At 37.8% G+C, this 288,358-nt stretch overlaps 11 protein-coding genes, 5 long non-coding RNA genes and 1 other non-coding gene across 33 annotated transcripts in view; 14 read left to right on the top strand and 3 right to left on the bottom strand.

Annotated features, from left to right (window-relative positions):
* Positions 1 to 20,726, top strand: part of cacna1c (calcium channel, voltage-dependent, L type, alpha 1C subunit) — a 181,982-nt gene extending 161,256 nt beyond the window's left edge. For 6 of the 11 annotated variants that reach the window (XM_073867681.1, XM_073867673.1, XM_073867666.1 and 3 more), the window contains 17 exons: positions 1,710 to 1,847; positions 2,057 to 2,122; positions 2,225 to 2,316; positions 2,392 to 2,548; positions 2,723 to 2,850; positions 2,962 to 3,058; positions 3,272 to 3,374; positions 4,329 to 4,430; positions 4,523 to 4,650; positions 6,555 to 6,689; positions 8,429 to 8,769; positions 8,963 to 8,989; positions 9,695 to 9,811; positions 12,847 to 12,968; positions 13,375 to 13,472; positions 13,556 to 13,894; positions 14,007 to 20,726. In XM_073867681.1, coding sequence (XP_073723782.1) covers positions 1,710 to 1,847; positions 2,057 to 2,122; positions 2,225 to 2,316; positions 2,392 to 2,548; positions 2,723 to 2,850; positions 2,962 to 3,058; positions 3,272 to 3,374; positions 4,329 to 4,430; positions 4,523 to 4,650; positions 6,555 to 6,689; positions 8,429 to 8,769; positions 8,963 to 8,989; positions 9,695 to 9,811; positions 12,847 to 12,968; positions 13,375 to 13,472; positions 13,556 to 13,894; positions 14,007 to 14,357 — 2,541 coding nt within the window. In that variant the 3' untranslated portion in view covers positions 14,358 to 20,726. Of the gene's footprint in view, positions 1 to 1,709; positions 1,848 to 2,056; positions 2,123 to 2,224; positions 2,317 to 2,391; positions 2,549 to 2,722; positions 2,851 to 2,961; positions 3,059 to 3,271; positions 3,375 to 4,328; positions 4,431 to 4,522; positions 4,651 to 6,554; positions 6,696 to 8,428; positions 8,770 to 8,962; positions 8,990 to 9,694; positions 9,812 to 12,846; positions 12,969 to 13,374; positions 13,473 to 13,555; positions 13,895 to 14,006 lie in introns of all 11 variants that reach the window. The other 5 variants (XM_073867683.1, XM_073867656.1, XM_073867672.1 and 2 more) reach the window with 2 other exon arrangements.
* Positions 20,727 to 20,978: 252 nt separating this feature from the next.
* Positions 20,979 to 33,546, bottom strand: napepld (N-acyl phosphatidylethanolamine phospholipase D). Of its 4 annotated transcripts, none has more exons than XM_055189815.2 (5): positions 33,243 to 33,546; positions 30,744 to 31,038; positions 24,845 to 25,491; positions 24,626 to 24,740; positions 20,979 to 21,114 (listed from the first exon to the last, which is right to left on the bottom strand). In XM_055189815.2, exons 1-5 carry the CDS (start codon positions 33,365 to 33,367, stop codon positions 20,986 to 20,988), a joined length of 1,311 nt encoding a protein of 436 aa, XP_055045790.2. In that variant the 5' UTR covers positions 33,368 to 33,546; the 3' UTR covers positions 20,979 to 20,985. The 4 variants fall into 4 exon arrangements, with proteins under 4 accessions (XP_055045790.2, XP_055045793.2, XP_055045792.2 ...); XM_055189818.2 differs by having other exon boundaries at positions 30,744 to 31,048; positions 33,243 to 33,358; XM_055189817.2 differs by lacking the exon at positions 33,243 to 33,546 and adding an exon at positions 31,703 to 31,843.
* Positions 33,547 to 35,497: 1,951 nt separating this feature from the next.
* Positions 35,498 to 53,532, top strand: rassf8b (Ras association domain family member 8b). Of its 3 annotated transcripts, none has more exons than XM_073867636.1 (5): positions 35,498 to 35,782; positions 45,509 to 45,695; positions 46,499 to 47,403; positions 49,155 to 49,278; positions 51,680 to 53,532. In XM_073867636.1, exons 2-5 carry the CDS (start codon positions 45,584 to 45,586, stop codon positions 51,799 to 51,801), a joined length of 1,263 nt encoding a protein of 420 aa, XP_073723737.1. In that variant the 5' UTR covers positions 35,498 to 35,782; positions 45,509 to 45,583; the 3' UTR covers positions 51,802 to 53,532. The 3 variants fall into 3 exon arrangements, with proteins under 3 accessions (XP_073723737.1, XP_073723738.1, XP_073723741.1); XM_073867637.1 differs by lacking the exon at positions 35,498 to 35,782 and adding an exon at positions 37,772 to 38,023; XM_073867640.1 differs by lacking the exon at positions 35,498 to 35,782 and adding an exon at positions 38,047 to 38,066.
* A 5,518-nt stretch (positions 53,533 to 59,050) lies between these two features.
* ints13 (integrator complex subunit 13) lies at positions 59,051 to 70,830 on the bottom strand. The gene is made up of 17 exons (XM_055190133.2): positions 70,577 to 70,830; positions 69,832 to 70,066; positions 69,652 to 69,726; positions 69,349 to 69,551; positions 68,501 to 68,581; positions 67,920 to 68,010; positions 67,500 to 67,628; positions 65,732 to 65,816; positions 64,497 to 64,589; positions 64,331 to 64,420; positions 61,685 to 61,863; positions 61,315 to 61,479; positions 61,042 to 61,196; positions 60,044 to 60,274; positions 59,744 to 59,883; positions 59,446 to 59,581; positions 59,051 to 59,263 (listed from the first exon to the last, which is right to left on the bottom strand). The coding sequence occupies exons 2-17, from the start codon at positions 70,054 to 70,056 to the stop codon at positions 59,227 to 59,229; spliced, it is 2,115 nt and encodes a 704-aa protein (XP_055046108.1). The 5' UTR covers positions 70,057 to 70,066; positions 70,577 to 70,830; the 3' UTR covers positions 59,051 to 59,226.
* Positions 70,831 to 71,435: 605 nt separating this feature from the next.
* LOC141363919 (uncharacterized) lies at positions 71,436 to 73,643 on the top strand. The gene is made up of 3 exons (XR_012369578.1): positions 71,436 to 71,564; positions 72,224 to 72,293; positions 73,280 to 73,643. It is a non-coding gene; the product is annotated as an uncharacterized lncRNA (long non-coding RNA).
* A 122-nt stretch (positions 73,644 to 73,765) lies between these two features.
* Positions 73,766 to 80,326, top strand: LOC129432821 (sialic acid-binding Ig-like lectin 10). The gene is made up of 7 exons (XM_073869150.1): positions 73,766 to 74,117; positions 74,204 to 74,461; positions 76,073 to 76,330; positions 76,556 to 76,837; positions 76,967 to 77,051; positions 77,708 to 77,765; positions 77,889 to 80,326. Exons 1-7 carry the CDS (start codon positions 73,766 to 73,768, stop codon positions 78,186 to 78,188), a joined length of 1,593 nt encoding a protein of 530 aa, XP_073725251.1. The 3' UTR covers positions 78,189 to 80,326.
* A 14,284-nt stretch (positions 80,327 to 94,610) lies between these two features.
* On the top strand, positions 94,611 to 116,454 carry LOC129432820 (B-cell receptor CD22-like). Its single transcript, XM_073875861.1, has 8 exons — positions 94,611 to 94,745; positions 98,828 to 98,917; positions 99,132 to 99,485; positions 99,629 to 99,958; positions 110,094 to 110,360; positions 111,868 to 112,131; positions 113,889 to 114,155; positions 116,108 to 116,454. The coding sequence occupies exons 2-8, from the start codon at positions 98,872 to 98,874 to the stop codon at positions 116,452 to 116,454; spliced, it is 1,875 nt and encodes a 624-aa protein (XP_073731962.1). The 5' UTR covers positions 94,611 to 94,745; positions 98,828 to 98,871.
* Positions 116,455 to 121,915: 5,461 nt separating this feature from the next.
* On the top strand, positions 121,916 to 147,816 carry LOC129432819 (hemicentin-1). 2 transcript variants are annotated; one of them, XM_073867500.1, is made up of 16 exons: positions 121,916 to 122,166; positions 124,313 to 124,576; positions 126,424 to 126,690; positions 127,814 to 128,077; positions 129,117 to 129,380; positions 130,082 to 130,345; positions 132,276 to 132,539; positions 133,533 to 133,796; positions 136,451 to 136,717; positions 138,363 to 138,626; positions 138,816 to 139,082; positions 142,016 to 142,282; positions 142,767 to 143,057; positions 143,317 to 143,401; positions 143,549 to 143,621; positions 146,423 to 147,816. In XM_073867500.1, exons 1-16 carry the CDS (start codon positions 121,968 to 121,970, stop codon positions 146,423 to 146,425), a joined length of 3,567 nt encoding a protein of 1,188 aa, XP_073723601.1. In that variant the 5' UTR covers positions 121,916 to 121,967; the 3' UTR covers positions 146,426 to 147,816. The 2 variants fall into 2 exon arrangements, with proteins under 2 accessions (XP_073723601.1, XP_073723607.1); XM_073867506.1 differs by lacking the exons at positions 143,317 to 143,401; positions 143,549 to 143,621; positions 146,423 to 147,816 and having other exon boundaries at positions 142,016 to 142,280; positions 142,767 to 142,906.
* Positions 147,817 to 166,301: 18,485 nt separating this feature from the next.
* LOC141363924 (uncharacterized) lies at positions 166,302 to 166,918 on the top strand. Its single transcript, XR_012369590.1, has 3 exons — positions 166,302 to 166,403; positions 166,498 to 166,516; positions 166,592 to 166,918. It is a non-coding gene; the product is annotated as an uncharacterized lncRNA (long non-coding RNA).
* An 8,959-nt stretch (positions 166,919 to 175,877) lies between these two features.
* LOC141363918 (uncharacterized) lies at positions 175,878 to 183,523 on the top strand. Its single transcript, XR_012369576.1, has 4 exons — positions 175,878 to 176,154; positions 183,124 to 183,220; positions 183,318 to 183,336; positions 183,412 to 183,523. It is a non-coding gene; the product is annotated as an uncharacterized lncRNA (long non-coding RNA).
* Positions 178,707 to 180,055, bottom strand: LOC141361248 (uncharacterized). Its single transcript, XR_012367476.1, has 3 exons — positions 180,001 to 180,055; positions 179,871 to 179,931; positions 178,707 to 179,167 (listed from the first exon to the last, which is right to left on the bottom strand). It is a non-coding gene; the product is annotated as an uncharacterized lncRNA (long non-coding RNA).
* A 7,385-nt stretch (positions 183,524 to 190,908) lies between the features above and the next one.
* Positions 190,909 to 200,625, top strand: LOC141349204 (myelin-associated glycoprotein-like). Its single transcript, XM_073875484.1, has 6 exons — positions 190,909 to 191,013; positions 192,069 to 192,147; positions 192,659 to 193,021; positions 193,200 to 193,538; positions 200,108 to 200,401; positions 200,531 to 200,625. Exons 1-6 carry the CDS (start codon positions 190,909 to 190,911, stop codon positions 200,623 to 200,625), a joined length of 1,275 nt encoding a protein of 424 aa, XP_073731585.1.
* A 5,932-nt stretch (positions 200,626 to 206,557) lies between these two features.
* LOC129432104 (uncharacterized) lies at positions 206,558 to 208,788 on the top strand. Its single transcript, XR_012369540.1, has 3 exons — positions 206,558 to 206,651; positions 207,888 to 207,954; positions 208,110 to 208,788. It is a non-coding gene; the product is annotated as an uncharacterized protein (transcript).
* An 11,501-nt stretch (positions 208,789 to 220,289) lies between these two features.
* LOC129432103 (sialic acid-binding Ig-like lectin 5) lies at positions 220,290 to 283,217 on the top strand. The gene is made up of 7 exons (XM_073874982.1): positions 220,290 to 220,545; positions 220,748 to 221,086; positions 228,067 to 228,333; positions 228,430 to 228,720; positions 277,845 to 277,935; positions 282,214 to 282,280; positions 282,411 to 283,217. Exons 1-7 carry the CDS (start codon positions 220,290 to 220,292, stop codon positions 282,729 to 282,731), a joined length of 1,632 nt encoding a protein of 543 aa, XP_073731083.1. The 3' UTR covers positions 282,732 to 283,217.
* Positions 230,348 to 232,210, top strand: LOC141363923 (uncharacterized). Its single transcript, XR_012369588.1, has 3 exons — positions 230,348 to 230,438; positions 231,689 to 231,755; positions 231,911 to 232,210. It is a non-coding gene; the product is annotated as an uncharacterized lncRNA (long non-coding RNA).
* Positions 241,787 to 246,019, top strand: LOC129432817 (sialic acid-binding Ig-like lectin 14). The gene is made up of 8 exons (XM_073870077.1): positions 241,787 to 241,796; positions 241,999 to 242,361; positions 242,555 to 242,893; positions 242,966 to 243,223; positions 243,337 to 243,627; positions 244,149 to 244,239; positions 245,057 to 245,123; positions 245,270 to 246,019. The coding sequence occupies exons 1-8, from the start codon at positions 241,787 to 241,789 to the stop codon at positions 245,675 to 245,677; spliced, it is 1,827 nt and encodes a 608-aa protein (XP_073726178.1). The 3' UTR covers positions 245,678 to 246,019.
* LOC129432816 (sialic acid-binding Ig-like lectin 12) lies at positions 262,278 to 266,934 on the top strand. The gene is made up of 6 exons (XM_073870072.1): positions 262,278 to 262,538; positions 262,700 to 262,778; positions 263,216 to 263,578; positions 263,766 to 264,104; positions 266,266 to 266,532; positions 266,627 to 266,934. The coding sequence occupies exons 2-6, from the start codon at positions 262,742 to 262,744 to the stop codon at positions 266,932 to 266,934; spliced, it is 1,314 nt and encodes a 437-aa protein (XP_073726173.1). The 5' UTR covers positions 262,278 to 262,538; positions 262,700 to 262,741.
* Positions 283,218 to 288,358: the final 5,141 nt, after the last annotated feature.

Below are 288,358 nucleotides of genomic sequence, written 5' to 3'. Positions count from 1 at the left end.
TACACACACACATGTAAAAATGGTTTCTTAAGTACATACATTCATGTGTTTGTTTATTTATATATACAAAATAATTACACACAGTGTACACGCATATATTATGCAAAAACAAACTTTTATTTTGTATGCGAAAATGTATACATTAATTTACAAATTTTGAATTCTGACTTTTATCAATGTTTCTATTTGCATCTTTAGTGACTTTTCAAATGTTTACTATGTTTTGTCAAAATAAATTGTTTTTTTTTACAGGTTCTTAGAGGGTTTTGCAGCAAAAGACAGTCAAATTTGTAAAATACCAATGAAATTACTAAAGTGACATTAACTCTTTCCCTGCCATTGACGAGATATCTTGTCATTTAAGAGAAACATTTGCATGAAAAAAACGTGTTACTGATGACTTTTTATGGTTATCTGTAATACAGCGATTCCCTAATTTATAAAGAAAACTGAAGCAAAAAATTATTTATAAATTTAATTAAAAAAATTTAAAAAAATATGTTTGAAGAAAATACCCATATTTAAGAGTTTATAAACAGAGAAAAAATGTAAATAGGTTTTCTCCCGTTTAGTTTGTTTGTTTATTGTTTGTTTGAAAGCAGAGGGTCTGTTTTTATATTTTATACATATGTAAGATTATATATTTTTAGAAGAAAATTTTACTGGAAGGGTTTTTTTTTGGGAAACTTTTGTGAAGATCACAAAAAAAACAGGCAACATTTCAAAAGAAAAAAGGGCTGGCCGGGAATTAGTTAATTTTGTGAAAACAAGACATTTTAAATACTAAGTAATAACCTTTTCATTGCAATTAAACTGAAATGAACCTAAACATAAGAGCCTGATAAAAAAATGCTCATTTACAAGACGCACTTAAGAGGGTTTTACATATGAACTCTTCATATATATCTTCTAAAAGTATTTTTTTATGTTAAGGAATTTTGTTGCAAATACAGTATATGCCTCCAAAACTTTACACTGTAAAAAAATCCTTGTTGCACTGAAAATTTAACTTTAAACAACTTAATAAGTAATTTCAACTTTTTTGACTAGTGATAAGTTGGTACAAATTATAAAAATAAAGTTGAATTTGCTTAAATTATTACAATTTTTTATAATTTATAGCAACTTATAATTAGTCAAAAAAGTTGAAATTACTTATTATTTCAAGTTAAACTTAAGTGCAACAAGGAATTTTCACAGTGCATGGACTCTTAAAACTCTGATTTCATGGGGTCTTTAATATAAATATATGTACACCAGGGTAAAATGCAACATTTAGGAAAATTTAAGTCAAGTGTGTGAGATGGTGTGTCTGTAGTTTGGTTTCTCATCAATGTAACTTAACATGTAGAGAAACTAAACTACAGTCATATATAACATTATGCTTCCATGATAAGTTTACAATAGGATATGAATTAATTTGATATATTATTAGCTGGATAGATTAAGCAGTGTTTTGTTTTGTGTTGTGGTGGCAGTGGACATCTAGAAACGCTTTGCATTCATTTGAAGTACTGTCATGTATTCATAAAGCCACCAGACATCTGTCTCTGTAGTTTGTTATTGGTGGAAGTGTTCACTGTAATTTGCTTTTATAGACATACTAACTTTAATGTGTGTGCGTCAGTTTGAATTGTTCAGGGTGCATGGGTTGTGTATGTTTGTGTGACTTTCCACGAACATGAATATATGTGTGTCTGCTAAAAAAGGGCCTTCAAAACACAGAAGATAATGCCAGGATCTCAATCACATTCTTTCGGCTGTTCCGCGTGATGAGGTTGGTGAAGCTTCTTTCCCGGGGAGAAGGCATTCGGACGCTGCTCTGGACCTTCATTAAATCCTTTCAGGTAAGAGAACGATGTTAGTTGTCTCTTTTTATCTGTTTGGGTGACCCAAAATTTGCTTTCAAAAATTGTCAAAAAATGGTCCGTAGCTACCCAAAGTACACATTTGCACCTAAACAGTTCATATTAGTACCTCAAATTGGTATCTGTACCTAAATGATACAAATAAAGTATCTTTTATTAATTTCCATATCCTTTCACTTCCTTCACAGGCTCTTCCCTATGTTGCTTTGCTTATCGTAATGCTGTTCTTCATCTACGCCGTCATTGGGATGCAGGTGGGATCTCTATCCAGATCGTTCAACCTGTTCTGTATCTTCTGTACTTGTCCAGTGTTGTATTGAATGATGCATGATGGGTAACGTGTCCTGACTCAACAGATGTTTGGTAAAATCGGCCTGAGGGACAACAGCCAGATCAACCGAAACAACAACTTTCAGACGTTTCCTCAGGCTGTTTTGCTGCTCTTCAGGTCAGTTTTGCCCTTCACATTTCTATCTTTTACTCTCCGTCTCTTTCTTACTATATTGAATGTTTGTGTTTTTAGGTGTGCTACAGGGGAGGCATGGCAGGAAATCATGCTGGCCTGTTCTCCAAACCGTCCGTGTGAGACGGGGTCAGAGGTCGGCCATACAAGCGAAGCCTGCGGGAGCCACTTTGCCATCATCTACTTTGTTAGTTTTTACATGCTTTGCGCCTTTCTGGTGAGTGAACCCTTCTAGTAAACAACTGTTTATAACAGCTGTGAAATTTTAAAGCGTGTCCCCGGCAGCATCTGTTGTACCCTCCGAACAATGTTTACAGAAATCCAAGCAACAGCGAACGCGATTTACGGGTTTCCTAGCATGAAATGATACCGATTTTGTTCTCTCCCACAGATCATTAACCTGTTTGTGGCTGTCATCATGGACAACTTTGACTATTTAACACGTGATTGGTCGATACTGGGGCCGCATCACCTGGATGAGTTTAAGAGGATATGGGCAGAATACGACCCTGAAGCCAAGTCAGTCACTTAATGTTTTGCGTTCAATCACACTTCCTCTCTGTTGCTCCTAGATCATTTTTTTTGTGTGTGTAAGGTTAAGATCTGAGATATATTATGATGTGGTTTTAGGGGTCGGATTAAACATCTGGATGTGGTGACGTTACTGCGCAGGATTCAGCCTCCCCTTGGTTTTGGAAAACTTTGTCCGCACAGAGTGGCATGCAAGGTACACACCTGCACACAATACCTAACTACCTAAATGAGCACTAGTACTGACATTATAACATTTAAAGCAAAATACAATTATTTTAACTGAACCCCAACATAAACCTTGCCTCATTTTTTTAAAAGATTAAATATGTTTATTTTTAGTAAACACACTTACACATTCTTCACTCATTTTGTGACATTTTCTGACTTTATTTATTTATGTGTATAGCGGCTTGTGTCCATGAACATGCCTCTCAATAGTGATGGAACGGTGATGTTCAACGCAACCCTTTTTGCTCTAGTGCGGACGGCCCTGCGCATCAAAACCGAAGGTGTGGAAATAATGCATCATGTATAATCTTCCTATATAAATCAGGGTTCCCACGAATCCTTGAAAGTTTGTGAATCTGGGGAAAAAATTCAAGGCCCTGGAAAGTTTTTGAAAATGTACATGCATAGATACAGGTCATTGAAAGTGCTTAAAGGGATACTTCACCGATTTAGCACTCAGCTCTGTATCCGCAGAAACCCGGCAGCACCACTGAATGACCATGCCTCCCTCCATCACCTCCCCCCGAGAGGAGAGACATCCGCACCCCGGCTCCGCAAAAAAGTCCTCCGACGATGCAAAAATCGTCATATTACATCATCGGAGGACTTCCCCGCAGAACCAAAATGCAGACACCTCCCCTCCCAGGGGGAAACGAGGGAGGGAAACATGGTCATTCAGTAATACTGCCGGGTTTCTACAGATACAAAGCTGAATCCTAAATCGGTGAAGTATCCCTTTAAATCTATGTTATGCAAGAAGTTTTATGGAAAAAAGTTTCTGAACTGTTAGCTTTAAATGCATAGTTGTGTTTGACACATGAAAACGTCTCAGGTTACGTATGTAACTGTTGTTTCCTGAGAAGGGAACGAGACGCTGCGTCTCCCTTGCCATACTTCCTGCGTCCCTGTAACGGCGTCTTTGGCAATATTTCAGATAGCGATATACTTCCTGACTCTCGCGTCACCCTGTCTTTGTCGTTAAGCCTCACCATTGGTTGAATTTGATATACACATTGAGACGCACTTACCCCTGGAGGCGTCCCCAAAGTGTCACTGCAGTGACGCTGCGCAAATTCCCTCGAAATTCCCCAGCTTGTTCGTGGATTAACCAGTTCTCAACATAAATATAGCCATAGATGCTAAGAATAAATAAACAAATAAACAATACAGACATTAACCCCTATATGATTTCATTACTTTAATACTGCAAAACAGTCACTGTGTATGTGCCATAGGTAATCTGGAGCAAGCAAATGAGGAGCTCAGGGCGATCGTGAAGAAGATCTGGAAGAGGACGAGCATGAAGCTGCTGGATCAAGTCGTTCCCCCTGCTGGAGGTGTGTGGCGCATGTGAACCTACAGTACACAGCTATTTGTGTCATGCTTTGGCTCGGTTTTCTTGATTACGTTTGTTGCTTTTGCTCTACAGATGATGAAGTCACAGTTGGGAAGTTCTATGCCACATTCCTGATTCAGGAATACTTCAGGAAATTTAAGAAACGAAAGGAACAGGGCCTGGTGTCCAAGATTCCCCCAAAGACCGCTCTTTCTTTGCAGGTGTGTTCAAAGTACACTTTTACTTTCTGGGAAATAACAGGACATATCAGCACGGTATCTATGGAGGACGAAAAGTGACTTAAGTGTAAATTAGTAAATAAATAATAAAAAAATACATACAAACGTTCAGTGACAAAAACGGTTTGGCAAGATGAGAAATTCAAAATCTTTTTAAAAAATTTGTTTTAAAAGCATGAATCAAACGGCAAAAAAAGACTTTCTTACTTAGTATTTTTGCCTTGTTTTCAGTAGAAATATCTAAAAATTCTTAAATTAAGATGCTTTTTCTAGCATCTTCTATCAAAATAAGTCTGTTGTAGACAAAAACATACAATTTAAGCGAATTTGTGCTTAAAACAAGCAAAAAATATCTGCCAATGGGGTGAGAAAAAAAAACTTGAAATAAGATTTATTTTATCTTAAACACTTAATTCAAACACAATTTTCTCACCCCATTGGCAGATTGTTTTGATATATTTTTTGTCTAAAAACTAGACTTGTTTTCTTGGGGCATTTTGCTCATCAAGAGGATACATCTTGATTTAAGAATTTTTGGATATTTCTACTGAAAACAAGACAAAAATAAGAAAGTAAATTAGTAAGAAAGTAGTTTTTTGCAGTGCAGGTTTATTTCAATGCACATAGTGTATTTATGTTGATTTTATGCAATAAAAAATTACATCTGCACAATTTTTATGAAAGTAAAGACTGAATGGACCTAAAAATGTCAAATGGTGTAAACGCCAATTGTACCAAAAAATGAGAAATATTAACTATTTTATCAGTCTTGATGGCATGTAAGCGTAATCATAAAAAACAACAAAAAAAACACACATTTTAAAATATCATACTAAAATACATTTTATTAGTTATTACTAAATATAAATTTTAATGTGTTTTGTAATATTTGTCCTGACATATGTTATAAACAGCTCTGTTTTCTAAATAATCTTTGACAAATTATGTAAAAATGTATGTAAAAAAATCATATTACACTAAACTAGATGATTATATTTTATTCCACATTTTTATGAATAGACGGTTTCATCGGACGCACGTGATACACGTCTGGATCCGAACTTTACTTCCGGTGTCGTTTTTTTGATGGTCTGACTAGTTGCTAAACTGATCTCTTAAACAAATGCCTTGTCGAAAATAACAAATGTTTTGGTTTCCTAGGTAATCTATGTGTTATTTTTTTGCTTGTTATATAAATAAACTACGTTTAACGAACTTTGTTGTTATTTATTCTTAGCGGAGTTTACCGGAAGTTCATGCGGACCGCGACAGCCGCTTGTTTATGTTGTTACTGATGAAACGGTCTATACAATTATATTTTCATTTAAAAAAATACTAGTTACACCAATTGACACAGACCGGTTATACCACATTGACATTTTTGCAATTATCCCCCAAATATTCTTTTAAATGAAATAAAACCAAAAATTTTAGACTTCAAAAAAGAAAAATGTATGCGATTAATCTGCAAATTTATTTTGAAATTTTAACCCTTTTACATTTAATTGAACCATAGGGTCACAAAATAATAAACGTCACGTCATTGACCCATAAATAAATATATTAAGTGTAAATAAATAAATAAATACATATATAAATAAATGTAGAAATACAGAAAAGCGTCTGCCAAATGCATAAATGTTAACTTTATAAACCATAATTCTTATAGCACCTTATAGAATTGATCAGTCTTGCTAAAGTTTCGTCATTGCTAAATGATAATATTTTTGCATATCTTCATGTCAATCCCTGTATATTATGTTTATATACTGTAACCTGTTAGCCAGTTTCTTGTGTGTTAAAATTTTTTCTGTGAAGAATCTTAGCGACACTTTCAGAAAATTGAATTTTATGTGTGTGTGTGTGTGTGTGTGTGTTGTGACCAGGCTGGCCTGCGTACACTACATGACATGGGTCCTGAGATCAGGCGAGCGATATCGGGTGACCTGACGACGGAGGAGGAACTGGAGAGAGCGATGAAAGAAACCGTGTGTGCTGCGTCCGAGGATGATATCTTCAGGGTAAAGGTCTGATATTGCCTCTTATCTCCTTTCCTCCACTCTGCTCACGCCATCGCTTCTGCCCACCTGCATGGATCAGACCTGCAGAGCATAGTCATCTACGGCGCATCACCCTTCTCCAAGGACGAAGGGTTGCTGAAGCGAACCGCTTGATTAGATTCATGTCTCTTTTCATTTGGTATTAGGAGACGTATCATAATATTCATGCTGTTCATTTTAAGTAGGTTCTTTTTTGGTTTGATTTTCAAATTTTACAGGCTTATCACCTAAAGATTTCATCAAGAAATCACTAGTGACACGCGCTTTGCCATCATTGTAGTGCAGTAAGACTTTTCTACATGATTTTTAGGTTAACGTAACCAAGGATGATAAATCGTTCAGTTTTTTTCAGTCATCAGTGATGTTGAGAGACATTTGGAGTCAAGAACATTACTGCTGTCTGAATATGAGTGCAGAGTGAACTGAAGGAGTAAAGCGGTTTGTGCTGTCTATGTGGTTGGCTTAATTTACACCTGGTATGTCTAATGTTTATGCCATCATGTGACGATGGATGCACATTGTATTCCTTTGAATGAAATTAATCAGGGATGCATGGCACATCGGATAGCACTAAAGATGCAATGTAACTTTAAGGAGGATCTCCTGACAGTAATGCAATGGTGTATAAAGACTTTACATAATGAACTGTATTGTTTGTATTACTTCAGAATGAGCCGTTTTTACCTACATACACCGTGGGTCCTTTTAGATGGAAGTCGCTGTCATGTTTCTACAGTAGCCCTAAACGGACAAACTGCTATACAGAGCGCGTTTTATCCCTACGTTGTCTCAGACGACGACATGTTTGTCCTGTAGCAGCTACCGTAGCTTCTCATTTCATTTTAAAATTAACATTTTTTTTTTTTTGGAATCCATTCAGCCGATCTCCGGGTCCGGCGCCAGCACCCCCAGCACAGCTCAGCACAATCCATTGAATCTGATTAGACCACCAGCATCGCGCCAAAAAACAACCAAAGTTTCGACACTTTTCGCACCCAAAACTTGACTCCTCTATAGTTACACCGTGCACCAAGACCGACGGAAAACCAAGAGATGTGATTTTGCTATTGAAAGTAACCAAGGGGACTATTTTCGGACACTGCATAATATCACTACGCCTGCTGTAGCCATGTTACAGCAGCAAAGTCCTTGATTATTACGCCAGAATCAGAGTATATTTCATTTAAATTTTCAGTCTGTCTTAGTACACAATGTAACTACAGAAGAGTCAAGTTTTAAGTAGGAAAAATATCAAAACTCTTTGGTTATTTTTTAAAGTGATGCTAATGGTCTAATCAGATTCAATGGATTGTGCTAAGCTATGCTAAAAGTGGTAGCGCCACACCCAGAGATCAGCTGAATGAATTTCAAAAAGGTAGGAATCAAATGTTTAACTCTAGGGGAGCTGAAAAATGAGCATATTTTCAAAAAAAGTGGAGTGTCCCTTTAAGGTTGGCTGCAATTCTCAATCTCACCACTAGATGCTGCTAAAAACTCATACTGTACCTTTAAATCAATGGAGGTTGCCAAGTTGCTTTACATTTTCGGTTTCTAGTAGATGTTCCTACTCCTTACATTTCAGTAACAATTCACCTTTTTGAGATGCATTTTCATACCAGGTGTAATTTGGAGCTGTAAGCGTAACTGCTTTTATGCACTATTGAGTATTTGCTGATTGTCATGTTGATCTGTCTTTGCAGCGATCTGGTGGCCTTTTTGGTAACCACGTCAACTACTACAACCAAAGTGACGGCCATGCATCCTTCCCACAATCCTTCACGACGCAGCGACCACTGCACATCAGCAAGTCCGGGAGTCCTGGCGAACCTGAATCCCCATCACATCAGAAGCTCATGGACTCGACGTTCACTCCAAGCAGTTACTCTTCCTCAGGATCCAACGCAAACATAAACAACGCAAACAACACGGGCATCGGACACCGGTACCCCAAACCTACCGTGAGTACGGTGGATGGACAGACGGGGCCTCCCCTTACCACCGTCCCACTGCCACGGCCCACATGGTGCTTTCCCAACAAAAGGTATGCTGTCTACCGATGAATGTGACATTTTTGTTGTTTGGAGTCAAGTATGTGATTTAAACGCCAATTTCGCTATAAAATCAACACATACTCTGGTATGGTGTGGTTCTGCTCCACGTTAGCCGTTAATTTTCAGATTTGTCAAAATCTGATTGTCATCTGTCTCCCCCTCTGATTATTTCATGTGGACCAGGACCTGTTTCTATGACACATTTATGCGGTACGTTCCTCTCCCCCAATCAGAAAGATAGAGAGAGAGAGACCTCATCACTATGGAGTGCTGTTGTATGCTTACTCCATATTAGGGTGGATCTAAAGTTCATGTCGTACACACAAAATTCTCGGGGCAGAGAGAATTACCCTCCATGCTACGCTTGAAAAAATGTGTGTCGAGAGATCCACTTTCGCAAATAGCGTCAGCTGCAAACGGCTTCCCTGATGTATGAGCATGTGCAAGCTTAGCATAACATCAATACTAACCTTAACTTTGCTTTGACGGTCATCCCGCTGGTCATTTCCAAGCTGTACAGGAGGGGCTTTTCATTCAGACCCCCCCCCCAAAATAACACCCATGACATGTTTTTGTGCTGATGTATGCAGCGCAATCCTAAAATTCGTTCCTAACAATTCCTGCTAGTCTTTATGAAGTGCCCCTTCTATTTATCAAAGTCAGTTTCATAATGCGTCCAGAATAATTTCAGTGTTTCTGCAATGTGACACAATCTGCTAAAACAGCCAATTAGAGACAGCAAGGCTGTGGCTGTACGATTGATTGTGTACACATTAAAACAGCTTTATGAGAATGCTTCAGGAGAAAATAACAGCTGTTTCTTGTATGTTTAGGTGATATTTACTTGCTTTACTGAAGCCTTTGATGATAAAGAAGCACAAGGAGCTTATAGTTCATCTGTGTGTTTGTGTGTAGCTCTGATTCCAGTGACAGTCGCCTCCCCATAATACGGCGGGAAGAAGAGTCTACCGACGAGACGTACGACGAAACGTTTCTAGATGAGAGAGATCAGACCATGCTCTCAATGGACATGTAATACTTTTTGTAATTTTCAGTTTTACACATCATCTAAAACTGAATAAATACGATTTCCATTTATGTATAGTTTGTTAGGATAGGACAATATTTGGCCAAGATACAACTATTTGAAAATCTAGAATCTGAGGATGCAATAAATCAATACATTGAGAGCAGTCCTTAGCACTGAATCCAATTACAAAATAAATGTTTTGATATATTTATGGTAGGAAATTTATAAAATATCTTTATGGAACATGATCTTTACTTAATATCCTACTGATTTTTTGCATACAAATAATTTTGAAATCAATAATTTTGACCCATACAATGTATTTTCGGCTACTGCTACAAATATACCTGTGCTACTTATGACTGGTTTGCTGGTCCAAAATTAAAGGCAGGGTAGGCAGGAATTATCTAAAAAACTATTTTACAAATTTGTTTAAACTGTGTTTATATACAAATACATAATTAAAATGTAAGTACTCTGAAAAAGAGAGTATAAAACTCGAGTGTCTGTAGACCTTTCACGACTGTTTTAAACAGTTAATAATTTCCATTCGGGACGAAACAAACGATTAGCTTGCGCGAATATCACTCTCTCTCGCGACCATGGCACCACCCCTGTTGCTATGGGATCTGCCCACACATGCGGACACCCGATTGATTTGAACGTGGACGAGGCACTCTAGGAAGAGCAAAAGTATGGCAGAGAAAGTGCATTCAGAAGTCACAGTACCTGCATATCCAGTCAGCGAAGGCAAACATGGCAAAAAAATAAATAAACGGAAGAAATCAAACGAAAGTAAATATCGCGTGGCTTTTCCTCGAGTCGACGATGCGGAAGCGGTATTGTCTCCGCCGTGTAGTCCTCATCAGAGTCAACAATGCTTTCATCATGGAAACTCTTCCATGCAAAACACTGGCTTAATAGTAAGTACTAATAGCCATCCTGTTTGTTTATATTCATAGTGATAAAGTTAGGTGTATTATTAAATGTGATTCTGACATGATGTTACTACATGCACCGCGCTCCTTCCTCTCCGCTCGTCTCAAATAAATGATGGTTCTCCCAGCAGAGCCGGCGTCGCGCGTTAATGTGTTTTGGGGGCGTGGCTTTAGAAGAACCCCAGAAGCGAGGGGGTGGAGTGAATGGAAAAATGAGCTTAAAACAGTTTAAAACAGTGGTGAGACGTCTACAGACACTCGATTTTTATACTCTCTTTTTCAGAGTACTTACATGAAAAAAAGTTTTTTTTAGATCATTTCTGCCTATCCTGCCTTTAAGGGGTGTTTTAGGCACTGAAATCTTAGGAGCTGTTTTAAAACACAACCTTGTGGTAGTTTAGCTTTTAGAAAAAACACCAGAAAAGGCAATAATGTAAAACACCAGTGTTCATTAAATAGTTATATTTATCAATAAAACTACAATCTAAAGAATGCTATGTTTTTTTTTTTGACGAACCCAGCTATTGGGTTAAAGGAAAACACCACCATTTTTTAACATTTTACTATGTTTTTACCTCAACTTAGACAAATTAATACATACCTATCTTTTTTCAATGCGTGCACTTAATTTTTGTACAGCGGGTTGGGAATGTTGTAGTATTTAGCCTAGCCCCATTCATTCCTTAGGATCCAAACAGGGATGAATTTAGAAGCCACCAAACACTTTCATGTTTTTTCCTATTCAAAGACTGTTACATGAGTAGCTACACGAGCAAGTATGGTGGGACAAAAAAAGTGGGGACTTTTTTAAGCGGATAAAAAATGAGAACTATATTGTATGGCGGAAGAGCACTTAGTTTGCAGCACTTGACTTCGGGTGCAGTAATATTGATGGACAATTGAGCAAAAGGGGGAGTAGTCAGGAGCAGAAGCGTCATGCCAATTCAAACTGAGGGGGCACTTGCCCCCTCGGTTTTTTTAAAAAGCCAAATGGATTTTGCATGCAACCTCAAAATCAAAGAAGCGTCTATTAATCTGTTACTTGTCTTTTAATGTGTTTAATATGCAAAATATTATCAATTCTGTGCTGCATCCTTGTCACTTTTCAGAGATTTTTGCCATTTTGGTAGTGTTTTGATCGTGTTACTATACTTTATTCTGGCGGCAGGTGCTGCAGACGTCATCAGCGTCTGAACGCGCTTACGAGCTCTTTGCTGTTGCTGAGTGATGATGTTACTGCGCGCAGAGGTTGAAGTGCCGCAAACTAAGTGCATTTCCGCCATACAATATAGTTCTCATTTTTACCCAGTCAAAAAATTGGCACGCTTTATTCTGTGCCACCATACTTACCCGTGCAACCACTCACGCAAGAGTCTCCAAATAGGGAAAACATGGAAGTGCTTGGTGGCTTCCAAACTAACTCCTGCCTGGATCCCTAGGAATGAACGGGGCCAGGCCAAACGCCAACACATTCACGACACGCTGCACAAAGACCAAGTGTACACATTCATTTATCTAAGTTGAGGCAAGAACACAGTAAAATATTGAAAAACGGGGGTGCTTTCCTCTAAATTAATCCAGAAAATGTTTATACTGTATTTGACCCAACAATAGGTTAATACTACGCAACATTTTTTGTTAAAACCCAGCATTTTTTAAGCTTAATCATAATACAAAAGCCAAGTAAAAAAAATCATATTCCAAACTGTAAGATGTTTAAAGGGATAGTTCACCTAAAAATGAAAATTCTGTCATCATTTACTCACTCTCATGTTGTCACAAACCTGTATAAATTTCTTTGTTCTGATGAACACGAAGGAAGATATTCTGAGGATTTTTCAAAATATCTTTAGTTGTGTTCAGTAGATCAAGGTTTGGAATTAATTAAGGGTGAGTGAATGATGTGATTCTCAATGATGATGATTCTCATTGATGTGAATGATGTGTGTGTTTGGTCAGAGATGTATGTCGGCTATTGTATTTTACAATGGCTTCAAACTTCCTTTCCTGATTCAAACTTTAGTCTTTGAATTGTGCAATTTGTTTAAGTTTCTTTAAAATAAGCTGAAATGTGAATATCTGTGCATGTGGTTGGGCAGGATGGAGTTTCAGGATGAAGAGAGCAAACAGTTATCTCCCATGGTGGAGGGGGATGTTGGGGAGGAGAGGAGGCCGTGGCAGTCTCCACGGCGACGGGCCTTTCTCTGCCCCACTGCACTAGGTAAAGACCTGAAATCATTCAGTATGCTGAAAACATCATTACAACAAGCAGACGACTCCAGGGTGGATCCGCGCCAGAGCTGCCGACTTCGGCCCAGATCTGGTGCAGATCCGTTGTCTGGGAATCCAGTGTTTTCCTTCAATAACGATGAATCTACATTGTAATGGCTAAACAAAACGAGTAAAAACACAGTATGACCAGTAGTCTGAATCAGTCAAAAAGTCTCTTGGTGTTATTGAATCAACATCTGACTTAGTCATTAAGTTCCCATGTAATTATAGTTCTTTAATAGGAAACAATAAGATTTAATTCCTCCCCTGCTGCAAAAACCTCTTGTGGAAATACTCAACAAATAATTCATTTTTGTAACTGCAAATGAATCAAATACACACATATATATACACAGGTCGACGGTCTTCCTTTCACCTGGAGTGTCTGAGAAAGCATAACAGACCTGACGTTTCTCAGAAGACTGCACTACCACTGCACCTTGTGCATCATCAGGTAAGCTCACACACACTGACGTTCTTCTACTGAGGTTTGTCTCATCTCTTTCACTCAAAATATCTACTTGCTCATATTCAAAGGCTTTGGCCGTGGCAGGGTTGAGTCCCTTGCTGAGACGAAGTCATTCCCCGACTTTGTTCGCACGTCTGTGTTCCACGCCCCCCGCGAGTCCGAGCGGCCGCGGTGGAGGAGGGCCGTGCTACCAGCCTGTCCCGTCTCTCCGGTTGGAGGGCAGCGGATCCTACGAAAAACTCAACAGCAGCATGCCGTCTGTGAACTGCAGCTCGTGGTACAGCGACAGTAACGGCAACCACAGCAGGAGCAGGACGCAGCGACCCGTGTCCCTCACGGTTCCTCCGGTCACGCGTAGAGACTCCTTATCCCTGGCACACGGGAGCGCCGGCAGCCTCGTGGAGGCGGTAAGGAACGTTGTCTTGGGGATACCTACTGTATGGGGAAGTTCAGCTAAGTGACAAAGTGGGAGGAGCTTTAGGTCTGGACTAATGATCTTTTGTTTCTTTCCCTATTCAGGTGTTGATATCTGAAGGCTTGGGTCGCTATGCACAGGATCCATCCTTTATCCAGGTAGCGAAGCAGGAACTAGCGGATGCCTGCGACATGACCATGGAGGAGATGGAGAACGCAGCCGATAACATTCTCAACGCAAACGCTCCACCGAACGCCAACGGAAACCTGCTACCGTTCATTCAGTGCAGAGACGCTGGTACACAGGAGTCTCGTTGCGGCCACGCGCTGGGGCTCTCTTCGGCCGCGGGGTCAGACGAGCTTCTCGGGGAGGAGTTAGACCTCGCCGAGGGGGCGGGGCAACGGAACAGTGCCCTGATGGAGGACGAGGACATGGAGTGCGTGACGAGTTTGTAGGGGCAACATCAGCACGGAGGACTTCCTGCGTCTTAGCCCAACTCTCGCCGAGGACACTGCCGTCCTGCAGTCTGACCGTTTGTTGCGTGTACCTACCGTAGGGGTATCAGGCCATTCTGCTTAGCCGAGACTGAGTTGGTTTTTAGTTCGTCCGTGTGTTTGCGAGAGCACGAGCGAAAGTAGGCGCGTGTACATGTTTGTGTGTGTGTTTCTAAAGTGCCTCACAGTTCTCACAACCTTGATTGCAGTAAGAAGGATTTGACAAGATGCGCTGTTAACCACTGAACGGGATACGTCTGTCGGCGGGAGCCTGGGGGACTAAGTAGGACCGTGCCAGGCCTGTAGGAATCCACGGCCATCACCTCCTCCGGTCCGGATGTACGGTGCTGGATCCTGTGGGAATTTGCCGTCCAGGAGCGGTCCCAAGTTCGAGGGTTGCTCAGAAAGACTTAATCGGACAAACTGGAGTGGCGAAGCCCAATATAGCAGCTGTCTCACTTTTCACGGGGCTGTCCATCATCCATTCATCAGGAGAAGAGTCATCTGCAACCACCCTTGACCTTTTACAGGGTTTTTATTTAAGTTGCTGCTTTTCAATTTGATTTCTACCCATAATCAGTGGAAGACTGAATGAAACTCCCTGAATTTCTCTCGTTTGTGTACCGTTACGGCTTTCAGGTAGCTGCCAGCTGTGAAAGGTACAGGTCATTGCATCAGTGGCCTTTGACTTCCCAATCTGCTTTATTATTCTGCAGTTTTTACTTTCCTTTTTTTCCAGTATATGGTGTTCGTAACGTTTATCTTGGATTGCACACAGGTGGATGCTGTTTTCTTTTCTAAATTATTATTATTATTATTACTATTATTATTATTTCTATGGAAAGCGTTTAAGATGTTTATGCCAGATGCAGTGTTGTGACTCCAATGCCTCTTACAGACAAAAAGCTATTTATTTATTTATTCCTGTCCGAGGTGGAGCGTGTTTGGGGGGGACTGTTTCTCTCATATCGTTTATTGGTAGCTCACGAGCTGTAAATGAGCAGTAAAACTCACCTGGACGCAGGTAGCACTGATAGGTCACGCGGTTTCCTATGCTGCTGTTGGATCAGACGAAACTACTGACGTTTCTTCGCCGCTGATCTCCAGAAACAATCAGCCGACAGCAGAGGTCAGTAAAGGTGCACTTTGAGGAGAAGGAAGCATTCAGGGATGTCTGGGTAGCGCGTCATTAAAGAAAAACAACTCTTATGTAGTTCACACAGGGCTAAAACTCATCACGAAAGTTTCGACATCAGCAGTGTCATCGCCATTACACAACGATTATTTTTAACGTCATTATTAATTAATACTGTTGATAAGGATATTTTTTCTGCAGGGTTTAGCACTATATCCATGCAGTTACGCATACACACACACACATAAAGAATTACTTATTTATCTATTATGCAAATAATAAGGTGTTGAAGCATACGCTTGTTGTGTGGAATAAAACATCCTTTCATGAGAAATGACACATTGTATGAAGTGATGGCGACCTGACCAATCCGCTTCCAGGCTTCTTTCTGTTTTTGTGCCACACAATACACCACTATTATATAAATCTCTCTTTCCATATACGAATAGATAATGAACTATTTTTGTCTAGTGAGTTTTACCTGGCGTTTTATTCCAGGCCTTTTAAAATTTTCTTTCACCGGTCATATGCTTTTGGTTGTGAGCGAAGTTCCTTACGGGAAGTCTCGATGCAATGCTCGTGAAAACTATTTGGGAAAAATGTAGCCACCTGCCCTTTCCACCACCACCACCACCACGCTCCCATATCTCCCACATCGTGAGGCTGCCCCAGGCATATTTTTTCGAGGCCTTGGTTGTGTATGTGCGAGTGTCCGTGTTTAGTATATTTGCAGGACAGTGTTAGTGTTCGTGTTTAGTATATATGCAGTATGAGTGCGCGTGTGCATGCGTATGTGCTTGCATACCACAAGATATGCAAAAACAATGCAATAACTTTGACTGTACAACAGTTTCATTCAGCTGTACAAAAATCTAAGAGAGAATTTATTCACTGTTGTGTATTTCGTTACAGAACTTTAAATTTAAACCTGTCATACTTGAAATAGGGTGCATTTGAGTATTGAGTATTTTCAAATAAAATATCGTGCGGGTCGGTTTGGTTTGATGTTTTTCTTCTGTTGATTATCTGTGCATGAGGATTATTTTGGTGTGCTGAGCTTTCGATTAACCTTTCGTTTGAAACATTGAGGAAGCGCGAACACGGTGTAAATAATACAGACCGAGGAGAAGAAACGTCTTGGCGCGGAAGTGATTTTGCATATCTTGTGCTCATCCAGCTGAAAGGTGCATGATACGCAAGAGCGGCTCTCTTTCTTTCACTCTTTTCCCTTTATACCTTTTCATTCGTTCACTGTTCGTCTCTTTTCTTATGCAGACATCACAGTGAAGTAAAATCCTATTATGGTGTCCCCACGTACAGTAGGTTGGTCAATCACATTCATTCCCACTTAAGTCACATAGACAATCTGCATTTGGGGTTGAGATTTAACTGATCACAGATCAGAGGTTTGAAGCTAAGCTTGTTTGAATGCATTTGCATGGAGTCTGAAGAATGGACATAGCAGTATACAGACTCTCCCTTCATTAGCCAATGATTGTATATTTTTTTATAGACTATAGAAAAGACGTGAAAAAAACTGCTGAATGTCAGGGTGGCTACACACAACAGTGTTGGAGAATGTATGTAGTGACTTATACGTATAGATAGAAATTACAAATATATGATAGAAGAGAAATATAGAGTAAATCATTCGTATTCACCGCGGTAGCTCTTTTGAGACGGCAGGATTGTTGGGCGCTTATTGAGGGATGAGTGCAATGAGATTTCGATTCAGAGGGCTTGATTTTATTACGCATTAGGTTCCCTCCGAGCACCCACTTGTACAAAATCAGCCCTTTGTGTTGAATGAAACGCGCGTCGGCGGATGAACGATCTTTTATGAAACAGAGCGCTGTGTTGCGCTCAGGCCTGGTACCAAATATTTGACTCGCTGAATATTTTATTAAGTTTCTCAGTGGTGTTTTTTCGCCCAAATCATTTAAATGTAGCTTTCCTCTCTCAGAGAATCAGAAGTTATTTTATATATTTTAATATAGGAGATATATTTATGAAATGTTGATCTTTCGCACTTGTGAAGGGTACGGCCAAAATTGGCGAAAGGTATTTCGGTTTGGTTGTGAGGTGCATTTATCTGTAGCAGTTACATACTTAACTTTCCCTAAAAACGCTTAGTTGTAAAAATAGATTCGTGTACATGGACTGGTTTGAAGATTGAAGCATTTTGGCAATGCAAAGCCCCCCAAAACCCTTCTTTGGAAACACATTTGTTGAATTTTTTTTGTCTTTAGAGTGATTGTTTTGTTTTACCTGATTGAACCCAGTAATGAAGGAACAGACAGCAGACGACTTTGGGCCGGATCCATACCGGAAGTCAGCGGATACGTTGCAGATCTGGCCCAGTGTGCCATTTAGGCCTTGTCCACACGGACGCGGGTATTTTTATAACTGTGACTTTTTTTACGCTGTCGGCCGTTCGTCCACGTGGAAACGCAGTATGACGTCACTGAAACCGAACATTTTTGAAAATTAGTATTTTAAGAAATGCCGGTTGCGGTGTTGTCGTGTAGACAGTAAAACCGGGGTTTTTGCCTTGCGACGTCACTTTTGTTAGGCTTCTGATTGGCCAAGGTGGCTTTATGATTTGAGTTATACCACCGCCTGCTGGTGTGGCATGCTCTTGACAGCGAGTGATCACGTGTTTTTGCGTGTTCATGTAGGCGGAGATTTCTTTTAAATCGAGCACGTGTGGAGGGTATTTTTTTAAACCGCAGGAGGAAAAACTCCAGTTATAAAATACCCGTGTCCGTGTGAACTAGGCCTTATGCTGCGTTTACACCAGCCGCGGTTGAGGCATCAAGCGTGAGTGATTTCAATGTTAAGTCAGAGGCGTTTGGCGCGGCAGACGCAATTCCGCCTCATTCGCGCGTCTAGTTCACGCGAATGGTGCGAATTAAGTGTCTGGCGCGCTATGCGCAAATTGTGCTTTTTCTGCATTTTGCGTTTGACACGAATTTGCGGCTGACGCCCAAGTTGAAAAATGTGAACTTTGGCGGATTTTCGCGCTGCGTTAACCAATCAGGACCATGCTTGCTGCTGTGGCGGCAGCCCCGCCCAGAGTCACTCGTTCAACATGAATGAACGCTTGATATTGTCCGTAAGCAGTCACCCGGAGCTATATGACATACGTTCTTATTTCTATAGAGACAGGAATAAAAGGGACCTCACTTGGAAGAGTGTCAGTGAGGACATTGGGCAACCTGGTAAATTGTAAAACACATTTCACTTTTGAGTCACGTGACGTTTATCGACTCGCACCGTTTATTTTCCCCCTAGTAAGGTGACTAAATACAAACCGGTAACTCTCTCGATAAATGCACAATGAACATCAGCCATCTTGCAAACAGACAACCGCATAGCACTTGCCCCTCCCACAAGAAGCGGATTTTGCCTGTGACGCGCGTCAAATGCTTGCTTTTTCCGCGCGTGTACTTCGCTCTAGACGCGCGAATGCATTCAAACTGTTCAAGCGGCAAACTAGACGCGATTTTAACGCCTGAAACGCGGTTGGTGTAAACGCAGCATTAGATGAAAGAAATCTTTATTGAAGTATCCGGTTAGACGGTTTCGATTTGTGGGTTCATGTAAGACTGAAGGTGCGTGCTGACCTTTGACCCGGAGAAAGCTTAGACAGGTGCAACGTTCGCCCTCTGGTTAAACCTTTGTGTAGCACGTATCTCCGATATTCTCCTTTATATGACTGTTAATTTGATATTATAATAAGTTAATGTAGTGCGTAAATGAGTTTTAATGCTAAAACTAAAAGCTAAGGTGGTGATGCAATAATCACGATTTGCACATTTAAACCACGTTTAGTTCCATACATCGTACACATAATCCGAGTAAAGGATGAATTTATGCATAGATTTTAGTTGTGTGTAAATATTAATTTCGCCCTAAGCTCAAAACGTCAATCTTGCCATAGTTTCAGCATTTCAGCAGGTGGGACTAGAGGAGAAATTAATGCAGGCCTTTTTATGCAGTAGGAGCGGTATTATTGGTATTGGAGCCCTAAATAATGGGTGAATCGCAGCCAATTGAATGCTGAGGTATTAATATACGCTAAAGAGCCAATCAAGAGTGGCGTTTCCCTGCCTCCAGTTCCACCCAGCGAATGTAGCACTAGAGAGAGAGAGAGAGACAAAAAATGGGCCGAACGATAAAGATTTTAATGAGGAGCTCAAAAAGTAAAGGAGTACTTATTGCACAAATTTTCATGTATGAGTGAATATAGTTTTAACTTAGTCTTCATCACATCATGCTTTCTATCTGCAGAGAAAGAGGTAATATCCGGTTGAGCACATGAAGCTCCAGGCTTGATTTTTTGGGATCTAGCTGGTTTCTCTAATAAGTGGCAGGACTGAGGGATTTTATTTCCTGATAGCACCACGATGAGCTGGCTTATCTGCAGACCCAGCCTGTAATTCTGTGTCTAGACGAGATGTTTTATGGAAGCTGTAATTGCATTACATTATTTTCATGCGTGCGGGGTGTTGAATCAGTTCACAAATGGAGAAATCTTGCCTCGGTTGCTTTGTTTTGATGAGCACACAAGCAACTTTTGTTTCGGTTGGCGGTGCGGATGGGAATTGTAGTCTTGAGCCAAATGAAAATGTTTAGTCGATGTCGTGCTTTTGGTAGAATCTGAAGGCATCAGCGCTGATCATTCAGGTCTCTCATTGAAAACACAGAGGTCGTTCGCATTTCGGAGATTTTATTCAACTTTAGACCCCGGGTGTTTTTTTGAAACCTCTGTGAGACGTCTGCATGGTCTGTCATTTCCTCCTCTACTTTTGCTGAAACTCTTTTGTTTCATTTCATTGTTCTTTCATTTGTTCATTTAGATTTGAAAAAGATTACGCTACATAAATCTAAAGATTCAATCACTTTTTCTACTCCTGTTTTCCAAAAAAGTGAAACGAAAAACCAACCAAAAAATTGGATTTGTAAATAAGTGATTGTACAGTTTGTATCTGTATCTGTCAGTCTGTCTTTGGTGACAGAGTGTGTCTTGCTTAACGCACGCTACCAGTAAATAAAAACTAAAAAATATCTTTAGATTGTATGGTTCTTGACAGGAAGTTTTAAATTAATCTCTGCTGTATATTCCTGTAATATTGCATTTTTATCTGAGGAATGATGTTATTAAACTATTGCAAATAAAGTGAATTTCCTAAGGTTTAGTGCTCCGTTTTATTGACGCTGTGGAAACATCTGCAAAGGTAAGTTTCCATCAGAAAACGAGGATCAATTTAGTAGTGGTATATTTTTTATTAGAGCCAGACCATAATATACACCCAAGTATAAATCTAATCATTTTCTAATCATACATTCACATTATATTCCATCCACAGTCCAGCTGCTGGACCATCTACGATCACAAAAGTAATGTCCTGATAGGTGATTTTTGTGTCTGTATATTGCCTTGATTTGTTTCTAGCTGGAAGTCTCTGTGTCCTGGTTGATCATGCGTGACTCTCCGTGATGAAGCGTGAAGAACAGATCTGGATTCAGTTCATGATTCACCATAGCTTCATGCAAACGGCTGCGAGGTTCAAGATAATACTAAAGGGAAGTGAATAAACAATAAAAGCAGTTAATAACACTATGTAACAGTGTCCACTGGATGGCAGTAAACAAGGGCTAGAAACATGTTGACAGTCATGCATTTTGATGGTAGCAGAAACAAAAACTGCTTTAAATTATAGGAACTATTTAGGGAAGCACCGATAAGGAAATTTTGGCAGATACCGATAACTCTTTATATTTGGGGGCCGATAACCAATATATAGGCCGATAAATATTCATATTAATTTCACAATGAAAACTCCCAGACCGCGGACATCTTGTCTTTGCGCTAGACTAGCATACTCTTCTTCAGCCTGCAACATGTGTCATCTTCGTGCTATGTCACAGAAAGCACCAATCAAAACTTCACATGGCCAGCAATGAGCAAGTGAAGTGGTTCAACAAACCAAAATAATCCATCATTTATCGGCTTTCATTTATCGGCCTAATTTTGCTATCAGTCCGATAAAAATAAGCAGTTATCGGCCGATAACGATATGTCGGCCGATATATCGTGCATCCCTAATTTAAATGATGACCGTTTGTCTTTATAGCAGTTAAACATTTGATTTTTACAGTTTTGGAATCGATTCAGTCGATTTGGCATAGCTTAGCATAATTCATTGAATCTGATTAGACCATTAGCATTGTGCTAAAAAATAACCAAAGAGTTTCGATATTTTTCCTATTTAAAACTTGACTCTTCTGTAGTTACATCGTGTACTAAGGCCGACGGAAAATTAAAAGTTGCGATTTTCTAGGCAGATAGGAACTATACTCTCAAAAATAATGGAGTAGCCTAATGGGGACAGCCTTAAATTCAATGTAGAGATATGCATTATAGTCCTAACACGCATTTAAAGTGTTATTAAAAAATGTAACTGTGTTTTTTAGCAGGTAGATCTTGTCTGCTTTATCATTTTAAAAGTAGATCACCACACAAAAAAGTCTGGACACCCCTGTGCTACACCAACATAGACTTGACAAAATTGACATATATCTGTGGTAATGCTTTCTTGTTTTTTTCACCTGAACACATGTAGGAACTTATGCTTGACTACTTTTATTTCAAGGAACTTTTATCCTTGAAGCACCTGCCTTCTTCTGAAATACATGTTTTTCTCAGGTTGGTGGTGGTACTGTAGCTGGGTCAGTGGCAACAAGTGGTTTGGTAAGATGAGAAATTCAAAAATCTTTTTAAAAACCTTGTTTAAAAGCACACATCAGGTTTATTTCAATGCACATAGTGTATTTATGTTAATTTTATGCAATAAAAAATTACATTTGCACCATTTTTATGAAAGTTGGACTGAATGGACCTGAAAATGTCAAATGGTGTAACCTCCAATTGCGCAAAAGAATGAGAAATATTAAATATTTTATCCACCTTGATGGCATGTAAGCGTAATCATAAAAAAATCATTTTAAAATATAATTTTATTCGTTATTTCTAAATGTAAATTTTAATGCGTTTTTGTAATATTTGTCCTGACATATGCTGAAAACAGGGCCCTCATTTATAAAGCGTGCGTACACACAGATTTCATCGTAAAGTGTGCGTACGCAAAAATCACGGCAAAGTCCATATTTATAAAAAACGTCTTTGACGTGGAAAAGTGCTTACGTCAGGGTCTGAGCAGACGTACGCACTTTTGCTTATCTGATTGCTGCATTTTTAAAAAAAATATAAGCCATTCTTGCTGCTTATAAAGAATTTAAACACTGACAAGCACTCTTTTTTATATCTATGACATTAATTAGGCGTTGTTTAAAGGCAGAGATCTGAAACTGCTCAACTGCGCAAGTTCAAGGTCATTTGTAATTTATAGATTTCACATCTGAAAGAAAGGGGTAGGCGTGTTTTCTGTGCGTACGTTCATTTTATGAATCACACCTACACATTGTTGATAAATGATCGTAAGATCAAATGTAGGATGGTTTCTATGCAGCATTTTATAAATGAGGCCCCAGCTCTGTTTTCTAAATAATCTTTGACAAATTATGTAAAATTGTATGTAAAAAATCTAGTGCTGGGCAAAGATTAATCGCGATTAATCGCATACAAAATAAAAGTGATTTTCTGCATAATATATGTGCGTGTACTGTGTCTAATTATTGTGTATATTTAACCACACACACATTCATATATTCATTTCAGAATTGTTTTACTTATATATCATTTTTTAAAATTTATTTTTAATATAAAATATATAAAAATATGAATAAATATATATAAACATTTAAATGGTTCTTAAATACATACATGAATGTGTGTGTGTGTGTATTTATATATACATAATAATTACACAGAGCACACACTCATATATTATGCCAAAAAACACTTACATTTTGTATGCGATCAATCGCGATTAATCCTTGCCCAGCACTATCAAAATCATATTACACTTAACTAGATAATTATATTTTATTCCACTTTTTTTTATATTTTCATTTAAAAAAATACTAGTTACACCAATTGACACACACCGGTTACACCACATTGACATTTCTGCAATTATCCCCCAGATATTCTTTCAAAATGAAATTAAACCAGAAATTTTAGACTTGGTCCTCAAAAAAGAGAATGTATAAAAATAATCTGCAAATGTATTTTGAAATTTTAACCGTTAATTTAACCATACAGACACAAAATAATTAACGTCACGTCATTGACCCCGCTATATCTAAAACAGGGGTGGGCATCCCTGGTCCTGGAGGGCCACTGTCCTGCAAAGTTTAGCTCCAACCCTAATCAAACACACCTTAAAAATCGAATAAAAGGCTGCAGGATTATAACTTGGAAATGGCATATAGGTGTATTTGGTTAAACTTTGCCGGACAGTGACCCTCCAGGACCAGGAATGCCTACCCCGATCTAAAGTATGGCTGTGTAATACTGAAGAAAAATGCACCTGCAAAATGCATAAAAATGTAAATAAATTATTTAAAATTAAAAACATTATCTAAATAACTACTTACTAAAAAATAAATTAATTTATTTCTTTACTCTGCATTGCATGTGACCATTACACACTACAATGTATCAGAAAATTAAAATAATAAAAAATGAACGGAGATGATGTGCCAATAAAAGAAAATGACCAGACAAAGGTCCAATAACAGGTAATAACAAAAACTATGTAAAATACTACTATGAAATTGATGAAAAATAAATGGTTAATCAGGCAAATGTGCTATTTATATTTACTAGGTCAAGGGGGTTCGGCTGACAATAAAGTTTGAAAATCCCTGCGATAATTCCTAAATAATTCTATATGCAATATTTATTAATACAATAATGTGTTCAGCTAAATACTTCTTCATATCACATACTCCCACAGAGAGTTATGTAGGCAGGGCAGTAAAGCCTGATGCAATACAACAACAAAGCCTGGACTCCCCGAACAACAATTACACAGTATGAGACAACTAGCTAGCTCAAAACCATTCAGACTGAGAGAATGAAATCATGCTTGTGTTTGTGTGGAAAAGGCAGACAAGCTCATACCTCATAAGCTAAAGCAAAAGTCCCCCAGTGAATGGCCAATGAGTTTCTCGCCTTAATGTCGATATGGATCTTAACAGCCTCTTCTGGGTCCACATGCTGAGATTTCATGATCCCTCTAAAGAAGTTCAATCATTATAAATACACTAGAAAAACAACCACACTTGTTCTTTCATGCCATGCCAGTCACAGCATTTGCTAAATGAGTAAACGTAAATGTACCTGGGCAGGTATGCTCCTATCGGGATGGCAGCCAGGTCAAACGGTCCAAAATGTTTCCCTATCTCCTGAAATGAGGAGCAGTACCCTGTATCTCCAGCAAAGAAGAAACGATTACGAGGTCCCACGACAGTCCAGCTTCCCCACAATGCTTTGTTGTCATCCAAAGCTGAGCGTTTGCACCAGTGCTGCGCAGGTGTGCAAAAAACCCTAACATCATCATGACCGGGAATCCGCTCGCCCGCCCACCAGTCCAGCTCGATGACGTTCTCACAGCCTGCTTTCTGCATCCATTCAGCCAACCCGAGCGGGACGAACCAGCGCAGCTCAGAACCAAATCGAGCATTGAGCGCTGCCACCGAATCTGCGTCGAGGTGATCGTAGTGCGAGTGGCTGATCACGACGGCATCTAGTCGAGGAAGCTGTTGTACAGTGCAGGGTGGGCCACGGTAACGCTTCGGGCCCATGAATGGCATTGGAGAGGCTCTCTGGCTGAACATGGGATCGGTCAAAAGCACCAGTCCGTCCATCTCCACCAGTACAGTGGCATGACCCAGCCATGTCACTCGCATAGACGAGCTCGCCGGCATGCACTGATCCGGGTGCTGGACAAAATATGGCTCATGGACAGGTAGTTCACTGTCCAGTTCCTGAGGACAGACAAACGTGATAAAGCATGAGGCAAAATACATACTAATAGGTACCTGTCCTTCATGTAATTGACCCATATACAGTTGTGTTTAATAAAAAAAGCACTGCAACATTAGTAACCTCATAAACCACTGTTATAAGTAATATTTCTGCATTGGAAATGATTTACTTATAAATGTAGTAGTGTAATAAAAAAATAAAAGACCCATTGGTAATGATGATATCCACACTACTTGTTTTGAGTTATTACTCAATAATAAAAAGTGAAGTGAAACCTTAAAAACGTTCAACAGCTTACTTTTCATTTTCTTTGTTCCCTTCAAAAGAACAAGACATACTTGTAAATTTTGCAATATATGCAAAATAATGCTTTCATTTGAAATTAAATGTGTAATGTTTCCAATACATTTGAAATAAGGAAATAAAATATTTTTATAACATTTCTGCACTTTTATTAGTACACTGTCTGTCACTTTATGTGACTCGCATACAGGGCTCCAGACTAACTTTTTTCACTAGGAGCACAGTGGCCCCCAACTGAACATTTTAGGGGCGCAAGCAGAAAATTTAGGGGCACACACTGTAAATCAACATGCTAACCAAATATTCACATTTCTACAAATTTCCACTGTATTACTAAAAAATACTTTAATGATAGATTAAGAAAGTAGTGTGCTGTTTCAAATTCAGTGTCAAATCACAAAAAAAAGTGGTCAAATGTACTGGTTGCACATGTACGACTGGATGTAAAATTCAGTGGCACACTCTCAAATTTTGTTGGCAAAATGAACTGTTTTCATGCTATTTTGCAAAATAAACCTTTTCCAAATTGCCTGAAAAACCACCTCGTGCGAGCGTGAAAACCTTAAAGGAATAGTCTACTCATTTTCAATATCAAACTATGTTATCACCCCAACCAAGAAGAGTTGACACATCCCTCCATCATCTGTGCGCGCGCACGCAAGCGCCGGAGCGCGCCGCGACGCTTCGATAGCATTTAGCTTAGCCCCATTCATTCAATGGTACCATTTAGAGATAAAGTTAGAAGTGACCAAACACATCAATGTTTTTCCTATTTAAGACGAGCAGTTACACGAGCAAGTTTGGTGGTACAAAATAAAACGTAGCGCTTTTCTAAGCGGATTTAAAAGAGGAACTATATTTTATGGTGTAATAGCACTTTTGGGAGTACTTCGACTCATAATGGAAGAGGGAGAGTGTTACTGTGCCGAGTCCAAGTACTCCCAAAAGTGCTATTACGCCATAAAATATAGTTCCTCTTTTAAATCCGCTTAGAAAAGCGCTACGTTTTATTTTGTACCACCAAACTTGCTCGTATAACTACTCGTCTTAAATAGGAAAACCGTTGATGTGTTTGGTCACTTCTAACTTTATCTCTGATTGGTAGCATTGAATGAATGGGGCTAAGCTAAATGCTATCGAAGCGTCGCAGCGCGCTCCAGCGCTTACGTGCACGCATACAGATGATAGAGGGATGTATCAACAATTCTTAGTTAAGGTAATAACATATTTTAATATTGAAAATGAGTAGACTATTCCTTTAACCTTACCAATATATGGGAGTTTTAGCGAAATTGCCGTGTTTCCATTATAGACTGTAAAAAAAAGATGGACGTAGTGTCCGTGACATCACCCATAGGTTTCTGAAGATCGTTTTTGAAGCTTAATGTAGGCGGTGCCTGCCGTCGCCATATTGGCCGCGCGTCACCTCGCATCACTTGCGGATATCCGAAAATGGGTGAAGCTGAGGTGACTGGTTGCTAAAACCATGCACGCGTAGCTCGATTCTAGTTACAGCAGTGGCAGTTCAACGTCACTCAAGTGGCCACGCCCTTAATTATAATTTTAAGGCTTAATATCATTTAAACGGATGAGTTACAAAAAAATTAACCTCCCTCACAGTTGTCATGAAGGGCAAAATTAGCTTTATAGACCAAAAGCAATTTTTGTACCAGGCTGTAAACATATTTTCTACCGTAAAGTTGGGCATTTTAACATGGTGGTCTATGGGAATTGGAGCGAGCCTCTAGTGGCCAGTCGATGAATTGCAGTTTAAATCACTTCCGTATTGGCTTCATCATAAAGATCAGAAGGTTGCTCCTCGGTTTCCACTGGCCGTATTTTTAATTTGCAATTTAAAGGGTAATGGAAACGCAGCTATTGGCTCTATTCAAAGGAAACAAACTAAACGAAAAATGCATTTCATTTGATTTAACTCAATTAAATGTTTATGCAAATTTGGATAAATTAATAAATGTAAACACACTGCAAAGCATGAAATAAAACCTTAAACCTTAAAATCTTAATGAAGCCAGACACCCAAGTGTATTAAACCAACAACAACTAAATAGACTTCGGATCCTGTCTTAATAAATTTACAGCTTGCTTAACTGCTTGTTTGGACTGCTTTCTGAAAAAAATCACTTTTACAAACAGCATAACAATTTCTTATTTTCTGCACCATTGCTAGTCTGGTTTCTTGCCACATAGTTAAATAAAGCCAGGACTATGCCTGAATTATTTTAGGAAATTTAAGTCGTTTTTTTTTTTACAAACATACCTTTCTTTTAAGTTTATAATTTGTTATACCAGAAAACCTGTAAAGCACAAAATCATTAGGGGGAGTAAATATTTGATCGAAGAAACTGAATAACTCTTTAATTTACTGCCAAAGACCTGCAAGATGACCTGATGAAGGGAGGAATAAACAACACTTTAATGCAGGGTGTAAGAAAAACACTTGGCAAGCAACCAGCAAGCAAAAACCAAGAGAGTGAAATGACCGCTAACTATAGACCCAATATAGTCCAGCTATGAGTAACCCACTTCTACCCTAAATAACCTTGACCTTAACCTTAAATAAAGATGCCGTTTTTGCCAAAATAACTTGGAGATGTACTATATTCCATTATGTTAGCAAAGTCAACAGTTGTTCAAGTTGTTTGCTTTCATTTCTTTTAAATGTTATAAGCGTACAGTCTATTTTTGGACTATGGTTAGATTAGTTTCACTGACACTCCAAATTTTGCTTGCTGGGAAAGCCTTCATATTGGGACATCTTGCCAAAGGCCATTCTTGGCCAAGAAGAACATAAAGGTTGAACTTTAGACTTGAACATGCTAAAATCCAGATAATTTAATCACCACCATGTCATTCAAAATGTTGATGTCTTTCTTTGTTCAGTCGAGAAGAAATTGTGTTTTTGAAAGGGATCATTGCAGTATTTTTCTCATTTTAATGGACCCCAACACTTAACAATTTTAATGCAGTTCAGTTTCAACGCAGCTTCAAAGGACTCTAAACGATCCCAAACATTCATTAGGGTCTTATATAGCCAAACAATTGTCATTTTTGGCAAGAAAAATAAAAAATATGCACTATTAAACCACAACTTTTCTTCTTCCTCCAGCTGTGTGACGAGTCAGCGCAACTTCACGTAATTGCGTAATGACGTGGAAAGGTCACGCGTTACATGAAACGCACATTTGCGGACCATTTTAAACAATAAACTGACACGAAGACATTAATTAGTATCATTCCACATAACACAACGTTGAAACAGTCCTCTTTCTCCACACTTGTAAACACTGGGGCGTAGTTTCATTTTTCTGCCAAAAATGACAATCGTTTCGCTAGATAAGACACCCTGATGCCTCATTTGAGATTGTTTAGAGTCCTTTGAAACTGCAATTTTAAACTGCATTAAAACTGTTAAAGGAATAATCTACTCATTTTCAATATTAAAATATGTTATTACCTTAACTAAGAATTGTTGATACATCCCTCTATCATCTGTGTGTGTGCACGTAAGCGCTGGAGCGCGCTGCGACGCTTCGATAGCATTTAGCTTAGCCCCATTCATTCAATGGTACCATTTAGAGATAAAGTTAGAAGTGACCAAACACATCAACGTTTTTCCTATTTAAGACGAGTAGTTATACGAGCAAGTTTGGTGGTACAAAATAAAACGTAGCGCTTTTCTAAGCGGATTTAAAAGAGGAACTATATTTTATGGCGTAATAGCACTTTTGGGAGTACATCGACTCGGCGCAGTAACACCCTCCCTCTCCCATTATGAGAGTGAGAAGGGGAGCAGACTTTTCAGGCGAGTCAAAGTACTCCCAAAAGTGATATTACGCCATAAAATATAGTTCCTCTTTTAAATTTTATTTTATTTTAAAACTTTATCTCTAAATGGTAGCATTGAATGAATGGGGCTAAGCTAAATGCTATCGAAGCGTCGCAGCGCGCTCCAGCGCTTACGTGCACGCACACAGATGATAGAGGGATGTATCAACAATTCTTAGTTAAGGTAATAACATATTTTAATATTGAAAATGAGTAGACTATTCCTTTAAGTATTGGGGTCCATTAAAGTCCATTAAAATGAGAAAAATCCTGGAATGTTGTCCTTAAAAAACATAATTTCTTCTCGACTGAACAAAGAAAGACATCAACATTTTGGATGACATTGTGGTGAGTAAATTATCTGGATTTTCTTATTAAGAAAACTGACTAATTCTTTAAAGAATGTTTTATGAAGAAATTTGACCAAACTGGAACTATTTAAACCCATAGATCAGCCTAATGCTTATGAGCAGAAAATCATGCTCAAATATGGAGGTGGTATACTCTTGTTATGGGCGTGCTTTGCTGTTGAATGAAGAGGAAATTTTGACTGTATGGCTGTGGTTGATCAAATGTGCACCATGTGTACCTTTGCAGAAGTGGACTTGTAGCCTAGTCTGATTAAATGCTATTTTGGGACTGGGAAGAAAGTTAAAAGGTTTTCATAGTACAATGAACTCTTTCATCACAAGACATTACAGCGAAACCTACAAAAGGTTACATTTGTCCTTTTGAAATGACACTATACTGCCATCTTAAGAATGCAATTTAGTGTGCACTAGACTTACTATGTTTTTAGAAATAAAAATGAACCACAAACTAAGCATTTAAGTAAGGGAAGGGTCTTTAATTTATTAGTATTACAACACGGGTATATCAAGTCTTTCAAAGAAAGTCAAAGAAAGAGAAAAATGTAATGATCTAAGCTACTGAGTGACAAATATCTTGTAAAAAAGAGAAGTGTTTACTGTAAAACCATTGTTTATTGATAGATGGAGATCATTTCCTCACTGTTTCAAACTTAGTGTGCTCACTTCAAAGTGCAAAACCACTGCAATCCTGTCTAATCCCTTCTAATCGAAACACCAGAATATGTGTTTACCTCTTTGGCACTGGGAACATTACTGTTATTCTTCTCCATGAGGAAGAGGCGACAGATGGTGCCGTAGGATGGAAACTGCCATGTTTTCCAAGGATTCACAAAGCGCCCACGGGAATCTTGTTGGGAACACGTAACATCTCCCACTTGTCTGTAATCCAGTGAATCATTTATCTGATTGTAGCAGCTCTTTTCGGGCTCAGGTGATGTAGTTTGACCTCCATCCAGCTCGTTCTCCTCACAGATTAAAGGTCCCTCTGCCATGGGCTTCCTGTCTGCAGCTGAACTGCATAAACACCTGTTAAAAACTAGGAACAGTAAAACAATGCACAGGCTGGAAATGATGCAGAGCCACAGATCTAGCATCAGCAAAATTATTACAAAAGATTAGGGATGAACCAATAGGATTGCATAACGTAAAAACTCATCTATATGCATAAGCATTGACAAAAACGTTAGTAAGTTAAGTTATCTCTCATATGCATAGGTGTGGCAACTTAAGAGTTTTGTGACATTTCAACACTTCTACATACTTCCTTGCGTTCTACTATCTTTTAACGTTTATATAGGGTAACATTCACGACCCATAATACAAAATAAAACATGCCGCATTATAACTATGTATTTACAAGCATATATTTGAAAAGTGACGCGATTTATACAGCTACATTCCGTTTAAACCAGAGTGGTCTGTTATTTTGTTATAAAACATTGTACTAACTTTACAGGAAACATAAAATATTACGACATACACGACAAACCTACATTTACAGGAAGCAGCCTATTAACAGACAACAATCCATACAGCACGTGAAGTACTTCACAAAATATTAGAAAACACAAACGCAGCGTTATTATTAGAGCGCGCTGACATTTGCGCGCGTGTTGTTATTTACTCGCGCTGACATTTGTGTTGTCATAAAGATAAATAAGTCTTGTTTTCAAACAGCGCAGATACATACCGATGCCTTATTCTTGCGAACACACCGTTTGGTTGTGTTGGTGCTGGAGCGCGCCTGTGATGTGATGTGATGTAAAGACAACAGTGCACGAGCTAATGAGCCAGCCTATGTTCTCGGCCTTTTTCTGCCCTCTCGTGGTGAAATGGTGTCATTGCACCATGCAAACCATCAGGTAAAGAATTTTTTACAGAGATTTAACAGCAGTGTAAAAAAATTATGTATTACTGTATTTTGCCCTAAAATGTTCGTGCTAATTTTGATATTTTAAGGAAAATAAAATAAAATAAAATAACCATATTATTATTGTTAGAAACTTGACTGCAATTAAAATATTGTTACTGCTTTTGCAATAATCATTTGATGTATATAAAACTTTTTTTTACCATTCAGGGCGTCATGTTATGAATTATGGACTTCTTTATTTGCACCTTGTATTGCATTTGCATTGAGCTGGTCTCTGCTTCTAAAAATCATTACTGTATAAACTCAAATATTTGTATTGCTATTTGCACTTTGGTTAGATACTAACTGCATTTCATCGGCTCTGTACTTGCCTCTGGACTCACAATCAAGTTAAATCTAATCTTTTCATTGTGGTTTATGTGCGACATACGATCATAATTGTTTGGGATTAATGAAGTGAATTTTTTCTTTGTCACTAAAGGAAAACATTGGAATATTTACTATCTTACTAACATTTATTATTATTCACTCTCTTACAATATGTTGGCAAGATGAACTGTATGGAAATTTTTTTTTGTTGAAATCTAGTAGGCTACTGTTTTAATAAAGTGTGTATGCTTTAGTATTGGAATCGACTGTACTATATTGCTTTGTGCAGAGGAACCATATTGAATACCGCATTTGTATTGCATATTGGGTTAATAAAATTTCTAAGTGTACACTCCAATGTAAATTGTACCTAGATTAAATTATTTGTTGGGTATACACTGCCATCTTGTGGTAGAATATTGTAACTGCACTTACTTATCCGACATTCAAACTGCACTGCAAACTTAAAGGGCAGTTTAATAAATGGGCTGAATGGCTGATAGTTTATTCTTACATGCAAAATTGTAAATTATCGTACAGGTGGCGCATGGTAAATCAAAAAGCCAAACCATGGACAGCATTTAAATCTATGATCGTTTGCACTAAAGTGAAAACACAATTTTCTTTCTACTTTAATTCACACGATTAAAAATATTTCCAGGTTAAAGTAATTTAAAATAGCAGGTATAAAATAACTGCAAATAGTTACTTGCTGCTAGATTGACACATCACTTGTTTTCATCTATGTCCCTTCTTGCGGATGACAGTGATCACGTGACGGTGATTTGCAAAGTAAACAGTGCGTTTGGGAACACTCATACAGTTGATTTAAAACAACAAAGCCGCGACATAGACAAATTTTATACTGTTGAAAGGACTCTGCAAACAGAAGTATGGCATGTGTATTACTTTGAAAACGCGTGAAAAGTATTACACGCTCTGTGTGTGTGTGCGCGCTGTTAGTCAAATGCGTTTGCATGCGCGTCACCTTTTCTTGTGTGTCCCTCTGCTGGTCACCAGTAAGATGCAGATACAACTCTGCGAAATGTGCGAATGTCTGGAAACTGTACGTACAGCTGCTTTTGTCCAGAGAGCATACCGCAGTGTGAGCATTGTCTCCTACTCGTGTTAAAAAAAATCTGTCAAGAAGCTCTTCCGCATAACTTAAACACGTGGTTTCTAAAACTGACGTGCACTCAAATTCATTATATAGTGCAGCTTTAAATTTAAACTCGCTTAATTCAAAGATACAAACACACTGAATAGTACATTAATCGTGTGTTTAAATCCTGAATCATTCACAATCTTCTATGCAATAATCGTTCTAGTCGGTATTACACTGCCCTCTTGTGGTCAAATAGTGCAACTACGCATAACTTTATCAGTGTGCTAAGGTTATCAGTAATTACAGTTTTTCTCAGTCGCTTTGGTACATTTCAGATCAGAATTGAAATTCTCAAAACTACCTGTTTAATCTTCACATCACTGCACATCAAAAATGCAGTTTCTTATTTATTTGATGAAGTTGCAAATGCTTGGTACATCCATGCAAATGATTATGTAAAATGCTCTGGTTTTTCCTATATTCCTATATTTATATCAAATGTATTATACTGGTTCTCTGTTGAATAGTCTTACCCCCATAAACATTTAGGTATTAGTCCATAGCATAAGTCTTTACATGCAAGATGGTTGAACAAGTTGTCATTATGTGTCAAGCATATATCTATACATTTTCCATTAGTTTTTTTTTAATCTGTCCTGAATTGGTAAATTGCTCTCAGGTAAATCTTGACTTTCTCCAACAGACAAGAATGTCAAAACTGAGACGTAATTCCTACAGCACTGCATGTACAGTTTTCCCTAAGAATATTTTCCTATGTTCACATTTCTACTTTCTTTGTGATATGATGTAGTGCTGTTTTTTTCCTTTCTGTATGGCAATGCTCAATAAATTACAGTTCAGACAGTAAAAGTGTAAATGTGAATCTTGTTCAGTCTCTTGCAATCCAACTCCCACATACACTAAGGTCGGTGTAACCTACAATTTACAATAATGTTTTTGTCATCAAAACTTTAGCCATAGTTTACATCAGGACATCCCACCAGAGTAAACTGTTATCGACAACATGACTAAACAATTTGACTGTCTTATCCGTACATACAATGACACAAGGACGTGACTTTTTTGATAGCACTGACATGTTCATTAATACACAGATATTTACTTTGATAGATGAACTAAGGATTTTGATTTTGCCATTTGTATGAATTGCTTTGAGAAATGCACCAAAGCAACTGAGAAAAACTGTAATGCAGAATATCAAAAATACTTTTAAGTTTCTTAAAATTTAATATTTAAGCTAATACTTTTTAAACTAATCATTTACATTTAATAAATAATTCCAATCCTTTAAAAAAGCATTGTTCAACATTAATCACATCCCAACTCAAATCCAAAGCACACACACCTGTTACTAAAACAGCCTTTGTGCTTAGAGGGATTTCAGCTATAAGAAAATACATTCGGGGGAGTTTTAAAAAATGTCACCAAGCTTTTTAACCCCCGGAGGTAAACTACTTGAGTTGCATTTGCAGTCTAGGTAATATCTTCAGGCCATAAATATTTACTGGACCTCATTTCTGTGTTTTATGTTGTGTAATAACTGCAGAGAGCAATTGTACAAAAGGAGGAGCTCATGTCCTCAAGCAGGCCAGCAGGTCTCTATGAGAAACAGATGTATGATGTGTTATCCAACATAACTCTGAGTAATACATCCCAGATTTCTGGGTGGATGATCCCATCATAGGTTGGACAGATTTCAAATGCAACAGAGCAGATAAGCCCTCATCTAGGCAATTATTGCTAATCCACTGAATAACATTTCATCAGCAGTTTTGTTTATTGTTGACTTTGTGAAAACAATTTTCAAGAAAAGTTACAGTGCTGACAAGTTGAACATAGTTTATTCCAGTTTATTCAGTAATAGCCTAATAATTATTATTACAGCAATGGCATATGTTTAATTTAAATGCTAAAGTTATACAACATTAAAATCATGTTTATGTCGTAACGTAAATAGGCTATTTTGAAATTACAATCTATTGATGCATACATCAGGTTTTTATTGACTCACTGACGTCATTTAAAAAACTAAATATGTCATTGTAATAAAATGCAGGGAGTTAAACGAGCAGTAAATGGTGTTTGTGTCCAGTTGTTCAGTCATTGTGGGCTGTGCAGCTTTAAAGCGCTCGGTCCATGATGCCTTGCGGTGTCCCGGTCCCGTTCACCACTGTATTCACTCGAGTCAGATCCGCTGCTGATGTAACGGGTCAACTTCAACGCGTGCACCTCTCCTGACAAAACCGGACCTTATATAATCTCACCAAATAAGAGGAGTTTTAAGGAAAATCTGAGAGGATAAATAACAAATCATGAAGATAAATCTCGGGTTTGATCTGACGAAGTGAAGTAACGTTAGACCCGCCGGACTGAGGATTGCGAAGGACTGCAGACACACGCAGGTACGGAAATGATTTTAATATTGCGTACGTGTTTTACCCATCCATAAATCACGAACGTGAGGCGATGTGTGTATTAAATGTGTTTTCGTGGGGCACCTTTAAATAGTTGCGTACGGGACGCGATAGCGATGCGTTAAATCGACACACGCACGGCACGAGACAGCGTCCAGTCAATGTCAGGTTTTCGGCAGTACAGTTTTTCTCGTGTGTTTTAATGTGTGAAAATATCCGCTTGATGGTCAGTGTTTTTCATTAGATCAGCAGAAGGCCTGCAGCCCCTCCTAAACTTATAAACATTACAGCATTGCATTCAACAGACACTTGAGACTCTTTCAGACATCGCCAACGGTACAGTACCGATTAATAAGCCATAATAAAACGGTAATGTACACTGAAGTATTATATAATAATGATAGATGTATTATACATTTATGCATTTAGAGGGCGTTTAATCTGTATTTTTTATCAGTAGTTGTGTTCCTAGGATCGAACCCATGATCTTTGCGTGTATTGAGCTTTATTAATTGAGCTACATTGCTTAGTAAATCAGTGTAGGCTTTGTTATAGATCTGTGTAGCATTATATAATGTAATGTTGATTAATGTCTGAATATGTGAAGTTATGAAAGTTATGACGTTTCATTTCAAACTTTGACCACCCAGTTTAGACCCCAGTACCTTTAAAATTTTACATTTAAAGGCGTTAATCCACTATGGGGTGATTTCCCAGACAGGGATTATTTTAAACCAGGACTAGGTCTTAGTTTAATTATGAAACAGTCTATAACTAGTTTTAACAAACATGCCTTACTAAAACATTACTTTTGTCAATTTTCAGGCAAAACAAGGGCACTGATTTTTAAGATATGTCAGTACAAGTTGTTTTCATTTTGGACAGCTCTTACACTTATTTTAGTCTAGGACTAATCTAATCCCTGTCTGTGAAACCGCCCCCAAGTGTATGAAAACCATCATGTTGTAAAGATTATGATGAATTTCATGGCCACCATGTTGCTCGTTTTGTATTTAAACGTTCATAAGGGCATAAGTAAACATTTACCAGTCTGCAAAATAATAATACTGACTTGTTTCCAAGTATTTATAGTGAATATATTTCACAAAACATTTACATATTTAGTGGATGCCTTTATCCAAAGCGAACAAAAAAGGGAGAAAAACAGCAAAGCGAATAGAATACTATAAAAAGTATTGTTTAAATAGGACTTAAACGTGTTTAATGCTTAGAAGCAATTGTTGCTGATGACTTTTTGGCCTTTTACAAAAATATGCAGTAGGGGTCAAACTGTTCCCTTTTGGATTAAGGTTATGGGGTGTGTTTGTTGGGGCCTAATTTATGCTTTTTGCATCAAAACAATAGATTTACATTTTAAATTCATGTTTAGTCATTTAGCAGACTTTTTAATAGGGCTACAAGATATTTTGAAATGACTGAAATATCGCAAATGGTCATATTGCAATATGCATATCGCAGTAGTATGCAATAACTGAATGTCTTCCTAACAAAAGTTTTGGGTCGATGCCAACAGCAAAGAGACTGGCGAGACAGATTAAGCGATGCGTTGTTTTCCAAAAATGATTGTAAAACATGTATGTAGGTTTGATCAAATGGATATTCCAAACAGAAAGCATTATAGGATCACATATTGCACTATGTAACAACAAGTTATCGCATATTGAATTTTTCTTTAATATTGTTTCTTCAATAAAGCATCTATACAATCGAGAGAGCATTTAACATTTTGTCACAGAGCTAACAGAAAGTGCAGTTGAGTAGAAGATTTTTTTTAAATATATATTCAATTTAACATCTTTTCTCTTAGTTTTGGTAAAATTATGAAAGATTTACCCTCAAACTGTGTGTACACATTTGGACTCAGATTTGTCACAGAACCAGTTGCGTTTCCCTCATTCGCTTTAAACTGATTTAAACACACATCATTCACAGAACTGTTTAACTCCCGCCTAACAGAACTTAACATATGTCACACTCATATAACTGATTCATTGACAACTACATGTGCCCTACACATATCCCACTGCCTGACAGAACTGTTTACATATGCCCCACTCTCTCATTACACACAGTGTAGTCTTACATACACGATAGCAGCTGGCTCAACAAACGCTTACTAATCAGGTCGGCTGAGCGTGGAAAGATGTTCGGAGTCGGAGACAACAACACCAAGAGTGTGTTAAACACTTCAATTGCTGGACCAACCAGGTGAGAAAAGAGGAAAGATAAAGAGAGAAGAAAAGCAGTGAAGGTGAGAGTAGACAACAGTGATAGGGGGCATATAGGTGGTTTATAAGATGCATATGTGATATCATGAATTAATGCATGATTGCTCACTCTCAGAAAAAAAGGTACAAAAGCTGTCACAGGGGCATTACCCTTTCAGAAATATACACCTAAGTGCATATTAGCACCTCAAATGTACATATCTGTACCTAAATAGTACACTTTATGACCTTTTTAATACAATACAGGGAACTCATCTGATCATTGAAACAGCCATCATGTTCAAGGTCGTCCAAAAAGTATTGTTTATGTATGTGTTAGTTTATTAAATATTTGTTGTTACCAGATTTACCTCCAAATTAAGCACAGAAGGTCTGCATATTCTGTTTGGGCTTGGTTGGTGATTGGAGATAATGCAGGTCACAGAGCTGGTGACTGTAAAACGTATTATTAAATGTTTGTTTGTAATGGCTGGTTTTGTGCAGTGACCCGTCCAGAACTGGAAATATTACTTTCCAGATCCAGAACAGAATATGAATTTTGAAGTGTCCGACTCTCCGGACACTCTTAGGAACTTCAGATAATTAATAATGAAGTCCCTGTTTACATATTTGTCTGGTTTGTCGTACGAGCGTGCGTTTTAGGCAGGTCACAGACAGTTCACCTCCCTCTTTGGAATCCAAATGTTCAAACTCAAGGAAATTAAGGGATTTGTTTGCAGTGCAGGAGGAACACAGTGGCTTGGAAACCAATAAAATCACCTTTTGATCTCTGCTTAGTTCTTCCTATGGTCATTCATTATTTTGAAGTAGTGGTGCTTTCTTTCAAAGCAAGATTCAAAATTCGTATAGCTATTTTATTCAGGAAATAGGTATTAAAGTTTCACAGTAACCGAAGTTACAGTCAGATTTTGTAACTTTCTGAGGACGTGTGTGTTACTGCCAACCCAGGCTTACTCGTCATACGTACCTCTGTCTACATTTCAGCATAACCAAAAATACATTGCTTCAGGTACATATCGCTACATCTTTTGATAGAATGTCCACTAGATGAGTTTCATTTTTTCCGTTTTGACACTGGATTATAAAGTTAGGAACCAGACACATACACAAATTAAAACCGTCTCGTCTTTGTTAAAGCAACACATTGTAGTTTTCGACCTTAATATCATCATTTCAGTGGTAGAACAACCCTTAACTGGACAAATTCTATTGCGCTTTTCAACCACAGGGGGAGCCGTAAGCCAGTACAAGTACAAATCCCAAAGTAAACAATGACGCGAGTTATCGTCTACAGCGTAAATCTCTTTTCTTGGACTATAACAAACACACTGGGCCTGTTGATGTGGACAAGACCAACATTATCAAAATTCCTCCCGCTTCGGACTCACAGCTTGTAAGTTAACTCCTGTTAGCATTGCATTGTGAGCGAATCTTTCAAACATGGTAAAGAGCGTCATATTTCCATCTGACATCAAAGGTATTCAGGCATCCAATCACAACGTACAGATTAGCTGGCCAATCAGGGACAAAGAGCTTTTCAGATTGATGAGCTTTGTACAAAATCAGAGCGTTTGAAGAAGCAGGTATCTGAGCCTAAAAAAATGTACGGAAAATAATGTTTTTTTACCATAAACCACGCGAACACATTGCATTATATCAAATACACAAAATAAAGTTTTTTTTAGCAAAGGAAAAGGTGCACTTTAAGTAGATTTGTGCCATTTATTTATGGTCATATGTGTGCAAAAATGCGTCATGCCTAATCGACTTGCGCTTTCCTTGTGGTTAAATTTTAATAAGAATATTATACATCCGACTAAAACATACAGATGTATTTCAATCAGGGCAAGGTTCTTACCCAAACATGGGTGTCACACAAATGCTTACTGTCCAATAGCAAATGATATTGATCTCTTTTGCTTTCCCTTTGCAAAATGTTAATTTTGTTTAAATCCTAAGTAATTTTCGTACCTTTTCCATTTTGTTGTATGACACGGCTCGGCACCACGTGGCTCGGCTCGCGTTACTTTAGCTCGGTTTGTTTTTTCATTGCAGTTTAGTGCCATTACAGAGTGGGTTGGATAATAGACTTGTCGTTAAAGTTGCGCTGCCCTCACTGCCCTGACATCATCGTAAACACGATACAAACAAACACACAACATGAGAACAACAGAGCATACAGTATCGATTGAATGGTGTTATTGATTCTCGCCATTTGAAGTTTGGTAAATTGTGCAACAAAGCACAGACGAAGACATCACTTGGTTTGCTCGACGTCTCAGGAGGGTAAGCTAATGCATTTAGCAATGACGCTGGTAGTGACGATTCTCTCTAACCAATCATTGATCTGCAGTGTTTCATGTCACGTTTAACATCAGTACAGCTCGCTTGAAACATCAACCTGTACGTACTGTACACAGTGAACCCTCCCCAAAAGTGAACTGTACATAGCCGTATTATCCCATGGAAAAGCGCCATTAAAGGCACTGAACTCCGACTAAAGGTTTCTCATCCTCACACAGAGGCTGTACTGATAAACAACTTTCCTGTAAATGGTTTCAATTCAGGGTCAGTTTGTGAAGCTCAGCAGGGTTTTCCCGTACAGACTCATCTCAGCTGTGAACCCCTGACAGGACAAATCATACAGTGGGACAAAAGTTGAAATAAAGAGATTGTTCCTTAATTGCTGGTGTTTGTTGGTTCCCAGGCCGGTCACAGCCGGCAGTGGGAGAGATTCACAAAGCTGCCATACCATCACCATGGGGATGGATTGTTTGTGTCCAGTCATGCTGGGATGACTGTAGGGGTGGGAGTCTCTCCTGAAAACTATTGTGTTTGTCTGGACCCTTGTTCGTGCAGCCCCCCTACAACAGCTGACACTAGGGTCTTGAGGAGGTACTGAAGTGCTTCAGATAAAAACAACCAGACTTAAGCTCAAAGTATAGTTCAGTTTTTATGCATACGCGAAGGCCAGCGTACAGTGCGTGTGACGCAAATTTCATCATCAAAATTGTATTTTTGATTTTTCATAATAGAATTTTATAAATGTGCGTACTTTGTACAAGTAGGTTACTTAGTGAAGTATGAAGCCCAGGAGATGCATTGCATTTTGTCGCAAAACACATGCGTTGAACGTCTTTGTACGCGTACGAGTCAAATAGTCTATGCTTTGCAAGGCTGTGCGTTTGACCATGCGCATACGTTCGGGTACCCGTAAAAAATATCTGGGCTTAAGGGTACATTTACACGACAACTGTGTACTTAAAACTATTAAGTTTTTTCTTTGTTACACATGTTTAACAACATTGTTAAAACGATCCTCCGTTTACACAGATCCGCGAAAATGACTAAAACTATGTATTAAGCATGCCAAGTAGTTGCCAATGTCAAGTAATATCTGAACGCGTAATATGTGTGCACATGATGTCACGATTTTCACAAATCTATGTCAAAACTTTTCCGTTTATAGTTAAAACCAGTGTCATGTAAACAACCTCTAAAATATTGATTTTATATGAATTTATAGTACGGTATTTAAAGTGCATATTTTGACTATTTTGGTATTTAAACACATTTTTGTTCTGGGTGTTTACAGTAAAATATAGCAAACTGTCACATTCATACCCCGGCCGCCTTACAAAAAATTCTGAATGAACGTGTAAAAGTTAGATCAACAAAACTAAAGTGGCTCAAATCAGATGAGAAAAAGTCTTATATGTGTTTTGCATGCAGGAGGATCTGAGCTTTGCCAGATACAAGTGAAAAAATATCTGAACACACTGATATTATGGATGATCTGGAATTTGTTGTATTATTTTATAAACTTTTTCGACTGTTACATTCAGCAGCCTTAAGAGATCTGACAGAACATGAGAGAGCGCTACGACATACTGGGACAGTTACACTAACAAGGCTAATGTGGGATCCAACCATACAGTACAGTGTAAAATTAAGTGTTGGCACCTTCCTGATTTTTTCATGTTTTTGCATGTTTGTCACACTTAAATATTTCAGATCATGGAACAAATTTAAATCTTAATCAAAAAATAATACAAATAAACACAACATGCGGTTTTAAATGAAGTTTTTTTTTATGAATGGAAAACGAAATCCAAAACTACTGTGTGAAAAAGTCCTTGCCCCCTAAACCTAATAAATGGTTGGGCCACCATTAGCAGCAACAACGGCAATCAAGCGTTTGCGATAACATGCAATGACTCTTTTACAGCACTGTGAAGGAATTTTGGTCCACGCATCTTCTCAGAATTGTTGTAATTCGGCCACATTCGAGCATGAACCACTTTTTTAATAGGATTGAGGCCAGGACTTTGACTAGACCACTCTGAAGTCTTCATTTTGTTTATCTTCAGCCATTCAGCCAATTTTTAGAAATGGCTTCATAACCTTTTCCAGACTGATATCAATTACTTTCTTATTTGTTTCTGAATTTCTTTGGATCTCAACATGATGTGTAGCTTTTGAGGATCTTTTGGTCTACTTTACTTTTCAGGCAGGTCCTATTTAAGTGATTTCTTGATTGCGGACAGGTGTGGCAGTAATCAGGCCTGGGTGTGCCTAGAGAAATTGAACTCAGGTAGTTTGATGATTTGAAACATTAAAGTGTGACAAACATGCAAAAAAACTGTATGTACTGTACTGTACTGATCTATGTTTACAGACATCAGATATGCGAGTCGACTGGAATGTGAGTTTAGACGCGCTACGTCTCTTTTAGCAGCTGTCTCGGCTTTACCTTACAGTGACTGGCAGCCAAAGCCTTGAGTTTGTTAAATTTAGCCTCAGGTTGTGGAGCCGAAGCTTGTCTGGGACACATGCCTGTATCGTTCATGTAAATACGTTAGATACAGATTCTGCAGCTAACACATAATACGTTTTTTTGGTAGAGCGTGACCAAAACAATGTCGAAAATATATTCTACATTGCTTTAATAAGACTTCAAAGAGGTTTTTAGGCTTAATGTCTTAAGAATTGATTGTGTCATTTGCTATTTGTTGAGCTACATCTATTTTTTTTAACAATCCATGTATAAACATGGCACATTTTGGGGCTAAATTCATTTTTGTACTACTTATTGTTATTGTACAACTGTGTGCAATTTCGCTGAACTAGTGAAACAGGACTTTGCATTAACAAGCTCATGTGAGTTTTCTAAAGCACAAGCGAATAATTTTGTACCATCCCGGTGCGACGTCTTGACCCAGAGGAGGCTGCCTGCTTAAAAACAAATATCAAAACACAAACGAGGACAGATTCAATATAACAATGCAGATGTTAAAGCAAAACAAAATGACTTTGGTGCATGTCCACACATTTTTGTATTTGTGTCAAAGTGATGGTTCTTCAGATACGAGCACCGAAATCCAGCAAGGTTATCAGCATTGTGTAAGATGTCTTATCAGGGAAGAGCCAGCTGTAATGTGTGGTAACTTTTCAGCTGAAGAAAACAAAGACAAAGAGAGAAATTTTACTCTTCACAACACACACTGGAAGATGTATTACCTGTCAGGGTATACAGCTCGTCTCACTTATCCTTTATGAGCGAGTCTCATGGGAGTGGGCACCATCCATAGTGTCCTCACAGGCCTGTTTGAACCAGTTCTTCAGCTCGAGTGGTTCACGACTAAATAAATCACTTTCATCCCTCAGCACACAGCCACGAGAGAGAAGAAGCATCGGTGCAGACAAATGCTTAGTTTCCTTCTGACAAACTATATGCAGTAAACAAAACATTACATTTATATTGTAAAAGACACAGGATTTGTTTGAATGTATATTTGTGTTTTCTGTTTTTTAATAGATCCTACATTTAGGCATTTAGCAGGTGCTTTTATCCAGAGCGACTTATAAAAGAAAAAAAACTATAAAATGATTCGTCTTAGGGGAGAAATAGCATGAGATCCTCTAATTGTTCTGCAACTTGTTGCTTGGTTTAACTCGCAGATATTTAAAGGGATAGTTCTCCCAAAAAATGAAAATTCTGTCATCATTTACTCATTTTCATGTTGTTATAAACCTGTATACATTTTACACACAAAGGAAACAGATCAGAAGCCCCATTGACTTCTATAGTATTCTGTTTTCATACTATGGAAGTCAATGGAGCTTCTGATTAGTTTGGTTTCAAACATTCCTCAAAACATCTTCCTTTGTGTTCATCAGAACAAAGAAATGTATACAGGTTTGTAACAACATTTTCATTTTTCATTTTTGGGTGAACTATCCATTTAACTCTTTCCCCGCCATTGACGATATCTCGTCAATCAAGAGAAAACGATTCCCCGCCAATGACGAGTATTTTTTTCTGTCTTTCCGCAATACCGCTATTATCCACTAGGTGGTGCCCTTCCGCAACTTTTTAAAAACGGAAGTATTGCCCTACGGCAAGCTGCTACATGTCCGTGTCTGTTTTAAAGATCGCTCTGAATGGGATCTCTAGGAAAAGTCCGTCACAAAAATGGAATTATCTCTGCTTTTTGCTCAAAATGTGGTGTTTTTGCAGAAACCTACCCATATTCAAAAGCTGATTACAAAAGAACTACTGAAGGTAGAATGAAACATTTTTTTTTTGTTTGAAAGCAGAGGGTCTGTTCTTTCATTTGGTATATTGTATGTTTATATATTTGAAGAAGAACATTTTCTGGAAGGCATTAAACTTTTGTGAAAATCATGAAAAACGCTGGCGCTGGCTGGCAACTTTTTTTAAAAACGCTGGCGGTGAAAGAGTTAAAACTTTCAATAGGGTTAAATCTCTTGACTATTAGGCAGTCAGTAATTCACTAATATGGTGCTTTCAAATTTGAGAGTTTCATTGCCCGAGTGTGCAGAGGCTTGTGTCAGATTTAGGTGCAAAAGTTGTGACTGCCCTGCTGAAGGATCCGGCTGGGACCAGCGTGAGCTGGTAGCTGGTTTTGGGTGGCACTAGCTGGTTTACGCTGGTCATGCTGGTCTTCCAGCCTGATCAGCTAAGTTCAGCTAGACCAGCTTAAAAAGTGACCAAAACACAGCTAGACCAGCTTGCTACACTAGCAAAACCAGCTTCCTACACCAGCAAAACCAGCTAAAACCAAGCTGGGAGACCAGCTTAAACCAGCTCACCAGCTTGTGCTGTTCTTGGCTGGATTTTTTAGTGGGGTGGGGTGGTACCTTTTCGAAAGGAGCACACTTTTGTACCTAAAAGGTGCATATTGGTACCACAAAGGTACAAATCTGTACCTAAATAGGACATTTTTAAAAGGTACCCTCCCAGTGACAACTTTTGTACCTTTGTTTCTGAGAGTGCATGAACTAAAAGACACCATATCAAAAACACTCCAAAGCGCTTGTAATTTTATGCATGTCAGTGTTTGGGGCTAAGATTAAAGAGTGAGGAAGTGTGTTGGTGTGGTAAAGTTATTTCTTACGTAAGCGTAAAAGCACAAACAGATCTTTGGTCTGACTTATCCAGGCGATGATAAGAGCAGAATGCAGACGAGAGACCTCATAACGGGTGCCTGCAGAGGTGAAGAATGACATCACCCAGATGAGAGGCATGGAGCTGAAGGTATGGGTGGACGGAGTACAGCGCATCGTCTGCGGGGTCACAGAGGTCACCACATGTCAAGAGGTTGTGATCGCTTTGGCCCAAGCAATAGGTAAGACCCTAAATCTGCCAACCCTAAATGATGTCATAAAGATCAGACCCAGTAAAAAGTCTTTTAGGAATAAATAAATGTTTTTATTTTTTAACAACATACATGCACACAATGCAGTTTGATAGGTGAATAACTGATATCAGTATCATTTTGTAAAGGACTGCTTTATAATTGCGTTATATTGCTATTAGTTCTTGGTGACTCATTTCTTCTGTTTTTTTACACAATAATACTCAGTATGCTTGTTTCCTTGACAACAAGCACTCTTTGAGACCAGAGATCGGAGCAGTGAAATGCAGCATTGTCCCTTCAAGACTCGACACTCTGACCCATTCACCCGCTATACTGGAAAAAGGGACTTGTTGATGAAATTTTGGTATAAAACAGCCTCTGTGTGACTGAGGCGATATCAGATGCATTTCCCGTGAAACTTTAAACTTTGGCCCAGCATATTCATGGAGATTTTCTCCAACAATGTCTGCTTGTTTCTTGTTTGGCTCTACACATTTTGGTTGAAGGTGAAGCATTTCATTTATTCAACGTTCATCGAATCTAATCGAAAATTAATATGCAAAGACAACTACGTAATCCACGTGTAGGCCGATTCCTCCGAAAAGTAATGTTGTCAAAACATTACTCGGTTTACTTGAGCATCCCAACCAGTTTGGGATGGGAAACATTGTTTTTAGAAATCCATTCCAATGTTGCATAAATTGGGTGGAAGAACAAAGCACATACCCATGAATAAAATCACTATAATATCTGAAAAAAATTTCACTGTTATGTAAATTATTGTGTTGCAGGACGCACCGGTCGCTACACGCTGATAGAAAAATGGCGTGAGACAGAGAGGCATCTGGCGCCACATGAAAATCCCGTGGTGTCGCTTAATAAGTGGGGCCAGTATGCTAGTGATGTGCAGCTGGTGCTTCAGCGTACAGGCCCGTCTCTGAGCGAACGGCCCACCTCGGACACCTCCGCAAGGGCTCCTGAGCGCAGCCTGTACCGCCAGAGTCTCCCTCCCATGGCGAAACTCCGCCCTACGGCCAACGACCGATCCCTTAAGCGGCGTGAACCTAAACGCAAGTCGCTTACTTTCACCGGCGGTGCCAAGGGCCTGCGTGACATATTCGGAAAGAGTCGGGATGGCGATGCCAAGCAGCGAACAGCGACTGGAAACCGCAGCGGTACCCCGGCACCTACGCAGGAGCTCTCCCGCCTGGTGCAGCTGCAGAAAGACAAGCTGCACGTCCTAGAGCAGAAACTTCAGCGCTGCGAGACCGAGTTGCAGCAGCAGCTGACGGAGGAGGAAGAGGAGGAGCTGGTCCTACTGGAGCAACAGGTCTGCAGGAATGAAGCCGAGATGCAGGAGCAGGAATTCTGGGAGAATGAGCTGCAGATCGAGCAGGAGAACGAGAGGCAACTGCACGAGCAGCTGCAGGAACTGCGCAGCCGCGTGCAGGACTGCGAGGAGCAGCTGGGAGAATACCTGGCACGTATTCAGTGCATGGAGGCGGGGCTGGAAGCAGAGCGTCTGCAGCAAGAGCTGATGGAGACGCGGCTGGCGGATGAAATGGAGGTGCGATCGCGGCTCGAAAGCGTTCGTGCTGAGCTCGAGATGCAGATGCAGCAGGGTGCCAGGTTGGAGAACAGCTGCAGAGCTGTGGAGCTTTCGCTCGGGCAGTCAAACATTAGACTACAGGAGAGATGACCTGAATGGAGATGGCAATTTATAACACAGTTGGAAGCAACCAGAAATAAACAAGAAGCACAGAACGAATATGTTAAGTGCAGGGCTCTTGGATAAGAGGGTCTGCTAAATGCATGACCTTAAATGTTTATGTTTGCATAGCATAAAAATACACATACAAGATCAATGAATGTCTGGGCCATCAACGGCCCTAAAACTCATTCACACTGGCCCTGCGCCAAAAGGCCGTCCGTATTGTTAAGCCCTGCAATGCAGAAACAGGCTTTCCCTATAGTGTGATTTACGCAGTAATGCAGTATGAGCATGGCTTGGCTGAAACTGGAGTTGCTTTGTTTTGGACTCCATGGTCTTAATTTCCAACAACGCAACTAATCGGCTTAGCTGCATGTTAAGGAGCTGGTTGTTGGAGGAGGGTAGTAGTCACAGATGTTATGTTGAAGATTAGACTTTGCCGCAGCTTACAGATGAAGTGAAGGATTTGTTCGAGTTTACTTTGCAGTCACGGTAAACATTTACACGGCACGATTCCTACAAAAACTATCTGAGTCACCAATGAAGTACGTGCCTTTAGAAGAAATTGTGAAACACTGCCATGTATTTGAGGAGCTCAGATGCAAACCCCCTAAACGCCACCTTCAGCATAAATGAGATCATTATATTAATCGAATGCCCGTGGCAAGTATTATATGTTTATTAAATACTTCAGCTTCAAATCCACTTAATCCCAGCCTCAGGTCATTCAGAAATAGCTTTATTTGCAGAATTCATTAAGAGTTTGATAAAAATTATAATTTACAAGAAAACATGTCAGATGCACTTAGAGGGTTTTGCATCTGAGCTCTTCATTTGTTTTCATTACACTGCAAAAAATGACTTTCTTACTTAGTATTTTTGTCTTGTTTTCAGTAGAAAAATTCTTAAATCAAGATGTATCTTCTTGGTGAGCAAAATGAGAAAATAAGTCTAATTTTTAGACAAAAAATAAGCAATTTAAGTAAATTTGTACTTAAAACAAGCAAAAATAGGGTTAAAGGAATAGTCTACTCATTTTCAATATTAAAATATGTTATTACCTTAACTAAGAATTGTTGATACATCTCTCTATCATCTGTGCGCGTGCACGTAAGCGCTGGAGCGCGCTGCGACGCTTCGATAGCATTTAGCTTAGCCCCAATCATTCAATGGTACCAATTAGAGATAAAGTTAGAAGCGACCAAACACATCAACGCCTCTCCTATTCAAGACGAGTAGCCACACGAGCAAGTTTGGTGGTACAAAACAAAACGTAGCGCTTTTCTAAGCGGATTTAAAAGAGGAACTACATCCCACGGCGCAACAGCACCCCTAGGAGCACTTCGACTCGGCGCAGTAACACCCTCCCTCTCCCATTATGAGAGTGAGAAGGGGAGCGGACTTTTCAGGCTATGCTGCAGTATTTACCAAAGTTACGCTTCTAACCTGTAGGGGGAGCAAAGAGCAAAAACTCTTTAGTGTTGCTTTAAAGCACAAATTCGCTTAAATTTATATATTTGTCTGTAGGCCAGACTTATTTTCTTGGGTCATTTTGCTCATCCAGAAATAGCATCTTAATTTAAGAATTTTTAGATATTTTTTACTGAAAACAAGACAAAAATACTAAGTAAAAAAGTCATTTGCAGTGTAACTGTGACAATCTGGTAATGAACCTGTTATTTTTTAAGATTAGGATTGATTGCATTTGATTGACTGCTTTATTGATTTAGGAGAGAGAGCAGGAGCTGGAACAGTTAACCAAGGAGCTGAGACAGGTGAACCTTCAACAGTTTATCCAACAGACTGGCACCAAAGTAACAGTGCTGCCAGCAGACCCTGCTGAGGAAGAAACTAACACAGGTATACAGATACTTTGCCGTATTAACTATTTCCCCGCCATTGACGAGTTATCTCGTCAATAAAGAGAACACTTCCCTGCCAAAGACAAGGTTTTATGGCAGTCCATATTTCCTGTATTATGCAGTAGGTGGCACTCTTATCCACTTTATAAAACACCACAGTAGATATGAATTCAAAAGCAGTAAATACTTTTCATCTTCATTCTGAATATGATCTCTAAGTTTTTTTGCAAAAATGCAATTTTCCCAACTTTTTGTTCAAAATGTGGAATTTTTGAAGAAACCTACCCATATTTGAGAGGTGATACAAAGAGAACAAATGAAGATAGGATGAAAAAAGAGGGTCTGTTTTTTCATATTGTTTGTTTATATATTTAAAGAAGAACATTTCCTGGAAGGCATTCAACTTTTGTGAAAATTATAAAAAATGCTGGAAGGGAATTATAATTGAAGAGTTCAATGTTAAATCTGTGTCCTGAAGCAAAACCTTTTTTATAACACAAAGTTGAACTTGTATGTAAGTTTTATGCTTAAAGTGATACTTCACCCAAAAATGAAAATTCGGTCATCATACTCACCCTCATGTTGTTACAAACCTATATAAAATGATTTGTCCTGATGCAGAGATATGGAAGATATTTTGAGGAAACTTTGTAACCAAACCAATCAGAAGCCACATTGACGTCCAGAGTACACGGTAAAAAAGTAGCATTTTTGTCAAATCAACATATATTTTTATGTTACTTTAACTTATAAAAATAGGTTAAACAATTTCAACTTGTTTTGTTGTGTCAAGTTATGTCAAAATTTAAAATAGTAGATTGAATTGACCAAGTTGTTTTAACTTCATGCAGCATTTTTTAGGAAAAATACTATGAAAGTCAATGAGGCCTCTGATCCGTTACAATCATTCCTCAAAATACAGGGTTCTCATGGGTCCTTGAAATCCTTGAAAGTTTGTGAATCTGGGGAAAAAAATTCAAGGCACTTGGAAGTTTTTGAAAATATACATACATAGATACAGGTCATTAAAAGTGCTTGAATCTATTTTATGCAAGAAGTTTTCTGGAAAAAAAATCCATATTATTCCATGTGTAGTGTAGGATAATATCATAAAAATTCTAGCTTTTTAATCACACATGCTAAACTGTTCACTTTAAATGCTTATATCTTCTGTATGCCAATGTTGATTCATACCAAAAAGTTTTTTGCATAGTTGTGTTTAACACATGAAAAGGTCTCAGGTTACGTATGTAACTGTTGTTCCTTGAGAAAGGAAACAAAACGCTCCGTCTCCCTTGCCATACTTCCTGCGTCCCTGTAACGCCGTCTTTAGCAATATTTCAGATAGTGATATACTTCTGTCTCCCACGTCACCCTGTCTTTGTCGTTAAGCCTCACCATTGGTTGAATTTGATATACACATTCACACGCACTTACCCCTGGAGGCGTCCCCAAAGTGTCACCGCAGTGACGCAGCCCGAGTTCCCTTGAAAGGGAACTGTAACAATGTATCTTAAAAGGTAACACGATGTAACCTTGCTCTCACTTAAATTGTGTCCCCACCTTTAGTCCTTGAATTTGAGGGTATTGGACCTGGAAAGTCCTTGAATTTGAAGTTAACCAAGGTGTGGAAACCCTGAAAATATCTTTATTGTGTTCATCAGAACAAAGACATTTATATAGGTTTGTAACAAAGTGAGGGTGAGTAAATGATAAATTTTCATTTTTGGGTGAACTATCCCTTTAAGCACAAAACTTACATGCAAAGTTTGATTTCGTGTTATAAAAAAAGTGGTTTACAGCTGGTTTTGCTTCAGGACACAGATTTAACATTGAACAGTGACCCAGATTTATCGTACATGTTATTGAGCAAATGCTCTTGCAGCATATTATACATTTATCAGATACTTTTGCTTCAGATCTGCTAAATCCCGGCCTCAGGTCATTCAGAAATGCCGCTTTGTTGGCAGAATCTGTTAAAGGTTACATTGATTTTTACCAAAGTTCTTTAAGTACACATTATTCAGAAAGGACAGTGAAGGGTCACTGGAGACTTGTTTTTATTTTTGAATATACTGGGTTTTGCAGCAAAAAACGGTCAAATTTGTTAAATACAAATGAAATGCCTATAAAGTGACATTTATGTAAATAAGGTATTTATTTCAATTACTGACTATAAACCTTTTAATTTCCATTAAAGTGAAATTACTGAACCTAAACATGGCAGACGCACTTGGATAGTTTTGCAACTGAGCTTTTTATTTATTAAGCTATTGCCAGTTTTCCCATTGTACGTGATTGTTGTTATGATCAAAAGAGACCATAAACTTTTGCATCACAACCTACCAGTTGAGAACCACTGCATACAGTAAATATAAATATGTTGTTTCTCTGTCCAGAGAATGACACCCCGCCTGGATCTCTGAAGCGGCTTGGATCAGCCCGACAGCTTCCCGCTGACCTACGAGCTCTGAAGAGTCAACTAAACACAACCTTTAACCCGGAAGGAATCTACGTCTGATTTCCAACCGGGCTTTACCATTTTATCCAAATCCATTATGCTGTTTCTCTCATGTGACTTAGCGTCACTTCCAGACCATGAAGATTTCTTTCTGTGATCATATTTCCTGGAGGCAGAGGAAATCATTTCATTTTACAGAAATTATCAAAGTTTCCTTTTTCTTGATGGCTGGACGTTCAAATGATCCTACCCTATCAGGGCTTTTCAAACCCTAGACATCTCCGAATGAATGTACGCTAACTTGCATTGGACCCAAAGCTTTGGAAGGCCTCATACATTTCCTGAACATGGCACTTGCCAAACTCAAACAGATAAGAGACTAAACATGCTGCCTCAGCCTATACCCATCAACCTTCTGGTGCAGGTCAGAAAATACAGCATCATGATGTCATCATTTCACGAATGTTTATGAATCTCCAGGTAAACCTTACTCTCAATGCGATTATGCAAGTAGCAGAGAATATATAGGTAGCAAAAAGGAAGATTAATGATGGCGTTAATATTTTATGGCGCACAGTTGTGATGAATGCTTATAGAAAGGGTGGAGTTTCGCCTTAGTTTGCACTTTATTGGCCAAAACACCTGCTGTGGATTTTTACTGAAATCTAAAGAGCTGAAGAATCGTTTTCTGTGTTTGATCATAGTAATGAGATGAGGAGGTGCATGTGATATGCAAATAAAAAAAACACTGCGAGAGAGTAAGAGAGATGTTTTTGCATGAAAACAGCTTGTAGCAAGCAAATTTTCTTACATTCTGAAAATGTAGCAACTTTTTGCTGAAAAGCTTAATGTAAAAAGCATTCTTTAAAATTATGCAGGTACACAATGTAGTTACGCACACGTCTAATTACCAGTCTTTGTTTTGCTGGGGCTTTCTGAGAATCCTTTCTTGGCCAATAAATGCAAATTATTTCTGGTGCAGAATATTTACTTTTAGTTTTATATAGCTGATCTCTCTGAAATGTAATTTGTCTAGAGATGTCATTTTTTACTTACTAACAAAATCACTCACAGTTGTTATTGTTTCTTTGATAAAAGCTTAAGTTGTGTTTTAACCATATTTTATTTCTGATCAAACCAAAGTGTGGACAGCCATGAATTTCTGCATGAATGTTGAGTTTTGTAAGTGTGCGTGCAAAGGAAAGCAGCTCCAAAATGTTGATGATGTTATTTTTTTAATGCTTGACTGTAGTTGGAATTGCATCCCTTAAAGGGATACTTTACCCAAAAAGGAAAATCCTGTCTTCATTTACTCTCTCTCTCTCTCTCTCGTGTTATACACAAACTTGTATTTCTTAAACACAAAGGAAGATATTTTGAAACCAAACCAATCAGAGGCCCTACAGACTTCCCTATTATTTTTTCCTACTAAGGAAGTCAATACTCTAATCTATTTGGTTACAAAACATTCCTCAAAATATCTTCCTAATAAATAAATAAATAAATACAGGTTTATGTATAACACGAGCGTGAGTATGATGACAGAATTTTCATTTTTGGGTGAACTATCCCTTTAAAAACACACACACACACACACGAATGACTCCATTAGCTTTTACATTTACGGTGGACATAAGCCAGAAGCTCTTGAAGAAGTACTGGAAGTGAAGATTTGTGATTGTAGTTTCTGGATTTAGATTGATATTTTTGTAAACTTATTTTTTTAACATTACTTTTCAAAAGGCAGTATTATAAAGTGATTATTTAAAGAGACACTCCACTTTTTTGAAAGTGTGCAAGTTTTTCAGCTCCCTTAGAGTTGAATATTTGATTCTTGCAGTTTTGGAGTCCATTCGGCCGATCTCCGGGTCTGGCGCTAGCACTTTTGGCATGGCTTAGCACAATCCATTGAGTCTGATTAGATCATTAGCGTCACGCTAAAAAATAACCAGATATGGCTAGGAACTATACTTTCAAACTGGTGTAATAATGAAGGACTTTGCTGTCGTGGCATGGCTGCAGCGGGCGTGGTGATATTGTGCACTGCCCAAAAATAGTCCCTGCCATTGAAAGTAACCAAGGGGACCATTTTCGGGCAGTGCATAATGTCACTACGTTTGCTGCAGCCATGTTACATCAGCAAAGTCACTGATTATTACGCCAGTTTAGGAGTGGTTCCTAGCCATATCTGGTTATTTTTTAGCGTGATGCTAATGGTCTAATCAGATTCGGTGGATTGTGCTAAGCTATACTAAAAGTGCTAGTGCCGGACCCGGAGATCGGCTGAATGGATTCCAAAACGGTAAGAGTCAAATGTTTGGCTCTGGGGAGCTGGAAAATTGGCATATTTTTTTTTTAAAAAGTGAAGTTCCCCTTTAAAGTCAATTGGATTATTAATTTTACAATTCATATCAAATTATGAATTATTAAAGCTGCATTCTGTAACTTTTTCAGGTTCAAGTTTGAGCAAAAATCTTACCTCAATTTACTCCTGTCAGCTTATAATAACGATTTATAATTTGAGCCATCAGGTACGATTTCATGCGTAATATCAGTTTAAATAGATACTCAAGTTATTTTTGTTTTAAAATTACTCCACAACTTTCAATTTTTTGTTTTAAAAAAAGTTAAGGACTGCAGTTTTAAGTGTTATATCTCTTTCACAATTAGTGGAAAAACAAAAAGGATGTTGCTTTCATCAAATGTATTTATTTTTTCTTTTATTGAAGCAGTCGTGTTGATTTCACACAGAACTGGTGCTCACTCTGTTGTGATCTGCTAAAGAGCATCTGGCTGTTCTCGGTGGTATGACCATTTAAAACTCACACTGCGTCCGAAACCGCCTACTTCCATATAATATAGCAGGTGAAAAGCAGTAGGTGAGGCGAGTAGTACTTACAAATTACTATTATCCGAAAATCAGTGGACAAACTGTACCCGGATGATCTATACTATTTCCAGCAAGAGTTCGAAGTGTGCCTTCAATGGACACTTTACTATCCTGTGAGTCCCCGGGAGAGAAGTCACCAAACAAAGACGACGTAGAGGCGTCATCACAAATTCAAAAATGTCGGAAAGCGGTAACGCGACTATTGAAATATAACTACAATTTTTTTTCTCCTTGTGGTTAAATTGTAAGCATACAAGTTAACAGTTTACTTTTTTGTTATGACGACATGTCACATGACGCATCGACATGGCATGTGCGAATTTCGTTCACACCATAGATATGTATAATAAGGGCTAGATGTGTTACGGCGGAGTCTCTAACGTCATCACTTGGTGGCCATCTTACCATACGCATAACCGGCGCAACGTCATAGAATATCTCTGAACAGGTTCACGCCCACTTTTGGGGGAAAATGAACCGGACCTTCCGTTGACTTCCATTCGGAATAGCGGAGCGGGGCGGCGCTCGTACACAGCCGGCAGGCGTAAATAACTCGTGAAGTCACTCAGATTGGACATGTTGAGTAATTATCTGTCCACCCTGCCTGCCATAGAGCGCGAAAGATGCATTGACACATTTAATTTGGTCAATATTAATATTGACCAAATTAAGTGTGTTAATGTATCTTTTGCAGATAATTGCTCAACATGTTTGGTCTGAGTGATTTCATGGGTTGTTTGCTCCTGCCGGCTGTGTGGGAGCGTTGCTTTGTTCCGCTGTTTTGAATGGAGGTCTGTGGAGGGTCTGGTTTATTTTCCCCCAAAAGGGGCGGTGACGAAATTTACAGTCAAGTTCCCGGATGTGCTGGTGGTCCGTATAGGGAGTTCGCTCACTTGTAGCGTTGTGTTTTGGTGATGCATGTACTTTAAATGACCATAACTTGCTTAATTTTATATCGATTTTCAAATGGTTTTGTTTCTTACAAACGTTATTAACGTGGCTATAATTCTGGATGATTTAACATGTTTCATGAACATTTTTTTTTTTAGTACAAGTATGCAGTGTCATATGTACATCTTTGACGTTTATAACAAACCAAACCGTTTGATAATTAATGGAGAATGGAGCAAGTTATGGTCATTTAAAGGCGGAGTCCACGATGTTTGAAAAACGCTTTGGAAAAGACGACGGGCCGACTACCAAAACACACTTATAGCCAATCAAATCAAATCAAATGCCGGGTTGCGCATGTGTGGGGCGGGTCTATCAACAGAAGGTCCAGATTCTATTGGGGTAGGGGTGTGTTTGTTTAGGTGATTTCAAATATCAACATTGGCTTTCAAACATCATGGACTCCGCCTTTAAAAGTACATGCATCATTGGAGCACCATGCTATGAGTAAGCGAGCGCCCTGTGGTAAGATGGCCGCCAAAAGCGGATGTTCCATTCAATTGGCAAGCAGCGCGGGCGAGACATCTATTCTTTATTATACATATCTATGGTTCACACCACCCACATTCATACAACGAGTAGGCACGTCATCTAATTTAGTATATTTACTCTCACAGTATGCAGTTTCGGACGCAGGGTCAGTCATGTCTGTGTGAAGAGAGAAATGTTGAGAAGCATGCCTTACTAAAAAAGGAGTGTAAATACATAGCATATAACAACATATCAATTAGTAGTAAATAAGACTTTTTAACATTGTTGGAAAAAATTGCACAACTTTCTCTGTTTAAACAGCTAAAATGGACTAAACGTCTTTATTTCTGGTATTGTTAGGCTGCATGCATTGACGTCCTGTTTTGAGCTTGTGTGAGATGAAGGCCTGACGTTCAGTGTCTGGTGTTTTAAACCTAATGGACTATTAATGTGGACCGCCTAAATGCCAGTATAAATATCTGTAACAAGCTTAAGGTGCAGGACTCTTGGGTGTGTATTAGAAAATAACAGTGTGTGCTTAAATCGCCACACGTGTGACTAATATAACATTGGTATTTGGTTTGATAACTCTGGATCACAGGTTTTGACCTTTAATGCATACCAAAATCCCTTTGGGCAAAAGACTTTAGTCTATTTTTAAAGCATTATGTTTAATAAACTACTTCCTTTTAGTGTTAAATCCCTGGGATAAAAATATTGATATGATTTCTATGTTGACATGTTTATTAAAATATGCTTTTAATGGAAAAGGGGCAGTAACATTGTAAAATATGAAATAAATTTAGAATAGTGCATCACTGTTTACTTGGTCTTTTTCTGTGTGTTGTCACACTTGTTTGTTATGTATGTGTTGAAAAACTGAGCCTTTAATGCTGATTGGTTAGTAGTCGTTGCATGTTTATTATAGTGCAGTTATGACCTATTCAGCAAGCCGAAATTGTATCACTGTGCAGCATACCCATAGCTACACGTTTCCTTTACATGTCTTGGACCAATTAATTGTTTAGAAATTTATGCAAAAATCATTCGGAATCAGTTGCAAAAAGTGCCCACAAAGCCAGTCCTAAAAATATCACAACAATGCCAATCTCAGCTGCACATAGATTCCGACAACAAGCATTAGGAGATACATTAATATTCAATGCCTTCGACTCACCGGAATCATAAAACATCCTTAGTATTTGGCAACAGACCAGATGGCTTTGTATGGCTGAGCTGGAATGCATCTATACAGAATAGCTCCCTCGAAGATCAAGCATTTTATGTAAAGAATATGGTTGGAAATGTACCAAATTAATGATACTGCAATAATTGACAGGCACTCAACAAAGTGGTTCCTCAGTTAACTAAAAAAGTGGTACAGAAACATTGAAGAAATTAGCTGAGAATGCATTCTTGTCTTCTGAGAGGACATGAAAATTTCCACGCGCTATTCGCCTCAAACACGTCTTTTGTCCAAGTTGAAATGCGGATTCATCAATTTGCGCAAGTAGATTACATACAAAGTCAATGCAAAGACGATGCATTGGCAAATGACGCGAATTGGGCAGCACGAGGCGCTACTCACCTCAAAGGAGTCTTCGCGCGAGTTGAAAATATTCAACTCAAGCATAAAATTAGCATGAAACAAAGTTAAACACCACAAATAATCTAGAGCGAGAAACAGGAAGCTTATTCGCATTTGTTGTGTAAGCAGCATAATGGGGCATCTTCGCCAGAGTTAAAAATATTCAACTCAAACTGAAAATTCGCATGACATGAAGTTAAATCCCGCAAGTAATCTAGAGCGAGAAAAATGATGCTTTGCGTTTGTTGTGTACGCCGCATAATGGGGCATACACACCAAAGCAAATTCAATGATTTGCTCAAGTAGATTACATACAAAGTCAATGCAAAGACGCGAATAGACGAGAACTCGCACCGGGCGATGCGAATGACGCAAATTTGTGCGATTTGCCTGAATCGCCTCCAATGTGAAAATATTCAACTCAAGTGGAAAATTCAGGACATAAAGTTAAATCCCGCGAGTTATCTAGAGCGAGGAACGCAATGCTTCGCGTTTGGTGTGTACGGAGCATAATGGGGCATACACACCAAAGCAATTTCAATGATTTGCGCAAGTAGATTATGTATGACACAAATTGGGTGGCGCGCTTGTTGTGAAAATGCGCTTTTTGCCTGAATCGCCTCAAATGTGAAAATGTTCAACTCAAACTGAAAATTTGCATGACACAAAGTTAAATCCCACGAGTAATCTAGAGTGAGGAATGCGATGCTTTGCGTTTGTTGTGTACGCAGCATAATGGGGCACACACATCAAAGCAAATTCAATGATTTGTGCAAGTAGATTACATACAAAGTCAATGCAAAGACGCAAATAGACGACATCGCACGGAGTGATGCAAATAATGCGAACTGGGTGGCACGATTGTCACAAAATGTGCCATTTGCCTAAATTGTCTCAAACGTAAAAATATTCAACTCAAGTGGAAAATTCACGACACAAAGTTAAATCCCATGAGTACTCTAGAGCGGGGAACGTGTTGCGTCGTGTTTGTTGTGTATGCAGCATAATGGGGCATACACACCATAGCAAATTCCATGATTTGCACGAGTACAATATATACAAAATCAACACAAAGACGCGAATAGACGACAACTCACACTGACGTGAAAATGACGCGAAATTAGGTGCCGTGATTGTCGCGAAAACGTGCTATTTGTCTGAATCGCCTGAAACATGAAAATATTCAACTCAAGTGGAAAATTCACGACAATGTTAAATCCTGCGAGTAATCTAGAGCGGTGAACGTGATAAGAGGTTTAATTAATTAATGTATGTTTATGGATTTAAGCTGTGGTCTGTGGGTTGTGAGCAGATTTGTGTGTTCATTTATGTTTTATGAAGGTCATATTAATGCAAAGACAATAATGAACAAAAGGCAAAAGGAAACACAATTTACAGGCTTTTTTAATTCTATTTCACTCAAACGAAAGTATATAAAAGTATCTCCCTATAAAACATCACCTTGTCCTTAGCCTGGCACAAAGCCAGCATTCTTTTAATTATTTGATATCATGCCCAATGTCATCATCACGTCCTGTGAACCAATCGACAATGCCATCAGGTGAGAAGAGGCGCAATTCACACATTATCTAGTAGCCTTTCCATTCTCATGAACATCCATCCTGTGAGAAAACAAACACCAAATGACTAATTCAAACAGATAAATGGGATCACGGGGCATATGCACAAATACTGTGTATACCTTGTAATGCAACGTAAGTCGCTTTGGATAAAAGCGTCTGGCAAATGCATAAACATATAATATAAAAAATATATATGATTAAACAAATAATAGTCAACACACCCATTTTCTTCTTTAAGATGTTGATAAAGCTCTGCCTTGTTATTTACAGAATTCAGTCTGCCTGCAAACTCCTGATGCTTCCTGGAGTTGGCCTGTGTGATTCTATTGGTCCAAAGTGAGAGAAGAGAGACGGGACCTGAAAGAGAAGCGACCTTGGTTAACAGGACTTTACATCGTTTTCTTATTAAAAGGTGTGATTGTAAATGTGAAGCACAAATGCAAAAGCCACTAAATGTCGAAAGTGAGATATTTATATCAACCAAATGATGAAATAAAAAAATAAAACATGACTGTAAACCTTTGGATTTCTCAGGAGGCTGCTGCTCTTCTGTGGCTAAACGTGGTTTTTTGTTCAAGGGCTCGGGAGAGTCTGGCGAATCTTTGATGATTTCACATTCGGCCGGTTCATCCTTCTCACGCTCCATTACCCCTTTCAGCCTAGAGGAGAAAAAGCACATACATCAGAACCTTAGAGACAATCTGGGAGATGAATGAATCTAAAAGCAACCGCAGCTTGATTAATGTACTTGTAAAGTGCTTTTCGCAGTAACGCACTTCAGCCTCTGACATTTGAGATGTTTGCCAAAGGAAGTCTAACCTCTCGGACTCTGCGGTCCAGCTCTTTTCCTCCGAGTCCTTGCCATTCTTGTCGATTTTGTCCTCCTTGTCCTCTCTCTTCCTTCCCCTTTTCTTCCTCTCTTCCTCCTCTGGAGGTTTGCTCCGACAAGCACTGATGCAGTCCAAAACGCGCTGGTGCCGCTCACTGCTGCCCACGTGAGTCTTTACCAGCGTCTCCAGCTCGTTCCACATGATCCGATACTGCTCATCACTGCATGCATAAAAACGGACAAATCAATACAAGTTATGCATGTCTTTTCTAATATACATAATAACCTAGTAATGTACACCCTGCATGCTGTTTCAAACCGAATAAGTTGCAGAACTATCTAAGCCGCATTTACATTTTATGTTTAAGTGACACAGATCGGATATGACCCACGGACATATAAGCAGAAAATGCACATAGATTCTGATATTCAGGTGGAAATAAATCAGAAATATATGCATTAGTGTCCACAATGCATGCAAACACATCGGATATTCCCATGTCAAGACATGTCGTGCGTCATGAAAATGCGATGCTGGCACATGACGTCAACTCTGACGCCACACATCTTTAGCGCAATGGCTCCACTTAGTGGAGTAATGCTGAAGTTTTATGTCTTGTTACAGAAATAAAGCTTTATAATCTTTTGTAATAAATTTGTCTGTGTCCATTGCATATCGCAACGTTTTATTTCCTCTGTGGTTTAAGCTGTTTCGAGTCAGTATGACTACCTTGAATTGTTTTGGCAAGTGTTTAGCATAAATGCTGATATCGGATATGAGGCGCTTTTAAATAATGATGTAAACAGGTCATCAAAATTTAAAAAAAAAAATATAGACAACAAATCGGAATTGGACATCAAGATCTGCAGTGTAAATCCAGCCATGTATGCAAGGGATATGTATCTTTATTAGCTGCACATATAGGCAGTAACAAAGCCACAATACAGCATGACACATGCAGGTCACAACCTATGGTGATACTCTCACCGTTTGGGACCTTTTCCTCTAGAGCCCACCGTTGAGATCGGCAAAGGGTCACTCTTCCTCTCCATATCAACAAGATTATAGACAGTCTTCTGACAGGTCAGCACATCCTCATCTGTCAGAGTTTCCTTCACTATAAGGTTTGCTAAAGGCACAACCTGGAACACACATACATACATAAATATGTGATAAAAACACAAATGACCACTAATCAAATAACAAGCACGACACGGAAAAAGCAAAGACGATTTTACTGCAGAAAACTCAGTGTCTCACCGCCTGCATGTTAAAGATGGTGGTCTGGGAAATGATCATTGGCCAGTATCGTGTGTGTCGTTCTAACTGGGCTTTGGCTCCTTCGATTGGAGCTCTGCCTGCTGTATCTACAAGTGCATCTGGGAATGGAGTCAGGCGATTCTCACGCATAAATTCACCGAAATCCTGCAGACGGATATTAACAGGATTAACTGCAGATTTAGTCTGCGTCAAAACAGAGGAAATCCAGACAATGCTGCATTCACAATTACTGTTATTTCGAGGTCAGAACGTCTGGAAACGTATATCAGACGTGAGGATAATGCAGCCTAAAAGGTTAGTTAGTTTAAAGCTCAAAGGTGACGGGTCATGCAGTGCTGGTTGAGCTTACAGTGATGCGGTAGTCTGTCACTCGGCCCCCACAGCCTTCGCTGATGGAGGGTGGGTCCTCCAGCGTGGACCGTGTGCTGTTCAAAACATGCAAAAAGATTTCCCCTCCATGGCTGCTCAACATGTGACTGATGACCTTTGATCCTGACTTGCGAGGCTGCTCTAACAGCACTGAACGACCTGGGTGGACAAAGAAATAATAACACAGTATTAATAATCTTAATAATTCCAGATCACAGATTGTCTTTGTGTAACTGAAGCAAAAAAAAAAACCAGCTCCAATGAGAATATATAAAGAGTTTAGATGCAAAACCGTCCACAGGTTTCTGTTAAAGGACTAGTCCATTTTTTAGTAAAAAATAAAATCCAGATAATTTACTCACCACGTCATCCAAAATGTTGATGTCTTTCTTTGTTCAGTCGAGAAGAAATTGTGTTTTTTGAGGAAAACATTACAGTATTTTTCTTATTTTAATGGACTTTAATGGAGCCCAACACTTAACAGTTTTAATGCAGTTTAAAATTGCAGTTTCATAGGACTCTAAATGATCTCAAACGAGGCATAAGCGTCTTATCTAGCGAAATGATTGTCATTTTTGGCAAGAAAAAGAAAAAATATGCACCGGTCATGTGACGCACCAGCGCAACCTCACGCAATACGTCATCACTTCAAGAGGTCACGGATGACGTATGCGAAACTCCGCCCCAGTGTTTACAAGTGTGGTGAAAGAGGACCGTTTCTACATTGTTGTATGTCGAATGATGTTAATTGATGTCTTTGTGTCAGTTTATTGTTTAAAATGGTCCGCAAATGTGCGTTTCATATATGTAACACGTGACCTTTCCACGTCATTACGCAATTACATGAAGTTGTGCTGGCTCGTCACACAGCCGGAGGAAGACGAGAAGTTGTGGTTTAAAAGTGCATATTTTTTATTTTCCTCTCCAAAAATGACAATTGTTTCGCTAGATAAGACCCTTATGCCTCATTTGAGATTGTTTAGAGTCCTATGAAACTGCAATTTTAAACTGCATTAAAACTGTTAAGTGTTGGGCTCCATTAAAGTCCATTAAAATGAGAAAAATCCTGGAATCCCTCAAAAAACATAATTTCTTCTCAACTGAACAAAGAAATGTTTGGGTTGAGTAATTTCACATTAAGGGCAATGAAAAGGTTATTAGTCAGTCATTGAAATGCCTTATCTTCACAAATGTCACAAAATCGACTGTCTTTTGCTGCATAATGCTCCAAGTACATGCTAGCTTTAAACAAAAAAAAAAAACACTTCTTTGAAAAAGACATAGTAAACAGTTGCAAAGTCAAAAGGTAAAAAAGAAACTGAAAATGCACACTAGGGGGAGCTGTGATGTATGTGGCTGCCACATTCGAGATATATTCAAGTTCAAGCTCTCACAACAAGGGACAGAAGTTTGAATGTGATCCACTGTCGTTTCACATTCATCTTCCGTGCACTGTCAGGACTGAAAATTGAAGTGGCATTTAGCGAATAGCGGTATTAATGAATGGCCTCAGGCCGGGATTACGTGGATTTGAAGTGAAATAATTTGAGGAATATATATTATGTGCGGGAGCATTTGGTTAATATCAATATCTTTTTTTGACTAAGGTTGCATTTAGCGGCTTTTGCATCTGAGCTCCTCATATGAAGCGTGTCATATTCAACATGAAACAGAGCGAGCAACAAGTTTTATTTCTGTAATGTGATGCGATTTCTTCAGGGATCTGATTTCATTAAGAAATTGGTTAGATTTTATAAAGTACAAATTTTTCATTACCATCAATGATTATTTACTTTTTTCCCTGACAGAGTTTTTTTAAAAGTTGCAAGCAAGGTCAAGCATTTTTTATGACTTTCACAATAGTTTAATGCCTTCCAGAAAATTTTCCTTTTTTTTAATATATAAAGATACAATATATTAAATGAATGAACAGACCATCTGCTTTTAAACAAAAAAGTTTCATCATATCATGTGTTCTCATCACCTCTAAAATAGACAGTTTCATCGGACGCACGTGCGCTGACGTGATACACGTCTGGATCCAAACTTTACTTCCGGTTTTGTTTTTTTTAATGGTCTGACTAGTTGCTAAAACTGATCTCTTGAACAAATGCCTCGTCAAAAATAACAAATGTTTCGGTTTCCTAGGTAATCTATGTGTTGTTTCTTTGCCTGTCATATAAATAAACTACGTTTACAGAACTTTGTTGTTATTTATTCTTAGCGGAGTTTACCGGAAGTTACATGCGGACCAATACAGCCACTTGTTTATGTTTTTACTGCTGAAACCGTCTATATGTGTAGGTTTCTTCAAAAATACAAAATTTTGAGCAAAAAGCTGAGATAATTTAATTTTTGTAAAGGATTTATGTTAGATATCAGATTCCAAGCAATTATCAAAACATTAACAAGAATTTTAACTGTTTTTTTGGCTAAGTGGATGCTTTCGTGTTTTACAAGTTGGGTAAGGGCACCACCTGGTGGATAATAGGGGAAAAATGGATTGCCGTAAAAACTCGTCATTGGAAAGAAAGCGATTTCTCTTAATTGACGAGATCAATGGCGGGGTAAGAGTTAATATACAAAGTCACAAAATCATGTTTAAGTAAAAAGTTCAAACACACACCGTTTAACAGGAAGTTTGTAAGACAGGATGATGGCCGGCTGTTGACATCAACAGGAGAAATCCGATAGGCCCCTGTGCAGTAATGCAACTCTGCATATAGAAAATATAATCAGTCACATAACATTTCAGACTGAGGCCTACATTTTCCAGAATTTCAAGTACTTACCTACACTGTTGGTGCGTGGAGTGCACCACTTAAGTGTGACTGTTTCCTTTAGACCGCTGTCTCTGCTGGTGCTGCCAGCCATGTGCAAATCACCTAAAAAAAAACAGGAGACGACAAACATAGGTTATTCAATTACAAAGTTAGTATACACAAATATTAAAGCGGTGTCATTATTTGCCCTCATTTTGTTCAAACTCAAAGGACTATTTTCCTTTCGTGGAATGCAAAAGAAGTGAAGCAGAAAGTTGATACTGCCATTTTGCATACAGAGAAAGCAGACAGTGATCTCGGGTTGAAAAATGGCAAAAGCTGCCCAACCCATGCAACCTCATTTGCACTTCAGCATATTCAAACATTTCACAACCTGATTGGTCACGTGACATACAAGATTTGAGGGCTGTGACAAAGTGTTTCAGGGCTCCAGACTATTTTTTTCACTAGGAGCACAGTGGCCCCCAACTGAAAATTTTAGGGGCGCAACCAGAAAATTTAGGGGCACATACCGTAAATCAACATGCTAACCAAATATTCACATTTCTACTAAGTAATACACTGTAGTATTACTAATAAATACTTTGATGATAGATGCAGAAAGTACAATGTGCTGTTTTAAATTCAGTGTCACATCACAAAAAAAAGTCAAATTTACTGGTCGCACATGTGCGCATGGATGTAAAATTCAGTGGCACACTCTCAAATTTTGGTGGCAGTCTGGAGCCCTGTGTTTTAAGTATTGTACTGTGTTTTTAATTGTAATGTGTAGGACTTTTTGGGAGCATGACTGCTACTGGACACTAGATATGGGAACCAGCATTCTGATAAACTTCTTTTGAGTTTCACAGATAACCAAAAGTTATGTGAGGTTCATAACATATTAGCAAATAAATATGGGGCAGTTTCACAGACAGAGTTTAAATTAACCCAGGACTAGGCCTTAGTTATATTAGTGGTAGTTTTTACAAAAAAACCTTACAAAAACAATACTCGTGTGCATCTTGAGACAAAACATTGGCACTGATATATGTTAAGATTTGTCAATACAAGGTGGGTTTAAAATAAAGCAGCTCAAACATGCATTTTAGTCTGGGACTTGAATAAGCCTTGTCCGGGAAACTGCCCCTATATTTTTTAAGGGTGAACTATTCTTTTCACCCCAGTGACTTTAATCTCCATTGCATTAAGCAGTGAATGTAGGTTTAAAAAAATTGATCTTAAGATGGATCAATAACACTCACCACTCTTAAAAAATTCCATATGAGCATCCCGGTGGTGCAGTAGCTCAACGTCGTAATTTGCTGAAGTGTTAGCATGCTGCTCCTCCTTCTCATATATAGGAACAAACACACACAAACATCAGTTGGGTGTCTACACCACGACACACCACAATCTACTGCTGCTTTCATGTTTAAAGGGCACAGCTTACAACATAACTGTGCCCTCACGGGTCAAATTTTCACTTAGGCTTCTGAGTCTCCCAGCCGTGGAGATCAGAGGCTGTGAGCTACAAAATACACAACAGGAGATGGGAGAAGGATAAGGAGAACAAAGATGTTTCATCCCTGGGATCACCGTTATTGCCTCAAACACACCCTAATGCTACTACGCATTTCTGCAGGAACCTGCAACTTTAAAAGACACAAGCAACCAAAACAATAAAACACACTTCACATCTGACCACACCCAGCCAGGTTAAGAGACATTGTCCAGGGAGAGAAAAGAGAAAAATACTACAGCAAAAGACAGCCACCGGATAAGGAGGATTTTTGGGGCTGAAGGAGGTCTAGAGGGTCAACTGTCCATCCAGCTGGATACTAATCAAACTGATCTAGGTGCAGCATCAAACTCACTATTATTATTTTGTTAGGAAAACAAAATTCAATATTTTACGATGTATTTACCTCATCGAATTAATATTTTTTCAATGCGTGCACTTTTAATCTTTGTACAGCGCATCGTGAATGTGTAGCATTTAGCCTAGCCCCATGGCTCCAAACAGGGATGAATTTATAAGCCACCAAACACTGTTTAAAGACTGTTACATGAGTAGTTACACGAGTAAGTATAGTGGCACGAAATAAAACTTTTGTTTGGAGCCATACGAATGAATAGGGCTAGGCCAAATGCCAACACATTCACTACGCGCTGCACAAAGATCAAAAGTGCACGCATCGAAAAAAAGATTTATTAGTCTAAGTTGAGGTAAGAACATAGTAAAATATTGAAAAACGGTGGTGTTTTCCTTTGGAGTCAACATGAAATGTCATTTACAAATGACTGTACTACCCTAAAGTTTAACATTTTATTAAAAAGGCTAATATTTAATGGGATAAAGACCAAATCGGGACTTTTTATTATTGACTCGATTGTAACGGTCTTCTTCATTTAAAAAATTTATTTATTGTGGTTCTCTATTATCTCTAAACTTTAAATTGTTAGCATTAACCGGTATAAATTATTTCAAAAAGGCTGCATAGACTACAACAGTCACTTAAAACATTTTCGTGCCTTCGCCGCGTAGGTGATGTCAAAAGAAAAAACAAATAATTTCAAAGGCAAAACAAGTTAAACTATTTAAATAAAAAAAACAAATGCTTTTTTGAATAATGTACACATGCGAATCATGCAAAATTAGATTATGTATGTAAGAGAACCAAACAGGTCTGTTTTAATTTCATGTTGACTGTAAACATTATGTGCAAAAACACAGTTTTATCAAAAAATATATTTTTTATCTGATCAAAAGAAAGCTCTTTAAAGCTCCCACTGATGATCTGAGATTAGCAAGAGCTGGATGAGACGGGACAAGGTTTTGATCTGGAATAGTAATAGTAGCTCTGGTGAAGTACTGACCTGCTCACAGACATTTAATGTAGGCTAGCAAAACAAACAATAAACCATGAAAACAGCAGCTGTGTAAGAAACCGACATAGTGCAAACAAGTGATGAAGAGAGGCAGGAGGAGACAGAAAGGCAGACAGAAAACTGTCTGGCAACAAGTCTGACCTTCATGGGGATGTTTGTGATGGTGGTGGAGGCCAAATCAAAGTGCTGCTGAACCAGCACATTTAGTTTAGAAGCCAGATACCTTCCAGCGCGCACACTGTGAACTTCACTGCTCAATACTGATGATAGCTGCCAAATATACGAGAGAGAGAGAGAGACAGAGACTCAGTTCAGATCAATAGAGAATAAGACAAAATGGTTTTTATATTGCTTTCTGTATTGTCAGATGCAAAACAGATTGTCCTATAAATTCTAATAGGATGAACAAAGTTCATAGCTTGAGCAACAAAATATAATGGCCAAAATATGTAAAATGTTTAAACTCTACACATCAAGTAACTTACATTCATATATTTTCTGATAAATTACTCAATGAAGTGTTCTTTCGCACTTATGAAAAGAAAAGCATTCAAGTTTCACCTCTTTCTTTTGGCGGTCTGAGACCAGTGTGTCATCGCCCTGGGGGAAGACGTGGACCAGCACAAGCTCACACTGTTGAATAGGCATCAGTCTACAGAGATCATACATCAACCATTCATCAGTATGAGAAAACTGAAATAAGTGTGTGTTAAAGGTATAATTCACCTAAAAATGGGTTTTATCATCCTGATGTTGTTTTAAACCTTTTTTTGATAAACACAAAATAAGATATTTTGATAAATGATGGTAAGCACACAGCTGATTGTAACCATTGACTTTCATAGTAGGAAAAACGAATATAATGGAATTCATTGGGTACTTTTAACTGTGTGCTTTTTAACTGTGTGCATCATTTATCAAAATATATTTTTTATCATTTATCACAATACTTTCATAAAATTTGTTTTCCTACTATGGAAGTCAATGGTTACAATCAGCTGTGTGCTTATCATCATTTATCAAAATATCTTCTTTTGTGTTTATCAAAATATATTTAGAACAACATCAGGATGACAAAATGATTCTCATTTTTGGGTGAAGTAAGCATTCAATGTCATTAACTTTATCCACTATGAACAGACCGATCGGATCCTGCTGCCAGTTTGTTTTGCTCCTGAATGGTTTCCAACACACAGTCCTCCAGCATTCTGACATGAGTGTCACTTAAGGGGAACAGAAAAAGAGAATAAATAAATGGCAAAATACATAAGAATCGCTGCTGATGCTAATTTTAAATAAAGCATGTGACACAGAAGTACATTTTAAAGCAAATAAGTGAAGCTTTCACGTTTCTATAGCTGAAAATGTATGTACATACAGTACTGTGCAAAAGTCTTAGGTCACCTCCACCATACTTCTTGTTTTAGAAGTTTTAATGCCCATCCATATTTATTTTTCAATCTATTTTATTAAGATACAAACAGAAAATACAGGAAATATGTACAAAAAATAAAATTTTCAGGACTAAATGTCGTCTTTAGGCATCGTTGATGTTTAGTGTGACATCTCTTGGCACTAAACACATCTTGAGCGTTTTTGAGCAGAATTAAGTAAAAAGACTAATTTCTTTAAAATTAGGATTTAATTTTATTTAGGTTTAAGAGATCCTGCAGTTTCCTGATATTGCTTAACTGGAAGGGGAGTTTACCCTAAAAACTTGACACATCAGTATAATACTATATACACATTTCCTGTATTTATTCTATTAAAGAGTCTGAGAAACAATTATATATAATCACTATAACATTGCAAAAACAACAAATCTAATTCTGGCATGGTGGTGGCATAAGACTTTTGCACAGTACTGTATGTGTAACATTTTTTCTTCTATGTGTTTTTGCACCATTTTGTTTTGTATAATGGCCCATGATGAATACAGGACATTTCTACATTTTACTGAATTTGATGAATGTGGAAAAAAAATGCTCACCTTTTGGCATTAGTTAGGCATACAATGCGCCCCCTATTGGCCACTCTGTCCGCCACATCCATCAGAGAAGTTCGAGCCTCATGCTGATATTCTGTGATCTTACACAGCGATTCCACAGCTGCCACCAACCCATGCAGGACACTACAGCATTCAGGATCCTGACGAGGGTTTGGAGGCCCAACAGCTGCCAAAGCAGACATCAGCTACCAAAAAACACAGAAAAACGCAATGCTCAGATCACCCTGATACAAGCAAAGTGCTTGATATGGATGTGCAGACTGCAGAGTGATGGATCCGTTCTACCTCATGTGTGTTCTGGTTTTCCTGTTTCCAGGTGTTCAGGATGTGAACTTCAGAATCACTGACTATGTAGTTCACCTGTAAAGTTTGCAATACACAATTGTGAGGTGCACATAAAAACAGTGCAATAATGAGAGAATTTTAGTTTTTTAGCAAATTGAGCAACAGTTTCCAGACACTCACTAGTTTCTTGGTGGGGTAAACATCGAATAGTATCCGGCAGTACTCCATGGAGCACTCCACAGCACATGTCCAGAGGGACTTGGAGACGGGAGCCAAAGGAATTACACCCTGTGACCGGCTTTTGGTCAGCATATCACACTCGATCAGCTGCCGGCTGGACTCTGCCATGTATGGACAGTGATCCACCACAAAGGCTGTCTTGTGTGAAACTGAGAACATCCTCATCTTAAATGTCCTGCACCACAAGAGATGTAAAAAATTATATGAGTACTTTCATGGCACCCTCCTAGTTAGAGGTATCAAGATAGTTGACATGAATGTTTTGAGTTGTTCAGATGTCAAATAATAAGACATGCAGTATTACAATAAAACCATTTTAAACAACTGTGCACTAATTCTACTAACGTTATAATTCTATATAAATTTGATTTTAGAGCTAAACTGTTAAAATACCTAGGTAATTAATTAAGCCGACCTTGAAACAACATTTATATTAAACTATAAAACATAGGCATTAGTAACCTTGTGTTAAGTTTTTAAATATATGATGAAGCAGGTAAAAAATTAATACGAACATTTAACCAACGTAAACAAACACTAATTTAAACTTAAACATTGGTTTGCGAAAAAAAACATCAGAGAAAACGTAACATTCTATGTTTAGAAATTGTACAAAATTAAGACTAGAATCTATAAATGAATGAAAAGCTTTATATAATAAAGAATGTCGATGATATTTGATCACCTGGTTGTCACAGAAAAGCAGCTTTAGCATGCTAGCATCGCCTGCTAGTTTTCCATCGTTTGTTCGAACGTCGTAACAATTACTAACTTAGAAAAAACGTTTGTAATTCTGGTTAAAAATTACAGAAACATAAAGAATAACAAAAGGTTAAAATAAAACTAAAAAGTACAGACGCGCTACCCGGTCATACAGACACAACAAAGCAGGGGACGAAATACGCTGTTGGTCTGGTCCGTCAGTCAAAACCCGCCGTGTAAACTAATTAAAATACATGAAAAGTTCCTGGTGCAAAGTTAAATAATGGGTTGAATATAAATATAGGTTTATATGTTAATATACTAGTTACAATGTGCATGCTACTCATGTGCATGTGTTTCTTTTTAACCTTTGTAGCTGTGTAAAATATTTTTTACAGTTTATTCTTATACATTTTCTACGTAATGTGGTGTAAAAAGAAGCAATTAAATAAATTGTTTTTATTAATAATTAGTTAACTGTCAGATTTTTAAATGTTTAGGTTGTACCAAAGCAGAAAGCAGAACAGACAAGAAAAGTAGGTGTTATTGCTCACATCCTTCTTGTGTAATGTCCCTGTCTGACAGCATGTGCTAATTATGTATGTTCAGCTTTTTATCAATTATCAGCTGGAATTATTTGTACAGTATTTGTTCTAAGGAATAGAGGGCTATTTGACTTTAAACTTGCAACACAATTTACTGTCACAGAAAGACGGACAAAACAAATGTCATTTGCATTCAGATGTTGATTTTACACTAGATTTGAAAGTTATTTGCATAGATCCCTATGTTAATGGTCATTAATTGCGTCAGCCACTGCTGAGGAAAAAGAGGAAGATGTAATAACTGATGTATTGTGTCATTTTCTGCATACGTTTCAGTAATCGTTACACTGGAACACTGTTCACTCTTGACCAACAGAAGGTTCAGATGCTTCATATACAGAGGACTTCTATAGCTTTTAAAATATGGTAAGTTTATAATTATTTTTAGGTACTTTTAGAATCCACTTTTAAATGTTTTACATGCTGTATGTTTATTAATAAGAGATAAAACAGCTACTCTTAATAAATTTATAAATAATTCTTTAAGCAACAATTTATAAAAATAAGTTTAAAGCAAAAATTTAGTTTAGCAAGCAACAGTTTTGGCTTCATAAAGTCTTGTAAATCAATAACAGAAAAGAACAGTGCTAACTTTATATCTAGGACAAATTTCATTAAATAGCTAATTGTGTGGCCTTTTGTGTGAATACATTTGTGGTTTGTGTGTGGATACATAAAATTTTTATCACCATTTACTCACTACTGTGACCAAAATTATATTCTTGAAAAAATAATAATTGCAGAATAATAAACAGCCTCAGTCATTATTTGTATTTGTATTTATTCCGATCTCCATTAGCTGTGAAAGCACAGCTATTCTTCCTGGAGTCGATACTTCACTACAAAAACATTTACATGAATAATGTGACAAAATTCACTTTCATTGTACAAATAAAAAAGGTGCTTTTTGGTAAATCAAATAACTTTTAATGAACATAAAAGTGTAACACATCGATTATCAGTTAATTGTTACTGATCTCACTATACTTCAAATTTTATTAATGAATGTGTGTTCTCCACTTTAGGTTGGGCCATCTTTAAATAGCAAGATGGGTGTAGCTGAGACAATCATCTTTTTTGTCTTTATCTTACAAGGTTATATTTTCATCATACCATCATCACTGTGTGTTGTGAAGCATCAAAGTGTTTAGCATGTATTGAAAAAGTAGGCCTAAATCAATTTACTTATTTTATTATTTCGTTTTTGGAAAGTAATCTGAACAAATATAATTTTACAAAGAAATCTGTTACAATGTGATCATGAATGTTGCTTTAATCATGGTAATTTAATCGGAAATGCTAACGGTGTAATCAGCTCTTGCTTCTATTATGCATTGTTCAGTTATGAGTAACCTGCTAGCGCTCCTGAAAGTTGCTTTAACATTTACAAATCTTGATGGTTTTACCTGATTCAGTTTAATTCCTCCTCATGAAGTATTTAAGTATTTTTTACAACAGTGTTGGGGAAAGTTGCTTTTAAAAGTAATGAATTACAACATCAAGTTACTCTCCAAAAAAGTAACTAATTGCGTTACTTATTTACTTTCATGGAAAGTAATACTTGCGTTACTTTTAAGTCACTTTTTCGTTACTTTTTCCTGTGATGCTTGATCTCTTTCAGGCCTTGCTGGTGTTTTTATGACTGCAATTCAAAAATGGCATATTTCATCACAAAATGTCAAGCTCTGGCCTGCCATCTCCATTTCTGACTTAAACTGTTCCCGCTCAGGCTACGTTCAGTTTAATTCAGTACATTAAAAAAAATCTAATTAATTTAACTGAAAACTGAAAAAAAAAACTCAAATATGAATGTGTATGCGTTACTTTACTCATTACTTCAGAAAAGTAATTTTATTATGTTGCACGTTACTTGTAATGCGTTACCCTCAACACTGGTATACAAGTCATTTAATGTAAAGGTGACTTGTTTCAATCATGTGTAACCAGTGTCCATGACTGAATCATGCTAAGCAAAAGACTTAAAATTGCAGTTAGAAATATTTGTAAATATTAAAAATATGGCTACAGAAATGTATTTGTGCATTTTTTTGTGCTCCAGCTTACATGTTTGTATATTGCAGGTGTTTGGTGTCAAGTTTGGTCCATCAGTCTGTCAGAGAAGATTGAAGCTCTGAGTGGATCCTGTGTTACCATAAATTGTACATTCACTATTGTTAAGAAACATGACAAAGATCTCACTGACAGTGCTGTAGGAAAGTGGTATAAAGATGATACTTTAGTGTTTGACTCCAGAAAGCCCAGTCCCAATTTTAAAGGGAAAATAATTGGAAAATTAAAAAGCAAGGACTGTACCACCATCTTTTATGATGTTACTTCAAATCACAGAGGTACATTTTTCTTCAGGATTGATGATGGTGGACTAAGGTATACCTATAAACAAAAATCTGCTTTAATAGAAGTGATTGGTGAGTTACATATCAGAATATTTTTGTTAATAACAAATTGTAAACCTATTTTTGCATATTGGCAAACAATGCAGAATTCTTAGATGAAGAAATAAAAGCTAGGGTTAGCATGGGCTTTTTGTGACCTTCCCAAATACATCTATGTGCTTTTCAGACTCTCCCCCCAAACCCACAGTGCAGATGTTTAAAGAGCAGATGGAGGTTAAGGTTCAGGAGGAGGTGTTAGAGGGGAGCTCTATGTGTCTGCGCTGCTCTGCTAAGACTCTCTGCTCCTCTTCTCCACCAACTCTCACATGGAGCTCCACTGACAGACTCCACCTCAATGAAAACAGCAGACTACAGCTGGATCAACAGAAACAAACTGAGATCATCTCTGATCTGAACTTCACTGCTACTCACCTTCAACATGAAGTCACTTTCATCTGCACTATAACCTACAAGCTACAGCAGAGGAACACAACAGCACAGAACAACACCACATTACGTGTTCAGTGTAAGAATTAATCACTTTGGACTTGTTAATCATATCATTGTAAACTACAGTACATAATGATGCCCCGAATTTGTTTTTTCCCTCAGATGCTCCTAAAAACACATCAGTGTCTGTGTTTCCATCTAACTCTGTTCTGGAGGGCAGTTCAGTGACTTTGATCTGCAGGAGTGATGGAAATCCAGCAGTGTTCAACTACACCTGGTACAAAGAGAATGGAGGACAGCTGCAGACTGGATATAATCTCACCTTCAATGATACTGATCATACACACACAGGACGCTATTATTGTAAAGCCAAAAACCAACATGGCACCCAAAATACATCAATGTTTTTGGACGTTAAGTGTGAGTATTACCAGTCTACTTACAATAATTAGCACTTATTATAAATTAAACTTAATAATTAGCAGATGGAAGATTGATCTAAAATACAAAGACTATGATAATAAAACTTCTTATTGACTGGTTTAGCAAAGTGCCACTATTACTTTTGCACTGATGAAGAATTGGGAAACACATAATCTGCCCTATGATCTATGCGACTTCAATGTATTTGTGAAATATGTGTGTTGACAGTTCTAAGTAACCAGGCTTATAATGTTTACCCAGCAGATATAAAATGGGCAAAACATTGACATTTGATAAGTATTCAATAATTGTACAGTATTTTCAGATCAGGATATTATAGAAACTTGAAAAAGGTGTAACACCAAAGCAAGTTCCTAGCCACCCCCAAGCAGAGCCGGACAGTAACGGAGTACATTTACTTGAGTACAGTACTTAAGTACAATTTTGAGGGATCTGTACTTTACTCGAGTATTATTTTTGGGGAGTACTCATGACTTTACTCAAGTACATTTGAGAGGCAAATATTGTACTCTTTACTCCACTACATTTCTATCCACAACCGTGAGTACTCGTTACTTCTTATAAAAAAAAGAAAAAAAGAAAAATCTCAGAAACCCTCGAATTGTTGTTTCCCTTTTCTCAAACGTGATTGGATTGTGCAGGCGCCACTGATTGGGACAGCCTATCAGCTATCACCTTCAGCTTTCCGCCAAAGTCCCAATAGTCAGATTTAGATAAGAGAAGAAACCATGGACGAAACAAAGGATGAAGACACAGCAGACTATTTTAATTTTCTAAACAAGTTAATGATAGTTTTCGCTTTAAATGTTTGCTGTGTTTACCAAAACAGAGCTTCATCACCGCTTACAAAAGTTCTACCCCTTGAGAGCGGCGGGGGTCACTGGTGATCCCGGATTATTGTTGTTCAAAATTCATTACTCTTCAAAACATCACACTCTTACTTGGTCTGGACAAACTCAGCATCACAAGACAGGTTTAAGACTCCAGCTTCAACATTTTACCACTGTTTGTTATTAAACTGGTTTGCAGTGACATTAACGTTTCAGGTGAATTATTTTGCACTCTTGGCATAAATTAAGAAATTAGTTTTTTTTAATAGAAATCATTAAACATTTATTCTCGTCTTCTCCGGTTTATTTGTATTCAAATACATAAAATATACAGAATCCGCCAGGGCTATTAGTACATTGGTGCGCATATTTGAAGAAATAATGATTAATTATCACATGTTAGTAAAATATTTAGTCTTACAGAATAAGATTTCTATTTGTTTTCCACTGAATTATGCGATCTGAAGAGCTCAAAGAGCGAACGGAGTGAGATGTGTGTCTCCTCTTCCTGATTCGTGTCAAATTTGACCTCAAGACCCTAACAACCAGCCACAACACACCTATACCATATACAGTATCAAAATGCCCCAACACCACAACATCATTAAGACATGGTATAGACTCTTTTGACAATGAACAGTGTCTGAGGTTTCCACTTAGGGCTACCAAACTCTTCAAGTCATAGCACAAGAGAGAATGCAGTTAGTTTACTTCTTTATTTATTTTGTAAGATATTTTATCCTTTTATGTGTTTTAGATTCTCCTAAACACACATCATTGTCTGTGTTTCCATCTAACTCTGTACTGGAGGGCAATTCAGTGACTTTGATCTGCAGCAGTGATGGAAATCCAGCAGTGTTCAACTACACCTGGTACAGAGAGAATGGAGGACAGCTACAGACTGGATCTAATCTCACCTTCAATGTGACTGATCGTACACACACAGGACGTTACTACTGTCAAGCCAAAAACCAACATGGTACCCAAAACACATCAGTGTGGCTGGACATTCAGTGTGAGTGTTTAAGAGATATGTCACAAAAATAATTCACAATACAAAATCTAATGGCTTACTACATTGTCAAAATAGCAATATGTGTTGTGTTCTTACGGTTGCTAGTCAAGAAACTTGCTGCATTTATAAAGTTTGTGCCGCTTCGCAAATGGTTTTACAAAAACAATGTACACACCAAACAACACATTATTTAAAAGTTATTTTCTTCCTCTGTATCTCTTTTAGATGCTCCCCAAATCTCTGATTCTTTCAGCTGTACTCATGGGGATGTTAAAGTTTTTACATGTGAGGTTCACGGGAATCCCTCTCCTAAAGTGGAGTGGCATCTATCTGAACGTCCTGTCACTAAAAACACATCCATCCGTGAGGAGCGATTGAGCAGCACAGACTTGAGGAGCTTCATTTCTCTCCATCAGTCACTTACACACAAAGGCACTCTGCAGTGTGTCACCATCAACACTCACGGCAATGCCAGTATAAGGTTTCATCTCTTTCAAGATACCACATGTAAATCCCATGCCAATTTTTCATTTTTCCTTAGGCTACAGTTAATTATATTTGCATGATATCAGTATGGTTGCTTAATATATGGAATATATGCCTAACGCCTGTAGCTGTAACTTGTTTATTTAACAGGGTTTAATATTAACTCCTTGCTGGTTGGATTTGGTGTTGGGGCTTTAGTTATGGCGCTCTTATGCCTCACAATATGCATGTACAAGTAAGTATACAGTGTGATCAACACACATGTACAACACACATTATAGCACGATTGAGAAAAGATTTCTATAAGAGCAAATGAAGAGGACCGTGTGTGTCTGTTTTAGATATTTAGAAGATACCAGATTTAATTTGACAAGCTTTTAAAGTCTGCAATCAAAATACTTCTCAATAAATAGTTCAAATAGCTGTCGTTGGGGCAGTAACCTTTCAAAAAGTACACATTTGCATCTAAAGAGTTCATATTAGTACAGCAGAGCTATTGGTACCATACCTGTACCTTAAAGGGATAGTTTACCCAAAAATGAAAATTATGTCAGTCATAATTTTACTCATGTTGTTATACAAACCTGTATAGATTTCTTTGTTCTGATGAAAACAAAGGAAGATATTTTCAGGAATGTTGGTAAACAAATCGTGAGCCCCATTCCCTTCCATATTTTTTTCTGCCCCAGGGACAGCTTTTTTATAACAATGTATCAAAATATTTATCTTATATGATATCCATATTATTTTATAGCTGTATGCCAACAACTATATGATATGATGTATTTATAGTGTCCAGACAGAGCAACCACTGAGCAATGATATTTCACAATGAATTTTCAGATGTTTTGCAGATTGAGATTTAAGCTTATTTTTGGTGTATTATTTTAGTAGATGGATCTGCTGGACCGGACGAGAAGATACAACTGGACTCATTCTGGATGACAAGGTATATTGTATCAAATGCACACAGATACACACAAACAACAAACTACTCAAACTTTACTTCACAAACATCTACACTATATGAAGAAAATATAGATCCATATAACATTAACTACTTATCCATTAGGCTATTCAACAGGAGAATGATGAACCAGTTTATGCCAATAAAGTTATGCAGTCACCTGCTAGAGACACTACACTGGATTACCCAGAATCCCTCCATTATTCGACCATTATCTTCAAAAACAAAACAACAGCATCAGGGGAGAACAGGGGTGCCTCCTCACTTGTCACAGACTCTGCTGTGATAAAACATGGTGGTGTCCTGGGTGCAGATATCAAGCACGCTGAATCAAAGAACAGAAATAAATCAGCACCAAACATTGATGACCTCTATGCAAAAATACAACATCGCCACTATAGGTAGTATTAGACTACATGTATTAGTTCACTTAAATTTCTACAATACACAACATATTATAATGAACTATACAGTTTAAAAGGTGTCTAAATATGTTTCGTGTTTATAAAAGTATATCTATACTCATTTTCTTTTCATAAAACAGTATTCAACAGTGTATCTTTAAAACCTAAGAGGCTTATTTTGCTTTCACATATGTTTACATTTTCAATACATTTTATATATATGTAGTGTAATCACAGATAACTTTTTTGACATTTATTGTTTACATATTTTTTGTATATATTTTTATATTTACTGTACACATATTTAATCTTAAATGATATACTGGTACTGCGCAAAAGTTTTAGGCCACCATGCCAGAATTAGATGTGTTGTTTTTGCAATGTTATAGTGATCATATAAAATTGTTTCTCAGTCTCTTTAATAGAATACATCCAGAAGGAAATGTTTATATAGTGTTAAAAACTGTATTAAAATGTAAACTGATGTGTCAAGTCCCCTTCCACTTCAGCAATATCAAGAAACGGCAGGATCTCTTAAACCTAAATATGATTAAATCCTAATTTCTAATTTTATAAAAATTTGTCTTTTTACTTCATTCTGCTCAAAAACGCCCAAGATGTGTTAAGTGCCAAGAGAGATCACACTAAACAACGACAATGCCTAAAGAAGACATTCAGTCCTGAAAATTATTTTTTTAGTACATATTTCCTGTATTTTCTTTTGTTTGTATCTTAACAAAATAGATTGAAGAATACATTTTTTAACACTGAACAAAATATTAATAATTAGAACAAAATACAACCAACAGAAAATTTAGAACTGAATCAAAATAAAAAACTTAAAAACAACAGAAATAGGCTACTTCTGGATCCGTGTTGTTTACATCTTGCAAAATGGTCTATAATGTTTTGCAGTTTTTTTCCACATTTACACATTGGTCAAAATAATTCAAAATTAAAAGTGTAAAGCTTTCTTTTTAGCATCCCAATAATCTTCAAAGTTATCCATAATCTACATTATATTGTAATCAAAGCTTAGCTGAGACTAACAAAACATTTTCCACGATTATGCTGGTTAAGAGAAATATGCACACAAATTACCATAAAAGAAACTTGTTTCTGTTGTGTTGATCATATACAAATGATGAGGGTTTTAAATTTTGTGGCATTCTCTAGTTACATTGTCCTCAGAATCTGATGAATGTACTTCAATAACCACTCTTTAAGCATATTAAATATTTTCATAGTTAAATAAATATTACACAGGTGCATGTTTTGATGGCTATGTTTAGTATTGATCTCTGCTAGATTAGACAGGAGATAATACTGGATATTTATGAATTACAAAAACTAGAATAGTGTCATCCAGGCTTATCTTTATATTTTAAAATGCTTAATTATTGTAAGTTTAGAATTTCCACATTTTTTTTATTATTTTGATTGCTCTCTGTTTCTAAAAAAGGTTTAGTTGTGTGGCATGCAATTTCAATTTATGACTGGAAGTTTCTGTGGATACAGGTTTTTATGGACTGTCAGCATTCACATCAATGTATAATCCAAGTTGTATGGAAAGTGAATGATTTACCTAACATGGAAAAAACTTTTTGGAAAAACTAATGAACTGTCATGTGGTTAATAATTATACAAAAATTATTCTTATTTTTAGTTTTAAATTTATACATTGCAAATCACTGACCGATATATATACATACTGTATATATGTATCTATTTATGTATGTGTTTTTTTATTATAATATCTAATAATGACATTGGATCAACATGCAGCTGTGAAAAACACAGAAACATGTACAGGAAGAAACTCTTGATTAGATTTTAGTGTCCTCTTTTTGTTACTATTTAAATAAGGAAGTCTCTCTGCTTTCATTGTTGTCTTGCAAGTTTTTGTTGTTTGTTTGTTTTTATAAGTAAATTAAATAATAGTTTAGCTCTAGTTTCTGAGATCACATCAACTCCTAAAATTCAGTCTAAAAATTAAAAGCAGAGAGATTTTTTATGCCTGTTTTATGTGAAAGGCCTGTAAGTGTTTTTTACAAGCTTGTATTTGATAAAAAGAATTTAATATCAATTGATGCAAGTTTTTTTTGCATTATGGCTCATTTACATGACAATAAAATTTTGGGCCCTGAAAGCACAAACGTTGTAAGTGCAAGTATTTGAAAATGATACCACTGTAATCTTCATGTAAACTACCAAAATTTGAATGTGTCTGACAACTGCAATGTCTTGCTTACATGTCAATTCTGAATACTCATTTGTAAGGGTAACGTATAAGAGCATCAAATATTTCACATTGATTTAAATCTTTGACATGACCTTAGTCAATATTAAACATATTGATGTTATATTTTCACAAAATACTCTTTTTTAATATTTAGGATGATTTTAAGAATAACCAGCTGGGTTTTCACAGACTGGATCACTTTTTAGGCAAAACTAATTTAGCTGAGAGCAGCAGTGCGACGTTATGTTTATTTATTAAAAGTGAAATCATTGGAAACACCAGAGCTGGTGTTCAGTACAATGCACTTTTTAACCATCTTTTTTCTTTGGAAATCCTAGTGTGCATGTGTATGGAAATGTGCAATGCCTGGTAAATAGTTAAGCAAATAAGTGTCAGTGGATGGGTTATAGAGGCGATTATAAGTAGACATGTCTTGTGACAATGTATTCATCAATGTTGCATCCTGCTGATAAGAAATGACTAAACCTAATGTGTTGGCAGCTTGGATGTAATAAAAACTATTTCTTGACTAAAGAGGAAGTGTTTTGTTCTAAAGCATATGTTTTAACACATATGTCGAAAATACATTTGAAGGAAACTATAATTCCCTATTTCATGACCCATTTAAGGAAAGAAGACACAGCCACCCACACATATAGTGACAAACATGAACATACTCAATATTTCCTAATAATGTAATTTCAGTATCTGATCTATCTATTTATCTAGTGACAATACAGTTTTCCTCTTTTGTGTGTGCATGGGTTGTGAATACAGTATATGTTCCCCTTGTGTGTTATTGGCCAGGTCAGTTTGTTAACTTCTGTTTCAGGTGACCACATTTATAGGCAGATTGTAATTTGTAACTACATTTATTGCTTAATTGATTTGTAACTTAAAGATAAAACATAAAGCTTTTATATGCTAAGGCATGTGTCCTTTGTGTTTTGATTGCCTGGTCCATTATTACCACATACAGTATAACCAACTTTCAATACTGTGCTTAAAATAGAGAAGCAGCAGGACGTATAGTGCCCAATGTTGCGTCATAATTTTCAGACCATTAATAGATAATATGTCACTTTACAATAAGGTTCCAGTCATTAATGCTAATTTAGCGTTGTAAACTAATAATAAGCAATATATTTTGACAACATTTATAAATCCTTCTTAATATTAGTTAATACCAAAACAATTATTCATTGTTTGTTCAGTATGCATTAACTAATGTAATTTTTTTCTTTTAAAAAAGTATTGGTAAATCTGGCAATTAATATAACATATAAATGTGCCTATAAGTATTGTTCATTGTTAGTTCGTGTTAACTAATAGATGTATTGAATGGACATTATTGAACCCTAAAAATACTCTTCTTTTTTCAGTTTGAAATTCACATTTGTCATAACTAATGTATTTGGAGAGTAAATTGTATTGTAAATTTAGATGGCCTGTTTAAAAGATTTTATTTTTTAGGCCTCGATTTTGTCTGTGAACAAATTATATGTTCATGCTAATTTAGGAAGTATTAGACTAATGTTCCGAAAAGGGAAGTATGATGTCACAACCTATTGTGTGCTACTGATTATGTTCAAACAGCACAGTCTTAAATCATCAAGGTGATAAGGATATTCGGCACCTGGACTGTTCTCTGCTTTGATAAAGGTCTGATTAAAATCCAACGATTCCTGTTTGGTAATATCTTGCTATCATTACAATTAAAGTAGAACCACGTTATATATTTCTAAACTGAGTGTTGTTGTTTTATGAGTATACCAGCCAAAAATAAATATAAATAATTTTATCAGACTGTTTTTTTTTTTTAAAGGTCAGACATCATTTAGTGACAGTATGGAGTTCTGGGAAATGATTCTTCTAACTGCTCTGTTAAATGGTTTGTATATATCGATTCCGTTTTCTCAGTTAACCAAATCATTGCTTTATTTGACCAACGGTTGACTTCAGTATTATACAGTAGTGCTGTTACTAAGGGAGGGGCTAGTGCAAACATGAGTAGATGTGAAGTCCTAAAGGTGCAGCAGCAGCAAAAAACAGCATGTTTGATTCTAAGGGGGCGTGCACACCAAAGCTTTTAAACAAGGCTTCTGAAAACGGCAGGTGGACATAGACTGTCAGGACATAGACTTTTTCCAGTTGAGCACTTTGGTTGCTGTAATACTTGCTTTGTTTATCAGTCGTTTAACGATGGGCCGGTTGGTTGTTGTGATGTTTATCCTGCCCCTCCTCCACTGTGATTGTGAGAACTGACATTGACGAGCTGAGCTTTTCACCCAAAGTTAAATATATTTCACAACTTTCAACTTAATATGTACCTTTAGGGTACAAAAGTGTACTGTACTTTTTGAAATGGTCCCAGTCCAGTGACAACTTTGTACCTTCAGGTACCTTTTTCTGAGAGTGTAGGATAATGGTCTGGATCATCTTGTTTTAATCTAGTTTGGGTTAGGTTATAAGACCAATCTGACGATTAAATTGATAATTATAAATATTTTATTTAATATTTAATTTGTTGAACACATTACATTTTTTAAAGCTAGTCACTAAACCCTCCTAGGAAATTAATTAAATGCATTTACATATATTTATTTAGCATTAACAATGTATACTAACACATTTATATTACACATTTACTGTAACAATAGGGCACACAAGTTGGGGTAGTGTCCCTGACAGGGATAGTTAAACCAGGACTAGGCCTTCAATATAACTATTTTTAACAAACATGCCTTACTAAAACACTACCCAGTCTCACAAAGTTTTGTGATATAGTCACACAATTTTTTGATTCTTTTTTCGTGATATTATCACAAATTTCCACGTTTTTTCTTGATCGTATAACGAATTCCTGTTTTCGTGTGATTATCACGTATTGGTTACTCGACTGCTTTTTTATATTTTTAAACCATTGTTGCTTCGGTTTAGGGTTGGAACTGGTGCATTTTAAGATATGTTACATTTATTTTAGTCTATACTTGTCTAATCCCTGTCCGGGAAACTGCCCTGTTATGTTTAATTATTTTTATCCTTGATTAACAACATTGTAACAAGAAATGTATAAATATTCATACAACTAAACACACTGTGAATCCAACTAACAGCCCTTTATTATAGTCTACACATTTTTGGTAAATAACAATTTTTTCCGAATCAAAAACATGCTGATGGACATGATTACATTTTGTTGTGATTATACTGTTGAGAATAGTTGAGAAGCAGAGACTTAAATGTTTAAACTCCACAGCGACATCTTCAGGTCAAAAGTTGAAGTACAGATAATTTGCATTTCTTTCTTTCTTTCTTTCTTTCCACTTCACACCATTCCTGCACATATGGCTATTCATGGCAAGAACTGGTAAATCCTTACACACAAATTAATGGTATTAAACTGAAATTAGTTGATCCACACAAATTATTTCGTACATGGTTAGGGGAGGGCAATTTGGTATTTAATTTAACTAACTTGCATGTTTTTGGCCTGTGGGAGGAAACCGGAGAACCCGGAGTAAACCCAGCTGACACGGGAGAACACTTCATTCCTAATTTGCATTTCCAGAAGCAGGCCTGGATTGAGCATAGGGAGGACCAGGAGAGTTCCCCGTGGGCCAGTCTGTTTTTTTTGGCCATGAGGGCCGGTGTTGTCATGCCATCGGAATAAAGGTTGCTGTCCCTAGGCTGCAAGCCCTCACAGCAGCCTCACTCGTGTAATTTGTGGATGGGAGATTTAAATTTTTTAAATATTTTAAAAATATTTTTAAAATATTTAAATTGAGAGTGCCACTTGACATGGCCTCTAAAAGGAAAAGTCATAGATGTAACAATGAAGCGTCATTATTCATTGTCTATTACAAGAGTAACAAAAATCTATTTCATGCAAAAATCATTAGTTTATATAGAAAAAAGTAAGTTTCAGATGAATATGTTTGTTTGTTTGTTTGTTTTATTATTTTATAGCACACATAATAAAACAGAAGTTGCCCAAGGTGCTTCACAAACAGTAGGCTAAAACACTTTTTGCATTATTATTATATTAAGAAAATAATGTTTTCTCAAGTAAAACCAAATTTTCAAAGTCTATATATTTTATTATTATTTAATTATTTTAAGGGGGCATATCGTGAAAATCTGACTTTGTTAATGTTTAAGTGCTATTATTGGGTCCCCAGTGCTTCTATCAACCTAGAAAATGTTAAAGAGATCAACCCAGTAACTTAGTTTTGGTAAACCATTCTCTGCAAGCATGTGAAAAAATAGGTAATTGAAATTTGGCTCCCCTTGTGATGTCAGAAGGGGATAATACCGTCCCTTAATTTGCACTATCCAACCACGTCACTGCCATTTAGTGCATACGCACAACCGGCGCAACGTCATAGAATGTCTCTGAACAGGTTCACGCCCACTTTTGGGGGAAAACAGACTAGACCTTCCATTAACTTCCAGTAAAAATAGCGGAACAAAGCAACGTGCATACACAGCCGGCAGGCGTAAATAATTATGAAATCACTCAGATTAAACATGTTGAGTAATTATCTGTCCACCCTGCCTCCCATAGAGCGCAAAAGATACATTAACACCTTTAATTTGGTCAATATAAAAACATGTCCCTTTCATTCTCACAGCGTCAAATTTGTGTAACAACGCTCTCTATTGGCCAGAGGTGTCTTACCCGGACATTTACTCGTACCTCATTGAGTCAACAGGGAAGCAAGTGAATGATTTTACTTCGTATTTGAAAGTTACTTCGTATTTATATATTATGTCTTTATATTTAGAGTAATGAGTGCACTTTTCCGTCGAGTCATACAACTAACTGGCTTAGCGATATTTCCATCAATCACTAGATGGCGTTGTTACACAAATTTGAAGCTGTGAGAATGAAAGGGACATGTTTTTATATTGACCAAATTAAATGTGTTAATGTATTTTTCGCGCTCTGTGGCGGGCAGGGTGGACGGATGGTTGCTCAGCATGTTTGGTCTGAGTGATTTCGTGGGTTGTTTGCGCCTGCCGGCTGTGTGGACACGTTGCTTTGTTCCGCTGTTTTGAGTGGAGGTCAATGGAGGGTCTGGTTTTTAATCCCCCAAATAGGGGCGGTGACGAAATTTACAGTCAAGTTTCCGGATGTGCCGGTAGTCTGTATTGATCAACTCATTTGCATTTAAAAGGACACACCCAAAATGGCACAATTTTAACATGCTATAAAAAATTATCTGTGGAGTATTTTGAGCTAAAACTTCAAATATGTACTCTGGGGACACCAAAGATTTATTTGACATCTTTAAAAAGTCTTGTGAAATGTCCCTTTAAGAATTTTAGCAAGTTGCAAAAGTTACAAAGTCATACCTGGCAACTGACAAACAAAGTTGTGTAAGAAGCTCTGACAACAGATTCCTTCCATGATGGCAGTAATTTGCACACCAATTGGTGTGGGAAATTGTGACTGACAGTAGTTCCATGATTGCAGCAACACAGAATTGTGTGGAACGCTTTGGTTAAAGAGCACTTTCCAGTTCCTGAGTCTTTGCCAAGCTACCAGTTGAGACAAAGAGTCATAAAAATCTCAAATCAAGATCAGATTGTTCTGTGATTTAGATCTTCTCAGGAGAACAATTCTGAACCTGGAGAACGGACTATATTGCAGGCTTTAAGTTTACACATGTAATGCTAAATGCACATACAAACATGCCTTGTTTACAACTGGAGTATATTTTCTTGCTCTTTTTACTGTATGTCAAAATACTACACTATTATCTTACTTAAATATATTTAACATCATCAAATAACCAAATGTAATCTAATTGTATTCAAAAAGGACTTAGACCTTAGAGATTGGGTTACTGACTTCAAATTTTGCCATGTAGTTTAAAATCAGTAACTCAATTCAAATCCGAAGTAATCTACCCAGCTCTGTCACCTAACCACCTCAAAGCCTAACCCCATCCTTAAAATAACTACAGCATTGTGATTGTGCATGTTTTTTTTTCTGTTTACTTTTGTAGGTGTTTGGTGTAGAGATTTTAACATCAGTCTGCCGGAGAGGACTGACGCTGTGAGAGGATCATGTGTCATCATAAACTGCAAATTCGATATTAATAGCACATATGACAGATATCTCAATGACAGTGCATTAGGAGTGTGGTATAAAGATGGTCATCAACCAAATAATCTAGTGTTTAATTCCAGCAGCCCTATAAACACCTTTAAAGGAAACATAACTGGAAAATTAAAAAACAAAAACTGTACCACCATCTTTTATAACGTTAGTTTAAATCATAACGGTACATTTTTCTTCAAAATTGAAGGTGGATTGAAATGGACCTATACGGAAAAATCTGCTTTAATAGTTGTTAATGGTGAGTGACCCCATGTTGACTTTACTTTGTAGTCTTGGCCAACTTCCTGTTGTAGTCCTTTTTTGTAGTTCTTTCCCTGTCGTCCGCCCTAAATGTATTCAGATGTGTGTACCTTTCAGAATCTCCTCACAAACCCACATTGCAGATGTTTAAGGATCAGATGGAGGTTGATGTTCATGAGAAGGTGTTAGAGGGGAGCTCTATGTGTCTGCGCTGCTCTGCTAAGACTCTCTGCTCCTCTTCTCCACCAACTCTCACATGGAGCTCCACTGACAGACTCCACCTCAATGAGAACAGCAGACTACAGCTGGATCAACAGAATCAAACTGAGATCATCTCTGATCTGAACTTCACTGCTACTCACCTTTAACATGGAGTCACTTTCATCTGCACTATAACCTACCAGATACAGCAGAGGAACACAACAGCACAGAGCAACATCACATTACATGTTCAGTGTAAGAGCATCAGATTATCATGATTGATTGATTTTATGGACTTATATTTTCATTTTTCTTTCTGTCGTTTTCAGATGCCCCTAAAGTATATTTCTCATCAAGCTGTACCCATAGGGATGTAATAGAGTATTTGTGTAAGGCTCATGGAAATCCCTTTCCTAAAGTGAAGTGGTTTCTATCTGGACGTCCTGTCAGTAACTCTACAAACACATCCATCATTGAGGAGCAATTGAGCAGCACAGACTAGAGAGGCTCCATTAATCTTCATCAGGCACGTCCACACACAGACACTCTGCAGTGTGTCACCACCAACACCTATGGCACTGCCAGTCAACAAATTCAATTGGTTATCTTAGTCAAAGGTAAACATCAAATACATACAGTATACACATACATAAGTAGAGAAACTATAAGGTGTCTGGATCCACACACTGTCCTTTGTCACCAAACATATCAAGAACTCTACACTAGTAACCAACACTGACCAGGACAACATACAATAATCTCTTCTGTTTGTTATTGGCACGTTATCAAACGAATTAAAGAGATAATTGACCTAAATTCTTTCATTATTTGCTCAACCCCATGCTGTATGAGTTTCTTTATTCTGTTGAACCCTATAAGATATTTTGATAAATGATGGAAAGCAGCCAGTTGACGGACCCATTGACTTCCAAATTAGAAAAAACAAATGCTATGGAAGTCAATTAGTACTGTCAACTGTCATTTATCAATCTTGTTTTGTTTGTTCAACTAAACTCTTTTGCATTTCTTTATTAGAGATTTAAAACTATGCATTTGCTTAAAAAACCACTTAGTATGGCCACTTAGTATTAAAAAAAATCTTTACATAACATTCTACTAAATAGTGGTTCTCGACATAATTTTATTTTTAATTTATTGCTCAGCAGGTAACCACCCTTTCTCTTTCCTGCTTGGAGTTGCTGGTGGGGCTTCAGTGATGATGCTTTTATGGCTTATACTTCTCTGTGCAAGGTGCGTACACAACACAAATGACTTAACAATAGACACGCACAGGGGAGTGTTGTAATATATTTTGAGGCAAAGGCCTAAGTCCACATGGACACAGGTATTTTTATAACCAGAGTTTTCCTCCAAAAAATCCTGTCCACACATGCCCGGTTTAAAAGAAATCTCCGTCCTCATGAAAAAGCAAAAACACACAATCAAGTGCTTTCAAGAGCATGCCACTTCAGCAGGCGGCAATATTACCCAAATTATAAAGCTACCTTGGCCAATCAGAAGCCTAACAAAAGTGACGTTGCAATGAAAAAACCCCAGTGTTACTGTCTAAACGAAAACGTTGAAACCGGCGTTTCTTAAAATCCTCACCCTGGCAGTTTTTTTAAATGTTCGGTTTTAGTGCCCTGATACTGTGTTTTCATGTGGACGAATGGCCGAACCACATAAAAATAGTCACGGTTTTAAAGCAACACTAAAGAGTTTTTTTACCTTAAAGGACAAGTTCGGTATTTTACACTTAAAGCCCTATTTTCAGATTGTTTATGATGAAAAATTTCCAAAAAAGTTTGAGTCGTTCATCCACTCGAAACAGGGTGAACGGCACTTTCACATTCGCTTTGGAGCCCTCTATCGGCCAAAAACGCACTAAAGAAGTTTCCAACCATCAATCAAAAATTTGCTTTACGGCAGACCTACAATCCAATCAGAGTCAACTTTGCTGCAGTAGGCTAAATTTTTTTACCACAGTGGTAATGGACAATTCCGCTTCCAACCTGTAGGGGGAGCAAAGAGCAAGAACTCTTTAGTGTTGCTTTAAAAATACCCGTGTCCGTGTGGACTAGGCCAAAAGCGTGCCACAAATGTCCCAAAAACTGAAGCCAACAAAATTTTGATTGCCCCTAGTGGCTGGTTGCAGTATAGGTCATAAACTCCACCCTCTCCATGTAAACAAATTGGACCTGAGGCAAACATGGCAAACATGGAGATGAAATTCTTGTTATTTACTAGAGATTCTACTTAATAGTGAAAACAGATCTGTACCATGTAGCCAAATTATAAGATAAAGAGATCTAAAGCTGCGTACACACCCCTTAAGCGACTATCAATGGCAGAGTTACGAATCTCATTTATTCCAATGAAAGCTTGGCGACTTCTGCTGAGATGAGCAATAGTGACCGTTGGCAACAGAAGTGGGTGTGTCCAGAGATGCGACAAAGTTGAGAAACGTTTAACTTAAAGAGACACTCCACTTTTTTTGAAAATATATACCACTTTTAGCATAGCTTAGCATAATCCACTGAATCTGATTAGACCATTAGCATTGCGCAGGCACAACGATATTATGCAGCGCCTGAAAATAGTCCCCTTGCTGGTAACGTAGCAGGGGTCTATTTTTGGGCAGTGCGTAATATCATTGCGCCTCCTGCAGCCATGGTACGGCAGCAAAGTCCTTGATTATTACGCCAGAATGAGAGTATAGTTCCTTGCTATATCTGCCTAGAAAATCGCAACTTTTAATTTTCTGTCTGCCTTTCACGATGTAACTACAGAAGAGCCAAGTTTTAAATAGGAAAAATATCAAAACTCTTTGGTTATTTTTTTAAGCGCAATGCTAATGGTCTAATCAGATTCAATGGATTATGCTAAGTAGGGATGCTCCAATCGATCGGCCGATAATGCTTGCCATGTTTCTCAATGAATTACGGTGAAATGCCGCTACATCCAAAAGCCAGGGGGCGCTCTCGTGCAGAAACTCAAAATGCGCTGTAGACGAAGAACAATACACACGCAGCTGTGATGACACACAGCTCCATGAAATGCCTGAAGGATATATTTATATTGCTGTTCTTCAAACCTTTTCAGGTATTTTCATGATAATAAAGAATATGTTTAATAATTATGTTTGACGAGTGTTGCTTTTTCAAATGCATGTTATAAATGACTCAAACTAAGAGTGATTTTAGATCGATAAGGACTTACTGATCAAAAGCCATAGTACATGAAATAGCTGTAATAAGATCGGCTGTCCGATTCAGAATCGTGATCGGCCACGTATTATTAGTGGAGATCGGCATTGATCGGAGCATCCCTAATGCTAAGCTATGCTAAAATTGGTACAGCCTGACCCAGAAATCAGCTTCCAAAACGGTAAAAATGTAATGTTCAACTCAAGGGGAGCTGGAAAATGAGCATATTTCAAAAAAAGTGGAGTGTCCCTTTAATTTAAAATGATGCACGACTTTCGGGATCATCAGTCTCTCATCTGCAGTGGATGATTACGTGTTTGTTTATAACTGTTAATGGGACAGGCGGAATTAGGAACAGCCCTTAACGACTTTGGTGAAAAAGATGTCATCGACAAGGTATGCTAGCGGTGTGGACGTAGCTTAACTGATCCAGATCTGATATTTACTTTAATATTGCATAATCGCATCTGTCATGTTTTTTTCAGCAGAAAGAAGCACAGATCTTCGAAAACAAATCAAGAAGATACACTGAGTGGCAGGGTAAGTTCCAACAAAAACACACTATACTCTATTTACTTTATAAATTTTAAAGGAAACACTTATGCCAGACACGTCACAGTTTACCACTGACGCAGTTCTTGTGTTTCCATTAATCCACTCTTCAGGAGAATGAAGAAGAAACTGTTTATGTCAGTGAAGATATGCTGTCACCCTATGGGGCTACTATACCGAGTAACCGAGAATCCCTCCAGTATTCCTCCATTGACTTCACAAACAACGAAACAGAGTCAGGAGAGATCAGTGGCATCTCCTCGCTTACAACTGACTATGCTGTTGTCCGACATTATTCGGCACCGTGCTCTTCTGACCCTCAATCCAACAGCAACACCTCACCAGACGTGAAAAATCTTTGCATGCCAGAAAAGGAATCCCAGATCAGAGAACTTTCCACGCACACAGAAGACACGACATATGAAAATATCACCCATCCCAAATTTGCTCTTGGGGAACCACTGTCAGTCATGCATGGAGATGTCATCACAAAACAAGCTTTGTAAAAAAACAACAACCCCAAGTTACTCACATTGTCAAATACTGATCTTAATGCAAAAGTGAAACATTGCTGCCCAGACAGCTAGACCACTTCAATCTGCAATATGTGATCTTTAAATACAAATTTCTTGTTTGCATGTTCTCCCTGTGTCAGCATGGGTTTACTCTGGGTACTCAACTTTCCTCCCACAGGCCAAAAACATGCAAGTTAGGTGAATTGGAGATATCAAGTAGCCCCTCCTCAATCTGCGTATAGATTCATTTGTGTGGGTCAATTTGCATATGGATTAACTGGTTCTCGCCATGACTAAAGCTATAGAAGCTGAAATGGTGTGAAGAATAAATAAAGAAAGAAATACATTATTTTTTAAAGGTGCAATGTGTAATTTTTAGAAGGATTTCTGGACAGAAATGCAAAATAATATACAAAACTATATTATCAGGGGTGTATAAAGACCTTTTATAAGGAACCGTTATGTGTTTGTTACCTTAGAATAAGACGTTTTTACCTACATACACTGAGGGTCCCCTTACATGGAAGTCGACATTTTGTGCTTTCATGTTTCTACAGAAGCCCTAACGGACAAACTTTTTTTACTAAGTTGTTTCTGATGATTACATGTTTGTTCGGTGGTGCAACCGTAGCTTCTCTATGTTTTCCAAAAATCGAGAGGTGAGCATTAGACTGAGCCATTGGTTGCAATTCATAACCTCACCACTAGATGCCGCTAAAATTTACACACTGCACCTTTAAATATTTTACCATTTTCAAAATGTGTCATAATGATGATATATTATCATATCAAGTTAACTGAAATATAATTAGTTTTAGATAGATTATAAAGTTTTTCAAAAGCTAAATAATAATTAAAAAGCTTAGTATAACACAACGCAAGTCAGTAAATGAAGAAAAAGCAGTCAAGAAGAGCCCAGAATATGGGAACCCATTCAGTACTATTTAAAAATCATCCCACGGTAAGACCTGAGAAAGTTGGATTGAAAAAAATGTAAATTTACTTGCAAATTCTAGACAAAGGGTGACCACATTAGTGATGCAAAATAAAACTTATTTTGATTTGTTTTGGATTGTTTTAGTTACAACATAATTCCCATAGTAATGCTTGTGTTATAGTTTTAAAGGAATTAAAGAGTAATGTAGAAAAAAATAAAATGAGAATTATGTTTTGTACTATATGTTATTATAGACAATACAGAAAAGCTGTTAAAATTGTGTAATTTTTGCGGCATGTTTGTAAAGATTTCCCAAACACGCCTCCAACTGTCATAGACTGAACAAACAGATAGCCCGGCCCTAAACCCATGCCATTTTGTTAAGCTAATGATGTTATATCAGGCTGGAAAGGATGCTTAAACACACAGAGAAATGTTTTTATAGTAACAAGTCGCAGTGTTTGCATGGCCAAGAGGCAATGGTTTAGATTTTGTAAATACAGAAAGACAAAGTATAACGATCTTTATTCAGGGACATGATCTGAAGTGTTATTTGTGGACAGGAAGCTGATGAGAAATGATTGTGTAAATACAAGGGCCAATTTAATCTGCATCATTGCACGTCATCATTACATTTGCATAAAGACATTTGCGTTTACTATGCATTTAAGAGAACCATACCTTGACTACGTACTGAGATGGAATCACCTTGGTTCACTTAAAAAGTTCACATTTAAAGGGACAGTTAAAAAATAAAATAAAATGCAGTCATCTCACACGCATGCTGTTCGAATCATTTATGGCTTCATTTGTTATTCTAAGACACAATGGATCATTTAAAAAATGTTAAAGAGTCAATTAAAATTCCAAAAAGTGTTTTGAACAGGCATGTGCACAATTCAGAATTTCAGAATTGGCTTATATTCAATTCATGAATTGGAATTGGAATTGAATTGACTCCGCCTTACAGGAAGTTGAATTTGAATTGGAATGACAGGAAGTGGAATTTAATTCATGGCAATTCAAATAAATTCCACAGTCACACAGAAAGAATCTAACATACATTCAGTGTTAGGAAAGTTACTTTGGAAAATTGTTTGGCAACCATTCCAAATACTTGGTTAAAGTAAAGCATTCTGGGGAATGAAGTCATGATCCACAAAATTACAATTACAAAAAAATCTAACTTAATTATTTGTTATGTGACTAGAGTTTTTAACATTTATTGCTGGGGGAAAACATACCCTGTTAATGTAATCTGTACAAGTAGTTCAAACTATAGAATATGTAATGCAATCACATCTGAAACTTAATTTCTAACACTTCACTTACTGTATAATATGTATATGAATTTCTTTGAATTTCTATTGAATTGCAATTCTGCTTCCTTTAATTCAAATTCGAATTGTAATTCTAGATCCTGTTTTTGACATCAATTCAAATTAAATTCAAATTCAAGACTTGAATTGGATCTTAGGAGTCATTCTCAATTCAATTCTGAATTGTGCACAAGCCTGGTTTTGAAGGCATATGAACTGATTTGGTGAAAGCAAAAAAAATACAATGCATTTATTTTATAAAGCAGAACATCATTTAATAAATTATAAAATAAAAAAAAGTACTATATATTTACTATTTGTTACTTGTTTTCACCAAACCCATTCGCTTGAGAACACTTCAAAATACTGCATAAATCATATAATAATAATAAAAATGTGTGGAGCTTTGTGTTTCTGAAGCTTATATGCAGCGTTAATACATATGAATTTTTATGATATATATATATATATGGACAATATATATCAATTTTGGTTCCCAAAAAACAAGGACGTAAGGAGTATGAATGAAACAAAGATGAGAAAATTATTTGATTATGTTTTTATTTTGAGGTGAACCATTCCTTTAAGCACTGATGTTATATCTGTTTTATCCCGTATAACCAATTATTTACTATTGATTATGTCATTGATTATTTTAGCTTATATTTCTGGAACTATACTAATATATTTATTATACTGTATGACTCACACATCATCTTCATACACTGGTGTTATGGAGATTAAAACTCTTATTATAACTTTTCTTAATTATTCACAGATATTTTTTGTCATGAAAATAAGTTCTTAAGGTATAGTTTTGTTTAATTGTTTCATTATTTTGCATTGGGGCATAGTGTCTTTTAATAAAGCTTAACAGACATTAAGTGTACCCTACGTAAAGAAAATAAAGTAAAAAAAAAAATGGCCGGCTCTGGTTTAATTTGACTTTAAAATGTTTAAACAAATTTTGCATAACTTTCCTCTGACTGTGAACAGATTGTGTGGTCAACCTGATATAGGAAGTCCTGGAACTCCTTCAATACTGGAGTACATCCGAGGTCAGTTATTATAGTGTAAATTTGTACAGCACAGTTTTACTTAGTCTTAAAACATCAGCAGGTGCGTCAGTACAGAATCAACGGCATCCATGAATTTGTGAGATTTTTACAATCTGCTTTAAGGAAGGATACAGGTTACATCCTTTTTCTCGTTCCTGGTAAGATTTCTTCATTTTTTTCCAGATATTACTTTTAGTAAAGTGCTGTTTACTTTTAATTTTGTTGACCTGTTTGATGGTTACAGTGATGTCATGATCAATTATTTCATTTTAATACACTGGGTTTTAATACACTGCTGAGACAAAAACTTGAACATTTCATTGAACTGACCAACATCATTTGACAACAAATTCAGAAAGTCAGTCTACTCTGACTAACACTAATCCTAAAAACAATCCCCAGATAGAAAGCCACTATTAAAATGTTAGGTAAATGTTAACTATATTAACTTTACAAAGTGATTTGGACCCAACATCATTTTCGTACCCACAAATAATGTTTTATTAAAAATAAATGATAATGAATCAACATTACACTGTGATGTTGATCCAACATAAGATAATGTTGAAATAATGATTTCAACCTAAAACAATATAGTACAGAATGACCCTAAATCAGTGTAACAATGTGATGTTTGTACCCTCAGATAATGTTAAAAATGTACATTTTTCAACAAACATTAATAGTAATGTAACTGAATGAGACTCAATGTTTGGTAAAAACAGTGAAATTACAACCTTATATTAACACAATTAATGATCTAAAAATAAAGTTTCACAAAATGGACAAAAATACTGTACAACCTTTAAAAAAAGTTGTTAATGACTGCAAGTGATCCAAACGTTTGGAAAAAAATTCCCACAAATTCTCACTTAGATAGCCTCTTTACGTTCTCTAAAATCTGAATAACCAGAAGCAAGATAATTTAGTTGATTTAGTACATAAGGTCTGATAGGAATGTTTATATGTTAACCAATATGATTAAATTGCTCAACATAAATATAATGATATATTCATAAGCATAATTTAAGTGCAGTTAACTTCTGTTTATACCACGGGCCTGTGAAATACTTTATTCTGATTGGTTGAGAAATGTTCCCAGGTATGCATTATTTTTCGATAATTGCACACCTAACCTGTCAAATGTATTAAAGAGCACCATCAGATTCACAATGTTACATTTCTTTTGGTGTGTAAGTGTGCATAAGTAAATGTTAAGGATGCAAAAGGTACAAATCCCAAAGTAAACAATGACGTGAGTTATGATTTAACTTAAATATCTTTTCTTGGACTAACACACGAATTGTAGGCAACGGTTTACTTCCTCTGCCTGTTGACGTGGACACGACAGTCATTATCACAATTCGGCCTGCTTCTGACATAAAGCATATGTTTTCATATTAAAAGAATTTACTACTGACTGATCAAACCATAATGTAAGTGCGAGTTTTGAGCAATGCAGAGTAGAACTTCTTTGTCGTTTCTACGATCACAAATGCAGACATCGTTTTATGTGTTAGTATCCTTACCTTACCAATCTGTTACATCCTGTTCAAGCCATGCTGGCAAAGTTGATTGATCAGCTTGGTCGATATTAACTAGTTGTCAGTATTGGGGGAATCAGGGAAGCAGGGCATAGAGGAGCAACAATAATGTACAGTATACGGTATGTGGAAAATAATGTGATTTTTTTAAACCATAAACCACACAAACTCATTGTATTACACCAAGTATACACAAAAACTTTGTTATTAGCAAGCAATAGGTGCTCTTTAAATTGCTCAACATAAATATAATTATATTCATAATCATAATCTTTGCCCTTAGGGACCACAATGGAAAAAAGTCTTTGGGCTTTATTGTGTTATCCCTGACTATTTATGTATTTTAACGTATGACGTAAGTACTGTTTCATATTTTTATATTTAAGTGGTCAAATAAAATCAATCAATCAATCAATCAATCAATCATGCAATCAATCAATCAATCAATCAATCAATCAATCAATCAATCAATTATATTTTTAGTGCAATTAACTTCAATTTATTTATCTAAAATCTATTAATGTTTCAAAGTCTAGGAATGAGAACATATTGTAAACTATATCTTAGCCCAGTGGTTCTCAAACTGGGGGCCGGGGGGCCCAATTTTATGACATTTTATAAAATACATTAATTTATCATGGATTTTGTGTAATTAAATCTAAAAAAATAAGGTTACTTGCCAAGAGCACGGCTTTGTATGCTTTAATATGTTTTGTCTAATTAAAATGTTGATTCAAAGTTAGGTTAACCTTAATATACATTTTGATATTTATATTTATATTTATATTTATATTTATATTTATATTTATATTTATATTTATATTTATATTTATATTTATATTTATATTTATATAAAAAATCGGCACTTATTTTGGCATGACACGTGATGCACACAGGATCTCTCAATGCACAGAAGACATATTTTGAAATTACGAACCACACACATGACAAGCTACATATACGTGTTGTGACGAACTTCGCATTGAGCGCCCTCGAAAAAAGAAGTCACCAGCCGCCACTGATACCTAGATAAGTTGTTCCAGATAAGTTGTGCATCTCAGGTGGTTCAAGTCAAATTAGACTAATGGGAAATACATGTGTTGGACCAAAATGAGCATTTCCCTATTTCAACCATTGTGGGTGTTATTCAACCACTTTACCTGAACTGAAAATTAGACCCCTGAATTTAGGCCACAGTGTATATTGAATTTTTTTAAATTTTATTTATCTTGACTAGAGATGAGTTGTTATAACTGCAGGTGAGTTGTTATAACTTATAAAATTAAGTTGACTTTTCGCAACTATATTTTATAAGTTGTGACAACTCATCTCTGTTGAGTATTTTTTACAGTGTATCAGAAATGGGAACGGCCACTAGTTTCCACTAGAGATGCAGTATACAAACTATAAATCAGTGTTAGCCGCACTTTCATTACCCGTATGTCGGTTTTCCGCAAGGGACAACGGTAAAAAATTTGGAACAAAAATTGAGTAGTTACCGTCCAGAAGTGGCATGATCCTGCCGATCGTCGCATAACGTGACGGCATCACCTTCCGGGATTCCATTTCGTCTATATTCGACGCTGAGGGATTAGCATGAAAGCAACGGAGTTCCCATTTCGTCGATATAGTGACCCATAGGGGCACCCTTCGCGTCTTCATACTGACGCTGAAGGCATTTGAACATGCTTCAGATTTTGACGCCTTGGAGAGTGAGAATGGGTTGCATATTAGATCATCTTTTTCCATTGCTCCAGTGCCACAGTTTTTATTTTAGATGCCCTCCCTTAAGAAGCATTCTTGTTTATAAAACTAATACAATTTAATAATGTTAATAATGTTTTTAACTCAATTTCTGTCATTTCAACAATCTCCTTATTTGGGTACCCACTGAAAGATAATCGGGCTGTTTTTTTGGCCGATTTCCCCCCTTCCGACAATCCTAGCTATGTCCCGATTATCTTGATGGTTTTCAGATGATCTTATTAGATTTTCCCTTGGTGTGAGGTGTGTTAAGAGTGTCCGAACCTGATTGGAAGAACATCAGAGCTGCCACGATATATAAACAAGTTATAGACAAATGCGCCCACGCTCTTGAGATTATCACATGAAATAAAACAATTTCCAATCAGAAAGCAAGATGATGGAAGACGGAAGCAGTCATGGTGCAGCACAAAGTGAAGTTGATGTGGAAAGTGAAAATTGTGAGATTTCACAAAGTAAAATTTCTTCCTGCATATCGTCCGCCATGCTTATTTTGAAGTCTCACGAGATTTTGCGAGATTTCCTGTGTTCACAGTCGAGACTCTGGTTAAAAATCTGTTTGTGTGCTTTGACACATCATGGCACACCACACACTATAGGAGCAAAATGGTTAAATCTAGGATTTTTTATCCTCATGTTTGCGTTCTATCACATTTTGAAAATCTTATAAGATGTAAAAAATGCTGTATCCAGCATTAGTTATTTACTTGATGCATGTCAATAATTCTCTCATATGGAAACACAGTAACATCTCTTCGTGATTGTTTTGAACATGAGAAGCTAGACTGCATTAGTAAGCTAAACATATTAATCCCTGTACAATCATGGGTTCTTAACTATTTGCATATGTAAATACAGCCAAGCGAGTTGTTTTGACCAGGTAGTGTATATGGTTTCACAAAGTTCATTTAGTTATTTATGCATGTCTACAGGTGTGGTTTTCTTTCTAAAGAGCTGATCTTCTTTTATTGAAGAGATGGAGACGGCACAGAAAATCATTCCTTTCATTTTTTTGTTACAAGGTTTGTTCTTTTCTAATCGTATCAAAAACTTATTGTGTAATTCTGAAAACTAAATGTGGTACATGTATGTTTCGTCTGTATACACGAAGCTATATTTTGAAATGAATATCATTCACAATAAATCATATCAAAAGAATTGTTGTGTGTTTACATCAGTGGTTCTCAAACTGGGGGCCGGGGTTATTTTTTGCTTCTCATCATGTTTGTATTGTAGGTGCTTGGTGTGCAGATTTCAATATCAGTATGCCAGGACAAATTGACGCTTTGAGTGGATCCTGCTTTATCATAAACTGCAGATACGAAGTTCAGGACACATATAACAGTTATCTCGATTCCACTACATCGGGATTGTGGTATAAAACTTTGAATGGCGTGCAAACTACAGCATATTACTCCCTCTATCCAAATCAAAATCTTCAAGGGAATATAACTGGAATATTAATGAATAAAGACTGCACCACTATATTTTATAACGTTAACTCAACTTACAAAGGCACATATTTCTTCAGGGTTGACGGTAGACTGAAGTATACCTTTTCACAAAAAAATGCTGTAGTAAATGTGATGGGTAAGTAACTTTAAAGATAAAAATTAGAAATTGATTGTGTATAAAGAATGCAGATTGGTTAAATGGAGAAATAACATATTCATGTTTTCGAAAGTGAATAAAAAATTGATTTTACGTAAGAAATATATCTGTGTGCATTTTAGACTCCCCCTCCATACCCACAGTGCAGATGTTTCAGGATCAGATTGAGGTTCAGGAGGTGTTAGAGGGGAGCTCTATGTGTCTGCGCTGCTCTGCTGAGACTCTCTGCTCCTCTTCTCCACCAACTCTCACATGGAGCTCCACTGACAGACTCCACCTCAATGGGAGCAGCACACTACAGCTTGATCAGCAGAATCAAACTCAGATCACGTCTGACCTTAACTTCACTACAACGTACCTTCAACATGGAGTCACTTTCTTCTGCACTATAACCTACCAGCTACAGCAGAGAAACGCAACAGCACAGAGCAACATCACATTGCGTGTTCTGTGTAAGAGTAAATCACTTTGAACTTGATGATTTTATCATTGTAAACTACAGTACATAGTGATGCTCTGAATTTATTTTCCTTTCAGATGCTCCTAAAAACACATCAGTGTCTGTGTTTCCATCTATCTCTGTACTGGAGGGCAGTTCAGTGACTTTGATCTGCAGCAGTGATGGAAATCCAGCAGTGTTCAACTACACCTGGTACAGACAAAATGGAACACAGCTTCAATTGCTTCAGACTAGATATAATATCACATTCAATGTGACTGATCGTACACAGGCAGGACCCTACTACTGTCAAGCCCAAAACCTATATGGCACCCAAAACACATCAGTGCTGCTGGACATTCAGTGTAAGTTTTAAATGTAAAAATTTTGGGTTTTGTAGCACATTCATTATTTTATTTTGTATGTTGTTTTCTGGTCATATACATGTATATTAGGACTGTCAAAAGATGATATATATTTCCATACTGTCTGGACGTTTAGTTTATTAAATTGTTATAAGCAAGCATCTCGTGTGAGGGCAAAACACAGAGAGATCCCAGTGCAGATGAACAGAAATGTTTATTGAAATAATAATATGAAAAGAGTCAGTAGCACGTCTGGGCGCAAGGTCCACTCCGAGGCAGACGGCAAAAGGCGAGAGCACACACACTGGGCTTGAGAATAACCAAACACATTCGGGCTCCAGCCACACTTAAACGGACGGTGGGTGAGAGGAAGGAGGGCACACACCACAGCGAGGGAGATCCACAACTCGCCTGGGCACAACGCCACACTCGGCAGGTGAGAGAGGTGATCCTGAGGCGGGCAGAGAGAGAGAGAGAGCGTTAGTGCTGCTGAGTGCTGACGGGAGAAGCTGGACAGCTCCCGAGGCGAAGGATCGCCCTGCTGGACAGCGGCAAAGCCGCAGCGTGAATCCTCTGCTCGTAGATGGAGTAAAGCAGTCTTTAATGCGAAGAGAAAGAGCAGAGGACAGCGGAAGATCTCAGTGGCGGGAATCCAATTCTTCCGGGTAGCAGAGGGCACAGACAAAACGGGGAAAACCTTTAAACAGACTAGAATAATTGCTCGACAAGACAGGACAAGAATCTAGACGAGCTAGACACAGGCGACCACATACAAAGACGAATTTGCAACGAGACACAAAACACGCAGGGATTAAATACCAAACCGACTGGCCATCAAAATGAGCTACAGCTGTGAAATGACGCATGTGAAGGAAATCACACTGATGACACCCATGTGAGAGACGTGCATGTGTGAAGCTGTCAACACAAACACAGGGAAACAAAAGCACAGCAGCCAATAAAACCGAATTCATGACAGGACCCCCCCACAACTTCCAGCAGGCGGTCCATGGGAGGGCTCACCTCGTCGCCGACGGAAGTCCTCAATCATGTCACGATCCAAGATGTCCCGGGCCGGTACCCAACACCTCTCCTCCGGACCATAGCCCTCCCAATCCACTAAATACTGGAAACACCTGCCCCGACGACACACATCTAACAAGGACTTAACAGTAAAGATCGGGGAGCCGTCCAAAAGCTGCGGGGTGGGAGCAGAATTAACAGGGTTAAGAGGAGAAAAAACACAGGCTTCAGTTTAGACACATGAAAAACTGGGTGGACCCGACCGAGAGCAGGTGGCAATCTGAGCTTGACTGTCACAGGATTGATAACCTTAACAATGCTGTATGGCCCAAGGAAGCGAGGTGCCAGCTTACGAGAGGGCCCTCGGAGAGGCAGATCCTTGGAAGAAAGCCATACCTTCTGCCCACAGATAAAGCGGGGCGCGGGTCTACAGTGACGATCAGCCGCGGCCTTGGTTCGTCTGGAAGTTTTGAGTAAAGTACTTCTAGCCTTCCTCCAGGTGAATCTGCAACGTCGAATGAAGGAACCGACGGAACCGCTGCATCGGGTTCTTGAGCTGGGAAAAGAGGAGGCTGAAAACCCATGGAAGCCTCAAACGGGGACATGTTAAGGGACGATACAAGCTCGGCGGACATGCTGTGTGTGTTCCTGCATAGAGGGAGAAAAGATGAGAATATCATCTATGTACACAAAGACAAACTTGTTAATCATGTCTCTTAGCACATCCTTAACCAGAGTCTGGAAGACAGAGGGAGCATTTGTGAGCCCGAATGGGAGAACGCAATACTCAAAGTGTCCAATAGGGGTGTTAAATTCTGTCTTCCATTCATCGCTCTCTCTTATGCACAGCAAATGATAGGCATTGCGCAGATCTAATTTGGTGAAGAACCGCGCTCCCTGCAAAAGCTCAAAAGCAGAAGACATTAAAGGAAGAGGGTACCTATTCTTAACAGTAATGTCATTCAAGCCCCTATAATCAATATGGAGGGAGCCGTCCTTCTTTTTAACAAAGAAAAACCCCGCCCCTGCGGGAGCGGTGGAGGGACGGATGAGACCGGCACGTAGAGCATCATTAATGTAATGGTCCATGGCCTCTCTCTCAGGACCAGACAGAGAAAAAAGTCTACCTTTAGGGGGAGAAGTGCTTGGGAGGAGTTTGATAGAACAATCGTATAGCCGGTGGGGAGGAAGGGAGGTGGCCCGGGCTTTACTGAACACCTGACCGATGTCGGCACACTCCGCCGGGAGTCCGGTCAAATCAACCGCCGAAAACTGAGGAAGAGAAGAGACAGAACCCGAAACAGCAGAGCCAAGACAAGACACATGACAAGACTGAGACCAAGCTAAAATGATATTGTGTTGCCAATCAATGTGGGGATTGTGTTGTGCCAACCATGCATGCCCTAAAATGATGGGAGAGAGAGAGGCATGAAGGATGTACAACACAATCTCCTCATGATGATTGCCGGAAATAAAAAGACTTACAGGGGGAGTGGAGTTAGTGATCTGTGCCATCAACTGACCTCTGATGGACCAGACATCTAAAGGAACCTCAAGAGGAACTGCCGGAACACCACAAGCATGAGCCAGATCCTCACTTATAAAAATGCCCTCAGCGCCCGAGTCGAGAAGAACCGTGGTGCGATGTTTGAGGCCAGAGAAGGACAGAGTGACAGGGAGATGAGTCCGTCACCGAGCTTGTTCCCTGAGCGAGGCTGGCCAGATGAGCTGAAGTGGCATCCCCACGAATGGAGCAATCGAAGATTTTTACCATCTCCTCCCAGAACTCCTCAAAAGACTGGCAGCACGGATCCTGGGCGTCCCAAACAGCGGTGCCCCACTGGCGCGCTCTCCCCACCAGCAGAGTGATGACATAGGCGACTCGGGTGCGCTCAGTCGCGTAACGGCGAGGTTGGAGGGCAGATACCAGCGAGCCCTGGGACAGGAACGCCCGGCAGGAAGAAGGTTCGCCATCATAAGGTGGAGGGTTAGCAGTGTCGTGGAATTTTAGCCGCATCAAATAATACTCACTAAGAGTCAAAGTCAAGGATCACACAGACACACTGTCGACAGAATTTTCTTTGTCTGAATTTTATATATTCTGCAGAATAGGCTCTCACCCCCATGGTGCTAGAAGTTTAAAAACCTAAGAGCCCCGATTGCAAGGTTGAACACACATTTATAGTAAGATGCTGAAACATGTGTAGTCATCAGTTTCTACGTCATTTAGAAGATAAGCTTCAATTTGTCAGTGATTAAGAACATAAACAGTTAAACACAAATCTAGTGAAATCATAAAACGTATGTCTTGTTCTCAGTACATGATGTTTAAGTCCTTGGACATTGTACTTTGTTCAGAAGACAGAAAGAGCATAATTCTGTACGTTAGCAGAAAAACATGATCTCCATATGAATCACAATTTATGAGCTTATGATTGTAATTAAAAAATGAAAAATAGGATGAAAAATAAAACATAATTATATGAAAATAAAAGCATAATAAAAGTCCTCCACTACAGCAGCATGGGGCTCCGTGTCGGGGGGTGACGAATCCGATAGAGGCGAGAGGAGAGCTCGTTCATGCGAGCGGACAAATCATCCACCTCCTGGGCTGTTGTAGTGAGCTGCACAGTGTGTTGACCCAGCCAGACTCCCTGCTGGGCGAGTGCAGAACGAACAGAATCAGCATCTGCGGGATCCATGTGTGCAAGTTCGTTCTGTTAGGCAAAAAACACAGAGAGATCCCAGTGCAGATTAACAGAAATGTTTATTTAAATAATAATAAAAGAGAGTCAGTGGCAAGTCTGTGCGCAAGTGCCACTCCGAGGCAGACGGCAAAAGGAGGAGAGCACACACACTGGGCTTGAGAGATAACCAAACATGTCCGGGCTCCAGCCACACTTAAACGGACGGTGGGAGAGAGGAAGGAGAGCGCACGACACAGTGAGGGAGATCCACAACTCGCCTGGGCACAACGCCACACTCGGCAGGCGAGAGGAGTGATCCTGAGGCAGGCAGAGAGAGAGAGAGAGAGAGAGAGAGAGCGCGTTAGTGGTGCTGAGTGCTGACGGGAGAAGCTGGACAGCTCCCGAGGTGAAGGACCGCCCTGCTGGACAGCTGGACAGCCACAAGGGCACAGACAAAACAGGGAAAACCTTTAAGCAAACTAGAAATATTACTCGACAAGACATGACATGAATCTAGACGAGCTAGACATGGGCGAGCACATACAAAGACGAACTTGCAACGAGACACAAAACACGCAGGGATTAAATACCAACCGATTGACCATCAAAATGAGCTACAGCTCTGAAATGACGCACGTGAAGAAAATCACCCTGATGACACCCAAGTGAGAGACGCGCACGTGTGAAGCTGTCAACACAAAACACAAACACAGGGAAACAAAAGCACAGCTGTAACGTAGTGCCTCCTGTGTCCCTGTGTTCTGTTATTCTTGTGTTTTGTTATAGTTGTGTTTTGGTTTATGCTTTGTCTCTGTGTACCTGTGTTTAACCTGTGTTCATGTATACCCTTATTCCTAGTTGTATCTCCCTGTGTTAATTAGTGTCTCCGCCCCCTTGTTAGTAACCATGGATATTCATTGTGATCATGCTTTTCCCCTTGTGTGTTGTCTTGGTTACTGATTGTTTCTGCATTGTCATTGGTCTTAGTCATTCATATATACCCTGCTTGTTCATTCTGTGTTTGTGGATTGTTAAATGATGTCGCTTGTCCCTTGTGTTCCCTGGATTATGGTTTTTGTCATTTTTACACTTTCTTATTTATAATAAACTGCACTTGGATCCGTACCTTGCCTCAACTTGTCTCACCCGTGACAGAACAATCCACCATTAAGGATCCAGCAGCAATTCCTCGTTCCTGTGATTTCCCAAGTTCCCTGGTGTGTTCCCTGTGTCCCTATGCTCCGTCTCAGCAGTGTCCGAGTGCACGTTTCACCCCCCACCACGGAGGAAGAATGGTGGAATGCACTCGCCAACCTGACTTCCCTCCGGCAACAGGGGCAACCTGTTCGCTGTTTGGCGCAGACTTTCTGGTCACTTTCGCGTGGCCTGGACCTCAGTGACTCTGAACTGAAAAACTATTTTAATGAATGTCTCGATGAACCTGTGCCGCAGCAAGAGGTGGACGAGCTGCGTATACTGGATTTCTGGGGCTTCGTTGGTTACCTGCAGAACCGTAGCCGATGGAATTTGTGGGAGTTCCCCGCCGAAAGACCCGCGGAGACTGAAAAATCACTTGAGCCAGTCATCAGGAAGCCAGCGCATTGCTCACGTCATCGGCAACGGAGGAAGAGACCCAAGGCCGAGCAATCCGCTGTAAGCACGGACGCTGTTCTCTCGAGTTCTGTTTCCCCTGTGTCAGCGTCCGCGCACAAGATGGCCGCTACGTCATCCCACTCCATGCCTCAGTTCGCTACTGTTAATCCATCCCCAGTTTTCGAGTTTGCCACAACCATACCAGTTCCGATTCGTCAGAAAGCCACCATCATCACCGTTCCAGTAGTTAAAGGTGCCGTAGTAACACCCACACCCATTCTCAAAATGGCTCCCATACCCGAACAGACTCATAAAATGACTGCCACACCCACTCCTCTTCACCAAACTGATTTAACAAACTCTCCAGCACTGCCACGGTTTCAATGTTTAATCACCAGTCTGATGGACAAACCATTAGTATCTGTACGGGTGGCTGGGGTGCCCCGTCCTGTGGTTTCCAGCCCTGTGGTGTCTGAGGTTCCTTCAACTGAGTCGATTGAATCCACTGAGTCATCTGAGTCATCTGAATCCACTGAGTCATCTGAGTCCCTTGAATTTTCTGAGTCCCCTGTGCCCTCTGTGCCGAGTGAGTTCCCTGTGCCGAGTGAATCCTCTGAATCTCCCGAGTCCTCTGAGCCGAGTGAATCTCCCGAGTCCTCTGAGCCGAGTGAATCTCCCGAGTCCTCTGAGCCGAGTGAATCTCCCGAGTCCTCTGAGCCGAGTGAATCTCCCGAGTCCTCTGAGCCGAATGAATCTTCCGAGTCCCCCGATTCCCATGAATCTTCCGAGTCCCCCAACTCCCATGAATCTTCCGAATCCCCCGATTCCCATGAATCTTCCGAGTTCCCCGATTCCCATGAATCTTCCGAGTTCCCCGAGTCTTCTGATTCCCCTGAGCCGAGTGAGTCTTCTGTGTCTTCTAAGTCCCCTGATTCCCCTGAGTCTTCTGATTCCCCTGAGCCGAGTGAGTCTTCTGATTCCCCTGAGCCGAGTGAGTCTTCTGATTCCCCTGAGCCGAGTGAGTCTTCTGATTCCCCTGAGCCGAGTGAGTCTTCTGATTCCCCTGAGCCGAGTGAGTCTTCTGATTCCCCTGAGCCGAGTGAGTCATCTGTGCCGTTTGAGTCCCCTGCGCCTCATTGGTATGCTAGTGTGGTCACCCCGAAGCTCCAAAGACTTTCTATGGTCACCAAAACTATGGCCAGTTCTGAACTCACCGTCTGTACCAAGATGGCTGTCCCCAAGCTCCTGGCCCTCACTGTCTGGTCCATAATGACTGTAATTGTACTCACTGCCCCGTCTAACCAGGCCCAGAGGGCCTCTCTCTGTTCTCCTCTACCCAGGTTCCTGGTACCACCAGCACCACCCTGGTATCCAGTCCCTCTCTGGGCTCTGCCGGCTCCGCCCTGGGTTCCTGACCTGTCCAGGCTTCTTGCCCTGCCGGCTCCACCCTGGGTTCCTGCTCTGCCGGCTCCGCCTTGGGTTCCCGCTCTGCCGGCTCCGCCCTGGTTGCCAGTTCTGTCGGCTCCTCCCAGGTCCCAGTCTCCCCCTTTGGCTCCGCCTGCGGCTCCTCCTTGGTCCCGGTCTCCGCCTGCGGCTCCTCCTTGGTCCCTGTCTCCGCCTGCGGCTCCTCCTTGGTCCCTGTCTCCGCCTGCGACTCCGCCTTGGTCCCTGACTCCGCCTGCGACTCCGCCTTGGTCCCTGTCTCCGCCTGCGGCTCCGCCGTGGTCCCTGTTTCCGCCTGCGGCGCCGCCTTGGTCCCTGTTTCCGCCTGCGGCTCCGCCCTGGCCCTTAGACTTTCATGGGCTTGGCCCACCAACCCACCCCCCGGTCCACCGCCCTACCACCGCCCACCAGGACTTTTGTACTTGGGGGTTCTTGTTTCTGGTGGGCGTCTGGAAGCCGCCCTTTTGAGGGGGGGCTATGTAACGTAGTGCCTCCTGTGTCCCTGTGTTCTGTTATTCTTGTGTTTTGTTATAGTTGTGTTTTGGTTTATGCTTTGTCTCTGTGTACCTGTGTTTAACCTGTGTTCATGTATACCCTTGTTCCTAGTTGTATCTCCCAGTGTTAATTAGTGTCTCCGCCCCCTTGTTTGTTACCATGGATATTCATTGTGATCATGCTTCTCCCCTTGTGTGTTGTCTTGGTTACTGATTGTTTCTGCATTGTCATTGGTCTTAGTCATTCATATATACCCTGCTTGTTCATTCTGTGTTTGTGGATTGTTAAATGATGTTGCTCGTCCCTTGTGTTCCCTGGATTATGGTTTTTGTCATTTTTACACTTTCTTATTTATAATAAACTGCACTTGGATCCGTACCTTGCCTCAACTTGTCTCACCCGTGACAACAGCAGCCAATAAAACCGAATTCATGACACTCGGTGAATGAATAAATTAATGAATTTAAGAAAAATGTTATTTAGGTATATTTTTTATTTACATTTATAATATAAAATATATCAGAATATTTCTATAAATATACACGTAAATGTTTCTTAAATACAAACATTAATGTGTGTGTAAACATTAATTAAACATTAATGTGTGTGTAAACATTAATTAAACATTAATGTGTGTGTACATTATTGTGTGTGTATAAACAACCCAGCATTTTTTGGTGCAGTGTATACATTTTAAAAGGATCTTTTGACAGCAATAAAATATAATATAAATAACTATGTTTTTAGTGGTGTATAAAGACCTTATGTAATTAACTGTAAAAATGACCCAAATAATGGGTTGTTTTAACCCAACTGCTGGGTTATTGTTAATCACCTGACGTTGGGGTTAGAGTTTGTTTAGGTAAGGATGTCATTTTATGTAAATCTAACCCTAAACTGAAGCGACAATGGTAAGAAATTAGGACAAAAAAGTTGAGTAACCAATACACAACAGTGACACAAACAGAAAGCGTGACATGCTCACGCTCAAACGCGGCAAAGCGTGACATTTTCACGCTGGTCCATGCGTGAAATAGTCACGCAATTTCCTGATACTGGGTTGATATATAAGTGCACCCTGGATTTGGGAATCAGTTTCTTGACATAATATGTAACTGTCTCATTGGGTATAAAGACTTGTTCTTCCTAACTCAATCTTTATCTCTTTTTTGTTAGTTCCCCCTAAAAACACATCAATATCAGTGATGCCATCCAGCACTGTGTTAGAGGGCAATCCAGTGACTCTGAACTGCAGCAGTGAGGCAAATCCACCAAACAACTACACCTGGTACAGAGACATTGGAGGACGGCTTCAACTGATTCAGACTGGATTTAATCTCTTCTACAGCGCAATTAATCGCACACAGAGCGGACGGTACTACTGTGTAGCTCAAAACAAGTATGGACAACAAAACTCATCAGTTTTACTGGATATTCAGTGTGAGTATAAAGAAAGCACAGTACATATTAAACAACCCAGAAAAATGGCACAGCAGCATCCAAATATATTCCACTTATTGATTATTAAGTCTCTAGCTGTATTCTTTAAAGGTGCAGTGTATACATTTTAAAAGTATCTTTGACAGCAATAAAATATAATATAAATAACTATTTTCAGTGGTGTATAAAGACATTACATAATTAACTGTATTTTTTAAATAACCTTAGAATGAGCCGTTTTTGTCTACAAACACTGCAGGTCCCCATACATGTAAGCCGCCATTTTGCACCGCCATGTTTCTACAGTAGCCCTAAATGGACAAACTACTCTACAGAGCACATTTGTCACTACGTTGTCTCAGATGATGACATGTCTATCCTGTGATGGCTATCGTAGCTGCTCTATGTGCTTCAAAAGGGAGGGGTGCAGTTATCTCGTCAATTATGAGTTAATATTTAGCTGATAAATATGCCTTTCTGGACAAATTTCAAAGTGAAATCCACTTTTATCCACTAGATGGCGCCAAACTGAATTTATCAAAAACAGAAGTTAAAAAGATTTGATGATTTATTTTAACTGCCTTTATGTTTGATATTCATTCTGAGTCTAATCTCTAACATAAATTGCTTTACAAAAACGCAATTTTTTAACTTTTTGCTCAAAATGTTGTATTTTTGAAGATAAATATCCATATTTCAGAAGGTTAAATTAAGTGGAAAAAGTAAATATATAATGAAACGTTTTTCCCCATTTTGTTTGTTTGTTTGTTTGTCTATTGTTTGTTTGAAAGCAGAGGGTGTGTTCTTTCATTTGATATATTTGTATGTTTATATATTTATAGAAGATAATTTTTCCTGCAAGGAATTTTGTGAAACTTTTGTTAAAATCATAAAAATGCGGGTGGGCAACTTTTCTCAAAAAGGCTGGGGGTGAATGAGTTAATGTAATCTGACTATGTGAAGCAGACACGGCCAATGGTATAATATAGATGACAGTTTCATAAAGAAAACTGTAATTACAAAATCATTCACTTTGAACTTGATGATTTTATCATTGTAAACTACAGTACATAGTGATGCTCTGAATTTATTTTCCTTTCAGATGCTCCTAAAAACACATCAGTGTCTGTGTTTCCATCTAACTCTGTACTGGAGGGCAGTTCAGTGACTTTGATCTGCAGCAGTGATGGAAATCCAGCAGTGTCCAACTACACCTGGTACAGACAAAATGGAACACAGCTTCAATTGCTTCAGACTAGATATAATATCACATTCAATGTGACTGATCGTACACAGGCAGGACCCTACTACTGTCAAGCCCAAAACCTATATGGCACCCAAAACACATCAGTGCTGCTGGACATTCAGTGTAAGTTTTAAATGTAAAATTTTGGGGTTTTGTAGCACATTCATTATTTTATTTTGTATGTTGTTTTCTGGTCATATACATACATGTATATTAGGACTGTCAAAAGATGATATATATTTCCATACTGTCTGGACGTTTAGTTTATTAAATTGTTATAAGCAAGCATCTCGGTGAATGAATAAATGAATAATTTTAAGAAAAATTTTATTTAGGTATATTTACATTTATAATATAAAATATATCAGAATATTTATATAAATATACACGTAAATGTTTCTTAAATACAAACATTAATGTGTGTGTGTGTGTATATAGACTGTGATGGGGGGCCGGATCAGCTATATAACATAGAATTGTATGACCCAGACCAAAATGACCACCAGCAGGCCCCCACTGCCAGCTCTGTGACAGTTATCTGCACGTGCGTTGTCTGTCACTGCTTGATCACAAGCATGTCGGGTGACGAAAATTCGTCAAATGTAGTTAATTTTATAACTAAATATAATTTTTTAACTTAAAAAAATCAACAAAATACAAGATAAGAACATGTTTTTACTTTCCAAAAAACAATTACAAAAATAAAATTGCCTCATAGGGCCGGCTCAAGTAGTGGGGGGCAGAGGGGCCGGTCAAAGGGGGGTGGCGGGCCTGAGTCGGCCCGCGGGCCTTCGTTTAGTGACCCATGCTCTAAAAAATGCTGGGTTGTTTTTAACCCAGGGCTGGGTAACTATTGGACAGAACACATTGCTGGGTTAAAATGACCCAAATAATGGGTTGTTTTAACCCAACTGCTGGGTTATTGTTAATCAACCAGGTTGAAACATTATTTGGGTCATTATTTAAGGGAGTATGATTGCGCTGTGCTGTCAATCACTTTCTTTCTCTATTGCATCAGGCTCCGTCAGCCATCGTGGGTGAGGCCTGCAATGTGACACCACATTGCTGAGAAAATAAAAACAGCTTGATCTATGAGAATGTTGAAGTTATATGGGGATTTTAAGGGTACGCTTACATTATCCTAATTCCCCAAAGCCTGGTTCCTTTGACTAGTGTGATCACTCTGTACCGTGCCCGGTTTGGTTAATCTCTGGCTTGCATAGGTGGGCACTTGGGATCACGTGCAGTGCCATCGCAAATCATGTCAGAGCGTGGTTCAAAAGGAGAGACGTTAATTGTGCGACCACTCACCTTCACATACCTTCGTAAAAACCCTCTGATGCGCCCAGCAGTGTTATGTGAATGTCTAAGCTGCATGCGTGACAGAGGACTGTGTGTCCTTGCACACCAAACGACTAAAAAATACATAACATTACAGATCGGTCAAAGTACAGTGTGACTGTGTGCTTCTGGGGGAGTAGCGAGGGGGGACAATGGCGCTTGGGTTGGGTTAGGTATATATGAGTGCGCCCTGGATTTGGGAATCAGTTTCTTGACATAATATGTAACTGTCTCATTGGGTATAAAGACTTGTTCTTCCTAAATCAATCTTTATCTTTTTTTTTGTTAGTTTCCCCTAAAAACACATCAATATCAGTGATGCCATCCAGCACTGTGTTAGAGGGCTATCCAGTGACTCTGAACTGCAGCAGTGAGGCAAATCCACCAAACAACTACACCTGGTACAGAGACATTGGAGGACGGCTTCAACTGATTCAGACTGGATTGAATCTCTCCTACAGCGCAATTAATCGCACACAGAGCGGACGGTACTACTGTGTAGCTCAAAACAAGTATGGACAACAAAACTCATCAGTTTTACTGGATATTCAGTGTGAGTACAAAGAAAGCACAGTACATCTTATTAAACAACCCAGAAAAATGGCACAGAAGCATCCAAATATATTCCAATTATTGATTATTAAGTCTCTATTTTAAAAGGATGTTTTGACAGCAATAAAATATAATATAGATAACTATGTTTTTAGTGGTGTATAAAGACCTTATGTAATTACCTTAGAATGAGCCGTTTTTGTCTACAAACACAGCAGGTCGCCCTACATGTAAGCCGCCATTTTGCACCGCCATGTTTCTACAGTAGCCCTATATGGACAAACTGCTCTACAGAGCGCATTTGTCACTACGTTGTCTCAGATGATGACATGTCTATCCTGTGACGGCTATCGTAGCTGCTCTATGTGCTTCAAAAGGGAGGGGTGCAGTTCGCATCCTCACCACTAGATGCAGCTAAAATCTACACACTGCACCTTTAATGTAATCTGGCTATGTGAAGCAGATACGGCCAATGGTATAATACAGATGAGAGTTTCATAAAGAAAACTGTAATTACAAAATCATTTATTTGGCTATTCTTATATATTATAACCATGTTATACGTTGGCATCTTCAATGTTGTCAGTCACTCTGCCTACAACCTGCAAAAATGGACTCTTTGCATTTTATCAACCAGCTTCTTGCCGTATCATCAGGTTGCTTTTTAATAATTTAAGTTTAAGAATTCACGTCTATTCTATTATTCCAGGTCCTCCACTTCCAAAACATTTTTTAAACTGTCAGGAAATACTAAACATTTTCAATGCGATTAAGCTTATCATTGCAGCACTATAATCATATTAAAATGTGGCGTATTTTAATTGCAATACACGGCCATGTTAACACTTTAATCGCATCTATGAAGTGCGCATGTGTTTTTGTCACGCATCTTAAGCATTAATCTTCCGTCTCAAATGACTTGAATTTCACATGCGAATGAAGCGAGTAAACTCAAAGTTTCAAGCATTCAACTATGCGCGAATAGCGCGTTTTTGCAGCCTCTACCACCGCTGGTGTGAATGCACCATTACTGTGGGTTCACACCAGCTGCGTTTGAGGCATCAAATTTGCGTCTACCGCATCTAGTTTGCCGCTTGAACATTTTGAGTTTACTCGCTTCATTTGCGTGTAAAAAATTCTATGCAATACAAATTAATGGCAATTTGTACATTTTCACGAGGTGGTATTAGAGGTGACATTTTTGTACGATTTGTTGTCTACCTCTGACAGCATTGCAACGTTACAGCACACTCTAATGCTGCGTTCACACCAGCCGCGAATGAGGTGGAATCGCATGTACCTCCCCGCACTAAATGCCTCATTTGTGCCGCGAGACCTACAGACACGCGTCAACGCATCTTCACATTGACTTAACATTGAAATCACTCACGCTTGATGCCTCTACAGTGACTGGTGTGAACGCAATGTCACTTCTATTACCACCTCGTGAAAAACGTACAAATGGCCATTAAATTGTGTTGCATGTACTATATGTAACTGTTCAGTGGAAAATCCCGACCATATCAATCTCCTATTGTTGTTTATCAAATGTATTTTAGGTTCATGCTGCTTTGAAAACTAGCAATTTGTAGGCCAACCCTTACAACTAATTTTTACTGCTGGATGTCAACCTGTTATGAATCTCTGCTGTCGCTATACATAATGCTGATTTGTTTGGACATTAGTTTACTAACTGGCAGAGGGAAAATAAAGACAAGCTAGTCCTTCATAAATTAATCTTTACATTTTCCTTCTCAGACCCCCCTAACGGCACTTCAATATCAGTGTCCCCTTCCAGTACTATTTTAGAGGGCAATCCAGTAAGTATGAACTGCAGCAGTAATGGATATCCAGCAGTGGTCAACTACACCTGGTACAGAGCGAATGGAGGACAGCTTCAACTACTTCAGACTGGAAATAATCTCACCATCAACGTAACTACTGCTGCACAAAGAGGCTGGTACTACTGTGTGGCTCAAAACAAATATGGTCAACAAAATACATCGATTTTACTGGATGTTCTCTGTGAGTATAGCTCCACATTTTCTAATGCACATTCCCCACATGCCATGCAATGTTTTAATGCTGCACTCTCAGAAGAAATGGTACCAAAGTTGTAACAAAAGTAACAAAGGGTTCAATATGACGCCTGTTAATGCATTGCTAAAACTGCATTGGACTACATTACATCGCCGTTCCTAAATCTTAAAAAGCCTGTTATATGCCCTGATAAAGGAGCGTGCCGCGAGTGACAAGCAAACAGCCAATAACAAGTGTTGCTGTGGGGTTTGTTTGCGCCATCACCATGTAACAGGAAAATCACGAAAACATGTAACAATGGGTTGATAGGTGCACTGGAACAATCCTTCCTAAAATGCATTAAACTTTTGTTTACAAAGATGTGAAACTCACCGAGTGGTCAGGGGTGTTCACTGGTATGCTCACACAAAAATCGCTGCAAAAGATGCTTTCCAACAGGTGTTTTAGCATTCGTTGTTAACTTGTGGACCTATTTTTCCAAACGCCTCACACCCGTACATTCTTCCGCTGAGAGCTTGGTGGCGCTACTAATCTGCCATTGCCAATTGCAAGAATAGAAACAAAGTTCCCGGAGCGGAGTAATACCGTACCTCACAGCACATCTAATACAAGTCAATGGAGTTGGCAAAAACTACGATAAAACCTGTTGGAATGCGTATTTTGCAGCGATTTTTGTGTGAGCATACCAGTGAACACCCCTGACCACTCTGTGAGTTTCATGTCTTTGTAAACGAAAGTTTAATGCATTTTAGGAAGGGTTGTTCCAGTGCACCTATCAACCCGGGTGAAACACAAACACCCAAAAATTCTCGGGGGAGCCGCATATGTCGAAATTTCAGTCAAAACCGTTCTATTTCATCGCAAACAATCTGAAAACAGGACTTTAAGTGTAAAATACCAAACTTGTCCTTTAACGTAACAGCGAGAAGTGAAGCCACTGCAGAGTTCGAGCGGCCATCTTGGTATGCCCAAACAGCAGAGGGCGTCATTTACTTACACTGAAAATCTTTTTTTTGAGTTTACGGTTTACAGTTTACAACGTATCAGTAAAGAATAATTTTTAGGAATGTTATTTGCAATGTTTATGTTTTAATCGAGCAGGATAAGGGATTTGTAGAAAACATTAAGTGTGTCTGTTGCATTCTGTTGACACAGGTGTAAATAAAGTTTTATGACATTAAGTGCAGACACGGTCAGTGTTATTTGTAAAGAAGATTTTTTATTCTAAGGCTTTTTATTAGCATAGTGGCATCGAAATTGGGTTTTGTTATTATATTGTTATTATTATAGTGTTATTATATTATATTGCAAAACCAGCAAATGATTGCATGCACATGCAGTACTTAATGCATGATTATTTATTAAGATTTTAGAATGAGCAGGTTTGTGATTAATAATGCATATGCTGCGTTCTGTCTGCTGATCTGATACTGTAATGAAGATGAATTTATAGTAACTCACTGTTTAAAAAGTAAAATGTACAACTTTAAATAAATAATTGTGTACATGCTTAAGACGTTTGCGTTTTAATAATGTACAGAGAGACTTCAGATATAAAAACGCAGACTGGTAAAGTACAGTTTAATCAATAACAATCTGATAACGTCCTATTAATATAATGGAATGTTTGGGCATACCAATATGGTGGCGTGGTGGCTTCACAATTGTAACCTCATGAGCAATCCAGTAATTTATATAGATCAGTGGTTCAGATCGCTAGCGTCTTTTATTTAACAAAAGCAATTGTTTAATTAAAATGAAACAGAATATGAAAATGGCATCTACTCCAGTAAATGATTGGGGGAACACCCACCCACATTTTATTTACTTTTGACGCCCATGGTTTCTAGTAGTTACTGCTAACATAATATGTAACTCTCTAAGTGGGTATAAAGACTAGCTAGTTCTTCCTAAATCAATATTTTCTTTTTTGTTAGTTTCCCCTAAAAACACATCAATATCAGGGATTCCATCCAGCACTGTGTTAGAGGGCTATCCAGTGACTCTCAACTGCAGCAGTGAGGCAAATCCACCAAACAACTACACCTTGTACAGAGACATTGGAGGACGGCTTCAAATGATTCAGACTGGATATAATTTCTTCTACAACGTAACATATCGCGCACAGAGTGGACGGTACTACTGTGTAGCTCAAAACAAGTATGGACAACAAAACTCATCCGTTTTACTGGATATTCAGTGTGAGTACAAAGACAGCAAAGTACATCTTATTGAACAACCCAGAAAAATGTTTGACGATTTTAATCGCAATTCACAGTACTAACTGAAGTGCACATGCCTGTGACACGCACCTTACACATGAATTTGTAGTAAACTTGATATTAGAAAGTTTCCCTAAACTCTGTCAACATGACTGCAGTCTTCCTTTATCCAGAAACACTGGAGTCATATAAACATTTTACTGTGATTAAGTCCTTACTCTGATTATTGGAAAAATTACATTATTGGTGTAGATATAAATGTAGTCAATGTTAGCATCCGTTAATTTTAAGAGTAGGAAAAATTTAAGTAATTATTTTTGAGATATTTTCATTTTAAGTGTTCAAAATCTGTTTCAACCTCACATGTTGTGTCGTGGCAATCTACTAGTACAGAGATCCACCAAAAGAAAAATACATATTTTTTTTAATTTTGCTAATTATTTTGCCAATTCTGTGCATCCCTAATACAGTACATTGATGATATGTACAGTACTTTGAAATTATTCATGAGACTGCATGTCAAATGAGAAAATGTTTAGCATAGTTATTCATGACAGCATGTGAGGTGTTTATGGGTCGCAAGCTTTGGTATGGAAGAAATTTAATGACAAAAGTTTTTGAATTAAAATAGCCTGTTGAATGGTACTACCTGAAAAAAAAATGCATTGTATTAACCGTACTTGAATTTTAATGCATTGTATTTTTATGTTTTTGAATTAAAACAGCCTGTTGAATTGTACTACCCGAAAAAAAATGCATTGTATTAACCGTGCTTGAATTTTAATGCATTGTATTTTTAGGTTTTGAATTTTTAAGGGCTGAAATTCAACATGCAGGGTATATTTTCTGTATTAAAAATTCAATAGTCCACATTCACCTTTTAGATTTCACTTTAAAATACTCGGTCTGTTCAAAAATACAATGCAAAACATTCAGCAGGCAACCCTCAGTCCCTTCAAATTCAAGTCCAAAAATTCAAGTCCAAAAACCCAGTCGCACAGACCCCAACATCCAACATCCGGGAACTGCAGGAAAAGCAGTAGAGTACCGAGTATAATCTCATCTGCTGTTAATCGATCTGACCAGCAGGTGGTGCACGTGTTCGCCAAGAATTGGTACATGTAAGATGATTTATCCACTGCACCCAGTAGCGGAGTGGTCATCGGGAGAGTCGGGACATTTCCCGGTGGGCCGGTAGTGTTTTGATACATTGCAAGTTGTATAGCAACCCCGTCTGGCGGCCTGATGTGCGGCCGCTTCCTGCTGGTCATACTGTGCAGCCTCTTTGCTCAACACAGTAGGCTATATAATAGTGCTCAACCTGTTCGGCAGGTCTAACCATGTTTAGGATTTTTTTTAAATATAGGGGGATTATTGAACGGCCCCTCTTCAAATTGCATAGCCTGTCGGCCTTTGATGTGAAAAGCCACGTCGCCGAATGCCTGTTTATTTTAGTACGCGGTCGGATTGATCCATCAAGCGGAGACTATTTGATAGAAAGTGTGGATTAAGGATGTTTAAAATCTCTAGCCTGGTGGTCAGTACTTGAATGGATAAAATCAGCACATTTGCAAAGGTTCATCTCCATATGGCTATATATCATAAATACAATTTAGAAGGGTAACTTTGCAGTATCACATTTTATATTTCCTACTATTAGATTTAGATTTCCATATTAATAGACGAGAGTATTCAACTGAAATATATAAATATCCTCACAACATTATTATTTCTCAAAACTGACAAAAATTATTTTCAAATGAATCTGTATTCTAGGTGCACACATTATTCCGATATGATTTGAATATTAGACGAGATAATATAACGGCAATGAACGTCTCATATGTCATTAAATATCCACATATAAATTAACATTACAGCATAATGAAATTAATAAAAAGACAAGGAAGCAGGATTGGCATGTAAATTGTATTACTATTGCAATATTACTGAAATAATTTCTGAGGTAATGCGCCAAACACGTTAAAATAAATAAGCAATAACAGTGGAAAAAACATTATTATCTCTCAAAATTTTATATGACAAAAATTATATTTAAAGGAAATATTCTTACAGTTATTTAAAGATGCACAACTTATTCCATATTACTCCCGTTTATGAGCACATTCATCTCTGGTCTCGCTCTGTTATGTAATAGCTGATTGACAGGTGCGCAACTCCGTCTTTCAAACAGGTATCATTTTACTCATTTAGGAAAATTAGCCATGATTAAAATGATTTTATTAATATTATGAAAATGTTTTTTTTTTGTTGGGCAAATTTATTACGATTTGTATTACCCTAGTTTTACTACAAATAGGCTACGAGAGACATTTTTTTTTTACCACGGAGGGCCGGTGGTATACGAAATTTCCCGGTAGATTGTTGGTCCCACTATACGCCCCTGGATATAGCCTACCAGCTCTCTAACTCAGCACTATAAGTCACGCCATGTTTATTGCTACACTTTATACAATATAGTCTATTGCTTTTAGCAACAAATAGCCTATCATAACAACCTACAAGCCTACTGTGTAATTGAGACATTAATTTAAGAAATGCATTAAAAGCAGAAAGAATAGGCTGCGGAAATATAGTGGGTTCACTATAATCCAGACCACAGACGTTCTTGGTTTGCTTCTTATTTATTAAATCGAGGCAATTGTTTGATTAAACATTGATTAATATTAAGATACAATTTATACAAAACGAAATACACTTTAAAGAAAGTCTTTCTACAAAACAAACCTATGCAGGGCTCGCAAAATCACTACCCCGACGTCCCATGGCGAATTCCTGTCGGGCTACAAAAATGTATCTGCGCCCTGCCCGTCGTCGGGCGGAGGAAAAAATATTGTAATGGGTTTGCATTCTCTCAGATTTAGTTAGGTAATTATATTGTATGTAATTCGGTGTCATCTTGTTAGTTATTACTATGCCCACTAACAAGTGAAACTGTCAAGAAATGAAGTGAAAGCATAGTTAAACCCATTATTCCTTTCGTGTTCACGTCTGATATGCGCGTTCCTCGGCTCCGCTCTTCACGAGTAGGCTACCCGCTTGCTCTTATGGTCATCAAAAAGTGAATTAAATGTGTATTTATTTGTCATTTCGTTTAACCCGGGGTCAAACATTATTCTAGCAATTCCCCTTTTCTTTCTTTATTTAGTAAGTTAACTTAAATATGTGAGAACGAAAATATATTTTTAGTGATTTGCATGAAGAGAATATGATGTTAGAAGCTTCATTTTAACCATTTAGTAGCTTAATTTAACAGTTTTAATAGGCTATTTTAAAAAGTATTAGGTTTTCTGTGTTCATTTATATTTCTTGTCACTGTGTGCAGGTTCTTTTTTTGTAGGCTATATGACAGCCCAATATTTTTTTTACCAAAAAGGCTTAATTAATGTCATGTTGCATTACAATTTAAAGTATATCAATAATGACAAAAATGTGACGTGCAGTTCGGGTGTGTGTGTATGCTGTTTAAATTAGTGTTCTCACCAATACGCTTGTGATTCCTGAAGTTTTGACGAATTTTATAGACTTGTTATAGTTTCTTATTCAAAAGTGACACCCATAGATTCAGGCCCATCCGGACTTAATCCATATGTCACGTTCTGCCTCCGCCACTGAAAGGGTGACTTCAGATGATGAAATGTATGTAACCATTGATTTATTTTGGATGCTTTTAGTCATCAACAAAATTCTCACAGACACAGTTAAATTTGTGCTATGTTGTAGTTTGGACGTGTTTATTATTATTCTGTAATATGGAAAAATATAAATAATTAAAAAAAGTAGGGGTTGTCCTCGGTATTTGAAAAATCCTGGCTACGGCCTTGACTCTAATGACAGCAATGTGATCGCCGATGCGCTGATAGAGAGATAGAGAGAGAGAGACAAAGAAAAAGAGAGAGAGAGAGCGCGGCCCTGTATAGAAGTGGATTGATATGTTATTTGAAGTCGGCTCGTAACAAAACACCTGATTAAACTATAACGTAGCTATTATACACATTTTTTCAGGATGTTCTTGCGACCGGTGGCAACTTGTCCACGACCCGGTGGTTGGGGACCTCTGCTGTAGTGGACTCAGTTTGCAAAACCATTGCAAAAGCGTGTGCACTGTTTATTAATTGTTTATGAATTTGTGGATACGGATTGCAAATCTGAGAGCACTGATTGTTTACTTGTGCGTATGGTTTATTAATCCGCGCGCACGATTTGTAAATTGAACAGTTCAATCATCCGAGTATGGTTTATAAACTGAGGTGACGAATCACAACACCGTGTTCGTTTCTCGTAAGCATAAGAAGATGGTAGATTGCCACCAATAAAATTTACAATCAACTTAGCTTTTGAGAAACGAAGCCAATAGCAGGCAGAAAGGCCCTATTTAATTTATATGGCATTGAGTTTAGTATCCTGTCAATAACATAACCAAACAATACACTCTCTGTATGAGTGTATTACAGTTGTTTTACTAAAACTGAACATAAAAGCCAACATTCATCACTGCTGCAGTGGATAAATCATCTTACATGTACAAAGTCTTGGCGAACACGTGCACCACCTGCTGGTCAGATCGATTAACAGCAGATGAGATTATACTCGGTACTCTACTGCTTTTCCTGCGGTTCCCGGATGTTAAATGTTGAAATCTGTACGACTGAATTTTTGGACTTGAATTTTTGGACGTGAATTTAAATGGACTGAAAATTGCCTGCTGAATATTTTACATTGCATTTTTAAACAGACCGAATATTTTAAAGTGAAATCTAAAAGGTGAATGTGGACTATTGAATTTTTAATACAGAAAATATACACTGCATGTTGAATTTCAGCCCTTAAAAATTCAAAACCTAAAAATACAATGCATTAAAATTCAAGCACGGTTAATACAATGCATTTTTTTTCAGGTAGTACAATTCAACAGGCTGTTTTAATTCAAAAACATAAAAATACAATGCATTAAAATTCAAGTACAGTTAATACAATGCATTTTTTTCAGGTAGTACAATTCAACAGGCTATTTTAATTCAAAAACTTTTGTCATTAAATTTCTTCCATACTTTGGTCTCATAGTGTAAAATGTGTACTGAATGTGGCCTTGCTTTCAACACAAAGTTGTCAGGGGTAGGCAACAAATTGTACAAAAACGTACATGTGGTTGTACAAATTAATACCACTTCGTAAAATACGTAAAAATTGTCATGAGATTGTGTTGGACATACTATGGAACTGTTTAATGGAAAATACATGACACACGGCCATATCAATCTCAAATTGTTGTCTTTAAATGTATTTTTGGTTCAACCTGCTTTGAAAACTAGCAATTTTTAGGCCAACCCTTACAACTAATTTTTACTGCTGGATGTCAACCTGTTATGAATCTCTGCTGTCGCTACACATAATGCTGATTAGTTTACTGTTGACATACATGTAACTGGCAGAGGGAAAATAAAGACAAGTCCTTCATAAATTAATATTTTAATTTTCCTTCTCAGACCCCCCTAACGGCACTTCAATATCAGTGTCCCCTTCCAGTACAATTTTTGAGGGCAATCCAGTAAGTATGAACTGCAGCAGTAATGGATATCCAGCAGTGGTCAACTACACCTGGTACAGAGCGAATGGAGGACAGCTTCAACTTCTTCAGACTGGAAATAATCTCACCATCAACGTAACTACTGCTGCACAAAGAGGCCGGTACTACTGTGTGGCTCAAAACAAATATGGTCAACAAAATACATCGATTTTACTGGATGTTCTCTGTGAGTATAGCTCCACATTTTCTACTGCACATTCCCCACATGCCATGCAATGTTTTAATTCTGCACTCTCAGAAGAAATGGTACCAAAGTTGTAACAAAAGTTCTCACATTTGATAAACAAACAACAGATGACAGTGAGCCGAAAACCAGGCCTACTTATACTGCTGACAACATTTTCCGAACAACTTCAAACATTCATGCAAGAAAAGAATGACATTGACTGTCGACTTTTCAGTACCGATTAGCTTCTCAGATGTGATTGTAGCGTACAGGTGGTTAGTTAGAATAAATAAAATGCGCATACGCTGCTCTGTCAAAGGATGTCGGGAGTGGGCTATTGTCAGATCGCCTGCTCCCGTCCAAAGTACACCAGAGTTCAAATGAAGGCTGGGCGATAAATTGATATCAATATGTACGTCGATACACTTTTATCGATAACGATGGAAAAAAGCGTTTTAATGCATTGCTAAAACTGCATTGGACTACATTACATCGCCGCTCCTAAATCTTAAACAGCCTGTTATATGCCCTGATAAAGGAGCGTGCCGCGAGTGACAAGCAAACAGACAATAACAAGTGTTTGTTATTGTCAATAATAAAAGGAAATGTTAGCTTGCCAGTGTGGCAGTTCTTTGGTTTTTTTAATCTGACAAGCATCGGAACAATGTTGTGTGTAAGCTGTGCATACTTGTGGGCAGGGTATGCTTCTTTTCTGTGTCCGCGTCCTGCTCGCGCGCGTCAGCGCAGCTTTCAAAGTTTAGTCACTGCGGCTATGCGCGGATGGCAGTGTTCGACACATACGCAATACAAATGATTTCTTATTTAAATTATTACTCTACCAGGCCGTACTGATTTGCCGATATTTACAGTACATTATAAAAATGTAGATGAACAAACAACAAGAAACAAAGAACAGGAATCAAACATTATGGTGACGAAATTGCTGCAAAGAGAGAATTTAAACTTTTTTCTACATGTCATATTTTAAAAAAGCTTAATACAATGTATCAATAATTATCCTTATCGAATGATTAAACACGTTATATTGATGATAAACATTTTAGCCCTATCGCCCAGTCCCAGTTCAGATCACTGATCTATATAAATGACTGGATTGCACATTTAGCGCTTAACATAACAGCGAGAAGTGAAGCCACACTGCAGAGTTCGAGCGGCCATCTTGGTATGCCAAACCAGCAGAGGGCGTCATTTACTTACACTCAAAATCTTTTTTTTTACATTTACGGTTTACAGTAAAGAATAATTTTTAGGAATGTTATTTGCAATGTTTATGTTTTAATCGAGCAGGATAAGGGATTTATAGAAAACATTAAGTGTGTCTGTTGCATTCTGTTGACACAGGTGTAAATAAAGTTTTATGACATTAAGTGCAAACACGGTCAGTGTTATTTGTAAAGAAGATTTTTTATTCTAAGGCTTTTTATTAGCATAGTGGCATCGAAATTGGGTTTTGTTATTATATTGTTATTATTATAGTGTTATTATATTATTTTGCAAAACCAGCAAATGATTGCATGCACATGCAGTACTTAATGCATGATTATTTATTAAGATTTTAGAATAAGCACGTTTGTGATTAATAATGCATATGCTGCGTTCTGTCTGCTGATCTGATACTGTAATGAAGATGAATGTATAGTAACTTACTGTTTAAAAAGTAAAACGTACAACTTTAAATAAATAATTGTGTACATGCTTAAGACGTTTGCGTTGTAATAATGTACAGGGAGACTTCAGATATAAAAACGCAGACTGGTAAAGTACAGTTTTATCAATAACAATCTGATAACGTCCTATTAATATAATAAAATGTTTGGGCATACCAATATGGCGGCGTGGTGGCTTCACAATTGTAACCTCATGAGCAATCCAGTCATTTATATAGATCAGTGGTTCAGATCGCTAGCGTCTTTTATTCAATAAAAGCTCTTCTTTAATTAAAAGACAACAGAACATGAAAATGGCATCTACTCCATTAAATGATTGGGGGAGCACCCACCCACATTTTATTTGCTTTTGACGCCCATGGTTTCTAGTAGTTACTGCTAACATAATATGTAACTCTCTCAGTGGCTATAAAGACTAGCTAGTTCTTCCTAAATCAATCTTTATCTTTTTTTGTTAGTTTCCCCTAAAAACACATCAATATCAGGGATTCCATCCAGCACTGTGTTAGAGGGCAATCCAGTGACTCTGAACTGCAGCAGTGAGGCAAATCCACCAAACAACTACACCTTGTACAGAGACATTGGAGGACGGCTTCAACTGATTCAGACTGGATTTAATCTCTCCTACAGAGCAATTAATCGCACACAGAGCGGACGGTACTACTGTGTAGCTCAAAACAAGTATGGACAACAAAACTCATCAGTTTTACTGGATATTCAGTGTGAGTACAAAGAAAGCACAGTACATCTTATTGAACTTATTAAACAACCCAGAAAAATGGCACAGCAGCATCCAAATATATTGCAATTATTGATTATTAAGTCTCTATTTTAAAAGGATGTTTTGACAGCAATAAAATATAATATAGATAACTATGTTTTTAGTGGTGTATAAAGACCTTATGTAATTACCTTAGAATGAGCCGTTTTTATCTACAAACACAGCAGGTCGCCCTACATGTAAGCCGCCATTTTGCACCGCCATGTTTCTACAGTAGCCCTAAATGGACAAACTGCTCTACAGAGCACATTTGTCACTACGTTGTCTCAGATGATGACATGTCTATCCTGTGACGGCTATCGTAGCTGCTCTATGTGCTTCAAAAGGGAGGGGTGCAGTTCGCATCCTCACCACTAGATGCAGCTCAAATCTACACACTGCACCTTTAATGTAATCTGGCTATGTGAAGCAGACACGGCCAATGGCATAAAACAGATGAGAGTTTCATAAAGAAAACTGTAATTTCAAAATCATTTATTTGGCTATTCTTATATATTATAACCATGTTATACGTTGGCATATTCAATGTTGTCACTCTGCCTACAATCTGCAAAAATGGACTCTTTGCATTTTATCAACCAGCTTCTTGCCGAATCATCAGGTTGCTTTTTAATAATTTAAGTTTAAGAATTCACGTCTATTTTATTCTTCCAAGTCCTCCACTTCCAAAACATTTTTTAAACGGTCAGGAAATACTAAACATTTTCAATGCGATTAAGCTCATCATTGCAGCAACTATAATCATATTAAAATGTGGCGTATTTAAATTACAATACACGGCCATGTTAACACTTTAATCGCATCTATGAAGTGCACATGTGTTTTTGTCACGCATCTTATGCATGCATCTTACGTCTGGAATGACTAGAATTCCACATGCGAATGAAGCAAGTAAACTCAAAGTTTCAAGTATTCAACTATGCGCGAATAGTGCGTTTTTGCAGCCTCTACCACCGCTGGTGTGAATGCACCATCACTGTGGGCTCACACCAGGTGGGTTTAAGGCATCAAATTTTCGTCTACCGTGTCTAGTTTGCCGCTTGAACATTTTGAGTTTAATCGCTTCATTCGCGTGTGAAAATTCTATGCAATACAAATTAATGGCAATTTGTACGTTTTTCATGAGGTGGTATTAGAGGTGACATTTTTGTACGATTTGTTGTCTACCTCTGACAGCATTACAACGTACTTACAGTACACTCTAATGCTGCATTCACACCAGCCGCGAATAAGGCGGAATCCTATGTACAGCGCTGCGCTAAACACCTCATTCGCGCTGCGAGACCTCCAGACGCGCATCAACTGTCTTCACATTGACTTAACATTGAAATCACTTGCACTTGACGCCTCCACTGAGGCTGGTGTGAACGCGGCATTAGAGTGAACTGTTAGTACGTTGCGATGCTGTCAGAGGTAGACAACAAATCGTACAAAAATGTCACCTCTAATACCACCTCGTGAAAAACTTAAAAATGGCCATTAACTTGTGTTGCATATACTATATAACTGTTTAATGGAAAATACATGACACACGACCATATCAATCTCAAATTGTTGTCTTTAAATGTATTTTTGGTTCATGCTGCTTTGAAAACTGGCAATTTTTAGGCCAACCCTTACAACTAATTTTTACTGCTGGATGTCAACCTGTTATGAATCGCTGCTGTCGCTACACATAATGCTGATTTGTTTGGGCATTAGTTTACTGTTGACATACATGTAACTGAAAGAGGGAAAATAAAGACAAGCTAGTCCTTCATAAATTAATCTTTTAATTTTCCTTCTCAGACCCCCCTAATGGCACTTCAATATCAGTGTCCCCTTCCAGTACTATTTTAGAGGGCAATCCAGTGAGTATGAACTGCAGCAGTAATGGATATCCAGCAGTGGTCAACTACACCTGGTACAGAGCGAATGGAGGACAGCTTCAACTTCTTCAGACTGGAAATAATCTCACCATCAACGTAACTACTGCTGCACAAAGAGGCCGGTACTACTGTGTGGCTCAAAACAAATATGGACAACAAAATACATCGATTTTACTGGATGTTCTCTGTGAGTATAGCTCCACATTTTCTAATGCACATTCCCCACATGCCATGCAATGTTTTAATTCTGCACTCTCAGAAGAAATGGTACCAAAGTTGTAACAAAGGTTGTCACATTTGATAAACAAACAACAGATGACAGTGAGCCGAAAACCAGGCCTACTCATACTGCTGACAAAATTTTCCGAACTACTTCAAACATTCATGCAAGAAAAGAATGACATTGACTGTTGACTTTTCAGTACCGATTAACTTCTCAGATGTGATTGTAGCGTACAGGTGGTTAGTTAGAATAAATAAAATGCGCATACGCTGCTCTGTCAAAGGATGTCGGGAGTGGGCTATTGTCAGATCGCCTGCTCCAGTCCAAAGTACACCAGAGTTCAAATGAAGGCTGGGCGATAAATTGATATCAATATGTACGTCGATACACTTTTATCGATAACGATAGAAAAAACGTTTGATATGACGCCTGTTGCTAGAGACATTGCTAAAATTGCATTGGACTACATTACATCGCCGTTCCAAGATCTTAAACAACCTATTATATGTCCTGATGAAGGAGTGTGCCGCGAGTGACAAGCAAACAGCCAATAACAAGTGTTTGTTATTGTCAATAATAAAAGTAAATGTTAGCTCACCAGTGTGGCAGTTATTTGGTTTTTTGGGTCTGACCAGCATCGGAACAATGTTGTGTGTAAGCTGTGCATACTTGTGGGCGGGGTATGCCTTTTTTATCCGTGTCCACGTCCCGCTCGCGCGCGTCAGCGCAGCTTTCAAAGTTTAGTCACTGCGGCTATGCGTGGATGGCAGTGTTCGACACATACACAATACAAATGATTTCTTATTTAAATGATAACTCTATTAGGCCGTACTGATGTGCCGATATTTACAGTACATAAAAAAATTTAGATGAACAAACAACAAGAAACAAAGAACAGGAATCAAACATTATGGTGACGAAATTGCTGCAAAGAGAGAATTTATAGTTTTAATTTGCATTTATTATTATTGCACATTTTATTTGCTTTTGACGCCCATGGTTTCTTGTAGTTACTGCTAACATAATATGTAACTCTCTCAGTGGATATAATAGCTAGTTCTAAATCAATCTTTTTCTTTTTTGTTAGTTTCCCCTAAAAACACATCAATATCAGGGATTCCATCCAGCACTGTGTTAGAGGGCAATCCAGTGACTCTCAACTGCAGCAGTGAGGCAAATCCACCAAACAACTACACCTTGTACAGAGAAATTGGAGGACGGCTTCAACTGATTCAGATTAGATATAATTTCTCCTACAGCGTAACAAATCGCACACAGAGTGGACGGTACTACTGTGTAGCTCAAAACAAGTATGGACAACAAAACTCATCCGTTTTACTGGACATTCAGTGTGAGTACAAAGACAGCAAAGTACATCTTATTGAACATCCCAGAAAAATGTTTGACGATTTTAATCGCAATTCACAGTACTAACTGAAGTGCACATGCCTGACACGCACCTTACACATAAATTTGTAGTAAACTTGATATTAGAAAGTTTCCCTAAACTCAGTCTTCCTTTATCCAGAAACAGTGGAGTCATGTAAACATTTTACTGTGATTAAGTCCTTACTCTGATTATTGGAAAAATTACATTATTGGTGTATATATAAATGTAGTCAATGTTAGCATCCGTTAATTTTAAGAGTAGGAAAAATTTAAGTAATTATTTTTTAGATATTTTCATTTTAAGTGTTCAAAATCTGTTTCAACCTCACATGTTGTGTCGTGGCAATCTACTAGTACAGAGATCCACCAAAAGAAAAATACATAATTTTTTAAATTTTGCTAATTATTTTGCCAATTCTGTGCATCCCTAATACAGTACATTGATGATGTGTACAGTACTTTGAAATTATTTATGAGACTGCATGTCAAATGAGAAAATGTTTAGCATAGTTATTCATGACAGCATGTGAGGTGTTTATGGGTCGCAAGCTTTGGTCTCATAGTGTAAAATGTGTACTGAATGTGGCCTTGCTTTCAACACAAAGTTGTCAGGGGTAGACAACAAATTGTACAAAAACGTACACGTGGTTGTACAAATTAATACCACCTCGTAAAATACGTATAAATTGCCATGAGATTGTGTTGGATATACTATGTAACTGTTTAATGGAAAATACATGACACACGACCATATCAATCTCAAATTGTTGTCTTTAAATGTTTTTTTGGTTCATGCTGCTTTGAAAACTAGCAATTTGTAGGCCAACCCTTACAACTAATTTTTACTGCTGGATGTCAACCTGTTATGAATCTCTGCTGTCGCTACACATAATGCTGATTTGTTTGGGCATTAGTTTACTGTTGACATACATGTAACTGAAACAGGGAAAATAAAGACAAGCTAGTCCTTCATAAATTAATCTTTTAATTTTCCTTCTCAGACCCCCCAAATGGCACTTCAATATCAGTGTCCCCTTCCAGTACTATCTTAGAGGGCAATCCAGTAAGTATGAACTGCAGCAGTAATGGAAATCCAATGGTCAACTACACCTGGTACAGAGCGAATGGAGGACAGCTTCAACTTCTTCAGACTGGAAATAATCTCACCATCAACGTAACTACTGCTGCACAAAGAGGCCGGTACTACTGTGTGGCTCAAAACAAATATGGACAACAAAATACATCGATTTTACTGGATGTTCTCTGTGAGTATAGCTCCACATTTTCTAATGCACATTCCCCACATGCCATAGTGGCATCGAAATTGGGTTTTGTTATTATATTGTTATTATTAGTGTTATTATATTATATTGCAAAACCAGCAAATGATTGCATGCACATGCAGTACTTAATGCATGATTATTTATTAATGCATATGCTGCGTTCGGTCCTCTGATCTGATACTTTAATTAAGATGAATGTATAGTAACTCACTGTTTAAAAAGTAAAATGTACAACTTTAAATAAATAATTGTGTACATGCATAAGACTTTTGCGTTGTAATTATGTATAGAGAGACTTCAGATATAAAAACGGAGACTGGTAAAGTACAGATTTATCAATAAAATCTGATAATACGTCCTATTAATATAATAGAATGTTTGGGCATACCAATATGGCGGCGTGGTGGCTTCACAGCTGTGACGTCATGAGCAATCCAGTCATTTATATAGATCCGTGGTTCAGATCGCTAGCGTCTTTTATTCAATAAAAGCTCTTGTTTAATTAAAAGGCAACAGAATGAAAATGGCATCTACTCCATGGTTTGAGGGAGCACCCACCCACATTTTATTTGCTTTTGACGCCCATGGTTTCTTGTAGTTACTGCTAACATAATATGTAACTGTCTCAGTGGGTATAAAGACTAGCTAGTTCTTCCTAAATCAATCTTTTTCTTTTTTGTTAGTTTCCCCTAAAAACACATCAATATCAGCGATTCCATCCAGCACTGTGTTAGAGGGCAATCCAGTGACTCTGAACTGCAGCAGTGAGGCAAATCCACCGAACAACTACACCTTGTACAGAGACAATGGAGGACAGCTTCAACTGATTCAGATTGGATATAATTTCTCCTACAGCATAACATATCGTGCACAGAGTGGACGGTACTACTGTGTAGCTCAAAACAAGTATGGACAACAAAACTCATCAGTTTTACTGGATATTCAGTGTAAGTACAAACAGCCCAGTACATCTTATTGAACATCCCAGAAAAATTTTGACAATTGTAATCGCAGTTCACGGCAATATAAACATCTATACCCTACTGAAAAATCCAGCTAAAACCAGCACAAGCGGGTTTTAGCTGGTCTCCCAGCTTGGCTTTAGCTGGTATTGCTGGTCTAGCTGTGTTTTGGTCACTTTTTAAGTTGGTCTAGCTGGACTTAGATGTTCAGGCTGGAAGACCAGCTTTGCCTTGCTGGGAGTATCAGCTAAACCAGATACTGCCACCTTAACCAAGCAAAAAACAGCTTCCAGCTTATGCTGGTCCAAGCTAGATTTTTCAGTAGGGAAGGCATCTATACCATACTAACTGAAGTGCGCATGTGTCTGTGACATGCACCTTACATATGAATTTGTAGTAAACTTGACATTAGAAAGTTTCCCTGAACTCTGTCAACATGACTGCAGTCTTCCTTTATCCAGAAACAGTGCATGGAGTCATGTAAACATCTTACTGCGATTAAAGGGATAGTTCACCCAAAAATGAAAATAATTTAATTAATGACTCACCCTCATGTTGTTCCAAACTTGTAAGACCTCTGTTCATCTTCGGAACACAGTTTAAGATGTTTTATATTTAGTCAGAGAGCTTGTTGACCCTTCATTGAAAATCTATGTACGGTATACTGTCCATGTCCAGAAAGGTAATAAAAACATCATTAAAGTAGTCCATCTGACATCAGTGGGTCAATTAGAATGTGTTGAAGCATCGAAAATACAGTTTGGTCCAAAAATAACATAAATTACAACTTTATTCAGCATTGTCTTCTCTTCTGCGTCTGTTGTGAAGCGCATGTGCGAGACAAAAAGTCACGTGACTGCAGTAACGCGGATGACGTACAACGCGGCTGACATGTTATCTGGGGCGTCCCATCTGTTTTTTTTGTGTAGATTCGTTTACAATCTGAGGGAGACATATGCTGTAAGTTTGAAAAAAAACTTTGCAAACATGTCTGAGGATAACATGTCAGCTGCGTCACTGCAGTCACGTGACTTTAGTCTCGCGCATGCACTTCACAACAGACGCGGAAGATAAGACAATGCTGAATTAAGTCATAATTTATGCTATTTTTGGACCAAAATGTATTTTCGATGCTTCAACACATTTTAACTGACCCACTGATGTCACATGGACTACTTTGATGATGTTTTTATTCCCTTTCTGGACATGGACAGTAAAACGTACGTAGATTTTCAACGAAGGGTCAACAAGCTCTCAGACTAAATATAAAACACCTTAAACTGTGTTCCGAAGATGAATCTTATTTTTCATTTTCCAAATTATTTTGCCAACTTGGTGGATCCCTTATATAGTACATCCATGATGTGTTGGTGTCTCATAATTACTCATGAGACTGTGTGTCAGATGAGAAAATGCTTTGCATAGTTATTCATAACAGCATGTGAGGTGTTTCTGGGTCGCAAGCTTTGGTCCCATGGTGTAAAATGTGTACTGAATGTGGCCTTGCTTTCAACACAAAGTTGTCAGGGGTAGACAACAAATTGTACAAAAACGTACGTGTGGTTGTACGAATTAATACCACCTCGTAAAATACGTAAAAATTGCCAGATTGTGTTGGATTTACTTTTTAACTGTTTAATGGAAAACCCATGGCACCAAGTCCCGACCATATCAATCTCAAATTGTTGTCTTTAAATGTTTTTTTGGTTCATGCTGCTTTGAAAACTAACAATTTATAGGCCTCCCTTACAACTAATATTTTCTGCTGGATGTCAACCTGTTATGACTCTCTGCTGTCACTGCACTTGTAATGCTGATTTGTTTGGGCATTAGTTTACTGTTGACATACACTGGCAGAGGGAGAATAAAGACAAGCTAGTCCTTCATAAATCAATCTTTTATCTTTCTTTCTCAGACCCCCCTAACAGCACTTCAATATCAGTGACTCCATCCAGTACTGTGTTAGAGGGCAATCCAGTGACTCTGAACTGCAGCAGTAATGGAAATCCAGTGGTCAACTACACCTGGTACAGAGAGAATGGAGGACAGCTTCAACAACTTCAGACTGGAAATACTCTCACCATCAACGTAACTACTGCTGCACAAAGTGGCCAGTACTACTGTGTGGCTCAAAACAAATATGGACAGCAAAATTCATCAGTTTTACTGGATGTTCAGTGTGAGTATAGCTCCACATTTTCTAATGCACATTCCCCACATCCCACCAAGTACAATGTTTAAATCCTGCACTCTCAGAAAAAAGATACAAAAGTTGTCACTGGGACGGTACCTTTATAAAAGGTCCTAATATGCAGCCCTGTATCATGAAAGTATGTACCTATAGTCACGTAAATTTGTGAGTCTTTTGCGTGTCACTGTCACGTATTTGTTACTCAACTGTTTTGTATTTTTAAACCATTAAGGCTTCAGTTTAGGGTTAGATTTGGTGTTTGCGTTAGGAAGTCACTTTAAGAGTATTGATTTATAAATTTTTTATATTTTATTATTTTTAAACCATTGTCGCCTGGCATTAGGGTTAGAGTTGGGTTTGGGTAAGGATGTAATTTTATGTAAATCTAACACTAAACTGAAGCGACAATGGTAAGAAAATAGGACAAAACAGTGGAGTTACAAATATGTGACAGTCACATGTAAACAGAAATACGTGACATGTTCACTCAAAAAGGCGGAAAAACATGTCAGTGTGTCACGGAAAAGACTCACAAATTTACTTGACTATATGTACGTAATTTCGTGATGATGGGTTGTAATATACCATTTTGGTACAGATATGTATCTTTCAAGTAACAGTACTGTATGTACCTTGAATGTACCAATGTGTACCTTTGCAATACCAATATGCACCTTTCAGGTACAAAAGGACACCTGGACACCTGTTACAATCCAACTGAACTATCAATCCTTTAAAAAAATCAATTTAAAGTGTGTGGTAAAAAACAAACCATGTGTGTCGTATTAAAGTGGTGATGACATGAAAAATCAAAATTAAAACGCTTTTGACAGGGTCTTGCTATCATCCTGCAAGTTTCACATCTTAAAATGTCCTCCTTGTCTTAAATTTTTTTTTTAATCAAACCCTAGTGATTCATTCCTTACCAACAGATATTATGTATATAAATATATAATATAATTATTTTTTCTTGTTCATCAGTTCCACCTAAAACCACATCAATATTAGCGATTCCATCCAGCATCGTGATAGAGGGCAATCCAGTGACTTTGAACTGCAGCAGTGAGGCAAATCCAGCAAACAACTACACCTGGTACAGAGACAACGGAGGACAGCTGCAACTGATTCAGACTGGAAATAATCTCACCATCAGCGTAACTAATCCTGAACACAGAGGGTGGTACTACTGTGTAGCTCAAAACAAATATGGACAACAAAACTCATCAGTTTTACTGGATGTTTTGTGTAAGTATAAAGGCAGCTCTATACATAAATCCTATTGTACATCCGGGAGGAGTGTCCAAATACAGGCCACTTATTATTTTATTATTAAGTCTCAAACTGTATTCTTGAATATGTACTATAAAAAATGTGTTGTTCAACTTACAAAAGTAATTGATCATGCTGCCTTAAAGGCAGGTTGCATGATCTCTGAAAGCCAATGTTGACATTTGAAATCACCTAAACAAACACGCCCCTACCCCAAGAGAATCTGGACCTTTTTTATAGACCCGCCCCACACATACCAAACCCAGGCAACGATGTCGGTTAGTAGACACGCCCCTTACTGCTGATTGGCTACAAGTGTGTTTTGGTACTTGGCCCGACTCCCTATTCCCAAGTGTTGCACCCCGCCTTTAAAATTTTAAGTTAATTCAACTTAAACATATTAGATGACAACGTTTTTAAGTTAAACAATAATTTTAAGTTAAACTAACTTATTTTTTTTACTGTTTGGCTCTGTAAAGTACAGGGTCAACTACTTGCATGTTATCAATCAGGTTCTTATTGTATCATCCTAGGATGCTGATGTTCACACCTGTTTTAGGCTTTCATCAGCTGTTTTTCTCAACCTGATCTCACGAATTTTGTGCTCATTTTTCCGTGGCATTGTCACGGATCTCCGCATTTTTCCGTGGCCCTGCTACGGACTGTCTTTTTCCGTGGCATTCTCACAGATTGGTTACTCAACAGTTTTGTCCTATTTTCCTACCATTTTTGCTTCGGTTTAGGGTTAGATTTACATGAAATGACATCCCTACCCAAACCCAACTCTAACCCCAACGCCAGGCAACAATTTTTATTAAAGTTTAGAAAATATAAAAGAATAAATCAGAAAAAATAGTATAAACCAATATTTAAAGTGACATACTAACGCAAACACCAAATCTAACCCTAAACCGAAGCGAAAATGGTTTGAAAATAGGAAAAAGCAGTTGAGTAACCAATCCGTGAGAATGCCACGGAAAAAGACAGTCCGTAGCAGGGCCACGGAAAAATGCGAAGATCCGTGAGAATGCCACGGAAAAATGAGCACAAAATTCCGTGACTAGCCCACGGAACTTTGTGAGATCATGTTGGTTTTTCTACATTATTTCATCCATTAAAAAAATAATATTTATACCCCAGGCTGTTGAACCGTGGTATAAGTACTCTGCGTCACTTTGTGACGCATTGCCACCTTGGGTGTGCATTGTTTTCAAATAATTCAATGGCCCATCGTCAATTCTTACTTACATATAATATCTACAAACCATTTAAAGCCCCCCTAACCTAAAAAATTCACTTTTATATGTGTTTCTATCAGAAAATGAGTCTCCAGAGTCTTTCAGCAGTAACAACATAAGCAAGCGGCTTTCGTGGAACACACGTAATTCGGCGGAAACTCCGCTAAGAATAAATAACAACAAAGTCCTTTTGGAGTAGTTTATTTATACAACAAGCAAAATAAACAACACATAGATTACCTAGGAAACCAAAAATTTGTTATTTTCGATGAGGTATTTGTTCAAGAGTTCAATTTAGCAATTAGTCAGACCATTAAACGAACAGAAAGTGGAAGTAAAGTTCAGACCAGATGCATAATCGCATCACCGCAATTGCGTCTGATAAAACTGCCTATACAGATCCATCTATTCTTCTTTGTGTAATCTCCTTTAAACACAGACTGATCTCACGGAAAGTCGTGTTAAAGTCACGCAAAATTTGATTAATTTACTTGTGTCCATGGCACGAAATTCTGCTTTTTTAGTTCCTTGAGCACAAACGTCTTGTTTGTGTCACTCGCACAAATTTCTATACTGTAAATAATTTGATTTTATGTATTGTTTTCTTATATATTTTTTTCTATTTTCTTATCATTTTCGCTACTTTGCATACAGGGAGGGTAACAGAAGCTTTTTTTGCATTTAAAGAGACACACACAAAACAGCGCATTATTCATTGCTGCCCAAATGGCCATGTTCAACATCGTATAATAAAAGATCTGTGCGTGTTTTGAGATAAAACTTTACAGACACATTCTGGGGATACCAGAGACTATTTTAATATTGCTAAAACACCTAGGTTAGGGACCTTTTGAGCAACTTCATATAAAAAGTCAATTGACCCCAAACCTTGGACCGGTAATGTACACAGTAAAACGAGGTAAGCAATAATTGGCGATGGGCTACTGAATTATTTAAGAAATAATTGACAACAGGCCTGTTGAATTTTAAGAAAATTATGCCCACCCAAGGTGGTAATGCGGCACAACGCCACGTGTGTGCATTATTTTCAAATAACTCAAAGGACCGGAGTCATTATTTCGCTTATACCACGCTTACAGCAAACATTGCTCTGGTGCATTGACTTTTGACAAGTTAGGTGTGCGGTTTACAGAAAAATCAACACCCATGGAACATTTCTCAACCAATCAGAATAAAGCATTTAACAGCACACCCAAGGTGGTAATGTGGCAGATGTAAACCTATTATGATTCTCAGCTGTGGCTGCACATGGATTGCTGATTTGGAAATCAGTTTCTTATATAATAACTGTTGCAATAATATGTTACTGTCTCAGTGGGAATAAAGACTATACTTGTTCTTCCTAAATCAATCTTTATCTTTTATTATTAGTTTCCCCTGAAAACACATCAATATCGGCGATTCCATCCAGTATTGTGTTAGAGGGCAATCCAGTGACTCTAAACTGCAGCAGTGATGCAAATCCAGCACTGATAAACTACACCTGGTACAAAGAGAATGGAGGACATCTTCAACTGCTTCAGACTGAATACAATTTCACCATCAGCGTAACTAATCGCACACAGAGTGGGCAGTATTACTGTGTTGCTGAAAACACACAAGGACAACAAAATTCATCAATTTTACTGGATATTCAGTGTAAGTATAAAGGCAGCTCTATACATCCTATTGACCATTCCAGATAAATGGCACAGCAGGGTCCGAAAAAGGCCACTTATTGAAGGTCACATAACACACAGTGTTTCTGCTAATCTCATATTAGTCTTGAGTACCTATGGAGTAGTATTGCATCTTTCATATTTCCCAAGAGTCTTTAGTTCGATCATATTTACAAAAGACAGGTCAGCTCTACTGCTACTTTCCCGGGAAAACTTGAGGCATACAATGGGCGAAGCGAGTCATCAGCAAAACATTATCCCATTATCTTTGGACAACTTATGATTCCCTACATGTTTATGTTCATTATATGCATGCAACAAAACACACATTTGATGCAGTTTTACTTACCGCCTGCGACTCATGACCTGGTTGGGACCGTCCCATTTTAAACCAAATCCAGCTTTAAACAAACACACGCACGCATGACTCGGATAAACAAACTATAACCATTGTTTACATAATGCTGGGTTTTTTGGGAACCTTAACAAACTTACATTTCCCTCACAAACAACAACACACTTTTTGGTGACTTTGATTTCGTGTCAGCCCTTGGTTGGCGTGTGGGTGTGCTATTCCGGTTAAAGCGCCCATATATAGACTTCCGCTCTACTTCCTGCATTGAAATTGCTCGTAAAAGATTGTTACGTATGAATCTCTCATGTTTGAATAAACTTGGTGAATCTTATTAACTCTCAGTGTTAATAAGTCAGAATGCATGAAATAGCTTAAAGGAATAGTCTACTCATTTTCAATATTAAAATATGTTATTACCTTAACTAAGAATTGTTGATACATCCCTTTATCATCTGTGTGCGTGCATGTAAGCGCTGGAGTGCGCTGCGACGCTTCAATAGCATTTAGCTTAGCCCCATTCATTCAATGGTACCATTTAGAGATAAAGTTAGAAATTACCAAACACATCAACGTTTTTCCTATTTAAGACGAGTAGTTATACGAGCAAGTTTGGTGGAACAAAATAAAACGTAGCGCTTTTCTAAGCGGATTTAAAAAAGGAACTATATTTTATGGCGTAATAGCACTTTTTGAAGTACTTCGACTCGCCTGAAAAGTCCGCTCCCCTTCTCCCTCTCATAATGGGAGAGGGAGGGTGTTACTGCGCTGAGTCGAAGTACTCCCAAAAGTGCTATTACGCCATAAAATGTAGCTCCTTTTTTAAATCCGCTTAGAAAAGCGCTATGTTTTATTTTGTACCACCAAACTTGCTCGTATAACTACTCGTCTTAAATAGGAAAAACGTTGATGTGTTTGGTCACTTCTAACTTTATCTCTAAATGGTACCATTGAATGAATGGGGCTAAGCTACATGCTATCGAAGCGTCGCAGCGCGCTCCAGCGCTTACGTGCACACACACAGATGATAGAGGGATGTATCAACAATTCCTAGTTAAGGTAATAACATATTTAACAATGGTTAAATTTGGCTATTCTTAATAAAATATATTTATGTTATAACTATGCTATATGTTATAGTAAGTTAATAAAATAACTATGTTGTTTAATGAATCTATTCTGTGCTTTTATTGGCAGCTTTATCTACAGGTACATCATTCCAAGTCGTCCATTTCCAAAACGTATATTATAATATGTAAAATTTTCTTCTCAGATCCCCCTAGCAACACATCAATATTAGCGATTCCATCCAGCGCTGTGTTAGAGGGAAATCCAGTGACCCTGATTTGCAGCACTGATGCAAATCCACCACTGGTTAACTACACCTGGTATATAGATAATGGAGACCTGAATGTGCTGCAGACTGGATATATTCTCACCTACAATGTAACTAATGTTACACAAACTGACGAGTACTACTGTGTGGCCGAAAACATGTATGGCCAGGAAAATTCATCAGTTTTTCTGGATATTCAGTGTGAGTATAAATGCAGCTCTGTCTTTTTCTATTACATGTTAATAGAATTACATGTTCATTTTTAAAATGAACCGTCCTCTTTTTCTGATAGTGTATATATTAATTTATACTGTTGATACTATACCTGTTGGAGGGAGGAATTAAGACCAGGTATTTGTTTATAACTCATTTTTTATTCTTTCTTCTCAGACCCACCTAGAAACACATCAATATCAGTGACTCCATCCAGTACTGTTTTAGAGGGCAATCCAGTGACTCTGAACTGCAACACTAATGCAAATCCACAACTAGTTAACTACACCTGGTACAGAGACAATGGAGGGCAGCTTCAACTACTTCAGACTGGAAATAATATCACCATTACCATAACTAATCCTGCACACAGAGGGTGGTATTACTGTGTAGCGCAAAACATATATGGCCAACAAACCTCATCAGCTTTTCTGGATATTCTGTGTGAGTATAAAAGCAGCCCTTTCCTTCCCATTGCATGTTACCTTTATGGAACTGGCACATTATTATTTTTTTATTTTTTTATGCATGTCACAGGTCTTATTGTGCATCCATGCATATACAGTTGTAACATTTTTAATCAAAATGTCATAACTTGCTCTTCCTGCGATATGACTGACAACATTTTGTCACCAATATCTAAGAAATAAGACATTGAGATATCTTTGATAGGATGCTGAAAGTAGAGACCTGCACGGGACAGATTTTTCACCAGTGCAAAATAATATGAACATATGAAGAGTTTGGTTCCAAAACGCAATAAATCCATTTTGACAAATTTCGGTAAAAACGTGTTTTCTATACCAAGAAAGTGACAAGATGAAAACCACTATTTTCTGTTACAAACTTTCCCATAGCATCTTTAGGTTATAAAAACATAAAAAATTCAAATCCATAACTTGATTTTCAAAGATTTATTATAAAAACAAATTCTTTTTTCCACAAAATGCAATAAATGCATGACGTTTTTTTTCCAAAATGCTATAAATCTATTCAATCAATGTATAAATGTGCATTCATCTTTACCATGATATATTCATTTAGTTGAACAGTGATATACACTGATTAAAAAATGAACATTAATGGCATTAACCAAAACACTTACTTTGTCATATTAAGATCACTGTCATTGCAGCGGTTATACTTGACGCCGTTGCTTGGCATTTTTCACAGCGATCAGCTGTGGAGTGTTTTGGTCCTGCTCGATTTTCGTTGACTTTGAGTGAAGTGGTGTGAAGTTATTCGTGGGATCCCCTGGGATCAGTGTGTTGGCATGAGAAGCTTGATGCTGTCGGGAGATAAGCACCAGTCTCCCGAGTGCTTCGCGTAAATTATTAGATGTTGATGACAATCTTTCCCGTCACAGAAAACAACCACAGGTTTATTAACACCATTAAAGTATTATTTTGTTTTGTTTGTTGATCACGAAGTACAACGTAGATGAAGAAAACTAGGACTCCGTGTACTCAGCGCGTCGCCATGTTTGTTTACATTGCGTGAATGGTCCGCTTTAGATTCATGTAACTTATAGGGCAATATCAATATCCTGGAAAATGTTATATTTCCTTGATTTTACACAAAAAGTCCATAATCTATGACTGACATTTTTCTTCCATTGCAACCAAATTAACCCTACTTGGCAATGTGATGTCCTACAGCAGGGGTGCCCAATCCTGTTCTTAGAGATCGACTGTCTTAGACCGTTTCAGCAGTAACAACATAAACAAGCGGCTGTCGCAGTCCGCACGTAGCTTCCGGTAAACTTCGCTAAGAATAAATAACAACAAAGTTCTTTAAACGTAGTTTATTTATATAACAAGCAAAAAAACAACACATAGATTACCTAGGAAACCAAAACATTTGTTATTTTCGATAAGGCATTTCTTCAAGAGATCATTTTAGCAACTAGTCAGACTATTAAAAAAACGAAACCGGAAGTAAAGTTCAGATCCAGACGTGTATCACGTGCATCCGATGAAACCGTCTATAGAGTTTAGCTCCAGCCCTACTCAAACACACCTTATTCAACTAATAAAGGTCTTCATGGGTTCTGGCTAGAGGGGATACCGCTACACTAAATCTTTTGAGATGTTGGGTTAAGGGTAGGGCTGCACGGTTTGGGTAATTTTTCCCATTGTGATTATTGATGCTAATATTGCGATGTGCGGTTGCGATTATAATGAATGGTATCATGAGTCAACTTGATTGGTTTTAAGGAAAATCCACACACAGTTTAGTGATAATGCTAAAATGTGTATTTGTAAAACTAGAAATGTTTTCGAATTGCCATGTGATGTAGCAACTGCTCAGTGTCAGTAATCCTAAATCCAAAATACCGCCATACAACAGACATAGAGTTTTTTTTAGCTACCAGATCACTGTCAATCTCCTCTGCATCCATCTTCGCTCTGGTATTTCTGCGCTGCGCACACACAAGTGACGACGCATGCCACACACTTGCATGCCACACGTGCACTGCCTTTTTTGTTAGTTTTTCTTTCTTTTTTTAAACAGCAAGGAAAATCATTAAACTGTTATCAGAAAGTTTGTGTTAACAAGTCCACACATTTATTTATTTAATATAATTGCAACATTTTGCTGTCCTATAATCGCACAGGCTGACATCGCGATTGCGATTGCGATTGCGATGCGATTAATTGTGCAGCACTAGTTAAAGGTTACACTCTAAAAAATTTGGGGTTATTTTGAAACCGGGCATTGGGTCAAACAGGCAACCCAGCATTTTTTACAGTGTAAGTTTGGGGGTTGGATTAGAATGAAAACAGCGGTTCTGGCTAGATAGGATACAGCTACAGCCTAAAATGTTGGGTTTAGGGCTATGTTTGGGAGTAGGATTCAGAGAGCGCTCATTCGACAAGGTTTTACGAAAGTTTGGCTCTAGCTGTATCCCTTCTATCCACAACTGTCTTCAGGATTACTTAAAAAATACCAGAAAAGTGTTTCTGATGGAGGTACCAGCTAAACTCTGCATGACTATCCTACATTCAGAAACTATAAGTGAGGTTTCACGGACAGGGTTTATTCTTAACCCAGACTAAAATGTATGTTTGTGCTGCCTTAATTTAAAAGCATCTTATACTGACATATCTTAATATACAGTAATGTTTTTTCTAAGGTATGTTTGTAAAAACTACTTACATGTCCTGGTATAACTTTAGGATGAATCTAAACCCTGTCCAGGGGACTGCCCTATTATTAAGTTTTGCAGCTGTTATTATTAAAGTCTATGGTAAAACACAAACCATGTGTGTCATATTAAAACTGAAGCAGCATTTTGTAAATGCAATTTATTTTGTGTTTAATGCAGCTAATAACTCCCTAACAACAGATATAAAAATGCTTTGTTTTTTTATTAGTTTCCCCTAAAAACACATCAATATCAGCGATTCCATCCAGCATTGTGTTAGAGGCCAGTTCATTGTCTCTGATCTGCAGCGCTAATGCAAATCCAGCAGTGTTCAGCTACACCTGGTACAGAGACAATGGAGGACAGCTTCAACTGATTCAGACTGGAAATAATTTCACAATCAGCGTAACTAATCGCACACAAAGTGGACGCTACTACTGTCAAGCCCAAAACAAGTATGGACAACAAAGCTCATCAGTTTTACTGGATGTTCAGTGTGAGTATAACACAGCCCTCTACAATTCGAATACATTTCATGCTATAGGTGGCTAAAATGTCTTTAATCAGCCAATGGCCAAATTGTCAGACTTAACTTGCCTGTGAAAAGGATAGGTTTGGGCAATGGATAAGTTTAAATAAATACAGCGGGGAAATAAATATTTCACATGACACATCAGCATTTTTATCAGTAAGAGGATTTCTAAGTGGGATATTGACACAAAATTTTCACCAGATGTAGCTATCAAGCCAAATATTGAATTTATACAAAATCAGAACATTTAAGTATACAAGTTGAGTCATAATAAATAAAGTGAAATTACACAGGGAATAAGTATTGAACACACTTTATTTAATACTTTGTAGAAAAGCCTTTGTTGGTGACGCTGTAAGTCCTACTTACCCTACATGTCTAGATTGCATGTCACCTAATTTTAAACAACAATGACAACATTATGTTTCTCTCATTTTAATACTTTTAGATGCCTCTGAGATTGCTCTCTCCGTCTGTGACACAACTTCTGGAACTGTGTGTTATTGTGAGGTTCGTGGGAATCCCTTTCCTGAAGTAGACTGGTTTATAACTGGACGTCCTGTCACAAACTCTTCAAACACATTAATTCGTGAGGTGCGAGTGAGCAGCACAGGCCTGAAGAGCTACATCTCTTTATCCCAATCACTAAGCGCCACAGACACTCTGCAGTGTCTCAGCACCAATACTCGTGGCTCTGCCAGTGCACAGTTTCAACTTATTGCATCTCAGGGATCTTCTGGTAACCACTCGGTTTTGAATTAAACTCTTATGATATGATTTAACAACTTTTAGATGCACCATTTAAGGACCATTATTGGTTAATAATAATTACTAGTTATTTAATAATCATTCAGTCTGGACTGTTCGTTTGGATTTTCGAGACATGATTTTTCAGGGTGTTTTTGTTTACAGAAAATATTATTTATAAATGAAATGCTTTTTCCACATTTATTATGATTATTTTAGTTATTATTATGCTTGTTATTATTTCTCTCCAGGTGGCAGTGGTTCGTCTGTGACACTTGGACTTTTTATTGGAGCATTACTAATGATCATCTTGATCATTTTATATATCTGTAAAGGGTGAGCACATGACACAACTGAAAAGATCATGATCACAGACTTGCTTCACATTTACAGTTGATAATTAACTTAAATGGATCCTCTGAAAATGTCTGTTTGATGAATGAAAAGTTTTTGATTATGGTAACACATAGACTTGTTTTTCAGAAAAAAAGCTTCGAAGAGTGCAGATGGTTCCTCAGTATCAACAGTAGAAAATGTTACTGGATTTAATCTGACTGTGAGTTTCAACAAAAATACTATATATATATATGTGTGTGTTTGTGTGTGTGTGTGTGTGTGTGTGTGTGTGTGTTTGTTTGTGTGTGTATGTATCTATGTATATATATATCACTGAAATGCAAATCCTTCCAGTAACATTTGTATTGTTTTTTTCTGTGTTTTTTGAAATCCTGTCTTAATCAGTTCAAATAAACCTCTATGAAAATATATATGTTAAGCTTACAAATCAGCAGGGGATCAATTAGTTATTTCTGTATATACACTGGTGGCTTTATTTAAAAAAAAATCACAAAAATGTAATGTTTCAATGAAGTAAAACAATTAAAAGTGTGTGGGTGGATTACATAATGAAATAAATGTTTTTCTCTATACACAGGACACAACTATTGCCACCCCTACCTATGAATATACACATAATTAAAATTAACCAAATTGACCTAAAGTGCCGCTAAAATAAAGTCCTAATCAAAATTTGTTTTCAAGAAATGGCATTTTAATCACAACAGCTTTTGTAATAATGTTTCAGTGCAAAACGAAACTGTCAAAAAGTATTCTTATATTCACAGCTTGGTAAAGCCCATTGAGTAAATTTTTGCAAAGACATAAGTCTTGTCGCCTTGTCATATAAGGTTCACCTGTGACTAATAATGGATCAATTAGGTCTCGGGTGTGTATAAAAAGATCCCTAGTACACTAGACCGACTTTTACTTCCTCTAGATAGTCAAGTTCGATCGTCTTCTCGGCGCTCCGCCAAGGCCCGCGAGGAGCCCCGGCGGGGCCGATCTGAGGACCTCACTAAACCATCCAACCGGTAGTAGCGACGGGCGGTGTGTACAAAGGGCAGGGATTAATCAACGCGAGCTTTTGACCCGCGCTTACTGGGAATTCCTTGTTGATGGGAAACAGTTGCAATCCCCAGTCCCGATCACGAGCGCAGGGTAGACACACGCTGATCCGCCCATTGTGGCGCGCATGCAGCCCCGGACATCTAAGGGCATCACAGACCTGTTATTGCTCCATCTCGCGTGGCTGAGAGCCTCTTGTCCCTCTAAGAAGTTGGACGCCGACCGCGCGGGGCCGCGTAACTATTTAGCATGCCTAAGATTCACCCTGAGACTGAAGTTTTGATTATCAAGAGGCTGAAGACCAGATCCACTGCTGATGTGGCAGACACCTTCAATGTGTCTCAGCATCAAGTACAGAGGATAAAAAAAAAGATTTGAAGAGACTGGAGACGTTTTTTGACAAGCCCAGGTCAGGCAGACCCCGCAAGACAACTGCTCGAGGGGACCATTTGTTGGCTTGAAAATCCAAGTTCAGCCCATTTTCCATTGCAGCAGAGCTCCACAAGAACTTGTCACCTGAACTCCCTGTGTCAACCAGAACAGTTTGTCGGATTTTGTCTCGAAATGGCCTCCATGGTTGAATCAGTGTCCAGAAGCCAGCACTAAACAAAAGACAATTAAAAAACCATGTGGCATTTGCCAAGGCCCCCAGCCTGCTAAAAGGATAGACGCTGGAAAAGCAGAAGGTGGATTTTTCAGATGAATCTTCTGTTGAATTACACCACAGTCGCCTTAAATATTGCAGGAGACCTATTGAAGCCCGCATGGATCAGAGATTCACCCAGAAAACAGTGAAGTTTGGTGGCGGAAAAATCATGGTCTGGTTACATCCAGTATGGGGGTGTGCGAGAGATCTACTGGGTGGAAGGCAACATCAATAGTCTAAAATACCAAGAAATCTTAGATATTCCCAACCATAAAAGAGGCCAAATTTTGCAGAAGTTCTGCAAAGTTCCTCAAGTCGAAGAAGATCAAGATGCTCCAGGATTGGCCAGCCCAGTCACCAGACATGAACATCATTGAGCATATGTGGGGTAGGATGAAAGAGGAAGCATGGAAGATGAAACCAAAGAATATTGATGAACTCTGGGAGGCATGTAAGACTGCTTTCTTTGCTATTCCTGATGACTTCATCTATACATTGTATGAATCATTGCCAAACCGCATGGATGCAGTACTTCAAGCTCATGGAAGCCATACAAGATATTAAATTTGGATCTCACAGCACCACTACTTAATTTGCTGAAATATTTTTGTATTTGCAGTAAATTTGATCAATTTCTGTATAGGTGACAAAGCTTTTGTCTTGCCAAAATTTGAGCTCTCTTTTTTGATTAAATTAAACATCATTTGGGAGGGTTTTAGCTTTTCATATGAGCTATTTCTAACACCAATTGATTAATTAAAAGTCGGGTTAATAGCAGGTGTTTCTACAAAATAGATAAGCAACAAGACTTTTGTCAGGGAGTGTATACGGGTGATTCTCACGAAATCCAGATTTAGGTGTCCAGCATCAGAATTTTTTAAAAGCCATTGAAGCCAATTTTTTTGCACATTATAAGATTAAGGTCTGAACTTACTATAATCATTATTTTTAAAAGGTTTAAAAAAATATTTTCTATAGATTTTTTTTTTTTTTAGATTATCATGATCAAAAATGATCATTACCGCTACATGATACTACATTAAATATATGCATTTACAAACCCATGTTTCGGTAATGAGAACTAAAAAGTTGTCTTGGTACTATGACAAACAAAATTTCAACTTTTATCTGGAGAGAAAAATAAGAACTGCTTACCTGGTAGCCATCTTGAGTGTCACAGTCAATTATGTCCCTTCCAACTATTTTTTGTGTATCTCTATGTAATGCATAAGTATGGATATTTATACAGAAACACATAATATTTGCTATATATTAAAAATATGCATTGTTTATTGTTGTTTATCCAGTAGGCTATTCCGATGCAGAACATGGGAGCTGTTTATGCCAATACAGCTGTGATGTCATCTGCTGGAGACACGGATTACCCAGAATCCTCCCAATATTCTTCTTTTGACTTTGCAAACCACCAAAGACAGCACACAACTGAGACTTTTAAACCGCTGAATGAGCAAACAGTATAGCAAGAGAAATATAATTTGACATGTTACAGGGTCTGCCTGAGAAATCTCACTCACACTTGCTAACAAACTCAGATAAAGTTTTTGACCATTATGCTCATCAAATCAAATATTGTCAACCAAAGACCTAAGGAAACAGGTCACCTTCATACCTTAATTACAAAGATATACGCTATGTCACAATTTAATTTCAGGTTAGTTGCTTAAAAAGTCTCAATTTAAATGTATTTCATATATTGTCAAACCAATGCCAGTGCCAAAAAAAAAGGAATTCCAAAACGAGGTAACTTCATAACTAAAAAATACAGCACAATAAAACATAATAATAAATAAGTTATCTCGTTTTGGAACCAAACTCTTTAGTTTGACTTTTACTGAGCATTAAAGTAAATGTAAAATTAATTGGCTTTACACTTCGTCTTATATATTTTAGCAGGAAAAGGTTTTTTGTAATCATTTAGGTAAAATGATGTAGGTTAACAGTGTAAGTTTCACAGATGCTGTCATTGTTGTTTTGTCTGATGTGTGGTTGATGTTATTCATTATACTGGCCATGTTAAAATAAAATAAACATTAAAATAAAGATATACATCAGGCAGCAAAGCATTGTAGTGTGTTACACACCATAACACATATTTGATACAACAACACATTCTACCTTATTTTGACTGATTTTTATTTTTGATTCTTGTTTTTGTGATTTATTATTATTTGTTTTAATTATGATGAGAATATGACAGTAAAAACAGCACTTTTTTACTTACATGACTGCACTGGGGAAACTGTGAGTTCTCTTTTGTACAGGTAGAGGGCAGCATTGTAATCGCACTGTTATCTTCTCGTCAGGTTGTCATGTGTTCAAAATGTATTTTTCGATGTGATCGGTTGGTTTCACAAAATGCTTTTATAGCAGAATATCCTTAATTCATAATAAGCTGTAATTACCTTTAACAGGAAACAGGATCCTGGTGTAAGCTGCTTAGAAATCATACATCTCTTAAAACTGCAAAGTACCTTAGGACCAGACATTTAATATAGAGAAAATAACAAATGTATTGACAGACATTACAACTAACATTAGATTATTTTCTTACCACTGCAGTTAGGGCTCCAGGGCTGGTTCTGGCGAGCAATAGAAAAGTGGGCAGACTCACGTTTTTTCTTCGTTCTTCCATGATTCTGCGTAAAATAAAGTTCTCAATCAAACAATTTAGTAGAGAGAGGGTTTGACAAATGTCAATTGCAGTTTTTACAATAATTTTTTTGAATGAATTGATTAGATCAGTTTGAACGAATGATTCAATGACTCATAATAAAGATTTAATTTATTCCTTATTGTGGAGTGAAATTGTGTTTTTAAATGAATTTAGCCCATATGTAATTTCAGGCGACAATATGTTTGTCCTGTGGCAGCTACTGTACCATGGCGTCTTTGTGCGTTTCAAAATCGAGGGGTGAGCTGTGGACTGAGCTGTTGGTCGCTATTTGCAATCTCAGCACTAGATGCCGCTAAAGTGTAATATGTCACCACCCACTGCTGGAACTATGCAATTGATAGAATCTTTATTTTAAAAAAAATGTATTGCAAAAGTTGATAAACTCTGTTTTTGACAACTTTTGAAGATATCAGTGTTTATATCAAAACAATTAAGGAATAAATCTAACAATTTCTGTGATCATTTGAATTATTGTAATGCATAAATAACTGTTTTATAGGTTTGGCACAAGAATTTCATTTGCCAGACTGGCACGCAAACAAATGTAGAAGGCTTAACAACGTGGCATCTAGAAATGCACTACAGTTGGCAAAGCCAACTCAGCACCACAACATTAACTCAAAAATATTTTTGGAAAATGTCTAATCTTAAAGTATTTATATCAACAAATGTATTTTATAAAATAAGACAAAAGAAAAAAGCATGTTGCATGGCCCTTGAGGCAACATTGTACCATAATGTAATCACATAAGGCCATATCATGCATATAGGTTGGATTACAAGTATTTTATTTTTAAAGAAAAACATCTAAATGTATTCACATTTTGCATGATTGTTATGCATTTATAAAAACAGTAATTCACATCTATATATCAGCACATATGATTCAATGCAGGAGATGCGTCAATACTTTATAGATAGAAAGAAATTATAGGGCACATTAATGAACTTTGAATATAAACTGTTTCTTGTTTCTTACTTCACACTTTTTTGCATTATCTTCTCTCTTTAAAGTGTAAAGCTGTCATACGTTGTATTTTTTTTCTTTTAGCACAAACCATTGTGGTATACCCTGGGAAAAGATGTTTCTGCAAAACAGAAAGAGGAAGTATCATCACTTGCTTTGCAAAATGAATTGCTTTCTGTTGTTTTCCTCCTCCTCCTCCTCCTCCTCATAATAATAATAATAATAATAATAATAATAATAATAATAATAATAATAATAGTTATAAAACGACAACAAAATAATTATTATAGGCATTAAATGTTGAGCACATGGCATCTGGCTGTAATGGGGAGAAAGTAGGATAGACAGGGCTTATAATCCCCCCTAAATCTAAAGTTAAAGTAAAATTGACTTTTGTATTTCTTTTTTTATAGGAACATGGAAACTTAATCTGACTGATAGGGTCAATTCAAAGAAAATCTCACTATTTGTCCTCAAATATGACAAAACATTGATTCTGTTTTGTTATTTATATCCTGTTATCTTTTAAGAGTCACATACTACACGCTGTTTCTGCTTATTTCATGTTAATCCTAAGTACCTGTAGAGTAGTTTTACTACCTTCATATATCCAAAGGGTCTTTTTATCAGATTTATAAAAGACAGATCAGCTGTACTGATCATTTCAGAATAAACCTGATCTCCTGGAGGCGTACAGCAGGCGAAGTGAATCATGAGCAAGCAACACACACAAAACATTATCCCACTTTCTCTGGATAACTTATGATTCACTACACATCGTTTACATTATATGCACTTATGAGCCGATGGCCAACAAAACATTGAGATTTTATGCATTTTTACTTACCGCCTGCGATTCATGACCCGGTTGGGACTGCCCCATTGCAATGATCAATCAAGCATTAAAAAAACACATAACTACGCTGCTACCCCAGATAAACAAACTATACTGTACAAACTTAAACTTGACATGTAGGAGATGATAAAAAGAACGTAAATTTAAATGAAAAAACAATGTTTTTGCAAATTCCTAAACAGTTCTCTACATGGCCACATCATTCAAAATAAAGCTCTTGTGTTTCATTGGAAAAATACTGACATTTTAAAATGCTAAACTTATTTACAGACACCAAGTGCTTGCATGTGAAAACACTTCTAGCTCATTTGTTCACTTAGACATTACAGTTCTAATGTAGTGGCCTAAACTCATTTGTCAAATGAATCACTCTTTTGGCAAAACCTTAAACAAGTTTAGGTAGTTACAGTAGACACTATTTGCAAAACTCATGGCCTTTTACAAAACACAAGCTTCTTACATACAAAACCACATTTCACACTGCAATGGTGTTTAAAAATGCTACAGACCACAAAGCTGAACACAACTACAACACAGTTTCATAGAGTAAAGATTACTAAAGATTGTTTATTCTTTTTTCTAATAATTTTTTTTTACCAGTTGTACACAATATAAACCAGCTGAAAGTGTACAGGTGTGTTGTGTTTTTATACTAACAATGGATGAAAACAATCTGAAAGGCAGAGGAGAAAGAGTACAGGATGATGAAGAGGTGGTGGATGAGGAAGAAGAGTATGAGGAAGAGTAGGGCCCCAGAGGAAAAGCAACTGGCCTGTGGTGTGATGGGTGTTGATTTTTGTTTAAGATATGTTATTATATGTTACTAGAGGAAGACCACTGAGTAAAGAGGAAGATAAGTTAAATAAAATGTTTTGATAGTGAAATGTTGATAAAAAATTTTAAAGAGAAAAGAGGAAATGAACAATTATGGGAAAATAATAAAACAGATTCTGTGTCTAGTCTTTGCAGTTCCAGAGAACCACAATATCAACTTTGATTTAAAGCAAATATTTAATGTGGGGAAAAATCCCCAAAATAAAATAAAAAAACCCCACAATTGTGTATATTATTTTTAATAAGGGGCTGAAGTATATGTTTGTTGAAGTGAATGCATTTATGTATTTGACAATTATTTTCCTCCATATATTCTTTTCATTCTGTCATCTATATATAAACAATAGAAAAGATTATCTTAGATACCTGTACATGATGACACACATTCACTATATGCACTATATAAGTGAACCACATCAAACCACTCTCAAACACTACAACTTTATTGATCATTTTATTGAATCAGACCATTATCTCAAATAATATTTTAGACATTTTTATTTTCCAGTTACATGTCTTTTTGTGGAGTCTTTGGGTAAGACGGACCATGGTTATACATAAAAGGTCAACCCTATTATTTAATAATTGCAATCATAAACAAAACTTTGAATTTCTTCATATGCATTGTCATGGCCCATTAAGTTTTCTTAATACTGTAGATAGTTAATGTCTTACCTTAACATTTACTTTTAAACAGAATGTGTGTTTAAGATGATACAGGAAGTACAGGATTAGTACATTGGATATCAGTAACAGTGACATCACACTACACAGTTTCACTTGGTTTGAAATCATCAGCATTTGCTTCAGTACAGAATCTCCAGGATCCATGAATGAGACATTTTAACAATCTGCTTTCAGCACAAATATTACACTGGTTACACCAATTTCTCATTTCTGGTAAGATATTCAAAAACGGTTTTGCACTGTTTAACTTTAACTTGTTGACCTGCTGGATGCTTGCAATGTTGTTATGACATTTGTATTACATTTGTTCAGTATAAATTCAAAGTAATGAGTTACATTGTGGGGTTTAATATATGATTTTCATTTTTTCATTTATTACATACTTACAGGTGTGTTTTTCTCCAAAGGACTGATATTATTTTAATGAAGAGATGGATAAACTCATTCTTTTCATTTTTTTGTTACAAGGTTTGTTATTCTTATTTTTTTCTTTAGCATAAATGTTTTTCACTAACAAAAGTGTGACCTGTTTATTGTGCTGTGGCAATGACATCAGTGAGACGACCGAGAATAGACATAAATTCAAGTGCTAAATGTAGCCTATATTTGGTGTGTTAATATATAAATATATAAAAATATATTGGTACTATGAAACTTGGATATCATTAAGAATAAACAATATTGCAACAATATTTATTACATCAGTTTAAATTAAAATGCACACAGGTATTTTATGTGAGGTAGATTTCACTGGAATTGAATGTTCAATAAATGTTACATAATATATATTTATATATATTATTTATATATATATATATATATATATATATATATATATATATATATATATATATATATATATATATATATATATATATATATATATATATATATATATATATATTATATATAATAAGTGTCTTAAAGTGTATATATAGTGTCTTTATAAATATTTATAAAGAAATGCTTAAATAATAAAATACATGCAGGTTATGTTATGCTGCGTTCCAGAGCCCATCCAAACCAGTGGGATGTAGGACTTATCCTACCTCCAACTAGGAAAAGTGCACTGGAATGCCTGTCGAAGTGGAACCTCCTACCGGCGAACTCGGGGGAGTTCGACCTACCCCGACTTCAGAAAAATAAGTCGGAGGACAATGGCGGCGCCCATAGATCGCGTTGTCGTGAGAGGAAATCTTCAAGGAATAGACTATAAATTGTACTTCTCTGTTTGTATGGTTGTTTTAGACACTGTAATTTTAACACAACTTATTTTTTTATATTATGGCGTGAAATTATGTCGTTATTATCTGTTATCATGAAAATACGGTAAAAATATACCAAGTTACTTAGCGACATGCAGCGCTTTTATATAATGGCTCCAGAACACTTTGTAAAGATGATTAACTTGTTGTTTTACTGTAGTGTGAACTGCACAGTTCGGACCGACGTTTAAAAGTTATGTAGTCTATACGAGCCTTAAGAAGACCGGTCGGTCGTCCATGTTTTCTGTTTACGTTCCACTTCAAATGTCTGGAACGCTTTGAAGTAGGAGCTAGGACACTTCAAGAAGGATAAATCCCACGTCCCACTGGTTTAGATGGGCTCTGGAACGCAGCATTAGTGTGTCTGAATGCTACACTATACACTAAACAGTATGTTAATTTGTTCTTCTCATCATGTTTGTATTGTAGGTGTTTGGGGTGTAGATTGGAACATCAGTCTGCCAGAGAAGATTGAAGCTCTGAGTGGATCCTGTGTGATCATAAACTGCACATTTACTATTAATAACATATATGACACATATCTGAATGACAGTGCTGTAGGGGTGTGGCTTAAAGATGACTATAAAGTCATCAACAATATTGTGTTTGACTCCAGCGACTCCAATCTCCCTTTTAAAGGGAAAATAATTGGACAATTAAAAGACAAGGACTGTACTACAATCTTTTATGATATTACTTCAAATGGTAAATTTTTCTTCAGGATTGAGAGTGGTAAAATGAAATATACCTATACACAAAAATCTGCTTTAATAGATGTGATCGGTGAGTGACAAATTTGAAAATTATTGTTAAAATTGTGAACTAGTACAGTACAAAATCTGTTTTTGTAGGCAAACAATGCAGAATACTTATACACTCTTAGAAAGGATGTGTTTATTTTTTACACATCTTTGTGCGTTAAGATTTTAACACATTATGTGTAATTTTAAGACATTGTTTGTCATTTTGTGTTGATTCTGTGTTAAAATATAACACAAGTTGTGTTAAAAGTAGGGATTCACCGAATCCAGGATTCGGATTCGGCCGAATACTGGGCTTTTTGACAGGGTTCGGGTTCGGCCGAATCCTAGATTTTTTTTCCACCGAACCGAACCCTTGGCTTGCGCTACGCTGGTCGACGTCACGCGGCCGTTGATTATGTCACGCCCAGGGGCTGGCTGTACTTTAAATAAAGCCACGCCCCTTCTCAACTTCCACCTCGAGGAGGTCCCCAAAGCCAACCCAATGACCAAACAACAACGAGAGCAGGTAAAAGTTAAAACAATATTTATTTATTAAATATTTAAAAAGAATGGGGAATTGGGGAAAGGGCAATTTAAAACTAAATGTTCTTCGGACTCTTCCCTCCAGGGGGGTCTGTATTACTGGGTCAGGCAGGGGCAAGGGGCAGCGGGGATGTAAACCCCCTTAAGCCGGGGGAAGGGAACGTCAGGCTCCAACCTGGTCCCTGCTAGCCGTGGCGCCCTCCTTCTTCCTGGAGGCAGAAATAAATATTTGTAAGACTGGTGGATGGACTCTTCACTGCCTGCGTACCTTTCTCCGTTCGCTTCCTCTGGTGTTCACTTCCTCTCTTCCTCTCTCCACAGACAGCGGCTGGGACACAAGACACAGAAAATTTAGCTTGGCTCTCTCACCTCTTCGCTGCACACAGCCTACGGTAAGTATGAGGTTCGTTCGGTTCGTTTTCTCTGGCGTTCATTTTCTCTCTTTCTCTCTCCACAGGCAGCAGCTGGGACACAAGACACAGTTAATTCGACTTGGCTCTCTCACCTCTTCGCTGCACACAGCCTACGGTAAGTATGAGGTTTGTACGGTTCGTTTCCTCTGGCGTTCACTTTCTCTCTTTCTCTCTCCACAGACAGCAGCTGGGACACAAGACACAGTTAATTCCACTTGGCTCTCTCACCTCTCCGCTGCACACAGCCTACGGTGAGTATGAGGTTTGTACGGTTCGTTTTCTCTGGCGTTCACGTTCTCTCTTTCTCTCTCCACAGACAGCCGCTGGAACACAAGACACAGTTAGTTCAACCTGACTCTCTCACCTCTTCGCTGCACACAGCCTACGGTAAATATGAGGTTTGTTCGGCTCGCTTTCTCTGGTGTTCACTTTCTCTCTTCTTCTCTCCACAGACAGCAGCTGGATGCGGTGCCTTCCTGTTCAAATTCGAATCACAGACCTGGGGGGTTATTTAGTAGCATAAGGTGAGCACGGCAGACTTACGATACTTGCAATTTGATCAGGTGGGACATGCAGTATCCATATAACGTCGGGGGCGGACCCTCTCGACGAGAGTGTTGGTCACAGAGGGGTGTACTCGTCGCACCGTCGCACCAAGGCCGAGCGCTGCCCTCTCACGTCGCCGTTAGGCGATCTTCCACCGGACAGGGCCGCCCTTTTGTAGGGACCTCGGGACGGGCGGGATTTCCTACACCACGTTCTCTGCAACAGTAAGTATCTGTAGCATCAAATTATCCACAATAGCATGCCTTTGTTGTACTCCCGTATCCACTGGTTTCCCAGCTCTTCGCCGCCGCTCTTCACAACCCCCAAATGTCTCGACAAGACTCGTTTCCGGGCACCACTCCGTTACTCGTAGCTAGAAGCACACTCACACGTACAGTATAATAGGGTTTCCACCAGGGCTGACAGCCTCTTCGTTCTCCCAGACAAAGTGTATGAAGGCGGGGGTTTGTCTAGCAAGACACACACACAGCAATACACAGCAGAATACACAGCACCACGCTCGAGTGAAAGTTTTCACAGCACAAAGACTCACCCACCACAATCGTGTACACATATAGGACGCCCGTCTTCGCCCACTTTGCCCGAGTCCGATTTGCGATGGATCTCGCGGCCTTAGTGGTGGTCTCGTCACTGTGGCTGGCTTCAATCAAAAAGAATCTCCTCGGCTCACCCACCACGCTTCCCTAGGGGTAGGGCCGCTCTCCTTTATTTCCCCGGAGGTATTTGCTAGAAGACAGGTTAGTAAATACACAGTGGCTGTACAGCAATACGGTTACTCACTCGTCAATTCAAAGTGTTTCTCTCCCTCCTTTTCCTCCGTTCCCTTCGATCAGCAACATCAATACTGCAACAGTACGTCTCTTCAAAACACTTCTACAACTTCTCCACAGTGAGTACTCACACAACTCCGTTGCTTCTCCTCTTAATGTGTCTTCAATTTCGTTGTTTACATTCGTTTTTCAACCTTTAAGGTTTACACTTACTTCAACGTCTGTTTCAACTAGAGAGAGAGAGTCCGACCGCCACCAGTAGCGCGTCGAGTGAACCTGCACAATGCAAACAGTCACACGCCCAACGGTCACAAAAAGCACTCCCCAACTGTGATTAAAGTTGATCTTAAATACTGTTTGGTTCGGCGTATCCTCCAATCGCCGACCGCTGTTCTTAACTAGCCACAGCTGTACTCAATTTGCCGATTTTCTTCCTCGCGGCGCTACCGGAAGTTCCGGTGTTTTGACTTTCCGGTCCGGGTGGAACACTTCCGGGCGGAACCAAAATTCCCAACTTTTGGTTCCGCCCCTAAAGATCGTCACCTTGTGACAATTACACACATCGGGTGCTGACGTGGAGATGAGCTTTTTCTTCCGGTGAGCCTTAGGGGCTGGACAAACCAAAACTTTTAAACACGGCTGAAAACGCCTTGAGGACGCCAAATGCCAGCTGTTTTTCAGCCGAGCGCTTGGTAGCTGTGATGCTTCAGCTGTGAGCCGGTTGGTTGCTGTGGTAATGTCCCGCCCCTCCTCCACTGTAATTAGATGGCCGTGTGAAAACTGACATTGACGAGCGGAGCTTCTCACTCAAAGTTAAAGCGTAACTAAACCCCTGGTCAAAGCCTGACTCCACCCACTGGCAATATTTGAAAAATGCAAAAAAGTGGGCAGATCCTAACGGAGATAGAGGGGACGAACTAAGTTCGTACCAAGCATGTGGTGAGATCGTAACAAGGGCGTGGTGAGTTTGAACCTGCTTACGTCACGAGTCATTTTTTGGACCCAACATCCAATAGGAAAATTCAACTGCAGTAGCCACCGTTCAACCTGAAGAGGGCAGCACTTAGACGTTTTTACACCATATATTGCAGTATTGAAACACTTTATATCTTAATGTCAAAAAACTTACTAAAATCAATGAACAGCACTAATAAAGCATCATTCTTACAGATCATTAACTAAAAAAAGTTGGTTTAGGGTTTAGTTACTCTTTAAATATAGTTTTCAGCGCGGAGCTGCTTGCTTATTGGAAAAACGAGCGTGTCGCAACGCATCGCTTTCATTATGCATAGGCTTATGGTAATTGTCAAAATAGTTTTTCCAACTTGTCATCCTGGCATAATGTACAGTTTTAAATAAAATGAAAAATACACTGCTGTGGAAGTTGTTTACTTCATTAATGTGTTTTAATGTGTTAATGGAATAAGGATTAGAGTATGATTCGGTATTCGGTTTCGGATTCGGCCGAATATAAAACGATGGATTCGTGATTCTCACGAAACTAAAAAATCTGGATTCGGTGCATCCCTAGTTAAAAGTAACACAAAATGTGTTGTTTCAATAATGACACAGTGATGGGTGAATTCTAGGACAACGCATATAGTGTGTCGTCCCACAATCAACACTAATGTGTTGTTTTTAACGGATTCATTCTAAGAGTGTATAGGGAACTAATAAGCTAGGGTTAGCTTAAGTTTTTATTTGATATTTCATAATTCATATATAAAATTTATCTCTGTACTTTTCAGACTCTCCCCACAATCCCACAGTGCAGATGTTTAAGGATCAGATGGAGGTTGAGGTTCATGAGGAGGTGTTAGAGGGGAGCTCTATGTGTCTGCGCTGCTCTGCTAAAACTCTCTGCTCCTCTTCTCCACCAACTCTCACATGGCGCTCCACTGACAGACTCCACCGCAATGAAAACAGCAGACTACAGCTGGATCAACAGAATCAAACTGAGATCATCTCTGATCTGAACTTCACTGCTACTCACCTTCAACATGGAGTCATTTTCGTCTATAACCTACCAGATACAGCAGAGGATCACAACAGAACAGAGCTACATCAAATTACGTGTTCAGTGTAAGAGTAAAACACTTTGAACTTGCTGAACACATCATTGTAACTTACAGTACTGTACATAGTGATGCTCTAAATGTGTTTTTCCCCTCAGATGCTCCAAAAAACACATTAGTGTCTGTATTTCCATCTAACTCTGTACTGGAGGGCAGTTCAGTGACTTTGACCTGCAGCAGTGATGGAAATCCAGCAGTGTTCACCTACACCTGGTACAGAGAGAATGAAGGACAGCTGAAGGAGCTGAAGACTGGATCGAATCTCATCTTCAATGTGACTGATCGTACACACACAGGACGCTACTACTGTCAAGCCAAAAACCAACATGGCACCCAAAATACATCAGTGTTGCTGGACATTCAGTGTGAGTATTAACTGTCTATTTTACTTATATTTCCCAGCATGCACTGTGACATGCTGTTTATAGTACAGTCCTTTACTATGCTACTACCTTCTAAAATATGTGTAGGGATGTTTACAAGCATTTTCTTCTGTAATCAGAGACATATTTTAGCCTACTGGACAGCGTTACTTTATTTATTTCTATTTGTATCCTGTAGTGTTTGAATTGTATACTGTCTTATATCTGGCACTGTCTTTTTGCACTACGTTGCATTCATTCACTTTATGTGGCCAGGCTAAAGATGTACTTCGTTTAGTCCTTAGCTCTGTGTTGTTTTATGTAGTTCAGTGTCTGTGTGTAGCACCAATGTCCTATAGAAATGTAGTCCCATTTCAGTATGTACTGCACTACGGTTGAAGTAAGGAATAAGGTATGAGAGGCTGTGCTGAATCGTGAATAAGTAACGGATGAAGGGCGTTGTTAGGCACAACACGAGGCGCGAAACAGGGAACCGTTGGGTGAAGCGGTCATAGCAGTGTTTTATCGTGAATAAAGCACAGCTATTGACCAATCAGAATCAAGGATTGGAACTTACCATTTTATAAATGACAATAAAGCTTCTATTGAATCTCTTGACTCTATATGAGGGGCTCAAATGCAAAAGCTGTTAAATGTCACATCCGTCTAAAATGAGATAATAATATTAACCGAATGCTATCAGCACATTCATCAAATACTTTCGCTTCAAACCCACTTAATCCTGGCCTCAGGCGATTCAGAAATACAGGTTTATTGGCAGAATCTATTAGGAGTCTAATTTAAAATAAATATAAATTTACAAGAAAACAGTTCAAATGCACTTAAGCCCGGAATACACTGCAGGATTTTTGCACTCCTCTCTGGGATGGTCCACAAATGGTTTAAATCATACATAAAAGGGAGAGGTATAGGTAACCATAAATCTGAGTGGACACCCATGACCTGTGGAGTCCCACAGGGCTCAATTCTTGCACCGCTTCTGTTTAAATTGTATATTCTCCCACTTGGTCAAATAATGAAAAAGGACCAGATTGCGCACCACAACTATGCAGATGACACCCAGATATACTTACACCTGTCACCCAATGACTACAGCCCCATTGACTATATGTAAATGCATTGATGAAATTAACTGTTGGATGCGTTGAAACTTCCTCCAGTTAAACAAAGACAAAACTGAAGTCATTGTATTTGGAAATATAGATGAAACTCTCAAGGTTAACACATACCTTGACCAGGGGCGGACTGGCCATCGGGAGTTCCGGGAGCAATCCCGAACGGCCGGTCCATTTCAGGCCGAACCGGCCGGAGGTCAAAAAGTTTTGTTTTTTTTAATGCCTAACCAGGCGCTCAGCTGCAGCGGAACGCTGTGTCTGTTTCAGACCGGGCCAAACCAATTCTTCAAATCTTAAGGGGGGATAAGAGCGGCCCCTCCCAACTTGGACTGATCCTCGTTTTTCCTCACATCCGATTGGCTCAAAGGCGCCGATCAAAAGAGGCAGCTAAATGCGCCAAATAACAGACCTTTTTCGCAGTTAAAAGGACGCTGTGGCAGGAGGTGCAGATGAGGAAGGACCAGCAGCATGGACAGGACAGGTGCACAATTAGTGATGCATCTATTATACACTGAAATAATTTATATTTGCAATTAAATATAGGCATATATAAGCGCGAATACAACCCCGACAGGCTTATCAGGACCCCACGCAAAGCGGAGCTTGAATCAGCCGGGGTTGTATTCGCTATAAGAACCGCCTCGCTCTACATTATCCCGCTTATGAAATTGATGAAATAGACTGCGTGCACATTTTGGCAACAGAAGTGGTGTTGTTCCCCAGTGGTTTTAACGTGTTAGCAACTCAGTAAGTTTATCAAAACAGTTTCCCAGCATCAAAATGTCTGGTAATTGCGTTTGGTTGCACTAATAATATACTTTATATTTGACCATCTGCTAACGTCTTCTATTCACTCCACTATAGTACACGGATCTGGTAGCTGTGTTGAAAAACTTGATAAAGTCAACTTTTAAATATAACTTTCTCTGTCTGTGTTGCTTCACTGCTGATTCTTGCCATACTTCCATTGCCAACATGCGCGTTCATACGTTTCCACGTCATCATTGTGTTCAAACATTAAAATGGTCTAAGGAATCCCTGTATGTCTGTATATTAGCTGTTAAGGTCACTGATGGAGAGACAGGTTGATGATGACCCTTGCAGTCATATTGATGAGGAAGAGGAAGGAAAGCAGAACAAGAGGAGGAGGAGAATGGAACCAGTACAAAAACAGTGATGGGGCAGTGTGCAGGGCTGGGTAGGCAATCATATTACCCTGCTGGAAAAACCAGCATACCAGCAAGACCAGCATATGTTGTGTTTTGGTGCTTTTATGCTGGTGACCACCAGCTAAACCAGCATCAAACCAGCATAGACCAGCATAATTCCCATGCTGGTTTGATGCTGGTTTTTCAGCAGGGTAGGCATATCAATCAACCAATCAATCAAAGGTTTATTAAGGACACACAAATAGAAAAATACAGCACAATATTACATATTTAGATATAGGATAAAATGCAATAGTTCCACTTACTAGATTATAACCTGACTAAAGCACAGATTGAATTAAAAAAAAGGAATTATTCTTAGTCATATTTATTACTGATGTTCTTCTCATGCATATGTAGCTGTACAATCAGTAAGCAGAGGCAGGGTCCAGCACAGAGGAAGTGGAGCCAGGGAGAGTTGAAAGTGAGTACGTACACACACAATCTCTATTTTATGGGACTGTATTGTAGTTTTTGATAATCCGAGTGGGTATGTGTGAGTATTTGTAACAATTCTATCACTCCAACTGACTGTACATATGACATGCTGGTAGTTAGCAGTATACTGTGACTTATGTGTTCGAGATTGGGTTTTGCTGACCTGGTTGTGTTTAGTGCAGTGGTGACTTGCTTATACAACCTGAGGAGGCAGGTGTTATCCTAAAGTTTCTTTAAGGTCTTCAGCATAATCTGATTCTCTTCATACCATAAAAACACTACTAGAATTAAAATAACTGCAAAAAATCCTGCTCGTGCACCAAGGGCACTCGCGTAAAAGGCCTCTCAATCTTAAAGTCCCGAGCTGAATTTCAGTCCCAGTACGTCCCTGACCTTGACTCTAGGGGTCTAAAGACACAAAATAACGTCAGAAATCTTGGTTTAATTTTAGAGTCTGACCTTAATTTCAGTGGTCATGTGAAAGCGATAAGCAAATCTGCTTAGCATCTTCGAAATATAACCAGAATTACATGTTTTGTCTCAAGACCGGACTTAGAGAAACGTGTTCACGCTTTCATCACCAGCAGGGAGGATTATTGCAATTTACTCCTTACTGGGATCCCCAAAAAGACCATAAGATAGCTTAAAAATACCAAAAAATTTAAGAACATCACTCCAGTCCTCAGGTCCTTAAACTGGCTTCCTGTTACATTTAGAATAGATTTTAAAGGTTCCGTTCTTTCTGTGATTTTGAAGCTTTGATCGTGTTTACAGTGCGCAATAACATGTGTTCATGTTTCACGTGTAAAAAACGCAGTATTTTCCACACAATTTACTTATCTCTATAGCGCTGTTTTCACTTTCCTGAAAACGGCTGATGTCTTCCTTGTTCTATGAAGTCCCTCCTTCAGAAATATGTAATGAGTTCTGATTGTGTAGTTGGTTTAGTGTGTTGTGATTCGATAGCAGCTTAGCTTGCCATTAGTTTAGCTGGCGACTGACATATTCATGTGGGCGGAGTTTAGTCAAAAAACTGTTCTATTAACTTCATTAAAGCAGGAAGTAAAGGGCTGTAGACCAAACCGGCCGTTAGCTGTATGCTTTGAAAGGCGAATTTTGTTAAAGAAATTATATCGCCTGCAGTGAAATTTTACAGGTATTATTTATGCTATTATAGCAACATTACACACTAACTAGGGTTTAACTCTAATAAGACCCTTGGGGTCAATCCTACCCCAAGCCACTTTCTTTAGTTTAAAAACATGGTTCCCTTCTTCTCAATGGAATAAGATTTTGTGACTTTTCCAGATTATCTGTTGAGATTCATATAAAAAACTGGGCTTTATTCGATCGTTCTAAAGAGGTGTAAAAAGTCACCAAAAGAAGCCCTTTGGGGGTAAGAATTACCCCAATTGAAATTGATGGGAAATGCAAAAAAAATCAATGCATCCACAATAAATCTGAAAATTGTAACACAGAAAGGTAAGCCTGGTACTAGGGCACAAATGCAATATAGAAAAGACATGTTCAATCACACACACACACACACACACACACACACACACACACACGCACGCACGCACGCACGCACGCACGAACGCACACACACACACACACACACACACACACACACACACACACACACACACACACACACACACACACACACACACACACACAAACAAACACACAAACACACTTACATTTAGTCAAATTTTTGTGCCATTTACTAAAGTAGTAATTTGAGTAGTTGGTCACATCCAAAATTATTTTTTTTATGTTTTTGTCCACACACCAAATGGTCGAATTAAACACATAACATCTAGATCAATATCTAAAAACAATTTAAATCAAATTTAGATAATAATGTATGTGAATTTTTCATAATAATTTAAATATTTTACAGGCAAGCTAATGGTGTTGAGTACTTTTATCTTCCAAAACACAGCAAGATTGGAATAAAACATAAAAAAATATATATATTATTTGTATCATTAAAAATGTATATATTTTTTGTAATCGCTCTTTTAATTTAAAAACATGACTGGGGTTCTAACGATACAAATCTTAATGCAAATAGGTGAAGTTTTCCTTTAAGGCATAAATGCCATGTTAGCAGATTTGCATTCTACAGTACAGATGATAATGAGTCTTTTACAAACATTTACAATAACATTACTTAGCAGCTACTACAATAAAAGCATGTGTGCATGATCATTTGTGTATATTATCTGCATAGTGTTTAAACATGGTGAAAAAAAACAGCATAGACCAGCATAATTCCCACCAGCAAACCAGCTCCAAAACACAACATATGCTGGTCTTGCCGGTATACTGTTTTTTTCATCAGTGATGCCATCTGTTTATGTAGTGTCCTAAAGTAGATCTAGTGAACTAAACAGTAATTTTATATCTGACAATACAGAACAGTACACAAACATTTGTTGATTTTCTTAGCAATAATGCAAACCTCTATACTTGGTTTTGACTGGCTGAGCATATAGTTTGTTTTACTTCCCTCATCATCTATTAACATTAATATCTACCTTCCGGTAGCGCCGCCATATTAGTAGCGTCCGCATTCAGGATGAGTGCTTACCCAGCCTACAGATGCTACTCTGCTGCTGCTCTGTGCCCCCGCTCTCCGAATTTGTCATACGTCACTAAGAAAAGTGCGTACCCTACGCTAATACTCTCTCCTGAATACAAAGGAGTCTAAGATGGCGGCGCTACCGGAAGGTAGATATTAACGTTAATAAAGTTTTAAATATGGATATTTCTACAACAACACCGTGCGGATTACCCTCAGAAGACCTTTGTTTATCATCTTGGAGCCGTTTGGATTTATTTTGTGAAGGATGGACGCCCTTTTTTTGGACTTGAAGGTCATGGACCCCGTAACTTCACATTTAATCAAGGTGTGTGGTGCGCGTATTTTGCCGCGATATCTACTTTATTCTTAGATGGTGACATCCTCTTCTTCAAGCGATGCTGGAGATATGAAAGCACGACTCTAATCGGGCCTTCTCGGGGGTCTTCTCGCACACCAAACAATGAACAGGTTCCATTTAAACATAATAAACCTGTCTAGTAGACTGCGCCCGTGCTGCAGAGATAGTGTTAGATACCGCTTGCAGTAAATCACTTTGAACCTCCGCGTCCCGTCCAACGACCACACATGGAGGTTCCACAGATTAGGATAATGTGCCCCCTCCTTGAGAAAGAAGGTCCTTCCCCAGGGGAATCTTCCAGGGAGGGGCGGTCGCTTGAAGCAGGAGTTCTGAAAACCAATTCCTGGTTGCCCAGTATGGCCTGAGCGAGCATGGCCGTCATTTCTGGGTCGAGCACGGGGTCCGCCACCCTACCAGAAGCAGGGAGCGGATTTGACTCATCATCCGAAAACGACGCCCCCCCTCCGATGCAACAGACGACATCAAATCCTGTGTGGTACCAACAGTTTCCGAGGGCAACGTAGAACACGCACCCCCAGTCTCCATCGGCACCTGCGGCTGTGGATCAGGGTGCTGAACTTAGCTGCCGCCGTCAGCAGACTTGTTCAGCACCGTTATACGCAAGTTGTCCCTCACCAGCTTCACCACAGCCTTCTTAGCACCGGAAAGCGTTAGAGGGGGGCGGCGATCCCGGTGATACGCCACCCGACTACGCAGATCCACCATAGTCATGTTCCCACATTTCAGACATGACCTATCACAAAATGTCATCCTTGAAAGGACACCACCTGACCTGTGACACGTGAGAACGGCTGCCTTTACAAAGCACAAGTTCAAGCTTGTGCTGCTCTTTTAGAGAAATTGCTCTTTGATGTAATGCCCTGAGCTGATGAAGGGGAGAGGGGAGAGGCAACGGCACACTCAAACTCAAAATAAGTAAAATAAAGAGGTGGAACTGGATTAGCTGTGAGTCTCCGCTGTGGTGCTGTCTGTCCAACCAACATCAACACACAGAGGTCCCATAGCAGAAGAGTAGCTTCTCAGTAGCAGATTGCTGCCGGCTTTCATAGCGAAAAAGCTGATTTGATCATTGCACCTGCCTCTCGTTAAAAACCCACGCGGCAGATGCAAATATCTGCATGCCAATTTCATTGGTCCTTTTTAATAGTTTCTCGAAGTGGATTTGTCTCTGCGAAGCGGTTCCCAATTCGTCGGTCACAACGTGACGTCGTAGTGACCGACTGAAAGGGAACAACTGTCAAATGACCTAAAAAACAATATTCAGCGTACTTTGCACTTTGATGCGAAAGAAGCCTTTTCTGCACACACGCCACAAATAGAGTCACTTGAGGTATGCATATGGTAACGGTAATGGAGTTAATTTATTTAAAAAGTAATGTGTTAGAGTATTAGTTACTGTCAAAGTACTAGTAACACGTTATTGCGGAACATGGCAGCAAAAGAACACCGCAGTAAAACTTGGTAAAAGGTTCCCCCATCATGCTGTGGGGCTGTGTGGCTAGTGCCAGTACTGGGAATCTGGTAAAAGTTGAAGGTCACATGGATTCCACTCAATATCAACAGATCCTTGAGAATAATGTTGAGGAGTCAATCACAAAGTTGAAGTTAGGCCGGGGCTGGATATTTCAACAAGACAAGGACCCAAAAAACTGCACAAAATCTACTTGGGCATTTATGCTAATACATTCCGATATGTAGTGGAATGGCCATCCCAGTCCCCAGACCTAAATATCATTGAACATCTGTGGAAAGATTTGAAGAAGGCTGTCCCTGCTCGGCAACCATCAAACCTAATTCAACTGGAGATGTTTTGTAAAAAGGAGTAATTCAAAATACATTCATCCAGAATCCTGAATCATTACAGGCTATAGGAAGCGTCTAGAGGCTGTTATTTCTGCTAAAGGAGACTCTACTAAATATTGATGTGATTTTTTCTGTTGGGGTGCCCAAATTTATGCACCTTATTTCACTACTGAAATATTACTGTGTCCTTCAGTTATATGATCAAAATGAAATTGCTGATCCAAACACCCAAATATTTATAAATGAAAATCATGAAAATTGCCAGGGGTGCCCAAACGTTTGCATATGACTGGTGTGTTTGACTTCATGTGGGACTGTGCAGGCCGATCGGTGTATGACATTGTACTACTGTATCAGGAGAGCAGCACTGTTGCGTAAACTTTATTTCATTATGTCACACATGAAGATGATTCGTGAGTCCTATCAGATGGATTCCTATTGACAGTAAAGGTGAAGACATAACTCCCATTTTTCCACGCTATATTTAACAGCTTCATCAAATGGTGAAAACGACATGTTGTGCCTCAAAGTACTTAGTACTTTGGTACTGTTGTAAGTGTTGTGAAATAAATAGTCCAGATAAATTAGTCCCTAAAGACAAATCAAGATAACATTAATTGTAGGCTACTAACTTTACTTTCATGCATTTAGCAGACATTTTTATCTAAATCAGCTAACAGTGCATTTTATTACTGTGCATTCCCTGAACCAATTCCCTTATCATGCTCTTCCGCTAACAAGACCACTATACAATAAAAATGTACTTTGGCACTGCAGTGTAGTGATTTATTTTTTCTCTTGTATTACTTTGACATTTATTTATGTTTCTTTTCCATGTGCATGTTGTGTGATTTTAGATTGTCAACAGACTTTAATTCCACTCCTGATCATCATAACACTGATTCTTATCCTGTATGCTGTGACTGTTGGATTTGGACTTTACAAAATTAGACAGTAAGTAATTGACATAACAATCCATTCACATAGATTTACAGTTAGTGATTCTGTGTTCTGCTGGGTTTTAATAACTTGATTTACTTTCTTCCAGATTGAGCAACAAGCTGAAGGTGAGTTTGTGATGTTTTACTATAGTAGATGATAATGAAAGTGATGATGATGTTTGAGTTTGTTTTTGTTTTCAGGTTCAGAATGATGCAGGCACATATGCTTCTCTTCAACTCTCTGTTCCAGTGTCTGATTATGAGACTTTAAATATTAAGAAAGATGACAAACATTAAGCGACAAATAAACATTTGGTAATATCATCAGATTTGTCCCTATATAAATAATGGATAAATAAAACGTCTCGGTTACGACTGTAACCTCTCTGAGATAGGGAATGAGACACTGCATCATGAAATGACACTTTGGGGAAGAACGCATCTAAATATTCATTAAAACTAGCATGTCTTATAGGTTGCGAGTGATGATGTCATGAGTGCAACTGAACTGGAAGGTATAAAAGGGGGGCGCCAACATCACATTACAGCTTCTGGAAAATGAAGCAAACACTACAGGCACAAGGAGTTCTGGCAATCAGACGCAGCGTCTCATTCCCTATCTCAGGGAACCGAGTTTACAGTCGTAACCGAGACATCCCCTTTCGGGGTAGCTCAATGCTGCATCATGAAATGACACCTTGGGGAACGAATGCCCACTATGTGTTAAGGATTTGTGTCTGTCCTGTTGTGTCATGCACAGGTCAGGACATAAGAACCTGATTTAGTCTTTAGACCATAACTCCAGATGTGTTATATGGGAACGACATCTCGATGTCAGACTGCCATTTCATGAAACTTTTGAGACTGTACTATCATTAACTGTACTGTCAACATTGCATTTGGTTCCCTGTCGGAAGAGACTGACAGGAAGGCGAGGGCTAAGAAAAGCTGCAGCCATTTTAGACACCTCAGCTAGCTCTATTTGCAATACTGACGACACATGGCATTGCACTGCCTCAACAAACGCGTGCCCCGAGCCGCGAGGAACATAAATATTGCCCTCCATGATAAATAGGGATGCTACTTTAGCGTGAGGCTCTCGCAATGGCTACAGGCCTCTCTCTTAAAAAGCTGCCTGAGTGTGATCCGCCCCCAAACACTGCACCCATAACTCCTGAGTGTTATGAAACAAGGACAGTTCTGACTAAGACACAGTTTTGACACATAAGTTTGACAGACAATTTTTACATAGAGCCCTTGCTAAATGTCAGAAAGCTGTAATGTGCTGTTGGCCCCTCCATTTTATACCTTCCGTTTCCGTCGCAAATGTGACGTCATCACTCACCGCCTATAAGACAGGCTAGTTTTCATATGCACGAACGTTGTGGCATTTTTCCCCAAAGTGTCATTTCATCACGCAGCGTTGAGTTACCTCGAAAAAGAACTTACTGTCTACTTCACTTTCACGCAACAGTGCAGCTTTGAAGTTAGTATTTCATTTAATATCTTTTGAAAAACATCATGCTTAACATGCAGCAACAAATAGATGTTATTGATGTGTAAATGTCAGCGGCAATGCATTTATGCACACAATTATTAGCATTTGGGATACAAACAATTTCTTTATGTTAACCCTTTCCCTACCAGCGTTTTTTTTTATTGTCAGCCAGCACCAGCATTTTTTTTATGATTTTCACAAAAGTTTAATACTTACAGAAAATGTTTTGTTTTAAAGGGGACAGAGAATGAAAAAACATTTTTACCTTGTCTTTGTTGAATAATGATAGTCTACCCACATTCACAAACATACAAAAAGTGCTAAACATGCTAAACATCTCAGTCTCATAGAAATTCCTCTTTTAGAAATGTCAGCCAGAAAACAGCCTAATCTGAAAAACTGATGCTTATGACATCACAGGCATCTAACTGCCCATCCACTTTAAAATAATTGGCTACATTTTTTGAGTGGCAGCAAAGTCAGCCAATCAGTAATGAGATTGCAAGTTAAGCCAGTAGGGGGAGCCAAATAGGTGCAAAACCACTTGTTTAAAATCCCCCACCCTAATAGAGCTATCAGAGAGATGTTTTTAGGAAGCTTCTCAGGCATTACAGACCCAAACAAAAACATTTTTGTCTACATGTCACATCACAGAACAAGGATAAATACTCCGTTCAATCATTCTATGTCACCTTTAAATATATGAACATAGAATATATCAAATGAATGAACAGATACTATCCTACCTTCATTTGTTCTAGCCTCATTGACTTTGTATGGGTGTTGTTTCCATGGTTCCGAATTTCAACACATTCTGTGCCACCACCATGTATATTGGGGTTAAGGGGTCGTGTTCATTTCACACATTTATTTCACACATCAGTTTCAATCACTGAACCATTTTAGTGCTACTATATATAGCATATACGTAGCACCTGTGTTAAACCACATGGTGCTATGTAGAACCACAATTGATGCTATATCACCACTTAATTGTTCTTCATAGGTGCTATACAGCACTAAAATGTGTGTTATTTAGAGTAGTTTTACAACACTAAACAGTAACAAAAACTATTATATTTTTTCTAATTTGACTTTACCTTTACCTTCCACTTATTCCTGATTGCCAGTAAGAGGTTTTAGTGTTTTGCATTGATCTCACCAGTGTTTTTAGGCAGTAGAGTAGTCTAGCATGATAAAAACATGATAACATAATAAACATATTTTGAAAAAAATATCTCGAGTTATCTCGTTTTGGAACCAAACTCTTCAAATTTTGTTTGACTTTTACTGAGCATTAAAGTGAATGTAAAATTAATCGACTTACACTTTGTCTTATATATTTTGTTTAACATTTTTCTGTAGGTTAACAGTGTAAGTTTCACAGTTGTTTTGTCTGATGTGTGGTTGATGTGATTCATAATACTGGCCATGTTAAATAAAATAAACATTAAAATAAAGATACATTAGGCAGCAAAGCATTATAAACTGATGTGTTTTGAATGAGCAGAATGCAGTGTCAAGCGGTATGATGAGACTTTCTTTAAATGATAGGATTTTACCAATCATGTTACCATATGGTTGTGACACCCATGTTTAAGATTTTTATTCAGTTTTGTGTAGCTGTTGTGACTTGAACAGTACAAAATTGTGTGGAAAGTTAAAATACCCTGAACAAATACTATACAATATATCAGCCATGTCTGGTGCTATGTAAAACCTTAAGTGTTGACTATCATTTGACAGCACCATATAGTATACAGGTGCAATAGCAAGTATAATCTGACGCATAAGGCAAACAACATTGAAATAATTGAAATAATAAAATATGATGCTACCAGCTATACAGGGCACTTTTCTTAAAACTTAACTGTAGGTCATAATAAGCTGCTTGCACATACAATTTATTATGTGGTTCAAATAAATTAAATTTCTCTAATTATTCATTTGAAAATCTTTAGTAATCTTGTCTATCTGGATTAGTTTATAGAAAGAAATTATAGGGCACATTAATGAGCTTTGAATATAAACTGTTTCTTGTTTCTTACTTCACACATTTTTGCCTTATCTTCTCTCTTTAAAGTGTGAAGCTGTCAGACGTTGCAATTTTTCTTTTAGCACAAACCATTGTGGTATACCCAGGGAAAAGATGTTTCTGCAAAACAGAAAGAGGAAGTAGCATCACTTGCTTTACCAAATTAATTGCTTTCTGTTGTTTTCATCCTCCTCCTCCTCCTCCTCCTCCTAATAATAATAGTTATTATTAGGAGTAATAAATAATAATAAATAATAATTGCAAAACAAAAGCTTCTTACATACAAAACCACATTTCACACTTCAATACAGTGGTGTTTAAAAATGCTACAGACCACAAATCTGAATACAACTACAACACAGTTTCATAGAATAAAGATTACTAAAGATTGTTTATACTTTTTTCTGGTGTGTTGTGTTTTTATACCAACAATGGATGGATACAATCTGAAAGCCAGAGGAGAAAGAGTACAGTATGATGAAGAGGTGGTGGATAAGGATGAAGAGGAAGAGTAGGGCCCCAGAGGAAAAGCAACTGGCCTGTGGTGTGATAGGTGTTGATTTTTGTCTACAGTATGTTATTATATGTTGCTAGAGGAGTGTCAGTAAGAGGAGGCCACTGAGTAAAGAGGAAGTGGAGTTGAAAACAATGAAAATACAATTTTTGATTGTGAAATGTTGATAAAAAGTTGTAAAGAAAAAAATAGGAAATGAACAATTATGGGAAAATACATAAAACAGATCCTGTGTCCAGTCTTTGCTGTTTTATATTATGTTTACAAAAAAGTAATTCAGTTACACAGAACCACAACATCAACTTTGATTTAAAGCAAATATTTAAAGTGGGGAAAAAATCCCCCAAATAAAATAAAAATCACTGTTGTGTATATTATTTTTTAATAAGGGACTGAAGTATATGTTTGTTGAAGTGAATGCATTTATGTATTTGACAATTATTTACCTTACTTACCTTAATTACTTACCTTAACCAGTGCTTGAATTGAGGGGGGGGGGGGGTTCTGGGGGGATCCGGGACCCCCCATAAGGCATTAGGGACCCCCTATAAGAAGTCAAAATTATACTTGGTGGGTCCCCTCAGATATTTTTATAGTAAAGATAATGCTGACATTACATTTTTTTTTTGTTATGAATTCTGATCTAGTTTAGGTCTGTAAATTTTGGATTGCTTTTCCTTGTATCAATGTTACATAAATCATAGATTTGCGTTCAAAGGTAGTAATGTGTTGCCATTTTGGGTTTGCTGCGATGTCATGGTGGGGACCCCCCATAAGACTTGATTCAATTTGAGCACTGACCTTAACATTTACTTTTAAACAGAATGTGTGTTTAAGATTATATAGGAAGTACAGGATTAGTACTGATCTCATATCAGTAGCAGTGACATCACACAGCACAGTTTCACATGGTTTGAAATCATCAGCAGTTGCTTCAGTACAGAATCTACAGGATCCATGAATGAGACATTTTAACAAATCTGCTTTCAGCACAAATATTACACTGGTTAGCCTACACCAATTTGCAAATTTCTGGTAAGATAGTTTAAAACGGTTTTGCACTGTTTAACTTGTTGACCTGCTGGATGCTTTCAGTGTGGTTATGACATTTGAAATTGTTCAGTATTTCACAGTGATGATTTACATTGTGGCATTAAATATATGATTTTCATTTGTTCATTTATTGCATATTTACAGGTGTGTGTTTCTCCAAAATACTGATCTTATATTAATGAAGAGATGGATAAACTCATTTTTTTCATTTTTTTGTTACAAGGTTTGTTGTTCTTAAATTTTTTAGCATAAATGTTTTTCACTAACAAAAAAGTGTGACATGTTTATTGTGCTGTGGCAATGACATCAGTGAGACGACCGAGAGCTGTAAATTCAAGTGCTAAATGTAGCCTATATTTGGTGTAAAAAAAAACATATTAAATATTACATATAAAAATATTGTAACTTATGAAACTTGGATATCATTTAGAATAAACAATATTACAACAATATTTATTAAATTAAAATGCACAAACGTATTTTATGTGAGGTAGATTTCACTGCAATTGAATGTTCTGTAATTTTTTACAAAATATATACTCTATTATGTTTGTAACATTTATAAAGAAATGCTTAAATAATAAAAATAGATCCAGCTTATGGTTATGTTATGCTATGGTTTTGTTATGTTAAATTATGTTGGTGTGTTTAAATGCTTTACACTATACAGTATGTTAGTTTGTTCTTCTCATCATGTTTGTATTGTAGGTGTTTGGTGTGGAGATTGGAACATCAGTCTGCCAGAGAAGATTGAAGCTCTGAGTGGATCCTGTGTGACCATAAACTGCAGATTTGATATTAATAACATATATGACAATGATCTCACTGACAGTGCTGCAGGAGTGTGGTATAAAGATGACCATAAAAACATCAACAATATTGTGTTTAACTCCAGCAACTCCTATCTACCTTTAAAAGGGGTAATAATTGGAAAATTAAAAGACAAGAACTGTACTACCATCTTTTATGACGTTACTTCAAAAGATGGAGGTAAATTTTACTTCAGGATTGAGGGTAATGGTGGACTGAAAAATACCTTTACACAAAACTCTGTTTCAATAGGTGTGATCGGTGAGTGACATGACTGAAAGTTAATGTTGTTGCCAAACTGTAAACTATAAAAAGTACTGTGAAATAAAATCAGTTTTGCATATGAAATAATAAATAAAGAAAGATTAGCTTGAGTAATAAATGAAAATCCAAGAGAACAATAAAATTTCATTGTGACCTTCTGCAAATATATTTGTGTGCATTTCAGACTCTCCCCCCAAACCCACAGTGCAGATGTTTAAGGATCAGATGGAGGTTAAGGTTCATGAGGAGGTGTTAGAGAGGAGCTCTATGTGTCTGTGCTGCTCTGCTAAGACTCTCTGCTCCTCTTCTCCACCAACTCTCACATGGAGCTCCACTGACAGACTCCGCCTCAATGAGAACAGCAGACTACAGCTGGATCAACAGAAACAAACTGAGATCATCTCTGATCTGAACTTCACTGCTACTCACCTTCAACATGGAGTCACTTTCATCTGCACTATAACCTACCAGCTACAGCAGAGGATCACAACAGCACAGAACTACATCACATTACGTGTTCAGTGTAAGAGTAAAACAGTATAAACTTGTTAAACACACCATTGTAGATTACTGTACATAGTGATGCCCTGAATTTGTTTTTCCTTCAGATGCTCCTAAAAGCACATCAGTGTTTGTGTTTCCATCTAACTCTGTACTGGAGGGCAGTTCAGTGACTTTGATCTGCAGCAGTGATGGAAATTCAGCAGTGTTCAACTACACCTGGTACAGAGAGAATGGAGGACAGCTGGAGGAGCTGCAGACTGGATATAATCTCACTTTCAATGTGACTGATCGTACACACACAAGACACTACTACTGTCAATCCAGAAACCAACATGGTACCCAAAACAAATCAGTGTTGCTGAACATTCAGTGTGAGTATTAACTGTCATCTGTACACTGTGACATGATGTTTATACAGTAGTACAGTTGTTTACTATGCTACTACCTTCAAAAATATGTGTAGGGATGTTTACAAGCATTCCCTTCTGTAATCAGAGCCATATTTTACTGGACGGCGTTATTTTTATGCATTTTGTAGTGTATTGTATATTGTCTTATCTGGCACTGTCTTTTTGCACTAGGTTGCATTCGCGCACTTTATGTGGAGGCTAAGGGGCCAATCACACCAAAAGCGTTTATGGCAGTTGCAGGGGCCTTTTTTGAATGATATTCTATGGGTAGGGCGCGTTTGCGCGCTGTTTATGCGCGCCGAGCGCCTTGCGGTTTTTTGCGCCTGCCGCGCACGCGTTTTTGAAGGAGCCAATCGAATGAGGGGAGAGGCGGGCCTTACGTTGTGGTGAGGGAAGTTTACAGTTGCTTTGAAGAACCGGACTCCACTCGCTCACTCTCTCCTGCGTGTTTGTGCACCTCTCACCCTCAAACAAGGTCAGAGCAAGCGCCCTCTTTTTAAAGTTTCTGCTAATATGACAGTTAACAGCAAAAGAGCGCTCACGCTTCAATATTTGATTGACAAGACAGCTGACTCGGTGGTTGCTTAGCAATATGAAAAGCCGCGTCGCACTGCTCGTTTGCAAGCGTTTAAAGCGCTTTTGGTGTGACTGAACCCTAAAGATGTACTTTTTTAGTCCTTAGCTCTGTGTTGTTTTAGTTCAGTGTCTGTGTGTAGCACCATTGTCCTGTAGAAATGTAGTCTCATTTCACTATGTACTGCACTCTGGTTGAAATGACAATAAAGCTTCTATTGACTCTTTTGACTCTATATGAGGAGCTCAAATTCAAATCCTGTTAAATGTCACATCCGTCTAAATTGAGATAATTTTATTATTTAGGCACGTAATATACGTTCATCAAATACTTTCACTTCAAACCCACTTAATCCTGGCCTCAGGCAATTCAGAAATACAAGTTTATTGGCAGAATCTATAAGGAGTCTAATTTAAAATAAATATTAATTTACAAGAAAACAGGTCAGACGCACTCACGCCTGACATAAGACCGGTTATCTGGAAAAGACAAAAATCATGCAGTGTATCCCAGGCTTTAGAGGTTTTTGCATCTAAGCTCTTGATGTATATTACGCAGTGGCGGCTGGTGACTTCCTTTTTTGAAGCTCACGATGCGAAGTTCGTCACAACATGTATGTAGCTTGTCATGTGTGTGGTTCGTCATTTCAAAATATGTGTTCTGCGCTTTGAGAGACCGTGTGTGCATCACGTGTCATGCCAAAATAAGTGCCTGCTGCCTTGAACTTGAACTTGAAAGGAGACGCTCGCATGTGCCAGATATTCGCACAATCTCATGCGTAATCAGAGTTTACTGTTAAGAGAGTGTCTTGCGTGTATTTAGGGAACGCGAGCGTCTCTTTTATCACAAACTGTTTTGACGTGTCTCCAGCAGGCACTTATTTTGACAAAACACGTGGTGCAGACAGGATCTCTCCACATGCATGACACATATTTTGGAAAAGGGAACCACACACATGACAATCCTAACACTTATTATGAATAAGCGCATCCTCGGAAGTGCAGTCACGAGCCGCCACTGATATTACGATCTGATAACGTAGTCAAACCAAAGCTAATCATTAGTTGCAATTGTGTCTGACATTGTAAAGAGCAATGCATTAGCATTTTGATACTTCAACTTGTAAATTAACCTTGTAACCCTTATGTCAAGCTCAGACTACATGATTATAGCCCTTTGACTCTCCGATAAGTTTTGAGAAATCGCCAAGAAAAACCTGTAATCGCAGGCAAATCTTCTATAGACAAAAACTGTGAACAGGTTTTGAACAACTGTTTACATGTGACTGCTTTTTAAATAGAGTATGATTGTTAATGACATAGTGATGCTCCGAATTTGTTTTTCCTTCAGATGCTCCTAAAAACACATCAGTGTCTGTGTTTCCATCTAACTCTGTACTGGAAGGCAGTTCAGTGACTTTGATCTGCAGCAGTGATGGAAATCCAGCAGTGTTCAACTACACCTGGTACAGAGAGAATGGAGGACAGCTGGAGGAGCTGCACACAGGAGATAATCTCACCTTCAATGTGACTGATCGTACACACACAGGACGCTACTACTGTCAAGCCAAAAACCAGCATGGCACCCAAAACATATCAGTGTTGCTGGACATTCAGTGTAAGTATTAAAGTCGCCATGAAAAAAAAACAGATGACTTTTTTTTTACTAAAGATTTATCTGTGAGCTTCATTATTTTTTAAAGATGTATGTGCCCTCATAATAAAAAAGCAAATCTCCTCCCCTCCTCAAAACGATCTCTCTTTACTTCCGGTCATATGGTATGGGAGGTGGGCGGGGTCGCTGCGATTAGCAATTAGCAACACGACCCAAATACAAACGATCCAATTAGAACTCGATGGACAAATTCAAACCCAGCCCTGCCTTATAAAACACAAAGCAGCATATTATTGATATTTCTTCCTCACTTTTAGATGCATCCAGAATCTCTCTCTCCAGCTGTAACAGAACTGATGTAACTGTGTGTTTGTGTGAGGCTCATGGGAATCTCTCTTCTAAAGACACTTTGCAGTGTGTCACCATCAACACTCTTGGCAATGCCAGTCAACAGATTCAACTGGTTTCCAGTCCTCAGGAGATGACACGTAAGGAATCTTAAACTCACACAAAACGGTGTTTTTGTTTGCCCACAAATATCAGAGATGCATACGGTGTACAGAATATTTGTTTAATTTTTCAACCCAAAATGTAAAATATTTTGAAAATATTGTTAACTTTCCTATCTTATAGTCCTGTTAACATTGAACAAACCCAATATTTGAAAACCATAACAGATTAAACATTATACGTCTTCTGGTTTCAAAAAGTAGAATACCACAGTACTAGTGTGTGTTAAAGGCATGCTCTTTAAAGGCATAATATGCATGATTCTTACATTAAAGCAGGTATCACAAGAAATAAAATAATAATTGGGTGGGTTCCCTACAACAGTGGTTCTCAAACATTTTCAGCATGCGGCCCCCCTTGTGTACGGCACATTCCTTCGCGGCCCCCCCAAAGAAAATTTATGACAAAACTGTTCTAAAATGTAACATTTTAATTAAACAAAACATATTAAATTATACAAAGTAATGCTGTTGGTTAGTAGCATTATTTTTTTAGGTTTAATTAGACAGAATTCATGATAAATGAATGTATTTTATAAAATGTCATAAAACTGGTGCCCCCCTGGCACCATCTCGCGGCCCCCAGTTTGAGAACCACTGCCCTACAGAATGCGAGGAAAAACTACAAAGACAAGATGTTCAAATTTGGGTTAATTATTTGTAAATATAATGTCATATATAAAAGACATATTTATATTTTACTGTTGTATAATATTAAACTGTTCCTGTCAAAATGATTTGTAGCATCCGGGTTAGCGTGTGTTATTAGTTTAAGGCAGTTGTTCGCGCAATAACCTACCATGAAATGTTGCGACTGACTAATCAGAATCAAGCATTTTTGAGCAGGGGTCTCCAACCTTTTAACAACCTTTGGAGCAAGGGCTACCACAACGGATAAAACAATCTGGAGGGCTACTTTTGATAAAGTCAAAACTTTTTTGTTTTACTTGATTTTATGATGATTTTATTTTATTTTATTTGTTGAAATGTTTTAATTTACTTTAAATGTTAACATACATAATATTAGCCAATGTCCTTTGTCTTAAAACGTGGTTCTGATGCCCATTGTATGTCCTGATTAATTGAAACACAATTGGTTTGATAAGGTCATTAAGCCTTGAACTTCATAGACAGATGCATCCAATCACGAGAAAAGTTATTTAAGGTGGCCAATTGCTCTGAAGAGTGGCAATATGGAGGCATCAAAACTTCTCGGTTACCCTCGTTTCCTGCGTAAAACCTTCTATCTTCTATCTACAAGAGGCGGAACCTGGGCTTACAGCAGAAGACCGGTCACTACTTGTTCCTAAACCCACGGTAGTGAACTAGGCAGACTGAGAAGTGATGCCTGGGCGGAACTAGGCGACACTGCGGAGCCAACCCTGAGGAGTTTGTACGAATGGGTGGCGCTAAATAGCCAGTAGGTCTATAACGTGACTTGCAGAACTGCATGAAACTGTTGTTAGATACCGCTTGAAGTAAATCAATTCAAACCTTCCCGTCCCCATAATGTGCCCCCTCCTTGAAAAAAGAAGGTCCTTCCTCAGGGGAATCTTCCAGGGAGGGGCTGTCGCGAGGAGCGCAAGTTCTGGAAAACAATTCCTGGTTGCCCAGTATGGCCTGAGTGAGCATGGGTGTCATTTCTGGGTCGAGCACGGGGTCCGCCACCCTACCAAAAGGAGAAAGCAGATTTAAATCACCATCCGAAAACAACAACCCCCCTCTGATACGGACGACATCAAATCCCTTGTGGTTTCCGAGGGCAACGTAGAACACGCACCCCCAGTCTCCATCGGCACCTCCGGCTGTGGATCAGGGTGCTGAACTTGACTGCCGCTGGCCGCGGACTTGTTCAGCACCGTTATACGCGAGTTGTCCCTCGCCAGCTTCACTACAGCCTTCTTAGCGCCGGAAAGCGTTGGAGGGGGGCGGCGATCCCAGTGATACGCCACCTGACTACGCAGATCCACCATAGTCATGTTCCCACATTTGAGACATGAACTACCACAAAATGTCATCCTTAAAAGGACACCACCTGACCTGTGACACAAGAGAACGGCTACCTTTACAAAGCACAAGTTCAAGCTTCTGCTCTTTTAGAGAAATTGCTCTTCGATGTAATGCCCTGAGCTGATGAAGCACGCAGGGGAGAGGCAACGGCACACTCAAACTCAAAAGGAGTAAAATAAAGAGGTGGAACTGGATTAGCTGTGAGTCTCCGCTGTGGTGCTGTTTGTCCAACCAACATCAACACACAGAGGTCCCAGAGCAGAAGAGTAGCTTCTCAGGAGCAGATTGCTGCAGGCTTTCATAGCGAAAAAAGCTAATTTGATCATTGCACCTGCCTCTCGTTAAATACCCGCGCGGCTGGTAGGCGCGGCAGATGCAAATATCTGCATGCCAATTTCATTGGCCCTTTTTAATAGTTTCTCGAAGTGGATTTGTCTCTGCGAAGCGGTTCCCAATTCGTCGGTCACGACTTGATGCCGTAGTGACCGACTGAAAGGGAACAACTCTCGAATGACCCGAAAACCAATATTCAGCGTACTTTGCACTTTGATGCGAAAGAAGCCTATTCTGCACATGTGGCGATACCAAGTAAGGAAAAATGTATAGAATAATTTGACTACGCCACCCTGGATAAAATACCAGGGAAAAACCAACCCAGGCACACAAGTATAGTCTACCAATTGAAGGCAAAGGAAAATGGAGACGTGCGTATCAGTACAAAATTACACTTTATTATAAAATATATAAAATGTTGTCATTCTTTCCCACAAACCCCCAACAATTAAGGACACTCCAGGGCCAGGATTAGTGGGAACAAGGCAGGCCCACTGCAACTATGGTGGTTGTCTAGATGCACCCCAATTCACACCACAGCAATTTCCCTGCACACCCCAGGAACATATGTCACTACACAGCACACCGTGAACTATGCCACTCCCTGGAAGCAGCAAGCCCCCCTGTTCCACACGAGTCCGTGTAGGCCCTTAGAGAAAAAAAGAAAAAACAAAATATCAATTTTACACACTATAAATAATCCAATCACACATACAAATGTGGGGACAATTGGCACTTTCACCCCAGGCAACAATCAGTGGGTCAATGCCTATAAAACACTGAAACAACACGGGACAACTCACAATACACAAATCATGATAAAGAAAATTAGAAAGTAAATCAAACCATACCACACACCAAGTATACAAATCACAGACAAACTAATATAAATGAAATACACAACATTACACAAAAAGAGGGCCACGCCACTAAGAAAGTCCAGCTGAGGTAACTTGACACCACCCTCGGGGGTGGTCGAACGGCAAATGCTGCGGAGACCCATAACATACGCCCACTCACAGAGCATTCATGCACAAGAGCAAAACAGCAACGATGTCATAAAAGCGTTCATTGGGAATAAGGGTTTATTTCAATCATGTTCTCCATTTACCCCTGATCAAAGAAAACGGACATTAGTTTACCATTTAAAAACTTCAAAACCACCCCAGTGCAAGGGATAAGAGGCATACTTACGATTTGTTTTAAACGCTAGACGCACAGCTGTATTGACTACTCACAGCAGAAGCTCAATTTAACAATCTGAATTTGTCCGGCGATCTTCGCAGCGATAACTAAAAATAACACACCATGAATCTCACTGCTCATGTAATCAGAAAAAGAAACTAACGTACCTGCCAGCGAACTCCGCCACGATCGTTCACAACAACGCCACCAGCCGCCCTCTAAATTAGACTATAAATAGTACACACATTAGTCTCACAGCATACGGGTCCTCACCCCTCTGGCAAAAGCCAAACATACCGGGAGAGAAACAGCACCAGGATCCGGAAATGCCAGGGAGAACGAGAAGCATCCCACACCAGCGAACTATGGTAACGGTAACTGAGTTAATTTATTTAAAAAGTAATGTGTTAGAGTATTAGTTACTGTCAAAGTACTAGTAACGCGTTATTGCCAAACACTGGTCATAACAAGGGCCTTTATGCATTATGCATGGCAGCAAAAGAACACAGCAGTAAAACTTGGTAGAGGTTCCCCCATCATGCTGTGGGGCTGTGTGGCAAGTGCCAGTACTGGGAATCTGGTAAAAGTTGAGGGTTGCATGGATTCCACTCAATATCAACAGATTCGTGAGAATAATGTTGAGAAATTAGTCACAAAGTTGAAGTTACGCTGGATATTACAACAAGACAAAGACCCAAAATACTGCCCAAAACCTACTCAGGCATTTATGCAGAGGAACAAATACATTCTGATATGTATTGGAATGGCCATCCCAGTCCCCAGACCTGAATATCATTGACCATCTGTGGGAAGATTTGAAGCGGGATGTTTATGCTCGGCAACCATCAAACCCAATTGAACTGGAGATGTTTTGTAAAGAGTAATTCAAAATACATTTGTACAGAATCCAGACACTCATTACAGGCTATAGGAAGCGTCTAGAGGCTGTTATTTCTGTTAAAGAAGACTCTACTAAATACTGATGTGATTTTTTCTGTTGGGGTGCCCAAAGTTAAGCACATCATTTCACTACTGAAATATTACTGTGTCCTTCAGTTATATGATCAAAATGAAATTGCTGATCCAAACACCCAAATATTTTTAAATGAAAATCATGGAAATTGTCAGGGGTGCCCAAACGTTTGCATATGACTGTAGGTGTGTTTGACTTCATGTGGGACTGTGCAGGCCGATCGGTGTATGACATTGAACTACTGTATCAGGAGCAGTGATGCCACAGTTACTTTGAAAAAGTAATCTGATTACTGATTACTGATTACTCCTTTAAAAAGTAACTAAGTTACTTTACAGATTACTTGATTTTAAAAGTAACTAAGTTAGATTACAAGTTACTTTGTTAGTTACATTCCAGTAGCTGCCAACACCCCCACTGCCTCAACATTAAAAATGACAACCGGTTTTGCCAACACTCACTTTATTGGAAGTGCATTTTTAACAGTAACGTCAACAATGTATCTCCTGACATTTTAAGTTGAACTGTTGTGTTTTAAAAAACTAAAATATATATATATATGAGTCTTTCTTGACTTCACTTAACATAAATAGGGGTGAGCAGGGGCCATTTTCAGAAAAACTTAATTTTAAAAGTTAATGTTTTAGACAGAGATATATTTTTGTTGTGGTCAATAACTCACAAGTGTGGTATATCAAAACCAGCTGGAATTTTGAACAAATGTAAAACGACTTCTGTATAATTTCACTTTGAACAAGAGTAGTGAATTGTTACTTTTGACCTTGACAGCAGGGACGAAAGTAACACACAGGTGGGTCAAAAGTAACACAACAAAACATGATAGATTTAGTGTTACAGTGGTTTTTATTAAATATATATTACTATGACCTCTTTAATATGTAACTGCAAACTTATTTTGTCATTTATCTTTGTAAAAAATAATTAAATTTGAGTTTTATCAAATGTTTCAAAAGCAACCAACAGTACAAACTTAAATTGCTGAGACAAAAAAAAATTCAATAGTTTGAACACTATGAAAATAAAATTAAATCAAATTAGAATAATATCAATTTTTACCATATTATACACAGTATTAGCAGCGGGACAAAACTAACAAGTGTTACTTTTGACCAGACAGGATCTACTTACTCTATAAACTCGACTTACTTTTATTTTGAAAAACTGAGAAGTCTTCAGGATGTTATATAGTAAATACCTTGTAGATTTATCAGTATTGTAACACATGAAACGAGAAAAACAACGCGTTGTAAGAAAAAAAGACCGCTTTTGGAATGTACTTATCATGGTTGAAAACACAGTTCTGGATCTACACGTGGAAATCGGTGAGTAAATAACGCGATATTTGTCAACTCTTTCAGAGGTTATGTGCTAATATGCTGTCATAGAGATGCAGATGTTATCAGGGCTCGGAAAAAATCGCTTTGTTACTTTCGTTCTTCAACTCTCCCACACTTACTGGTTTTGCACTGAAGTCCAGCTTTTGTTGTTTGATGAACTCCTGCTCACTGCATGCTTCGCATCACCGGGTGGGACTTGCTCTTAAGTTTGACTGTCTGCGCCGTGCCGCGACTCCAAATTTTTTTTTTTTTTTAAATTTGACGTAGTGTTTTTGTAGCTGCATCTCTCTTCTCTCTCCATTGTACGTTGTTTACGTTTGTGTCGCTTACACGTGACCTGAATTGTCCTCGTGCTGAAACGTGACTTGTCGCACACCTGACTTCACTTCCCGAGATGCAAGAAGAAATATACAAGAAAATATATATTTTACTAAGGAAAATTTCAAAAATAGTAACGCACAGTGACTTGGATAAGTAACTTAAATCTGATTACTGGTTTGGAAATATTAACGCGTTAGATTACTCGTTACTAAAAAAAGTGGTAAAATTAGAGTAACGCGTTACTAAGTAACGCGTTACCGGCATCACTGATCAGGAGAGCAGCACTGTTGCGTAAACTTTATTTCATTATGTCACAAATGAAGATGATTCGTGAGTCCTATCAGATGGATTCCTATTGACAGTAAAGGTGAAGACATAACTCCCATTTTTCCACGCTATATTTAACAGCTTCATCAAATGGTGAAAACGACATGTTGTCAAAGTACTGTACTTTGGTATTGTTGTAAGTGCTGTGAAATAAATAGTCCAGATAAATTAGTCCCTAAAGACAAATCAAGAGAACATTAATTGTACTAACTTTTACTTTCATGCATTTAGCAGACATTTTTATCAAAATCAGCTAACAGTGCATTTTATTACTGTGCATTCCCTGAACCAATTCCCTTATCATGCTCTTCCGCTAACAAGACCACTATACAATAAAAACAATGTCATATAGTACTTTGGCACTGCAGTGTAGAGATTTTTTTCTAATGTATTTGACATATTTTTATGTTTCTCTTCCATGTGCATGTTGTGTGATTTTAGATTGTCAACAGACTTTAATTCCTCTCCTGATCATCTTAACACTGATTCTTATCCTGTATGCTCTGACTGTTGGATTTGGAGTTTACAAAATTAGACAGTAAGTTATTGTCATAACAATCCATTCATATAGATTTACAGTAGTTAGTGATACTGTGTTCTGCTGGGTTTTAATAACTTGATTTATCTTCTTTCAGATTGAGCAACAAGCTGAAGGTGAGTTTGTGATGTTTTACTATAGTAGATGATAATGAAAGTGATGATGATGTTTGAGATTGTTTTTGTTTTCAGGTTCACAATGATGCAGGCACATATGCTTCTCTTCAGCTCTCTGCTCCAGTGTCTGAATATGAGACTTTGAATATTAAGAAAGATGACAAACATTAAGCAACAAATAAACATTTGATCATTTCATCAGATTTGTCCCTATATAAATTATACATAAATAAAATGTCTCTGTTACAACTGTAACATCTGAGATAGGGAATGAGACGCTGCGTCATGGAATGACACTTTGGGGAAGACCGCCACAGCGTTCACGCATCTGAATAGTCATTAAAACTAACATGCCTTGTGGGTGTAGAGTGATGACATCATGAGTGCGACTGGGCTGGAGGGTGTGGAACGGGGGCGCCGTCATCGCATTATAGCTTCTGGAAAATGAAGCAAGCGCTTCAGGCACAAGGAGTTATGGCAATGAGACGCAGCATCTCATTCCCTATCTCAGGGAACCGAGTTTACAGTGGTAATCAAGACGTCCCCTTTCGAGGTAGCTCAATGCTGCATCATGAAATGACACCTTGGGGCAGTGGCGGATGCAGAACGTGACATATGGGTGGGCATGGATTAAGTCCGGGTGGGCCTGAATCTATGGGTGACACTTTTGAATAAGAAACTATAACAAGTCTATAAAATTCGTCAAAACTTCAGAACACTAATTTAAACAGCATACATACACACCCAAACTGCACGTCACATTTTTGACATTATTGATACTTTAAATTGTAATGCAATGTGACATTTATTAAGCCTTTTTGGTCATAGCCTACAAAAAAGAACCTGCACACAGTGACAGGAAATATAAATGAACCCAAAAAAAACCTTATACTTTTTTAAATAGCCTATTAAAGTTTTTAAATAAATACGGCTACTAAATGCTTAAAATGAAGCTTCTAACATCATATTCTCTTCATGCAAATCACTAAAAATATATTTTCGTTCTCACATATTTAAGTTAACTTACTAAATAAAAAAAGAAAAAGGGAATTGCTAGAATAATGTTAGACTCTGAGGTTAAACGAAATGACAAATAAAGAAACATTTAATATACTTTTTGATGAGCACAAGAGCAAGCCTACTCGTGAAGAGCGGAGCCGAGGAGCGCGCATATCAGACGTGAACGAAAGGAATAATGGATTTAATGCTTTCACTTCGTTTCCTGACAGTTTCACTTGTTAGTGAGGATACTAATGGCTAACAATATGACGCCGAATTACATACAACATAATTACCTAATTAAATCTGAGAGAATGCAAACACATTACAATATTTTTTCCTCCGCCCGACGGCCAAGGCGCAGATACATTTTTGTAGCCTGACAGGAATTCGCCATAGCCCGTAATGGACGTTGGGCAAGCGATTTTGCGAGGTTTGTGTAGTAGAAAGTCTTTCTTTAAAGTGAATTTCGTTTTGTATAAACTGTATCTTAATATTAATCAATGTTTGATCAAACAATTGCCTCGATTTAATAAATAAGAAGCAAACCAAGAACGTCTGTGGTGTGGATTAAAGTGAACCCACTATATTTCCGCAGCCTACGTCTTTCTGCTTTTAATGCATTTCTTAAATTAATGTCTCAATTACACAGTAGGCTTATAGGTTGTTATGATAGGCTATTTGTTGCTTAAAAGCAATAGGCTATATTGTATAAAGTGTAGCAATAAGCTACCCAGTCTCCGTGGCGTGACTTATAGTGCTGCTATATCGCTATATCAAACAACATCACTGTGATCAGATGTTTTCTTTCTATTTTTTACCCCGCTGTCATATTTGTTGTGTGTTTATGTTACTGAGAGGAAAGCGTGCAGCACATATTTATAACGTGTTGTTATTCAAAATACGTTTCCCACTTGCTTGCAAAAAAAGTTCTCAAAGTGATCATGGCTGAAAGCTGCTCGGGAATATTTCATTATAACGCAACATTCAACTGCTTTAATAGTTTTTAAATAGTTATCAGGCTTACTTATAATTTTACTGTTTTTAACATAACATGCAATAGATAAAATACACCACATAAAGTAGTATACATGTCTAACTATACACAGTAGTATTTTTTTACATTTCTGATTGGGCGGGCCAGCTATCAATCTGGGCGGGCCCAGGCCCGCCCATAGCTCCGCACCTGCCTTGGGGAACGAATGCCCACTATGCCTTAAGGATTTGTGTCTGTCCAGTTATAAAGAGTGTCTTGCACAGATCAGGACATAAGAACCTGATTTAGGCTTTAGACCATAACTCCAGACGTGTTATATGGCCAGGAACGTCATCTCGATATGATACAAGGACAGGGGAACACACACTTCCTGAACTGCTCATTAGCTATTTAAACTATCTCCTAAATTACTTCTGACTAAGACACAGTTTTGACACACAATTTTGACAGACAATTTTTACATAGCGCTCGCTGAATGAAAGAAAGCTGTAATGCGCTGTTGGCCCCTCCATTTTATACCTTCCGGTTCCGTTGCAGTCGTGATGTCATCACTCACCGCCTATAAGACAGACAAGTTTTCATTTGCACGAACGCTGTGGCGTTCTTCACCAAAGTGTCATTTCATGACGCAGCGTTAAGTTACCTCGAAAGGGAACTTACTGTCTACTCACGCAACAGTGCAGCTTTAAAGTTAGTATTTTAGTGATTAATCTTTGAGGTTCATATCTTAACATGCTTAAAGGGACCACATTAAAAATATTTCTGCCCTCAATCTGTTATCACACTCGGATCTGGCAGCAACAAATAGATGTTATTGAACAGTAAATGTCAGTGGCAATGCTTTTTTTTAATTGTCAGCCAGCACTAGCATTTTTTATTATTTACACAAAATTTTAATACTTTCCAGAAAATTTTTTGTTTTAAATATATGAACATACAATATATCAAAAGAAAGAGCAGACCCTCTGCTTCAAAAAAAAAAAAAAAAAAACTTTAATCCTACCTTCATTTGTTCTCTTTATATCACCTGTCAAATATGAGTGGGATTCTTCAAAAATACCAAATTTTGAGCAAAAAGCTGAGATAATTGCATTTTTATGAAGGACTTTTGATAGAGATCAGATTCAGAGCGATGATGAAACATACACAAAGTTCTTACTGTTTGCCTTAAGGGGTTGTTTTCGGGTTTTATAAGTTGGGTAAAGTAGAGAAAATGAGAATTGCCAGAAAAACTTGTCATTGGCAGGGAAGCTTCTCTTAATTTAAGAGTTGACTCGTCAATGGCGGGGAAAGTGTTAAAGGGGAAATATCATGAAAATCTGACTTTTCCCTGTTTAAATGCTATAATTGTGTCCCCAGTGCTTCTATCAACCTAGAAAATGTGAAAAAGAACAATCCAGCAACTTAGTTTTGGTAAACCATTCTCTGCAAGCATGTGATAAAATAGGTTATTGAAATTTGGCCCCCCCTTGTGATGTCAGAAGGGGATAATACTGGACCTTAATCTGCACTTTACAACCACAGCACTGCCATTTAGTGCATAGATCAGCTCATTTGCATTTTAAAGGACACACCCAAAACAGCAAATATTTGCTCACACCTAGAAAGTGGCAATTTTAACGTTATAATAAATTACTTCACATACATACTCTGGGGACACCAAAGGTTTATTTTGCATCCTTAAAAAGGTGAATTTTACCTATAAATGTAAAAAAAATCATATGCTTGTTTAAATGCTATTTGAATTCGAAAAATGAACAATTTGTACTAAAAAAGATATATGATATATGTATATTCACTTTTATTATTTTGTCATTAAAAAATCAATCTTCTGATTTCTGTATGTATCTTAACCAGTACTTCAATAAAGAGAATTTTAAATTCTGTGATTTTTTTGTTGTTTATAAACTCCGTTACCATTACTTCAGTCACATGACATTTATAGTTGTTATTTGTACTTTCTTGTTATGCCACTTATCTAGGAGAACATTTTAACAAAAAATGATATCACATTTAATGAGCAATAAGTTAATCTACACTTTTTGAAAAATGTTCTCAGTTTTCTCAGAAATGGTTTAAGCACATGTATCTCTGTAAATAGATCAGCTGTAAGTGTTTCAGATAATTTTGGCCTGCATATTTTAGACGCAGTAGAAAAAAGTGTGAAGATGTTTTTCATAGAGGATGTAAAGAGTTCTTCTAAACTTGTAACTGTTCGACAGGAATGTGATGTCAGACTGTCACGTTTATTTTTTCTGTATTTTTTATAGAGTTCATTTACCTATGACCATGATTGGCAAAATTTGCAGTTGCTATATTTGCTATATTCACTGAACTAAACTTGTGAATGCAGTTTTTTAATTACAGATTTTCAACTTTTTATATAACACACTTGAATTTTTTTGGACATCATCACTATTAGGCATTAGTTGTTTAAAAATTATAATCCGCTGAAACCTCACTTGCTCACCTGACATGAAACTTTTGAGACTGTACTATCATTGACTGTACTGTCAACATTGCATTTAGTTCCTGGTCGGAAGAGACTGACAGGAAAGCGTAGGCTGAGAAAGGCTGCAGCCATCTTAGACACCTCAGCTAGCTCTAATTGGGACACTACTCCGTTACTTTGAACCGGAAACACACTCACAACATACAGTATATTAAGTTCCACTAAGACCGACTGCCTCTTCGTCCTCCCGGACAAGATGCACGAAGGCAGGGGTTTGTCTGACGAGACACACACAGCAATACACAGCAAAATGCACAGCAAAATGCACAGCACCACGATAAAGTGAAAGTTCTCACAGCACAAAGACTCACCCACCACACTGAAGTGCACACAAAGGACGCCCGTCTTCGTTCACTTTGCCCAGGTCCGATGAGCGATAGATGTTGCGGTCCCGTGGTGGTTTCGTCACTGTGGCTGGCTTCAACACAAAAACTCTCTCCGGCTCACCCACCACGCTGTGTTTAGGGGTAGGGCTGCTCTCCTTCTCACGGAGGTGTCCACTAAAAAGGCAAGCTAATATACACAGCGTGTATGCAACAATACTGTTACTCACAAATCCTGGGGGTTGTGTCTCTTACTGCCCTGTTCCTCTGGTCCACACAGCAGGCAATGTCAACTCACAGTACTCCGTTTCCTTTCCTCTTGGTGTGTCGTTATATCAGTAACTTCCATTTGTTCCTCAACCTTTAAGGTCTCCACTGTTCCTCCAACGGACGATCTCAGCCTGAGGAAGAGAGTTTGGACCGCCACCAGTAGCGCGTCGAGTAAAGTGCACAGCACACAGTCAGTTCGTACCACAAGTACACGTAGCACACAACAAGCACACCAAACTGTGATTTAAGCTGATCTTAAATACCATCTTGTATAGCATATCCTCCAATCATCGACCGCTGCTGTTAACTAGGCCCAGCTGCATTCAATTCGCCGATTTTCCTCCTCGCGGCGCTACCGGAAGTTCCGGTGTTCTTCGTTTCCGGAAACACTTCCGGGCGGAACCAAAATTCCTCACTTTTGGTTCCGCCCCTAAAAGATCGTCACCTTGTGACATGTTTACCATCATTTCTTAAAATATCTTCTTTTTTGAGAATATCTGCAATTAAATATTTTAATTGCAAAAGTTGATCCACTCTGATTTTGATAACTGTTGAAGATATCAGTGTTTATATCCAAACAATTAAGTAATAAATCACAATTTCTGTCATAATTTGAATTATTGTAACACATGACTATTTATTTGATTACTTCTATGGTGTAACATATAGGCAAAGAAAAGGGTGCAGGAACCCATGATATACAGTACAGTTTAAAAGGAACTCTCATATGATGCTGAGGATACACCAATGAAAAGGGCATGTAACTCTGGAAAAACATCTTTAGGCTTTGCAAGTTTTTGCACTAAGATGACTGTTTTACCAGGAAACTGTTTGAGTTTGGCAACAAGAATATATATAAAAACATGTTGCCTTGCCCTTGAGGCAACATTGTACCATAATGGAATCATGTAAGGCCATATCATGCATACTAGGTTGTAATACAAGTATTTTATTTGTAAAGAAAAAAAAAATCTAAATGTATTTACATTTTGCTTGATTTGTTATGCATTTATAAAAACAGTAATTCACATCTATATCAGCACATGTGATTTAATGCAGGAGGTGCATCAATACTTTTTTTACCTCTGTAAAGCATAAAGCACAGGTAACACTGCCGGTTGATGAAAGTGAGGATGAGGTATCATGGTGAGGATGAAGATGAAGTTTTTAAGTAGCAATAAGTAACAATAAAGTAAACTAATGTGTTTTGAATGAGCAGAATGCAGTGTCAAGCGGTATGATGAGACTTTCTTTAAATGATAGGATTTTACCAATCATTTTATGGTTGTAACACTCATGTTTAAGATGTTTATTCAGCTTTGTGTAGCTGTTGTGACTTTAACAGTACAGAATGATGTGGAAAGTTAAATTACCCTGAACAAATCCAAGTTATGTTGGTGTGTCTGAATGCTATCGGCCTATACTATACACTATACAGCATATCAGCCTTGTCTGGTGCTATGTAGAACCTTAAGTTTTGACTATGACATCATTTGACAACACTATGTTATACAAGTGCTATAGCTAATCTGACACATAAGGCAAACAACATTGTAAGGTCATAGTAAGATGCTGGCAGCTAGAGGGCAGATTTTCTTAAAACTTAAATGTAGGTCATAATAAGCTGCTTGCACATACAGCTTCTCTAATTATTCATTTGAATATCTTTAGTAATCTTGTCTATCTGGATTACTTGTAGTTTATAGAAATAAATGATCAGGGCACATTAATGAGCTTTGAATATAAACGGTTTCTTGTTTCTCACTTCACACATTTTTTGTCTTATCTTCTCTCCTTAAAGTGTGAAGCTGTCAGACGTTGCATTTTTTCCTTTTAGCACACACCATTGTGGTACACCCAGGGAAAAGATATTTCTGCAAAACAGAAAGAGGAAGTTACATCACTTTGCTTTGCTAAATGAATTGCTTTCTGTTCTTCTCCTCATAATAATAATAATAATTGGCATTAGATGTTGAGCACATGACATTCTGGCTGAAAACACAGACACTTTCATAGTGATGTAATGAGGAGAAAGTAGGATAGAAACGGCTTATAGGCCCCCAAAAAACTAAAATTAAAGTAACTTCCATATTTCTATTTTTTTATGGGAACTTTTAAAAGACAAACCACAGTCTTTTAAAAGACAAACAGCAGTCAGTCAGATCCAAAACAAGAAGATATTACTGGACTTAATCTGACTGATATGGTCAATTCAAACAAAACCTTATATTCATCCTCAAATATGACAAAACATTGATTCGGTTTTGTTATTTATATGCAGTTACCTTTTAAATGTAAAAAACACACAAAAAAACACAAAGCTAAACACAACTACAACACTGTTTCATAGAGTAAAGACAACAACTAAAGATTGTTTATACTTTTTTCTAATAATGATTTTTTTTTTTACCAGTTGTACACAATATAAACCAGCTGAAAGTGTACTGGTGTGTTGTGTTTTTATACCAACAATGGATGGATACAATCTAAAATGCAGAGGAGAAAGAGTACAGGATGATGAAGAGGTGGTGGATAAGGAAGAAGAGTATGAGGAAGATCAGGGCCCCAGAGGAAAAGCAACTTGCCTGTGATGTGATAGGTGTTGATTTTTGTCTACAGTATGTTATTATATGTTGCTAGAGGAGTGTCAGTAAGAGCAAGACCCCTGAGTAAAGAGGAAGAGGAGTTGAAAACAATAAAAATACAATGTTTTGATAGTGAAATATTGATGAAAAGTTGTAAAGAGAAAATGAACAATTATGGGAAAGTATATAAATAAGATCCTGTGTCCAGTCTTTGCTGTTTTATACTATGTTTACAAAAAAAGTAATTCAGTTACAGAGAACCACAACATCAACTTTGATTTAAAGCAAATATTTAAAGTGGGGAAAAAATCTCCCAAATAAAATAAAAATCATTATCAAATAATAATCATATTATTTTTTTTAATAAGGAAATGAAGTATATGTTTGTTGAATTGAATGCATTTATTTATTTGACAATTATTTACCTTACTTACCTTAATTACTTACCTTAACCAGTGCTCGAATTGAGGGGGGGGGGTAAATTCTGATCTAGTTTAGGTCTGTAAATTTTGGATTGCTTTTCCTTGTATCGATGTTACATAAATCATAGATTTGCGTTCAAAGGTAGTAATGTGTTACCATTTTGGGTTTGCTGCTATGTCATGGTGGGGACCCCCCATAAGACTTGATTCAATTCGAGCACTGACCTTAACATTTACTTTTAAACAGAATGTGTGTTTAAGATGATACAGGAAGTACAGGATTAGTACTGATCTCATATCAGTAGCAGTGACATCACACAGTACAGCTTCACGTGATTTCAAATCATCAGCATTTGCTTCAGTACAGAATCTACAGGATCCATGAATGAGACATTTTAACAATCTGCTTTCAGCAAAAATATTACACTGGTTAGCCTACACCAATTTTCTAATTTCTGGTAAGATAGTTAAAAAACGGTTTTGCATTGTTTAACTTGTTGACCTGCTGGATGCTTGCAATGTTGTTATGACATTTGTATTTGTTCAGTATAAATTCATAGTGATAAGTTACATTGTGGCGTTTAATATATGATTTTCAGTTGTTCATTTATTGCATATTTACAGGTATGTGTTTCTCTAAAGGACGGATCTTATTTTAATAAAGAGATGGATAAACTCATTCTTTTCATTTTTTTGTTACAAGGTTTGTTATTCTTAAATTTTTTAGCATAAATGTTTTTCACTAACAAAAAAGTGTGACATGTTTATTGTGCTGTGGCAATGACATCAGTGAGACGACCGAGAGTAGCTGTAAATTCAAGTGCTAAATGTAGCCATGTTTGGTGTAAAAAAATTACATATTAAATATTACATATACATAAAAATATTGTAACTATAAAATTTGGATATCATTTAGAATAAACAACATTACAACAATATTTATTACAACAGTTTAAATTAAAATGCACAAATGTATTTTATGTGAGGTAGATTTGACTGCAATTGAATGTTCTGTAATTTTTACAAAATATATACTGTATTATGTTTGTAATATTTATAAAGAAATGCTTAAATAATAAAAATAGATCCAGCTTATGGTTATGTTATGCTATGGTTGTGTTATGGTTATGTTATGTTATATTATGTTGGTGTGTTTAAATGCTTTACACTATACAGTATGTTAGTTTGTTCTTCTCATCATGTTTGTATTGTAGGTGTTTGGTGTGGAGATTGGAGCATCAGTCTGCCAAAGAAGATTGAAGCTTTGAGAGGATCCTGTGTGATCATAAACTGCACATTTACTATTAATAACACATATGACAAATATCTCACTGACAGTGCTGCAGGAATGTGGTATAAAGATGACCATACAAACATCAACAATATTGTGTTTAACTCCAGCAACTCCAATCTCCCTTTAAAAGGGGAAATAACTGGAAAATTAAAAAGCAAGGACTGTACTACCATCTTTTATGACATTACTTCAAATCATGGAGGTAAATTTTACTTCAGGATTGAGGGTAATGATCCACTGAAAAGTACCTTTACACAAAACTCTGTTTCAGTAGGTGTGATAGGTGAGTGACATTACTGAAAGTTAATGTTATTGCCAAACTGTAAGAAGTACTGTAAAATTAAATCGGTTTTTGCCTATGAAATAATAAATAATGGAAGATTAGCTTGAGTAATAAATGAAAATCCAAGAGAACAATAAAATTTAATTTTGACCTGCAAATATATCTGTGTGCATTTCAGACTCTCCCCTCAATCCCACAGTGCAGATGTTTAAGGATCAGATGAAGATTGAGGTTCATGAGGAGGTGTTAGAGAGGAGCTCTATGTGTCTGCGCTGCTCTGCTAAGACTCTCTGCTCCTCTTCTCCACCAACTCTCACATGGAGCTCCACTGACAGACTCCACCTCAATGAGAACAGCAGACTACAGCTGGATCAACAGAATCAAACTGAGATCATCTCTGATCTGAACTTCACTGCTACTCACCTTCAACATGGAGTCACTTTCATCTGCACTATAACCTACCAGCTACAGCAGAGGATCGCAACAGCACAGAACTACATCACATTACGTGTTCAGTGTAAGAGTAAATCAATTTGAACTTGTTGATCATATCATTGTAGATTACATAGTGATGCCCTGAATTTGTTTTCCCTTCAGATGCTCCTAAAAACACATCAGTGTCTGTGTTTCCATCTAACTCTGTACTGGAGGGCAGTTCAGTGACTTTGATCTGCAGCAGTGATGGAAATCCAGCAGTGTTCAACTACACCTGGTACAGAGAGAATGAAGGACAACTGAAGGAGCTGCAGACTGGATCTAATCTCACCTTCAATGGGACAGATCATACACACACAGGACGCTACTACTGTCAAGCCAAAAACCAACATGGTACTCAAAACACATCAGTGTTGCTGGACATTCAGTGTGAGTATTAGCTGTGTATTTTACTTCTGTTTCCCAGCATGCACTGTGACTGAATGAATTATGCAGCTGCATTTTTTACTGTTTACTTTACTGGTTCTCACCTTGTGTTAATTGCTAATGTCACATAAACCATGGACAGGACAACTTGGCTGCAGTTAGCAGCAGCGTGTGTACAGCAAGGGTGAGGCCAGAAATTTTAAACTAAGTGTACCTAGGTGAAATAGGGTGGACCTCAATGCCTACTCTTAAATGACATAATTTTATAATATAGTGGTTAGATTACATTATGTTTTTTAAGTCATGGATCAAATAATTTCAAAAATAAAAACAAATCAAAAAGTTAGAACTAATACAGAAATAGAATCAAATGATAAATTACACTGTCTTCTTGAATTCTTGATTCTTTTCAATATAATTAATATTTTCAAAGCTACAGAAGTGAAGTTCGTTTTGTCTTTTGTTGTTTGATTAATTTAATGACAAAAACATAAGCAGTTTTCTTGAGGGTAATACCAGTTTAAGAACAAAGAAGCACAGATCCATATTCGGACACATCTGATTTTTGAGCTGTTTGCATTCACTTGAAGACATAACTGACTGTTTTTATGACAAACCTTGCCAAACTGTAGTATTTCGAGATAATTTTGGGTGTATGTGTCCTGTTAAACTCAGAGAGAGAGAGAAAGAGAGAGAGAGAAAGAGAGAGAGAGAGAGAGAGAGAGAGAGAGAGAGAGAGAGAGAGAGAGAGAGAGAGAGAGAGAGAGAGAGAGAGAGAGAGACTGCTAAGCTCTGTGTATGTTGTGCTTTTTGAAACGCGTGTCTCTGTGCGTGCATTTATGAGTCTGTGTCCATTTGTGTATGTGTGTGCACACAGATAACAGCTCACTTTAACATCTTCAAATTGTTTAAAATCGTTTGAATGGTAACATTTGTAAGGTTTAGAAACGCATTATGCTATTGGCATGTAATACACGTCATCAAATACTTTCACTTCAAACCCACTTAATCCCGGCCTCAGGCAATTCAGAAATTAAGAGTCTGATTACAAAACATCCTCATTAACAAGAAAACACATCAGGTGTACTGAGAGGTTTTTGCATATTATGATGTATGACTGTAAGGTGGCTGAAGGAAACATAGTTTGTATGAAAAATACATTAGCCGTCTGATAACGTAGTCAAGCCAAAACTAATCATATCAGTTGCAGTTGTGTCTGAAGTTGTAAAGTGTGATAAATAAAATGCATTAGCATTTTGATACTTCACCACATGAACCTTGTATAATTTACTCTTAATATTCTTCTTCTGAATCAGTTACCGGTTCAAACATACATGACTGAATGAAGTAATATTTGAAGAGTTTGGTTCAATCCATTTTGACAAATTTCGGTAAAAACGTGTTTTCTATACCAAGAAAGTGACAAGATGAAAACAACTATTTTCTGTTACAAACTTTCACACAGCATCTTTAGGTTATAAATACATAAAAAATTCAAATCCATAACTTGATTTTCAAAGATTTATTATAAAAACTAATTATTTTTTCCACAAAATGCAATAAATCCATGACAGTTTTTTATTTCAAAATGCTATAAATCTATTAAATCAATGTATAAATGTGCATTCATCTTTACCATTTTATATTTATTTAGTTGACTAGTGGTATACAATGATTAAAAAATAAACATTAATGTCATTAACCAAAACACTTACTTTGTTATATTAAGAACACAATGTTTTAGCATGAGAAGATGCTGTCTGGAGAGCAAGCAACCGAGTGCCTCTCGCGGAAATATTAGCTGTTGATGGCTTACGTTTCTTTCCCGTCACAGAATACCATCACAGGTTTGGCAATGCTATTAAAGTATTATTTTGTTTTGTTTGTTGATCACGAAGTACAAAGTAGATGAGGAAAACTAGGACTCCGTGTACTCAGCGCGCCGCCATGTTTGTTTACATTGCGTGAATGGTCCGCTGTAATATCAGAAATGGAGTTATTGCGTTCTGTAAAAAAGGAGCAGTGGCATTTGTCGCATTTTGGGAAAAAAGGGAGAAAAGATGACAGAATATCACGGCGGGTATTGGATTTTGCGTAAAATTAATTATTTACTTTTAACTACTGACCTGATATAATACTGATTTTGGCAGTAACTCATTTTTTTCAAAAATGGCGTTTATCGCGTTTTGGAACCAAACTCTTCATTTCCACTTGCCATTGTGTCGCATTAACTATAGGGCTTATTCGCAAACACCGGAAGTCGCTAACCGCGGCCATCTTGTTGACATGACATCTGTCCTGCCCCTAGCCACACGTAGATTTGAGTCGAGGGGAGCAGTAGCCTAATGGCTTAATCTCGTCTGTATTAAGAGAAGATGAGCTTGATTATTGTGGAACCATATCAAATAGACCCAATAGCCTTAAGTAAAAATCCGTCCTTATTGCCAGCCGTAACTTACGGTATCCGGATATTTATAACTATATCGTTCATACAGTATCCGCATTCATCATACAAGCACTGAAGGGCCGTTCACATAATAACGATAACTATAAAGATGACTATGTCATCGTCCACATCACCAAACAATATGTTTATGCTAATTCGCTCACGGCACTCGCACAAATCACTTGCCTTTAATATTGCTTGTAATGAAAACTTTTGCAGATGTCCTCAACACGCTGCGTTTCGTGTAACTCTAAACAGTGAATCTAATAGTTTGTGTAATCTCTTACCTTTTGGCATAACAGTTAGTTAATGTAATATATTAAAAAGCATTACGTAGTCCATTTTCACAGCAAATGCAGGTAATCTAATGTTATAGACCTCAGCAATGAGCTTCACTGTCATTTTAAGTGCTCGTGCACTTGAAGTTTAAATAGATTTGAATGATATCAATGGTTTCCCTACTGAAAAATCCAGCTAAAACCAGCAAAAGCTGGTAGCTGGTTTTAGCTGGTTTAAGGTGGTTTATGCTGGTCCTCCCAGCCTGACAAAGCTGGTCATGCTGGTGGGCCAGCTGGTATTCCAGCATGACCAGCTAAGTCCAGCTAGACCAGCTTAAAGTGTGACCAAAACACAGCTAGACCAGCTTGCTACACCAGCAAAACCAGCTTCCTACACCAGCAAAAACAGCTAAAACCAAGCTGGGGACCAGCTAAAACCAGCTCACCACCTTATGCTGCTCTTAGCTGGATTTTTCAGTAGGGTTATCCTTCATCAGGTGGGAAAAATCGCTAAGAAAGTGATCCCAATGATGTCATTCATTAGTCCCTTTCACACATACAGTCTTTACTGGTAATTTACTGGTAAATTGCAGTTAACAGATCATGTGTGAACAGAACCTTTCCGGTAAATCAGTGCTCCCAATTTACCAGTAAGACAGGTTGTAAGATTACCAGTTATTTACCGGTAAGCGCTGTGTGTGAACGAAAATTATAGGATTACCGGCATTTAGAACGGACAACGTCAGACCGTGCTGACAGCTTCGGGCCAATCATAGGGTTTTAATACAGATGACGCGTTTTCCCCCGCACTGTTTACTGACGTTTCCACACACATGCTGCTTGAAAGTTGAGCACACCTGCAGTTTACGTCCACATTACTTCACCAAAGTTGTTAAAAACAGCTGATTGTTTACAAATACAACACTGAGCTCGCCGCGTGCTACAGGTACTTCCGCTTTCTCAACGAATTTACCGGTATTTTGATACTGATGTGTGAATGATGTCTTAGGGGTAAAATAACGGAACGCCACTGCGTGTGTGAACAGCACATTTTTGTATTTAATGGTAAATTCATTCTGGTAAATTCATGGTAATTTACCAGAATTACTGTGTGAAAGAGGCTATTGTATCTGTATCGTTATAGTTTTGGTGTGAGGTCCTATTCTCTTTAATATAAAACGATTTTCAAAACTATATTTTTTATAGTTATCGTTATAATGTGAACGGCCCTTAATTCCCTACCTAGGATCAATGCCAGACCTATTATGTTCATATAGTTATTAATACTAATTTAATAACTGTCTCAATTTATGGCAGCTTATTTGAACTGCTTACAGCTAACCATATGTGATCAAATTATGGGGACAGACTTTGCTGTGAGGCATATATTCCTAACGTTACCTGGGGTAAAATGATGGGGACAGACTTTGCTGTTGGGAGTCTCTCCTTCGCTGGTTCAACTCTGTCTCCTTTCATGTTTTCTGACAGTCAGTATCGCATAAAAACTAATTCCGGGGTTCTTTTTGCTGTTGTTAGAACAACCGTGTATTACACCACACACCATCGTGCGGTTTTAAAAAAATCACACCGATAATACCATGCATAATACCCACGCTGCCTCGCTTGTCAATTGACAGACTGACAGTTCTATGTCAACAAAATGGCCGCCGCGATCATTGATGACATAGATCGAATAACCCCTATAGTGAGTGAAGGAGGCGGTGACCACATACACTTAATAAAGCAAGGATGCAGCCTTACATTCAAAGCTATTTTAAGGCAAAAAGACTTATTTTCACTGGAATTTTTTTTTTAAATATGTTGAGGATCAAGATGAATTTAAACAAATGGTGGTCATCTTTTCTAGGGAGAAAGAAATGCAAAATATGTATACGGTGCGTCATGTGAACTTGTGCATCGCACATCATTATGTGCCTTTTGTTGACGCATCAAAAAGGTTTATAATAAAATAGTGCTCGTGTTCACAAGATACTTGCAAGACACTGGGTTAACACTTAACTCTGATTACACATGAGATAAAGCAAATATCTAGCAAGCATCTCTTTTATCATAAATCCTTTTGGCACGTCTGCAGCAGCCAAAAATTTTGACATGATGCTTGATGCACAAGTTCACATGATGCAGCAAACAAGTATTTTGACACGATGAGCCACACATACATGTTTTGCAAGCTAAACAAGCTAAACATACAGGCAACATACACATTTTGCAAGCATCACATTCGTGCCTCCCCAGAAGAGAAGTCAGTGCACACCAATGGTTTTAAGGTACGCTCTGAGAAAGGATGTGTTCATTTTTTTCAAATTTTTTGTTATGCTTTTAACATATTATGTGTCATTTTGTGTTAATTTTGTGTTAAAATTAAACACAAGTTATGTTAAAAGTAACACAAAATGTGTTGTTCCAATAATAACACACTGCAATAAAGACTTTCTCACTTAGTATTGTTGTCTTGTTTTCAGTAGAAATATCTAAAAATTCTTAAATTAAGATGCTTTTTCTTGATGAGCAAAATGACCTAAGTAAATAAGTGTAGTTTTAAGACAAATAATATACAATTTAAGTGAAATTGTCCTTAAAACAAGCAAAATTATCTGCCAATGCGGTGAGAAAAAAATTGTGAAATAAGATTTCTTTTTTCTTAAACACTTAATTCAAGTAAAATTTTCTCACCCCATTGGCAGATATTTTTGTTTGTTTTAAGCACAAATTCACTTAAATTGTATATTTTTTGTCTAAAAACTAGTATTATTTTCTTAGGTCATTTTGCTCATCAAGAAAATACATCTTGATTTAAGAATTTTTAGATATTTCTACTGAAAACAAGACTAAAATACTAAGAAAGTCATTTTTTGCAGTGCACAGAGATTAGTGTGCTTAGTGTCTTGTTTTAAACTCATCTGTTAAGAGTGTATCGAATTATTAATCACAGGGTGACTTTAAAACTTTTGTTGCATGGAAAAATATCCATTATTTGGTAAGTAATGATTCTATAAACAAAAATTTTTTTTTAATTTATGTTTGTCTTCCACAGACAAAATATTAGTGAATAGATTTTAAACGACCAACATTTAAATGTGCTAATTATTAATGACAAAGTGATGCTCCAAATTTGTTTTCCCTTCAGATGCTCCAAAAAACACATCAGTGTCTGTTTCTCCATCTAACTCTGTACTGGAGGGCAGTTCAGTGACTTTGATGTGCAGCAGTGATGGAAATCCAGCAGTGTTCAACTACACCTGGTACAGAGAGAATGGAGGACGGATGAAGGAGCTGCAGACTGGATATAATCTCACCTTCAATGCGACTGATCGTACACACACAGGACGCTACTGCTGTCAAGCCAAAAACAAACATGGCGCCCAAAACACATCAGTGTTGCTGGACATTCAGTGTGAGTATTAACTGTCTATTTTACCAGCAAGAGCACAAAAACACGTAAACATGTAAATTATTTTATTATTGGTCTTTCTTCTTCAGATGCAACGAAAATCTCTCTCTTCAGTTGTAACAGAACTAATGTAACTGTGTGTTTGTGTGAGGCTCATGGGAATCCCTCTCCTAAAGTGAAGTGGTTTTTATCTGGACGTCCTGTCAGTAACTCTACAAACACATCTATCATTGAGGAGCGATTGAGCAGCACAGACTTGAAGAGGAGCTTTATTTCTCTCCATCAGTCACTTACAAACACAGACACTCTGCAGTGTGTCACCATCAACACTCACGGCACTGCCAGTGAAAAGATTCAACTGTTTTGCAGTCCTCAGGAGACAAGTAAGTCTATCTTATTTTTTGTCTAGTTTAGAGAAATAAAGTTTAAAGGCACAAAAATGAAAAATATAAACCCTACCACAAACTTCTCTTTTTAAAGTGTGAGGACATCAGACCTATTTTTGCTTACAGCACGAAATTCTGCAGTAATAACCACAGAAGTTCTAAGAATGTTTGCGGCCATGTTTGCAACCACTCTGGGTCTGCACTGTAAAAAGTTTCTGTAGAAATTACAGTATAAATGGGTATTACTAGCAACTAGCTGCCAGTAACTTACTGTAGATTTTACATTTATGTTATTTACTGGCAACATTTTGTTCAAAGTTAAAAGAACATGAAACATTTTCAGACATTATCTTCTACAGTAAGTTACTGGCAACCAGCTCAAAATTACAGCACATTGTAAGGAATGCTCAGGAATACTGGGATCCATTTTGCGGTGTTTATTTAAAACAAACCAATCAAGCAAACAAATCAAAACGTGAGGCAGAAGAGTAGTCAGGTATACAGGCAGGCAGATCAAAACACAGATAGACAGTCCAATCCAGGCAAACTAAGCAAAGGGGCAAATCCAAAAGGCAGATAAACAGATAGGCAGACAAATGGTCACAACAATAGGCAGTCAGAAATCACAATCAGAATAACGCTCGGTACGCAGGTAAACTGGCAATACTTCGCGCTAGCCTTAGGCTAGCTTGAAACTTAAATAGGGACAAACAGGAAACAGTCAGAGAAGCAGAGAGCGGCACCACGTCAGTACTCCGGCGAGGGCTCCCTCTGGCGGCGTGGCTGTATGGACGTTACAGAATCCCCCCCTCTAGGAGCGCCTCCTGGCGCTCTACGGGGCCTTCCTCTAGGGCGTGGTGCAGAACGGTCAGGTCTGGCTCGGTGGAACTCCTCGATGAGGTTGGGATCCAGAATGTCGTCCGAGGCTACCCAGGACCTTTCCTCAGGGCCATAGCCCTCCCAATCGACCAGATACTGGAGACGACCCCCGCGTCGCCTCAAGTCCAACAACTCCCTCACGGCGTATGCCGGTTCCCCGGCAACGTCGAGAGGGGGAGGTGGCTCAGGAGGCTCGGCGTTGGGGTCGTACTCAGCATGGTAAGGTTTTAGCAGGGAGACATGAAAAGAGGGAGAAATACGATAATTAACAGGCAGCTCTAACTGGTATGTAACATCATTGATTTGTCTTATTATTCGGAAAGGTCCTACGTACCTCGGACTTAGTTTCTTAGACGGGAGCTGGAGTTTCAGATCCCGGGTGGAGAGCCAGACCCTCTGACCAGGCTGGTACGGGGGATGAGGACGTCTGTGACGGTTGGCATGGAATTCTTGGTTGCGGATCGCCCTCTGGAGTCTAACATGAGCGCTTTCCCAAACTTCTCCACTCCTCCTCATCCATTCGTCAACGGCTGGAACATCCGAAGGCTCTCCTGACCAAGGGAACATGGGGGGTTGATAGCCGAGTACGCACTGGAAGGGGGTGAGATTGGTGGAGGAGTGTCTCAAGGAGTTCTGTGCATACTCGGCCCAGGGAAGGAATTCTGACCAGCGGTGTTGTTCTCGGGTACAATAGGACCTCAGGTAGCGTCCAATCTCTTGATTTAACCTTTCAACTTGGCCATTAGACTGGGGATGATAACCAGATGTTAAGCTTACGTTTATGTCCAGATTATTACAAAATGCTTTCCAAACCTGCGAGGTGAACTGGGTCCCACGGTCAGAGACGATGTCTTCGGGTATTCCATAGTTCCTGAACACATGGTGAAACATAGCATCGGCGGTTTCCATGGCAGTGGGTAAGCCTTTGAGGGGTATAAGGCGGCAGGATTTAGAAAATCTATCAATAATGACTAAGATGGCTGTATAATTATTAGAACGTGGTAGATCAGTGATGAAGTCAATGCTGAGATGGGACCAGGGGCGTTGAGGTATGGGTAAGGGTTTAAGAAGACCGGAGGGTAAATCTTTAGGAGTTTTGGATTGAGCACACACTCTACAAGATTTCACAAATTGGGCTACATCATGATTCAGGGTGGGCCACCAGAAGGATGTCTGAACTAAAGCTGTGGTGCGGGTAATACCTGGGTGTCCTGAGCTGAGTGAGGTGTGGACCCATTGCATAATTCGGGGCCGCAGTGTTAGGGGAACGTAAGTTCTCTCAGGTGGGCATTCAGGCGGAACAGGGTCATTCAAGTGTTCTTGGGTGATTTCCTGCATGATATCCCACGCTATAGGAGCAATGATAAGAGAAGGTGGTATGATAGGGACAGGTGAACGGTCAACAGGAGTGGGTTCGTGGTATCTGGACAGAGCATCAGCTTTACCATTCTTGTGTCCGGGTCTGTAGGTGATTGAAAAATTGAAACGGGTGAAGAAAAGTGACCATCTTGCCTGGCGTGCATTCAATCTCTGAGCTCCCTTCACGTACTCGAGGTTTTTATGATCCGTCAGAATGACAATATGATGCTTCGCACCCTCAAGCCAATGCCTCCATTCCTCCAGGGCTGCCTTTATCGAAAGAAGTTCCTTGTTGCCTATATCGTAGTTTCTCTCTGCCTGGGTGAGTTTTCTGGAATAGTAAGCACATGGGTATACCTTATTTTCTGGACCGTGACGTTGTGACAGAACAGCTCCTACTCCAGTATCTGATGCGTTGACCTCTACGATGAACTGTTTTTCAGGGTCAGGATGTTTCAGGATCGGGGCGGTGGTGAAACAGGTTTTAAGTCTCTGAAAAGCTTGCTCAGCTTGTGAGTTCCACAGGAGTTTTTTGGGTTTACCTTTCAGTAGGGATGTCAGGGGAGCTGCTACAGTACTGTAGTTGCGGATGAATCGTCGGTAGAAGTTTGCAAATCCTAGGAAACGCTGCAAATCCTTAACAGTGCGGGGTGGAGGCCATTCGGTGACTGCCTTGACTTTGGTGGTGGCCATCTCAACACCCTGGGAACTAATATTATAGCCCAGGAAGTTAGTTTTCATGACATGAAACTCACATTTTTCTGCTTTGACGTATAACTTGTTCTGGAGGAGACGAGACAGGACTTCTTTAACATGGCAGACATGGTCTTCCATATTATTGGAATAAATCAAGATATCGTCAATGTAAGCAATAACATACTGGTTCAGGAGGTCCCGGAACACTTCATTGATGAATGACTGGAAGACGGCGGGAGAGTTAGATAGACCATACGGCATCACAAGGTATTCATAGTGCCCTCTAGTGGTGTGGAATGCAGTCTTCCATTCATCACCTTCACGGATACGAACCAGATTGTAGGCACTACGTAAGTCCAGTTTGGTATAGATTTTTGCTTCCCTCAGTTGTTCTAGGGCAGAAGGTACAAGAGGTAAAGGGTAGGGAAATTTAACAGTGATATTGTTCAAACCTCTATAGTCGATGCAAGGTCTTAGGCCACCATCCTTCTTCTCTACGGAAAAGAAGCCAGCTGCAGCAGGGGATGTGGAGATCCGAATAAAGCCATTTTGTAGTGCTTCAGTGATGTAATCCTCCATGGCTCGGGTTTCAGGTTGAGACAGGGGATAAACTTTACATTTGGGAGGCATAGCATTAGGTAGAAGTTCAATAGCACAATCCCAAGGTCTATGTGGTGGTAATTCGGTTGCTTTGACTTTGCTAAACACTTCTGCATATTCAGAGTAGACATCAGGAATCATAACATTCTTACCAATAGGGCTTTCAACATTGGTAGACAGACAGGGTTTGTGCTTCATATGGTTAATGCAGGTTTTCATACAACGAGATGACCATTGTAGAATCTCTCCTGTTCTCCAGGTTATTTTAGGATCGTGTGCGACTAGCCAGGGGTGTCCCAATATGATGTCATAACGGGGTGAAGAGATCACATACAAGGTAATAGTTTCAAGATGAAGAAGACCAACTTGAAGAGTGAGGGGAACAGTCTGGTGAGTAATACCTTTGCCGATGGGTACATTGTTGACGGCAGAAATGCTTAATGGAGGTTGGCATGGGATGACAGGAATGAGAAATTTATTGACAACATCTTCATTAATGAAGTTTAGTGCAGAGCCTGAGTCAATTAATGCTGTGAATGACATGGTTATATTATCGTGGATGATTGTTACTGGTTGTGAACACATATCATAACAAGAAGGGAGGTTAAAGAACTGGTTTACCGTGTTGGTGTTGCGAGGTTTCTTGGATGGGCAGTTATCGATGCGATGTCCAGGTTTCCCACAATAGAAATATAAATTGTGCTCACGACGTCGTTGTCGTTCTGCCATGGTCAAAGGAGCGAACCCCATCTGCATTGGTTCTACAATGTCGTCATTATTTACAGCGGTATGGAACACTTTACTGGTGGCATATACAGGCCTAGTGGAAGTTTTCAGTTTCGTTCTAGCAGGCACATTTCTCATCAGGTTATCAATGTGTACAGACAAGGTCACAAATTCAGAGAATGAGAGGTTCTCACCTTTACATGCCAGTTCTGCTTGAAGATCAACGTCCAGACTGTTCTGAAAAATATCCTTTAGCGATTTATCATTCCAACCGCTTTGTGCTGCAAGCGTGCGAAATTCAATGGCATACTCTGCGACAGGACGATGGTTCTGGGACATATTAATGATCTGCGATGAAGCACTTCTTCCCCCCGCTGGGTATTCAAACACTTCTTTAATTTGCTGTACAAAATAGGAGTAAGATGTGCGGATACAAGGATCGGTGTCCCAAACAGCGGAGGCCCACTCGACCGCTTTGCCAGTCAACAAAGAGAAAACTTTAGAACACATCGCATTATCAGATAATTTATCGCTCACATGATCTTGAAAATAAATATCCAGCTGACGAAGGAAGCCTCTCACGTGTTCCGCTGTACCATCAAACTTATCAGGTTCAGAAACGCTCATTCGTTTCACAGAGGTGGATGGCAATGCTTGAATATAGCCAGTGAGGTGTTCGTTGACGGCTTGAAGCCGTGTAAGCTGTTCCTGGTAGCCCTGCAGGAGCGTGCTTTGTTGTTTGTAAGCAGCCATTAGATTGGTTACTTCCGCTGGATCGATGGTTGGCGAAGTATTCTGTAAGGAATGCTCAGGAATACTGGGATCCATTTTGCGGTGTTTATTTAAAACAAACCAATCAAGCAAACAAATCAAAACGTGAGGCAGAAGAGTAGTCAGGTATACAGGCAGGCAGATCAAAACACAGATAGACAGTCCAATCCAGGCAAACTAAGCAAAGGGGCAAATCCAAAAGGCAGATAAACAGATAGGCAGACAAATGGTCACAACAATAGGCAGTCAGAAATCACAATCAGAATAACGCTCGGTACGCAGGTAAACTGGCAATACTTCGCGCTAGCCTTAGGCTAGCTTGAAACTTAAATAGGGACAAACAGGAAACAGTCAGAGAAGCAGAGAGCGGCGCCACGTCAGTACTCCGGCGAGGGCTCCCTCTGGCGGCGTGGCTGTATGGACGTTACACACATTTTTTACAGTGTACTTGAATGGGGAAATACAGATATCTCTAAAATCATGTGCTAAAATTATATTTTTCTCCATTAAAGGCGACATTTCACAAGACTTTTTTAGATGTCAAATAAATCTTTGGTGTCCCCAGAGTGTGCATGTGAAGTTTTAGCTCAAAATGCTCAGATAATAATTTATTATAGCATGTTAAAATTTCCACTTTGTAGGTGTGAGCAAAAATGTGCCATTTTGGGTGTGTCCTTTTAAATGTAAATAAGCTGATCTCTGACCTAATGCAGTGATGTGGTTGGATTGTGCAGATTAAGGGGCGGTATTATCCCCTTCTGACATCACATGGGGGAGCCAAATTTCAATTACTTATTTTTTCACATGCTTTCAGAGAATGGTTTACCAAAACTTAGTTACTGGGTTGATCTTTATCACATCTTCTAGGTTGATAGAAGCATTGGGGACAAAATTATAGCACTTAAACGGGGAAAAAGTAAAATTTCCGTGATATGTCTCCTTTAATAGTAGTAGGAGTGTTTAGTCCTGTTATGTCAAAATATTTGGCAGCACCCTTAGCAACATAAACATATGTGACACTTTCTTTCACAAAGAAGTCATAACGTTGCGCTGATACATTTTTATTTACTTTAATATTTGTATTGTGTGGTAAAAAGATTAAGATAATAATTGTTTTTTATTCAGAACTTTTCAGTCTTTTCTCTGTGCTGATCGGAGCTGCTATTGGAGTGTCAATAATAATAATCTTGTGTGTCATCACCTATCTCTGTAAACGGTGAGTGCATGACATTTGTGACTTAACAAAATCCTCAGTTTTAAATGAACACTGCTCAGTGTCTATATGGGTTCCCACTACAGAGTGTTAAAAAGTAGCAGTGTTGAAAGGTGCAATAACTTTTTCCTCTCTATCACCTCGGATCATCTCTGATGATGATGAATATTGAACAATATTGTTTGATCTGGAGCATCACACAGTTTGTATAACATAAATAATGCACTTACATTCAATGATCAGACATTGGGCCAGATTTACTAACAGCTTGCGCCGGTGTAAACCATCATTTTGTTGTTAAATAATTCGGGATTTACTAAAGACGCATTAATGCTGAAAAGGTGTGGTCTATTTATTTTATAACCTTATTGCATATACGTTTCTATGAGTTTCCCTTTCAGAATGGGAGGAGATTATTTAAATGATTTATGCAATGCAATTTAATAAGGTTTGCGCTTGTGGTATTACTGGTATTTGCGCCATTATTACAAAAATGTCTTAAATCATTTTAAGCTTAAAATGGCAGCAATTGTTGCTAAAAGAAGAGGCATCACATTTTTTACATATAACAATTTTTTTGGAATTCCAGGGAAACATATTATTAAAAATATTGTTTGCCAAGCCATGTTTTTTATTTGCTGGAGAAAATATAAAGGAGTAACTAGGAGAAGTCACACAATACCAGACGTTTCAAAACTTCTTCTAAACCTTATTTTCTGGTTATTGAGTTATTTTTATAGTGTCCTATGGCTAGCTGAGATTACACACCCCAAAATTTTCCGCTGCAATGTCCCTGGTGCTGAACTCAAGGGCAGATCACTTGCACCTCATATTTGCAAGCCTAAACTAATTTGCGGTGTGTAAATTGCATTGGTCAGTATTGAAATCAGCTGTTGGGCCTGTGTTATTTATTTTGCACATTTTTAGTAAATAACCCGCAGATATTACCACTCCCGTAGGTGCTTTTATGGAATTACGTTCTGACGCTAATTTGTCCTTTTTAGTAAATCTGGCACTTTGTGTTGAGATCATTGAAAAAACCCTTTTGATTTTGTCACATATAACAAACAACACTTGTACAGTGCATACCTGTACTAGTACCTGAAATATACATACAGTGTCTGTAACAAAATGGTACATATCAGGACCTTTTAGTAAATATTAGGACAATTTTTGTACCTTGTGTGTAGAATAGATCATATTATTTATAATGGGGACAGAAAAATCTTTTTTTTTTAGAAAAGAAAACAGAAGATCCTTAAAGACAAGGCAGGAAGACATCTCTGGACTTAATCTGTCAGACAGGGTGAGTTTCAACAAAAAACGCTTTTCATCTTCAAAGACATAATTGCTCGGAAACAAACTAACACGCCTTCTACTACATTAGTGGCAGAATAGTGTCTGCCTCTGTTATATATCATTGATTCTACACTGATGTTCATCCATTATGTTGTTTCAAAGGAGAATGAAGAACCTGTTTATGCCAATAAATCTAAAGAAACTTCACTGAATTACCCACAATCCCTTCATTATTCCTCCATTGACTTCACAAACACCCAAATAGAGTCAGAAGAGATCAGGGGCGTCTCCTCACTTACTGCTGTCTATGCTGATGTCCGACATTATTCAGGACAAGAAGAAGAAAAGAGCTCTGTGGGAAACGTTGAACCTCTGAGCAACAGCAACATCTCAACAGTTGAGATAGCAGACAGTGAAACAAGAGATCTAGAATTGACCATCAGCACAGACACTGAGCAAGATCAGTCAAAGAAAACAGATTTGCAGTCAGATGAAGTTTCTGATCTTTATGCTCAAGTTAAACGCACACAAAGAATTAAAAACTAGCTAATTTTCAAAAAAATTGACATTTTATGCTATGAATTTTTTTTTATTTTTTAACAGTCAAGATTTTAAAAGATATTCCTACAGAGACTTTAAAATATAAATTAAGGCATCAAAGCAGTGTCATGTTTTCTTTATGTTTGGTCCTTGAGTGCAGCAATTGTGTACAATGTTAAACAAAACAATCAATTGTGAAGGATTGTTGTGTCATTAACTTATAACACAGTATTAATCATAGATTCAAATTAATAAATTTGCTTTACATATATTTTGTATGTGTATAATATTTGTCATAGTTTAATTTTATTCTTTAATCTATTTTTTTTAGTTATTTTATTGTTTTTTTTTTGTTGTTTTGTGTGCTCTATGATTGTGTGGATTTATAATATGCATATAAAAGTTAAAAAGTTTATTTCCTCATACTGTACCTTTAATAACGTCGTTTGACCAGTAGAGGGCAGAGGGCTATTTCATGAAACTCGCTTGGAAAAGCGAGGATTAAAGTTACAAACTCGACTTGAATTAACCTAACAAATGAGGCGAGGATAAAGCGGTTTCAAAAAAGGCAAGTGAAGCTTACGCAATCCAACTAATGTGATCCAGATTTCCCTAGTCAAGATAATTGCGCGTGCACGCTATTCTTGAGCAGCCCTAGAGGTCGAGCGTGGATCAAATCGATCAAAGTTAAAGAGAAAGCGGTAATTTTTGATAAAAATGTATGAAAATGTACTTCTGACTGGAAATTATAATACTGCTGCAATAAACAAACCCATAAAATAGTTGGAAAGTCCTTATGGATTAAATCCTTGCATGCAGAAACTAAATCTAAATATATTGTCTTATTTTAGAGTGATCACATGAAAACGTCAAACACTGTTAGAAATGATGTCCTAGTGGTTAGTGCTCTCGGCAGTGCATGCGGGGATCCGGGTTCGATCCCCGTCAATGCTTATGTGGCTATGCCTTGCTAATTTTTATATACTGTACTTTTTAAAAAATAACACAAATCTTAACTTTTAAAAGACAATTTGTAGTTTACTAAGTAATCTATATAATACATATTTAGCAGATGAATGATTTTAATACATTTACAGTAACTTTAAATGTAACTTAAATTTATTTATTTTTTGGGGGGGGGTACATTTCAAAAGCAGCAACTTGAGCGGACAATAAAGTAACAGGTGAAAATAAAATATAAATATATTGTTCATAAGAAGTGTAGTTGATTTAAGCATAATCATATGCTAGAAGAAGTGTCTAATCTTATTATGTTAGCTGCCAAAGATGTTGACTGGCAATGAGGAGAGCACTGACATCTATCAGCAGCACAGCTTTACCCCTGCAGATGAACTGTTCTTGAAAGAAAAAAATGGGGTCACTGAGAGCGTGGTGGGTGAACAGCATATGCATTTCTGAATTTACAGTAGTACAAGAAATGATTGTGTAAAATCATATATGTTACACATATTCTTGACCAATCATTATTACTTGACATGTTACTCAAAACATTTTTGATGGCAAATTATGTGTGCGTTATAGAGTCACAAGTCATCATGTTAAACCCTGGCTGGGAGTATGAGAGATTTTAAACCACTGTTTTAATATCACACTGTTAAAAAAATTAGCTGTAGTTATGCAGCTGTTTGCCAGTAACTTATGTAGATTTAAAGGTTTATTATTTACTGGCAACAGTTTGTTCAAAGTTAAATCAACATTAAACATTAACAAGTCTATGATTTTACAGCATAAAACTATAAAATAACAGCCTCATGCAAAGTATTTTGTGAACCAGAAATCCTCATGAACCTTTTTCTGTTGTTTCCTTCATATTTTGGTTCCCAGAATGCTTTGCATGAGGCTGTTATTTGATGGTTTTATTCTGTAAATAAAAAGACTTGTTAATGTTTAATGTTCATTTAACTTTGAACAAACTGTTGCCAGTAAATAACATACATATAAATCTACAGTAAGTTACTGGCAAACAGCTGACAGTAATACTGTAAGTTCTACATAATTTTTTAACAGTGTAGTGTTAGGTGTTGATAGATAAACAGAGTTTTATGAATGGTTACAGTGAGGATCAGTTGAAGAAAAGCCGGTATAAGCACATTATACTATAAGTCTACAGTACAAGCCTTGTGAGCTGAAAAAAATATTTTATGCAGGACACTAACAATCTTCTCTGTGATAAAAAAAGAATTTTAACTCATTACAACAAAATGCCAAGAGCATACCATCACATAATTATATTGTATTCCTTCAGCCATGCAGACACCATAATTTTTTTTTAATTTCAAGAAAAATGTAACAACTACAAAAAGATACAAATACTGTAGATCTTTAAAATAATGTGCATTTTTATGCACACCAAGCATAAAAAAATTAAATGACTGTACTTGACTTTTGTGTGTTGTTTATTTAAATAAAATTTCCTCTTTGTGTGACAGACAATCTGAATTATTTATATATATATATAAACGTATTGATGATATATATATATATATATATATATATATATATATATATATATATATATATATATATATATATCATCAATACGTTGCAATTATAAGAATTTAGATACATCTTAAATTTGTTAATAAACTTTTATCCTTATATTGAGGTAGTTAAGATTATCATTTATATTCAACATTTGATAGGCCTATATACCATATTATGAAACACATGTCTATATTTTATTAATTATTATTGTAACATTTATCAAATTTAATATATAAGTTGATTTTCTTTAATTGTTAGATTAATAGTGGTTAATAAAGTCAAATAAAATGTCAAAGAGTCAGCTGTAATATCATTGCATTTACATTTCAGTGTTAGTGGAAGTCTAGTTAAGCAACAACTGAGGCTTAGCCTGACAGTTAGCCTGCTCCGGACCAGGCTAGTTTGCAAGCATAAGTTTCCATAGTAACCGGGGTTGAGCTAGTTCAAGTTTGTTTTATGAAACGAAATCCACCGGCAATAAGCCAGACTTAACAAAATAAGCCTGGCTTATTCTGTAATCTAGTTTTATGAAACAGCCCTCAGCTTTATGCATTTAGTCGTTTGCTTCCTTGATGCACTAAAGTAAACAGTCACCCACCGTCATAGGTAAAATGTATAATAAATGTTTTCAAAATGAACATTACAAGTAAACTGATCAAATTAATTATTGTGTCATATTATTCTATATTAATAATGCAGATAACTCGCATGCATGTAATACATTTTTTTTTTTTTTTTTTTGGATTTGCATTATTGTATTATTTAAAATAAATATATATATATAAATCAGTTATATTGTAGATCATTTATTATTTAGATTAATTGAAATAATGTCTGTCTTTAGGTATAGGCCTTCCTGTTGTATTTAACCCATATACATACATTAGCTTTTATGTCACACTTGGGGCTCTATCTTGCACCCAGCGCAATTGACTTTGTCAGTGACGCATGTATCATTTCGTATTTTGCACTGGCGCACAGCGGGTTTTTCCCTCCACAGACGCACGTCGGCAAACTAGAGAATGAACTTGCGCTCCCTGGGCGGTTCAGCGCAAAAAAGGAGGCGTGCTCCGGCGCAAGCCATCTCTTATGCTATTTTGCAGTTTCAAAAAACAATTGCGCTACTAACCAAAAAAAACTAGTCTAAAGTCAGTGGCGCGTTGCGCGTGGTTCATTATGCTATTTTAAGGGCTCATGCTTGACCATAATGTATAGCGTGCACAACACGCATTGCTTATCTAATCTACACAGATGCAACAGTTATTTTTGCAAATCATAAATTGTTACAATAAAAAATATAAGATAAGGGCAATCATTAAATCATAAATTGTTACAATAAAAAATATTAATACATGAGATAAGGGAAATCATTGTGGTGAGCATTGTGGTGATAGTTTTTATTTATTTTGTGTGGCAGCGTTAAACAATTATCATGCAAATAACAATTAAAATATTTTCATAAGTTTGTTGTGTGGCTGTATTACGTTTATTTTATCTAAATAATAATTTAAATGTTTTCATAAGAAACCTTCATGTATGTGAACTTGATTTGTAAGTGTACTTTGGGATTGGACCTTGCTTTCTTGTGTCCGAATTCAAAGACCCCAAACCCTTTCAGCGGTGAGGGTGGACGCAGCGATGTCCTCCTGTGTGCCCGGCGTGCCCGATTTATGCTGGCAAGCTTGGGATCCCCCCGTCTCCTGACATCATTGTAGTGCTTGGCGCAGCTGATGAGACAATCGCGGCTATTCCCTCTCACGCCTGTTTAACCGACGCTGTTTTGGGCGGGTTTCTCCTATCCCCATACAAAACAACTTCTCTGTCTTAGACTGCTCTTACAAGAACGTCGGTCTCCTCGGCTGTGAACAGCTCCTGGCGTGCGCCTGTCAAATCCGTCATAATAATAGCAACCTGCCATGGAACTTGCGCCCTTGCATTTAAAGGGAATGTTGGATAGCGTTCTGATTGGTTTATTTGACGTTACGCCCAAACCACACCTATGAATAATGAACCTACTTCAGACCAACCCCTTATTGATTTGCGCCCGGCGCAAGACTTATTTCTCCCGCCGGGAAAATAGCAACAGCGCCCAAGATCCGCCCACAAAGTCACTTGCGCTTTGCGCTTCGGACTTGCGTTTCAGATCGTTAAAATAGGGCCCTTGGTGTTTAATTAATGTCTATACCATTATTTTCATTTCACAAGGCCACTTCTGATAAACTTTGATTCAGCATGTGGCCGTCTATTTTACCATCTGTGTTATGGTGGTAAGCTGTATGGGCAATTCTATGCAAAAAGTAATGTGAAAAGTAAAATTTTATCAAAAGTTTTTAACAAAATTAATACCTCAGATGTTGTAACGTGAGCTGCTTTACATAAAGCGAGAGAGATGAGAATCCAAGAAGGTTTATTAAAATCCACAAAAGGGCAAACAAACAAATCCAAATAGGGTAATCCAATAGCGTAATCCAAAATAACAGGAGTAGGTCAAAATCCAGAATATCCAAAAACAAGAACAGGAACAGGAATACAAAACAGGCACAGGAACAGGACAAAAATCATGCAACTGTAATGCAGCAGGAAACACATACAATACTTCGCAGCGATATGATACCAGCGACAAAACGTTGCACAACGTTTATTAAACAGCAACGGTGATGCATTGAACTCCCTGTTGTGATGACGCAAGAGCTGCAACTACGGTAGCTGAGAGGCCATTCTTTGTGTTCTTTTTAAATGTTTCTGAAGCCTGATGAAATCGTTACAAATGTGTGTTAAATACTGTAAAATACCCTTGATGTTACAGTCACTGACCTGGCCGTCCAGAATGAAAGACAACATTCCAACTTGAACCCATTGAGCGAGCTGTCTCTTAACTACCGCGTGGTTTTATACATCTTGCCGCTGATTGGGCCGACATTTCTGACACACCCACCAAACAAGAAAAAAACAAATCTAAAAGCTGTTGCATTCCGTTGCACACCGTTTCCAGGAAACATGTCGTTCAACCTGGAAACCGTAGCAAAACGTTGCACACTGGTGTGAGATTGAACGTGCTCCAGATTTATACTGAACAAACAGGAAGTACAAAGGGAAATGTGACATGACCAGATTTCAAAATAAAAGACTGAAAACAGAACAGGATATCAAAATAAAAGACCTGACAACAAAACAAACAGAACACAAGACAAAACTCTTACAAATGTATACAAATTTGGGGGTCTGGGCCAGGACCGGTCATTTCTCTGAACTGAGGTTTGTTTTAAGTTTCACAACAACTTATTTCAGTTGCGTAAGAGTTATGAAAACAGCATTTAAACACGACTTATTGGGGTATATTTTGTGGAATTATACAAGTGATTTAAAAATTTTGCTTTTTTCAAAAACCACGCATAAACATTTTTCTCTCAAAAATACAAACATGTACATACATGTAGCTCATATAATATTTTAGCCCAGTTTGTGCTGAACGCAGTGTTATGAGACATTTGCCATTATTATGTTTTAAAGCAACTGAAAAAAGACCAAATGTAAGAGCATGTTAGACCCTCTGACAGTGTCCCAAAATGGTCGGACCCCAGAGGGTTCAATGCTGTTTTCATAACTCTTTAAGCAACTGAAATAAGTTGTGAAACCTAAACAGATCTCTGTTCAGAGAAACGACCGGTCCTGGCACAGATGCCGTTCTGCACTCTTCTGATAGAGTTCAGCTGAACAACAACAACAACAACAACAACAACCTTTATTTATAAAGCACATTTAACACAATAGAAATTGATCCAAAGTGCTGTACATAAGGGAAACAACTACAAATGTCCAAAAGCTAAGGAATAAAAATATGTCTTCAGATTAGATTTAAAACTGTCCAATGATGGAGCAGACCTCACATGATAAGGGAGAGCATTCCAAAGCATGGGCCCAGCCACAGAAAAGGCCAGATCACCCTTTAATTTGTAACGACTTCGTGGCACATTTAAAAGCAAATGGTTTTCTCTTCTTCTTTTCTTTTTCTTTCTTTATTTATAAAGCACTTTCACACAACGGTTAGGACAAAGTGCTGTACATTATTAAAAGAAAACAGCAATAAGTATAACACAATCACTAAAATAAAATAAAATAAGAATAACAAGTAATAAAATAACAAGACATAAGACAGTTACATGATACAACATTACAAATCTTACACCATTAGATGTTTTTTGAGTCTGCATTTAAAAACTGGTAAGGAGGGTGCAGCTCTAATAGACAGAGGGAGCTTATTCCACAAAGTAGGGCCAGAGATCGCAAAAGCTCGATCGCCTCTGCGACTGAATCTGGTTCTCTGGACTGAAAGAAGACCAAGATCAGCAGACCTCAGATGTTTGTTTGGCCTATGAACACTAATTAGCTCAGAAAGGTAAGATGGTGCTTGGTTGTGAAGGGCTTTATAAACAAAAATAAGGATTTTATAACTAATTCGTGAAATAATTGGTAGCCAATTTAAAGAGATTAAGATTGGAGAAATGTGATCGAATTTACGTCTACCTGACAACACTCTTGCGGCTGCATTCTGTACCATCTGAAGGCGCATTAAAGATGACTGACTGATACCATAATACAAAGAGTTACAGGTTTGAAGATCTAAGTGCCCTACCAGGACAATAAGGTACAATTAGATCACTAATATACCTAGGTGCAGAGCCAGACAACGCCTTATAAACAAACATAAGAATTTTAAAATCAACTTGAAACTTGATAGGAAGCCAGTGAAGAGATGCCAAAACTGGAGAAACATGATCCCTCTTTCTAGACCCAGTCAAAAGTCTTGCAGCTGCATTTTGAACAGTTTGTAATCGAGATAGTGAAGATTGCGGAAGACCACAATAAAGAGAGTTGCAATAGTCTAATCTTGATGTCACAAATGCATGAATTGCAACTTCTAAATCTTTTCTTGAGAGAAGATTCTTCAGCTTTGCAATAGATCTTAAATGGAAAAAGCTTCCTTTAATAACTGCACTAATTTGTCTGTCAAAGAATAGTGAAAAGTCAAAAATTACTCCAAGGTTTTTGACTTGGGTGCATACATTTGTTGAGAGAGGACCTAACTGGGCTTTCAGAGCAGGAACAGAATCTGCCGGACAACCAAGAATTAAAACATCTGTTTTTTCCTCATTTAGCTGCAGAAAATTATTTGTCATCCACCTTTAAATATCATCTACACATTCCAATAACACATCAAATGACGCAGTGGTGTCAAGTCTTACTGGAAGGTAAAGCTGAGAATCATCTGCATAACAGTGATATGAAATGTTGTACTTCTAGAAAATGTGGGCCAAAGGCAGCATTTAAGGGAAAACAATAATGGTCCCAAAATAGATCCCTGGGGCACACCAAACAAAACAGGTGCAGATGATGATGAACAATTTCCAAAATTTACAGAGAAAGTCCTCATCTCAAGGTAGGAGGCAAACCACTTTAATGCAGTGCCCTTGACACCTACCATATATTCTAGCTGAAGGCGGGAGATGCTTGCAATTTTTTTTGTTTCCCATGTAAAGAGCCGTCGACCCGCGTGGGCTGTAACGGCGCATTCACACGGGGCGTAAGCGTTAACGCTTAATGGAAGGCTTGTCTGAAGCGTGGCCAACAGCAGCTACACATGCTCCGTTCTTCCATAAACGTAATTGGCTGGCTCTGTCTAGGTAATTTGCATAAGGCGATCTGATTGGCTGACGCACGCGTCGCCGCCTGAAAAGTTGAGAAATTTTCAACTTCTGCCGCGAGCAACGGCACTGACGCGGCGCCGACGGATCCACAATTCAGTTCGGCAACGCATGACGTCACCCATTAAAAGTGAATGGGAAACGTTAACGCTGATGCCCCGTGTGAATGCACCGTGAGGCAGTGAGCAGAGGAGCAGAAGGGGAGGTGACGGACTCGGGACCGGGCATCCTGTAAACAGGCTCAAACCAGACGGCGGCCAACCAGAGATACCGGCCAATCACGGCAGAAACCTCTCTGCAGACCGGATCCGGCTTGATGATGGCTCTCCAGAGCTCAGCGAAGAGTGCTGAACGTACTTTGCCCCTGAGCCAGTCCGGAACTGGGCGTACTGCAATGGGCAGTAAAACCCAAGCAGGAGATGTAGCAGCTGACCCCGACACCGTTGCTGGGTTCAGTTCTGGCAGGTTTATTCTGTGAGGAACTGGTGACGGGTTAACCCAGTCGCAGACGGTGTCGGAGAGAACAGAAAATACATTTTACAACATGAAACAAACACCCACAAGGGGGTACACAACATGAAAAACAGATAACACTAAACTTTGACTAGATAACTAGACTTGAACACGATATGAACGCGAGAACAATACAAATGAACTTGCACAAAACTAAGGACACAATAACATTATATAGAAAAAAACAAACAAGATAACGAGCCGGAACAGGTGATGGGAGAAAACCAATGATTACTAATAAGCAGGAGAACGAGGGGGCGGGGACAAGAGACAAGACACCGGAGGCACATGACACAATAAGCAAGACATGAGCCTCCACATAAAGTCTGGGACTGCCAAAACCCTGCCACCATGACTAAATACAAATACAAAATTAAAACTGCAAGCAGTGATGGAAGGGCCCTCGCACCCATGTGCACCGCCACTCTATGGCCTCAGTAAAGCAATGAACCAGGGGGATTGAAATTTCAGTGGGTAAATATAGGTGGATATTCAAAGGAACTTTGAAGTGCCACACCTCCTTTGTGCAGCAGGTGGCGCTATGATTGTAATTGATTGTTGTAACGTTGATGTGTTGAGGCCAGGACCCTTGTCAAACGTATGATATCTGTGACAGGTCAGACATTGCATGCTTGAGTTACAACAGCTTTCACATGGTGAAACATCAAACTTTGCCAGGCCACCACGGACACGCCCCTTTAATTTATCACCGCAAAGGGCTTAACATCAGTCTGATCATATATGATGATGATTTGATTAAATCTCTAAGAGCAGTAAATCACAGCGTAAACATGGTATTTCCTGCTACCGCTAGGTGGCGCTATGACTGAAGCTGAATATTGGCAGGGAAATGTGTTCAGCACAGGACACTTATCAAACATGTGAACTGTGTGTCAGATTGGACATTGTACGCCTGAGTTATACCAACTTCCTGTTTCATGCGAAAATTGTGAAATTTGTCAGGCCGCCACAGACACACCCTCCAACGAAAAGTCAAAAGCTCCGCAATTTAACATCGCAAAGGCCTTTAGATGATACTGACCAAATACGATGATGATCCGCTAAAATCTCTAGGAGGAGTTCGTTAAAGTACGAAGCATGGAAATGGCAAAATTTGCACATAAATCACAGAGAAAATTCAAATTGGCCGACTTCCTGTGGGGTTTAGAGCTTGGTTCCAAGGGACTTTTTGTAGGTCTTGAGGTGATAGATGACCCTATCTAATTTCGTATCTGTACGTTTTTCGTAGCGGGAGAGTTGTTCTCTTGAAATTTTGCAGGTGGCGCTATAGAGTCATTTCTACGCGCCCACCACATGTAAATTTTCGCCACTTCTGACGCCTATGCAAAATTTCATGAGTTTTCGAGCATATTTAGGCCCTTAAAAATGCGATTCATTTTGGAGAAGAAGAAGAAGAAAAAACTGAGCAAAAACAATAGGGCTTTGCACCCAAAGGACCGCCCCATTTCAACGAAATCCAGCTTTAAAGAAACACACACGTGTAACTCTGCTGCTACCCCAGAAAAACAAACTATACAAACTTAAGCTTGACAAGTAGAGGATGATAAAAAAGTTTATTAAATTATAAAACAACCTTTTTGCAAAATGCTAAACAAAGTTCTCTACATCATCTACATCATTCAATTTTGTGTTTCAATGGACAAATACTGACATTTTAAATGCTACACTTACTTACAGACACCAAGTGCTTGCATGTAAAAAACACTGGCTTATTTGTTTACTTAGACATTACAGTTTTTCTGAATTTCTAAAACATTAAATGCTCTAAATCAAATTCCCAGTGGCCTAAATCCATTTGTCAAATCAATCACTCTTTTGGCAAAACCTTAAACAAGTTTAGGTAGTTAGACTCTATTGCAAAACTCATGGACTTCTTTTTTGCAAAACTTTCAACACAAAACCACATTTCACAATGCAGGCCACCCACGCTGAATGCAACTACAATAAAGTTTCATAGAGAGACAACAACTAAAGATTGTTTACACTTTTTAATTATTGTTTGACCAATTGCACACAATATAAACCAACTGAATGGGGACTGGTGTGAAAAAAAATCATGGCTGTGTATATACCGTATATATATTTTTTAAAGGACTGACATATGTGTTTGTCGGAATCATTATCTCTTGTAGTATTTTAATACTTTTTGTATTCCAGTTACTGTGATGTCTTTTTGTAAAGTCTTGGGACAGACTGGTAACTTTGCATTGCTTCAGTATGTATTTTCTTGGCCAATTGAGGTGTTCTTAATACTGTAGATAGTTAATGTCTTACCTTTTTACTTTTAAACAGAATGTGTGTTCATGATGATACAGGAAGTATTGGTTGATTAGTACATCTGATATAGGCCACACAGGCCAAGTATATTGTACTCGTGATTCTGTTCACATCACACATCATCAGCAGTTCTACAGGATCCATGAATGTGACATTTTAACAATCTGTTTTCAGCACAAATATTACACTGGTTACACCCATTTTCGCATTTCTGGTAAGATAGTCAAAAACCTTTTTAGGGCTGTTTAACTTTAACTTGTTGACCTGCTGGATGCTTGCAATGTTGTTATGACATTTGTATTACATTTGTTCATTATAAATTCAAAGTAATGAGTTACATTGTGGGGTTTATGATTTTCATTTGTTCATTTATTACATACTTACAGGTGTGTTTTTCTCCAAAGGACTGATATTATTTTAATGAAGAGATGGATAAACTCATTCTTTTCATTTTTTTGTTACAAGGTTTGTTGTTCTTAATTCTCCTTTATCAAAAATGTTATTTTACCAACAAAAGTCTGACATGTGTCTAATGTGATAGCATGACTGAAAGTATAAATTCAAGCGCTACTGTAAATGTATTGTTTGGTGTGTTTACATAAAAATGTATTGTAACTATAAAACTGGTGACAATTGAATGTAAATAACATGTAATTGTATTCTCATCATGTTTGTATTTTAGGTGTTTGGTGTGAAGATTGGCCCATCAGTCTGCCAGAGAAGATTGAAGCTCTGAGTGGATCCTGTGTAACCATAAACTGCACATTTACTATTAAAAGCGAATATGACAGATCTCACTGACAGGGCTGCAGGAGTGTGGATTAAAGATGAGAAAGACCAAAACAATATTGTGTTTAACTCCAGCAACTCCAATTTCTCTTTTAAAGGGAAAATAACTGGAAAATTAAAAGACAAGAACTGTACTACCATTTTTAATCGTGTTACTTCAAATCACAAAGGCAGACTTTACTTCAGGATTGAGGGTAATGGTGGACTGAAATGGACCTATACACAAAAATCTGTTTCAATAGATGTGATCGGTAAGTGACATGACTGAAAATTATTTTGTTAATTACAAACTGCAAACATGTACAGTGCAATAAAAAAAAAGTTTTGCCTATGTATGGAAATAATGCAGAATGCTTATCTTAAATAACAACAAATAAAAATCTAAAAACATAATCATCTGTGATTCTTTATAACCTTCCGTTATATAAATGAAAATATTTGTGTATATTTCAGACACTCTCTCAAAACCCACAGTGCAGATGTTTAAGGATCAGATGAAGGTTGAGGTTCATGAGGAGGTGTTAGAGAGGAGCTCTATGTGTCTGCGCTGCTCTGCTAAGACTCTCTGCTCCTCTTCTCCACCAACTCTCACATGGAGCTCCACTGACAGACTCCACCTCAATGAGAACAGCAGACTACAGCTGGATCAACAGAAACAAACTGAGATCATCTCTGATCTGAACTTCACTGCTACTCACCTTCAACATGGAGTCACTTTCATCTGCACTATAACCTACCAGCTACAGCAGAGAAACACAACAGCACAGAGCAACATCACATTACGTGTTCAGTGTAAGAAAAAATAAATTTAAATTGTATATAAGAGTAGTACATAGTAATGCTCTCATTCAGTGTGAGTATTAACTGTCTATTTTCCCAGCAAAAGCACAAAAACACAAAAGCACAAAGCAGCATCATACGTCTAAATTTGTTTATTATTGTTTTTTTTTCTTCACTTTCTCTCAGATGCACCCAAAATCTCTCTCTTTAGTTGTAACAGAACTGATGTAACTGTGTGTTTGTGTGAGGCTCATGGGAATCCCTCTCCTAAAGTGAAATGGTTTCTATCTGGACGTCCTGTCAGTAACTCTACAAACACATTTATCATTGAGGAGCGATTGAGCAGCACAAACTTGAGGAGCTTCATTTCTCTCCATCAGTCACTTACACACACAGACACTCTGCAGTGTGTCACCATCAACACTCAAGGCACTGCCAGTGAAAAGATTCAAATGGTTTCCAGTCCTCAGGAGACAAGTAAGTCATCTGTATAAACATGTAGAAATATTACACATTTCGAATGATTTTTTAAAATTCTTTAGTAATCAAGTCCATCTAAATTTATTTTGTAGTTTAGAGAAACAAAAGATCAGAGGCACATGAATGAGCTTAAAATATAAACACTTCTTGCTCCTCACTTTAAACAATTTTTGTGTACCACAAACTTCTCTTTTTTATCAGACTTACTTTGCTTACAGCACAAAACTATGTGATACTAACCACAGAAATGGTATGGGAAACTTTTTGTGTACCAAAAACTTCTCTTTAAAGCATTTAAGGACATCAGACCTATTTTTTACTTATAAACCTATGCAATGCCAACAAATCTCTATCTCTTCACACGAAGCAGAAGTAACAATTTTTGGCAGCATTTTTTTTCAGTCACCTTCTTTTAGGGGCCAGTCACACCAAAAGCGTTTATGGCAGTTGCAGGCGCCTTTTTTGAATGATATTCTACGAGCAGGGCGCGTTTGCGCGCTGTTTATGCGTGCCGAGCGCCTTGCGTTTTTTTGCCGCGCACGCCTTTTTGAAGGAGCGCTGAGAACGGATAAGCGTCCGACGTCATTCGCGTTTTTCCATTGTCCAATCGAATGAGGGGAGAGGCGGGCCTTACGTTGTGGTAAGGGAAGTTTACAGTTGCTTTGAAGGACCGGACTCCACTCGCTCACTCTCTCCTGCGTGTTTGTGCACCTCACCCTCAAACAAGGTCAGAGCAAGCGTTCTCTTTACAAAGTTTCTGCTAATATGACAGTTAACAGCAAAAGAGCGTTCACACTTCAATATTTGATTGACAAGACAGCTGACTCGGTGGTTGCTTAGCAATATGAAAAGCCGCGTTGCACTGCTCTTTTTTTAAAAAAGGCAGTGCGTCGCGCCTTGCGTTTGCAAGCGTTTAAAGCGCTTTTGGTGTGACTGGCCCCTTAGTGATTTTCTCTTTATAAATGTTGCACTGATATTTATTTGCTTTAATATTTGTGTTGTGTGGCAAAAAAACATTAAGGTAATAATTGTTTTTATGTTACTCAGCAGGTATCAGTAGCCGCTTTTGCACTATCGGGTCTGTGCGAGCCAGGGCTTCAAACGGGCCTCACGGAGCCAATAGCCTCAGACCTCCAGCTGTGTAGCCAAAATCACGACGCATTTGCATTGTCAAGCCAATAGCGCCGCAGCGCTTCAGAAAACCCCGCCCTTAATACGCCTACCTGGATGTAACGTCACACAACTCCGCCTGTTTTACCGTGAGGAAGTCACTTCAATCTGACAGGAGACGGGAGTGAGATCGCATCATCATACAACAAACATAAAGAACATAACTGAGGCGGCTGTTTGCACGGTGGAAGCCAAGATGAGAAGATAGATGTTTGCTCCATCCGCTGTGTTACTCTTGAAGTTTATGTTGGCTGCACATGAGCGATCTCACGACGAGACAATATCAGATCAATAAGCAATAGTAAACTTTATGAAGAATGATAATTACAAATAAAGCGTTCATCTACCTAATGTGCCATTATACTATATACACAATATTTTAAAGAACATAACGAGTTCTAGTTTTACATTTATGTAAAATAATCTTATTTTAAAATACAGGTATGCACGTGTGTCTAAATATGTAACGTTAAAGGGATACTTCACCGATTTAGCATTCAGCTTTGTATCTGTAGAAACCCGGCAGTATTACTGAATGACCATGTTTCCCTCCCTCATTTCCCCCTGAGAGGAGAGATATCTGCATTTTGGTTCTGCAAAAAAGTCCTCCGATGATGTAATATGACGATTTTTGCATCATCGGAGGACTTTTTTGCAGAACCAAAATGCAGATATCTCTCCTCTCAGGGGGAAATGATGGAGGGAAACATGGTCATTCAGTAATACTGCCGGGTTTCTACAGATACAAAGCTGAATGCTAAATCGGTGAAGTATCCCTTTAAGTTTGTAATTATAGTTCTATGGCGATGTAAACATACTTACACATTATAAGAGGTGTGATATCTTTAATCATGAAAACGTTAATAGTTGAGCATCACATGAAACACAAGGTAACTGTCTAGCTATTTCAATAATGTGTCAATCAATAAATACTTTTTTCTATAAAGAACTGCCTCGAATAGCTGAATAGGACTGAAAATCACTTAACTTGCATCTCAAAAATCAAAACGTTTGAGAAATCATTAGAAAATTTACTCGTTAAGAATCCACTCTGAATATATTTAAAAAGCTATGTTACAGTGGTTAAGTTAATGATGGTTATATTTACCATTTTGTTGCATCTTACCATTTCTGTGTTTCAGATGTGATCCTTATTAAGCAATCATTTTCAATAAACTGACAAGCAGCCGTAGTAATAATAGCGTGGTACTTTATTTACATATGAAGTTTATATCAGTGCACAAACAGGTGTATTTAAAGACATCTCCTCCGGACGGATTTCAACATCCATGGCTCCTGTCGTCTCATCATCATCTTCTTCGTTTCATCTCCTGCTCTTGCATCTGTTGCTGTGTCATCTCTCATATACAAAATAAAAACTCATGGATGACAAACTGAAAGCTTTACGTTGGCATTTTTTCTGTAAAACGGACACAAAAGAATAAAGCAGCACATGTGATGTTTTGTATAAAGGGTTTTAAATACACAGTATACCGACATATAAAGTTTGCTACATTCATATAAGAGTTAATTTAATCTCCAAAATACCAGAAAGCATGGCTATGACTAATATAATAAAACCATGGTTACTTTTTCTAAGGGCTGACTAAAAAATTCAACAGAGATGACAATATAAGACAATAAACACCCATGTAAGACACTTATGCAATCGTTATTTTATTGTATTTTAAGTGTTTTGTATGCAAACGTTATGTAGCATGTTAACTCACCGACTGTAGATACCATCGTGACTCGAGTGATCGCTTCTTTAATACATGGACGATGAAATGATGATCCAACACACATCTTTAATTTCTCAGCACTGTTGCACTTTAAACACTTTGTTCGGTGCCCGAAACTTTATAAACTTCTCCCGAAGTGGTAGCGGTGTGCCCCGGATCCTTAGCATGGCGAGTTCGGTGTTGTAATGCGTCTTTGTTTTTTACACATGCAGATAATTTTCTACAGTCCAAAGTACACACATAGCAGGCATCTTCCGTTAAACAGTAAATTACTGGTGATCCCGATTATTTTTAAAGTTATAAATCTGCAGACAGATGGATGCGCATCTTGCCAGAGACTAAGATAAACTCCGCCTTTGACCTTTACCACTCCCCTAGCCCCAGGAAGCCCGCTCTGGCCCAAGGAATTCGGCGGGCCAGAAAAGCCGGGCCTTAAGCCCCAACAAAGCACCAGTGAAGCACGATCATGCCCCGGAAGTGACAATGCAAACGCCACAGGCCTCGGCAGGCACTGGCACGGCCGCTTGAAGCCTGATAGTGCAAACACGCATGTGTTCTCTGTGCTAATCGCAGCTGTTATTGGAGTTTCAATAATGATAATCTTGTTTGTCATCATCCATCTCTGCAAACGGTGAGTACATGACATATGTGACTTAACAATATCACAGCAAAATCCCAAGTGTTAAATGAACACTGTTCAGCATCTATATGGGTTCACACTACCGATTGTTAAAAATTAACACTGAAGCAGCGTTGCAATCTGTAAATCACCATCTCTGTTTGAAACATAAAACTATAACTTGTGACTTTTTTTCTAAGTAAACTCTAACAACTAGCAGTTGTAGCCTAGTGGTATGAGTGGCGGGCTTATACCCCTAAGCCCTTTTCACACAGAAATTCCGTAAAATACACGGGATAGGCATCTTGGATTTTTCCGGAATAGTTAGATTTTTTTTTCATTCACACTGCCAAGTTTACCCGGCATGTGATGGTCCCGGAAAGACACGTGACCTATTGAAAGTCCCGCCCTCTCTTCTACGCAGCGTCTGAAGTTTGCATATTATATACTATTTCTCCCTCCAAGAACCACTCGCGTGCATTTTTGTTTATGATAAGATTATAAAGGTGCATATGACGCACCATTCTAATGCTGGTGAATGATCTCAGCTTTTAAGTGGATATTTGACGAGCTCCCTGATCTCTGCTTTAATACAGTTTTCAGACATTTCTCATCGTGATTGTTTATATGCATTTAAAACCCCCATTTTGAGGAGCTGAGCGATATATCTTGTTGGGATGATGCGCGGGTATTTTCGTTTATTATAGCTCAAATGAGCACGTGATGCGATATTCTTTTATGCTGCTGAATGATCTCCGTTTCAACGCAGTAAGTAACGAGCTAACTTACCTGATATCTGCTTCAGTCCAGTTTGCTGACATTTCTCATCGTGAATGTTGTAAATCCCTCATTTTAAAGAGTTGAACCAACTTCATGTTGCCATGACACGCGCCGTCCACACTACAGCACGTGCGTCATTGTTTATGCGTCTCATTTATCATTTCCTGATTACTGCGTCAGTCTAGTTTGCAACATTTCTCGTGGTGAATGTTGTAAATCCCTAATTTTAAAGAGTTTAACCAACTTCATGTTGCCATGACACGCGCCGTCCACACTACAGCACGTGCGTCATTGTTTATGCGTCTCATTTATCATTTCCTGATTACTGCGTCAATCTAGTTTGCAATATTTCTCGTGGTGAATGTTTATATGCATGTTATCTCTCGTTTTAAGGAGCTGAACCATAACTTTTGTTGTGATGATGCGTGCGTCCTCACTACGACACGCCCATTACGGCATTCTTTTGGCTTCTTGTTCACACAGAGGGTTATCCGTGTATCTGACTAGGTCCTCTTTCCGGCAACGATCCCAGAAGATTAACGGAACTAGTTTTTTTTTACACAGATGCTTGTCTGGCAATTTTACGGGAATTTTCTGGGACCAAAGGTCTGTGTGAATGGGGTTCTAGAGTTGTCAGTTCGGTTCATGACCGGTGATGGGCAGTTAGAAGTAATGCCATTACTCCCCCATCCAAACAGACCTTTTATTGAAGCTAATTTTTTAAAAACAACTTCTAAATTAGCTTGACAACCTGTTCCAGAAGCTGAAACAGAGGTATTTTAAGTGTAATTTGAGCTTAAAGGTTTAATTGTTGAGTAGAAATATGTCACACCTTGTTGTTCAGTAACTTTGCTTGTCTGCTTATAATGATGCAATTTTTTCACCTAAAAGGCGCATGTTGTTATACCTTAAAGGTTCACATTGGTACCTAGAGGTACATGCTGGTACCTAAAATATATATCTGTACCAAAATGTTACATACAGTATTAGGACCTTTATAAAAGGCACCATTCTAGTAAAAACATTTGTACCTTTTGTGTGGGATAGATAATATTATTTTTAATAATGGGGACATAAAAACTTTTTTAGAAGAGAAAAAAGCAGATCCTCAAAGACAAGACAAGAAGACATCAGTGGACTTAATCTGACTGACAGGGTGAGTTTTAACAAAAACACTTTTTATCATTAAAAACATCTGTGCTGGAAAATAAACTTACAACTTATTAAAGAAAACTTTTTCTAACAATAAAGGCAAAATAGTTTCTGTCTCAGTTATTGTTGTTCATCCATTATGTTTTACAGGAGAATGAAGAACCTGTTTATGCCAATACATCTGTATTGTCACCTGCTGAAGAAACTTCACTGAATTACACAGAATTATACCTTTATTATTCCTCCATTGACTTTACAAACACCCAAATAGAGTCAGAAGAGATCAGGGGCGTCTCCTCACTTACTACTGTCTATGCTGATGTCCGACATTTGAGACAAGATGAAGCAAAGATGAATGCACATTTATACATTTATTGAATAGATTTATAGCATTTTGAGAAAAAAAACGTCATGGATTTATTGAATTTTGTGGAAAAAATAATTCGTTTTTATAATAAATCTCTGAAAATCAAGTTATGGATTTGAATTTTTTATGTTTTTATATCCTAAAGATGCTATGTGAAAGTTTGTAACAGAAAATAGTGGTTTTCATCTTGTCACTTTCTTGGTATAGAAAACACGTTTTTACCGAAATTTGTTTTGAAACCAAACTCTTCATATATTTTTAAATTATTATTTAACTCCCTTTTTTAACAATATGAAAACACTATTCAAACATGACATTAAAATATAAATATAAAAAATTACAGACATTTCTTGGGGGTGCTGGGCGGGTGCTATGGATATTATAGCCGGAGCTACAGCACCACCTAGCTCCTCCCTGGCGCCGCCACTGAAAATGTGTTGTTCCAATAATAACACTGATTGTGTTGTTTTTAACTCATCCATTCTAAGAGTGTATAGAATTATTAACCACAGGGTGACTTTTAAACTTTTGTTGCATGGCAAAATATAAATTATTTGGTTAGACAATGATTCTTTAAAAAAACATTTCTTTAAATTCTTGTTTGTCTTCCACAGACAAAATATTAGTGAACTGATTTTAACGTTTTAACGTGCTGAGCATACTTCAAATTATTTTCCTTCAGATGCTCCTGAAAACACATCAGTGTCTGTGTTTCCATCTAACTCTGTACTGGAGGGCACTTCAGTGACTTTGATCTGCAGCAGTGATGGAAATCCAGCAGTGTTCAACTACACCTGGTACAGAGAGAATGGAGGACAGCTGGAGGAGCTGCAGACTGGATATAATCTCACCTTCAATGCGACTGATCATACACACACAGGACGCTACTACTGTAAAGCCAAAAACCAACATGGTGTCCAAAACACATCAGTGTTGCTGGACATTCAGTGTGAGTATTAACTGTCTATTTTACCAGCAAGAGCACAAAAACATGTAAACAAGTAAATTCTTTTATTATTGATATTTCTTCTTCACTTTCTCTCAGATGCACCCAAAATCTCTCTCTTCAGCTGTAACAGAAGTGATGTAACTGTGTGTTTGTGTGAGGCTCATGGGAATCCATCTCCTAAAGTGGAGTGGTTTCTATCTGGACGTCCTGTCAGTAACTTTACAAACACATCCATCAGTGAGGAGCGATTGAACAGCACTGACTTGAGGAGCTTCATTTCTCTCCATCAGTCACTTACACACACAGACACTCTGCAGTGTGTCACCATCAACACTCACGGCAATGCCAGTCAACAGATTGAACAGTTTTACTGTTCTCATGAGACAAGTAAGTCCTCTGTATAAACATGTAGAAATATTAAACTTCTCTAATTATTTATATATTTTAAAATATTTCGTAATCTTTCATAATGTAGTCCATCTTTTCCAATTTTTTTCTAGTTTAGAGAAATAAAGTTTTAAAGGCACACAAATAATAAAATATAAACCCTACCACAAACTTCTCTCTTTAAAGTGTGAGGACATCAGACCTATTTTTGCTTACAGCACAAAACTATGTTTTGCAGTAATAACCACAGAAGTGCTAAGAATGTTTGCTTTTATCTAAGGCCTATCTATTTGAATGGGGAAATACAGATATCTCTAAAATCATGTGCGAAAATAATTTTTCTCCATTTAAAGTTCTGCATTTTACACTTAAAGCCCTGTTTTCAGATTGTTTATGATGAAATAGAACGGTTTTGACTGACATTTGGACATATGATGCTGGCCCGAGAATTTTCGGTTTCTGTTGTATCACCCCACCACGTCTACAATGGCTGCATAGGTGCACTGGAACAATCCTTCCTAAAATGCATTAAACTTTAATTTACAACTCACCGAGTGGTCAGGGGTGTTCACTGATATGCTCACACAAAAATCGCTGCAAAAGATGCTTTCCAACAGGTGTTTTAGCATTTGTTGTAAACTTGTGGACCTATTTTTCCAAACGCCTCACACCCGTACATTCATCCATTGAGAGCTTGAATAATAGACACTCCAGCCAGGTTGGTGGCAATAATCCGCCTTTGCCAATTGCAAGAATACAAACAACATTCCCGGCGCGGAGTAATACCGTACCTCACAGCACATCTAATACAAGTCAATGGAGTTGGCAAAACCTAGGATAAAACCTGTTGGAAAGCATCTTTTGCAGCGATTTTTGTGTGAGCATATCAGTGAACACCCCTGACCACTCCGTGAGTTTCACGTCTTTGTAAATGAAAGTTTAATGCATTTTAGGAAGGATTGTTTCAGTGCACCTATGCAGCCATTGTGTGTGTGTGCAGTGGTGATACAACACCCGAAAATTCTCGGGCCAGCATCATATGTCCAAATTTCAGTCCAAACCGTTCTATTTCATCATAAACAACCTGAAAACAGTGCTTTAAGTGTAAAATACTGAACTTGTCCTTTAAAGGGGACATTTCACAAGACTTTTTTAAGATGTCAAATAAATCTTTGGTGTCCCCAGAGTATGTATGTGAAGTTTTAGCTCAAAAAACAATATAGATAATTTGTTCTTTTAAATGCAAATAAGCTGATCTCTGAACTGAATTTGGGGAGCCAAATTTCAATAACTTATTTTTTCACATGGTTTCAGAGAATGGTTTACCAAAAGTTACTGGGTATTGTTCTGTTTCACATTGTCTAGGTTGATAGAAGCACTGGGGACCAAATTATAGCACTTAAACATGAAAAAAGTCAGATTTCCGTGATATGTCCCCTTTAATAGTAGTAGGAGTGCTTAGTCCTGTTATGTCAAAATATTTGGCAGCACCCTTAGCAACATAAACATATGTGACACTTTCTTTCACAAAGAAGTCATAACGTTGCGCTGATGCATATTTATTTACTTTAATATTTGTTTTGTGCGGTAAAAAGATTAAGATAATAATTGTTTTTATTTTATTCAGCAGGTTTCAGTCTTTTCTCTGTGCTAATCGGAGCTGCTATTGGAGCGTCAATAATAATAATCTTGTGTGTCATCACCTATCTCTGTAAACGGTGAGTGCATGTGACATAACAATTTCACAGCAAAATCCTAAGTATTAAATGAACACTGCTCAGCGTCTATTTGGGTTCACACTACATAGTGATAAAAAGTAGCAGTGTTAAAAGGAGCAATAACTTTTGCCTCTCTATCACCATCTCTGATGATCAATATTTGAACAATATTGTTTGATCTGGAGCATCACACAGTTTGTAGAACATAAATTATGCACTTACATTTAGTGATCAGACTGTGTGCCTGATTTACTAACAGCTTGCATCAGTGCAAACCATCATTTTGTTGTTAAATAATTCGGGATTTACTAAAGACGCATTAATGCTGAAAAGGTGTGGTCTAGGTATTTTATAACCTTATTGCATATACGTTTCTAGGTGTTTTCCTTTCAGATGCAAAATTTTTGGGAGGAGATTATTTAAATGATTCATGCAATGCAATTTAATAACGTTCGCTTGTGATATTACTGGTATTTGCCCATTATTTAACACCAAAACAACATGTCTTAAATAATTTTAAGCTTAAAATAGCAGCAATTGTTGCTAAAAGAAGAGGCATCAAATTTTTTACATATAACAATTTATTTGGAATTCCAGGGAAACATATTATTAAAAATATTGTTTGCCAAGCCATGTTTTTTATTTGCTGGAGAAAATATAAAGGAGTAACTAGGAGAAGTCACACAATACCAGACGTTTCAAAACTTCTTGTAAACCTTATTTTCTGGTTATTGAGTTATTTTTATAGTGTCCTATGGCTATAGCTGAGATTACACACCCCAAAATTTTCCGCTGCAATGTCCCTGGTGCTGAACTCAAGCACAGATCACCTGCACCTCATATTTGCAAGCCTAAACTAATTTGCGGTGTGTTAGTAAATTGCATTGGTCAGTATTGAAATCAGCTGTTGGGCCTGTGTTATTTATTTTGCACATTTTTAGTAAATAACCCGCAGATATTACCACTCCCGTAGGTGCTTTTGGAATTACGCTCTGACGCTAATTTGTCCTTTTTGGTAAATCTGGCACTTTGTGTTGAGATCATTGAAAAAACCCTTATGATTTTGTCACATATAACAAACAACACTTGTACAGTGCATACCTGTACTAGTACCTGAAATATACATACAGTGTCTGTAACAAAATGCTACATATTAGGACCTTTTAGTAAATATTAGGACAATTTTTGTACCTTGTGTGTAGAATAGAGAATATTATTTATAATGGGGACAAAAAAATCTTTTTTTTTAGAAAAGAAAACAGAAGATCCTTAAAGACAAGACAGGAAGACATCTCTGGACTTAATCTGTCAGACAGGGTGAGTTTCAACAAAAAACACTTTTCATCTTCAAAGACATAATTGCTCGGAAACAAACTAACACACGTTCTACTACATTAATGGCAGAATAGTGTCTGCCTCTGTTATATATCATTGATTCTACACTGATGTTCATCCATTATGTTGTTTCAAAGGAGAATGAAGAACCTGTTTATGCCAATAAATCTAAAGAAACTTCACTGAATTACCCACAATCCCTTCATTATTCCTTCATTGACTTCACAAACACCCTAATAGAGTCAGAAGAGATCAGGGGCGTCTCCTCACTTACTGCTGTCTATGCTGATGTCCGACATTATTCAGGACAAGAAGAAGAAAAGAGCTCTGTGGGAAACGTTGAACCTCTGAGCAACAGCAACACTGAGCAAGATCAGTCAAGGAAAACAGATTTGCAGTCAGATGAAGTTTCTGATCTTTATGCTCAAGTTAACCGCACACAAAGAATTAAAAACTAGCTAATTTTCAAAAAAATTGACATTTTATGCTATGACATTTTTTTTTATTTTTTAACAGTCAAGATTTTAAAAGATATTCCTACAGAGACTTTAAAATATAAAGCAGTGTCATATTTTCTTTATGTTTGGTCCTTGAGTGCAGCAATTGTGTACAATGTTAAACAAAACAATCAATTGTGAAGGATTGTTGTGTCATTAACTTATAATACAGTATTAATCATAAATTTAAAATTAATAAATTTGCTTTACATATATTTTTGTATGTGTATAATATTTGTCATAGTTTAATTTTATTCTTTAATCTATTTTTGAGTTATTTTATTGTTTTTTATTGTTGTTTTGTGTGCTTTATGATTGTGTGTGTTTATAATATGCATATAAAAGTTAAGAAGTTTAATTCCTCATACTGTACCTTTAATAACAACGTTTGACCAGTAGAGGGCAGCTTTATGCATTTAGTGACGAGTCGTTTGCTTCCTTGATGCACTAAAGTAAACAGTCACCACCTTCATAGGGAAAATGTATAATAAATGTTTTCAAAATGAACATTACAACTAAACTGATCAAATTAATTATTGTGTCATATTATTCTATATTAATAATGCAGATAACTTGCATGCATGTAATAAAAAATATTTTTTTTGGATTTCCATTATTGGATTATTTAAAAAATAATAATATATATAAATCAGTTATTTTGTAGATCATTTATTATTTAGATTAATTGAAATAATGTCTGTCTTCAGGTATAGGCCTTCCTGTTGTATTTAACCCATATACATACATTAGCTTTTATGTTACACTTGGTGTTTCATTAATGTCTATACAATTATTTTCATTTCACAAGGCCACTTGTGATAAACTTTGATTCAGCATGTGGCCGTCTATTTTACCATCTGTGTTATGGTGGTAAGCTGTATGGGCAATTCTATGCAAAAAGTAATGTGAAAAGTAAAATTTTATCAAAAGAATTTAACAAAATTAATACCTCAGATGTTGTAACGTGAGCTGCTTTACATAAAGCGAGAGACATGAGAATCCAAGAAGGTTTATTAAAAATCCACAAAAGGGCAAAGAAACAAATCCAAATAGGGTAATCCAATAGCGTAATCCAAAATAACAGGAGTAGGTCAAAATCCAGAATATCCAAAAACAAGAACAGGAACACAAAACCGGCACGGGAACAGGACAAAAATCATGCAACTGTAATGCAGCAGGAAACACATACAATACTTCGCAGTGATATTATACCAGTAAACCAGGGCTGCGTTCAGCCCCGACAAAACGTTGCACAACGTTTATTAAACAGAAACGGTGATGCGTTGAACGCCCTGTTGTGAAGACGTAAGAGTTGCAACTACGGTAGCTGAGAGGCCATTCTTTGTGTTCTTTTTAAATGTTTCTGAAGCCTGATGAAATTGTTACAAATGTGTGTTAAATACTGTAAAATATACCTTGATGTTACTGTCACAAGGTGACGATCTTTTGGGCGGAACCGAAAGTCGGGAAACTTTGGTTCCCCCCGGATGTTTCCGCCCAGACCGGGAAGAGGAAACACCGGACATCCTGTAGCATCGCGAGGGCTGTAATCAGCGAAATAGAGCGCAGCTGTGGGCGTTTAAGAGAAACGCCGGTTGATTGGAGGATTACAGCACACAGAGGAGTATTTTAGAGCAGTGTAAATCACAGTTTGGTTGCGTGAGTTGTGAGTTGAAGTACGGAGCTGTGCTCATCCGTTACACGTTGGCAGTTGGTTGCACTTCTCTCTTTCCCTCTCGTAGTTCTCAGCGGATGTTACCGTAAGAAGAAACCCTGTGGGTAGAAGAAAACAACGGTAAATGTGACACGCTTGGAGTAACCAAGGAGTAAGGAAACAAAGCCGTTGTAAACTGTTTACCAAGAAGATCGCCGTGAGTATTGGCTCTGGATTTGATCCGAAAACATACTACTAACCTGTGTATTATTGAACGCCTCCAGGGAGAGGAAAGCGGCCCTACCCCCGATCGAGCGTGGTAGGTGAGCCGCAGGAGTAAGTGGATTACATTCGCCATAGCTGCAGACCTAAAAGTCCCGGCCGTAGTGTCATCGCCCCCATCTGCCCTTAGCGAAGTGGAGGACGCTGGGCGTCTCGTGTGTGCACCTGTAGTGTGGTGGGTGAGTCCATGTCATTTGAAAACCTTTTCACGTTGAAGTGGTGCTGTGTATTTGCTGTGGGTTGCTGTGCAAGTGCTGTGTGTCTTGTCAGACGTACCCCGCATCATCCCCTCCACTGAGGAAGAGACGGAGAGGCTGACGGCTGTGTGTAACATTAACTATTGTATGCTGTGTGCGATTTAAGTGAACAGTGACGGTGTGGGCCTTGGAAGTTGCCCCGTCTGTGTGTTGACAGTTTCAGAGTGCGGCGGTGAAGACCTGGAAGCTGGCAGTGTGTGTGTGTGAGTACAAACACGAACCTGTATATTGCTACTTTACCTGTGTGTTCTATCTGTGGCAGAGTGAGGGGTGAAGGAGTTCCGCCGCCCCGTGGTCTCTACAAAGGGGCGCCCCTTTCTGGTATTCGATCGGCCTACGGGCATTGAGGACAGGGCAGCGCTCGGCCCGGTGAGACGGTGTGACGGTTCGCCCCCCTGCTGACCAGCGAATTCGCCGAGAGGGTTTTGGCCCCCGGCGCCCCCTGGGGAAATCGTCGCCGTTGCCCTTCTGTGCGGGCCAGCTGTCGTAAGCCGCCCCCGTGCATTGTCGACCAAAACACCGCATAGCGAGCTGAGGAAAAGCTGCACTTACCGAGAGTTGCAAACAGCAGAGAGGTGAGAAGTATCCAAGTTGCACTAACTGTGTTATTGTGTCCAAGCTGCCTGTAAAGGAAGAGAGAGAACAAGAGTGAACGTCAGTAGAACGAACTGTGGACAGTCACATATGCCCGAGCTGTAAGCAGCAGAGAGGTGAGAAGTATCCAAGTTGCACTAACTGTGTTATTGTGTCTAAGCTGCCTGTAAAGGAAGAGAGAGCAAGAGTGAACGTCAGTAGAACGAACTGTGGACAGTCACACACGCCGAGCTGTAAACAGCAGAGAGGTGAGAAGTATCCAAGTTGCACTAACTGTGTTATTGTGTCCAAGCTGCCTGTAAAGGAAGAGAGAACAAGAGTGAACGTCAGTAGAACGGACTGTGGACAGTCACATATGCCCGAGCTGTAAACAGCAGAGAGGTGAGAAGTATCCAAGTTGCACTAACTGTGTTATTGTGTCCAAGCTGCCTGTAAAGGAAGAGAGAACAAGAGCGAACGTCAGTAGAACGAACTGTGGACAGTCACATATGCCCGAGCTGTAAGCAGCAGAGAGGTGAGAAGTATCCAAGTTGCACTAACTGTGTTATTGTGTCTAAGCTGCCTGTAAAGGAAGAGAGAACAAGAGTGAACGTCAGTAGAACGAACTGTGGACAGTCACACATGCCCGAGCTGTAAACAGCAGAGAGGTGAGAAGTATTTACGCTGCACTAACTGTGTCGTTGTGTCCAAGCGGCCTGTACAGAGAGAGATAAGACGGGTGTGAATGTCAGGAGAGTGACCTGTGGAAGAAAGACCATACTTACCACGAGTTGTCAGCAAGCCGACAGGCGAAGGTGATTCCAGTCCAGGCTAAACGAGTCCTCGCGTCCCAGTCGAACCCTGTAGAGAGAAACACACAGTGGAGTGAGCAGTGAAGTATCGGCCTGACGTGACACAGGTACCACAGTAGAGAGAGAGAGATAAATCCCAAATTCACACTATTTTGTCTTTTGCCTCCAGGAGAGAAGAGGAGGGCGCCACGGATAGTAGGATTGGCAGGAGCCTGTGTTCCCCGTCCCCTCCCCGTTACACTTGGGTCATCAGCCCCTGGAGCCCCGTTGCCCTCTTCCCCTTTCTGCCACTGTCCCGTGCTGTGGTCTGTCTGGAAGGCAGAGCGGAAGCGAGTTTTACTTGCCCCTTTCCCCATTTCCCCAGTTATTTTAATTATTTAAATATAGTTTGTTTTAATACTTACCTGCTCTCGTGTTGTTTGGTCATTGGGTTGGCTTTGGGGACCTCCTCGAGGTGGAAGTTGAGAAGGGGCGTGGCTTTAGGTTTAGCAGCCAGCCCCTAGCCGTGACAGATTTGTTCCTCTGCACACACTAAAACAAACTTGACAGCACAATGCTCTCTTCGGGGTGCTCCTTTTCTCCACCCACGTATCGTCTTCCTTTCGCCCCAGACAGCTCCTGTCTTCTCTCCGCGCGCTCCAAGCGCAGCCCGGATCAACAGAGCCTGCGGGCTCTTCAAAAGGTACGTATTTACTGTTCCTGCCCTAGGCAGAGGAGCTTTCCCCGCGTGCCTCCCTTCTCGTGCCCGAACTCCCCTTCTTGTGTTTCAGCAGAGCTATTTATTTCAACCGGCCTCCAATCATGTTTCGCTGCCTTAATCCCTCTCACCTGCGGCTCGTCAAGCCCTGATTCTGTCGTCCTGGCAACCAGGAAGTGAGAAGGTCCGTCCTCATATATGGCCCGGTGGGGAAACTTTCCGGGCGGAACCAAAACTTCCCGAACTTTGGTTCCGCCCTTAAAAAAAAGATCGTCACCTTGTGACATTACAGTCACTGACCTGGCCGTCCAGAATGAAAGACAACATTCCAACTTGAACCCATTGAGCGAGCTGTCTCTTTACTACCGCGTGCTTTTATACATCTTGCTGCTGATTGGGCCGACATTTCTGACACACCCACCAAACAAGAGAAAACAAATGTCGTTCAACCCGGAAACCGTAGCAAAACGTTGCACACTGGTGTGAGATTGAACGTGCTCCAGATTTATACTGAACAAACAGGAAGTACAAAGGGAAATGTGACATGACCAGATTTCAAAATAAAAGACTGAAAACAGAACAGGATATCAAAATAAAAGACCTGACAAGAAAACAAACAGAACACAAGACAAAACCCTTACAGATGTATACAAATTTGGGGGTCTGGGTCAGGACCGGTCGTTTCTCTGAACTGAGGTTTGTTTTAAGTTTCACAACAACTTATTTCAGTTGCGTAAGAGTTATGAAAACAGCATTTAAACATGACTTATTGAGGTATATTTTGTGGAATTATACAAGTGATTTAAAAATTTTGCTTTTTCAAAAACCACGCATAAACATTTTTCTCTCAAAAATACAAACATGTACATACATGTAGCTCATATAATATTTTAGCCCAGTTTGTGCTGAACGCAGTGTTATGAGACATTTGCCATTATTATGTTTTAAAGCAACTGAAAAAAGACCAAATGTAAGAGCATGTTAGACCCTCTGACAGTGTCCCAAAATGGTCGGACCCCAGAGGGTTAAATGCTGTTTTCATAACTCTTAAGCAACTGAAATAAGTTGTGAAACTTAAACAGATCTCTGTTCAGAGAAACGACCGGTCCTGGCACAGATGCCGTTCTGCACTCTAGAAATTGATCCAAAGTGCTGTACATAAGGGAAACAACTACAAATGTCCAAAAGCTAAGGAATAAAAATATGTCTTCAGATTAGATTTAAAACAGTCCAATGATGGAGCAGACCTCACATGATAAGGGAGAGCATTCCAAAGCATGGGCCCAGCCACAGAAAAGACCCGATCACCCTTTAATTTGTAACGACTTCGTGGCACATTTAAAAGCAAATGGTTTGAAGATCTAAGTGCCCTACCAGGACAATAAGGTACAATTAGATCACTAATATACCTAGGTGCAGAGCCAGACAACGCCTTATAAACAAACATAAGAATTTTGAATTCAACTCGAAACTTAATAGGAAGCAAGTGAAGAGATGCCAAAACTGGAGAAACATGATCCCTCTTTCTAGACCCAGTCAAAAGTCTTGCAGCTGCATTTTGAACAGTTTGTAATCGAGATAGTGAAGATTGCGGAAGACCACAATAAAGAGAGTTGCAATAGTCTAATCTTGATGTCACAAATGCATGAATTGCAACTTCTAAATCTATTCTTGAGAGAAGATTCTTCAGCTTTGCAATAGATCTTAAATGGAAAAGCTTCATTTAATAACTGCACTAATTTGTCTGTCAAAGAATAGTGAAAAGTCAAAAATTACTCCAAGGTTTTTGACTTGGGTGCATACATTTGTTGAGAGAGGACCTAACTGGGCTTTCAGAGCAGAATCTGCCGGACAACCAAGAATGAAAACATCTGTTTTTTCCTCATTTAGCTGCAGAAAATTATTTGTCATCCACCTTTTAATATCATCTACACATTCCAATAACACATCAAATGACGCAGTGGTGTCAAGTGTTACTGGAAGGTAAAGCTGACAATTATCTGCATAACAGTGATATGAAATGTTGTACTTCTGGAAAATGTGGGCCAAAGGCAGCATATAAAGAGAAAACAATAATGGTCCCAAAATAGATCCCTGGGGCACACCAAACAAAACAGGTGCAGATGATGATGAACAATTTCCAAAATTTACAGAGAAAGTCCTCATCTCAAGGTAGGAGGCAAACCACTTTAATGCAGTGCCCTTGACACCTACCATATATTCTAGATGAAGGCGGGAGATGCTTGCAATTTTTGTTGTTTCCCATGTAAAGAGCCGTCGACCCGCGTGGGCTGTGAGGCAGTGAGCAGAGGAGCAGAAGGGGAGGTGACGGACTTGGGACCGGGCATCCTGTAAACAGGCTCAAACCAGACGGCGGCCAACCAGAGATACCGGCCAATCACGGCAGCAACCTCTCTGCAGACCGGATCCGGCTTGATGATGGCTCTCCAGAGCTCAGCAAAGAGTGCTGAACGTACTTTGCCCCTGAGCCAGTCCGGAACTGGGCGTACTGCAATGGGCAGTAAAACCCAAGCAGGAGATGTAGCAGCTGACCCCGACACCGTTGCTGGGTTCAGTTCTGGCAGGTTTATTCTGTGAGGAACTGGTGACGGATTAACCCAATCGCAGACGGTGTCGGAGAGAACAGAAAATACTTTATTTTACAACATGAAACAAACACCCAAAAGGGGGTACACAACATGAAAAACAGATAACACTAAACTTTGACTAGATAACTAGACTTGAACACGACATGAACGCGAGAACGATACAAATGAACTTGCACAAAACTAAGGACACAATAACATTATATAGAAAAAAACAAACAAGATAACGAGCGGGAACAGGTGATGGGAGAAAACCAATGATTACTAATAAGCAGGAGAACGAGGGGGCGGGGACAAGAGACAAGACACCGGAGGCACATGACACAATAAGCAAGACATGAGCCTCCACATAAAGTCTGTGACTGCCAAAACCCTGCCACCATGACTAAATACAAATACAAAATTAAAACTGCAAACAGTGATGGAAGGGCCCTCGCACCCATGTGCACCGCCAGTCTATGGCCTCAGTAAAGCAATGAACCAGGGGGATTGAAATTTCAGTGGGTAAATATAGGTGGATATTCAAAGGAACTTTGAAGTGCCACACCTCCTTTGTGCAGCAGGTGGCGCTGTGATTGTAATTGATTGTTGTAACGTTGATGTGTTGAGGCCAGGACCCTTGTCAAACGTATGATATCTGTGACAGGTCAGACATTGCATGCTTGAGTTACAACAGCTTCTTCATGGTGAAACATCAAACTTTGCCAGGCAGCCACGAATACGCCCTTCAACGAAAAGTCAAGATCTTCACAATTTATCATTGTAATGTCCTTAAGTTCAGACTGAATAAATATGATGATGATCTGAATAAATTTCTATGAGCAGTAAATCACAGTGTGTAAAACATGTCATTTCCTGCTTCCAGCAGGTGGCGCTATAACTTTTACTGTATTGCCATGTTGATGTGTTCAGGTCATGACACACAAGCGTGGGTCAGATTGGACATTTTAAACCTGAGTTAGAACAATTTCCTGTTTCATTGAGAAACAAAGAAATTTGGCAAGCCACCACGGACACACCCTCCATTGAAATGTCAAGATCTCCGCAATTTAGCATTGCAAAGCCCTTTAGATGACACAGACCAAATATGATGATTATCTGATTAAATTTCTAGGAGGAGTTCGTTAATATACGAAGGCCAGAAATGGCAAAATTTACACTCAAATTACAGAGAAAATTCAAAATGGCTGACTTCCTGTGGGGTTTAGAGCTTTGCTCCAAGAGACTTTTTTGTAGGTCTTGGGGTGATACATGATCCTTCCACATTTCGTATCTGTACGATTAACATAGCGGGGGGGCTGCTCTAATGAATTTTTGTAGGTGGCTTTAAAGAAACACACACGTGTAACTCTGCTGCTACCCCAGAAAAACAAACTATACAAACTTAAGCTTGACAAGTAGAGGATGATAAAAAAGTTTATTAAATTATAAAACAACCTTTTTGCAAAATGCTAAACAAAGTTCTCTACATCATCTACATCATTCAATTTTGTGTTTCAATGGACAAATACTGACATTTTAAATGCTACACTTACTTACAGACACCAAGTGCTTGCATGTGAAAACACTAGCTTATTTGTTTACTTAGACATTACAGTTTTTCTGAATTTCTAAAACATTAAACCCTCTGAATCAAATTCCCAGTGGCCTAAATCCATTTGTCAAATCAATCACTCTTTTGGCAAAACCTTAAACAAGTTTAGGTAGTTAGACTCTATTGCAAAACTCATGGACTTTTTTTGCAAAACTTTCAACACAAAACCACATTTCACAATGCAGACCACCCACGCTGAATGCAACTACAATAAAGTTTCATAGAGAGACAACATCTAAAGATTGTTTACACTTTTTAATTATTGTTTTACCAATTGCACACAATATAAACCAACTGAATGTGGACTGGTGTGAAAAAAAATCATGGCTGTGTATATATATTTTTTTTAAAGGACTGACATATGTGTTTGTCGGAACCATTATCTCTTGTAGTATTTTAATATTTTTTGTATTCCAGTTACTGTGATGTCTTTTTGTAAAGTCTTGGGACAGACTGGTAACTTTGCATTGCTTCAGTATGTATTTTCTTGGCCAATTGAGGTGTTCTTAATACTGTAGATAGTTAATGTCTTACCATTTTACTTTTAAACTGAATGTGTGTTCATGATGATACAGGAAGTATTGGTTGATTAGTACATCTGATATAGGCCACACAGGCTAAGTATATTGTACTCGTGATTCTGTTCACATCACACATCATCAGCAGTTCTACAGGATCCATGAATGTGACATTTTAACAATCTGCTTTCAGCACAAATATTACACTGGTTACACCCATTTTCACCTTTCTGGTAAGATAGTCAAAAACCTTTTTAGGGCTGACATTTGTATTACATTTGTTAATTATAAATTGAAAGTAATGAGTTACATTGTGGGGTATATATATGATTTTCATTAGTTCATTTATTGGATATTTACAGGTGTGTTTTTCTCCAAAGGACTGATCTTATTTTAATGAAGAGATGAATAAACTTATTTTTTTCATTTTTTTGTTACAAGGTTTGTTGTTCTTAATTCTCCTTTATCAAAAAATGTTATTTTACCAACAAAAGTCTGACATATGTCTGACTAATGTGATAGCATGACTGAAAGTATAAAGTCAAGCGCTAAATGTATTGTTCGGTGGATTTACAAAAAAAATGTATTTTAACTATAAAACTGGTTCATAATAAACAATGCACATTTTCAAATATATAGTTTAAATAAAAAGGCACTGTTATTTACAAGTAATGTGACAATTGAATGTTCATGATTTACAACATGTATTGTATTCTCATCATGTTTGTATTGTAGATGTTTGGTGTGGAGATTGGAACATCAGTCTGCCAGAGAAGATTGAAGCTCTGAGTGGATCCTGTGTGACCATAAACTGCACATTTGATATTCATACCACATATGACAAATATCTCAATGACAGTGCTGTAGGAGTGTGGTTTAAAAATGGGCATGAAGACAACAAAAATATTGTGTTTAACTCCGGCAACTCCAATCTACCTTTAAAAGGGAAGATAACTGGAAAATTAAAAGACAAGAACTGTACAACCACTTTTTATAATGTTATTTCACATCACAAAGGCCCATTTTACTTCAGGATTGAGGGTAATGATGGACTGAAATATACCTATACTCAAAAATCAGTTTCAATAGATGTTATCGGTGAGTAACTTGACTGAAAATTATTTGTTAATTACAAACTGCAAACATGTACACTGCAATGAAATAAAAGTTTTGCCTAGAAAATAATGCAGAATGCTTATCTTGAATAACAACAAAAAATCTATAAACATAAACATCTGTGATTCTTTATAACCTTCTGTTACATAAATAAAAATATGTATGTATATTTCAGCTTCTCCCCCCAAACCCAAAGTGCAGATGTTTAAGGATCAGATGGAGGTTAAGGTTCAGGAGGAGGTGTTAGAGGGGAGCTCTATGTGTCTGCGCTGCTCTGCTAAGACTCTCTGCTCCTCTTCTCCACCAACTCTCACATGGAGCTCCACTAACAGACTCCACCTCAATGAGAACAGCAGACTACAGCTGGATCAACAGAACCAAACTGAGATCATCTCTGATCTGAACTTCACTGCTACTCACCTTCAACATGGAGTCACTTTCATCTGCACTATAACCTACCAGATACAGCAGAGAAACACAACAGCACAGAGATTCATCACATTATGTGTTCAGTGTAAGAAAAAATAAATTTAAATTGTATATAAGAGTAGTACATAGTAATGCTCTCAATTTGTTTTCTCCTCAGATGCTCCTAAAAACACATCAGTGTCTGTGTTTCCATCTAACTCTGTACTGGAGGGCAGTTCAGTGACTTTGATCTGCAGCAGTGATGGAAATCCAGCAGTGTTCAACTACACCTGGTACAGAGAGAATGGAGGACAGCTGCAGACTGGATATAATCTCACCTTCAATGTGACTGATCGTACACACACAGGACGCTACTACTGTCAAGCCAAAAACCAACATGGCACCCGAAATACATCAATGTTGCTGGACATTCAGTGTGAGTATTAACTCTCTATTTTCCCAGCAAAAGCACAAAAACACAAAAACACAAAGCAGCATCATACATCTTAATTTGTTTATTATTGATCTTTCTTCTTCACTTTCTCTCAGATGCACCCAAAATCTTTCTCTTCAGCTGTAACAGAGCTGATGAAACTGTGTGTTTGTGTGAGGCTCATGGGAATCCATCTCCTAAAGTGGAGTGGTTTCTATCTGGACGTCCTGTCAGTAACACAAACACATTCATCAGTGAGGAGCGATTGAGCAGCACAGACTTCATCAGGAGTTTCATTTCTCTCCATCAGTCACTTACACACACCGACACTCTGCAGTGTGTCACCATCAACACTCACGGCAATGCCAGTGAAAAGATTCAAATGGTTTTCAGTCCTCAGAAGACAAGTAAGTCATCTGTATAAACATGTAGAAATATTACACTTTTCGAATGATTTTTAAAATATTCTTTAGTAATCAAGTCAATCTGAATTTATTTTTGTAGTTTAGAGAAACAATAGATCAGAGGCACATGAGCTTAAAATATAAACACTTCTTGTTCCTCACTTTAAACAATTTTTGTGTACCACAAACTTCTCTTTTTTTATCAGACTTACTTTGCTTACAGCACAAAACTATGTGATAATAACCACAGAAATGCTATGGGAAACTTTTTGTGTACCAAAACCTTCTCTTTAAAGCATAAGAACCTACTCAGTCCTACTTTTTCTTATAAATCTATGAAATGCCAAGAAATCTCTACCTGCAAAACTATGTTTCACACAAAGCAGAAGTAACAATTTTTGGCAGCAATTTTTTTCTTTTAGTAATTTTCTCTTTATAAACATTGCACTGATATTTATTTGATTTAATATTTGTATTGTGTGGTAAAAGCATTTCAAGGTAATACATGTTATCGTATTACTCAGCAGGTATCAGTGTTTTCTATGTGCTGATCGCAGCTGCTATTGGAGCTACAATAATGATAATCTTGTTTGTCATTAAACATCTCTGTAAACGGTGAGTACATGACATATGTGAGGTAATAATATCACAGCAAAATCCCCAATGAACACTGCTCAGCGTCTATATGGGTTCACACCACAGAGTGTTAAAAATGAACACTGAAGCAGCATTGCAATCTGTAACCTTTAACTCTATCACCATCTCTGTTTGAAACATAAAACTACAACTTGCTTGCAGAAATAGTGGCTCGTGACTTCTTTTCTGAGGAAACTCTAACAACTAGCCAGTTGTAGTGGTATAAGTGTTGGGCTTGTAACCAGAGAGTTGTCGGTTCAATGCTCATGACCAGTGATGGGCAGTAATGTGTTAGAAGTAATGACATTACTTCCCCATTCATGCAGACCTCTTATTGAAGCTAAATTTTTAAAACAACTTCTAAATTAGCTTGACAACATGTGCCAGAAGCTGAAACAAAGGTAATTTGAGGTTAAAGGTTTAATTGTTGAGTAGAAATATGGTACACCTGTTTGTTGTTCAGTAACTTTGCTTGTCTGCTTATAGTGATGTAATAATAAGAATGTACACCCTCACAAAAAGTAGTAAAGGTACAAAAGTTGTCACTGAGGGGGTAGCTTTCAAAAAGTACACATTTTTTCACCTAAAAGGCACATATTGTTACCTTAAAGGTACAGATTGGTACCGTAGAGGCTTGCTGGTACCTGCAATATATATATATATATATATTTAAATGTACCAAAATGTTACATACATTATTAGGACCTTTTTAAAAGGTACCATCCTAGTAAAAACTTACCTTTTGTGTGGGATAGATAATATTATTTTAATAATGGGGACATAAAATCTTTTTTAGAAGAGAAAATAGCAGATCCTCAAAGACAAGACAAGAAGACATCAGTGGACTTAATCTGACTGACAGGGTGAGTTTACAACAAAAACACTTTTTATCATTAAAAACATCTGTGTTGGAAAACAAACTTACAACTTATTTAAGCACACTTTTTCTAACATTAATGGCAAATAGTTTATGTCTCTTTTATTGTTGTTCATCCATTATGTTTTACAGGAGAATGAAGAACCTGTTTATGCCAATACATCTGTATTGTCACCTGCTGAAGAAACTTCACTGAATTACACAGAATTATACCTTTATTATTCCTCCATTGACTTTACAAACACCCAAATAGAGTCAGAAGAGATCAGGGGCGTCTCCTCACTTACTGCTGTCTATGCTGATGTCCGACATTCAGGACAAGAGGAAGCAAAGACCTCTGTGGGAAGCGTTGAACCTCTGACCAACAGCAACATATCAAGAGTTAAGATAGCGGACAGTAAAGCAGGAGATCCAGAATTTAACATCAGTACAGACACTGAGCAAGATCAGACAAAGAAAACTTACCCAGATTTAAAGTCAGGCAAAATTTCTGATCTTTATGCTGAAGTAAAATATTGCCATCCAAAGAATAAAAAATAGGTCACTTTCCAAAATTTCACATTTTATGCCATGACATATTTTAAACAGTCATTCAAAAGATATTCCTACAGAAACTTTTAAATGTAAAATAAGGAATGAGAGCCAGTGTTTGTTTTATTTGGTCCTTGATTGCAGTAATTGTGAACAATGTTAAACAAAACAAAGATCAACTGTTTATTGTTGTGCCATTAACTTAGAAAGTACAGAATTAATCATAAATTAAAATTAATGTTGAATAATTTTATGTTTTTGCTTTACATGTATTTTTTTGTGGGTGTGTTTGTGTGTATAATATTTTTCTTTATTTTTTGTAGTTGAATTTGATTATTTAATTGCTATTTTGTGTGCTTTATGATTGTGTGTGTTTACTGTAAAAGTAAATTGGAAAAGTTTCATTATTTTAACTGCACCGGGACTTTATCTTTTGACCAGTAGAGAGCAGCTTTATGCATTCAATGATGAGTCATTTCCTTCCTTGATGCACTAAACAATCATGTGAACCACTTGTACCAAATCTTGAGATCTCAAACCACTCGCAAACACCAAAAATAAACCATTTGCAATAACACTGCAACTTTAGCCATTATAGCCATTTTATTTAATCATATCTTTTATAATATTTAATTTTTTTATATATATTCCAGTCACTGTGATGTCTTTTTGTGATGCCACAGACCATGGTTATACATAATAGGTCAACTTATTTGAGGGTAATGAATGGACCCTGATTTCCAAAAGAAATGCAAAATTTAATTTAATCAGAGAACATAACTTTGGACCACTCACACTGTAAAAAATTACTCTGGAGGGTGTTAAATTTAACCCATGAATTAGTTATAATTTAATTAAGTATATAAGCTAGCAAGTAAAATAAAAAATAATGGGTATATTCTACCTTCACTATCCAATTTTTAACAGTAATAACTGTAATATTAAAAAAATAAGTAACATATACCCCAAAATATTGGCCTTAGCACCGCAAAGTGCGCATGAATCAACATCCAGGCGGGACTCGAGTCACCATTTTTCATATCATATCGGCGGGAGAACTGCAGTTTGTTGACAGGTACGTTTTTATTTACTTGTTGATATCATCATGAATGGAAATGGTAAGTTGGTTAACTGTAAAATCTACCAGAAGTTTAGTCATTTGCGTGCTTCTCTGTCTCTGTTGTTGACAGATAGGTTAGAATATGTCAGTCAGGTTAGCTTTGAATGAAACATCGCCCAGTTCTTGCACCTGCAAATACGAATAAAAATCCATATTTATGATTAAAATATTAACTTCCATTATTATTATTTACATGTCTGAATCTCGTAAACAGCGGAGCTGCTCAATATGAGTGGTTGAACTTGAGCAAGCCACGTGACGAGAGAGAGAGCAGCGGACGGTTGATGTGCGATACAGACGGGAGGGCGTCGAGCAGACAAACAAACAAACAACGGTAAAGCTGTCGATGCTAGATAATTACTGTAAACGTTTTCTTGCATTTATCTGTTAATATATTGATTTGTTTGAGAAGGGATCCATTTATGAAGCCATTTTATTATTACTATTATTATAATTTACGGATATATACTTAACGTTGCCTTTCGCTTTTTAATGTCTGTACAAAAAAGTATTTCAGAGTTCATATGTTATATATGTGACTTGTATATGAAGTTGAATCACTTAAAATTGAATGTAAGTACTTCTTGTTAGTGTTCAATGTTTTATGCACGTGTACTGTGAGTTATAGCATAATATGAAGTTGTATTTTTGCACTTAAGTTTTAAATGAAATTGACATGTTTGTTTGTATCGATGTAGCATGGTCTACTGAGGTAAATGAGATCAGTTTTTCCTCTCATATTATTGTCTTCTTTAATTTTCTAATGATAACGTGAAGAACAGTATTTAGGAATCTTGCTTTTAATGGTTTTTTAACATCTCATGAAGACTTTGGTTTATTTTTTTATGAAATAATATGTTCAAGAAGCTTTATGTAAAACTATGATATATTGTATTTCACTTGAAATGTATTGGGGTTATTTTGTACTTCCAATAATTAGTTTTTAATGTTTACAGAATGTTATTTGTTCAATAAAGCAAGCAATTATGCAATCTTGTGTATGACTATTTTCTTATTCAACCCTCTCTGAATAAGTAATATGTAATGTTTCTTAATGGCTTATCATTATTAATAATAATTTAATAGATCTGTGGTTTAATACCAATAGGGTTAATGTTATTCATTTTTTTATAAGTAATTAGTTATGAAAAAAATTGGTAGACCTTACCTAATTTTTTTTTTGTTTATCATAGTAATTAAATTTAGGTACTCTTTAATCAAATATATAGGATATAATTTACTCAAACAAAGTGAGTGCAAATTGTTACAACAATTTTTTTGAGTAAATTCTATAGGTTGTTTTTTACAGTGCAGCAGCAGTCCAGTCATTTTTGTCTTCGCCCAGGCAAGATGCTGCCTGTTGTTAAAGAGTGGCTTGATGCAAGGAATGCGACAGCTGAAACCCATATCTTGCATACGTCTGTGCTTTGTTTGTTCCACTTTTTGTGAATCTCCCCCACATTTTTTAATGGGTTTTGTTTCACAATCCTTTCCAGGGTGTGGTTATCCCTATTGCTTGTACACTTTTTTCTACCACATCTTTTCCTTCCCTTCGCCTCTCTATAAATGTGCTTGGACATAGAGCTCTAAGAACAGGTAGTCTCTTTTGCTATGACCTTTTGTGTCATGCCCTCCTTGTGCAAGGTGTCAATGGTTGTCTTTTGGACAACTGTCAAGTCAGCAGTCTGATTGTGTAGCCTACAGAACTAGACTGTAGTGATGTTAAGTTCTTGAATGAATCGTTCTTTTGAGCCGGTTCTCAGGAAGTAACCGGTCGATCCGGTTAACAAATCGAACTGAATCAAACTTTAGTTTTGGGCATAGGTTCTGGGTTGATGACGCACAGCCGAAATAGCACGTCGAAGCAAAGTTTGTCGATGATTGCCGAGGCGAGGATTGCCGACGATTCTGAAGGATGAGTTGCTGACACTGCGTGTGAATCATCGAGGATTTGAATGAGCCTGATGCGCAAAGTTTCTTTTTTTTATTAGTTTCTTGATATGCTTGTTTTATTAAAAAGCTTTAGTTTTGGTATGATTTATTGTGCATGCAAATCATATTGTAGTTGTTTAAGGAAGACCAATGAGTTTAACACAAGTCTATTTATTATTTATACGTACACATCCGCAATTGTGCATCAGTGTCTTTTAGGAATCTTATTCAAGTTGTAGGCTTGTCAAAACTGGTCAGTTGTATCTGGCATTTATTATTCATCATCCCCGATTGAAACTGTGACCACAAACATTACTAATGTAGCCCGGGAGATGGATTAGTGATGACACCGGACACAGGATATAAAATTTAAACGGGAATCTTTTATTTCAGACTGCACGTTAAGCAGTGCAGCGTTAATTATGCAAACTTTGGAGTTGTAGAGATGGAAACCCTGGTGAAAAACAAATATACTTTATTGTATTTCAAGTATATTTAACTTTGCAATAGTACATTACAAATATACTTACAAAGGAATGTACTTTCTTTAAACATATTTAAAGTATGCTTACAACATATTTGCGCGTATTTTTTACAATTAAACTTTTAACATACTTCCAAATAATTATACTTTAGTATATTTTCTAAAAGTATACTTTAGAAAAATATACTTAAAGTTAAAGTTTTGTGCAATTTTTAAAGTATACTAAATTTAAACTTATTTTAAAATGTATTTTAGGTATACTTTATCGGTATGCTTAAAGTTATCATTATAATAATGCACTGACAGTATATTTCTAAAATACATTATTTAGTATTCTTTAGAAACAGTATATTTTAAGCACATTTTGAAAGTATATGGGGTGTACAAATGTATATTATTTTATGGAGAAATAACGTGGGCTTAAAATTACGAGAGAGCAGTATGTTCTGTTACATTTTATATTGTAGATGTATACATTTGTAATATACTATTAACATAATAAGGTACACTTTAACTTCACTATTGTCAAGCATTGGATAAACCAATGAACTGTGTTTTACCACAAAATAACCATGGTTTTGCTAATAATAATCAATACACCAAAAAAAAAACATGGTTACTAAACTTTTACCACAAAAAAAAACATTAATTTTCGTAAGGGGAATATGAGTGTTTTTTTTGTAGTTTTTGAGTCAATTGCATACCGCTTTTAGCTGTACACATTAATTAACTTAAACAGTTTTCGTAAATGCATTTCAGAGAAAAGTGAATTCTGAGATTTGAATAATGCATCTGACGTGTGGGATGACGTCACGACGCACGTATTTTGATTTTTAACAGTCGTTCAAGACAGACGGAATCAGTCCCAAGGTACGTTAAAATATCTTAAAATTAATATATTTGATTATCGTTTGACCATTCTGAAGTTTATCAGTAGACTATCATATTTCGAATGCGAAATGTTGTCAATAACGCGGTGTCTAACTCGCTATTAGTGATAAGCTGCTGTGTAGCTTAGCTTAGCTTATAGCTAATGTTAAAGGTTTGAAAGATAGCACTGTTAGGGCGCAGTCACACCAAAAGCGCTTTAAACGCTTGCAAACGCAAGGCGCGACGCACTGCCTTTTTTAAAAAAGAGCAGTGCGGGGCGGCTTTTCATTTTGCTAAGCAACCACCGAGTCAGCTGTCTTGTCAATCAAATATTGAAGCGTGAGCGCTCTTTTGCTGTTAACTGTCATATTAGCAGAAACTTTAAAAAGAGGACGCTTGCTCTGACCTTGTTTGAGGGTGAGAGGTGCACAAACACGCAGGAGAGAGTGAGCGAGTGAGTGGAGTCCGGTTCTTCAAAGCAACTGTAAACTTCACTCACCACAACGTAAGGCCCGCCTCTCCCCTCATTCGATTGGACAATGGAAGACGCGAATGACGTCGGGCGCTTTTTCCGCTCTGAGCGCTCCTTCAAAAACGCGTGCGCGGGAGGCGGCAAAAAACCGCAAGGCGCTCGGCGCGCATAAACAGCGCGCAAACGCGCCCTGCCCATAGAATATCATTCAAAAAAGGCGCCTGCAACTGCCATAAACGCTTTTGGTGTGACTGCAGCCTTAGCCTGTTATATCGAATTAGTACACCCGATTGTTTTGTTAAATATATGTATTGGTGTGTATGTATATGTTAATGAAAAAAGGTAGTGTCAGAAAATCTGTTTTTTAAATGTAGCGTGAAAGTTAACCATTTATTGACTGTTTAGGGGTTGTAAGGCTTTTACCTAACTTAACTGTATTTAGTATTAATGATGCTGCATTCTTTCCTCAGAAGCTAAAGTTTTTCAAAGACATTTGTAGGGAGGACTTTGCAGCTAATGGTAAGTCATTTTAAACTCTTAAGATATAATAATTCATTCGTTGTAGTAAATCAAGCTTCAGTTTAGATAACGTTATATACATATTGAGGCGGTTTCCCGGACAGGGATCAGACTAGTCCTAGACCAAAACAAATGCAAGAGCTGTCCCAACTGAAAACAACTTGCACTGACATATCTTAAAATACACCAGTGTCCTTTGTTTTGCCTCAAAATGCACACAGGTAATGTTTTTATTAAGGCATGTTTTTTTGAAACTAGTTATATTTCTTAACTAAACTAAGGCCTAGTCCTGTTTTAAGATAATCCCTTTACAGGAAACCACCCAATTGTCTGCTTGTTGCATTTTCTTTCTGACAAGTTTTACATTTAAATTTAATACAATAAAATCTTTCTTCAGGAGCTAAAGTATTTTATGTAAGGAGGATTTTGCAGCCCATATAGGCAAGTCATTATAATGAAAACTCTTAGGGGTGGTTTCCCGGACATGGATTAGCTTTATCCAGGACTAGACCTTAGTTTAATTAGGATAGGTTTAACAAACATGCCTTACTAAAAACATTACTTATGTGCATTACGATGTAAAACAAAGGGCACTGATGTATTTTAAGATATGTCAGAGCAAGTTGTTTTCAGTTTGGACGGCTCTGACGTTTGTTTTGGTCTGGGACTGGTCTGGTTCCTGTCTGGGAGGCCGCCCCTTAATATATATGATGACATTTTAGTCAAGCTCTAGTTTAGGTAAAAATATATCTGCTATACAATCTCTGCCAGTAAACTATAGATTTAATATAGTAAGTCTTAAATAAATGTAATGTTTTATTAAACGCTTTTTGATTGAGCTTGTTGTCTGTCTTTTTCAGATTTCCTAAGGCTGAACCAAAACCTGCCAGACTAAAGTTGATTTGGGAGAGAAAGACGTTGTAAACTTAATCATCTTGACATTCTTCAATGAGTAATTGTTCAATTTTTAGGCAAATACTGTACACTTTTAATGCTGTGAATAAAACTATATTTTAAATATATTTAAAATGAATTGTTTTTGACTGTTTTAATCAGCTTTTATTTATTTGGAAAAAAATATTTTGGTTATGTAACCAGCAAGTAATCTATTCCCAAAATAGCACTCTTTAAGTTAACTAATTATTAACGCACTTGAAGTATACTCATTACTAATCTAGCTTCAGGTATGTAAAAGTATACAAAATGTAATGTACTTGGCATATTAATTTTTCACCAGGGTAGTTTTTAGAATTTTGGATTGGCCAAAAATATATAGAATGTATGCAAACAGCCTATTTAAGGTATACTGATTGTATGTTTGCAAGACACTCATAATACATTTGTAATGTACTCCTAACATAAATAAAACACACTCTAAATCCACTTATCAAGCATGAATTTAGCACAAACACAGTCATGTACTTAAATTGTACTAAATACACTTAAAGTTGTTCCACTTTAGCACACAAAAGTACACTAAATACACTTAAAGTTGTACTTTGTTGCAATTAATATACAACTAAAATATATTAAGTACAAAATTAATTGTTCCAAAATAGCACTCTTTAAATAAACTAATCAATAGCACACTTTAAGTATACTGGTCATTAGTGTGACTGCAAGTATACTTAAGTATATCAAAATTAAATATATTTAGCATACTATTTTTTCACCAGGGAAGGTAAAGCTTGTAAATAAAGTTTGTGGAAATAAAATAAAAAAATAAAGTTTTCTTCTCTTATCACAGTGTGTATGTCCTTTTTCCCATTCACATTAGTAAAAGACAGAATTCTCTTTGTTTAACTAGCTAACATAGACAACGGTAGCAGCCCTTTTTTAGAAAACAAACAGACACATGAATATAACACCTGAATGCACAGAAGACTAAATAAGGCTGCTTGAAGTACATGAGAATACATGAAAACACAGTCATTCATAACATGTTACATCTTTTTGTGTGATTAATACAGCTCAAACATTAAAAGTATCATTACACAACATAACACTTTCTCTTACACTTAAACATGAGTGTTACATCACAGTACGGTAAATAACTTCAAAATAAGCTGATAGAGAAAATGAAATGAAATTCAATGTCTAAAACTTACTTTTTATCACACCTCTGACACATGCACACACTATCACAGCATATGACAGACTCGTTCTTTCTCTGCATATATAAAAGAAACAGAATAGAGAACTTTCCTTTTACATTTGGAACACATGGCATTAAAGCAACACTATAATTGCACTCATTTCAATAAAACATACATATACATGACACATGAACCCCTTTTGTGAAATTATTTAAGGCAAACAACACTTACTCTGATGCTTCACACTCCCCAGGAAACACCCCTCTTAATTAAACAGAATAACTATGTTTCAATATCACTGGTCCACATGACATTATACACAAAATTGTCTCAAAACTCTTTGTATACTGATTATAGGTAAACACTTACGCTTCTTCGAGAATCAATTTCGTGCTATTTACACACCACACGAGATGTATCCCAACAGAAATCGCTGTCAATCAGCAAAATACACAGCCATCCAAATAACAAAAACACTCAAAAGCTTTTAGCTTCACTATAGCTCACTATTTTATTGTTTTCTGTGCTAGATGGCCACACTCCACACTGCACGTGCACTCTCTAAACCGCGTTGTGAAGCGCGCTGTCCACAGGAAGTAAACAAAACTTCCTGGCAGCATTACAGTCCAGTTTCTTAAAGGGCCTGCGTAACATTTCAGCAACACACAAAAAAGGCACTTATACACATTTTATGCAAAATACACTTAACACAGGGCTTAAATAAGATAAATCACGTGTTCTTTTATGATTAACATGTTCTCTTTTTGACCTGGTTACACTAACTTCTTGTGAATGAAAGCCAATAAATCAGCTATGCTTTCACAAAAACAACTTAAAAAAAAAATAAATGTTTAAATGTGTTGATACAAACGACTTTATTTGAATGTTTTATTGATACAGTAAATGCATAGTGATGTCATTTCTTGATGACGTCAGGAACTGGTGAATCAGCTTTTTGAACCGGTTCAATGAGCCGAACTGTCCGAAAAGAGCCTTTGTAGGTGTTTTGAGTTATTTAGCTGATTAGAGTGTGGCACCAGGTGTTTTCAATATTGAACCTTTTCACAATATTCTAATTTTCTGAGACACTGATTTTGGGATTTTCCCTTTTTAAATGGAATTAGTGAAATAAATCAACTTTTTGATGATATTCTAATTATATGACCAGCACCTGTATACTATGTAATAATAAATATAAAAAATTGTTGTAACAAGTTTTACTGTATTTACATTTTTGGGGTTGCAGTGCACCCTTGTCAGTGGGCGTTGTCACATCATCACTATAAACATCACTGGCTAAAGAAATGAGACATCACAGACCATCATAAAATTTGGTAAGTGCAATTACATATTTAGTGCATGATAAAATGTTTGGGTTTAAAATAATTCACAATCCTGCACTGTAAAAATTAGTGATGTTAGGTTCTTGAACAAATCGTTCTTTTGAGCCGGTTCTCAGGAAGTAACCGGTCGAACCGGTTCACAAATCGAACTGAATCAAACGTTAGTTTTGGGCATAGGTTCCGGGTTGATGACGCAGGACGCACAGCCGAAATAGCACGTCGGACTCAAGAACCGGATGATTTTTGTCGATGATTGCCGAGGCGAGGATTGCCGACGATTCTGACGGATGAGTTGCTGACACTGCGTGTGAATCATCGAGGATTTGAATGAGCCTGAAGTGCGAAGTTTCTTTTTTTTATTAGTTTCTTGATTTGTTTGTTTATTAAAAAACTTTAGTTTTGGTACGATTTATTGTGCATGCAAATCATATTGTAGTTGTTTAAGGAAGACCAATGAGTTTAACACACAAGTCTATTTATTATTTATACTTACACATCCGCAATTGTACATCACGTTTAGGAATCTTATTCAAGTTGTAGGCTTGTCAAAACTGGTCAGTTGTATCTGGCATTTATTATTTATCATCCACGATTGAAACTGTGACCACAAACATTACTAACTTCTTGTGAATGAAAGGCAATAAATCAGCTATATGCCTTCACAAAAACAACGTTTTTTTTAATGTTTTAATGTGTTGACACAAACGACTTTATTTGAATGTTTCATTGATACAGTAAATGCGAAGTGATGTCATTTCTTGATGACGTCAGGAACCGGTGAATCGGCTTTTTGAACCAGTTCAATGAGCCGAACTGTCCGAAATGAGCCGGTTCGCGGAAATGAATCGGACTTTGCATCACTAGTAAAAATGTGCTGTAATTATGCAGCTGGTTGCCAGTAACTTACTGTAGAAGATAAAGACTGAAAATGTTTCATGTTTATTTAACTTTGAACAAACTGTTGCTAGTAAATAACATAAATATAAAATCTAGAGTACGTTACTCACAAGCAAGGATACAAAACGAATGTGTACTGAACAGAAAACACAAGGACTTTAAATAAGGAGAACTAATGATGGGAACAGGTGAAAATCATGACAGGTAAGGGATCGGGTAAAAAGTGACGAGACATGGTAAATACGTGGTTAGCATTCACAATACAGACCACGCATTCCCCACACAAAACATTGTAATGTCAGAACTCTTCCATACTCGACTAAATATTAAAACAAGACAAGGTTCCGGCAGGATCCTGACAGTACCCCCCCTCAAGGGACGCACCTGGCGGCCCTCAAGGAGAGACACAAGACAAGACAGACTGCATACTGGACAAAAACCAAGAAAACAGACACGGGAAATATGTGGTTAGCATTCACAATACAGACCACGCATTCCCCACACAAAACATTGTACTACCGTGACTTCTCTCTTGTACAGGTAGAGGGCAGCATTGTAACAGCACTGTTATCTTCTCGTCAGACATACATTTATATGTTCAAAATGTATTTGTCGATGTGACCTTTGGTTAGGACTGTTTCAATATAATGCTTTTATATTAGAATATCCTTAAAATCATAATCAGCTGTAATTACATTTAACAGGAAATAGGTGATGAGCAAGTCGAGTTAACTGCTGCTGGTTCTAGCTGCTTATTAATCATACATTTCTTAAAACTGCAAAGTATAAGGACATTTAATATAGAGACATTACTTTAACACAATCTACGACATTTAAAATAACAAACGTATTGACAGACATTAAAACAACTAATATTAGATTTTTTTCTTACCACTAGGGCTCCAGGGCTAGCCTGGTAATACCATCCTCTGCTATTTTGCTTCGCTTCATAGACAGAGTCTGGCTGGGCATAATTGACGTTTTCCTTCTCGTGGGAGGGGCTTGTCTGAAGTTTAAAATCATTGGTCTAAACGTAAGCCAATCACACATAACATTTGGATATGATGTGCTTTATGCGCCGGATCAGCCGCATCGAATCTCTGCTGTAAAATACACGTATGATGTGAAAACAAACCCATCGAGCGAAATACCAGAGTTAACATGGCTATGAACGACTTTTGCAGATTATGTAAAGTAAATCGGGCCAGAGCTAGTTGAACACTATCCTTACGGTGGCTTTCCACTCACGTCTAACGGGAGGAAAGCCCCTCTCTCCTCTCAAACTCTTCCACCAGACAACCATAACCATATGTAAATTAAATCTCCCTACCTTATTTTCTGGTTAATCAGGAATGTCACCAAAGAATGCTTGCCCACGCGTCCTCCACCATTAACTGTGAACAATATAATTCCCTTCCATGATTTCTCGATCGTTGTGCACGTCAAGCTGTGCTGCACACAGTTTCTCGCTGACGATCGGTAAAGTTGATAAATTAAACTTTTCCAAAAACTTGTCGGGAGCAGGGCAACAACATAATCTCCATTCAAATGTTTAACAAACACTTTTCTTGTTCGGGTTTAAGTTGGCAAGTGCCGGTTCTCCACAACAGAGCTTTCTGTCCGTGTGTCTCAATCAGCTCCCTTGTTCAGTAGTCAGGGCACTGATCAGGGAGTCGGCCATTTTAAGGGCTGTCTCAATCGCAAAATCCGTTCAAAAATTCCCACAATGCAACGCAAAAACCAGTGAGCATCGATGATCCCTATGTTCCCTAACCGGAAATCACGTGACCTTTTGTGAAGCTCGCCAACCGAACGAACATCACTTGATCCAACTCAATAAACTTTATGAAATGTTACAGAACTTTTATAAAGACAAACGTTTGTTTTAGTTGTAAATATAAACACACATTGCTCCACAGTAAGGGACCACAATCTACTCAATATTTAAAAGAATAATATTTATTTAAAATTGTAAATATATTTATTACATTTAAAATGTAATTATATGCCTCCAATTTTATGCACAGATATGTAAGAGAATAATGACAGCATTTTTCACAATGTACTGTTTTTAAAATTAAGTCAGAAAGATGTTGGTTTTGCCGGTTGTTGATAAGTAACAGCTGTGAGTGATTACAACGTGCTTAAGCAGCTGTGACAGAAAAATAAGTGAACATCGTCCCAATGTGAAGTGAGCTAGGGTCCTTACCAGTGCCCGAACCTGTGTACACGATATACTGATTTACGACCTCGGGAGCTAGGGAACGAATTGAGACACACGGTGTGTCTCCATGTCCACAACAGACTACAACCGTGATTCGGCGTTTAGCGTCTACGTCACGGCTCTCAGACCGCCCTCTGTTCGTTGATTGGACGGTCGTTTTGAGACCGGTGGAAAACGGTTTGAATGGGAGGTATCTCAGACTGAGTACAGAAGCGTAATGAAATTTAGCGGAAGTACGAAGTCTGACGTAGTCAGGCTACTCCAGGGCTGGTTCTTGCGAGCAATAGAAGTTTTCTAAATTTTTCCATTATTTTGAATAAAGTAAAGTCAACAAAACTATTTACTAGAGAGAGGGTCTGACAAAGGAGTTTTTACAATTATTTTTTGAATGAAAGTGTTGATGAAGTGGCATGATGAGACTTTCTTTAAATGACAGGATTTTACCAATCATGTTACCATATGGTTGTAACACTCATGTTTAAGATGTTTATTCAGCTTTGTGTAGCTGTTGTGACTTTAACAGTACAAAATGATGTGGAAAGTTAAATTACCCTGAACAAATGCAAGTTATGTTAGTGTGTCTGAATGCTATAGACCTACACTATACAATATACAGTATATCAGCCTTGTCTGGTGCTATGTAGAACCTTAAAGGAATATTCCATTTTCTTAAAAGAAAAATCCAGATAATTTACTCACCACCATGTCATCCAAAATGTTGATGTCTTTCTTTGTTCAGTCGAGAAGAAATTATGTTTTTTGAAGAAAACATTGCAGGATTTTTCTCATTTTAATGGACTTTAATAGACACCAACAATTAATACTTAACTCAACACTTAACAGTTTTTTTCAACAGAGTTTCAAAGTACTATTAACAATCCCAAACGAGGCATAAGGGTCTTGTCTAGCAGAACGATTGTCATTTTTGACAAGAAAAATAAAAATATGCTCTTTTAGACCACAATGTTTCGTCTGGGTCCGGTCCAGCGCGACCTAACGTAAATGCGTAGTGACGTAGGGAGGTCACGTGTTACATATATAAAACGCACATTTGCGGACCATTGTAAACAATAAACTGACACAAAGACATTAATTAGTATCAGTTGACATACAACAACGTAGGAACAGTCCTCTTTCTCAAGACTTGTAAACACTGGGGCGGAGTTTCGCGTTCGTCTTCTGTGACCTCTTGACGTGATGACCTCTTGGTGTCTATTAAAGTCCATCAAAATGAGAAAAATCCTGCAATGCCTTCCTCAAAAAACATAATTTCTCCTCGACTGAACAAAGAAAGACATCAACACTTTGGATGACATGGTGGTGAGTAAATTATCTGGATTTTTCTTTTAAGAAAATGGAATATTCCTTTAAGTGTTGACTATAACACCATGGTTTGACAATTCTATACAGGTGCTGCTATAGCTATATCTGATGCATAAGTCACACAACTTTGAAAGGTCGTAATAAGCTGCTGGCAGCTATAGATGGCACTTTTTCTTAAAACCTAACTCTAGGTCATAACAAGCTGCTTAATTGCACATATACTATTGGGTTAAGATCCATAAAACTTCTCTAATTATTCATTTTAATATCTTTAGTAATCTAGTCTATCTGGATTAGGCCTACTTAGTTTATAGAAAAAAATGCTCAGGGCATATGAATGAACTTTGAATATAAACAGCTACACTTTTTTGTATTATCTTTTCTCTTTAAAGAGTAAAGCTGGCAGACGTGGTATTTTTGCTTTTAGCACAAACCATTGTGGTATACCCTGGGAAAAGATGTTTCTGCAAAACACAGCAAGAGGAAATAGCATCAGTGGTTCCCTTTCGAGGTAACTTGACGCTGCGCCATGAAATGACACTTTGGGGAAGAACGCCACAGTGTTCACGCATTTATAAACAAGTGGATCATAGAAGCTATCTCTTTAGCATATGAGGTGCGCGGATTGTCTTACTAATTAAGGCACACTCTATGCAGAGTATGGCATCCTCTCAAGCCCTTTTATCTGGTGTCTCTATGCAAGATGTATGTGATGCTGCAGGGTGGTCCACCCCGCATACTTTTATGAGGTTCTACAGCTTAGACCTCTCTTCTTAACCAGGTTCTTATGTCCTGATCTGTGCTAAGACATCTTCACAACGAGACAGACACAAATTTTTATGGCAAAGAGAGCATTTGTTCCCCAAAGTGTCATTTTATGATGCAGCATTTAGTTACCTTGAGAGGGAACGTCTCAGTTACGACTGTAACCTCAGTTCCCTAAGATAGGGAACGAGACCCTGAGTCTAGACAAGACTAGTTTTACAGATTATTCAGATGTGTGAATGCTGTGGCATTCTTCCCCAAAGCGTCTTCCCCAAAAAACCATAAGCAACACAATGTTTCATCAAAGTAGAATATCTGAATCCATCTCAATACAAACATATCGCATGCCTATATTACCAAAATAAACAGTGCAACAACCCTTTGCTTCCTGCAGCTGTTTGCATCTCGTGGTAAAGCAGTAAAGTTACCGATGTTAACCATCACAGAAAACTTTCTGCTACCTTAGATTTTCAAGAAACATCATTCTGTTTGATTTATAAGCTTGTTTTCTCATGGGGACCTCACAAATGTCCACACAGGGTAAAAATTTACTGGTATTCATATCTTTGTGGGGGCAATTGGTCCCCCAAAGTGATAATTACTAACCCCCCCCACACACACATACACACAATAATGTAAATAATGTATTACATTATTCCAGGAGCTTATGATTGCCATGCAGCATGATCATGACACACCACAGCTGTGTTCAGCCAGTAACTGTATTGTTTTCTTCTAGACAAGTAAACATATAGTTCAATTATCCATTTTTAATGTATGCGATTATGTCAGTATCAGTATTTTTTTCTACCATGCACAAATAAAAGCGTCACTGAACTTTTGTGGTGTACTTGTAACAATGAGCACTCAAACACACCAAACCAATTACTAAACAATTACTAAAACACACACAAAAACAGATTATTCCTGGACACTGCACTAGTGCTTCTAATATAACAGCTGGACAGCTGTCACACAAGTTTAAAATGGCTCCCTTGGATGGCCACGATCATTGTGTCTCGTGTCTGGGTCTCCAGCATGCTGAGGCAGCGTTCGTAGAGGGTTCGCGCTCTGTGTGCGTTGTGGATTTGCGGAAACAGGTGTCGTTTCTCCGGGAACGGCGCCCTCCTTCGTTGCAAAGGGTGCGGTGACAAGGATGATCTCTGTATAACGGTGCTGAACCAGTCCGCTGGTTCGTACAGTGGCTCTCAGCACCCTAATCCACCGCCAGCGGAGGTGCAGATGGATACAAGTGTCGCGTGTTTTACATTGCCCTCGCTCTCTATCTGTCCATGTCTGCTGCAGCATTGGAGGGGGGGTTGTCAACCTCAGACGCTGATTCGGATCCGCTCCCTCCTTTGGCTAGGGTTGCGGGGCCCATTTTTGACCCTAAGATGCTCTCTCGGGCAGCGGCTGTCGGCTTGGAATGGACTCAACCTTCCCACCCGAACTGTCCAGCCTCGATGATTGGTACTTTGGGGGTGCTTGGGCATCAGTCCTCACCCCCTGTGTCCTTTCCTTGTGGGGAGGCAGCTTCAACCCTGCACATAATGGCGTTGCTGCAGGTTTACACTGGTGTTTAAAAATGCTACAGACCACAAAGCTGAATACAACTACAACACAGTTTCACAGAGTAAAGACAACAACTAAATAATAATAATAATATTTTTTTACCAGTTGTACACAATATAAACCAGCTGAAAGTGTACCTGTGTGTTTTGTTTATAAGGATTAGGAGTATATGTTGGATGAGGAGCAGTATGATGAAGAGGTGGTGGATTAGGAGGAAGAGTATGAGGAAGAGTAGGGCCCCAGAGGAAAAGCAACTGGCCTGTGGTGTGATAGGTGTTGATTTTTGTCTACAGTATGTTATTATATGTTGCTAGAGGAGTGTCAGTAAAAGGAAGACCACTGAAGGGGAAGAGAAGTTGAATACAATGTTTTGATAGTGAAATGTTGATGAAAATTTGTAAAGAGAAAAGAGGAAATGTACAATTATGGGAAAATACATAAAACAGATCCTGTGTCCAGTCTTTGCTGTTTTATATTATGTTTACAAAAAGTAATGCAGTTACACAGAACCACAACATTAACTTTGATTTAAAGCAAATATTTAAAGTGGGGAAAAAATCACAATTGTGTATATTATTTTTTAATAAGGGACTGAAGTATATGTTTTATCTTTCATATATTCTTTACATTCTGTCATCTATATATAAACAATAGAAAAGATTGTCTTAGATACCTGTACATGATGACACACATTCACTTTATGCACTATATATGTAAGTGAACCACATAAAACCACTCTCAAACACCTTAACTACCATTGACCATTTTATTGAATCATTATCTCTCATAGTATTTAAATATATATTTATATATATATATATATATATTTTTTTTTTTTTTTCCAGTTACACCATGATATCTTTTTGTGGAGTCTTTGGGTAAGACTGACCATACATAATTGGTGAACCCTATTATTGAATAATTGCAATCATAAATTAAATCATTAACAAAACTTTGAATTGCTTCATATGCATTTTCATGGGCCATTGGAGTGTTCTTATTATTGTAGATAGTTAATGTCATAACTTAACATTTACTTTTGAACAGAATGTGTGTTCAAGATGATATAGGAAGTACAGGATTAGTACATTGGATATCAGTAACAGTGACATCACACTACACAGTTTCACTTAACTCTCAAATCATCAGCAGTTGCTTCAGTACAGAATCTCCAGGATCCATGAATGAGACATTTTAACAAATCTGCTTTCAGCTTAAATATTACACTGGTTAAACTAATTTTGTCATTTCTGGTAAGATTATCAAAAACTGATGTTGCACTTTAACCTGCTGCATGCTTGCAATGTTTTTATGACATTTGTATTAAATTTGTTTATTAGAAATTCAAATTGGTGAGTTACATTGTGAGGTTTAATATATGATTTTCATTATGTATTATATTGCACATTTACAGGTGTGTGTTTCTTCAAAGGACTGATCTTATTTTAATGAAGAGATGGATAAACTCATTCTTTTCATTTTTCTGTTACACGGTTTGTTGTTCTTATTTTTTCTTTAGCATAAATGTTTTTCACTAACAAAAGTGTGACATGTTTATTGTGCTGTGGCAATCGTGAAAACATCAGTGAGACGACTGAGAGTAGATATAAATTCAAGTGCTAAATGTAGCCTATGTTTGTTGTGCTTACATAAAACATATATTGTAACTATATATCTTGGATATAATTTAGAGAAAAAAAAACAATATTACAACAATATGTAATACGGTTTAAATTAAAATGCACTTTTTTATTTTATGTGAGGTAGATTTCACTTCAATTAAATGTTCAGTATATTTTGCAAAATATATACTGAAGTTGTAATATTTAAGAAATGCTTAATAAAAAATACATGCAGGTTATGTTGGTGTTTGAATGTTTTACACTATACAATATGTTAATTTGTACTTCTCATCATGTTTGTATTGTAGGTGTTTGGTGTGAATATTGGCCCATCAGTTTGCCAGAGAAGATTGAAGCTCTGAGTGGATCCTGTGTGACCATAAACTGCACATTTACTATTAATAACACGAATGACAAAGATCTCACTGACAGTGCTGCAGGAGTGTGGTATAAAGATGGGACTGACTTGTCAAAAAATGTAGTGTTTAACTCCAGCAGGACCAATCTCTATTTTAAAGGGGAAATAATTGGAAAATTAAAAAGAAAGGACTGTACCACCATCTTTTATAATGTTACCTCAAATTACAGTGGTCAATTTTTCTTCAGGATTGAGGGTAATGGTGAACTGAAATATACCTATCCACAAAAATCTGCTTTAATAGATGTGATTGGTGAGTGACATGACTGAAAATTATTGTTTATATAAAACTGTAAACCAGTACAGAACAAAATTTGTTTTTGCATATGTATGCAAACAATGCAGAATGCTTACATGGGGAAATACAAACCTGTTGTTAGCTTATGTTTTTATTTGACCTTTCCTAATTTATATATAAAACACATCTCTGTACTTTTCAGCCTCTCCCTCCAATCCCACAGTGCAGATGTTTAAGGATCAGATGGAGTTTGAGGTTCATGAGGAGGTGTTAGAGTGGAGCTCTATGTGTCTGCGCTGCTCTGCTAAGACTCTCTGCTCCTCTTCTCCACCAACTCTCACATGGAGCTCCACTAACACACTCCACCTCAATGAGAACAGCACACTACAGCTGGATCAACAGAATCAAACTGAGATCATCTCTGATCTGAACTTCACGGCTACTCACCTTCAACATGGAGTCACTTTCATCTGCACTATAACCTACCAGATACAGCAGAGAAACACAACAGCACAGAACAACATCACATTACGTGTTCTGTGTAAGAATAAATCACTTTGAACTTGTTGATCATTGTAGATTTCATAGTGATGCCCTGAATTTGTTTTCTCCTCAGATGCTCCTAGAAACACATTAGTGTCTGTGTTTCCATCTAACTCTGTACTGGAGGGCAGTTCAGTGTCTTTGATCTGCAGCAGTGATGGAAATCCAGCAGTGTTAAACTACACCTGGTACAGAGAGAATGAAGGACAGCTGAAGGAGTTGCAGACTGGATATAATCTCACCTTCAATCTGACTGATCGTACACACACAGGACGCTACTACTGTCAAGCCAAAAACAAACATGGTAACCAAAACACATCAGTGTTGCTGGACATTCAGTGTGAGTATTAACTGTCTATTTTTACTTGTGTTTCCCAGCATGCACTGTGACATGAAGGAATTAAGCAGCTGCATTTCTTAAAGTTTAATTAAGTGGTTCCCACTTTGTGTTGCTAATATTACATAAACTATACACAGGATAACTCAGCTGCAATTAGCAACAGCGTGTGCAGGGGTGAGGCCAGAAATTTTAGACTGAGTGGAGGTGACATACTGTAGGGTGGACCTCAATGCCTACTCTTAAATGACATAATTTTACAATATAGCGGTTAGATGGATTTTTGAGTAATGGATCAAATAATTTCCAGATCAGCAAAAAATGGAAATGAGAAATATTGCCAAACTATAGTATGTCGAGATAATTTTGGGTGTTTGTGTCCTGTTAAGCTTAGAGAGATTCTGTGATGCCATGCTTTTTGAAACATGCATCTCTATGCATGCATTCTGTGTGCATTTGTGTGTGTGCGCACAGATAACAGCTCACTTTAACATCTTCTTGGGATAAAATTGTTCAAAATAGTTAAAGGAATAGTCTACCCTTTTGCCATATTAAACTATGTTATTACCTCAACTTAGACGAATTAATACATACTTATATTTTTTCAATGCGTGCACTGTACAGGTCGTTGTGAATGTGTTAGCATTTAGCCTAGCCCCATTCATTCCTATGGTACAAAAAAAGTTTTATTTTGTGGCACCATACTTACTGGTATAACTCCTCATGTAACAGTCTTTAAATAGGGAAAACACGGAAGTGTTTGGTGGCTTCCCTATTTGGTACCATAGGAATGAATGGGTCTAGGCCAGGGGTAGGCAAGTTCGGTCCTAGAGAGCCGCAGTCCTGCATATTCTAGCCTAAGCACTGATAATCTAACCTGATGTCTAAATCCTAAAGACATTGATTAGCTTGTTCAGGTGTGTTTGATTAGGGTTGGAACTAAACTCTGCAGGACTGCGGCTCTGTAGGACCGAACCTGCCCACACCCGGTCTAGGCTAAATGCTAACACATTCACGACACGCTGTACAGTGCACGCATTGAAAAAATATGTATTAATTTGTCTAAGTTGAGGTAATAACATAGTTTAATATGGCAAAAGGGTAGACTTTTCCTTTAACATTTGTAAGGTTTAGAAACACATGTTATACAAATGATAAACTTTCTATATAAATAGTTATTTATTTCTGAGTGATGCGTATTTAAGCAATAATCATTAAAGAGATTATTATAATTTATGCATGATTTATTTTGCTTTAACTTTGTGTCTCTTCCAACTGGGTAGGCCAGCCGTCAATCTGAGTGGGCCAGTGCCACCCTGTCCCTTATGTAGCCTCGCCACTGGTGTACAGTACTATGAATATATGAAATATGTGTAGGGATGTTTACAAGCATTATTTCCTGTATTCAGAGCCATATTTTATTGGACGGCGTTACTTTATTTATTTCTATTTGTATGTTGTAATGTATTGTATTGTATAATGTCTTATGCCTTTTTGCACTAGGTTGCATTCATGCACGTTATGTGTCTGCTAAAAGTGTTTTAGTCCTTAGCTCTGTGTTGTTTTATGTAGTTCAGTATCTTTATGCAGCACCATTGTCCTAGAAAAACGTTCACTATATACTGCACTGCTATAATGATTGAAAGGACAATAAGCTTCTATCGACTCTTTTGACTCTATATGAGGAAAAAAAAATTTAAATTCGTGTTTGTCGTCCACAGACAAAATATTAGTGAACAGATTTTAAACGGCCAACATTTAAACATGTTGAGCATATGATTGTTAATGACAAAGTGATGCTCCGCATTTATTTTCCCTTCAGATGCTCCTAAAAACACATCAGTATCTGTGTTTCCATCTAACTCTGTATTGGAGGGCAATTCAGTGACTTTGATCTGCAGCAGTGATGGAAATCCAGCAGTGTTCAACTACACCTGGTACAGAGAGAATGAAGGACAGCTGGAGGAGCTGCAGACTGGATCTAATCTCACCTTCAATGTAACTGATCGTATGCACACAGGACGCTACTACTGTCAAGCCAAAAACAAACATGGTAACCAAAACACATCAGTGTTGCTGGACATTCAGTGTGAGTATTAACTGTATATTACCAGCAAGAGCACAAAAACATGTAAACAAGTAAATAATTTTATTATTGATCTTTCTTTTTCACTTTCTCTCAGATGCACCGAAAATCTCTCTCTTCAGCTGTAACAGAACTAATGTAACTGTGTGTTTGTGTGAGGCTCATGGAAATCCCTCTCCTAAAGTGAAGTGGTTTCTATCTGGACGTCCTGTCAGTAACTCTACAAACACATTCATCAGTGAGGAGCGATTGAACAGCACAGACTTGAGGAGCTTCATTTCTCTCCATCAGTCACTTACAAACACAGACACTCTGCAGTGTGTCACCATCAACACTCACAGCAATGACAGTGAAAAGATTCAACTGTTTTGCAGTCCTCAGGAGACAAGTACGTTCTCTGTGTAAACATGTAGAAATATTTAACTTCTCTAATGATTTATTTTAAAATCTTTCGCAATCTAGTCCATCTTAATTTGAATGGAAAATGAAAAACATAAACTCTACCAAAAACTTTTCTCTTTAAAGTGTGAGGACAGACCTATTTCTGTTGAAAGCACAAAACTATGTGCTTATAACCACAGAAATGCTAAGAATGTTTGCGACCATGTTTGCAACCCCTCTGGGCCTTTATCTAAGTCCAATACTTGAATGAAGAAATACAGATAAAATCACATTCTAAAATTAAACAACATATTGCTACAACAATTACACCTGACATTAACTGTACCATTTTCTTAAGCTAAAAAATGCTAAAAATTGATCGTCTTTATCGATTGATGATTGTTTTTGTTAACTGGTATGTGGGATTTATGTCGCCAAAGCAACCACAGCTTTGCATTTCCTTCATTAATAGTAGTAGAAGTGCTCAGTCTTATGTCAAAATTTTTGACAGCACCCTTAGCAATATATACATACGTCAAACATTCTGTTGGTGTGCACAGTCAGTCAGATACTATTTTATTTCAGTGAAAAAAAGGCTTTTTAGTGATTTTCTTTCATAAAAGTTGCGCTGATGCATATTTATTTGCTTTAATATTTTAAAAGCATGAAGGTAATAATTGTTTTCATATTACTCAGCAGGTTTCAGTCTTTTCTATGTGCTGATCGGAGCTGCTATTGGAGTTTCAATAATGATAATATTGTGTGTCATTAAACATCTCTGTAAACGGTGAGTAAGTGGAACAAGATACACTTATACACTCATTCCAGCATAACCAACTTTACTTATTCCAAACCAGACTTTATTTTGTACAGGTTTTGGTACAGTTTGTGTTTGTTTTATAAAAAAAGGTTTCCTTTAGTTTCTTTCCTTTTTCATTTCTTTAAGTTTGTTCATTGCTTGTAGTAGAGAAATGGACAAGCAGATTAGTTGAGGTTGCCTGTTTATAAGATTCAGGTATTACTTCTGTATTGGATAAATCTGCTTTTTAAACTTCAAAATTGGTGGAAACCATTGACTTGCATTACATGAATAATCTTTTTGCAAAATATCTTCTTTATTGTTCTACTGAAGAAAAATGTCACCAACATATCGCATGGCCTGAGGGTGGGTAAATGAACAGCAATTTGTTTACATCAGTTGTTTAGAATTTATGAGGTGTTCATTTAACACTGGGTATACAAACACTTTATTGAGAAACATCACTCAAGCGATGATATCGTGACAACATGCCTGCTTTACATTTGATTCTTAACTTTGAAGGAATAGGTTAATACTATTAAATGCCATTATTAAGCTAAGAGCCAGGATATTATAGTAAAACTCAGTTGTGTTCAGCTAAAGAAAGAAAGTGAAATAAAAAACACATTTGATGGCACTAAGGTTTATGAATAAATTATAAGAGAAATTTCATATTCTGGTGAACTATTCCTTTTAGAGGTCTTATCATTAAAACTAATTTGCTATAAAAAGATAATTTAAAGTTTTCTTCCTCATCCAAACAGACATTTTATTGAAGCTAAATTAGCAACTTCTTAAATTGCTGGATTTCTGCTGATGTCATTTGCAGTGGCGGTCGAGAGTGCACAATGTGAAGCTCGTCACAACATGTATGTAGCCCTCGTGTGTGGCTTGTCATTTCAAAATATGTGATTAATATGCCATGTCATGTAAACACGCGTGATGTCAAAATACGAGCCTGCTGCAGACGCTACAAATGGGTTTATGATAAAAGAGACGCTCACGTTTGCCAGCTTCCTTGTAAGTGAGTGAAGTGTTGGGGAAAGTTACTTTTAAAAGCAATGCATTAGTTAGTTAGTTAGTTAGTTAGTTATCAACTTTATTAATCCCACATGGGGCAATTAGTTAAGAGCAGCAAATTCTGTATACATTCATAGCATACATCATACACGTGCACATAATATACAACATACACATTCACAACATACAATTTTAATCTACACAAGCACTTGTTTAAATAATAAATAAAACCACCAAGAAGCCCTACATAGAATTTAAGATTTTGATAGCATAAGGAATAAAAGATTTATGATAGCGATTTGTTTTACATACCGGAAGCGCATAACGACGCCCAGAAGGCAACAGAGAGAATTCCCCTGCTAAAATGTGTCCCGGAGAAGCGAGAATACTTGCCGCTTTCCGACCCATTTGTTGATTGCAAAGGGCGTTAAGATCTCTTTGTGTGATACCAATAATTTTCGAACAGATTTTTACAATATTGTTCAGGCTATTTCTGTCTTTAACTGACAAATTTTGAAACCAGCATATAAAAGAAAAGCTTAATATGCTCTCAATAAAAGATTGGTAGAATCTGCCTAAGATGACCGATGAGACAGAAAAAGAATTTAATTTACGTAAAAGGTAAATTCTCTGTTGTCCCTGTTTCATGATGGCAGCAGTATTTATGTCAAACTTGAGGTGGTCATCGAAAAATGTGCCCAAGTATTTATACGATGAGACAATTTCCACCTTTACATTATGTATAATACTCTCAGAAGCAGTCTCTCTGTTCCGGCCAAAATCAATAATTAATTCTTTGGTTTTAGATACATTCAAATCAAGGCAATGGTTATCACACCATGAGATAAATTCAGTCAGAGCATTTCCATGATCAGATACTGGCCCTTGCAAAAGTGATAACAATGCTGTATCATCTGAAAATTTCACCAAATAACTGTTCTCTTGTGTACTTCTACAGCCATTTGTGTACGTGATAAAAAAAAGGGGCGAAAGGACACACCCTTGGGGTAATCCTGTAGAGAGCACTAATGGGTCTGACAAATGGCCATTTACAAATACCCTCTGTTCTCTAACAGTTAGAAAATCTAAACTCCATAGTACCAGTTGGAGAGGCAAATTAAAATCATCCAGCAGCTTATCTATTAAAATGTGTGGTTGCACTGTATTAAATGCTGAGGAAAAGTCAGCGAACAAAAGCCTTGCATGGGATTTTGGTTTGTCCAAATGTTTATATACACTATTCAATATGAAAAGCTTTGCATCCTCTACTCCCCTCCCTGCCCGATAAGCAAATTGTAGGGGATCCAGTCTGCTCTCTACAGATGATAGTATCAAATTTTTTATTATTTTTTCAAAAACCTTCATGATTAGTGACGTTAGAGCGACAGGCCTGAAATCATTTAAGTGCCCTGGTTTACTAATCCTTTTAGGAACTGGAATCACTTTGGAAGATTTCCAAGGAGTGGGGACCACACTGCTCTCAAGTGACCTCTGAAAAATGTGCTGGAGGACGCCGCCCAACTGGTCGGCACAATAGCGCAGTGTCCGCCCACAAATAGAATCAGGGCCTGGAGCTTTCCTTATGTTAACTTTGCTCAAATGATCCCTAACACACTCTTGACTGATGGTGATGTCATTATGAAGCACTTGAGCTTCTTCAAAACTAACATTAGTTTTAGTAGGGTTGAATTTTTCAAAACGTGAATAGAAATTATTAAAAGCATTGGGGAGATCAGCATCATTTATTCCCGTAATTGTTATGGGTTTCCTACTATTTTCATTTCCCTGAATAAATGAAGACATTGTTTTTATTCCCCTCCAGGCTGTTCGAAGATCACCACTACTATACTTATGCTCTATATTGTCCTTATACCTAATTTTAGCTTTCTTTATCCCATTTCTTACTTCTCTATTGATTTCTTTCTTCTCTTGACTACTCCCTGTATAAAAAATGCGTTTCTTTTTATTTAAAACACTTTTTAGCTCTTTTGTAACCCATGGCTTATTATTCGGAAATATTGTGATATTTTTACATGGAATATTACTGTCCACACAGAAAGATATATAAGATGACACCGTTTGTGTTAGATCATTTAAATCAGTGCAAGAATTGTAAAACACATCCCAGTCTGTGCATTCAAAGCATGCTTGTAAACTAGCTATGCTATTTTCAGTCCAGCATTTCACCGTCTTTTCAATCTTAATATTACAATATTAAGTTACTCCCAAAAAAGTAACTAATTGAGTTACTTAGTTACTTTTCATGGAAAGTAATGCTTACGTTCTGTGTTACTTTTTCTTGGCTGAGGCTTGATCTGTTTCAGGCCTTGCATGTGTTTTTTATGACTCAAGAGTTCCGCATTTAGAAATTGCTTATTTCATCACAAAAATGTTGAGCTTTGGCCTACCATCTCTGTTTCTGACATAAACTGTTCCCACACATCCATGTACGCATAAGTGCATAATGTGACTACGTTTAGTTTAATTCAGTACATAATTTTAATCAAATTAATTAAACTAAAAAAGTAACTTGCATTACTTTTTTTTAAAAAAGTAACTCAAATATTAATGTGTATATTTAAAAATTAATGCGTTACTTTGTTACTTTAGAAAGGTAATACGTAATGCACGTTACTTGTTATCATAAACCCTTTCGATGCGTTTGCAGCAGACATGTATTTTGACAAAACGCATGATGCACATGGTTCACATGATGCAACGAACATATATTTTGACATGAAGAGCAACATACATGATACTCTGAAAACATATTTTGAATTTGCGCCCCTCGGAAGAGAAGTCACCGGCAGCCACTGGTCTGATGTCACTTGACATCCTGTGCAAATTATGTAGAAGCTGAAACAAAGGTATAATTTGAGCTTAAAGTTGATGTCAGGTTACATTTTTTAATAGAAATATGTTATGTAATTTTAAGTTTAGCAAGTTGTTTTAGATATCTTTCTTTTCCCATTCAAGTAGGTAGAACTTTATAGTCTTGCATGACTGAAATAACTGCCAAAAAGCATTGCAAACATAGCCGCTTAGTGGCACAACTTCCACAAAAGAGATGTTTGATGTTCAGAATCTGTGCGTGTCCACTCATAGTAATTTAATAATGAGATAGTACACTCACAACAACAAACGTTGGGACTTTTTAAAAAGGTACAATCCAACTTTTGTACCTTTTGTGTAGGATAAAATATTATTTTAATAATGGGACATAAACCTTTTTTTAGAAGAGAAAACAGCAGATCCTCAAAGACAAGACAAGAAGACATCAATGGACTTAATCTGACGGACAAGGTGAGTTTCAACAAAAACTCTTTTCATCAAACACCTTATTGAAGCACACCTTTTCTGTCTCTGGTGGGTTCTGCATTGTTGTGCATCCATTATGTTGTTTCCCAGGAGATTGAAGAACATGTTTATGCCAATAAAGCTGTGTTGTCACCTGCTGAAGATGCTTCGCTGAATTACCCAGAATCCCTTCATTATTCCTCCATTGACTTTATAAAGACCCAAACAGAGTCAGATGAGGTCAAAGGCGTCTCCTCACTTACTACTGTCTATGCTGATGTCCAACATTGTTCAGGACAAGAGGAAGAAAAAAGCTCTGTGGGAAGCGTTGAACCTCTGACCAACAGCAACATCGCAACAGTTGTTAAGCAAGAGAACCACAATAGTACAGACACTGAACAAGATCAGTCAAAGGAAGCTTATCCAGCTTTGAAGTCAGGTGAAGTTTCTGATCTTTATGCTCAAGTTCAACACTGCCACACAAAAAATTAAAAAACTCTCTTTTTACAGTCAAGATTTTTTAAATATTCCTACAGAGACTTTTCAATATAAAATAAGGCATCAGAGCCAATATTGTTTGATCCTTGAGTGCAGTTATTGGGAACAATGTTAAACAAAGCAAACATCAACTGTGTGGATTGTTGTGCCATTCACAGATTAAAATGAATGTAAAATGATTTTATGTTTTTGCTTTACATTTACATTTATTTTTGTGTGTGTGTGTGTATACTATTTTTTTGTATTTTTCGTTGAATTTAATTATTTTTCTTAATCTATGACTGGATCCTCAAGCATGATAAAAATAAAATAATTTAATCATAAACATGTGTTAGGTTTAAAAATATATCACCACAGAAATATGCTGATGTGCCTATTTTAAAGTGTACACCCTTAGATAAAGCAACATCAAGATTCAGAGAAAACTTTGCAATGTTTATTTATTGTTAACCATAACCTCTATTACCTTGCTCGTTTTGAGTTATTTTATATTTTTTATTGTTGTTTTGTATGCTCTATGATTGTGTGTATTTATATATGCATATAAAATTAAAGTTAAGATGTTTATTTCCTCATACTGTACCTTTAACCAACATTTGTCCAGTAGAGGGCAGCTTTATGCATTTATTGAGGAGTCACCCCATCATAGTAAAAATGTATCATAAATGTTTTCAAAAGGACCATTATAACTAAACTGATCAAATTAATTTTTGTGTCATGTTATTTTTTATATTTAAGAATGCAGATAACTTACATGTATGTAATGTAAAATTATTAGTTTTGGATTTGTATTATTTTCATTTATGTGCATAGGCCAGATGAGTCTGAAGACTTATTTTTTAGTATAGGCAAAATAAACTATAAATCAATTATTTTGCAGATCATTTATTAAAAAGTTGATTTTTTGTAATGTCTGAATAGCTTTTTATAATCTCTAGTGATGATCATTAATTATTAATTAATCATTAGCTAATGGTTTGCAAATATATCATTATGTTGTGACTTTACTTGCTGAGGCACATCATTATTAACTTATCATTTAGTAATTGTAGTAATTAACACACTACTAATGCTGTAATTAATAATGTATTAATGCGTATTAGTTTACCTGCATTATCTGGAAGTTAAAAGGCTTTGGCTCATTGTGGTAATTAACAAATTAATTAACACTATTAGTTCATAAAATAACTGATTATGGAATTAATCCACAATTACATATTTAATTAATAACAATTCATACATGAACTAATATATTAACCAGGCAGACTCTTCCTTAGTTACTAATGAGGCAATCATTAATGAATAGCTAATTAATAGCTTAGATAATCATATCCGTGCATTAGTTAGTATTAGTGCACCCTTATTGTAAAGTGATACCTTAATAATAATACAAACAAATAGTTCAATATGTTGGTATACACTCTAAAAGTGCTGGTTGTTTCAACTCATTATTGAGTAACAATACCCATGGGGGTAACACGTTATAAAGTAATTCCACTACTTTTAGTGGTAATGAGCATGTAACGAAGTATTATCTTTGCCAAGCATTCCCAGTATGACACCAACTTGCATTTGTAGTCCACAAAAGTAATAAATCTGAGAAATGTTAATATATTCTCAGATGTTTTAATCGGCCTTCATGGAAGAGAATGATCCGAATGTTGCTTTCCAGTAAACTATGCACCCTGCGCTGTACAATCGTTTTACAACTCCATAGTATATGTGAGTGCTCATTTAGTTTCAGTTTTGGTTTCACTCGCCCCGTGTCCGACAAACAATTCACTCGACATGTGTCCGATAAAACAATCCATGTACTCCGTTTTCTGATTAAATATCTTCCTTTAAAGGTCATGTTCTTCCTGATCCCATTTTTTTTAACTCTAGTGTGTAATGTTGCTATAATAGCATAAATGATACCTGTAAAAAAAAAGAACTAAGTTCACTGCCAGGCAATATATTTTCTTTAACAGAATTTGCCTTTCAAAGCCTACAGCGAATGGCCGGTTTGGACTACAGCCCTCTACTTCCTGCTTTTATGATGTCACTAGAACAGTTTTTTGACTAAACTCCGCCCACATGAATGCGTCAGTCACCAGCTTTGGCTCAAACGGCTCTGCTAAGCTGCTATCGAATCTGCTATCGAATCACAACACACTAAACAAACTACACAATCAGAACTCATTACGTATTTCAGAAGGAGGGACTTCATAGAACACGGAAGACATCAGCCTGTTTTGAGGACAGTGATAACAGCGCTATACAGATAAGTAAATTGTGTGAAAAATACTGAGTTTTTTTACACATGAAATATGAACACATGTTATATTGCCCACTATAAACACAATCAAAGCTTCAAAAACACAGAAAAAACAGGACCTTTAATCTTCTTTATCAAACATTAAAAATATACAAACAATATATGATCTTAAATCTTAAATATCACGGATGAGGTAAAGAAAACTGTGCGACTCCACTGTATAGAGGGTATTCATGTGATGTCACCTTCGGCGAAAGTGTCTGCCGTTACGTTCACTGAGTGGCAAAAGACAGAGTGGCCGCATTTGTGTACAGTGTAAAATCAGCGAAAACACTGGGAAAACGCGTCTAAATGGGAAAAAGCTGTTGTCCGATAGACAGTACTTACAGATTTAACAAGAATTTGGAGCTTTCATTTTACAGATTGCCAAAAAACATTGAAATGAGAAGTAAATGGATCATCCATGCAACGTCCAGAGACCACATGGGTTGACAAGTTGCTAGAAAAATGAATTGTAAGGCTGCGGTTCACTACTGCAGACTTATGTAGGGATTTAATGATATTATTTTAATATAGTCAGTCATGAACTAAAGTGGGCCGGTCTAAGGCATGACACTCCAGGGCTAAAAATGTCAATGAGTCTCTCTCTGGCCCTGTTGCTGTGTAAACATGTTATGTTAGTTTATAGTGTTTTACTGTTATCTCCATTAATGGAAAACATTTGGCACCCTGTGCTGCTATGCATTTTTTCTCTTTTTTTTATGTGTTTTTTACAGTGTAGATAGTTAATGTTTTACCTTAACATTTGCTTTTGAACAGAATGTGTATTCATGATGATACAGGAAGTACTGAATTTGTTCAGCTGATAGCAGCCACACAGGCTCAGTATAGTGTGTTCATGCTTCGGTTCACATGACACAGCAGAGTTTCACTTGGTTTCAAATCATCAGCAGTTGCTTCAGTACAGAATCTAAAGGATGGATAAACTTATTATTTTACATTTTTTTATTAGTATTATTTTCTTACAAGGTTTGTTATTAGTGTTGTGAGATGACTGAGAGTATAGAATCAAGTGCTAAATATATGTTTGTTATGTTTACATAAAAGTGTAACTATAAAACTGATTAAGAATAAACACTATTACAACAGCTTAAATATAAATGCACTTTATTTTATGTGATGTATTTCACTGTCATTACCCTGAACTGCAAATTAATGTTCAGTACATTTTATTACAGTCAGTAAATATAAATTGGATTGTTTATAACATTTATAAAGAAATGCTTAAATATTAAACATGCATGCAATTTATATTGGTGTGTATGCTGTGTATTAAACTATATAATATGTTAGTTTGTACTTCTTATCATGTTTGTATTGTAGGTGTTTGGTGTGGAGATTGGAACATCAGTCTGCCAGAGAAGATTGAAGCTCTGAATGGATCCTGTGTGACCATAAACTGCAGATTTGATATTAATAACACATATGACAAAGATCTCACTGACAGTGCTGCAGGAATGTGGAGTAAAAATGGACATCAAAACAACAATATTGTGTTTAACTCCAGCAACTCCAAACTCTCTTTTAAAGGGGAAATAACTGGAAAATTAAAAGACAAGGACTGTACTACCATCTTTTATAATGCTACTTCAAATCACAGTGGTAAATTTTTCTTCAGAATTGAGGGTAATGATCCACTGAAATACACCTATTCACAAAAATCTGTTTCAATAGATGTGATTGGTAAGTGACATGACTGAAAATTATTTTTACAAACAAAATATTTTTTTTACAGTTTACAAATCAGTTAAAATCTGTTTTGCCTATTTATGAAAAAGAATGCAGAATGCTGGAATAACAACAAACAAAATCTATCTAATCTATAAACATTAAAATCTGTAATTCTTTATGACATTTTCTTACGTCTAATAAAATGTATTTGTGTGCATTTCAGACTCTCCCTCCAAACCCACAGTGCAGATGTTTAAGGATCAGATGGAGGTTAAGGTTCATGAGAAGGTGTTAGAGAGGAGCTCTATGTGTCTGCGCTGCTCTGCTAAGACTCTCTGCTCCTCTTCTCCACCAACTCTCACATGGAGCTCCACTGACAGACTCCACCTCAATGAGAACAGCAGACTACAGCTGGATCAACAGAATCAAACTGAGATCATCTCTGATCTGAACTTCACTGCTACTCACCTTCAACATGGAGTCACTTTCATCTGCACTATAACCTACCAGCTACAGCAGAGAAACACAACAGCACAGAGCAACATTACATTACGTGTTCAGTGTAAGAGTAAAACACTTTGAACTTGTTGATTATATCATTGTAGATAACATATAGTGATGCCCTGAATTTGTTTTTCCTTCCTATATAGAACACAAAGACAAAAGCAACATCACATACATCTGCTTATTATTAATCTTTCTTCTTCACTTTCTCTCAGACGCACCCAAAATCTCTCTCTTCAGCTGTAACAGAACTGATGTAACTGTGTGTTTGTGTGAGGCTCATGGGAATCCCTCTCCTAAAGTGGAGTGGCATCTATCTGGACGTCCTGTCAGTAACTCTACAAACACATTCATCAGTGAGGAGCGATTGAACAGCACAGACTTGAGGAGCTTCATTTCTCTCCATCAGTCACTTACACACACAGACACTCTGCAGTGTGTCACCATCAACACTCATGGCACTGCCAGTCAACAGATTCAACTGTTTAACTGTTCTCACGAGACAAGTAAGTCTTCTGTAAACATCTAGAAATATTAAACATCCAAGACGCCAGAGCGGCCGTATTTATCATTGCATTTCCCCCATTAATTTATAGAAGTGCTCATACTTGTTATTTCAACCTTTTTGGCAGCACCCTTAGCAACGTAAACATATGTGACACATTGTGTTGCTGTTCACAGTTAGTCAGGGAATATTTTAGTTCAGTGGAAGAATGTCTTTTAGTGATTTTCCCTTTATAAATATTGTGCTGATGGATATTTATTTGTTTTAATATTTGTATTGTGTGGTAAAAGCATTAAGGAAATAATTGTTACCATATTTCTCAGCAGGTATCAGTGTTTTCTCTGTGCTGATCGGAGCTGCTATTGGAGTTTCAATAATGATAATCTTGTTTGTCATCATCCATCTCTGTAAACGGTGAGTACATGACATATGTGACTTAACAATATCACAGCAAAATCCCTAGTGTTAAATGAGCACTGATCAGCATCTATAGGTTCACACTACAGAGTGTTAAAATGTAACACTGAAGTAACTTTTGCCTCACCATCTCTGTTTGAAACATACAATTAGCCTTTCGCCGAGCCCCGCCCCCCTTAGTTACTGTTGCTACTTCCGACAAACAAATGACCAGCGTGACAGATTGCCATGACGGAAAGCGATATACCCCTGCGTGTCAGTGACATTTTTTGGAGCAATACCGCCGCGATTTCCTCCAGATCGAGGCAAAAGGGGTTACAGTATGCAGTGGAGGGATATATTCAAAATATTAAAATATGCAATGAAGGAGATACGACTACTATCGAGGCTAATGCTTACCGGTCCCACGCAAGAAATGAGAAAACACATGACCTGTAACTCAAATGCAACCAGCACAGCCTTGTGGACCAGTCATGCTCTTGCACTGCCGAGTAAGTTATCTTTCATATGGTATCTATTAATGTCTATTGCGAGTAGCTATTTTGTTAAAATACAAGGGTAACTTATGTTGGCTAGCTAAACCTACGTGTGTTTCAAAGCCATTCAAAGCTAACTAACATTTCTCAGTCTGTTGTTTTGAGGATAGCCGTTTTGAGAATCATAATGTTTTTTTTATGGTGATAGATTTCACAAACAGGAAATAGTTTTGTCTTAAAAGTTGCAGGACAGATAATATAATAAATAAAACTTATAATATAATAAAATTGCACAGCATTTACGGGATTGGGAAACTCAGGGGTAGGTTTTCCGTTCATAAAATGCTACATGAAAGATAAAAACAAATTATTTAAAGTTTATTGTTAAGGGCGCTATGTTCGACTTTGTCGTAAACTGACGAAAAATAAAGTTGGGGAGCTGAAAGTCCCAACACAACAGCAGCTAATGTAGCTAGCGTTAGCTAACATGTTAACTAATGTTGGCAAAATAACTCATTAAATTTAGCATAGAGAGTTAACATTCTGGCAATTATATTCATGGTAATCATAACTTTGGTCCAATTTGTGTTCTTGCCTCCAGTTAGTAGATCTAGACCACACTGTAACTAGTTAGCTGTAAGCCTTACCTTTGTGCAGACGTATTTATGCTTCGTAAATGTTCGACACATTTATGGGGCAGTCCACAATGTTTTATCCATTGAATGGGGCAGTCCACACTGTTTAATCCATTGTATGCACCGCTCACAAACGCTGCGGGCGTGAATGTTTGTCGGAGGTGCTCGCATAGTAACGGTTGCTGTGATGTGTGATTGGACAATGGCCGTTTTGGGGGAGGGGCCAGCGAAAGGTCAATTGCAACCTGCTTGCAGTTATTTTCTTATCATGAATGATGCGTTTTTTTGTTTGATTTTTTTATTTTGCACACAATAGGGTAATGCTAGTCCTAAGACATACGTTGGAGCTGTCTTAACAGAAAATAACTGACAGATCTTAAAATATGCCAGTGCCATTGGTTGATGTCATTGTTAATACATACAATTCATAAATAATTTTTAAAAGCGATGTTTAAACGCTGAAACGTACAATGTAGCATAATTACGTTTTTACAGCTACAAAACGTAAAACATTTACAAATCTTTCACACCACAAAGACGTCTACCCCAATCCTCACCCTAAAACCAAACCCTTTATATACCAAAAAATTAAAAATACAATGTATTGTTTTTATATTATGCAGTGCAATGGACAGAAATGTGTATAACATTGATGTAACAATAGTAACAATATAACATTTAAAAGATATAAGGCCTAATACAGTCATACCCAAAACAGTTTATTAGAATCATACTGTTAGAAATAAGCATAACAGACAAATGTAAACCCAATAATTTATTTATTGCCAAATCTCAAAAGCAGTACCAAAAGTAAAAAAGTTCAAATGAGGATGTGCTGCAGCTGTGGTCCTCTCTGGAGTATAAGGGGTGGTTTCCCGGGCAGGGATTATCTTAAACCAGTACTTGACCTTAGTTTAATTAAGAAATATAACTAGTTAACAAACATGCCTCACAAAAAAACATTACTTGTGTGCATTTTGAGTCAAAACAAAGGGCACTGATGTATTTTAAGATATGTCAGGGCTGGGGACTTCGGTACTGTTGCGTCCGTTGCATTCTCTTCTCCTGTTTTCTTGCCATTTTCGCGTCGGTTTAGGGTTAGATTTACATAATGACATCCCTACCCAAACCTAACTCTAACCCCAACGCCAGGTGACAACTGTTTCTAACCCCAACGCCAGGTGACAACTGTTTAATTTCGCGTACACTGTTTAATTTCGCGGACACTGTTTAATTTTGCGTAATCTGACCCGGGACCGACGCGAAAATGGTAAGAGAATGCAACGGACGTAATAGTATTGAAGTCCCCAGTTCGTCAAAAAATGACGCGAAAGGTATACCCTCCGCGTCACATATTGACGAATGGTCAAGTGTCGTCAAATATTGACGACATGGGGTGAGACTGTGTTAGTCAGGGCAAAATGTTTTCTGTTTGGACAACTCTTACATTTATTTTAGTCTAGGACTAATCTAATCCCTGTCTGGGAAACCACCCCTATGAAGTACAGAGAAGTATTAAAGTTATTAATCCACAATAACGTTAATCCAATTTTTAAAATGTACATTGAATGAAAGATGGAAATGTTGCAAATCCATGAAGTAGCATGCAAGAGCTAATGTGCTTTTGTTATCAGTGCTGTAAAATGTTTTGTAAAGCTTCTTGAGGTGCAATATTTGAATTTGAATTCATAACGAATGCAAGATTTGACATAAACAGCCGCTGCTGAGAACTGAAATCAAGATTGCTGGATTTGGATTTGTTCCTCGCAATAGTATGAATTTTTAAGATGTGGATAACAGTAAATGAATAAAATGAACATCGATGTGAATTTTACTGTATGTTGTGTTTTGGTTTAATTATTGTTGCATAGAAGAAAATGCCTTTTGTGTGTCATGGGAAACTAACTAAGTATTGCATAATGATTAAATGATTGCAAAAATGGTATTCATTTTACATTTTTAAAGTGTAGTCTTGTTTATTATTATGTACTTCTCTTAATGTCATGAACATTTCTTTAGGTAAATAAGTAAGCTGTCTTAAATAAAGTCAGAAATACAACTGAAAACATGCCATTGTTTAAGAAACACCAATGCACACTATTTAGAAATACATATATGAACACATTATATTTTAGAGTGTTTTACAATGAACGGTAGAAAATTAACAATAAACTTGAATAACCAAGTGCCCAAATAAAGGAAACACCAATCGTTACAATGGTGACTTCTTTACCAGTGTTAAGACTTTAAACTTGTCTTCAATGTTAAGAAAATATCTCTTTAAGTTGCAATTGTATGTTTCAAACAGAGATGGTGAAACAGAGGCAAAAATTACAGATTGCAGCTTTCATCACTACTTCAGTGTTAATTTTAGTGTGGACCCATTTAGACACTAAGCAGTGTTCATTTAAAACTGGGGATACAGACACTTCACTCCAACTGATAAGATGAAAGGCCTGCTTTACATTTGATTCTTAACTTTGAAGGAATAGTTCAATACTATTAAATACCATTATTACGCTAAGAGACAGGATATTATTTAGTATAACTCCAATTGTTCTCAGCTGAAGAAAGAAAGTCAAATACAATACACTTGGATAGGACGAGGGTTAATGAGTAAATTATAAGAGAAATTTATACTAGTAACCTATTCCTTTAAGAGGTCTTATCATTTTCTTATCTCATCCGCCCATATGTAATAATGAAAAAGTACAATCTCAAAAAAGTGGAAATTATTTTAACGAGACACCAGGTGACCTGACTTCAATTAGCTTTTTTGAGTTCATTAACTCAAGGGTTCACATACTTTTTCCACAAACACTGTTTTTTGGTTGTTCTCAATAAAGACATGAAAGATTCAGAATGTTTTGTTATTATTTTTAGACACATTATGTTTGTCAATAGCCTACTCTTGACTTAGATGAAGTTAAGATCACATTTTATGCCAAATGTATTCAGAAACCAAGAAATTCCGAAAGGTTTACAAACATTTTCTTGTCACTAAAAGGTGCATATTGTTACCATAAAGGTACACATTAGCACCTTAGTGTAAATGGTACATATTAGGACATTTTAAAAGGTACCATCCTAATAAAGCTTTTGTACATTTTGTTTAGGATAGATAATATTATTTTAATAATGGGGACATAAAAACTTTTTTTTAGAAGAGAAAACAGCAGATCCTCAAAGACAAGACAAGAAGACATCAATGGACTTAATCTGACTGACAGGGTGAGTTTCAACAAAAACACTTACAACTTTTTAAACACACTTTTTCTGAACATTAATGGCAGAATAGTTTCTGTCTCTGCTATAAATCATTGATTCTGCATTGTTGGTCATCCATTATGTTATTTCACAGGAAAATGAAGCACCTGTTTATGTCAATAAAACTGTGTTGTCACCTGATGAAGATGCTTCACTGAATTACCCACAATCCCTTCATTATTCCTCCATTGACTTCACAAAAACCCAAATAGAGTCAAAAGAGGTCAGAGGCATCTCTTCACTTTCTACTGTCTATGCTGATGTCCGACATTATTCAGGACAAGTGGAAGAAAAGAGCTCTGGAAGCGTTGAACCTCTGACCAACAGCAAAATCTCAAGAGTTAAGATAGCAGACAGTAAAGCAAGTGATCCACAATTTGCCATCAGTACAAACACTGAGCAAACTCAGTCATAGAAAACTTACCCAGATTTGAAGTCATGTGAGGCTTTAAACACTGCCACCCAAAGAATAAAAAAATAGGTCACTTTCTAAAATTTCACATTTTATGCCATTACAACTTTTAAACAGTCATTCAAAATATTTTAAAGATATTCCTACAAAGACCTTTAAATGTTTTATTACAGTATGTTTGCCTCTTGAGTACAGCAATTTTGAACAATGTTAAACAAAACAAATATCAACTAAATGTAATTGTTGTGCAATTAACTTATAAAGTACACTATTAATCATAGATGAAAATCAATGTAGAATGATTTTATGTTTTTGCTTTAAATGTATTTGTGTGTGTGTTTATATTATTTTTCTGTATTTATCTTAGTTGAATTTTATTCTTTAATATAATTGTAGAGTTCCTCAGGCATGTTAAAATAATGTAATCATAAACATTTGTTAGGTTTAAAAGTAGCCTATATCACCACAGGAATATGCAGATGTGAACATTAATAGATATAAAACAAACCAAGGGAAAACAAAAATAGCAAGCAGCAGAAGCTGCAATGTTTATTCATTTTTTACCATATTCTTTAATACATTGCTTGTTTTGAGTTATTTTATTATTTTTTATATGTTATTTTGTGTGCTCTATGATTGTGTGTGTTCAAAATTATTTTAACTTTAATACCTTTACTGTGACTTTATCTTTTGACCAGTAGAGGGCAGCTTTATGCATTTAGTTACGAGTCGGTTGCTTGCTTAATGCACTAAACAGTCACACAAGTCAAATGGATAATGTATAATAAACAGGGCCATAGCTAGAAAATTTTGGGCCCACTGAAAAAATATAGATCCACCACCCTCCAGCATGCAACTTAAATTATCATTAAATTAGGCAAGTGTAGTGTAAGCGTTTTGTGCAGCATTTAGTGCATTTTTTTATTTTTAAAAGTCTTTATTTTACCACAAGCCTCTGCTCCTGAAGTGCAAACCACAACAACAAATTACTAAACAACAACAACAAATTAAAAAACACCACAACAAATTAAAAAACACAGCAACAAATTAAAAACAACAACAAATTAAAAAAATACTACTGCAAATTAAAAAAACACTACTGCAAATTAAAAACCACTACAGCAAATTAAAAAACACTACAGCAAATTAAAAACACTACAGCAAATTAAAAACCACAACAGCAAATTAAAAAACACTACAACAAAATAAAAAACACAACAGCAAGTTAAAAAAAAACATTACAGCAAATTAAAAAACACATCTACAAATTAAAAAACACCACAACAAAATAAAAAACACAACAGCGAGTTAAAAAAACACTACAACAAAATAAAAAACAACTACAAAATAAAAAACACTACAACAAATTATAAAACACAACAACAAATTAAAAACACAACTACAAATAAAAAACACAACTACATGTACCTACCGGAAGAGGTAGGTACCAGTTGGCAACATGAGGCATCGCTGATTGGATGACACTGCAGTTCGGCTTTTGAACCAGAAGTTATTCTTACAAGTAAATGTAACGAAGTAAATGTAATTTGTTTCTACCCACCTCTGGTTACCAGGAAGCATTGGGAGGTTTTCCAAATCCTGCCCCGTGCACCCACAGAGCCTCGCTCTTATCATAGTTCACCTTAGCAGAAGAGGCTTTTCCATAAATATCATCATACATATAATTTATAAAAACTGTAATGTCATCTACATAGGCACTTAAAACAATTCTTGTATTGTTAAGAATCCCAGCTACATAAAAACAAGACATTTTTTTCTTGTAACTTGCAAGGCAAGGTAAGGCAAGTTTATTGTCACATTTCATACACAGAGGTCATTCAAAGTGCTTTACAGTACATAGAATTTGGAAAACAATGAGGCTTTATTAAATAAACATTTAAAATGAAACCAAAAGCAAACTACAGACCAGTCGAGTGAGAATTCCTCCCAGAAGTGTAGCTAGAAAAAAGCTCTACTGGGACAAAGGTCCCCCATTTTTCAACTTGCCTGTTTTTCTTGAAAGCATGTTGTGCGCAAGAGGTGTGCCACACAATAATAGTCAATTAAAGTGAAAGTGACGTATTTGCTAATGTATGGTAACCCATACTTGGAATGTGAGCTCTGCATTTAACCCATCTAATGAATACTGAACACACACACTGCAAGTCATGAACACACAAACACCCAGAGCAGTGGTCAGCTATCCCTGCAGCACCCGGGGAGCAATTGGGGTCAAGGTGCCTTGCTTAAAAGGGGATACTGCATATACTTTCCAAGTCTTTAATAAGAAATTACAGTGCCTTTTTCCTTTCAGTTCAAAAGCATTCAAAACTGGGACTATAAATGTCAACAGATAGCGTTGCACACGTTCACACAAGTCAATTACAGTGCCTTTTTTTCTATTAGTTCAAAAACATCCAAAACTGGGATTTTAAAAGTTAACAGGTACTGCTCATTCTCTTCCCAGACTCGAACCGGCATTTCTGGGGCCTGACTCTCTCACCACTAGGCTACAACTGCCCCAAAGTGCTTTGACTCACAGCCTGTAAATTAACACCTGTCAGCATTGCATTGTGAACAAATCTTTCAAACATTGTAGGAAGCATCACATTTCCGGGTGATGTCAAAGGTATTTAGGCCAATCACAACGTACAGTTTAGCTGGCCAATCAGGGACACAGCGCTTTTCAGATTAATGAGTTTGGTACAAAGTCAGTGTGTTTGAGGAAAGCAGTATACCTGGAGTTACAAAAAATGTATGGTATGCAGAAAATAATTATTTTTTAACCATAAACCACGCGAACACATTGTATTATACCAAACACACAAAATAACATTGTTTTTTTTAGCAATGAAATAGGTGCACTTTAATAAAGCATTTATAAACACACAGAGTACCTATTATATTATGTGTCTAAATTAAAAGATGTATTAATGTACATTTAAATAGTTTATTAAACATTTACTTACACTTTCTAAATGATCTCACGAACCACTGGAAACAGCTGGTTTGTAAATAATGTATTATTTATTCATGTAAAGTATGAAAATACAATTATAGAACACATTATAGATATGCTTATAAATCAAAAGCAAAGCATTTATAGCTGTTTATCTACTGCTCAATAATGCCTATTAATGTAGGAACAATGCTTTGTAAATGATGAATTAATTATTTAACTAATGATTTAAAGTGTGCAGTTATAAATTGTTACAAAGTTTTTCACCTAAATATATATATATTATTAAACAACCTATAAACTGATTCTTAAAAATGCAGTGTGCAGATTATAGTGGCATCTAGTGGTGAGATTGCGAATTGCAACCAGCGGCTCAGTTCACTGCTCACCCCTTCTTTTTGAAACGCATAGAGAAGCTACGGCAGCCCTAGAGCAGCTGCTCTGTAAAGTAGTTTGTCCGCTTAGGGCAACTGTAGAAAGATGGCAGTACAAAATGGTGACATCCATTTAAGGTGTGTACCGGTATGTTGATAGAAATGCCTCATTCTAAGCAGGGTTTCCTGAAGTACTTTGCAGTTCGGGCGGCCCGCCTAAGCTGGGAAACCCTACCACCTTAACTTGGTCGTTCAAAAAATAATAATAATTCTGCTACACAAAAGGCCGTCAAGTGGATCTCGGAGAATAGCACAGACGCGCTTCACACCGTGAGCGGGCATGCGCGCCACACGGCCGAAATTAGATAAAGACGTGGTCCGTCACTGCCTGGTGGATAGTTGATAAAACGCGTGTCCGTGAGAACTGTAAGTGGACTTATGTTTTGGGTTTATTTGGGTTATTGTATTAGTCTATAGTTCTTGCAAATTTAAAGTAAGTTAGCTGGTGATTTTGTTGTTTGAGCAACCTGCTAGCTAGGTTGCACGTGCCTGTTGATTCAACATAATTGTTGAGTGCTCCTGCTCAAGTTATTTGTGTGCATTATTTACATGCTACAGTACTTACACTTCAAGATAATGTAATTAACTTAATAGTAGGGAATAATCTGTTTTTACAATCTTCGCGATATCTATCATCGTTCGCCACACGTTCTACAACATCTGCTTCAGTTTGTGCTTTTTAACCCTTTAGTTTCACTTCATCATGCAGCTATTAGCGTTAGAGGTATCTGTTAAAAACATTTAATTCATTATTAATCTTGTATGTGTTTATTTTCTGTCATAGTTTTTTCAAAATTAAGTTTAATTTGAGTGTTTTTAAGAAAAATATTTTCATTTTCATCATGACGCGCAAACAAACCCCTTTGATTGCCACCCCCTTCCCCTGGAACCGGAATTTTTCTGCGGGAAACCCTGCTAAGGTATTAAAAACATTATGTGAGTTCTTTATACACCACTGAAAACATTTCTGTCACAAGCTCCTCCTAAAATGTACACACTGCACCTTTAAAATACAAGAAAGGCAGAGCAAATAGCCATAAAGCATTCACATTTAAACTAAACACTATGTGAAAATAAAATAAACATTATAAAGGACACAATAAGAAATCCCAGATATCCCAAAAGGCTGATTAGGAATATATTGCGTAGAATCTATTGATGAATCTCCAGTGGTATTCCCCCATCAAATCACTTCTTGCCATTAGATGAAGGGTTGCACATAGAGTCAAGATATGAAGATGTTTGGTTTTTTGCTAAGCCCCCTAAAATTGCATACACACAACTAAATTTAAATAAATATTTTTTCCTCTTTTGAGTAATATTACGGTTTCACTATACTGATAGTAACTTACCAGCGATTGTACATGCACCTGATTTGGCTGAATATCGAGAACAAAAAAAAAAAGAGGTGGACATAATTTCAAATAAGCATAAAAATGACACATTTTGTAGGAATGTATATTGCTCAGGACTTTAATGAATTTATATGATTTCCAAAAAAATGTTGATTATATAGTTTACCAGGAGGATACGGTGTTATGCTTGAGGCAGCAGCACAGGCAACTTAGGGAAAAGTACATATAAAAAGGTTAAACATTTCATGCAATTACTAAACCTTACAAATTCAGATTTCCTAAAGGTCACATAACACGCACTGTTTCTGCTGATCTCATGTTAATCTTGAGTACCTATAGAGTAGTATTGCATCTGTCAGTTCAGGGCTGGATTATCCATAGACCAGATTGGGCGAGTGCCCTGGTGCACCAGGCAATAGGGGGGCACCAGGGGCTCCAGACTGTGACCAAAATGTTTTTTTTTACAAATATTCGTGCATGTGCGAGCACTCGTGACAAAAATACGGAATGCACTAACAGGTTTTAATCGCTCTATTGCATGATGCATCAATCGTTTAATGTCACCAAGTGCTTAGTTGAATCTACCGATGGGTCTACGCAACCTGGGTATAGTCAACACATCTCACTCAGAACCGCGAGAAAACATGCACGCAAGGCGTGTAAAATTAGACTAAGAGATGAGAGACAAAAAGAACAGGAGAACTTTTAGCCTACATTAACACCAAAAACATTATACGTAGATGAGAATAATGGTTTTAGGCATCAGTGCCCAGTTAATGTAACGGATAAAAGATGAGAAACATGTAAAGGATACAAGTACGTATATTGCCATGCCACTCATCTCATTACAATATGCTAACTGGATGTAACTTATTTTATATG

The sequence above is a fragment of the Misgurnus anguillicaudatus genome, chromosome 1 (genome assembly GCF_027580225.2).
Source record: "Misgurnus anguillicaudatus chromosome 1, ASM2758022v2, whole genome shotgun sequence".
NCBI classification, from domain to species: Eukaryota; Metazoa; Chordata; class Actinopteri; order Cypriniformes; family Cobitidae; genus Misgurnus; species Misgurnus anguillicaudatus.
The sequence above is the reverse complement of the archived record's forward strand: the minus strand, read 5'-3'. Positions and strand labels throughout refer to the sequence as shown.

Coding starts and splice junctions, on each gene's coding strand:
- LOC129432819 (XM_073867500.1), top strand. CDS start 121,968: ATGAACTGCAGCAGTAATGGATATCCAGCAGTGGTCAACTACACCTGG. Junction 138,627..138,815: donor AGTTTTTCTGGATATTCAGT/GTGAGTATAAAT, acceptor CTTTCTTCTCAG/ACCCACCTAGAAACACATCA. Junction 143,058..143,316: donor TGCATCTCAGGGATCTTCTG/GTAACCACTCGG, acceptor ATTTCTCTCCAG/GTGGCAGTGGTTCGTCTGTG.
- LOC141349204 (XM_073875484.1), top strand. CDS start 190,909: ATGGATGGATACAATCTAAAATGCAGAGGAGAAAGAGTACAGGATGAT. Junction 192,148..192,658: donor TTTCATTTTTTTGTTACAAG/GTTTGTTATTCT, acceptor TTTGTATTGTAG/GTGTTTGGTGTGGAGATTGG. Junction 193,022..193,199: donor TGTTTCAGTAGGTGTGATAG/GTGAGTGACATT, acceptor TGTGCATTTCAG/ACTCTCCCCTCAATCCCACA.
- LOC129432821 (XM_073869150.1), top strand. CDS start 73,766: ATGTGCTTTTCAGACTCTCCCCCCAAACCCACAGTGCAGATGTTTAAA. Junction 74,462..76,072: donor AATGTTTTTGGACGTTAAGT/GTGAGTATTACC, acceptor TATGTGTTTTAG/ATTCTCCTAAACACACATCA. Junction 77,766..77,888: donor GACTCATTCTGGATGACAAG/GTATATTGTATC, acceptor CTTATCCATTAG/GCTATTCAACAGGAGAATGA.
- LOC129432816 (XM_073870072.1), top strand. CDS start 262,742: ATGGATAAACTCATTCTTTTCATTTTTCTGTTACACG. Junction 264,105..266,265: donor CATCACATTACGTGTTCTGT/GTAAGAATAAAT, acceptor TTTTCCCTTCAG/ATGCTCCTAAAAACACATCA. Junction 266,533..266,626: donor AGTGTTGCTGGACATTCAGT/GTGAGTATTAAC, acceptor ACTTTCTCTCAG/ATGCACCGAAAATCTCTCTC.
- LOC129432103 (XM_073874982.1), top strand. CDS start 220,290: ATGACAGATCTCACTGACAGGGCTGCAGGAGTGTGGATTAAAGATGAG. Junction 221,087..228,066: donor CATCACATTACGTGTTCAGT/GTAAGAAAAAAT, acceptor ATTTTCCTTCAG/ATGCTCCTGAAAACACATCA. Junction 282,281..282,410: donor GACTTAATCTGACTGACAGG/GTGAGTTTCAAC, acceptor GTTATTTCACAG/GAAAATGAAGCACCTGTTTA.
- ints13 (XM_055190133.2), bottom strand. CDS start 70,056: ATGAGGATGTTCTCAGTTTCACACAAGACAGCCTTTGTGGTGGATCAC. Junction 69,727..69,831: donor TTTACCCCACCAAGAAACTA/GTGAGTGTCTGG, acceptor CAAACTTTACAG/GTGAACTACATAGTCAGTGA. Junction 65,817..67,499: donor TCACAAACATCCCCATGAAG/GTCAGACTTGTT, acceptor ATATATGAGAAG/GAGGAGCAGCATGCTAACAC.
- LOC129432820 (XM_073875861.1), top strand. CDS start 98,872: ATGGAGACGGCACAGAAAATCATTCCTTTCATTTTTTTGTTACAAG. Junction 110,361..111,867: donor AGTGCTGCTGGACATTCAGT/GTAAGTTTTAAA, acceptor TTTTTTTGTTAG/TTTCCCCTAAAAACACATCA. Junction 114,156..116,107: donor GATTTTACTGGATGTTCTCT/GTGAGTATAGCT, acceptor CTTTTTTGTTAG/TTTCCCCTAAAAACACATCA.
- rassf8b (XM_073867636.1), top strand. CDS start 45,584: ATGAGAGGCATGGAGCTGAAGGTATGGGTGGACGGAGTACAGCGCATC. Junction 45,696..46,498: donor CGCTTTGGCCCAAGCAATAG/GTAAGACCCTAA, acceptor ATTGTGTTGCAG/GACGCACCGGTCGCTACACG. Junction 49,279..51,679: donor TGAGGAAGAAACTAACACAG/GTATACAGATAC, acceptor TTCTCTGTCCAG/AGAATGACACCCCGCCTGGA.
- napepld (XM_055189815.2), bottom strand. CDS start 33,367: ATGCTCACACTGCGGTATGCTCTCTGGACAAAAGCAGCTGTACGTACA. Junction 24,741..24,844: donor ATAGGAGCATACCTGCCCAG/GTACATTTACGT, acceptor GAACTTCTTTAG/AGGGATCATGAAATCTCAGC. Junction 21,115..24,625: donor CTTTTGCTTTAGCTTATGAG/GTATGAGCTTGT, acceptor ACTTCCCTTTAG/TATTATCTTGAACCTCGCAG.
- LOC129432817 (XM_073870077.1), top strand. Junction 243,224..243,336: donor AATGTTGCTGGACATTCAGT/GTGAGTATTAAC, acceptor ACTTTCTCTCAG/ATGCACCCAAAATCTTTCTC. Junction 244,240..245,056: donor ATTAAACATCTCTGTAAACG/GTGAGTACATGA, acceptor AATCTTTTTTAG/AAGAGAAAATAGCAGATCCT.